This window comes from Bos grunniens, chromosome 8 (genome assembly GCF_055505025.1).
Source record: "Bos grunniens cultivar Pamir isolate PY7600 chromosome 8, Bosgru_T2T1.0, whole genome shotgun sequence".
NCBI lineage: Eukaryota > Metazoa > Chordata > Mammalia > Artiodactyla > Bovidae > Bos > Bos grunniens.
The window spans coordinates 41,310,649-41,599,006 of record NC_141172.1 but is presented as its reverse complement, the minus strand read 5'-3'; the positions used below and the strand labels follow the sequence as shown (position 1 = coordinate 41,599,006).

Genomic DNA, 288,358 nt, shown 5'->3' with positions numbered 1-288,358 from the left:
AAGTTTCTTGTAACATTTTAGACTCATTACACTCTCGTATTTAATTTCCATTGCTACCCAGTTTGAAACGTCTTCAAATCAGTTGTTTACGATAAGAAAGCAGTCCAACATGACCTCCAAAATCCTAGAGCAGCAGGGGAGCCAGGGAAGCATGACAAACTCTCCTGCCAAGAGCAAGGGATTTTCCCTTCATGCTTCTCTTTGCCTTCTTTGCCTTCAAGGAGGATTTCTGCTGTCTCTTGGCATTTTGGGTCACTGAGTTCTGCCTGCACTGGCTGGCTCAAACATCCTTGCCCTGATGCCAGAGAGCCCAGGCAGAGCACCAGAGTGTCTCTCTGTCCAGCAGGCTGCACAGCTGTATTTATCATGGTGAGAGTAATACCAGCACATGCAAAAAACAGCTGCTGCCTTCAGGTCTCCAGCACCCAAGAACAAAAATAAGTCCAACCAACCTAATATATTTTCCACTGTGTGTCCCACAAGTTTGAAAAGAGCTCCTTAAATTGCTTTTGTTTCCATTTTTATGGCCCCAGGGGGAAAATATCTATCAGATTTAGTATATGCATTTTACTTTGTGGCACTTTGAGATTCGACCATATCATCTGTAATGAAAACAGAGCAACCTTTAAAATAAAATAAAAAAAAAATTATTAAAAAAAAACACAACACTTTGCCAGAGACATGGCCTGAACCAGTGCCAAAGATTTCAAGCTGGTGAACCAGCAAAGGAGTCAGATAAATCAGAATGAGCGTAACAGATCTGATCTATTTCAGTTCAGATTAACCTCTTTACTATGTCTTCAATGGCCAAAAAACCCTGGGTTGCAGGAATAAAAATGTTTAACAGAGCAGAACCTCTGGGGAAAGAAAAAATAAAAAAAGAGAAATTGCATAAAGAAAAATGAGACGTGTGACCATAGCTATACATGACCTGACCATGGTGAGGATTGAGAGCAAGAGGGGAGGATTCTGTGCCAATCTGAGAACCAGATTTATTTCACTTGTATGTAACAATTTCAGGTCCCAGTGACAGTTTACATTAGTTGCCAACAGCTGCTTGTAGGTCAGGTAACAATCGCATTGAACAGCCTCATAATGAACAACTGCAAATTCCACATTGGTGTTAATTACATTTCATGCTCTTTGAAAGTCTCAGAAAGGCTGCGTGAAAAATATAGAACCAGGTTCTGCTTTTCTGATCCACACTCCCAATCAGGATAAAGCCCTTTCCGCACCTTCAGAAGTAAGACAGTGGGTGGTAAGATGGTCACGAATCATGGACCAAGTGGGTCTTCACCTGGGCCAAGATGTCTGGGTATTTTCTAAGAATGGAAGATACTCATTCAAGCCAAAGGATTTGTAAGAGATAGGGGAGTGCACTCCTGGGCTGACCAGGATGGAGTCAGATTTAGTACAGGATAAGCAAGGCAAATAACATACAGGGTCCCCTTCTCTGTGTCAGACAGCTTCCCTGATAGCTCATTTGGTAAAGAATGCAGGAGACCCTGGTTCAATTCCTGAGTCAGGAAGATCCACTGGAGAAGGGATAGGCTACCCACTCCAGTTTTCTTGGGCGTCCCTTGTGTCTCGGCTGGTAAAGAATCCACCTGCAATGTGGGAGACCTGGGTCCGATCCCTGGGTTGGGAAGATCCCCTGGAGAAGGGAAAGGCTACCCACTCCAGTATTCTGGCCTGGAGAATTCCATGGATTGTATAGTCCATGGAGTTGCAAAGAGTCAGACAGAACTGAGTGACTTTCACTTTCACAACTTAAGCATCACAGTAATCGAAACAGTCCAATCTGAATCTAGACCTGTAGGCTTTGGGTGAGTAAGTGTCCTTGGCTAGTGTTTCTCATACTCTCCCCGCCACCCCAAGTTTTATTGAGATATCACCGACTGTAACTTTGCATATGTTTAAGGGGTACAACATAATGATTATATATATATGTATATGATGATCACAATAAGTTTAGCTGACATCCCTCACCTCACATAGTTTATAGTCATTTCTTGTGATTAGAACTTTTAAGTTCTTATATGTTTGACATGCATATGAATTTATCTAGGATCTTGCCAGTTGCAGATGCTGACTTAGCAGGTCGAGCATGGGGCCTCAGATTCTGCATTTCTTATGAATACTCAGGTGATGCCAGATGTTATAGCTTTGCAGACCATACTCCCAGTGCTGAGTTTTACAACCTTGAATTCTGTTGAAATTTTGAACTCTCTGAGACAAGACATGAGTCATGCCGGGTGGCACCCGGTGATGCTGAATGCATCCTTGCAAAGGTAAGTTGGCCTAGATTCTGACACCTTTACTTTGTGACTCACTAGGGTTTCTCCAAAGAATTTATTGGGCTGCCTCCACAAGCGTTGTTTTCATTTCCACTGTAGACACTTTCTAATTTACTCATGGACACCCTGGAGAGAGCTGTGACAAAGCTTTGGATATGTGTGAAACTCTGTGACCCTTCTTCAGCTCTGATATTCATAAATATTACTTAGAGACAGGGAAATATAAGCTTCAAATATCCACACATTTTCCTGTTTGAAGACCCAATTATTATTTAAAATATACTGAGAAGGCAAAAATTGTATGGCACCAAGCAAGAACTTTTAATTTTTCATTGCAGTGTGAAATTTAGCACAGAATATTCACTTCGCCTTTACACAATTCCTCAAGTTTTGTGATAAGATCAAGAAGCTTTACATGAATTTCTGTAAATAAATATATAATATTAATTCCTGTATTTTATTACTATATCATATGAATTTTTACTATCAAAGATGTGTTTAGAAAATACTCCTACAACAAACTCTATGCTATTTTTCTTCAAACCATGCAAACTATGTTTCCTTAGAGGTGCCTCCATAGGGTATCAAATTGTCGCTCTCCATAAGGTCAATGAAAATTCATGACCTAGTAGGGAGGTTGGAGATCAATGCACCAACCTTTTGAGAAGTTTTCACGGATAGTGATAGTTGGAAACAATGAGACGGAAGAGATAATCTAGTGGGATCCTGAGATAATGTCTCATTCAGTCTCAAATCCCCAACCCAGCTGAGACATCCCATCCTTTATAAAGCTCCTACCCCTTGGCAGAACACTGAGCAAAACTGTTAATGTTGAAAGGGATATTAGAGTCAACTAATGTAAGTGTGGTGACCACATGGTTTATCTTTCAAACTGGGACACTTTTGAAAGTAAAATGAGGAACAACTAATAATTATGTAAGAACAACAGCTGCAAACTAGTACAATGTAGGAAAAAATGGAATGTGTGGACATCTTAAATATAACCCTGCCTTCTAATGAGGATGAAAATCCACCCAATTCCATCCCAAACAGTTGGCCATTTGACCTCTTTGTTGAGCACCTCTAAGAAAAGGTCCTCATTCCTACCTAGGATGCTTATTCCTCTATTAGGTTGGTTTAGTTATCAGAATGTTCTTTCTACCATTGGCATATTATTTGCATAACACTCCCTTTGCTTCATATGGCCTACTGGGGCCACCCAGAACAAATGGGCTTCCTCTCCTTGGTGTGACCGCTCAGAGGATTGAGTGGTTTCCCAGTTAGGCTAGTTCCCCAAAGTTGCTGTCACTTCTTTCCACCCATATTTCCCCAGTTCCTTCTAATGGAGTGAAGGACTCATGGTCCCTCTACCAACAATCTGGGTCTCAGGAGGTATGCTAGGTAGAAAGAGTATTGAAGGGTATTTAGTCCAACTTCTCACCCCATGTTCACGTCTCCTCTAAGACACCCTCCAGGCTGTTGTCTACTCTCTCTTTAAACATTTCCAATGAATGGGAACTTACATTTTCAGAGGTAGATTATTCCATCTTTTTCCAACTCACAACTGAATGAAGAATGTTCTGCCAGAGCTCTTAAAAGTCTGTTTCATTATACACTCCACAAAGAGTCTTATCAGAGGATAAAATTAATTCTAAGAATTTTAGAGTCAGTAAAAACACTGAGTAAATCCAATTGTTTCTGGGAAACATGTGACACTGATAATGGATCATCATTGCCTTTAATCATTCAATAAATACTTGTTGACCATACACTACTTTTTAGAGATTAATCATGGCACAGGGTCCCTAGGAACTTATTCTTCTTTGGGGGAGATAGAAGGTAAAATTGTATTATAGCACTTATTACATACTGTCTTATATTTTATTCATTTGTAAAAGTCATGTGGTGATAAAGAGAAGGGGAAACCAAGTTAGTGTTGGCATGACAGGGAAGACTTCAAAGGAGGTATCAAGTGAATAGGTGAACAGTGTTTCTCTAGACAAAGAAGATGGAGAAAGCTGTTAAGCAGAGTGTACAATGTATACAAAGAGAGGACTCAAACACTTTTCATTAGATGACTCAGAAGTTCTCAAAATTCATTCCACTTGATTCATGGATTAAGTGACTTGGCAATTTTTATATCTAAGAGTGAGTTTCCAAGATGACACATTTTATTAAGAATGGTTGAAGCTGACTTGGAAACTCTTTAATTCTTCAGTGAGAGGGTTATTTGAAATCTTGATTCTTGTGTTTACTGTATAAGAGACATAGATGATGTATGCGAGACAGCAAAAGAGACAGATATATAGAACAGTCTTTTGGACTCTGTGGGAGAGGGAGGGGGGATGATTTGGGAGAATGACATTGAAACATGTATAATATCATATAAGAAACGAATCGCCAGTCCAGGTTCGATGTAGGATACCGGAAGCTTGGGGCTGGTGCACTGGGATGACCCAGAGGGATGGTATGGGGAGGGAGGTGGGAGGGGGTTCAGGAGTGGGAACACGTGTACACCCGTGGCAGATTCAGGTTGCTGTATGGCAAAACCAATACAATATTGTAAAGTAAAGTAAAATAAATAAATAAATAAATTTTTTTTAAAAAAAGAGAGACATGGGTGATATCCAGGCTCTTCTTATCTCCAGAATTCTGTTAGTGTCATGGGTGCAGCAGTAAAGTGATTCCTGGAGTGAGAGCCTGGGACTGGTCCTGTGTCCAGGTCTCACTATTAAGTAGCCTTCATGATGAGGAAGGTCCTTCGTCTCCCTGAGGATTTCCTTCTTTGTAAAATTGGAGGGTGTTCTATATAAATCTTAAGGTTCTTTTTGTATCTAGCATTTAAAAAATTAACTTATTTTTTTGGCTCTACTGGCTCTTTCGTTGCTCTGCAAGGGCTTCCTCCAGTTGCGGTGAGTGAGGACTGCTCTTTGTGGCAGTGCGGGAGCTTCTCATTGCAGTGACTTCTCTTACTGTGGAGCATAGGCTCTAGGAGCCAGGGCTTCAGTAGGTGCAGCGTGTGGGCTCAGTAGTGCGACTCTTGGGCTCTAGGGTAGTTGTGGTGCATGGGCTTAGTTGCCCCGAAGCCTGGGGGATCTTCCTTGATCAGGGATTGAACCCATGTCTCTTGCATTGGCAAGTGGATTCTTAACTACTGGACCACAAGGGAAGTCCTGAATCTGGGGTTTTATAATAACATCTTCTTTCCTTGAATATTTTCTACACCCTTTGTGATGTTGTCCAGTAACCCTGTCTAGACTTGGGAACTGGCTTTGTCTGAGCTTGGGGATGACCAGTGGCCAGTTCCATTGACTGGAGAGAGCTGAGGATAAAGGAAAGCAGGTTGGAGCTGGGGAAGGTAGAGTCTGCTGTGTGTCAGTGCAACAAACCGAATGGGAAACAAAAACCACATCAGAGCTGTGTAGTGAAACAGCAGTTCTCCACGTGCTTAGTATCTTCAGCCCTGGAAGAATAATTCCCAGGTTCTTAGAATTAACTCATACCTTCCTTCATCCAGTTTGTCACAGGGCATCATAATTATTGTTTTTAATCATAAAATATTTACAAAATACTCAGAATTATAGAGAACAATGCTTACCTGGTGGCTCAGACAGTAAAGAATCTGCCTGCAATGCAGGAGACCTGGGTTTGATCTCTGGGTCAGGAAGATCCCCTGGAGAAGGGAATAGCAACAAACTCCAGTATTCTTGCCTGGAGAATTCCATGGACAAAGGAGCCTGGTGGGCTACAATCCATGGGGTTGCAGAGAGTCGGACATGGCTAAGCGACCAATACTTTAACAGAGAACAATATACAGACACCAGTGAACCTCTCACCCAAACTTTTTGAGTATCAACATATATCTGTATATTTGCTTCACATATTTTCTTAAGAAAAATAATATTACTAATATTATTATTACTAAAATATAACTAAAGCCTCGGTGCTCTCCCCACCTCATTCCCTCTCTCCGCAATGGCGAAACTATCTTGAAATTCACATATATCTTTACTGTATTTTTTTTCACTTCTGCAACACATGTATATATTCTTAATAATATATGCATGCTGTGTTATATTATGCACTTAAAAATGTTATATAACCAATGTCGTTCTCTATGATGTTGTGACTTACTTTTTTTTTTTAACCTGGTACTAATTTTTCTTATTTGTCCATGTCAATACTTATAAATCCAATTCTTTCAGCATCACTTCAGTATAACAGTCTACTGTATGAATAGGCTTCTTATTTATTTACTCCCCTCTTGGGGGTATTTTTATAAAAATATTCTGGGGAAGAGAATCCAGGGTGATTGAAGGTCCCTTTCTCTGGGCTTCTGTTGTACGCTAAGTAGGGTGCTTTCATGACCTTTATCATACTGCCTTTTCATCCTTGATTAGCTTTCTTCCTGAGAAACAGAGACAGTTTTAATTCACTCATGCGGTCGTTCATTCAGCAAGCAGTTAACATTAGCAATTATATTTCAAGGAGTCTGTGGAAATGGTTTTTGAAACGTGAAAACTGAATATTTCCAGGATAGATATAACCTGGAACAGAAATCATGAACCGTACTGGAGACACATGGTCTAAATTGAGCACAAGGAGGAGTCTTATTTTATTTATAAATTAATCTAACATTTGAAAAAATGAGAAACCACATATAAATCAAAGATTCTGGCTTCTCTTGAGAAACTGAAGAACTGACACAGCCCATATACTTGTTTGTTGAAAACTGACTAAAGCTGGGGGATGGCAGGGCCCTTTAGATATGGCATTCTGTCTCCACTTAGATTACTGCTCTCCTTTATGGTATATGCTTGGGTCTCGTGAATCTTCAAGTCAGTCATGCTTCACATAAAGGAATGGGGGAGCTCCCTGGGGGACGTTGGGCTGACACTCTGTCTACACATGCGCCAGGACAAGTATGTCTGATGCAAAGCCTGTCCTCGGGGGCAGGGCAGAAGGTGAGAAGATGCAGCAGCCTAGCCAGTAAGGCATGGCGCTTGGGAGATTAAACAGAGCATCACTTGCCTGTGTGGTAAAAGAGATGATCAGTACTCCTATTGTATAGCAGCATATTAAGGCATTACCAGTCTCCTTTAAAAACAAAGTTTGTTGTCATTTGACTCTGTTTAGTTGATTTTCCTGACTAGTCTAAAACCTGAATCTACAATTTCCCCATTTCTCCAGTCACCACAGACTTATAAACAGAAAAACCACTCAAAGGAGGGAAGGTTATATAGCATGGATGGTTCTTCCCTATGAGGTGCTTACTTGGGTACCTAATTTTTTGGTCTTTATTCCCCTTGCAGTTTCTAGTAGATCAAATAAGAATTCTTGGTTGGTGTGAGGTTCTGCTTAATGACTAATCTTAATGTTGTTACAAGAATTAATAATAGAAGGAGGAACCACCGAACAATGGCCAATGAAAAGGGTATGAGAAAATCATAGATAATAGTTTTAAGGTTTAGAGACACAGTGATTTCCAGATGTACTCAACTGTCCATTTTCAGAGATATGTTGACTGGGGTATTTCCTATTTGACAGCTTACATGAGACAGGATGAATGGTACCTGATGCCTTAGAGTATTAAAGACCAGGCTTTCAACTTTAATTTTGTCCTTTGCCAGCAATTCAGTTTTAAATGTATCACATTATGTATCAGAAGTCCTAATCCTTATATCTATAAACGGGGATGGTAATACCTCCTGCACAGAATTAAACGAGGTAGTAAATATAAACCACTAGAGCCATACCTGGTGTATGTTAAGTCTTGAATTTAAAATTATTACTTGTATGGCAATAACCATCACAATATTGTAAAGTAATTATCCTCCAATTTAAAAAAATATATTTTAAAAATATTACTTGGAGATTTTAGTATTTGCTACCTGACCTGAGAAATTCCCAAAGTTATCAAATTAACAGTTTCCAAATTTGTTCTAAATATTGCACTGTTGGTTAGAAAAATATCTGAATCCCAATTCACAGAGTAGGCATTGAGAAGGGAGAACACTGACAAAGTGATTTGTTTTTTATCATGTAAACCAAGATGTTGTCAGAGTTGCACACTCAGTCCTTCTCTAATTTGCTGACTCAGAAATTCTCAGCTCTGCTGCCTTACTTACCAGTATCTCTGTGATTTACAATGACCTCTTTTGCCATGGGTAGTTCATTCTTTTTTTTCTCTTTCTCTTCTAGTCAGAGACTCATGACTTGATAATGTTTCCTCTCCTTTACCTTAAGCTCTCCCTCACACTGACCCATGATTCATCTCTAATTTTTGCCTTTGCACTCATGGATCACCATTAATCAAGGTTTGCTCTGAGTTATGTAGCAATGCCCCTCTCTGTCATGTCTCATGGACGTGTATCCTAAGCTTTCTTATCCATTCTTCCTAGATACTTTTGCTCATTTTGGCTTCAGTGATCTAGAACTCCCAGTTTCATATCTGCAGCCAGGGTCTTGATCCTGTTCCAGTTGTTCATTTGACATCTTCACCTGTGAATCCTGCAGAAATTGCAGCCTTAGGATATCTCAAAGTATGTGTCTCTCCATCCCATCTATCTTCTACCTCTCATTCTAAGTTCCACGCAGGGACAGTAGTCAGAGCCCTAAAGATCATACTAGACTCCTTCTGCTTTCTCTCCAGGTTACAAAGTCCACTGAAGTCCAACTTGACCAAGTCCACCATGCTCTCTTTGCCCCCACTACTGCTGACTTTCTGCTGGCCCTTCCCATTTGTACCTGGATTAATGCCAGAGTCCCATGGCTTTCTATTATAGTTTACTCCCTTCTGGTATCTGTTTTCCTTTCTTCTCATGCTGAGAGAATGGTTGTTTAAAAATATAATGTAGACAGTGTTACTTCTCCCACCTTTCAAATTCTATAATGTCTTCTCATAACCTTTGGGGTAAATCTCTAAAACCTAACCATGCAAATAAAACCCTTTATCATCAGACTGGCTCCTTCTTCTCCTACCTCACTTTCTCATCACCCTTTCATGACTTCCTGGGGTTCCACTCATCCAAAATATATGCACTTCTCTGATGACTCCGTGCTTGTCTTTGTTACCTTACCCTTACACATGTCCTTCTCTGTGCCTGGAACACTCTCCCTTCTCCGTATCATCTGTAATTTCCTCTTTCTCTTTAAGACCAAACTCAATTGCCACCTCGTCCAAAAGACTTTCCATGAACTCTTATGTCCATTAATCATAAATTAGTTCTGACTAATAAATTATGGAAAAGGGGGCTTTGTTGCTTATGAGCCAAAACTATTGAAAGCAATGTGCTGCTTCCATCCCTTTGTTTTTCTGCCATAGAATATTGGAGGCCACACATTTAAAATGATTATAAGGTATATGCCCAATATATATGAACCTTCACAAGAGAAAAAAACAAGGTATTCTGTGTTGAACCTCTTAGGTTTCAGGTAGCAAACCTGAAATCTCAGGCTTGATTTGCTACCACAGCAAAGTCAAGCTATCTGATTAGGACCACCTTCCCTGAACTGAATGAAGGACACTTCCTTTTTGGCTCTTCAACATGTCTGCGCTGGAATTGTTGACTTCCCTTCTTTTCTAGTTTATGAGATCCTTAAGGAAAGAGATTCCTTTTTATCTCTGTGGCCTCCATCCACTCCAGCACAGTGCTAGCAAATAATAGGAACTCAAGAAACACTTGCTGAATTGAATTGCATCTTATCTGTCCTAAGCATTGGCAGATTAGCCACAATAATATCCACCTTGTGTAGGGATTTATGGTATAAGGTGATTCTGCCTAAAGTCACTCAATCCACTAAATGTCAAAGATGCTGAGTTGGTGAGACTATCCAAGATGAATCTTTTCAGTTTGTTAAAACTCTTCTTTTTCTCTCACCTTTATCAGTCAAAATCCCACAGTAAACAGATGTAATCTTTGTGCGGGAATTGAAAATATTTTTTAAATGAAAGAATGATTTACAGAGGTGTGGGAAGGATTAAGGGAATCAGCCATGGGTGCTGAAGTTCCTGGGCACTAGCATCAGGGTAAGGGTGGACACGGTGTTCCTAGAGCCGCACCGAAAGCTGCAACTGAGAACGAAGGTTCATAACAGGAGCTGTAGTCGTGGAAGGATGCGGTGATTAGCATAATTGCAACAGATCTGGAAGGAGTATGAGCTACAAATACCCCAATCTCTCTTTTCTCCTTCCGTGGGATCTTCTGCTAAGACTTCCGTGTCGACCAAACCCAACTGAAACGCAGGAGCAATGGAGCCCAAGTGATGCAGTCTCTGGGGTTAGACTCTCGGGGAAGATGGGGCAAATCATTTGAGGGGCAGAATGAAGAATAATCAGCAAGTATCTTCAAATCAGTATCTGACACTCAGCTGAGACTTGTTTTGCTTTCACTTGAGTGTCTAGTGAAGAGTAGGAGACAAGATAAATACTAGTTTATTCTGATACTAGCTTCTAAATCATCCACCGAAGCCCAGCTGATATATCCCTTAGGAAACCTTCCCTGAACCCTCAGGAGGGATAAATGCCCTTCTCCGATGCCACCTTTTTCACAGCAATTCCAAAATTAGGTTGAAATTGTACCTCTTTTTGTATCTGTCTCCCTCACCAGACTCTAAGCTCCTTGGGGTTAGGGACTGCATCTTATACATCTTTGAAACTTTAGCTTCTGGCAAGGATATGGCATCTAAGATTCCTCATTTTGACCCACAGATTTTTACACAAAAACATACTTTTTATACCAAGTTCTAAGTCCTCAGCTGCAAACCCTCTCTTGAGCGTGACATACAGAAAATTAAAAAACAGTGGTTCTTAAAACATAATATAAAGTTGACATTCTCTATGCAACTGACTTTCCAGTCCATTGAGAGGGAAAAGCAAAATTATCCAATTGCTTTATGTATTATATTAACAAGACATCTCAGCCTGAACATTGAAGAATGCAGTGAGGGGCAGGCATCATCTCTGTCATAGGGCCACTTACAGTCTATAACCATCCCCAATACACAGAGAAGCACTGAAGCCAAAGAGAGAACTGTGACATTTGCTTCCGGTTTGCTTGGTTACACAGCGTCTTTCTGTTTGAAAACAGAGTAGAAGAGTGCACAGCCCTGGATATTAGAACTAGACTATTTTGAGATTAAATCATATATTAATGCATATATGTGGAATTCTAGAAAAATGGTATGGATGAACCTATTTGCAAAGCAGAAATAGAGACAAAGGTGTAATAAACAAGCATATGGACCCCACAGGGGATGAATTGGGAGACAGAGACTGACATACATACACTGCTGCTAAGTCGCTTCAGTCGCGTCCGACTCTGTGCAACCCTAGAGACGGCAGCCCACCAGGCTCCCCCGTCCCTGGGACTCACCAGGCAAGAACACTGGAGTGGGTTGCCATTTCCTTCTCCAGTGCATGAAAGTGAAAAGTGAAAGTGAAGTCGCTCAGTCGTGTCTGATTCCTAGCGACCCCATGGACTGCAGCGCACCAGGCTCCTCCGTCCCTGGGATTTTCCAGGCAAGCGTTCCTGAGTGGGTGCCAGTGCCCTCTCTCATACACACACTACTACGTATGAAACAGGTAACAGTGAGAACCTGCTGTACAGCACAGGGAGCTCTACTTAACACTCCGTGGTGACCTAAATGGGAAGGAAATCCAAAAAAGAGGGCATGCGTGTATATGTATGACTGATCCACTTTGCTATACAGCAGAAACTATTGTAAAGCAACTATACTTCAATAAGAATTAAAGAAAAGAAAAGCTGACCCTGGCACCTGGAGCTAGAGAACAGATGATGCAGAGTCTGTACTGAAGCACAGAGAGGTTCTACATGAACCTCCACAAAGGATTGGTTTGCTGATCCATGTGTCCCTGGATATTTGTTGGTGATTGCAACATGCTGTCAACGTTACATACAAAGGTTCGTTCTTCAGCTCTAAACTCCAAACATCAATCATACACCAAAAAAACAACCTGCACTGTAGACAGTGCTGCTACCTGAGGGCGGCTCAGAGAGAAAAGATCCTTTACTCCTTAATCCATTCGTTCATTGTTTTCACTGAAAGCTCAGCAACATAAAAATCATACAGCACTACTTTATGACCTTGGAGTAGTTTCTCAACCTTTTTGAGCCTCAATCTCCTCATCTGTTATGCCTACATTGTGGGGTGGTGGTGAAGCTTAAAATGAGAAAGTGTTGTAAAGTGCAGATTCCGTGTAGGAATTCAGTTGTTATGAGCTCCTTCCTTTCCCTTTACATTACAATACCATGCTCAGAGACTGGAAATGAGAGACTGTACTCCATCCTACACACACTGTAGTAGACACATAGGAATGGAGTTGCCAGGGTAGGTGTATATGAATGGTACCAAAGGGGAAGGATAAAATCTTTTGGAAATGATTAATCCAAACAAATATATGAATTGCTTAAGCCACAATGACTGGATCAGATCTAAATCTCTTGTTTGTTGATGTTGATGTGTAAACACTAGGCTGAGTCTTTAAATCTGACATCATGGCAGGCAGGGTCACCTGTGTTCTCACCCAGACTTCCTTTAGTCTTTATTTCATCATAGTCCACCTTCTTGCTGCTGTCCAAAATGCATTTCCAGCTACTTCTCCCCTATTACAACCCAATACTCACCACAGCCACACAACACACAGTGAATAAGGTGGATTGGAGAAACAAAATCTTCCAAAGAAAATGAGGGATGTGAAGCAACTCTGTCTCCATTCTGTGCTGTCAATTCTTTCTGAGTGTCAGAACACAGTCGTAGAGTAGACGATGCCATCTTGTGGTTTTCGTGAAAATCATCCCTTGAAAAATTCAAAAAGGTCATTGTTTAAATCTCACCACTAGTGTGCCTTTCTATCGCATTTTTACAGATTAAGTCATCATCTACTGAGACTTCACCTAAAAAAAATGTGAGCCGGATTACTGATAAAGCAGCAGGTCAGTCTAATATGGGAAAATCCCGCTACTCTATCTTTACAGACTCTTAGTACAGTTAGTAAAATTATGCATTTGACCAAAAGTTAGATGCAGTCTGGCTCTGTGGTTTGCTTTCCTTGGGAAGCAGTCATACGTTACTTTTTAAAAATATCGTAGCCTGGAATACTGATTCCCATGCCACACTGTCATCCTGTGTCAGCACTCAGAGCAGTGAGTCCTGTGCAGAAAGCTCTCATCTACACTTGTCCAAAAACGTTTCCTCTAGGTTACAATCTGCACATAAAGGTTTCACCAACAGCAGCTGTTTGGGCCACTTTTTGGTGTTATGTGAATATTGTGGGTTTGGTTATATTTCCTTGGAACATAAAAATAGGAGGTTTTGGTTTGTTACCTTTGAAACTCAGGGAAATCAAAACCAGAACTCATTCTGGATGCCTAGGTGATTAATCTGTTGTGTTCTCTGAGTTGAAATAGTGACTTGGTGTCCTAGAATAGCTTCTGCAGCAATATTACATCTCTGGTCTATTCTATTCAAAAGTAACCAAAACAACATTAAGAAGAATCCCAGAATAGCACACAGAGTACTATTATATATAATAAGCATACTAATTAAGGTTTCTTTTATTGTTTATAACCCAATTTCAGTGGAGTCTACTAAAAGAAAACTTAAATTGAAAATGTGGTTTTAAATTATTAATATTTGAATTTTAATTTGCTGTATACTGGTATTAAAACACTTTGACAACATCTGCGGGAGTAAACTGACAGTGTTTTGGGAGGCAATTTAAATGACTCTCATAAAATTTATTCTTTCAGTCGACAGATACTTCTTGAGGGCCTACTAGGTCTCAGGCACTGTATGAGGGGTTAGTACCCAGAATGAAGTAATAAGATATGATTCCTGCACTCAAGGAGTTCACAGTGTAATGGGCAGAACAAATGAGCAAACTAGAAATTATAAATGCATGCGGTTAGTTCTATAATAGGAAAGTTAGGGGCGATGTGGGCCAACACGGAGCAATACAGAAATCCCATCTTAGAAGTCACAGGCTTTTAGATGAAAGTAACAACAGCTGAGTGAGAGTTGACGTGAAAAGAATGAGAAATAATATTTCATCCAGAGAGAAGAATATGTGCTTTCTTGGGACCTTTCACCAATGACAACACTTAGAGTGGCAATTTCACAGTGGTGTGATAACCTCAGTAGCGTTTCTACCGGTCTCTCTTTTAGCATCCCCACCTTCAAACCCATTCTAGACACGGACGCCCGTGACCCTGTAAAAAAATGTGAACTATAGAACAGCAGCTGAGAACACTGTGCCCGAAGATACACTCAGAAATACTATTAAAAAATTGTTTGAATTCTAAGAATTGTTCGAGTAACCCACAGAAAGGCAAGAAAATAGAAACACAGGAGTAAGAAACAAAGGTAACAAAGTTAAAAACGAATAAAATGGAAAACTCAGGCTCTAACATATGAACAATTACGTTAAATGTGAATGGTCTAAACACACTAAGTAGAAGTTAGAGATGGCCAAGTGGATAAATTCTTCTTAGCTTTAACCTAAAAAGCATGGTATATAAAGAGAAAAAGGTATAAATTTGAACTCATAGAATTAAAACCTTTGTTCTCCTAAAGATCTCCTTTGTAAAGAGGTAATAAGGTAAGGTACAGAATAAAAGAAAATATTGTACAAGCCACATATCTGACAAAGATTTTGCACTGGGATATATAAGGAATTCTTCAAAACTCAACAGTTTTAAAAGCCCCAAACAATACAATTGGAAAATGGGCAGAATACATAAGTAGATATTTCACCAAAGAGGATATATGGATGGCCAGTAAAGATAGGAAAACATGCTCTGTATCTGATTACTATCAATCATGAGCTATTATAGAAATTCAAAATAAGACAATGAGATAACATTATGACCTACAAAAATGACTAAAATTTTGAAAAAGCGCCAACACTAAATACTTACCAGGATTTGGAGAAACTGAATCACACATTCACAGCTGGTGGAAATGTAAAATGACACAGCTACTCTACTAAATGGTTTGTCTATTTCTTTTAAAAGTCTCCCTAATTACTATGTTACTCAGCAATTTTACTCTCAGGTATTTACCTCTGAGAAATGAAAACTTAGATTCATACAAACACCTGCCCTTGAATACTTACAGCTTTATTCATAATAGCCAAAGGCCAGAAATAACTTAGATGTCCTTCAATGTATAAACGGTTCAACAAATGGTGGTATATTCGTACTATATAATACTACTCAGCAATAAAAAATGAACTACTGATACACATAGCAACCTGGAAGAATCTCCAGAGGTATACGCTAAGTGTAACAAGCCAATCCTTGAAGATTCTGTACTCTGTAATTCTGTTTATAAGTCATTCTTTAAATCACAAAATTGTTGAAATAGAGAACAGATGGCCATGAGAGAGGAATGGGGATGGGAAGAGGTGCAGGGGTGGGGGTGTGATTGTAAAAGGGCAACCAGATACAGATGCACACCGCTATAGATAAAGTAGATGGACAGCAAAGACACAGGCAACTGTATTCATTATCTAGTATTGATAATAACCTATAACAGAAAAGAATCAGTAAAAGAATATCCATCTATCTGAATCACTTTATTGGTCACCTGAAGGTAGCACAACATTGGAAATCAACCCTACTTCAGTATGAAAAAGGGGCACCCTCAGGATCCCATAGTGATTGAGGTGTCCGGTTTCTTGAGTGTTGGTAGATACCTAAACCTACATACATGACAAAACTCCATAGAACTCAAGCCACAGACTAGGGGGACATGTTTGCAAAAGACACACTGATACAAAACTGTATCTAAAATGTACAAAGTCCAAAATGTACAAAGAATTGTTATAACTCAACAACTAGAAAATGAATAACCTGATTGAGAAAAATGCCCCCCAAGCCTATATCGATTAAAGAGATTGATTGAATCAGTAATCACCTACGACAAACAGAAAGCACTAGCCCCGGAGAGGATCACTGGTGAATTCTACCAAATATTTAAGGAAGGAATTTACCAGTTACACTCCTCTCTACATTCTCTTTCAGAGAATAGAAGCAGAAAGAATACATCCTAGGGTAGCATTACTCTAATACCAAAACCAGACAAAGATATTATAAGAGGGTATGTCCCTGATCATTCTTTTTAAAATGGCCTGCCCAGGAACTATCTTATTCCCTTTATTATCTTATTTATACTAACTGTAATTAGAAACTTTTAAACTCTATTTGCCCTTCCCCTCCCACCCTTGTACATGGCTACTCCTACAGAATGTGTTTTCCTGAGTGCAGAGATGTTTGTCTTTTCTGCTATGCTTCAGTGCCCAGCTTGGTACCTGATTCTTAGTAGGTGCTCAGTAAATATCTCCTAAATGAATGAATTTTTAATAAGAGCATTCATGTGCCCAAGAAGATCCCATTAAAATAAGGGGGAAACTAACAGAAGGAATGACTATAGAGCCTTCATAAGAAGCTGTTTAAATTGCCATTCCATGGAGAACAAATAGTTTTAAAGGAAGGAAACCATATTGCTTGGTGGGAACCAAAGTCAATTCCCCAGTTTTCCTGAACATATGTAGAAACGAGTTTGAAAAGTAATTAACTCCAGGCTCCTGACTCCCTGTGCTCTGAGTGTAAGAATGAGGTCATTGTACTACCAGGGCAAATGAGGCCTTGGGTTCTCCCAAGATGAAGATCCAAAGTCGAGAAGAATTGCAAAGCACTCATTTAGGGTACAGGGTGGTAGGATGTTTCATTTTAGTTTAGCCTGCTGTTAGGCTGATAGCTCCCTCTTTTCATCAGGTTTGGTGCCTGGTATCTATGAAAGCATGAAAGAAAAAGAAAATGCCCAACTTTTTAAACAAAATGTGTTTATTCTCCACAGCAGACTTTGGCCTGACTTCATCATGTAGGGACTGTTCAGAAGCAAAGCTCAGAGGGGCCAAGAAGACATTTTCCTCCCTCGCCTCCCGCACTACAGACTATTGCGAGGTGTGCCATTGCAGACAGCCCCTCGGCTGGTCTAGGGACGGACTTCCCACTCCCCGCTGTCTCAGTCAGTTTTGTTTGATACAGCAAGATACCACAGAATGGGTGGCTTGCACAACAGAAGTTGATTTCTCACAGTTGGGCAGGCTGGGAAGTCCAGGGATCAAAGAGCTGACTGATCTGGTTCCTGGGGAGAAAGCTTTTCTTAGTTATATCCTCATATGGTGGGGAGAGAGGCTGAAAGAAAGCTCTCTCTTGTCTCTTTGTAAAAAGGCACCAATCTCATTCGTGACAGCTCCACCCTCATGACCTAGTGACCTTTGGAAGGCCCATCTCCAGATACCGTCATGCTGCTGCTGCTGCTGCTAAGTCGCTTCAATCGTGTCCGACTCTTCATGACCCCATGAACTGCAGCCTACCAGGCTCTTCCGTCCATGGATTTTCCAGGCAAGAGTACTGGAGTGGGTTGCCATTGCCTTCTCTGAGATACTGTCATACTGGGGATTAATTTTGACACAAACATCGAGTCTGTAGAACCTGCTAACCTCGCCTCTCTCTTCTGACCCCAAAGTGTAATTCCTCAATTGCCTGCTCTTAGCTGGGTCCTGGGAATGTGAGAAATGGATGGTGACAGAATTTGTTATTTTAGTAAAATGGCCTCTTCAAGCCAGTGAGCCTAGAGTAGAGATCTGAAGAAGTGAGGGAATGGGGCTTTGAGTTCCCTGGGGGAAGCTTGGTCCATTTAGAAGGAAAGGCAGGTGTGGAGATCTGTGGCAGCGCATGCTTGGTGTGCATGAGGACAGCCTGAGACGAGGGCGGCTGGACCAGTCAGCAATGGGAGGGCAATAGGAGAGGAATCATGGGAGAAGGACCAGGGTCAGTTTGTGTGGGGCCTTGTGGCTGCAGTAGGGGCTTTGGTTTTTATTCATTATGTGGGAAGAAGTCACTCAAGGATTCTATGCTGTGATTTGATTTATATTTTGAAATGCTTTCTGTGCTCTGAGGAGACTGTAGAAGGTGAGGAGTAGAAAAAAAAGATAACAGGATGCTATTGGAGAAAGTTACAGAGGCAATGATGCAAGCTGTACAGGCGGTAAGAAATGGTGAGCTGACTGAGACAACATGCATGAAAAAGTTAAATAATTTGGACTAGGAATATAAGTTGAAGCTGAAACTGTGACGCAGTATATCAGCAGTAGGAACCTCTGATTCAAAAGGGATATATTTTTCACTTTGAGGTACAGTGGTCTGAGGAGAGCTTTCCTAGAGGTAAAGAAGATACTGGCCATACCCACTTATTCCTTGTGAGTAAGAAGATTGTGTGTGTGTGTGTTGTGTGTGTGTGTTAGTTGCTCAGTCATGTCCAGCTCTTTGCAACCCCATGGACTGTAACCCACCAGGCTCCTCTGTCCATGGTATTTCCCCGGCAAGAATACTGGAGGGGGTTGCCATTTCCTTCTCCAGAGGAAGAAGGACATGGATACTCAAACCGAAGTCACAAACTGTTTTGGGGTTGAAATAGATGGCCAAAGGTTGGATGTCAGTGACAAAAAGTGGATGTGTTCTGTCTCTTACTATTATGTCAACAGCTTATTTAACCCTGTGATGAAGCATTTTGTGGAAACAAGGTAATTGTACGTATGTATATAGACAGGTAAGATAGATCTTTGGTTCTCCTTTAGAGGAAAGCTACTTTATAAATAAAATAGTAGTTATTTTTTGAATTAATATAAGTTTTTCTCCACCCAGTAGAAGTCTTGGTCTTCCTTTGAAATGCGGTGATGTAACGGAGAAGGCAATGGCACCCCACTCCAGTACTCTTGCCTGGAAAATCCCATGGACGGAGGAGCCTGGTAGGCTGCAGTCCATGGGGTCGCTGAGGGTTGGACACGACTGAGAGACTTCACTTTCACATTTCACTTTCATGCATTGGAAAAGGAAATGGCAACCCACTCCAGTGTTCTTGCCTGGAAAATCCCAGGGACGGGGGAGCCTGGTGGGCTGCCGTCTATGGGGTTGCACAGCATCGGACACGACTGAAGTGACTTAGCAGTAGCAATGGTGGGACTTCAAACAAAACCCTCCATAGATCTCATTGTATTGCTCCATCTAACATCTGAAGTTATGTTCAAGAAGATAAAACAATTTTCTTCCAATAAGTTTGATGTTACAAAGCCTACTCACTCCTGGAGAAGGAGAAGTGCCAAGAAACATAGTATACCATTGAACTTGACAAGGCCTGACTTTAAAAACTGAGTTTCAGTGAACTCTGCTGCAGTAGAGACAGCAGCACAGAGAAAGGTCATCAGATTCCACCTTGTCATCTGTTTCCTGCGGTATTCTTTCTTTACTTTCAGAGTACAACTCACTCACCATCTCCTGTGAGTAATCTTCCCCCATAATTGCCTGCCCTCTTAGAAACAGCAGTTTTCTTGAGCCCTGGCAGTAAAGTGCAATAATACCACATTACCGGGTATGTAATCTTCAGTTTGTTAATGAAGTAGGGGGCTTGCCTGCGTTATCATCTCATCTTCCCATTTTGCAGTATCCTCTGAGGGAGGGCCCAAGTTAAAGTTTTAAAAATTACACATTTTTTATTTTATATTTTTATATATATAAAACATTTATCACTCTCTAGGACCTCATATATGATACAGTGTAGATGGGTATAGATGGAGTGATTGTCGTTGACTGTGGCTGCCCGTTAAGATCACCAGGGGAAACTTTTAGGAAATATCAGTGCCCAGACGGAGAAGGCAATGGCACCCCACTCCAGTGTTCTTGCCTAGAGAATCCCAGGGACGGGGGAGCCTGGTGGGCTGCCATATGTGGGGTTGCACAGAGTCGGACACGACTGAAGTGGCTTAGCAGCAGCAGCAGCAGGGCCCAGACCTCATCTTCAGTTATTGGGACTTCAGTGATTGAGGGTAGAGCTCTGGTTCAGTTCAGTTCAGTTCAGTTCAGTCACTCAGTTGTGTCCGACTCTTTGCAACCCCATGAATTGCAGCATGCCAGGCCTCCCTGTCCATCACCAACTCCCGGAGTTCACTCAAACTCACATCCATCGAGTCAGTGATGCCATCCAGTCAAAGACGGTATTATTTAAGGTCCCTAGGTGCTTTCTGTTTGCAGCAAGTGTTAAAAACTACTTGGTTTGGGCAGGTTCTGGAAGCACGTTATATCACCTTTACAAACTGTTTTCTCATCCTTTAAAAAACAGGACAGTGACTACTCCCCTGGATTGTTATTGCTTGAATTTCAAACCCTGTCACCCATTCGAATTCTGTCACCTTAGCTGCTTAATATCTCTAAGAATTAGATTTCTCTTTTGTAAAATGGGGGTTTTAATAAGTATCAACACATAGGTTTGTTGTGAGGATTAAATGAGAAAATGTGTGAGAAGTACTCAGTCTAGTGTTTGGAATATAAGAGTTCAGCAAGCTTTAGCCAGTGTATGTGCTGCCGAGCACAGTACGTGCCCCATGGTGGACCCTAAATCAATGTTAATCTCTTCTCTGATCCTTCCATCTGTAGTTTATCCTGATCTGTCTTTATAAGCTGAGACTTACATGTCTAATAACCATATCTCTCTGAAGCAGACTGTGATGTCTAAATCCAAATTTGAATTTTGTCCCTTATTTAATTATGGTGACTTCAAGAGAACATGGGGTATGTAGTTGTAAGACTAGGAATGTAATTATAGATATAATTAAGAAATTACTCTGCTTCTAACTTCTGAAGAAAACCTTAGGGGAACAATACCTGCAACTTTGGGATTGAAGCCTTGGGCGATGCCAGGAACCTCAGAGGAATTAAGAAAACTTGTACAGGACCTTGTTACTCTAAGCATGGTCCTGAGACCAACAGCATCAGTATCTCCTGGGAAAGTGAAAGTGAAAGTTGCTCAGTCATGTCCAACTCTTTGCAACCCCATGGACTATACAGTCCATGGAATTCTCCAGGCCAGAATACTGGAGTGGGTAGCCTTTCCCGTCTCCAGGGGATCTTCCCAACCCAGGGATCGAACTCAGGTCTCCCACATTGCAGGTGGATTCTTTACCAGATGAGCCACAAGGGAAGCCCAAGGGTCTCCTGGGAACTTGATGGAAAAGCATAATCCCAGGTGCCACCCCAGACCCAATCAGAATCTGCTTTTTAACAAGATGCTCAGGTGATTGACATGCACATTCAAGTGTAAGATGTACTCTTGTAAGATGATGACATGCTGGTTGACAACTGTAAGTACCCATTAAGCTAGAGTCAAGGGGTTACTTCATTACCATGCCTGCGGTCTTGGGCCCAGTTTGCCAAGTCAGTTGCTAGGACCACACTGTAGCATCGTCTGGTTCTGTATCTGAAGCAGCTCTAAATCCATCCTGTGCCCCCAACCCCATTACTGTGAATACTAAACCCTTGTTAGATTCATGAAGTGTGCCTTGAATTCATCACCCTTTGCCTGTCTCCAGATTTCCAGATCTGACCCTGACCTCCTTGCCTTCTGACTCATCACCTTACTCTATAAAGGAGCTCTGTAAGAATCCACACATGCGAGACTCCTTCCTTGTACTTCCTTCCAGGATCTGACAAATGGTGACGATCTTTTATTCCTGATCCTTGGCTTTTCCTCTTTGTCCCTTCTCATGTTTTCTTCATCTCTCTCTAGAAAACACCCTTACCTAGCTAGCCCAGCAGTCGAGAGCTTTGGAACTCTCCTGGCCACTCTGAAAGGAAACCTGACTAAGGAGACAGCTTCCAGTGAGTCTTTGAATGCAGTTTGGACCCTTCTGAGAGCCATCTGACCTTCGTTCGTGCTCTTCAGTGATGCATGGCCCTCTGTAGCAACTTTCTGTAGAGACGGTGTGAGGCAGGAGAAGGAGCCTGTGAGTTAGAGGCTACACCTGGCTTGGCAGGAGAACACTCCAGTGACTAACACCACTCTTCATCTTCTCTTTAGAAACTTCCATTTTGGAATGGCCTGCAAGTTCTGGCTTTTTTTCCCCCATCTCTATTTTCATCTCAACCAAGTTGGTTAACTGAAAGACACTCTCTGCTTTGCAAACCACAATTATGTTAGGAATGAAACTCAGTAGAAGCTGCATCTGGCATGTAAATCACAGATCATTCACTTAGCAATAGCCGAAGAGAACCCACCAAGCTGCCCTTGCTTGTTTTCCTGTAGATACGATATTTCAGTTTATTTTAGTGCATATTGTTTGGCATTTTAAATTATATATTTTTTATCCCAGTCATTTCACAAGCAAAACTGACTTCCCTGATAATTAAATTTCCCCCACAATAGGAATTTCACCACTTATTTTCATTTTACTACAAGATGCCTGTGGATTATTAAGCTGGTGTCAGCTTTCACCCACCCACATACCTTCAAAGCAGTCTGGAAAAGGTGTCAGCATTTCTAAGGTGTGCCTAGATGATGTGTAGTTCCCACAGTTTCACGTCTGGAGGCATGTGTCATGTAATTTATGCATGCAGGCTAGCTCAGTTCATGTTTGGGATTTGTTTTTGAGGTGACTAAATTTGGGAAGCTCTGAATGCAAAGATATAGCTTTCAATTGGTTCTATTAATATATGTTCTATTTAATTTTTATTAAATATACTTTAAATTTATTTAAATATACTCTTATTAATATTATTTTGGGTTTTGAATAAGATTTAGTATTCCACAAAGTCCATTTCAGAAGAAATTTGACTAGGACAAATAATAGTCTATGAGACTGATAAATTCAGGAAAAGATGGTTTGTGACCCGTGTACATTTAGAAATTTACCTGATATTTGGGGGTTAACTTGACCTATTCTGTTTGCTGAATTAACCACTTTTATCCTAATCATTCCCTCCCTCACTGCACTAATGCTCACACATTATCAGTTGGACAGATCCTTCTTCAGCCAACCCAAATACAGTATTTTTCAAACTGCCAGTTTCAATCCTTTAGAGAGACATGATAACACTTTAGTGAGTTTTATACAGCATTAAAAAAAAAATTGAATAGATCAGAGTGCCTCACAGGCAAAAAGGATAAGTATTGTTTTGTGAAATTTTTATTTCAGTGATATGTGTGTATATGTAATTACATGCTAATGTAGATTATGCTGCTTATTGTGAGTTGTAGTAAAAGAGTTTGAAATGCATAAATGGACCTAATATCCACTGCCTCTTGAAATGATTCATGATCTAGAGTTTGAGGATCTTCATTTTTTCAGAAGCAAGAGTCTTTTAAGTTGCTATTAAGCTAATGGTCATGGCCAGGACCAGGTATTAACTCTGGATCCCATCAGTTCAGTTCAGTTCATTTCAGTTGCTCAGTTGTGTCCGACTCTTTGTGACTCCATGAACTGCAGCATGCCAGGCCTCCCTGTCCATCACCAACTCCTGGAGTCCACCCAAACCCATGTCCATCGAGTTGATGATGCCATCCAACCATCTCATCCTCTGTCATCCCCTTCTCCTTCTGCCCTCAATCCCTCCCAGCATCAAGGGTTTTTCCAATGAGTCAGCTCTTCACATCAGGTGGCCAAAGTATTGGAGTTTCAGCTTCAGCATCACTCCTTCCAATGAACACCCAGGACTGATCTCCTTTAGGATGGACTGGTTGGATCTCCTTGCAGTCCAAGGGACTCTCAAAAGTCTTCTCCAATACCACAGTTCAAAAGCATCAATTATTCGGCACTCAGCTTTCTTTATAGTCCAACTCTCACATCCATACATGACTATGGAAAACCCATAGCGTTTAGATGGACCTTTGTTGGCAAAGTAATGCCTCTGCTTTTTAATATGCTGTCTCGGTCGATCATAACTTTCCTTCCAAGGAGTAAGCGTCTTTTAATTTCATGGCTGCAGTCACCATCTGCAGTGATTTTGGAGCCCAAAAAAATAAAGTCTGACACTGTTTCCCCATCTATTTCCCATCACCGGATGCCATGATCTTAGTTTTCTGATTGTTGAGCTTTAAGTCAACTTTTTCACTCTCCTCTTTCACTTTCATCAAGAGGCTCTTTAGTTCTTCTTCACTTTCTGCCATAAGGGTGGTGTCATCTGCATATCTGAGGTTATTGATATTTTTCCCAGCAATCTTGATTCCAACTTGTGCTTCTTCCAGCCCAGCGTTTCTCATGATGTATTCTGCATATAAGTTAAATAAGCAGGACGACAATATACAGCCTTGACATACTCCTTTTCCTATTTGGAACCAGTCTGTTGTTCCATGTCCAGTTCTAACTGCTGGATCCCATAGTTAACTAATAATACTGAGAATAACCTGGGACTTCCCATGTGGCTCAGTGGTAAAGAATTTGCCTGCTGAAGCAGGAAATTCTGCTCCCTGGGTCAGAAAGATCCCCTTGGAAAACATAAATGGCAACCCACTTCAATATTCTTACCTGGAAAATCCTATGGACAGAGGAAGCTGGTGGGTTATGGTCCATGGGGTTCCAAAGAGTCAGATGTGACTGAGTGACTGAGCATGAAAGCACACCCACTGATAATCTAATTATCGAAATCTGTAGTTCTCAAAGTATAGCTCCTGGACCAAAAGCATCAACATCATCTGTGAACGTATTAGAAATGCAACTTCTACATCTATTGAGATGATCATATGGTTTTTATTCTTCAGTTTGCTAATGTGCATCACATTGGTTGATTTGTAAATATTGATAAATCCTTACATCGCTGGTATAGATCCCACTTGATTATGGTAGATGATCCATTTAATGGATTGTTGGTTTGGGTTTGCTAGTATTTTTTTGAGGATTTTTGTGTCTGTGTTCACTACTGATCCTGTGCTGTGTTGTTCTTAGTCACTCAGTCGTGTCCGACTCTTTGCAACTCCATGGACTGTAGCCCACCAGGTTCCTCTGTCCATGGCATTCTCTAGGCCAGAATACTAGAGTGGGTTGCCATGCCCTCCTCCAGGGGATCTTCCCAATTCAGGGATAGAACCCAGGTCTCCTGCATTTCAGGGAATTCTTTACCATCTGAACCACCAGGGAAACCCAGAATACTAGCGTGTGGGTAGCCTATCCCTTCTCCAGGGTATCTTCACTGGATTGTTATTTTCTTTCTTGTGTTAGATTCATCTGGTTTTGGTGTCAGGGTTATGCTGGCCTCACAGAAGGAGTTCAGAAGTTTTTCCTCCTCTGCAAATTTTTAGAATAGTTTCAGAAAGATAGGTGTTATCTCTTCTCCAAATGTTTGGTTGAATTCACCTGTGAAGCCATCTGGTTCTGGACTTCTGTTTGTTTGGAGTTTTTAAATTACTGATTAAATTTATGTTACTATTAATTGGTTTATTTATATTTCTACTTCTTTCTGGTTCAGTATTGGGAGATTGTACTTTTCTAGACTGATGCTAAAGCTGAAGCTCCAATACTTTGGCCACCTCATGTGAAGAGTTGACTCATTGGAAAAGACTCTGATGTTGGGAGGGATTGGGGGCAGGAGGAGAAGGGGACGACAGAGGATGAGATGGCTGGATGGCACCACCGACTCAATGGACATGAGTCTGGGTGAACTCCGGGAGTTGGTGATGGACAGGGAGGCCTGGCATGCTGCAATTCATGGGGTCGCAAAGAGTCGGACATGACAGAGTGACTGAACTGAACTGAACTGAAGAATTTTTCTATTTCTTCTAGGTTGTCCATTTTATTGTCATATAGTTGTTCATAGTAGTCTCCTATGATCTTTCATATTTCTATTGAGTTAGTTGTAATTTCTCCTTTTCCATTTTTTATTCTATTGGTTTGAGCCCTCTCCCTTTTTTTCTTAATGAGTCTGGCTAAAGGTTTATCTTTTCAAAGAACCAGCTTTTGGTTTCATTGATCTTTTCTTTGTAGTTTAGTCTCTATTTCATTTATTTCTGCTCTGATCTTTATGACTTCTTTCCTCCTAGTAACTTTGGGTTTTCTTTGTTCTTCTTTCTAAGTTACTTTAGGTGTAAGGCTTAATTGTTTATTTGAAGTTTTCCTTGTTTCCTGAGTGAAAGTGAAAGTTGCTTAGTTGTGTCCGACTCTTTGCAACCCCATGGATTATATAGTCCATGGAATTCTCCAGGCCAGAATACTGGAGTGGGTAGCTTTTTCCTTATCCAACCCAGGGATTGAACCCAGGTCTCCCACATTGCAGGTGGATTCTTTACCAGCTGAGCCACAAGGGAAGCCCAAGAATACTGGAGTGGGTAGCCTATCCCTTCTCCAGCAGATCTTCCCAACCCAGGAATCGAACCAGGTGAATTCTTTACCAACTGAGCTATAACTGTTTTTACTGCATCCCATAGGTTTTGGATCTTTGTGTTTTTGTTTTCATTTGTCTCTAGGTAATTTCTGATTTCCTGTTTGATTCCTTCAGTGATCCATTGGTTGTTTAGTAGCATATTGTTTAGCCTCTACATGTTTGTGTTTTTGCAGTTTTTTTCAAAACTAGTAGATCAACTAGTAGTTGACTTTTAGTCTCATAGCTTGTGGTCAAGAAAGATGAATGTTGCCATTTGCCACAACATGGATATACTTGGAGTATATTATGATTCACTGTATTATACACCTGCAATTTATATAATATTGTACATCAGCTATACTTCAGTTTAAAAAAGAAATGCAACTTCTCAGGTCCTACCCCAAGCCTACTGGATTAAAATTCTTAGAGCGGGCCCAGCACTCTGTATTTTAACAACCCTCCAAGTGATTCTGATACATGCTACAGTTTGCATGTACTGGCCTATAATTATATGCGACTCAAGTTTTTGACGGAGAAGGCAATGGCACCCCACTCCAGTACTCTTGACTGGAAAATCCCATGCGTGGAGGAGCCTGGTGGGCTGCAGTCCATGGGGTCACAAAGAGTCGGACACGACTGAGCGACTTCACTTTCACTTTTCACTTTCATGCATTGGAGAAGGAAATGGCAACCCACTCCAGTGTTCTTGCCTGGAGAATCCCAGGGATGGGGGAGCCTGGTGGGCTGCCGTCTGTGGGGTCAAACAGTCAGACACGACTGAAGCAACTTAGCAGCAGCAGCAGCAGCAAGTTTTTGAGTCTGGACTTTGCCTCTGCTTGTTAATGCAGGACTTCTTTCATCTGAAAGCTCCACCCCAAGTATTTCTACAGATCATCAGGGAGTACCTCTTGAATGAGGATCAGTTCAGTTCAGTTCAGTCGCTCAGTCGTGTCTGACTCTTTGCGACCCCATGAATTGCAGCACGCCAGGCCTCCCTGTCCATCATCAACTCCCGGAGTTCACTCAGACTCACGTCCATCAAGTCGGTGATGCCATCCAGCCATCTCATCCTCTGTCGTCCCCTTCTCCTCCTGCTCCCAATCCCTCCCAGCATCAGAGTCTTTTCCAAAGAGTCAACTCTTTGCATGAGGTGGCCAAAGTACTGGAGTTTCAGCTTTAGCATCATTCCTTCCAAAGAAATCCCAGGGCTGATCTCCTTCAGAATGGACTGGTTGAATCTCCTTGCAGTCCAAGGGACTTTCAAGAGTCTTCTCCAGCACCACAGTTCAAAAGCATCAATAAATAAGCCCTATTGAGTTATTATGTGACATCCAACAATGTTTTTCCACTATTGTATGAACTTATAAAGCTTTTTGGGTTTTGTTTAGAAAACAAACAGGGTTCTGTTTAGAAACTGTTACTATTTATCAAATGGCTTTTAATATGAGTCTGTATACTGGTAATTCTTGGGTGATTTAAAGTCTATTTTTAATACACTTTTGAAAACCTAAGTAGAAATATCTTATTTAATATTTCAGTAAATCTTATATAAATTATGTGAGATAATTTACATAAAGTGATTTGTGTATGGTAAAAAGTAAAGTTTCTCTCTGGTCAGATGAAGACTCTTGGCTTTTAGATTAAGAAGACACAGAGTCCTCTGACATGAATGTTCCAGTTTATGCAAGATGAACCCTAATATTTGGGAAACTAAACGCGTAGTCTTACATGAGGTTTTTAGTCCGGAGGTTTTCAATCCCAGTGTTTAACTGACACATAGAGTTCCCTGAGGACCTAAAAAGAGAGCATTAGGTCTTTGGGCTGAGAATTCTATCATACCACATACACACACCCCCACACCACCACCACCACCGCCATAAACCACTCCGCATATACTCTTCCCTGAACCGCATCCCACACACATCTCCCCAGACTGTCTTACCACACCCACAGGCACCACACCACATACTACTCTCTCACTCTTCCTCTCTCTTTCACACACACACACACACACACACGTATGAATATTGTGCCTCCATGAATTGTCTTCCCTCTGCCTCTGAGCCTGCTTCTACTCTCCATCACTCAGAGGGTGAAGAAGCAGTGTTCTGCCATTGGTATAGGTGGGAAAATGTAAGGTGTGTTTAAAGAAAAAAAATCTGAAGAGACCAATTACCATGAAAAAAAAATAGTAAAACTTGTCAGAGAACGCCTCACAAAAGGCTTCAAGTCCAGGCAGAGGAGTTACAGTAGAGACTTTCAAGACTTCAAGGAGTAAAAATTTCTCTATATATAAATTATCCCAGAATACAGGGAAAGAGAAAACTTCCCAACTGACTTTACAATGTGAACAAACCCTAGAAACCAAAGCCAGACAAAGAAATGGCAACAACAACAGAAACATACCAATTGAACCTATGGTTATAGGTGTAAATCATAAAATCAATCTCCAATACTAAGTGTTAGCAAATATAATCTGTCAGTATAGTTAAAAGAATAAATACAAGACAGTGTGATACCTTAGCTGAAGAATATAAAGACAATTCAGCATAAAGAAATATAGCAATATAACCCATCACGATAGTAAGGTAGAAGAGAAAAATATATGATCATCTAGATTGATGTGATAAGTATTTTGATAAAAGTCAACATCCATCATCCCTTATTAATTACAAAACACTAAAAAAGACAACAGTGCTTCACAAAACTTCTATACTGTGTAAAGTTGAATAACGATAGAAAGCCCTAACAATAGACCCCAAGAAATCAGAAAAATAATAAGAGTATGGACCCTGGGGTAGGAAATGGCACCCCACTCCAGTGCTCTTGCCTGGAGAATTCCACAGACAGAGGAGCCTGGCTAGGCTACAATCCACGTGGCTGCAAAGAGTGGGACACAGTTGAGCAACCAAGCACAGAGCAATCTGTACAGTGATGAAGGGGGCTAAGGAAAATGATCCCCAAGGCCCTTTCTAGTCCTGACAGTGTGTTATTCTATATGTAAAAGTCTGGACTCCACTGAACAACATAGTCACTATTTAACGCTGAGTTGTCTTGCGGTGTCATATAATAGTTAAATGACTCAAAATTGCCACAGTCATACCCAAAGTGCAATCGATCAAAGAAGTCAGAGAAATAATAAGAATAGGTTCTATGATCACTAGTATTCGGCTTTGTACTTTGTATTTTTCTATATATGTACATCACTAAATAATGTATCACTCTATTTTCCTATCTCTTAACATTTTATAAATAGGATTATACTGTATGAATTCTTTGTGACTTGATTTTCTTACTTAATATTATACTGTTGAGATTCTTAGGTTGGTGAATAGATCTATATAATGCATTCATTTTGGCTTTTTAAGTATTCCATTGTATGAATATGCACTTAATTTTTATTTTTATGTAATAGGCATTTAGCTTGCTTTCATTTTTGCAAATATATATAATACTGCTGTGAATATTTATGCATATATCTCTTGGTTCACATATGCAAGCATTTTTCTAGGGTATATAAAAACATAGATTTCACTTTATAAAATAATGCTGTTATTTTCCAATATGCTTGCTTACAATTAACTTTTAATAATTATACTAAAGATTTAATGGAAATTCTGCTTCTCTAGTCTTCATCACATATATGCTTAAAATTAAAATACTAGCTAATCTAGTGAGTATGTGATGCTATTATATTATGGTTTTAATATGTGTTTTGTAATTAAAGATCTATTTGAGAATCTTTTCATATATCTTATTAACTGAAGTATTTTTTCATATGTCTTGCAAGTTTTCTGAAGGGTCAGTGGTTTCTTTTTTATTGTTTTGTAAAAATTCTTTACATATTTTGAGACAAATTCTTTGTGAGTTAATGTGTTGCAAATATCTACATCAGTGTGGGGCTTGGCTTTTCACTCTGATGGTAATTTTTGATATCTAATTACCTTCCTAAACTCTCTTATTAATTTTAATAATGCCTGTAGATACTTTTGTGTTTTTATCTATAAAATTTTATTTTCTTTGAATAATAAGAATTGTATCTATTTTCAATTTTTACAGCTTTTCTGTTCCTTTATCTGTCTAGAACTTTCAGTGTAATTTTGAATAGAAGTAGTGATGGTGAAAATCTCATCTTGTTCATGGTTTAAATATTTTAATTTTTTTCTCATTTCATTTCTCAATTGGGTATGGTATCTGCTTTAAATCTTTTAGGTAAATTCAGGTTTTATTAGGTTAGGAAAATTGTCCTCTTTTATTGATTGTGAAATTTTATAAATGCCCCTTCTACATCTTTTGAGATAATTATATAATTTTTTTTCCTTTAATCTGTTAAATTGGCAAATTTTGTTGATCTTTTTGAAGAAAAACTTTTGGTTTTGTTTATTTCACTTATTGTTTTTATACTCTGCATTTTGTTGATCTCTGCTCTGATATTTATTATTTCCTTCTTTCTGCTATTTTGGGTTTAGTTTGTTCTTCTTTTTCTGATTCCTTAAGGTATAAGATCAGGTTGTTGTTTTCAGATCTATTTTCTTTAATGTAAACATTTACAGTTATACATTTTCCTCTTGGCTTTCACTGCATTCTATAACTTTTAGAATGTTGAGTTTTTATTTAAATTTTTCTAAAGATATTTTCTGACTTCCCTGGTGACTTTTTTTTTTATTGTTTTATTCAGCCAGTCTTTGTTTAAATTCTCCCAAGTATTTACTGATTTCTTAACATTCTTTCTGCATTTCAGATCTTTCTTCTAGATTCATTTTCCTTTTTCTGAAGTTCATTCTTTAAAAATTCCTATAGTGAATTAGAGATCAAACCCTCTCTATCTTACGTGCTTTGAAAATATCTTCATTTCATCTCACTTTTTAAAAGATAGTTTCATCAGAAATAGAAGTTCAGATTTCAGTATTTTAATGATAGGTGCCATACCTTTCTCTTCCAATGTTGCTGTGGTTGATTCAATAGTGGTGCCCCAAATATGTCTACATTCTATTCCCAGGAACCTGTGAATATGTTACCTTACATGGTAAAGCATACTCTACAGATGTGATTTCATTAAAGATATTGAAATGGGGAAATTATCCTGCATCATTCACATGAGCCCATTGTAATTAAAAGGGTCCTTTGAGAGACAGGGAGGAAGGTCAAAGTCCACAGTAGGACTTCTGATAACAGGAGTCACATGATGGCAGCCTCTAGAAACTGAAATGGACAAGAAGCAGATTCTCCCCTAGTGTCTCCAGAGGTGACCAGCCTGGATGACATCTAATTTTTAGCTTCATGATGCTCATCTTGGGCTTCTGACCTCCAGAATTATAAAACAACAAATGTGTGATACATGTTTTGGGGTTTTTAGCCACTAAATCTGTGGTGATATGTTACAGCAGCAGTGGAAAACTAAAGTAGTTGCTTTTGAGAAATCCGCTGCCAGAATAATTATAGTCCTATAATTGATCGTTTGTTTTTTCTCTATAGCTGCTCAACTTTTTAAAATGTTCGACTTTCCTTTAGTATTCTGGACGTTTATCTTCATGTCCAGTTGTGGTTATCTTTGTATTTATCCTGCTTTAGTTTCCTAATTGGAATCTTTGATCACTGCTGGAAAAATCTCCTGTACTGCTTCTTCTGGTATTATCTTTGTTTTCTCCTCCTGAACTCCTTTAGTGTTTGTAAGTCTTTTCACTTTATTCTCGATGTCTCTTTCTCTCTCTTTATATTTTGTGTTTCTGTGTGCTGGATCCTCTGTAACCTCTCACACCTATTTTTCCATATTCCCTCTTCAGCTGTGTCTAGTCTTCTTATTCTACCCATTGACTTTTTATAAAATATTATTGGAAAATATTTGATGTCGATGTCAATATCATGTCAGTTTCAGGTGTACAGCAAAGTGGTTCAATTATATATAGACACATATTCATTCTTTTTTAGATTCTTTTCTAATATTGGTTGTCATAGGATGATTAGTAGAATCATCTAGGTGATATGAACTATGTGACATACAGAATCCCTGGTGCTATACAGTAGGTCTTTGCTGGTTATCTAGCTTATACTTAGTAGTGTGTGTGTTTTCATCATAAACTCCTGATTTATCCCTCCCCACCACATTTCCCCTTTGATAGACCCCAAGTTTGTTCTCAATATCTATAAGTCTGTTTCTGTTTTGTAAATAAGTTTATTTGTATTTTTTTTAAATTAGATTCCACATATGAGTGATACTGTGCTTGTCTTTATCTGTTTGACTTACTTCACTTAGTATCATAATCTTTTGTTTCATCTACCCATTGACTTTTCAATGAGAATTTATATATTTCACAGTTCTAAGAGTTCTAGTTGGTCCTTTTTCAACTATATACGGTCAGTTTTGATAGCCTTCTGTTCTTTTATTGTGCATTCAACAATCTCATTTATTTCAGTAAATATGTAAAACATGCTGATTTCACATTATGTTTGATCATTCCATTATCTGCAGTTTTTATAGCTCCAGTAGGGTACTTTGTTGTTTCTCCTGACTCTTGTTCATGGTTTTTTCCTTTCTTTGTGTGTCTAGTCTGTTTGTGAGCTGTTGTGTCTTGCAGCTTTTATCTGGGAGTATGTTTTTAGGCATTTGCACAGTGTAGTCCTTCAGACAAAAAATTTGCTTCTGCTAGGCAGCTTGGAGAATTATCAACCAGAAAATACTTTAAACTAAATTTAAAACTTAGGATTTTGTATGTCACATAGTTCCTATCAACTCAAGTTCCAAGCCTCTGTTTTATGGGTTTATAGTTTGGGATTTTAATGGGAGGCTTTTTTTTTTATACTCCTCTCTCTGCTTCTGTCCAGGGTCAAGCCAGAGATAGATCACCACTTCTCCTTCTGCACGATAGATCCTTTCTAGGTCACCTACTGAGCATGTCACATTTTTGGTGACATATGTGTGAGGGAATTCCAATCAGATCTCCCACACCGCTCAGGCCCAGGGCTTTGCTGCTGTCCTGTCAGTCCATTAAAACCCATGACCTCAGCCACCAGGGAATGGTGAATATCTTCAGGGCAAAGCAGACTCTAGTATTTGCTTATCAGTTACTGGGCTTGTCATTTCTAGCCTCTGAGATTCCTTTATTTTTCTGGCAGCTTAGGTATACATTATTAATATGTCATTAATATTTTATGCCACATCTTTAGGTGTGAGGTCTCTAAAAATCTAGTATGCCATATTTTTTTGTAAAGCTCTTGAATTAGTTAGCTACTTCCGTGTAACAAATTATCCCAATACTTAGTATGTTCAAGCAATAGGTTTTATCTCCTAGGTTCTGTGGGTCAGGAATCCATACGCAGTTTCTCTTTCACGAGGCTGCAGTCACGGTGTTGGCAGGCATGTCACTCATTTCAAGGCTCAATTTGGGGAGGATCTGATTCTAAGCTCACTTGTGTGGCCGTTGGCGAGACTTATACCCTTGCTGGCTGGTGGTTGGAGACACTAGTTACTTGTTAAGTGGTTCTTTCCACAGGAATACCTACAACATAGCCACTTGTTTCTTCCAGAGTGAGGGCTCTGAGAGAGGGAGAGAGAGAGAAAGTAGGAACACATGGATGTCATGGCCTCCTTGTAACTCAATCTCAGAAGAGACATTCCATGACCTTTGCTATCTTCTGTTCACTAGAAATGAGTCACTATTTTCAGCCCCTTCTCAAAAGAGGTGATGACAGAAGTGTAATCATTTGAAACCATTTTAAAGGCTGCCTACCTCACTTGTATAAATCTCTTTTTAAAAAGTAAACAACAAAGTAGAAAAAAATTAAAAAGTATAAATAGGCATTTTTTTCAAAGAAGAAATTTAAATATCTGATAAATATATAAAAATTGTCCAATATCTCTAGTAATTAAAGAAATGCTAATTAAAACAGCAGTTGGATAACAATCTTACCTATCAGACTGATTGACAAAGATTTTTTTAATATCGTGTAGAAAACAAAATATGGAAACTAGCAACTTTGTGCAATGCTAGTGGGAGTGTAAATTAGTATTTACTGTGATATAATTTGAGAGTGGGTCACTGTCCTTAAAAGTCTACATAGCCTGAAAAAATACATATATATGTTAAAATTTATTGTCTAACAATTTTACAATGAGAGACTTGCCCTAAGGAAAAATTATAAAAGCTTGAAAATAGTCATTGAACTATGTTCATCTTTTTGGTAAACTCTTTTAAAATAAATGTCTAAAAGGAGTCATTGGTAAATAAATTATCCCACATGCTCATAAGATAAAACTATGCCTCTGTTAAAAATAACAAGTCTGCATATGTTAACATGGCAAGATTTACCCAAACATATTGTTAGTAAGCAAAATAGTGTATATTGAATGATTTATTTTTATTACATATAATGTTAAACACGTGTATATACAGAGGAAATATTAGCAAGCTATGGAAATAGTATTATTACATCATCTCTGGGTGATGGAATTAAGTTGCTTTTTATTACATTTTTGCTTACTGTATTGTCTAAATTCTCCAGAAATAATATATTTATGTATCAATTATCATAATTTTAAACAAAAAAAAGTTTATCTAAGATGAAGAAAAGTATAACCAAGCAACCTCCTATAAGATATAACTTTCCAATTATTTAGTAATTTATTTCTGATACTCTTGTTAAAAGTTCAGAAGTATACATTTATCACTATATTGAAGATAAATACATAATGCAAATATTTATTTTGATCCAAGAATCCTGCCATTAAGAAATTCCCACCCTTGACCCACAGATACTAATAATTATACAATTAATCTAATTTTCACATTGGAGCACCATTACCAAACCAATAATGAGTCAAACTTCTTATAATATAGTGTACAATGTACAAAGCAATTTTTACATCACTAGTTAATTTTATCATCAAAATTTTCTGTGATATGTGGGTATCCTAATCATTACATTATAAATAAAACTGAGACTCAAAGAGACCAAATAGTTTGCTAAGGATGTGATTATTAGCAAATGGAAGAGTTGAATTAAAGAATTTTTCACTATTGACTGCAGGTCCCCGGAGGTCCTTTCAGTGTCCAGCATTTGTATGCACCTCTTCCAAGCTGTCTTACTCTGCTAAGTTCAGGGAGCAGAGAGATAAGCAGAATATCACTCTATCCTTGAGAAGTTAGTCTTAAGACCTCCAGGTACCTTTCTCTCCTAACAGATAGTTTTGTAAGTAGATTTCTGGCACAGAAGGTTTTTTGGTAACATACACACAGGGAGGCTTGTATTTTCCCCTCATTGATGAAGCCTGTGTGCCATTCACGCAGTGATTTCCATAGGTGCATATTATAACTTGCCAGAGTCTTGTGTGATTGGATTCTCTAATTTAAAGAACTTCTTTTAATTTTGAACACTGTGCAAAGTTCAAACATTTTCCTTTGCACCAAAAATGGAAAAGAGGACTCTATGGTGCCCAACAAGTTATTGTAGCTTCGTAGATGAAAATGCAAAGTAGTCCTCACGGGGAAATGTAAAATGTGCCCTCACAGTACTGTTCCTTGACTGCAATAAGGAGTCAGGAAATGGTAGTGGGAACCCTCTGCAGGGCTATCTTAGAAATTTGAATCAGAACCATTGAATTTAGTTATTGCTTTAATTTCCATTTGATATTTACTTTTAATATCTATGCCATTTTATGGGTGTTAGTATGAAGTTCTATTTTCTTAGTTGTGTTGTGAAACATTCCTAATCTACTTGTGTTTTTAAAATGCAGTTGGTCTGTTTATGAAAAGAAAGTGCTATGTGTCATTAAAAAGCAAACCTCTAAGAGAAAGAAAAACTCAGGCAGAATTGAAATCATGCAACCCACTTTTAGAGTTTGGTTTGAAATGTGATCATATTAACTTTCATTAATGCATTCAGTTAATATATGAATTATCCTTGGTAAACTCCTTTTATACATTGAACTTCCATTTTAACATTGTTATTCATATTATAAAATGTACTCATAAATCTGTGTTTATATAAATTGGCACCCGAAGAGACAAATCAATCAGTTGTTAAGGCAGTGGTGGCATGGCGATAAAGGAACAAAGTATGATTCAAGTGGGACTAACAAGGATTCTGTGCCCCAGCCTACTAACTGTCTGATTTTGGATAGGTCACTCAGCCCCTCTGAGCCTGTTTCTTACCTGGAAAATATGGATAATAATGGTTATAGAGTTGTTGTGGGATCAAACAGAAGCTCCCATAATGATAACAGCTCTTCAGATCAGTTCAGTTCTGTCATTCAGTCGTGTCTGACTCTTTGCAACCCCATGGACTGCAGCATGCCAGGCTTCCCTGTCCATCACTAACCCCTGGAGCTTGCTCAAACTCATGTCCATTGAGTTAGTGATGCAATCCAACCATCTTATCCTCTGTTGTCCCCTTCTCCTCATGCCCTTTCCCAGCATCAGGGTCTTTTCCAATGAGTCAGTTATTCACATCAGGTGGCCAAAGTATTGAAGTTTCAGCTTCAGTATCAGTCCTTCCAATGAATATTCAGGACTGATTTCCTTTAGGATGGACTGGTTTGATCTCCAGGCTGTCCAAGAGACTCTCAAGAGTCTTCTCCAACAGCATAGTTCAAAACCAGCTCTTATTTATTGAAAATTTACTAGGTCTGGTACTGCTCTAAGTTCTTTAGGTGGATTGTTTTATTTAATTTTGTCACAACACTGACTTTCCATGAGTACTATTATTATTATTGTTTATTATTATTATTACTATTATAATACTATTATTATTACTGTTTATTATTATTATTACTGTTATCCCCAACTTATAGATGAGCAAACCAAGGTGCAACGTGGATTGAATAACTTTCTCAGAGTTGCACAGTTAACAGCAGAGGCAAAATTCAACTTCAGACAGTTTGGTTCCAAGGCTCACAACCTTAGCCACTGGGCCACTGGAATATATTTCCTTTCAAGTAAAATCTCTGGTTGGGTTTTAGCTTTTAATGGTGCACAGTGGAAAAGGAGTTCTTATTGTAGCTAATTTCTGTAAAATAGGTAATTAAAAACCACCTTGCAGAGCTATGTAGTAAAGATAAATGAGACTTTTATATGAATTTGCTATACATATTATATATGTGCTTATCAATGTATGCACAGTATATTTTGAATTCAGTTCTTTGCAGTACAGAGTGAAAGAGGTGGCAAAATAAGTTGGGTGAAGAGAAAAAACAGAAGAGGTGGTGGTCGGAGGCATGGGGCCATTTGTGGGTTTCAGAGGAGGAGACATGAAGGCTTATTTGAAGGTCCCGGCTGCTCTATTCTGGGGCATTCACAACTGGAAGCCCAATGTCTAGCCATTCAGCAAAAATACCTTCTCTGACAGAAATTGCCATTGTAAACAAGACTATAGAAGAAAGCCTTGCACTAGCAGTGAAAGCAAAGGAAAATTCTTAGACACGTTTTGATGCTGAGCAAGAGCCCACAGAGGGAAGGTTATTGAACACACAAGAAGAAAAGCTTTGGTTCAAACAGGCTTGGATTCTTTCTGTAAGTCTGCCACTCACATCACATCTATACTCTAAGCTGTTATTTGTTTGTCTGTAAATGGGTATAATAGTTGCTTCTACCTCTTAGGAGGGCTTCCCAGTGGTTGTGGTGGTAAAGAACCCGCCTGTCAATACAGGTGGCATAAGGGATACAGGTTTGATCCCTGGGTCTGGAAAGACCCCCTAGAGAGGAAAATGACTACCCACTCCAGTACTCTTGCTCATGAAATCCCATGGACAGAAGAGCTTGGTGGTCTACAGTCCATGGGGTCACAAAGAGTAGGACATGACTGAGCGACTGTACCCACACACACATACACACACACCCCTCGTAGGACTGTTGTGAAGATTGAAGCATGCATACAAAGCACTTAGAACTGCAGCTGACTAAAAACTGAATAAATGTTAGCTTGTAATACGATTGTGATTATAGCTGATGGAATGAGGATTCTGTGTAATAAAAACAGCACTTTGTCTGCGTGCAATGGTACACAGCAGGTGCCCACCGCCCACTTGTTATTGTTAGTAACATCATTGTTTTTAGGGCTGCAGTTATCACTAATGAGTCATGATATTTTGATTCTATTCCCCATTCAATGCTGTGGCCATAGAAAAGTCATTTCTTTGAGCCTTGCTTTCTCCTTACGTGAGATGGAATAGTTGGACTAAATTAATGGTTCCCAAACACAGATAAATCTGCTCTAAGTCAGAACACAGCTTTATCTGTTCATGTTCAGGAATGATTAATGCAAAGAGTTGGACACAAATGAGCGACGGGGCACACAGAGCACACAAGTCAGAACGTAGTTTTCTCGGGGACACGTTGGAACTGGCTCCATAAAACTGCTAACTCTTCTCTGTTGCTGTTGTTGTTCAGTCACTAAGTTGTGTTCGATTCCGTGACCCCGTGCCTATCTCTCTGAGTTTGCTCAAACTCATGTCCATTGAGTCGGTGATGGTATCTAACCATCTCATCCTTTGCCACCCTCTTCTCCTTTTGCCTTCAATCTTTCCCAGCATCAAGGTCTTTTCCAATGAATTGGCTCTTCACATCAGGTGACCAAAGTATTCTTTACTCTGAGATAAAGTTCCTTTATACATGTAACTAATTTATTTCATGAACAGATAGTTCATGAAAGAGATGATGGGCTCTGTCAGGCCCATGGTAAGAGCCTCAGATGGAAACAAAAGTAGATAGTAAGTAGCCTTTTTAAAAATTAGTATTTGTCAAGGTACTGTGCTGGAGACCATATGAATATCTACTTCCTTTATTTAAAAAAAAAATGTATTTTAATTCTACTGTTGTTGTTCAGTCGCTAAGTCATGCCTGACTCTGTGACCCCATGGATTGCAGTATGCCTGGCTTCCCAGTCCTTCATTGTCTCTCGGAGTTTGCTTAAACTCATGTCCATTGAGTCGATGTTGCCATTCATCCTCTGTCATCCCCTTCTCCTCTTGCCCTCTATCTTTCCCACCATCAGGGTCTTTTCCAATGAGTCAGCTGTTTGCATCAGGTGGCCAAAATATTGGAGCTTCACCTTCAGCATTAGTCCTTCCAATGAATTCTACTACTCTTTGAAATAGAGAATTTGGGGAAGTATCCCTGCCATGATGATTGCTAAGGTACTTCCCAACACTATTAACTTAGAGCAGAGCTGGGAGAACCTTGCTGACAGTCAAGTTCAGAAAGAGATGATGGAGAAGAGATTCAGCCTGCTCTGTCAGGCCCATGGTGAGAGCCTCAGATGGAAACAAAAGAAGAATAAAGCTCTTAAAAGGTTACCGGAAGTACTTCTTTCTTTCAGTCAATGTTTATAGATCACTTACTATCGCCCAGGCACCATGCAAAGCCCTGGATATGAAATGGTCAGTGTAATAGGTTGAATCGTGGCCCTGAAGAATATGGCCATGCCTGGAACTGAGAAAGTTTGTACCAAAAGTCGGGAGGTGCTACAATAAATACCTAAAACGCAGAAGGTGCGTCGCATCTGGATACAGGACAGAGGCTGTAGAAAAAGCCTACAGTGCCATGAATGCATGGTTAGGGGTGATTCTCCTGAGACCTCAGAAGAGGAGAGCTATGGAGAAAGCCCCAGTCTTCATAGGGAATACCCATATACTACTGACAGAAAGCTGGTAAAAGTAGGAATGGTCAGGACATCCCAGTGATGTCTCAGATGGCAATGAGGAACATGATACTGGAAACCGAAGAAAAGCTAATCCTTCACATAAAGTGGCAGAGAGCTTGACTGGACTGTGTTCATGTTCCAGTGTTTTGTTGATGATTCTACTGTAAGTGGGTAAAATTGGCTATTTGGCTGAAGAAATTTCTAAGCAAAGTGGCTTTTCTTGAATCGTTAGATAAAAATGAAAGAAGAGAGAAATGATTTGAAAGTACAATTGTTCATCAAAAGGGAAACAGAAATGGAAAACTTGGAAAATTCTCAGCCTATCCATATTGAAAGAAATCATAAAATATGTTCAAGAGAGAACAAAGGTGTGACTAAATAGCATTTGACTGTATCTGCACACAGGCCGGGGCCCCAGCGGAGTGGCTGCAGCTGCTCAGTGCCACTTTACATAGCCGCTGGGCTCCTTCTTGCCTCCTAGTACCACAGTCCTTGGCCGGTGTGGGCCCTGTGCAGTGCTGCTGTGGTGGCCAGCCCTCCAAAGACAAAGACACTAAGCCCTGGAGGAATCCGTGTAGTGCCTTCCCTGCAGGCGAACAGGGTACAATAGCTGTGGAGCTGGGATGGCTGTAGAGAACCGTCTCTGTGAACAAGACCTAGCAGAGCTATGGAACAAGACTGTCCTCGTACCCCAACCCAGGAGATCCCGGATGGGCTGTGCCCGGCAGAGCCCTTGGACATGCCTCTCAAAGCCATGGAAGGCAGAACCTCTACCTCAGTGCACCTTAAGGTTCTAGGCTTAGTAGGGACCTGTTACCCCTTTCTTCATTCCCATCTCTCCCTTTTAACCTGGGCACATTTATGCTACGCCTGTCCTACCACTGGATTTTGGAAGTACATAGCCTGTTTGGTATCACAGGTTCACGGCTGGAGAGCAGTTTGCCTCTAAATGAATGAGTCTCATCCATGTCTGATGGAAGTGATACTTTACTTGAGACTTTGGATTTAGTTGGGTTGATGCTAGAATGAGTTCAGACTTTGGAGGCTGTTGGGAGGGAATGAATATGTCCTGCATGTGAAAAGGATATGAACATGGCGGGGGCCAAGGGTGAAATGCTAATGGTCTGAATGTCTGCCCTCAAATTCTTATGGCAGAATCCTAACCCCCTAAAGATGATATTAGGAAGTGGGGCTTTGAGAGATGCTTACATCATGAAGACGAAGCTCTCATGCATGGGATTATTATTTTCCTAAAAGACCCTACAGAGCTCCCTTGCTCCTTCTAACATGAGGACACAGCAAGAAGGTAAGAGTGATGAATCAGGAAGAGGCCTCGTCAAAAGGCAACCATGCTAGTGCCTTGATTTTGGACTTCCCAGCCTCTAGAACTGTGAAAGATGAATTTCTAAGGCTTATAAACTACCCAGTTTGTGGCATTCTGTTACAGTAACCCCAATGGACTAAGACATGGAGCCAGAAGCATTTGTTTATTCTTTCAACAAATATTTATGGATCACTTACTACAGGCCAGGTGCCATGCAAGGCCCTAGGTGTAAAAATGATCACTGTACTGAGGTGACATTCCCCCAAAAAATACATGTCTGTGTCTTAATTCCTGGAGCCTATGAACCTTATCTCATATGACAACAGACTAAATGAGTTAAAGAAAATGGTAATTTAAGTAATTAAGTTAAGGATGTCGAGATGAGACCATCCTGGATTATCCAGGTGGCGGGGACGGGGCAGTGGCTAAATCCAGGGACAAGCGTCTTCATGAGAGACAGAAGAGGAGACAGACTCATGAAGAGGAGAGGGCAGTGTGGCCCCGGAACTGGAGGTGAGAGTAACACAGCCACCTCTCAAGGAGCAACTGGAGCCAAAAGAAGCTAGAGTCAGCAAGGACCTGATTCTCCCCTCCTGGGACTTTTGGAGGGTGCCCAGCTCTGCCCACACCTTGATCTCCAATGTCTGGCCTCCGGAACTGTGGGAGAGTAAATTTCTGTTGTTTTAATCTCCCAGTTTGTGGCAATTGGCTATAGCAGCCACAGGAAATTTCACATAGTCAATAACATGGACATAGTATCTTGCCTTTATGGTACTTAGAGAGAGAAAGAGAATTAAAGAAGCATTACAATAAAGAGGGGCCACAGTGATGAGCCATAGAATACAAGAACATGGGTGCTCTGGGACTGCTGGTATACCAGGAACCAACAACTTGGATGAAGGATCTGGAAGCTTCTGCACTGCTGGCTGAGCAGCAGCAGAGAATAGTCCCTCTCTTGATGCCCCTGCTCTGGCCTCTCTGCAGTTAGAGCCCAGCAGGGACATGCTCTATATTCCTGAATCCCGGTTCTGGTGGGGCTGCCTGACCTCTCTGCATTCTGAATCTGCCAGTCAGGACTAATGAAGCAGACCCCTGCAAGATATACCAAACCCTGGACATGCTGCTGAACACTTGCGAGACGGTCCCCACAGGACTCAGCAGCTGTGACTGCCTCTCTGAGGGCGAGTATGCCTTCTGCCAGTTCTAGCACTGGCTGATTGTGTGGCACTCTGCTGATTAGGACATCCCCTGGCATTTAGGCGACTCTCATAGAAATCCATACACTTTAAGAGCTAGTCCCAGCTTAAATCTCATCAATTCAAACTCAGAAGAAGCCACTGGTAGAAAGATAAATTCAGTGAACTTTGGTGGGGATACCTATGTAAGGACGAAGCAGGGGCCTCTTTGTGCTGTTTTTACATTTTCCAGTGCTGCAGTTTTTCTCATTTTAAAGCATTCTTCTTATGGATGTACGCAAACATTGACAAAGTAGACAGGAAGCCTGGGGAATATGAATACGTGTAAATATCAAGTCAGACATTTTTTAAGGATGTCATTTATTCTAAAGCATGTTAGAATTACTTTAAAACCATTAGTGTCTGGATTCTCTAAATGTAGAGACACGTTTTAAAAACACACTTTTCCTATCAGAGTTTAATAATGGTAAAGGCAGATCCTTTTTTCAACAATAAAGAAGAAAAAATATTGTTTTTGACCTGACAAACCATAACATCTGCCTGTAAGCTTTTCATCAAGACCCCAAACACCACATTTTGAGGTGTTCAGCTGCAGAGTTACCCTGATTAAAAATTTCAGGGAAAAGCTTGTGATGTTGACTTGAGTGCTATAGGTTCTATATTTAGGGCTAAGTCAAACTTTGAACAGACTTTATTGTTCGACTTTAGATTATTGCAGATTTTGACATGTTTCTTTTAAGTTCCCTTTGCTATCCTTGGAATCAGAGGTGAAGAATGATCTTCTTTCTTACTTGCACCCATCCTTGAATTGTGTGTCAGGCATCTGGGTACTGCAGTGCATCCCATAAAGCACTGTGGAAGACATAAAACAAGGATAAAACATCAAGTGTCCAGGGTCAAAGCTCTTAAGCAAATCAGGAAAAGCTGCCAGCCTTCAAGAGCTAATGTCTCCTTACAAAAGAACAATTTAAAATAAGAAAGACAATCATGGTAACTCCATTTGCATTTTACTTCCATCAGTTTGCACAGAATCCCATCATCTCCAGCAGCTTCCCTTCCCACATGTGTCAGAGAAAGTCAGCAGCTGTCCTGGACCAATATCTTGCCCTGTGAAGAATTACTAGGAACTACTTTTACCAGCTTTAAAAGATTTGCTCTTTGCATGCTCTCAGAAATTACAGTCTGAAGGCAATTGATTCTAATTATGGATGGGAAAATGGATTTGGAGGGAAGAGAACTCTTGCTGGCCTGATATTTCTGCAGATTGTGGAAACTGGCTTTATTTGAAGTTTCAGACACTTTCCTGAAATGACGTAGCCTCTCATTTCTGCCCCGCTCTCTTTTCTTGTGAGAGGAATGTGAAGAAAAAAATTTCTCAGAAAACTCTCTGCCATCAATTGTAAGTTGAAATATAGGAAGGATTTTGATTCATGGTACCAAGAATGGGGAAAGGGGGAAAGCCATAGAGAGTGGACAGGAAATGAACAGAGAGAAAAGGAAAGAAAAACACTGCCCAGACACTGTGTATTCTCAGCCTCTGTCCCAAAGACATATTTGCTCATTCATTTGAACATGTACCTGGAATTAATGTTAGTTCCTGCAGAAAAAATGAAGGATCCCTGGATGGTTTCAGTCATTTATTTCACCCTCCCATAGTTTGACTTATAGGATAAATAGAAAATAACTTTCAGACCAAGCAACGTGTTAGAGGTGACAATTCTGTGATGTCTGTAAATCTAAGCTTTCTACTCACCACTCTGAGAAACACCACTCTTGTTAGCAAGGAACCTTGAGATGATAACTAAAGGGCACTTCTATTGATGTGTTAGTATGTTGAAGCATTTGAAAATATGTGACGTGCATTATGATCATGGGAATAAAGATAAATGATAACTAACTTAATACAAGTTTTATAGTCCCATATAAAAGAATACCTGAGGGTTAAGTGATTCACCCGTGGGAAACGCTTAGAACAGGCTCTGGTACCTATGAGTGTTCCATAATACTGGCTCTTTCTATGATTGCCTAGGCTATCTCTTTTGGTTAAAAATGCTCTTTTGCTTTAGAAAGTGAAAATGAAAGTCGCTCAGTCATGTCCATCTGTTTGTGACCCCATGGACTATACAGTTCATGGAATTCTCCAGGCCAGAATACTGGAGTGGGTAGCCTTTCTGTTCCCTAGGAGATCTTCCCAACCCAGGGATCGAACCCTCTGGCATTGCAGGCGGATTCTTTACTAGCTGAGCCACAAGGGAAGCCCTTGCTTTAGAAACTACATGTTTATAAGTACTAGAAGAAATTGGAAAATCAAATTGAACTTAAAAGGAATTTGAATGGTCAAATGGTTCTGGGAGACAAAAGCAAGTTTTGTCTTCCCCATACTAGAAATGAAAGCTTGCATGTGCTCTAATTTTATTTCTAATCCATATTCAGAAAAATGAATATTAATGTATAGGTATGATAAGAAAGATATAGGATTTGGTTTTGATTGAAATAGCTGTTCTGGGTATAATCCTCAGTAGCATCATCTCTGTAATGGGCATAAGTGTCCTTGTGGTTGGGGGCAAGATAGCCCCCAACCAAATGTGAAAACTTGATATGGTTTTATAAAGTATTCAGTTTTAATCTGTTATGATATAAGCATGTTGTCCTCTGAGGGATAAGAAAAAAACTTACTGAGTCATCTTGGAATGTAGCGAGTAAGACCTTGATGTAACATTCTGACTCTCTCTAGAATCCTTAATAAAAGTCTTTCATCCATTGGTTTACATTTCCCTGAGATAAGGGTCTTCCATTCATAGCTTCTCTCCTCTCTCTCTTCCTACACCAAAGACCCTGGGAATGTAAACCTACACGAGCAAGAACTCCTGCCCTGCTGGGTGCTAGAGAATCTGGTCCCATACTGAACATCCTGTTCTGGGAATGCGCAAAGAGACATTGGAGGACGAGGGAGGAAGTAACTGACACTGCCTGGAGCAGTCCAGGAAGGCACGGGGAGGAGGTTCCTCTGGAGCTGGACCACCAGGAATGAGGCAATTTCTTCCAGCTTTGAGGATGACTGAAGGGGAAGAACATTGCTGGCTAAAGGCATAATGAGCATCACATAAATTGGAGACCTACATGCACTTGTTTGCTAGCAATATTGTTAGACAAAAAAAGCTTTGTTTAGGTGAAGAGCCATGTGTCATAATTAACTAGAAACTTCTAATACTGATGATAACATGTATCACTTATTATATACCAGATTCTGTCCTGTTTAAACCTTCAGCAGTCTTGAGGATGCCACAATTTTTATACCCATTTGACAGATGAGAAAACTGAAGCCAAGAGATGTTAAGACACTCACCAAAGATTACACATTTAGTTAGGAGAAGATTGGGAGTTTGATCCAAGACAGTCTGGCTCTGGATTCTAGGCTGGTATCCACAGCACTCTTACTGCCTCTATAGCAACAATCTGGAAGTTGAAATATCAAGACGTTATTTCCGACTCTTTAAAACACTATTTACACTACAAACTAGTCGAGGTGATTTTCTAAAAACAGGCCTTCGCAGTTTTGCAGTCATTGCCAAAGCATGTAAAATGTGAGTTTGGGGGATTTACTAAGAATTCGAAAATTGCTTTTAGATCCTTTTGTAGAATTCCCTGGTAATGGGAGAGGTGACTCTGGTTCATTACTGTCAGTGTTTGACGTTGCACGTGCGTGCTCAGTCATGTCTCACTCTTTGTGACCCCGTGGACTGTAGCCCACTAGGTTCCTCTGTCCATGGAATTTTCCAGTCAAGAATACTGCAGTGGGTTGCCATTTCTTACTCCAGGGAACCTTCCTGACCCAGGAATTGAACCTGCAACTCCTGTGTCTTGCATTGGCAGGCAGATTTTTACAACTGAGTCATGTATCTATCTATCCATTATAGAGAATATACTGAACTAACTCCTTCCCCATGACCTCAGTGAAACATTTAATCAGTCAGTCAATGGTCCATGTCACAAAAGGCCAGAATGGTTGTTAAATTCATTAACATTAAATTGTTAATGTTAAAAATTCACGTTCATGAAATCAGAGGGAAGTTTATTTTGAAAATCAGAGGGTAATGTTTTCCTCCATTTCAAATGTCCCATCATTCTCTCCGGTGAGAGCTTTCTGGCTCTCTTCTCCACTGAGAGCTAAAGCTTCTGGTTTGGCTGGTGTGACATTCAAGTTGCCACGTTAAAAAAATTATAATTCAATGACTTCCTGGCTCTGGCCCTATGCTTGCTACAGCCCAGGGGGCGGCGCTCACTGCTCTGAGCAGTATTGGCCAGCTGCCGCCTTTCTGCAGGTGCCCAGGTCTGTGCCCTGAAATCGAAGCATCTGCACATTCTCTGGGGAGTCACTTCTCTGCCTTTCTATCTTATCCCCTCTCTTCCCTCTCGCACATCCCGCCTCACATGCTAAGCTCTGCCTTTGAACTGAAGAAAGGCCTTGATTACAAATACCTGCTCAGACAGGCCCAGCCTCCCCCAAAGAAAACCCACCACCATGCCTTGGCGACGTCTTACGTGGCACTCTGAGCTGTTTGTGGCGGGGACACTCAGAGTCTGCTGCAGCTCTTGTCTCTTGATTAGGCCCTGGAGCCAAGGCTTCCAGGAGGAGCCATGCTCGTCAGCTGTCAGTCAGGAGGCAGCCTGTCCCTCCCAGGCGCTGCCCCTGCCACAGGAGGGTGACCGGACTGTAAAAATGAAATAGACTTCAGTGGGATGCCAGAAATTCATTTTCTCCCTCAGATGCTTTCATCTCACTCATTTCGCTGTGTTTACAGGCCCACAGGTTTCCTGAGGGCAGCCATGATTTAGATTTACAGTTCCCCAGGCAGTCTGATTCTGAGGAAAAGTTATAACACCTGTAATGTATTACTGTCTCCTAGAGGAGCAAAGCATGTCAGGGGCTGTGGAGGTTGGCTACCCCAATAACTGCAGGCTCTCTCTGCACTGCAGCACCAACAAAGGCAGGCTGAGCTGCACGCCTCAGCCTCTCTCTTTATCTGTCTGCACATAGGCATGCAACACACTCGGGCTCTTAGAGACTGGGTGATGGCAATGCTGATGGGGAGGTGGGGTGGTGGTGACTTCAATGGTTCATTAAAAGAGGCTCTGCATGGCCACTCCCCAGACAGTCCACAGGACCAAGTTCCGATATTAGGCCCCCAAATGACTGGGTTTGCAGGGGAAGGAACCATAAGGCAGTCAGGCTGGGATGGGGGACGTGATTGCTGTTAGCAAAAGCAGAAGCTCCCTACAAAACCTTGTCTCTCTTGTTGATTCCTTTTGCTTAAAATCTGGTGCATCTTTGCTAAGGAAAGTAGAACTGGCATTAGGCTAGTCCTGAGGGGGGCTGTCAAATGGGGCACAGGACAGGTGAGCAGGGGTACTCCCTTGAGGATATGGATGTTGCCTCTCAGCTGGGGACCCACTTAGGGGGCAAAGCCATGAGGGAGTCACTTTTTGAAGTGGATGGCGGTGACGGGCATTGTTCAGCCTGCCTCTAGTACCAGCTCTCAGATGTGGAGATCCACAGGTTCATTGTCTTTCCCCACAAGCCCTGTCCTTCTTCTCAAGGATCCCTTATGAGTCCAGCTCACCATTTCTCATGTAACAGTGTCTGTCTGGCTTCCCTAAGGGTGGAAGATACATAGAGATGCTCATTCGCTTGTGTTCCTCAAGTGTGGGAGGGGCCTCTTCCTCTCAACAGTGAGAGCTGTTCTGGGCAGTGAGTATGAGGACTAGGTGGCTAACAGTGTGTTTGAATCACCATCCTTATGACTATAAAGTTAAATGTGGTTATTAATAATGAAAAATTACATACCATTAGGAGTACTCTTGCCTGGAAAATCCCATGGACAGAGGAGCCTGGTAGGCTGCAGTCCATGGGGTCGCTAAGAGTCGGAAATGACTGAGCGATTTCACTTTCATGCATTGAAGAAGGAAATGGCAACCCACTCCAGTGTTCTTGCCTGGAGAATCCCAGGGATGGGGGAGCCTGGTGGGCTGCCGTCTATGGGGTTGCACAGAGTGGGACACGACTGAAGCGACTTAGCAGCAGCAGGAGACTGTTACCCAGAACCCAAAGATCATCTAAAATCTTGAAAGAACACAATAGGCTCTATTATTAGTGTTCTTCTTGTATCTGCCAACAGGTTCTAATGTTTAGGGGGTAGCCACAGTTGTAAGTTTGGTACGTTATTTTTTAATTGTTACTAAGCCACTTGAAGACGGAAAAAGTTTGGTCATTTTGGGTCCTCGAATGCCTGAAGACTAGGACCTCCTTTCATTTTAACTCCACCCCCCCCCACCCCCCGTCCCACCCCTCTCCTCACCCCTGCTGATTTAACTTCACCATGTGAATAAGAAGTCAACTTACTGTTGTTATTTTGTTGTTACTGTTGTTTTGAGCACTGAGATTTCATTTCTGCACTTCTCTTTTTTTTTCTCCAACCCCTCTTCCACTGAAATCTTGATGGAGAGTCTGAAATCTTGTATCTGAGGGTTTCTACCAGCCTTCCTCTTAATAAAGCATATTTAGAAATATGCTTTGAGTGATTCTCAAAGCATAGTGCTAGACCAGCAGCATTGACATCACTTGGGGACTGGTTATGCAAATTCTCAGGTCCACCCCAGCCATGTTAAAGTGAATTCTAGAAGTGGGGCTCAACAAACTGTGTTAAAGAGCTCTCAGGTGATTCCCGTGCAGGCTCAAGCTTAAGAATCCCTGATAATGGTAAGGCCTTCTCCCAAATAAACAGGCAAAGTCCGGTTTAAAGTGGCCATGGGTAAATTCTGTGTGTGAAACACTCATTTATCCTTTTCTTTCAAATTCTGGGGCCTTTAGGCTGTTCCCAAGTAGATAGCCTGTTCCGCACACTCTCCTGGACTGGGTCTAAGCCATGCCAGATGAGGGACAGACGTTCTTGGAAAGTGGGGCCACTCTTCTCTTTCTGTTCATGGGCCTCTTGCCTGTCTTAAAAAATATTTGGCTTCCCTAGTGGCTCAGTTCGGAGAAGGCAATGGCACCCCACTCCAGTACTCTTGCCTGGAAAATCCCATGGATGGAGGAGCCTGGTAGGCTGTAGTCCATGGGGTCGCTAGGAGTCGGACACGACTGAGTGACCTCACTTTCACTTTTCACTTTCATGCATTGGAGAAGGAAATGGCAACCCACTCCAGTGTTCTTGCCTGGAGAATCCCAAGGACAGGGGAGCCTGGTGGGCTGCCGTCTTTGGGGTCACACAGAGTCGGACATGACTGAAGCGACTTAGCAGCAGTTTAGCAGCCAATTTATTGTTAGCCATGATCTAGCATACGGAAAGAAAAAAAGTCAAGCTTTCTTGAAGTTGTAACATTTCAGTCAGGGTTATTAGATGTATTTAAAATATGGAGCCATTGGGAAGGACTGACCAAAAGCTTGGGGATCTCAAAAGAAATTTTTCTATTTCTTTTTTTTTAATTAGAGGATAATTACTTTACAGTATTGTGATGGTGTTTTTGCCATACATCAACATGAATCAGCGTTAGGCATACCTATGTCCCCTCCCTTGTGAACCTCCCTCCACTTCCCTCGTCTCCCCACTCCTTTAGATTGTCACAGAGCACTGGCTTTGGGTTCCCTGTGTCATATATCAAACTCCCACTGGCTGTCTGTTTTACATATGATAATGTATATGTTTCAGTGCTATTCTTTCAATCCAAGGGAAATTTGATCTAAAGGATAGGCCAAAGATTCAATGTCTACGTGAGCAACAGAGAGGGTCTAGCACTCTAGTGGACTCAGCAAACTCCTTTGCCTTCTGGAAACATATTTCCCGGCTCCTCTTGCAGTTAAGTAGAGCCATGTGATTATCTTCTGGCCAAATGCCAGATCTGGTCCCATGTCCTGTGCATGCTGTCTTTCCCCTTCCACTGGATGGTGTGCAGGAGAAAGAGGGCCTAGAGCATGTGGATTCACAGGACGCAAGGAGCCTGGTTCCTGAATGATGGAACAGAGCAGAGACCTCACTGCATCCTTTTCCCCGTCTGGCCCCCAACACATACTTGTGTTCCATCCCATGCTGGACTCTGACATGGGTAAGAAAGAAAGTCTTATCATGTCAAATCACTGAGATTTTGGGGTTTATGTTTTATATGATGAAATCAGTGATTTTTCACATGGTTGAAAACAGTTTAGGAACTTCATTTCTTGATAAAAGTCAAATACTTACGCCTCCATCCCTTGTGGCTAATGAATTTTTTTCTTTCTCTATCACCAATACTCACCTTTATTGAGCAAGTTCACCTTGCCAAAGAAGACAGGTAAGATCATCAATTTGGATAAATACCCCCAGAAGGACATGCCAATTTACATAATAGTAATACAAAGAAAGTGTTCAAGAGAAGAAAGTAAGATTTTATTAGGCAAGCTTTTCTTCCATTCAGTGCAGTTTAGAACATTAATAATCTTAAGGAGAACATGTCTTCTTTTTTTATATACTAGAAAAAATTAATATAATTAAATGGCTTAAAAGATATTAGAGCATAATAATAATAGCTTACATTTGTAGTAGGCTTAATATGGGCTAGTCATTTTGCTAAGCACTTTACATGAATTATTTCCTTAAAAGATAAAGAAATTGAGTCCTGGGAAGTCAGGTAATTTGCTCAAGTTTACATAGCTAGGAAGCAGCAAATCCAGGAATCCAGTAACCCAAGACAGCCTGGCTCCAAAGTCCATGCTCTTAAATACCATACTCTCCATAATAAAAGATCAAGAAATGTCAAGTCATCTTTAAGATGAATGGTGCATTCTGATCATCTTTAATGAACAAACAGATCCATATTTCTAGACCAAAAAATCCACTTTAATTTTCTTTTTGTAACAAAGGCCTTTGAGATGGCAGGTGCATTATGGCCACTCTGATTGGGACTTCTGACTAATATGCTGTCTGATCTGTTCTGAGTCCTCACTGTTGATTCTCCTTCCCTGTGGACATGTTGCTTTGGATTTATGTGATTCTTCTGCACTTGGTTATAGTGCGGCCAGATCCACCTTACCTGACCCTGTTATCCAAGAGTACCCACACCTGCTTCCTGTGATGAGAGCAAACCAAAGGTGAAAAAGGCATCCGGAGAGTGAATCTGGCCAAGTTCCTTAAAGATTCAGCTTTGATTTTCATTCTTCTGCAAAACATTACTGCCATGATAGCACTCTAGCTTGGCTTGGGATAGCTACAGCAGAATTTCTTGCTGTTCCTATATTAAGAATGTGTTCTCAGAAACAGCTGGTGTGTTACAAATGCAACTGAGTGCCTTAGGAAGTGAAATGATTGGAATCCCACTCCTAAGCATGCAGGCTGTCGATATTTGAGGGTTGGTAAATGACATGGCAGGAAGGATGCCACAGGGACCAGAGACGTTAGAGCTTGAGAGAACCAAGCTCCATGTGTCTCATGGCTTTGTCAACATGACTTTTACCTAACCATGACCATGGAGTACTGTTGTAGGAAGTTTATATTTGTACATCAGTTCTCAAGTAAGATGTTGGCTGAGGACAGTGCTTCATGACAGTCTTCATGGACAAGCATGGGTGGCATATGGGTAGCTGTGAGCAGTTTTTCTTCATTTCTTTGGAGATAAAATGGCCAAATTAGAGGAGGAAGATTTTTTGTTTAATCAGATATTAGGAAAATGCCCCAATATTAAAGGATATATTAGCCGTAAAAGATTCACAGTCTCTTAAGAATAATCACAATGAACGTTAGTAGAATGATGTGTGGTTTGCAATTCAACTATACATGTATTGTCCCAGTTGGTCTTTCAGAAAAGATAAGTGGGAGGGACAAATGTCACTGTTTTCATCCCCATTTTAAAGATGGAGAAACTGAGATCAAAGAGGTTAAGTGACTTGCCCAGCCTATCTACCTAAGAAGTGATGCTGCATTCATTACCTTTCTGACCTCCTTCCTTGACTATCAACTTTTAGCTTACAGGACAGTGTATCCCACAATTTTAATTTACTATCTTGATCATTCTTTTTCAATTTTATTTCTTGAACTTTTTTCTGTCTTCCTTGAAGTACTGACATTCCAGATTTTCATTTACCTTTTCCTTTTTCTCCCTTTTTTGATAAACTCTCATTAGGAAAACTCATCCATCCCCATTGGAACGAAATCAGTGATGGATTTATTCAACATTCACTTCAACCTCCTAATATTTTATCTTCCTATACAGTAAAAGCGGGACAGTTAAAAAAAATGAATTATATTTCCCAGACTCCCTTGCAGCTAGATCTCAGGGTACAAAATAAGTTCTGCTGATTAGATAATATGTAAGATATTTTAACATCTTTAATGAGATATGATTCACATACCATACAATTCAGCCATTTAAAGTATATAATTTGATGACTTTTAATACATTCAAAGAGTAGTATAACCACCATGATAATCAAGAAAATATGTACTTTCAAAGGGCAAAAGTGAGACCAAAGCCATCTATTTGCTGCTTTTGATGATTATTGCTGGTGAGCACAATCATGGAGGCTTTGGGCTCTTCTGAAGCAGTTTTGTAGTATCCAGTCACTGACTTCCTATATGTCAAGAGGCACTTGCAGCAGTGGAGTAGTGGCTTCCTGATTGCTTGATTGAGCTACCTAATTATGATGGTGATTGTAGCTTTCCTCACACATTAATTCTGCAAACATCTTCTGGGCGTTATTCCTGAAAATCCAATTTCAAACCTGCTCCTCCAGCCTTTCCAACAATTTCATGAATGCTTAATTCCCTGTATTAATTCCTTGCTGAGAAAGTAGTGAGAGTAATTTGTCTCTTCCAAATAGACCACTTTGAGCTCAGTTTTTGTATTTTTAACTTTCAATTTCTCTACTTCGAGGGTACCTCCTAGTCAACCTTCCCCAAACTGAACTGATTATGCTCACTCACAAGTCTGAGCATCCTGAGTCTCTCACTTCATCGAACGTCTCTACCAACAGCTCAGTTAACAGGTCAGTAATCTTGGAGTCATCCTTAACCACCTTTCCTTCCAACTTCCCTCTTGACCCAAAAACCAAATCCTAAATCTGAAGGTTCGCTATCATCTCTGGTTAGACATTCTTTCTCTCTTGCTTGGGTTGTTACAAAGAGTAACAGCCCTTACTCCTAACTGGACCCCTTCATATTCTCAGATCAGCCTACATGTAGACCAGATGATTTACCGAAAGCACCATTCTCATCATTGTCATGCTCTTTCTTAAAACCCTTCAGTAACTCCTCTTGCCTAAAAGTAAAATGTAGGGTTGAAGTTCCTCACCACAGTGTTCAAAGCCCTTCATGATGGGTCTCTGTCTAGCATTCTAGACTCATTTTCTGCTTTTTCTTTTCTCACTTTTTATGCTTCAGTCATATTAGACTATACACTATGGCTTTTCACACTCTTATTTATTTTTGAGTAGGCAGTTTCTCAATTGTAATTTTACTGTTGATTTTTTAATTTAAATTTTCTTTTTGTCCTTCAAAAACCCTACTTAAGTGTCATCTCTTTGACTGTGAAGCCTTTATGGCCCAAGTTCCCTAAATGCCCTATACACACCTCAGTGTAATCAGCCACTGCCTTCTCTCATCCTCCCTTCTACTTGATGTATCCTATATGGCCTGTGTCTCACGTGTTGTGCTTATCCCCTAGTCTGGTACTGTGTCTCACTATCTCTGTGCACCTAGCACAGAGCCTGACACACAGCAGATACTCCGAATGATTTAAGAGCATAACTGAACTGCAACCCATTACCAAATCTAATCATCTTTCTACTAAAGGTTTAGAATAAAAGGTGGCTAAATCAAATATTAATATAAGTAGGGTTGAAGATACCATGGTATAATAAAGAAACCACTCTTCTCTATACAATCCCCTTTGTAGATAAATACCCAAAATATTGTAAGTGGTTATTTGAACAGATATTGTACACCAGTGTTCATAACAATACCATCCACAGTAGCCAAAATGTGGAAGCAACCCAAATGCCCATAGATGAACAGATAAACACAAATGCAGTATTTTCACATAAATGTAATATCATTCAGCCTTAAAAAGGAAGAAAATTCTGCTACATGCTACAACATAGATGAATCTTGAAGACAATTGCTAAATAAGCCAGATACAAACAGATATATATTGTATGATTTCACTTATATCAGATATCTCTACCTTATATAGCAGTCAAATTCATAGAGAAAGTAAACTTCTGATTTCCAGAGGCTAGAGGGATAGGGGAATGGGAAGTTATATTTTAACTTCAATTTGGGATGAAAAAAAATGCAGATGCGTGGTGATTGTTTCACTACAATGTAAATATACTTAATGCCACTGAACTGAGCACTTAATATGGGTAAAATGGTAAATCTTGTGTTATATATATTTTACCACAATAAAGAAAGCATTCTTCTGTTCAGGATACATGAATTCTATTCTCAGATCTTCCATCACACAGCAATGTAAAACTGAACGTGATACTCTACTCTCCTAGGGTTCAGTTTCCTTACCTATCTAAAGGGAATAAAGGCTTGACAGTCTCTTCCAGCTTTAAAATGATCTTGCTACCTATTAGAAGATCTAAGCCTATTAATACTTGGTGAAGGGTCCATGTCAGTGACCACACTGCAGGAGATTCACTACACCTCAACCTTGGAGAACTCCCACAGTTCTTCTCCTGGGGGCTCTTGGGGGACAGCTGAGCTTCCACAGGATGCTCCTAGTGATGACTGACTGCAATATGATACTTCCTCTGTGTCCACGACGTATCACCAAGGGAACAGAATGTCTCTTCAGGATTCAATTAACCGTTAATTCATTTAGCATTTATTATTTGCCATATATCAGAGTCTACTAAGTATCAGGACTACAGGTAATCTGTAAGACGTGTGGTTCTGAGTACTCAAAGTACTGTGGGAGACACCAACTTCTTAACAAATACTGAAAAGGATTTTGCATTTGAAAAATCAAAACATATATTTACAAAGAACTGTGGGATTCCTATGAGGAATAAAACATCACAGAGAAGGTTAATTCTGTACTAATCTTGAATGAGGAGTTCATGAAAAAGGAGCTGAGTGAAAGAACTCCTGATTCTCCTCTTGCATCACCCACTGTGTTCATGCTGCCCCAACATGGCAGCTGGGCTATGAGAACAACTCAGGAAAGGTGGCCATATGCATGGCAGGATGGCTTCTATAAATAGTATTTTTTCTTAAACCTGATATCTTCTGATATATTCTCATAGATACACCCTCTCTTAATAGCCTTTAAAGACTCCCTTAGGCAAAAATAAAATATTACTCACAATTGCTATTCTCTTAATAGCTTTACCAGTGTTTGCTGTTCCAGTGTCAACAGTCATTATATAGCTTGGCTTTCAATGTGGGATTAAACCTTCTTTTATTCTTGTAATCATCAGAAAAGCAATTGGGTAGTTAGTATGCTCTTTGGAATTCCATCGCAAAAGAATGAAGTTCTGCCAGATTCTGTCTTGGAAGAAGAAAACAGATGCAAAAGGTGAAAAGAAAGAAAAAAAAAAAAAGCTCCTGAAAGGGAGGTGCTGACAGGTTACACCAGTCACAGAACAGACAGGCAGCACCCAAGGGTCACCGACTTGGAAGACGTGCCAAAGTTAGCCAGCCGGTCCCAGCATGCAGAGGCTGGAAGGGAACTAATTAATTAAAGAATATCAAACATGTTGTCAGAATGCAGACAGCAGAAGATAAAATGGACTTCACATAGTTTAACCAATAGGAGAGGAGTAAGATCATACTAAACTCATAAAAAATTTCTTCAAAAAAAATAAGTTTAACACGTTTGATTCTATCATGATTAGAAGAAAAATTGCTCTTTCAAATTCTGACCAAAGAGAGGAACCAAAGTCTTCCTAAAAAAAAAAAAGAACTAAATATTAACATTTATTGAGCACCTACTATGTGCAAAACACCAAGAGAATCCTTCTGGGCAAATAAGTTAAAGCTTGCATTTACATTGTATTCTATGTAGAGTTTTGCAGTGTTTCAGCCTGGATGCCATTTTGTTTATGTTGCCTCATTTAATTCTTGTGACAGCAAGTGGAAGGAGATGTTATTTTCACAAATGAAGAAGCAGGTAACAGACCTAGGTCTTAACTCTGATTTCCCAGTGCACTGACTGTGTTATGTTTTTTTTTTTTTGTTTTAAATTAGAGTTGATTTACAGTGTAGTGTTACTTTCAGACATACAGCAAAGTGAATCTGTTATACATATACATATATCCACTTTTTTAAGATTATTTCCCATATAGACCATTACAGAGTATTGAGTAGAGTTACGTGTGCTCTCTAGGTCCTTAGTAGTAATCTATTTTTGAAAAAATTTGTTTTGGCTGAACTGGTCTTTGTTGCTGCGTGTGGGCTTTCTCTAGTTGCAACCAGCAGGGGCTATTGTCTAGTTGCGGTGCACGGGCTTCTCACTGCAGTGTCTTCTCTTGTTGCAGAGCATGGGCTCTAGGGTGTGCAGGTTAAGTAGTGGTGGTGCATGGGCTCAGTTGCATGTGGAATCTTCCTGGATCAGGGATCGAACTGGCATCCCCTGCATTGGCAGCAGATTCTTAACCAATGGACCACCAGGGAAGGCCTAGTTATCTATGTAGTGTAGCGTGTACCTGTGTTACCTTTGAAAGTTATACCTCACTGCACCTGAAGCCCCCTCTCTTCCCTCTATTCCACAGGGAAGCCAGGCAGTAGTCACTGCAATAAGAATGGCTTCAATGGGGGTGACTAAGGAAAGAGTCCATCTGCTTTGCTGGCCTAAGCAAAATGCTGACACGGACAGGGTTTGCCTCAACCATTTTTTCCTCTCTCTTAAAAAGTTTTTACTTCTCAAGGCATGAGACTTCAAATTCTCCTCTCCCTCCTTTCAAAAACCTGCTCTCGAGTCCTGCCTTCACATCAGGCTGTAAAATTCCCAGGAATCTTTTTTGGTGTCAACTCTTTCAAGAACATCTCTGTTTTAACAGGGAGCTAAGCATTGAACTAAGATTCCCTAAGCAGTCTTTGATCTGTCTGGAAACTTTAGAATCTTACCTGGGAGAGTTCTCCTGCCAGGCTGCTTTAAGGGCATGCTGTTAGCATGCGTCTCCATTTGTGGCTGGAGCTGGGATGCAGGCTCATAGATTCATGTCGTTGCTAGGGAAGAATGCTGTAATCCATTGCCACCATAGGCAGGTTTCTGCATCTGTCAGCAGATATTCCTCTTCTGAACTTTTACATTTTTATGCTGTCTTTGGGCCTAAACATAATGTTAAAAATTACTGCTCATGATGGAAAAAGATAACAAGAGAAAGACTGGTTGTTTCCATGCCCACTTAAATGGGACCACCCTGCCCATCCATCACGTGCCTTGTGACTATGGTTTGGAAGGAGAGAAACCTTTACTGCGTAGGGCCCCCCTCCTTTCCTAATCAGCTCACACTCGGTCCTTTCTTTATGTTCACGACCTGCTGCCAACAGATCTTAGAATTGCAGAAATATAAATAAATAAATAAAATGGTTGTCCCTTACAAGAATATCAGATACCTCTGCTTTTAGTAAAGAAAAGAAAATACAGCTTCAGGACATTGTTAAAGAGGGCAAAGGAGTTGGTAGCTCATGGTATCTACTTATGGCCTGAATTCACACTAACTAGCAGTCAACTACTCCCTTAACCTTGAGGCTGTTCTTGCTTAGATTCTCAATAATAATTTCTCCCTTAACCAGGGGGTACCATTGCCACTTACTTAAATTATCCTCACAGGGATGATAAATGCCTGCTCTGGGGTTCCTATTTGCTGTATTCTTCTTCAGAAACTTGGAAATAGAAGTTTTCATCTTGTTTCAGACCACTCTGTTGAAAGTTTTGAAAGAGCTGGAAAAAGAAAGGGACAGAAATAATATCCATGGAGTGTGTATTATATAGCTGGTCTTTCGTGTAAATGCCTTTACTAAGATCAGATCAGATCAGATCAGTTGCTCAGTCGTGTCCAACTCTTTGCGACCCCATGAATCGCAGCACGCCAGACCTCCCTGTACATCACCAACTCCAGGAGTTCATCCATCGAGTCAGTGATGCCATCCAGCTATCTCATACTCTGTCATCCCCTTCTCCTCTTGCCCCCAATCCCTCCCAGCATCAGAGTCTTTTCCAATGAGTCAACTCTTCGCATGAGGTAGCCAAAGTACTGGAGTTTCAGCTTTAGCATCATTCCTTCCAAAGAAATCCCAGGGCTGATCTCCTTCAAAATGGACTGGTTGGATCTCCTTGCAGTCCCAGGGACTCTCAAGAGTCTTCTCCAACACCACAGTTCAAAAGCATCAATTCTTCGGCGCTCAGCCTTCTTCACAGTCCAACTCTCACATCCATACATGACCACTGGAAAAACCATAGCCTTGACTAGACGAACCTTTGTTGGCAAAGTAATGTCTTTGCTTTTGAATATGCCATCTAGGTTGGTCAAAACTTTCCTTCCAAGGAGTAAGCATCTTTTAATTTCATGGCTGCAGTCACCATCTGTAGTGATTTTGGAGCCCCCCAAAATAAGGTCTGACACTGTTTCCACTGTTTCCCCATCTTTTTCCCATGAAGTGATGGGACTGGATGCCATGATCTTCGTTTTCTGAATGTTGAGCTTGAAGCCAACTTTTTCACTCTCCACTTTCACTTTCATCAAGAGGCTTTTGAGTTCCTCTTCACTTTCTGCCATAAGGGTGGTGTCATCTGCATATCTGAGGTTATTGATATTTCTCCTGGCAATCTTGATTCCAGCTGTGTTTCTTCCAGTCCAACGTTTCTCATGATGTACTCTGCATAGAAGTTAAATAAACAGGGTGACAATATACAGCCTTGACGAACTCCTTTTCCTATTTGGAACCAGTCTGTTGTTCCATGTCCAGTTCTAACTGTTGCTTCCTGACCTGCATTCAGATTTCTCAAGAGGCAGATCAGGTGGTCTGGTATGCCCATCTCTTTCAGAATTTTCCACAGTTTAATGTGATCCACACAGTCAAAGGCTTTGGCATAGTCAATAAAACAGAAATGGATGCTTTTCTGGAACTCTCTTGCTTTTTCCATGATCCAGCAGATGTTGGCAATTTGATCTCTGGTTCCTCTGCCTTTTCTAAAACCAGCTTGAACATCAGGAAGTTCACGGTTCACATATTGCTGAAGCCTGGCTTGGAGAATTTTGAGCATTACTTTACTAGCGTGTGAGATGAGTGCAATTGTGCGGTAGTTTGAGCGTTCTTTGGCATTGCCTTTCTTTGGAATTGGAATGAAAACTGACCTTTTCCAGTCCTGTGGCCACTGCTGAGTTTTCCAAATTTGCTGGCATATTGAGTGCAGCACTTTCACAGCATCATGTTTCAGGATTTGGAATAGCTCAACTGGAATTCCATCACCTCCACTAACTTTGTTCATAGCGATGCTTTCTAAGGCCCACTTGACTTCACATTCCAGGATATCTGGCTCTAGGTCAGTGATCACACCATCGTGATCATCTGGGTTGTGAAGATCTTTTTTGTACAGTTCTTCTGTGTATTCTTGCCATCTCTTCTTAATATCTTCTGCTTCTGTTAGGTCCATACCATTTCTGTCCTTTATCGAGCCCAGTCTTTTTGATTGCCATTATACAGTTGGGTATACCAGTCCCATACATTGTACTGAACTTGCCTAAGGTCAAGTTGGGCTTGCATGAATTTGCAAGCCCAGTGACATGAGCCACTCTACCATCCCACCTCCCTGAACCATTATCCCTGACAATCACAGTCCCAGTTCTAGACTCTCTTTGTTATCTCTATAACATGAAGAAAGTGGAAGGTTCTTAAGTTCTACCACAATCACTTTGGGTGGCAGATTTATTGCTCTAACTCTGGAAACAATTGCTGATTCTGTCCCCAAGCTACAGTGCAGCTGAGGCCAGAGGGAACACTGAAGAAGGTGTGGATAAGCAACACAGAGTCACAATACTGGATGGACTTGATGATCATCTTGGTCTCTTCTTTCATTGATATCAGGAGCCCTGAGCCCCATAAACAGACTTTGATGTGTATAAAGTCATACAAGGAATTAAGCTCAGTTTAGAATCCAAACCTCCCAAATCCAGTGCTTCAAATGCGTCCCTTTGATCACGCTGTGTTTCTTCACCCATACCACCTCTGAACCACAGGATGAGGGCTGGATGTTGCCTCTAGGGATTTGCTGAGAAAGAACCATTCCACACAGAGCACTGCTTCAAGATACCAAGCCATTCAGATAAAGACCCTAGATATTCACAAGCCATTCAACCCCCACGATAGGATATATCCTGTGCTGAGATCAGAGTTAGCAGTGCAGTTCCTAGCACATGACACCTTGCTTATTTTGATTTATCCGTTGTCTAAAAGATGATCCAGAAGTTGGGTGCTACTTCTAAATCACCAGGTTTTTCATTGTAAGTGACAACCTTTGCATTTTATTAGCATGGTCTACTTTTTAATAAGCCTTTACTGGCCCAATATATCATAACAACATCATTAAACCATTCCTCTCTACTGGTTATAAATTGCCTTGATGGTGTTGTAATGACGTTTCCCAGAGCACCTTTGACAGAATGAGTCTCAAGATCCAGGAATGTTATTGTCACAGCAGAATGACATCCCAGCCCAGCCTGGATCCCCTCCTCAAGGCAAAGGCTTGTGGTGCCTAGGAAAAGGAGAGAGGCGACTGTCCAGGGTGCCACAGATGTGTCTGTCATTGATAAGCTGTTACACTTTGGAAAAGCCGCTTAACCTCTTTGGGCCTCTTCTTTACCTGTAAAATAAAACCTTCCTTGTCTGTCTCATAGGGTTACTGTGAGGAACAAAGAAGATAATGTATATGAAAGCACTTTGAAGAACCAGTTGGATTGTCTAGAAACCCGACTCTGAGATAGATTTGAGCCTGCAGGGTATTTATCAGAGAGTGCCCTGAGATCATACCCCTGGAAGAGGGGAGGAGGAAGTAGTGTTGGACAGGGGAAGAAAACCAGTAGCTTATCAGGCCCTCTAACAGCCTCAGTCACACCCATGAAAAAACCTAGAGCTAATTTGGCCTTTCAGCAGGGTCTCATGTTGTCTGAAATAGCCAGGGTTTTTGTGTGTGTGTTCAGTCGTGTCTGACTTTGCTCCAGACTCCTCTGTCCATTGGATTTTCTAGGCAAGAATACTGGAGTAGGTTGCCATTTCCTTCTCCATGCTTTATGCTGCTGCTGCTAAGTTGCTTCAGTCGTGTCCGACTCCGTGCGACCCCATAGATGGCAGCCACCAGGCTCCTCCATCCCTGGGATTCCCCAGGCAAGAAGACTGGAGTGGGTTGCCATTTCCTTCTCCAATGCATGAAAGTGAAAATTGAAAGTGAAGTCGCTCAGTCGTGTGCAACTCTTAGCAACCCCATGGACTGCAGCCCACCAGGCTCCTCCATCCATGGGATTCTCCAGGCAAGAGTACTGGAGTGGGGTGCCATTGCCTTCTCTGTGCTTTATAGCCACCATCAGTTAGTCATTAAATGTCAATTGCCTCAAGAAGTAGTAAGACCCTGGGCTCGGTGACTCTCTGCAACTGAGATATGACAAGTGAAGGCTCTGCTGAGAGCATTCCTGGTAGCTAGGGTGAAAGTTCTTTCCTTTTTTTTTTTTTAGTATTCTTTTCCATGATGGTTTAATCATAGGATACTGAATACAATTCTCTCTGCTATACAGTAGGACCTTGTTGTTTATCTATTCTGTATGTAATAGCTTACATCTGCTAACCCCAGCCTCCCATTCCATCCCTCCCCCAGCCTTCTTCCCCTTGGCAAATACCAGTCTGTTCTATATGTTCATGATTCTGTTTCTGTTTCATAAGTAGGTTAATCCGTGTTGTAATTTAGATTCCACAGATAAGTGATACCATGTGGCATTTGTCTTTCTCTTTCTGACTTCACTCAGTATAAGAATTTCTAGTTGCATTTATGTTGCTGCAAATGATATTCTTTTTTATGGCTGATTAATATTCCATTATATATATGTACAGCAATCTTCTTTTTTTAAGTTTATTTATTTCTAATTGAAGGATAATTGCTTTACAATATTGTGTTGGTTTCTGCAATACATCAACATGAATCAACCATAGGTATATTTATGTTCTCTCTCTCTTGAACCTCCTACAACTATCTTCTTTATCCCTTCATCTGTCAATAGACATTTAGGTTGTTTCCATGTCTTGGCTATTGTGAATAATGCTGCTATAAACATGGGAGTGCTTGTATCCTTTCAAATTATAGTTTTGTCCAGAGTCCAAATGTATTCCCAGGAGTGGGGTTGCTGGATCGTCTTGTAGTCCTATTTTTAGTTTTCTGAGGAAACTTCATACTGTTTTCCACAGTGACTGCTCCAACTTATGTTTCCACCAACACTGTAGAGATTTTCTTTTTCTCCACATCCTCTCCATCATTTGTTATTTGTAGACTTTTTAATGATAGTCATTCTGGCTGGTATGAGGTGATACCTTGTTGTCGTTTCACTTTGCATTTCTCTAATCATTAGCGATGTTAAACATCTTTTCATGTGCCATCTGTGTCTCTTTTGGAGGGATGTCTGTTTCAGTCTTCTGTCTAATTTTTGACTGCGTTTGTTGCTGTTGTTGAGTTCTATGAGCTGTTTGTATATTTTGAAGATTAAGCCTTCATCTGTTGCATCATTTGCAAATATTTTCTCCCATTCTGTAGGTTGTCCTTTTGTTTTCTTTATGGTTTCCTTTGCTGTGCAAAAGCTTGTAAGTTTGCCTATGTCCCATTTGCTTATTTTTATTTCTGTTGCCTTGGGAGACTGACTTAATAAAGCATTGGTATGATTTATGTCAAATAATGTTTTGCCTATATGAAAATTCTTTCCTTAAAGACAGAATCTTGTTGGCACAACAGTTTCCACCCCAGATTCACTTCATATTCAGGAATTAAGATCTTCCAAGATTCCAGTGAGCATTTTTTTCCTGGGGAAAACTCAAATGGGGAATATAAATGGGATGAACTATAGTCCCTGCTGCTGCTGCTGGTCTCAGAACCATAACAGATATTTCCCCCCACCCTTCTCCTGTTATCCATCTGAGATTCCCCTCACCTCTGCAAGTACTTCTGCTTGTCTTGATTGCTGACCTGGTATGGTGATCCAGATGGGTTGAGCTTGATGGGTTTGGAAACCTGATCCTGGTACCCTTTTTAGGTCAGACTTGGTTTATTTGTCTTTTTACATTCATCATTAGGTAATGGCATTTCAAGAGACATTCAAATATGCACCTGGATGCCAAACATAGTCTTGCCTGCCTTCATTGTGCCAAAGTAGCTCTCTGATGAGGATCAGTTACCTCTGCAAAGATGGCATCTCTTCTTATCCACAGGTCTTTAGACGCAGGAATCTACAAAATAACAGATAAAGCTGTGTCTCTTGACTAAAAGGCTCCTTCTTGGGTGACCAGGACCACTAAACCCACAGAGATTAAAGTTGTGAGAATGGAAAGCATACATTTCCTAATTGGGCCACAGTGACTAGACCACTCCTGCTTCTGTACCTTGGTTCTCAGGTCCGCATGTTCTGATTATTGGAGACAGAGCCACTTAGGCAGATCTTTGGTTCAAGGTTTGTACTGTGCCCTAGAGGTTGGCACACCTTCCTTATAATATTGCTTCTGAGTTGGTAGTTTAGCCATGACTTCCACAAGCCATTCTAATACACTTTCTTGGCAGGTATGTCTGGATGGTCAGATATGTTCTATGACCAGTGGATCTCACAGACTATACTGTCTCAGTCTTTGCCTGATAGGGCCCCACAGTCTGATTCTAAGATAGAACTAGAATTCTATGGTGGTGAATCATACACTCTGTAAGCTCTTGAGAGTGCTTTTGCTGAATTTCCATGGGCAAGAAAGGCATACTCATACCTGAAAAATATTTCTATTTTTGTCAGAATGAATATGCCATTTCATTCAAATGAAATGCCGTTTTCTGGACTGAAAAGGTCTCATGCAGTCAACTTGCCAGCAAGTGGCCAATTGGTTTCCTGACTGAGTGATATCATATCAGGATCTCAGCACTGGTCTCCGTTTCTGATAGACTAGATATTTAGTGTCAACAGTTTCTAGGACACCGTTATTAAGTGGTAGTCTGTGCTTTTGGAACATGAGCAGTCTCTGTCCCTGTGATGGTGGCCATTGTTCAACTGCCCATCATGCTAAAACTAAAGTGGCCAGTAACAGAGCCTGACTGACATCAGCTGGCCAAGTCGTTTTGTCTAATCGGTGTTTACACTCTCTTTTGTCTCAGAAACTCTCTACGGGATACTAAGACTCTTCACAAAGAATCCCCTCCTGTGCACATGTGTATTCTACTGCCACCACTCCCTGCCCTGCGAATTACCTTGTTGGTCATCTTCTAATCTTTTTCTTCCAAGTCCATGACCAGCCACCCAAGTTGTTCACCAGTCTCTGTGAGTCTGTATATATTCAGATCTTAGGCCACTTATCTTTCCTCATTCTTCCTCTCCTTCTTTCACTATCCATTTCATGTTTTCCTCACCTCAGCCAGCTCCTCTGTTGATCCTCGTCACTTGCCTGGTTTGGTGACCCAGACACTTAAGCACAAAATGGTCTAAACACCTAGTCTTGGAGTTCTTCTCAGGTCAGAGAAGGGTAGATGATCAGGTTTATTTCCAAAAGCCCTTCTTGTTAGGAATACTTCCACACATAACTGTTTTTCAAGGCCAAACCAAGGTGAGGCTGTAGTGTATCTGTATATTTTCGATTTTGACACACAGGATGAGCCAGTTCATTTGTCTATGTGGCATAGGCTTTTTTCTTCTTGGTAGGGAAATCATAGGAACCTCTCTTCACTATCCCGTGCACCTGTGGGTGTGATCTGAGAGCGGACTGCTGGCACAACAGCAGGAGATGACATTAGAGTCTGGGTTCCGTGCCGCTGGCTTGATTTTCTTCTTTGGCCCTGCTTGTAACTTATTCTAGATGTACTTTTTCAGTCTTGTATTATATCGCTGCCGGGCTTGCTTGATATTATGACTTGGTGAATCAGACAGAACCCAGTTCATAATAGGTCATTCTGGATGCGTGGTCACTTGATGTCCCACAGGCAAATGCTCTGTATCTATAAGATACCAATAGCTATGTCAAATGTTGTTTTTCAAAAAGTATGTAATTCTTCGATGGGAGTGGCATAGCCTTGCTCCAGAAGCTCAGGCATCCATACTGTTATTCTTCTATTAGGGCTTACCATAAATTTCATATGATATTTTCCCTGTAAGTAATAACTCTAATATCATACCATTTTCAGTGTATTTACACTGTATCCTGAACCTGCCGTGCAAGTTCCTTTTCTACTCTGGTCTCTCTAAAAACTGACAGCCTTCTTGGCATGGGTGGAAGGAACATAGAGTATGCTGCCTTCAAGACACGAAGAGGCCTAATAGGCACTGTGCTTTAATTCTTCATGGTAGGAGAAATATGATGAAATAATTCGATATTTAACTTTGCATGGGGTGTCCCAGCATGCCTCTAAGCACTTGGACCTCTCAAAATTTTACTAATGCAGCAGCCTTCTTGATCTTTGTAAGAAGTGTCTAAATGCCAAAGCACATGCATCTTAGTGAGACCTCCACCGTGCTAGCAGCTTCTTGGTCATCTCGACCAATAAACATGATGCTATCGAAGTATGGATTAATGTGGTATTCTGTGGAATATCCAGATGGTTAAGATCTTTTCAAACTACATTATGTCAGAGGACAGGAAAAGTTAACACAGCCCTGAGGCAAAAGTATAAATGTATATTGATGTTCATTCCATGTGAATTCAAGCTGTCACTGCTTCCTTATTTAATAGGGAAAGAAAAGAATACACTTGTGAAATAAGTGGCTGTATGTCATGTACCTGGGGCCATATTAATCTGCCCTAGCCAGGACATCATATCTGGTCCAGCAGCTGCAATTGGAGATGATATTTAGTTGTGTTTGCAGAAGTTTTTTGCCTTTAGAAGATATCTTTTTTTTTTTTTTGCAGGGACAAGACTGGTAGATGAGGTTGTGATGGGTACTAACATTCCCACATCCTTTAGATCTCATGGGATGCTCTTATTTCTGGCACACCCTGAATATGCAGCCTCTAACATTTTATCTTTTCCAGGGGAGAGGAGAAAGGAGCTGCTTTAGCCTTTGCCCTAAAGTTGCCCTTTCCCCACAAGTCGAAAGACCCACTTGGGGAGTTATGTGGACCATAAGCTATATCCACCCTAAATGTATACTTGGAGAGTGGTAAAAAGACTGAATTGGTAGGTTTGGGAGCCTAATGGTCCCACTGTGAGCTGAACTTTGCCCAGGATTCAATTTACTAAGTGGCCCCTCTAACAAAGGGAAGACAAAGGGAACATGTTAGTACTTTACATCTCTTGGCACTCCAGCAGTTCTGAAAATGTTTGGATAAGAGACTCAGACGAAGATGGTGTAATAGAGGTTCCTGAATTTCCCTCCTCTGACAGGCATACCAAATGTACAGTTACATAGAGCACAACCCCTGAAAGAAATCCAGCAACTAGCTGAGTGACTCTTTTACATCAGGCTACTGAGAAAACACCCACATTGACATTGATAGGAAAGGCTGAGACACACTCTCAACTCCACTCCCTGACACAGCAACATAAAGTCAGGAGGGAACCCCAACTCCCAGCTTCTCCATGAGAGTGAAAGGTTTGAACTTAACATCTAGGGTCTGAAGTTTTAAGGTTTCCATCCAAAGAATGGGTGCCCCCAGACACCTACCTCTGAGAGCCAAAGAGGCTCACATTTCCAAGTCCCACTGACTTGGAAAAAGTCAAGAAGAAGAAGAAAACCAAGAAGATGCTATTAATGGTGTACAAATATTCACCATGGCTCCTTACTCAGAGCTTAGCTCAGAGGGAACAGGCAGAAACACCCATCTCCTCCTTGTCTTTCCTTGGAAGGCGTTTCTCTATGTACTTTACAGGCTGCTGCCTGGAGGTTCAGCTAATTAGCATACATCTAGGTGCTGACTGCAGTCCTCCTTGGAATCTAGAGGAGGAAGTGGTCACTTCTTCACCCTTTGGCTCGTTACAACAAGGCCAAGTTGCCAGTATATCCCAGGAAGGTGCTTTACCACACATCTAGCACCCTAACTTTGATGGCTTCCATCCAAGGAACAGGAAGCCAAATCACTTAGCACTGATAGCCAGCGGGGTATGAATGCATTAGTCCCACAGGACTATGGCAAACAAACGGGTCCAGGGGCACTCTATACCTATACAGCCAGACTCAAGTGCAAAGAGGAGTAGGCAAAAAATGCTCAGCTTTCAGTTTCTTCCTGGAATGGGAAGCTACTGCCTGAGGGTTTGCCTTCTAATCAGCCTGCATATAGGTGATGACTGAGGTCTCCTCTTTGGGACACTTTGGACATGGATCTTGGCACACTTTCAACTACCGGGAGCCATTAGAACAAAGATGGGAGCTTACACAATCACAAAAGTTTGAGAGGCAACCAGGAGCTTGGGCTATATTGATTGATGAGGTTCATCTCCTATGTGACACCAGTCCATCAAGATCAGAAGAGGTGGCTGTTTTACCTATCTGTGCAGAAACCAGCACACAGACGCTAGGGAAATAAAAAACCAAGGAGATATATTCCAAATGAAAGACTAAGATAAATCTCCAGAAACTGAACTTATTGATATGGAGATAAGTGGTTTACTTGCTAGGGAGTCCAAAATATCAGTCATAAAGAAGCTCCCTAAGGTCTGGAGGGTAATGCATGAGCAAAGTGAGAATTTCAGTAGAGATAGAAAATATGAAAAGAGTCAAACAGAAACCATAAAGCTGAAGAAAACATCAATTGAACTGAAAATTGCAGTAGAGGGGTGAATCAGGAGACTAGATCAGGTGGAACAAAGGCTCATGGAACTCGAAGACAGGGCACTGAAATTTATCCAGTCAGAAGAGCGCAAAGAAAAAAGAATGAAAACAAGTCAAGATAGCTTAAGGGACTTATGGGACACCATCATGAGGACCACTGTAAGCACTGTAGAGTGTCCAGAAGGAGAAGAGAGAGAGAAAGAGGCAGAAAGCTTAATTCAACAAAATAATGGCTGAAAACTTCTCTAACCTGGAATAGAAGCAGATGTCCAGATCCGGGAATCCCAGTACATTCCAAGTAAGATGATAAAGAGACCTACACCATGGTACATTGTAATTGAAGTTATATGTATAGCATAATTAGGTTAAAGATAAGTTAAAGATAAAGAGAAAAGTTTTAAAGCAACAAGAGAAAAGCAACTTGTTATATACAAGATAGCTTTCATAACATTATAAGATTTTTCTGCAGAAATCTCACAGGCCAGGAGGGAGTGGGAAGATATATTCTAAGTGCTGAAAGAAAAACACTTTATTTGGCAAAGTTGTCCTTCAGAAGTGAATAAGAGATAAAGACTTTTCCAAAATATATAAGGGACTCAAATTGGAAACAAACAAAATCACACACACACACACACACACACACAATTAAAAATGGGCAAGGGACCCGAATAGACATTTTCCAAAGAAGACATATAAATGGCCTAAAGGTACATGAAATGGTTCTTAGCCTCACTAATCATCAGGGAAATACAAATCAAAAACCACAATGAGATATTACCTCAAATCTGTTAGGATGTCTGTTACCAAAAGGAGAAGAGACAGCAAACGCTGGCAAGGATAGAGAGAAAAGATTAGCATCATGCCCTGTTGGTGGACATGTAAACTGGTGCAGCCATTATGGAAAACAGTATGAAGATTCCTCAAGAAATTTTTACAGAGAATTACCATATGAAACTGTGACACTGGAGAAGACTCTTGAGAGTCCCTTGGACAGAAAGGAAATCAAACCAGTCAATCCTAAAGGACATGCAACCCTGAATATTCATTGGAGAGACTGATGCTGAAGCTGAAACTCCAATACTTTGGCCACTTGATGTGAAGAGTCAACTCATTGGAAAAGACCCTGATGCCAGGATAGATTGAAGGCAGAAGGAGAAAGGGGCAACAGAGGATGAGACGGTTGGTTGGCATCAACTCAATGGACATGAGTTTGAGCAAACTCCAGGAGACAGAGAAGCCTGGCATGCTACAGTCCATGGGTTCACAAAGAGTTGGACATGACTGAGCGACTGAACAACAGCAACGACCATATGATCCAGAAATCCCACTATGCCTGTGTACTCATTTTGGATATTCGAAACCAATATCCAAAGGAAATGAAAGTAACCAAAGGAAATGAAAGGAGTACCCTGAAGAGATACCTGTATTCTCATATTCATTGTAACATTATTTACAATAGCCAAGGTATGGAAACAACCTAAGTGTCCGCTGACAGATGAATGGATAAAGAAATAAATGTGTATATGTTTGTGTGTCTCTGTGTGTGTATATGTTTACTCACCCTAAAAAAGAAGGAAACCTATCATTTGCAACAACATGCATGAAGCTGCAGAGCATTATGCTAAGTGAAATAAGCCAGGCAGAGAAAGACAAGTACTGGTTGGTATCACTTATATATAGAATCTAACACAAAACAAAGTTGAGTTCACACAAGCAGAGAATAGATTGATAGTTGCCTAGGACTGGGGAGGTGGGAGAAACAATAGGGAGAGGCTGCTAAAAAGGCACAAATTTTCAGTTACGAGATGAATAAGATCTGAGGATCTAATGAATAACACGGTGATTATAGCTGAAAAAAACTGTATCGTGTAATTGACTTTGCTAAGAGAGTAGAACTTAAGTGTTCTCACACACACACAAAGGTGTTTGTGTAGGATGATAGATGTGTTAATTAACTCAGTGGTGGAAATCCTTTCTCAATGTATAGCTGTAGTGTTAGCCACTCAGTCATGTCTGACTCTTTGCGACTCCAAGGACTGTAGCATGCCAGGCTCCTCTGTCCATGGAATTCTCCAGGCAAGAACACTGGAATGTCCCTTTTGCAGGAGATCCTCCTGACCCAGGGATCAAACCCGGGCCTCCCACATTGCAGGCAGATTCTTTACTGTCTGAGCCACCAGGGAAGCCCCTTCTCAATGTACACATTTATCAAATCACCACATACACTTTAAAAATATTACAATTTCATTTGTCATACCTCAACAAAGCTGAAAAAATTAATAAATGAAAATATATGGATATCTCCCTGCCTTCAGCGTTCGGTTTTCTGAGTAAATGAGGTTTCTTTTGGGAAAGACTGAAACTATTATTACTATGTATCTTTGTCATCATGTATTAATAGCAGGGTTCTTACTCTTGTGGATTTAGTTGTCTCCTCAGCCAGTGGATTCTAGATCCACAAACTGGATCGGGTCCAGAAACTGGGCAAGGAATTGTGGTATTCTACTGAGGCAACTGTATTCCGATATCTGATCATCCTTACTAATTTCCTCTGGTGGTACAGTCTGAACGGCGTCCCTATTGGTTGTCCAAACATTTCCCCCCGGGGAAGCTGGATTCATCAACCATAGCTCTGAAGGTCAGGCCCGCCTTGGTTGCCACTCTGACTTGCCACTGGTTAGAGTAATCCCATCTACTTGTCTTTCAACTGCTGGCAGTACTGCCTGGTTTCCATTGTTCTGGAGCCACCCCCGCTACTATCAGTGAACCCAGGTCTGTAATGACTACCTATAGACAGCTCTGATCTGTAGATAGAGCACCACTGGACATTTTCGTGGTGCTGTTGTCCTCTTACAAGACCATTCTTTATGGCCTTGATGATTGATGCAGCCTTCTGGCTTTCCTCTGGACCACGATTACTTGGGTTTTCTGGCCTTACATAGTATATCCACTTCAGCATGCCCACTTCTCTAATTCTTTTACTCCCTTCCTTTATCAACTATCATGAGGACTGTGATATTTGAACCTCACTGACTGTGGATAGTCACTTTTTCCAGGTTTCTAGGAGTCATCCTCAAAGGAAGTTTACATTATCTTCTGGGGTCTTTTGCCAGGGTATTAAATTCTATTTCTCAGGAAAGTACTCTCAAGTCATTAAACTCTTCTTTATCTCATTTGATGTTCTTGCCCTCTTGATGAAATATCTATTTTAACTCCCACCATACCTAGTGGTTGGGTTTTATGGCTCCTTTGGGATATAGTCCCTCTTATCCCTTATAAGGCCAAACACGTCAGCAGCTAGGTTATGCTGTGATTTAACTTCAGAGTCCAAAAGAGAAGGTGCAGGCAGGTCCTGGGAGGAGGACATGCCTTCTTGAGGAGGTCTCTTCATGGTCTTCAAGCAAGGAGGTGATGTTAAGTCTTCCTAGGGAGGGCTAGTCCACTTATTTAGACTCATGAAGTTCAGGAAAGCCTAAAGATTCCAAGTTTTGGGGATTCCAACCCAGATGTTTCCATCCTATATGCCAGGGTCCCATATTTTGCCAGAGGCCTGACCTTGAAATAGCAGAACTTCCTTGGCTCAGATTTCAACCTTCTTTGGAGAGTAGTGGTAGAGACAGAATGTTTGTGTCCCCTCAACATTCATATGTTGACACCTAATTTCCAATGGGATGGTATTTGGAGGTGAGGGCCTTGTAGGGAAGTTATTAGGTCATAAGGATGAAACCCTTATAAATGAGGTGAGTGCTCTTTGAAAAGAGGTCCCAGAGAGAGTTGCCTTGCCCATGCTGCCGTGTGGGGACACAGGGACAAGATGGCTGTCTATGAACCAGAAAGTGGGCCTCCCCAGACATAAGACATGCCTGTCCCTTGATCTTAGACTTCCGAGATTACAGACTATGAGAAATAAATGTTTGTTGTTTATAAACCATCCAGTCTGTGGTGTTTTGGTTGAAGCAGCCGAAACAGAATAAAGTAGTTTGGCTATTTTTATAGTGAAGCTCTGGCTCTGGTCCTCCCCCTCCCACTGCAGAAGATGAGATTGTTTTCCTATGCCACCAAGCGGCATTGTCTTATTTGGCTTTCAATTGCCTATTAATAGCTCTAAGCCTTCATTATCTTTTTCTAGAATGTCATTCAAGCTCAGCCACTGGAATCTACTGCAATTAGTTTTTTTCCCCACGTAGTTTTCAAAAATCTGATATAAAGACCATTACTGCATGCCTTTCTGCCCATACACCTTCCCAGTTCAGCTCCAAGTGTCCATTTAACAACTGGACAGTCACGTTGTGCCAAGGACTACATACTTTACTGACGAACAGCAATTGGATCTTCACTGACAACCAGGTGATGAGCGTGTGGTCCATCTCCAGAACCCCATCTTGCCATCTTCTTTCTTCAGTCGGTCCTGGAGCCAACAGACCCATGCTGGGTTCTCCAGGGAGCAGTTTTGAGTCAGAGTTTAATGTACAAGGTATTTATTAGGGGTGCCCTTAGACTCATAGCCCTGATAGAGAGGGGAAGAGCATATACTGAGGTAGAAAGACAAGTCAAGTTGTGATATCACCAAAACTGTAAGAAACTCTGGAGCTAAAATGACGTATTAGAGCCAAATAGAGTTTGACTGAAAGTCAGTTATTGGATGTGGGTTGCTGCCCTGGCAGGAAGGGACAGGATTTGGAATGAAAAGCTCTGCAGCTGAAGCAGTCTCTGAAGGGGCGGATGGCTGGAGGCTTTGTGTTGACACTACACTCCAAAACAAGGGCCACAAATCTTTTCATTTGTGGGGAGGGGCCTGGGGAACACAGCCCAGCGTCCATCACAGAAAACATTATGGCCCTTACTCCCCAACCCCAACACATTCCTTACATTACTTCCCAGGCTTGTTGCTAACTTGCTCTCTTTTGCCACATTGATGCTGTGCCATCTTAGTTTCTCACATACTAAATCCCTCCATTACCTATTTCCCACGAAGGTTAAAGGGGTCAAAAGGGACAATGGATATGAAAAGGCTTTGTAAAGTCTAATCCACTTTACGAATCCTAGCAAGTATTATAGGGGCTTCCCAGGTGGCTGGGTCGGAAAAGAATCTTCCTTAAGTGCAGGAAATGCAGGAGACGAGGGTTCGATTCCTGAGTCAGGAAGATTCCCTGGAGTAGGGCATGACAACCCACTGCAGTATTTGTGCCTGGAGATTCCCATGGAGCCTGGCAGGCTATAGTCTGTAGGGTCTCAAAGAGTCGGACATGACTGAAGCAACTTAACACGCACACATGGGAAAGTCATCATTGCTAACTTTCAAGGTTATTAAACATGAAGAAATATTTGGTAAAAAATAAATTTCACCTGATAAACCTCTGTTAACAAAACTGCCTAGTTTCTTAGCTTGACCCATGGAGACTCTGCTTTTCATAATAACACTGCTTAAGGATACCAGATCTTTTTAAAGCTGTTTTGAAGATCAAAAAACCATCTTTAGAGTTCATTACTATTAGCAAAACCTCAGTAACAAAAGTCTGATCTTTGGTGGTGGAGATGAGGGGGCAGATGTGGAGAGAGAGGGAAAGGACGGTTATTTACCGAGTTCTAATTGCCGAGCACTGTGTCAGGGCTTCACCTGTTGCTTTCCCCATCAACCACATATAGTTTAAAAGTGGGTCTTCAGAGCTCCAGGTCAAACAGCAGGCTCTTTATTTCCATTTCAGGAATCCCCGTTGCCTCCTTTAAGAGACAAGAAGACCCACAAATCCTGTCTCGCTGTTCCTAAGGTACAGAAACTGAAGTCATTTTTCTCTTCCTTTCTTGGAAAAATGCTGTTATGTCTGCAGAGCATAAGTCTGTAAAAACACAAAAATTAATATATCATATCCATCTTCAAAGTAGCCATATTTGGGAATAGGGAAACTACAGTGAGTATTTTTCCTGCAGCAAATCAGAGGCTAAGCCAGACGCCCAAGCCCCAGAATGCACCTGTGTTCGGCAGCTGTATCTGGGGAGTCACCCAGCATGATCTACTGTGCTGGCTCTTTCCAAGAGGAGCCTCAGAAGGAAGGAGAAAAATGTCTGAGGGCTCGTCTGGGGAGAAATAAAAGAAATAATTGTTCTAAAAAAAAGGAGAAATTGGTATTTCACCGGCAGCCTAAGATGCACAGAAGCACTTTAAACTCCTGTGGCTGGCATCCGTCATCTGAAAATCACCAACTTGTTTAAAAATCCCTCACCGGGGGATTGTGCTGCTGCTGCCAGGCAGCCTGAAACCGAGTGTGTCTAGATACTCATATGTCCTCGACGGGGGCCCTGGGGGACTCTGGTGTGCTGCGGCCTGAATGCCTCTTGCCAACATTCGTATGGGAACGGCAGAACAAGAAACTTGATTTCAGCACAAGTCAGCTGCTATGGAGAAGGAGCCACGTGAAAGTGAGGTTTCGCCATCAAGGTTTCAGTCAGCCCCAGGTGTACGGCAAAGGGGGAGGATTTTTGCCCCAGACAGGGTTCCCTATTGCAGTGCACACTGTTCCCGGTTCTGGCTTTCTTAACACAGAGACGAAATGATCCTGCCTGGAAACAACGCAAGTGTTGTGATACACAGAGCTGTGGGGTATGTGTGTGTCTGTGGGTAATGAGTCTAAAGCACCCGTTCCAAACTAGGTTTGGGTTCATGTTTTTCTGTCGGCATCTACTGTTATTTAATTTCCCTCTTCTCTTCACTGTGAAATTGTACTCTGGTAAAGTATTTTAACTTGGTTCAGAGATGAATGGCAATGGGGAAGGTAAACCTAAGTTACACCATAGCAACAGTATTAAAACAAGCCAGAGAAAGGCTTAACAACACTGGGCATGATAGGTGGTCAGGTTTATTGGAAGTCAGGATCTAACGGCTCCTCTTCATTCAAACACCACATCAATGTGTGATGTTAGCTGAGCCAAGGTGCCCCCACTTGGTTCCCCATTTCTTCATTGGCAGGATGGACAGAGTGTAGGCAGTCTGAAAGATTGCTTCCCGTCATAGCAGATTATGGTTGCCATCCTTTTGTAGCTATCGTCTATCCACCTGCAAACATTTGTCTCAACGATGATGATCTTTGCACTTTAGCCTGGTGACCAGGTGAGTGGTATAAAATTTTCAATTGCAGGTGATGGAAATCAAACTAACAGTGGTTTAAGCCTTGATGAAACTGAGCTATGATGAAACATGGCACGAGGTGGTTTGGGAAGGTAAGGTTTGTTTTTTGAATCAACTTTACCATTATGATTCAAAGCACTTTATTCATGTATGAAGCTATGTTTGTGGTGGTATCTACCAGTGGATTGACTCCTGTATTATTATGGAATCCCTGTCATATTTCTGCCTTATATGTGTATCTAGTTCTGTATCTCTCCTTGCCTTAGAGAATAATTGCTCTGATAGCAGTTACAGTGGATTTTTTTCTTTTGGTAGTTTGTATAGTATTTTTTTAAACTTTAAATCTTTTTGGGTATTTGTATTTCAGGCATATACATCTGTGTTTTGCAGCACATAACTGAGTTTTGATATTTTATCTGGCTGGTGTATTAATCTTTTCCGTGGAGTATTTAATTAATTTAAATGTAATATATTTACTGATATATTTAAAATTTATCTCTGTCTTACTATTATTTTCTCCTTTTGATCCATCTGTTTTATGTTCCTGTTCCTCTCTTTCCTTGGTTCTTTTATAGTAATCAAATGTTTTAGTATTCAAATTCCCTACTTCTAGCTGGTTGGTTATACATTCCTTTATAATTTTTTTAGTGGTGACACTAGAGATTTATCATCAATTAATCATAATTGAAGATTAGTGATTACCACTTCTGCCTTTTGGTATTTAAGATTTAGGATTTGCCCCTTCTGCCTTTTGTGTTATTATTGTCATATATTTTAATTCTACATATATTTCAAATCCTTTGAGAGATTACTCTCATTGTTACATACAATCAGTACTTATTTATATTTACCACATTGTACCTTTTCTGTTGTTCTTCATTCATTCCTACAATTCCCTTCTCAGATCATTTTCCTGGATCATTTTTCTTCTCTCTACAAAACTCATTTTACTGTTTCTTTTACTTTTACTATTTTTAGAGCAGGTTTGCTGGTGGTGTATTATCTTAGTTTATGTTTGTCTTAAACTGTATTTATTTCACTTTCAGTTTTGAAGGTAGAATTCTAGATTTTCAGTCTTGTCTTTCAGCATTTTAGAAATGTCACTGCCTTGTTTCCTGGCTTTCGTTGTTTCATTTGAGACCTAATATTTATCGCTGCTTTACTGAAGTTAGTGTATCTTGTTTCCTGACTGCTTTTATGATGTTTCTCTCTATTTCTTTCTATGATGCAGGCCTGGTTTAGATTTATACTTCTGTTGACCTTTCAGGTTACTTCTGGTTATGAGGACGTCTAGAAAAGTATCTTGCAAAAGGAAGTGAAATTCCTGCTATTGGTTTATGCTCATTAGGGTTTATTTTCTGGAATTGGGTAGTTTGCCACCCCCTTCCAAATCAGTGTTCTATTATCAGGATGTGAAATGGCCTTTAGATGAAAAATCACATCCTGTTTCAATGTGATACAAACAGAGGGGAATACAGAGAAAAGAATATAGTAGGTAGTCAATGCCCTGATTCTTGAATGAATAAGTAATGAATTAATGACAAAATAGTCACTTTGGATTGGTTGGGTGGAAAGTAAAAGGTAAGTTTATGAAATCGGTCCTTCCGTTTCCCTTCCTGAGCAACATGTCTACCTGTGTGCTCTATAAGGGTAGAGATTGTGTCCTGCCATCTTTGTAGTTAATATGTTGTTATACAGAATGCATTCAGCTGCCATTTGTTAATTTGAAGAGAACTTTGAAAGATTGAAGAGGATTTCGACAGTTTTAGAGAAGAGTGTAACTGCTGATATCATGGTGAGGAGTGTGTGTGTGTTGAAAGTGAGTCGCTCAGTCATGTCCGACTTTTTGCTATGCCATGGACTGTAGCCTGCCAGGCTCCTCTGTCCATGGAATTCTCCAGGCAAGAATACTGGAGTGGGTTGCCCTTACCTTCTCCAGGGGATCTTCCCAACCCAGGGGTTGAACCTGGGTCTCCTGGATTGCAGGCAGATTCTTTACTGTCTGAGCCACCAGGGTAAACAATTGTGAGTGTAGGGTGCGTAAGGGCTGGACAGTATGCAACAGTCTCACTATGATGGCAAGTCCATGTTAGCAATAAATGAAGAGCTACCTGCCAGGGCTGAGCATTTGAAAGTTTTTATATAAATGGGTATCGAATGATAGATATTTCACTTAACAGAAAATAAAAGAAATAAGAAAGGAACCAGCCCAAGGTCACAGTATCTAAGATAGAATCTACTAAGTAGTCCAGGTAGCAACACTAATGCTCTACTCTCCATTAAAATGAAATCGTTCCATTGAATTTTAGGGAGTTTTGAAAGACATTGTGTGACCTAGACACCAGATACGTTATACACAGCTGAGCTCCACTTAATTGCATAATGAATGAATCAACTACTTTAAATCACTTTACAAAATCCCATACACTATCACATTTCCTTCCTTGTTACCAATACCTGTTAAACGCAATCCTCATAGAGAAATAACTCACTTCATTGTATTAAAAATGCCCAATTGGAGTCCTTTAAATGTTGCAGTTCTCAATTATCTCACCCCAAATCCACTATGAAGTGATAATTAGGGGCTAAAAGCTAAACCGATTACTGCAGAATTTTCTCCTGACAGCCATTTAATAGCTAATCAGGTGTTAAATCCCCAAATTATGCATTTCTCAGCAGCACACAGATCACAATAAATTTTAAAAGTTTTAAGTTATCAACTTGTCTTTCATGACTTTGCCCCAACACTCCAAAAGTAAAGGAATTAAGAGTTTAGAGGATTAAAAATCCTTGACAGTTTATTCCATTTCTTTATGTGGAATGTTTGTTTTGATTAATGATGACTCAAATCCAGATTCTGACCATAGCACCATATTCTAAGACCTATCTTTGCCCATAGAAAGATTTTACATCTTATTAGTATCAACCGATTAGTGTTGCCTGATTTGTATATACAGGAAACCTACAACCAGAAGGGTGGAGGTCAAGAAGCAAGTATGTGTACGGTGAACACATAGGAACAACATATGTGGCTTTACTAGCTTTGAATGCCCTGAGTTTTCACGGGTATATGACGCATGCTAGGGCTTCCCAGGTGGTACAGTGGTGAAGAATCTGCCTGCCAATGTAGGAGACTCGCAAGAGACACAAGTTCAGTCCCTGAGTGGGAAAGATGGCCTGGAGAAGGAAATGGCAACCCACTGCCGTATTATTGCTTGGAAAATTCCATGGACAGAGGAGCCTTGAGGGCTCCATCCGTGGGGTTGCAAAGAGTGGAATGTGACTGAGCATGCATGCACACACAGGGGTACAGACTGTTCCACCGTTATTCTAATAACTACAATGTGAAGTCTGTGGTTAGATACACTGGACTTCACTCTGACAAAACTGCTTATACTACATCCAATGCACAGTGGTCACCTAAGCAGCAGAGAGTGAGGGGGAGAATACATATTTACATGGTGATTAATGGACCATCAGACACCCTTCTGGAGAAGGCAATGGCACCCCACTCCAGTACTCTTGCCTGGAAAATCCCATGGATGGAGGAGCCTGGTAGGCTACAGTCCATGGGGTCGCTAAGGGTTGGACACGACTGAGCAACTTCACTTTCACTTTTCACTTTCATGCATTGGAGAAGGCAATGGCAACCCACTCCAGTGTTCTTGCCTGGAGAATCCCAGGGACGGGGGAGCCTGGTGGGCTGCCATCTATGGGGTCTCACAGAGTTGGACACGACTGAAGCAACTTAGCAGCAGCACAGACACCCTTCTAGCTGCTAAGCTACTGTGGCCTTCTACCCCTACCTCAATGAAATGGAGGGGAGAGAAGCTAACAGGAAGATTAAAAAAAAAAAGTTTACATACAAGATAATTTTTCATCATGTTGAGCAATTACCTGTAATAGGTACCCTGATAGATAACATGGGCTTTCTTGGTGGCTCAGATGGTAAAGAATCTGCCTGAAATGCAGGAGACTGGGTTCAATCCCTGGGTCAGGAAATACCCTGGAGAAGTAAATGGCCACCCACTCCAGTATTTTTTACTATCCATGCTGTGAGTATGTTCCACATTATTACATATAAAGCCAGTGAATGAGTATAACACAGTTATTTAACTCTAGGTCTATGGTTTTCAACCAAGGGAGATTTTGCTCCCCAGAGGACATTTTCTCAATATCTGAATACTTTTTGGTTGTTGCAGTCAAAGGGCAACCTTTAAAGGAAGGATGTTCCTGGTATCTAGAGAGTAGAGGACAAGGATTCTGCTAAACATACTGCAGTGCACAGGACAGCTTCCTACCAACAAAGAAATATTTAGTGCCAGTAGTGCCAAAGTTGCAAAACACTCCTCTACTCTAGACCCCTGTAGCTTTGACCCTGTATCTTTTTGATCTGTATTCTCTAGGGCTGCACAGGGGAAGATGGAGCACAGCAACAGTGGGCTGTAGATCTTGTGAGTCTACATCCTGTTCCCCATCTTTTATAAGAATATGTAGTTCTGTCTAGCTCTGTCATCCTATTCTCCCATTTTTTTCTGGGCTTTATTAATTTTCTTCATTATTTACCAAAATGCCTCCTCACTGCTTAGGAGCATTGTCAGTTTGATTGCATAATTGCACCTTCATTTAACATAGACTTTTCAAGCATCTGTTGTGTGCTGTGTGTGGTCCTTGACTTCATGGATCTTAACTGGACAATATCAACAAAGATGTGCTAAAGATAAAAGTTAAGAAAACATATATATATATATATATATATGTGCACACACACACCATGCACATACATTTGAGAGTCTCATTAGAAATCATGTTGTTTGGACTGAGATTTTCTTGAAGGAATAAACAGGAAGAGAAGTACATTAAAGAATAAAACTGAACAATGACCCTATCTAAAAGGAATGGTTTTAGAACTGGGATGGTTCAACCTATAGAAGGCGAAGCCAAAATATAGTGTCATAAAGTTATAAAAGTCCCCCCAATTTTCTTCTTTTTAAAAAATTTTTAATGAAAACATTATATGCACTTAGCTTTGATGTGAAATAGTAATTACCAATAAATAGCAATCTCTGCCCATTCTCCTTGGTGCCTTGACATCTCTCCAAAGCATTGACTTTTACTTATGTTACCTGTTTCTTTTTTATATTTAGGGTGGTATTTTTAAATAAAACTTTTATGCCATTCCTTGTTTTTTCCTTTAAACCCTAACAGGAGGAGCCTCACACCACCGAAGGCCCCACATGTCACAGAGACACAAAAACCATCTATTATAAAATACCCAGACAGCTCTGTCACTCAGGATCTGTGGCTCAGGACTCACACAGCACACGCTACTGTCCCAAACGTTGGCACTTGTGACCCACACTTCTTTGTCCCTGGGGAAGTGCTTTTCTACATTTCTTTCCCTGCATCCCAAAATCAAAAAGACTGACATTTGGTGGGTTGTGATGCTGTGGCTACACAGAAATCACTTCAAAACATGGCAATGATATGAGTGGCAAAAGCTTTTAGGAAAGAGAGAGGACGAATTAATTAACTTGTCAAATCCTTCCTCTCAGATTCTTGAATAAAGAAGAGTCGTTTCCTAAGAATTCCTCATGTCCGTTTCCTAGTTTGCAGTGCATAGCTTCGTAAGTAATCACAAATTAGCACAATATTCACAATTGCACTTGGCAGCTGAGGAACATTTCACACCATTAAGTAATTTATGTTCCTCTTTATCAAATGTAAGAAGCTTTTTAAATGAGTAGACTTTATTTCTTAAGGCAGTTTTAGATTTACTAAATTATTAGATTTAGGGCAATTTATTTAGATTTAGAAAAATCGAGCAGATCACACAGAGAATTCCATATAAGCTTCTCTCCCTTACACAATTCCCCCTATTAGTAACATCTTGTCTTAATGTCTTAATGTGGTTTATTTGTTACAATTAACAAACCAGTGTTGATCTATTATTAGCTAGAGTCCATAATTTACAAACAATTTCACTTTGTGTGTTGTCTAGATCTATGAGTTTGAAAAATGCATAATGTCATGTATTCATCATTACAGTATCAGAATAGTCTCACTGTGCTAACAATCTTCGGCGCTTCACCTATTTATCCCTCCAGCTATCCTCAAAACTCAGGCAACCACTGATCTTTTTATTGTCTCCACAGTATTAATATTAAACCTTTTCCATAGTGTTATGTGGTTGGAATCACACAGTATGTAGCCTTTCTAGACTGAGTTCTTTTACTTAGCAATGTGCATTTAACTCTCCTTCATACCTTTTTTGGATTGATAGCTCATTTTAAAAATTGCTGAATAATACTCTGTTGTACAGATATTCTAGAATTTATCCATTTGCCTACTGAAGGTTATCTTGGTTCCTTCCAGTTTAGGGTACTTATGAATAAAACTGCTATAAACATTTATGTGTAGGTTTTGTATTTTCTGACATTATTTTAAAAAATATTTCCCTACCTTTTATTCCATTCTTCTCAATTTAGAATTCTAATTACAAGCATGCTAGATGGCTTTTTACTTCCCCACAGTGCTCTAAGGCCTTGTTTTTTTCTTCAATTGTTTTATCTTCTCTGTTCTTCAGATTGAATCATTTTATTGCCTTATCTTCAGAGTTCATTGATACTTTTTTTTTTTCATTGATACTTTTTAAAATCATAGTTCTGCTGCTGATAATGTTTCACTCACCATGCTGCTGCTGCTAAGTCGCTTTAGTCGTGTCCAACTCTGTGCAACCCTGTAGACGGCAGCCCACCAGGCTCCCCCGTCCTTGGGATTCTCCAGGCAAGAACGCTGGAGTGGGTTGCCATTTCCTTCTCCAATGCATGAAAGTGAAAAGTGAAAGTGAAGTCGCCATAGTGAACTTTTAATTTCTGTTGTATTTTTTGGCTTTAGAATTTCTACTTAGTTCTTTTATATAGTTTCCATTTCTCTCTTGCTATTTCCTCTCTTTGTATTCACTGTATTTTCTTTTAATCCTTATTTTCTTTACATAATTTGACATATTTATAATATTTACTCTAAGGAGTTTTCTGCTAAATACAATGCCCAGGTATACTTGGTTTCTATTTATTTTGATTATTCATTTTTCCCTGTGTGTATTACTCTTTCCTGTTTCTTTGCATTTCCAGGAATTTTTGGTTGAAAACTGTACGTTATGCTTTTGTTTATTGTTTGATTTTGAGTTTTCGGGGGGTTGTTTATTTGTTGTAACATATAATTACCTTGTCTGGACTAAAACCACAAAATCTGACTTCTCAGATTGTTCAACACCTAACTTTGTTCAGTTTCCAGCTGCTGCTTTATAAATATGGCTCTCTGGGTATCTCCCTTTTGCCTGTGTATTTTATTAATCAGTTGAGAATTTGAGCAAATTTATACTAAGATTTTGGGGTTCATCCTCTCTCTAATTCCTTTGCTATGTGATTCCAAATTTCCAGTTACTCCATCAGCTCCAAGTTCTTCCCTCTGACATCTGCAGTCAGGAAGTTTTCCACTTTTTGCCACTTGAAGTGCATGCGGTAGGTAGTGCACTCAGCCAAGGCACAAGACGTTCACAAACCTCATCAGGAGCCATGGAGTCTTCCAAGTGTAGACTGTCCTCTAGTTTTTGCCTGCCTTTTTGATGAGCTCCCTGGGGTCTCGCGTGTGCATGTGTAGTATAATAGCCAGAGGTTTGGGCAGAGCTTATGCTCAGATTTTAGATACAAGTCTTTCTGATCCTCTCTCACTTCCAAAAATCATTCCCTTAATTTCCCTGCTGCTCTGATAATCTGAACTCTGTTGTTTGCCACCTTGAGCTGACAAGGCTCTGATTTTCTGTCACCAGACCTGAGGTTGGAGTTTGGGATGCAGTTAGGTTAAAAAGCTATATTATCCCAGTTCTCATCCAAAGCACCAGCTATCTACTAATAGTATACTCCCTTCCAGTCTCTGCCTGTTACTGGTCATTTTCCAGTGACTCTAAGAGATAATTTTACTTATAATTTTATTCAGTTCAACAATAGTCTACTGGAGGTCAACCTGTCCATTCCAGCATCACTGTATATCCTGCCTATGTTACATTAAGTTTTAATCTTTCATAGAATTTAAAAGACAAAAGCATTAAAAAGGATAATATCTATTTAACAAACACATATTACATATAGACATATAGAGAGATGTAATTTGTGACATCAGTAACAAATGGCAAGAGAGTGGAGAAATAAAGGAGTAGAAGATTTTTGTGTGTGATTGAAATCAAGTTGTTAGCTTAAAATAGATTTTTATAACTTTAAGATGTTGTATGTATCAGTGATTCCCATGGTAACCACAAAGAAAACATCTACAGAAGATGCACAAAAGGAAATGAAAAAAGAATCAAAGGGTGTCACTATAAAAACCAACTAGATGCAAAAAAAAGGCAGGAAGACAGGAAATGAGATACCAAAAAAAGCTCTAAAACATTCTGAAAATAACAAAAAAATGGTAATATTAGGTTCTTCCCTATCAGTACTTACTTTAAATGGAAATAGATTTAACTCTCTAATTCAAAAGATACAGATGAGCTGAATGGATTAGAAAAACAGAATCTGTTACTTAAAAAACTAAAAATAGAACTGCCATGTGATTCTGCAATCCCACCCCTGGGCATGTATCTGGAGGACAGTATCCAAAAGGATAAATGCACCCCACTGTTCTTTGAAACACTGATTACAATAGTTGAGACACGGAAGGAACCTGAATGTTTACTGACATAGGAATGAATAAAGAAGATGTGGTACATATATCCAATGAAATATTAGTTGGCCATTAAAAAGAATAATGCCATTTGTGGCAATGTGGATGTACCTAGAGCTTGTCATTGTGAGTGAAGTAAGTCCAGAGAGAAATATTGTATGATATTGCTTATGGTACATATATGTGATAAAATATTACTCTGCCATTAAAGAGAGTGAAATAATGCCATTTGTGGCAACATGGATGGACCTAGAGATTGTCATACTGAGTGGAGTAAGTCAGAGAAAGAGAAATAGCGTATGATGTTGCCAATTCTAAAAATAAATTATACAAATGAACTTACTATGAAACAGACTCACAGAGAATGAGCCATTTACTATGGGGAAATGTTGGGGGAAGGGATAATCAAAGGAGTTTGGGATTGCCATGTACATACTGCTATATTTAAAACAGATAAGCAACAAGGATCTACTGTATGGCACAAGAAACTCTGCTCAATATTATTTAACAGCCTAAATGGGAAAAGAATTGGTAAATTCTTGGCAAGAGTATGTAAATTTTATGTTGTGTATATCTACCACAACTTAAAAACAAGATACATTTCCTTTTGACATATTCAAATATAACTCTTGTTTGTGAAATATTCCTTTGACATTCACAGATGTCAATGCCCCTTTTACCATTATTCTTAGGATTTAACTTCGGCCTTCTGTTGGATCCTCTGGTTTCTGGATCCTGTGGCTTTCTGTCTTTTAGGCCACTGCGCTATTTGATCCAACACCTTCTCCAGTAGTTCCTGAGAAGGGGTGCCTAAGACATAATGTTTTTGAGACCTAGCATATCTTAACATCTTTTGTCCATCCTCATACCTGATCTTGACCAGTCATCCATCTGATTATGAAAATCTTGGTTGAAAACTGCAATTTTGAAATGTTACTTTTTTCCTTTTCTTTAGTAAGGTGGTTGAAAAGTCCGCTGCCATTCTGATTGCTCATTTCTTCAGTGAGATTTAAGGGAGTTTTCTTTTGTTCTCAGTATGCTGGGCTCCTTATTGAAACTTTAGTTGTCTACGTTAGTATGTTGGTGTTGTGATGCTTACTCAGTGTGCCCTTTGATTCTACGTTCTCATGTTCTTCAATTCTAGAAAAAACCTGTTGTTTCTATAATTTACTTTCATTTCCTATATTTTCACTTTCAGAAAATTTTACCATTCACATATTATATGAATCCTCTTGTTTTCTAAAATTTTCACTCCCCTTCACCATCTTTTTGTCTTTTCCCCTCTGATTTCTGAGAGATTTCCTCAGGTTTATATTCTAAACATTATATTGGATTTTTTTTTTTCATTTCTGCTAGCACACTTTAATTCCAGCTTCTAAAATATATTTTTAAATTTTGTGTTGGTTTCTCTTTTTGTAACTTCTTGTTCTGTCTTCTTTCAACAATCAAAAAGTAGTAATTACAATTTCTGTATTTTTGTTTCTCTCATATTGTCTTTTTCTGATAATTTGTTTTGTCTTCCCTCTTTTATCTCAGATGCTTTCCTCAAATGACTAGTGGGAGGTTCAAGAGGAAGGGGATATACACTGCTATATTTAAAGCGGATAACCTACTGTATGGCACAGGAAACTCTGCTCAATATTTTGTAACAACCTAAATCGGAAAAGAATTGGTAAATTCTTGGCAAGAATATGGTAAATTTTATGTGGTGTGTACCTACCACAATTTAAAAATAAAATACATTTTCTTTTTTTTCTCCTTTTTTAACTTCTTACCTTACTCCTACATTTTGCTATGCCAGTCATTTACAAATTAAGAACCCCCTGGGTTCCAACCCATTCAGAGTCCTAACCTAGAGTCTTCTTCAAGGGTTGTAAGGGGTAATTTCTTAGTTTTGTTGGAGAGAGGATGTTGGGGTGGAACTGATTCCTATGTAGTTTTTAGATTAGTCTTCCTGTTTTCTAGCCCACTCACATTTCCACACCAGGGGAACATTTCATAGTCCCCTAGTAATTCCAGTTCTGGGTCTTTCCAGATTTTTTAGTTCAGTTGCTGTCTTCTGGGTCCTCATTACTACAGATGTAGTTTTCAGCTCTCTTTGGTTTTCTAATTCAGCTCTTCAGAACCTCTGCTTTTTATCGTCTGTCGGTTTTATGCTGATGTCTCTTAACCCATTTTCCTTGATTTTTTTAAAAATGTGATTTTACTATGATTTTGGTGCATTTCAAGAAATTGAAGTAAAAGCATATACTAATCTGTAATAATTTCAAGAATCTCATTCTTAAATCACTTTATCATGGCCCATCACGTATAGAATTGTCTATCCTGAAGAGCATTTGTTTTCTCTTTACTATTGTTCACTCATGTTTTCAGCATCTACTATATGTCAGACATTCTACTAGACTGAATGAGACATCAAGACATGGTAAGAAATGAGTTACTTTTGAGAAACCTACCACTTCCATTGCTGTAGGCAGGTTTTAAGGAAAATATTCACTACATAAGCCTCTGTATAAGTTATTTTGCCTTCAAATGCTGAGAAAATCTTTGTCTGTCTTAAAAAGCAGATACATTCCCCCCCACCACCACCACACCCACCCCACCTGTTAATATAAACCATGCAACTCACTGTGCGTCACTTTGCACCTAGGCTTCCAGGATGCTCACAATGGAATGTGAGCTTTTAACTCCATGTTTATAAATTATGGGTGTTTTCTTTCACCTCCTGCTTTCTATTTCTGATCTATATCCTTATTTATCTTGATTTTCAGTTAAAAAATATTGTTAAGTTTTGTTTAATTCATCTTTTATTCAATGAGATGGCATGGGTATTTCTATCTGCATACATTCTTTTTTATATTTTCCATTATGGTTTATCACTGGACATTGAAAATAGTTCCTTTGCTATACATTAGGACCTTGTTTATCCATTCTAAATGTAATAGTTTGCATCTATCAACCCCAATTCCCAGTCCATCCCTCTCCTTCCCCTCTCCCCTTTGGCAACCCCAAGTCTGGTGTCTCTGAGTCTATTTCTGTTTTGTAGATAGGTACATTTGTGCCATATTTTAGATCCCACATGTAAGCGATATCGTATGGCATTTGTCTTTATTTTTCTGACTTCATTTAGGATGATAATCTCTAGTTACATCCGTGTTGCTGCAAATGGCATTATTGCATTCTTTTTATGGCTGAGTAATGTTCCATTGTATACGTACCACATCTTCTTTTATCCATTCATCTGTTGATGGTCATTTACGTTGTTTCCATGTTTTGGCTCCTGTGAGTAGTGCTCCTATGAACAGAGGGATGCATTCATCTTTCTGAATTGTAGTTTTCTCTGGATATTTTCCCAGGAGTGGGATTGCTGGATCATATTGTAATTCTGGTCTTAGTTTTCTGGGGAATCTCCATACTGTTTTCCACAGTGGCTGTACCAACTTACATTCCCAGTAACAGTGTAGGAGGGTTTCCTTTGCTCTACACCCTCACCAGCATTTGTTACTTGTAGACTTTAATGATGGCTTTTCTGACTGGTGTGAATTGTAGTTTTGACTTGCAGTTCTCTAATAATTACTGACATTGAGCATCTTTTCATGTACCTAACTGGCCATATGTATGTTTTCTTTGGAGAAATGTCTATTAAAAACTTCTGCCCATTTTTTGATTGGGTTGTTTGCTTTTTTGTTGTTAAGTTGTATGAGTTGTTTGTATATTTTAGAGATAAAGCCCTTGTTCTGTCACATCATTTTAAAATATTTTTCTTTCATTTCATAGGTTGTCTTTTTGTTTTTTTTATGGCTTCTTTTGCTGTGCAAAAGTTTGTAACTTTGTAAATAGAGTAGACTTTAAGTGAGAAAGTCATTCAAAGAAAATGACAAGCTTTTTAAAATTTTGTACTGTGGGTAAAACAAAGGCCAAATAATAGTTCCTATAGCAAAGCTGGGCACATAGTAGGGCCTTAAAATTCTGAATGAATGAATGAATATAAGAATTTATTGGAAATCTGCTAATTACTGGAATGCTTTGTTACTGTAGAATTGAAGGATTCCTTTCACTGGCCTAAATCACAAACATTTATCAAGTGTTTTGTTTGCTTGTTTGTTTGTTTTTTAGTTCAATGTCATCTTAAATTAAAAAGATTCATTTTTTTTGTCCAAAAAGAGAATTAACCTGATGATCTCTCAGTGGTGCTGTCAACTGTAACATTTCATTATTTCTATGATTTTAGAACGCTACCAGTTGTTTGGTTTTATATTTTATAGCCAGTCCCAGAGCACCTAGCCTGGCAGTAGAGTAATTTAGACCTTAACCTACATCAATGCCATGAGCTTCTGCAGATTGGGGTTTTGTTGTTCTTCTATGTTTAGAATCATGTAAAACAAAACAAAATCATTCTTGATCGAGTGATTTTTTTTTTTTTTAAAGGGGCTGCCTGTGTTTCAGGTATTGGACTACATAGTCACTCTCTAAAAGTCATATCCATCAGCTCTCATCAAGTTCTCCAGTGCAAAAACCCTGTCCTCCCTAAAAATGGCAAAAATTTTTTTTTCTTGATGGGTGAAGTAGTATGAGATCAAGAAAGTTTTCACCCTTGGTAAAGCCTATAAAGTTTCAGTCTTGAAGAGTACTTTTAAACACGTTTCTGATGGATTCAGTTGTTTTGCTATTATTGTAAAATTTACTTGCTCCTCTGGTAGAACCAGTCAGTATTAGCTAGTTCATAACACCTTTGAAGTATTTATACAATACAGTGATTTATTATTGAGTTAGGTGACTTACTTTTCTCCATAAGGAAAAGATGGAAGAAACAAGATTGACCAAGTAAATGCTAATATTCAGAATGTGATTTAGAGTACAGGGCTCAGACTGGTTTTCCCATTACACTGAAGGATTACATAGATGTGTAGAAACACTGTTGGTTCATCATTACTAATACACACATGCCAGGACATATGGGCAGGTAGAAGGATTGAAAAGCAACTGCCTTAGCTGTAGATTCCAGGGAGTTTAGAGGCTTAAATCACAGAGGCTTGACATCAGGCAAATGGAGTTTCTGAGGCTGAACAGTAATTTGGAACCCAAGGCATTTGAGAATGCCAGTTATTAAGAAAAATTCTTTTCTTAAGTTTGTTATGGAAAAGCAACCTCTACAAATGCGGTTATCCTAGTACTAGTCTTCCACAGTTTGAGCTCTGTTCCTTTTTCATTTGAAATAAACATTGCGACCAGCATAGTTATACCTCTCACCCTACTTTGTGACAGGATGGGGAAAATTTATAATGGAGATTCTTGGAGAAAAGAATATCTCAAATCTGTTAAAAGACAGGTTGGATTCAGCTTTGAATCGGATGATATCATGTCTATTCAAGGACTGGGGCCACTTGTGCTTATTGTTTTAGTGGGGAAAGGTGACTTGACCCTAATTCAACTTTCTTTACTCTTAAGTGAAAAAATAGGAGATTTTGATTGATCATGTAGCAAACATTGAAATTTGAAGATGCAGTGAATGAAAGGAAGGCTTCCTCTTGATAGTGATGTGACAGGAGAATCACAACATTCATAAACACACAGACACAGCGTTTAGATCTTGTTGGTCAAGTACAAAGACTGTAAGACGGGAGAAGGCAACGGCTACATGGTTTATTTGGTGTCTCTAGTACTATTGTTTAGTGTTTTCATGTTCTATCGCTACAATTAGATTGCAAACCCCTTAAAATCAGGAACCAGATACTTGCTTTTGTTTCCCCCAATGAAAGTAACATAGTATCTTGCATTCTAATGTGAAATATCCTGATATAAGGAAGAAAATCTTTGACTTAAAGGAAAGGGCATCTGAGGCAAAGTACTTCAACATTTGTAAAATCAGAGGATTAGACTAAAGAAGTATAGGTGGGAGAAATAAGCATGTGATAGAGTGAAAAATCCACAGGTTCCTATTGTATCAAATTCAAGTTTGAATTAAAAATTGTTTTGGTCATCTATTTATTTTTAATTAAAGGACAATTTCTTTAGAGTAGTGTACTGCTGCTGCTGCTAAGTCACTTCAGTCGTGTCCGACTCTGTGTGACCCCATAGACGGCAGCCCACCAGGCCCCGCCATCCCTGGGATTCTCCAGGCAAGAACACTGGAGTGGGTTGCCATTGCCTTCTCCACCTCCGTCCACTAGTTTCTATCAAACATCAAAATGAGTCAGCCATAGGCTTACCCATGTCCCCTCGCATTTGAACATCCCTCCTGCCTCCCTCCCCATCCCACCCCTCTAGGTTATTACTGAGCCCTGATTTGAGTTCCTGCATCATACAGCAAATTCCCATTGGCTATCTGTTTTACATATGGAACTTTATGCTTCCATGCTACTCTCTCCATATCCCACCGTCTCCTTCCTCCCCGGCAGCCATGTGCATAAGTCTGTTCTCTATGTTTCTGTCTCCACTGCTTCTCTGTAAGTAGGTTCATCAGTACCATGTTTCTAGATTCCATATATATGCATCAGTATACAAGATTTATTTTTCTCTTTCTGACTTACTTCACTTTGTATAATGGGCTCTAGGTTCATCCACCTCCTCAGGACTGACTCAAATATGTTGCTTTTTATAGCTGAATAATATTCCATTGTATATATATGTACCACAGCTTCTTTATGCATTCGTCTATTGATGGACATCTAGGTGCTTCCATGTCCTAGCTATTGTAAACAGTGCTGCAATGCACATTGGGGTACATGTATCTTTTTCAGTTTTGGTTTCCTCTGGGTATATGCCTATGGGATTGCTGGGTCATATGGTGGTTTTGGACTTCCCTGGTGGCTCAGACGGTAAAGCATCTGTCTACAATGCGGGAGACCTGGGTTCCATCCCTGGGTCGGGAAGATCCGCTGGAGAAGGAAATGGCAATCCACTCCAGTAGTATTGCCTGGAAAATCCCATGGACAGAGGAGCCTGGTAGGCTACAGTCCATGGGATCACAAAGAGTTGGACATGACTGAGCGACTTCACTTTCCTTTCACTTTCCTTTCACTTTCCTATGGTGGTTTTATTCCTAGTTTTTTAACAAATCTCTGTACTGTTCTCCATAGTGGCTATGGCAATTTATCTTCCCACCAACAGTGCAAGAGGGTTCCTTTTTCTCTACACCCTCTCCAGCATTTACTGTTTGTAGGTTTTCTGATGATGGCCATTCTGACCAGTAAGAGGTGATATCACACTGTAGTTTTGATTTGCATTTCTCTAATAATGACATTGAGTATCTTTTCATGTGTTTGTTAGTTATCTGTATGTCTTCTGTGGAGAAATATCTGTTTAGCTCTTTTGCCCACTTTTTGATTGGGTTGTTTGTTTTTCTGGTATTGATTTGTATGAGCTATTTGTGTATTTTTGAAATTAATCCTTTGTTGTTTCATTTGTTATTATTTTCTCCCATTCTGAGGGTTGTCTTTTCACCTTATTCATAGATTCCTTTGCTGTGCAAAAGCTTGTACATTTAATTAGGTCCCACTTGTTAATTTTTGTTTTTATATCCATTACTCTAGGAGGTAGATCATAGAGGATCTTGCTGTGATTTATGTCATAGAGTGTTCTGCCTATGTTTTCCTCTATGAGTTTTACAGTTTCTGGTCTTACATTTAGGTCTTTAATTCATTGAGTTTATCTTTGTGTATGCTTTCTATTTTTTATTTATAAAACTTATTTTGTCAGTGAGATCACAAATTCTGCTATCTAGTTCTGTCAATCTTCTTCCTTACTTTTTTTCTAGGTTTCATTCATTTTCTTCATTATTCAAGATATTTCTTAATTGCCTAGGTACATTATTAGTGTTAGTACATATTTGCATATCTTTAGCAAATAATGTTTAAGTGCTCATTGTGTATTATGTATAGTCCCTGACTTTATGCATCTAAATTAGACATTAGTGGTACATGCCAAGAAGATGTTATAAAGATTAAAAAATTAAAACATACACATATCAGATTATATATATTTTCAGACATGGTGGGAAGTAATTTAGACTGAGGTTTTCTTAGGGAATTTACAAGGCAGAATCAATCACGTCGAAGAATAAAAATTGGAAAATGACTGATTCAAAAGGAATGGTATTAGAAATGTAATTATTTGATTTACGGAGGAGAAGACTAACACATAATTCATAAAAGTCCCGGTGATTTTTTTCTTTCACATCGTTTTCTCTTAAAGCAATATTTGTACCCAGCCTAAAAAGGCAAATAATAATTACTATAAAACAGCAGTTCCCTGCTTAACCTCCTGGTGTCTTGATATCTGATCAGCAAAGAATCCACTTTTGTTTATTTTCCCTGTTTCTTTTGATATTTAGTAGCATCTCACGTTCAAGTCTAGGTTAAAAACTATTTTTTTAATTCAGGAAACTTGTGTTTTCAACCATACTGCTAGCTCCTGGGGTACAAGGATCTTCTCTTTCATGGTGTTTATAGTACCATGCCAGGCACAAACAAAATAGCTATTGTTTGCTACTTGATCAAATTTGGCAACCTTTCCTGGTGTTTCTCAAAATTCATAAGTGTCAGTGAGCATCCATTGTCTCTGTAAACAGCTGAGGATATTTAGTTTCAGAAGGCATAATGATGGAGTGGAAAGATTTGGAACTGAACTTGAGAAGTTGTTTTTGCCACTCCGGGCTTTTAGTTCCCATCTGTAAAATAGGATTATCAGCTTCTGCTTTCTTTCAGATACAAAAGGGAATCAAAGGAGATTTACATATTCACCTATAAAATGCTCCATAAATTAAGCTGTCATTCTTATACTGTCTGATAGTGTATCCTGTGATGATGGAAATGTATATCTGTGTCATCCAATATGGCAGCCACAAACCACTAGCCACATCTGGTTATTTGGCACTTGAAATGCAACTTGTGTGGCTGAAACTGAATTTTAATTGTGTGTACCTTTAATTAATTTCAGTTTCCATAACTGTTTTGAACAGTGCGTGTCTAGTCTGCTGCTGCTGCTGCTAAGTCGCTTCAGTCGTGTCCGACTCTGTGCGACCTCATAGACAGCAGCCCATTAGGCTCCTCTGTCCCTGGGATTCTCCAGGAAAGAATACTGGAGTGGGTTGCCATTTCCTTCTCCAATGCATGAAAGTAAAAAGTGAAAGTGAAGTCGCTCAGTCCTGTCCAACTCTTAGCGACCACATGGACTGCAGCCTACCAGGCTCCTCCATCCATGGATTTTCCAGGCAAGAGTACTGGAGTGGGGTGCCATTGCCTTCTCCGCATGTCTAGTCTACCTTTCTGATTTTACCAATTAGGTAATGAAGCTCAAAGAGATTATATTGCTATGTGAAGGTCACATGACTGGTATCTGGAAGAGATAAAAACAGAGCTCATAAGTGATTTTTTTTTAGTGTAGTAAGTTTATAATTATTGTTGAATGATCAGCATAACCTTTCCATTTACATTATTGTATTTCTGAATAATCAAAGGAGAGTCATTTGTAAAAATTAGGGTAGGAAAATCAAGCTGAGAGCAAGTTCCTTTGTACCAAGATCAAATGTTTCCACTTAGATTGAATGGGGCTTAGTGACTGGATATAGTCTAAGTGTGAAGCAGATAACGTTTTAGGGACACATGGATTGACTTATAATTTAGGTGAGAACTTATTTGTATTTTATTTTTGATGCTAAGTGAAAGATAAAAGGACTCTTAGACTTCATTAAATTTATCTAATTGTACATGAGGGCATCTTGACCCCAAGAAGAATTAAGACAAGTTAACATCTATATTCCTGCTATTGAATGCCTAGTTCAATGTCACTTTCACAGATCTAATATCTGGGTTGTTTTTTTGTTTTTTGTTTTTGGATAACATTTGCTGTGCCATTTCATTATAAAAGCAAGTGTTTCATTGTAGAAAATGTATAAAAACATTTTTACAAAAGAGGAAGATAAGAATCACTTCTATTTCTTTTACCTCCAGATACACACTTGGTAGATTTTTTTTCCCCTGATTCTTTTATATATAAGATAGTTTTTGAAGTAAAGTTGAGATTATTGCTTGGTAATCTGATTTTTTTTTTCACTTACCAAGAACATTTTCTCAGGGACAGATTTAGTTTTAAATTCTAGAACTAGTTTACTGAGCCAGAGGACATTGAACAGGTCCCTTGACTTTTATATGCCTAGTGCTCACAGCTTCCTATTAGTAACACTAACACCTACTTCCCTGGGTTTTGTAAGGATTAAATGAAATTGTGTAAGTTGAGTTTCTGGCACTATTTTCTCTTTTTAATCTAATGTTTATATTTTAGCTAAAGTGACTTGACTGATCCAAGCAGGATTTCTCAGTCAGAAAAGTATATGAGGATCACCTCAACTAGACAGCTGCACATGGATCGAAGCCAAAATGAGAGCCCGGATGGGGGTCTCCACGTGAGATACAGATGAAAGAGGAGAGAGTTGAGAAAAACAAAACAAGCAGACCAGCACTGAGAATAGGAAAAAGGTCAGCTTCTAATCCTTTTCGCTAGTCCCGTGTCTCTACCACATCATTGCACAACTCTGAACCTTCAGTTTGTGAAATGAACTAGGAGTCCTGTCTCTGCCATCATTGTCTGGGTAACCATGTGTAAGTCTCGTTCTCTCCAGTAATGTTTCATCATCTGAAGAAAGAGGGGTTTATGCTAGAGGGTCTCATAGTGTATTTTTACATATTCAAATACCTTGTGTCCTATGATTCCAGCTGGCTTGCTAATTCCCTCCTAGGACTTCTTGCAACTACCCTGGGTCACCTCTTTTCACCTCCAGTCCAAGGTTCTCCCTAGAATCTGCCTGTGTGCATGTGGTTAGTCACCAGTCAAGTCCACCTCTTTGTGACCCCATGGGCCTTAGCCTGCCAGGCTCCTCTGCCCTTGGAATTCTCCAGATGAGAATACTGGAGTAGATAGCCATTTTCCAACCCAGGAATCGAACCCAGGTCTCCCGCACTGCAGGCAGAGTTTTACCATCTGAGCCACTAAGGAGAACTAGAGGCACTCAAAGTGAGGTGCAGGTTGACAAGTACAGTGGATTAACTGTATTGTTCTGATCATCTCCAAGGAATACACAAAATATGACAAATACACTTTACAGAAAGTATGTCGTTTCTGCAAGAAAAAAGTAAAAGCCAACTCATGTTTCTTCATTGTTCGCTATCTGCCAGGCATGCTCTTCTTAAAAATCCTTTCAGATCATTATTATTGTCCCCATTTTATAGGTAAGAAAACTTAACCACTTTACCAAGGTGGCACAAGTATTGATTTACATTATTCCACTTTGATTTAAACAGTCTACTCCAGTGCTCTCAATAATGAGAATACAACAGCTTCTCTATAATTGATCAATACAAGAGAAATCATTTGGAAAAACATAGCTGGAATCCTGCATGAACACAATGGTTGGTAGTTTTGGAAGAAGTAAAGACTAACTAGCATGTGCTTTTGCCCCCTTAATGATTAGTTACATTATGTAACCAGTGACTACCCACAGGGCATGGGACAATGCAAGTATCCAGTATAGGATGGATGGATGAATAATTAACTGAATGAATAAATAAAAAAGATACAACTTGCCTTTCCTACCTCAATCAGAAGCAGAGAATTTGAGATATTATTCTGCATGTTCAGCATGAGAATAAAGCTTCCTTTCTATTGAGTCTGTATGGAAATGCAAACAGGTGTTAGAAAGCTAATGTTACATTTCCACAAAATCCATTTAAATAAACATGTCTCAGCTTGCCGTAGTTCTTTGAACCCGGAATGTAACATGACAACAGTCAAAAAGCATAGAGGGAATTTTACTGGGAGCTCAATGAAAAGCAATTTGCATGGGGATCTACATATCAGCAAATTTTCTTGCAGAGGGGATGATTTGGTGACCATAAGCCAAATTTTAAACCAGATACAAACCAAGGAATCATAGAGATTAGAGTCCCTCAACTGTCCAGAAGTCTATTAAATGGTCACATTCATTTACCAAAAGAACCTCTAGTAAAACCCTGCTTTATTCAAATTGTCATCTCTAAGAAAGTAGCCTTTTAGTAAAGAAGGGTACAATTCTTCCATTTGAACAGTATATTGGTGATGCAGAAGAGTCAGTTTAAGAATTTTCCCTCTTCAAAGTTTGATTGTAAAAATGCAATTCTAAGTCTTAGAATCCCCTGCTTTTCAGAAAACAAATATGAAAAAATAAAAAGATAGGCTTGAATCCGTGAGGGAGAATTCTTTCTCTGATACAGCACTTCTTATCTCCCTTTGTCAGCTGCGTTTGTACCGGCCTCCCTAGTGAGATGCTGTGAGCTCCTGGACAGTAAACATCTCATCTATCCCATCTTCCCTCAGTACCTTACACACAGCTTTTCATACAGCAAGAGCTTTTCATACAGCAGGAGCTCAAAAAAAAAAAAAAAAAAAAAAGGTTGGATTAATTTGAATCAGTTCCAGAAGTCTTTACATGTAAAAGCTATTTATGAATGTTCCTTATGACTTGAAAATGGAGAGGCTATAACTTAAACCCATGTGCCATTAGAGAGTGAACCCCCTAATTAGCTCAAAAAAGTGGACACCAAATATGGACAAAGAGGCAGAGAAAGAAAGACTAATAAAATACTGAATAGGACTGTCCTAACTGCAACAACATTACTTTGCCAACAAAGGTTCGTCTAGTCAAGGCTATGGTTTTTCCAGTGGTCGTGTATGGATGTGAGAGTTGGACTGTAAAGAAAGCTGAGCACCAAAGAATTGATGCTTTTGAACTGTGGTGTTGGAGAAGACTCTTGAGAGTCCCTTGGACTGCAAGGAGTTCCAACCAGTCTATCCTAAAGGAGATCAGTCCTAGGTGTTCATTCGAAGGACTGATGCTAAAGCTGAAACTCCAATACTTTGGCCACCTGATGTGAAGAGTTGACTCATTGGAAAAGACCCTGATGCTGGGAGGGATTGGGGGCAGGAGGAGAAGGGGACGACAGAGGATGAGATGGCTGGATGGCATCACCGACTCGATGGACATGAGTTTGGGTAGACTCCAGGAGTTGGTGATGGACAGGGAGGCCTGACGTGCTGTGATTCATGGGGTCACAAAGAGTCAGACATGACTGAGCAACTGAACTGAACTGAACTGAATTGCAACAACACAACATTGTTCCTGTGGAGGCTGCCAACTATGACTGCATTTGGTGAGAGAGGAACAGGTTGAAGTACATATATTAGTTGGTATTGGGGAGCCATGTTGTTTGATGAGAACGATTAACCTAGCATCCATGACTATAGGTATATGGAAAAATAAGTAGTTGATTTGCTGAAGTCAGTCAAACAACAGGCCCCCCGTTCCTGCCAGTATCTGTAGGTGGCCTCTTAAAAACCTGGAGTGGCATAGATGAGGCAAAGATTAGTCTGTCTCAGACTGGGCAGTTTCTCAGCCTTAGTGTATTCTTGGCCACTCTTTCTATGTTGGTGACCTCGGCTGCACTCCACAGCACCTGTTAAACAAGATGGACCTGAACCTTCTTAGCACATGAGCATGATACCACAGAACTCAGTTCTTGCTCTTGTGATTCTCTGGGCACTTTCCACCTAGTATTTTTTCTTGAATCCCCCATGCATTTTGTCTCATAACAGTGATGAAAAAGAGTAGAGAAAGATGCCACCAGGGGACTTGGTACTTGTGAGATAGGAAAGATGAGTCAGAAGTGCTAAAAAAGATGTCTCCATGAACTGTCCTGATCCTTTTCTCAGATACCACAGTTCTGACCCATTCCCTAATGACTGATACTGAGAATTCTCCAGTAAAAACTAGCTGAGAATGCTGTCTTTATGTATAACTCCTTCAACATTTACAATCAAATTATATCCTTAGCTGTTTGTCTCATTTCAGAGGACAATGTCTTTCCTCATTCCCAAAACTAACATCTTCACCTAAAGATCTCCTCTGTTCCAGTCTCTTTAAGAACTTGAATCATCAGTCATTTCCACTCTTGTCTGAGATGTCTCCCTCTCTATTGATTTTTTTTCCTTTTATTAAGTGAACTGCTTAAGTCTTTCACATTTTTAGAAACAAACCAATCAGCTTCCACTAACCTGTAGACCTCTTTATAACTACAACTATAAACTTTTATTTATATAGATACAATGGTCTGAATTCACTGACTCCATTTTGGACTTGCTAGTCTTTCCTCAATCTGTGATACTATGATGTTTAGGATTAAGTTTAGGGAGGTGTCCAATTCCAAATATTAATTAAGACATTAAATTTCACTCAAATAGCAGTTATTTCCTCTTCCCAAGCTAGGGGTTTTGGCAAGCCACAAGACAGAAAAAAGGGGGCTTGGTCCTTCTTTTTTTTACTCTATGACTCCCCTTCTTCTCCTTCATCTAGTATCATCATTCTAGTACCAGCAGAGCTAGAACAAGAGAAGGAAGATAATGAAGGCAGAATATTTTTGCTTGGTGGTGGGCCAGCCAAGAGAGCTTTACATTCACTGTCCTGACAAATGTTTAAAATTCTGACCTCTCCAAACTCACCTTTCACATGTATCCTATGCTCCAATCATCTCTTCTGTATATTTTTGATTCTTCACAGGTCTTACTGGAAATGTCAATTGCAATTTCTAGGTGATAGATCTTCCTTTTATCCTCCTTCATCCCCTTGTATTTTTCTCTCTTTTAAAATTGGAATTTAGTTGCTTTACAGTGTTGTGTTAGCTTCTGCTGTATAGGAATCATCCACACACATACATTCATCCGCTCTTTGTCACCACAGAACATTGAGGGGAGTTCCCTGTGCTATGTAGTGGGTTCTCATTAGTGATGTTCCATTGTATGTATGTACCACATCTTCTTTATCTATTCCTCTGCTGATGGACATTTAGGCTGCTTCCATATCCTGGCTATTGTGAATAGCGCTCCTGTGAACATTGGGGTGCATGTGTCTTTTGTATTAATAATCATAGTTTTCTCCAGGTCCCTTGAATTTTTAGAGAACTATTCCACACACAGATGTTCTCTTTTGAAGGTTCAGTTGTCTCTTCAATTGACCCCCTTGGGCAGGATTTCAGCAGGATAGTTTTATTTCTTCCACAGGACCCCATGTGCTCCAAGGAGAATCCTTATGCTTTCTATACCTAAAATCTCTGGATCATGGGCCAAGCCCTATGCAACAGCCTGGGGGATGTTGTGGTAAAAGGTATTGCTTTCAATAAACCTCCTATTTTTTGAATATATTTTTCATCATTTAGCCTGGGAATAACAGACTGGGAGCACATAAAGAATATGGCTTTGAAAAAGGCCTTCACAACAAGGCATTGCCTTCTGACCTTTCTAAACTCACCTTGCACATATATCCTACGCTCCAATAGGTACTTCCCAAATTACAGAATAGTCAGACCTCGTGTCTTTGTTTATGTGTGCTTCCTGCCCTGACATCCTGTCTTCATTTGGTTCATGCCTACACATACCTTCAAACTCGTCTCCCCTAGTATCCTTAGCCTGACCACTCCCACCCCGCTCTATACCCCAGCATGCCCAGCTTTAACTCTTCAGTACTGTTTGATAGGCTATGGCATTTGCTGTGCTGTAGAGTTTAGTGGTTACCGTGGAATCAAACCTGTGCTTACTCTGACTCTGCCACCTGCTACTGTGTGACCCTGAGCTATTTGCAGAACCTCCTGAAACTTCATTTCCTGGAAGAAATGAGTGATAATGCATACATATCTCATCAGGTCATTAGGAGGGTTAAATAAAATAATGCATGTAAAGCATTTAAAGCAGTGCTTAGGATATTTAAGCTTTCATTAAATGTTCCTTGATATTAATCATAGCATGTATGGGGCTTTTCACAGTACCAAACTCAATAAAGAAGCAAAGAGGTATACTTTTTCCCCTCGAATTCTCAAAGCATTCACAGCCCTGGATTTTATTCCATTAAAGAATTAAATTTTTGTGAGGAGGGCTTGGAAGCTGTCCTAAACCAAAGTACAACGGGACACAGTCATTCTGCAGAGCCAAGGAACTGCTTCCTGGCTGGGGTCCACGCCCTCCTTACTCCACCAGGCCTCTCAGCCACAAGCACATGAAGGGCAACTGTGACTCCGGCAAGAGGCAACCCCCTTCCAGGCCTAGAACTTTCTCCCCTTAGAGGAGAAAATGGCAAATAAATAAATAAAATCTGTATAAATTTAAATAATTGGAAGGCAGCTTGACTGAAAAAGACACTTTTCTTTTTCACCACAAATGTCACCATCTGGACTTTTCCTTTTTTAATTTCTTTGGGACCTGACAAGTCACTGGGCTGATATAATCACACCCAGTCAAAAATGACAGACACATCTCTGCGAGTTAGGGTGGGCAGAGTTCCAGGGTGGCCAGGGAGGACCCAGAAACCAGTGGGAGAGTGGCTTCAACAGCCCTCTGACTGGCTCGCCTTCCCCCATAACACAAGAGCTTCTGAGGTGTGATCAGCTTAAAATACACACCATGCTCATATACACACACGTGTGCGCACACACACACATGCATTCGTGGATGTGTGCATGCTTACAAGATGGCATTCAATTAACCTGCTAGTTAACTCATTTTTCATTTTTTCAGTCAAAAAATATAAATAAATAAAACTAAAGGGCAAGAAAGGCCAGTCAGCAGACTGTGCTGCTATTAATAAACTACATGTGGCCACCCTGTTTCTGTGCTTGCCTTCTTTTCTCCCCAACGGTCCTTTATCCAGCAAAGCAGGAATATTCTAAGGGAACCAGCAAAGTAATCCAGGTTTCTTTATTGGTCAATTCGGCACCTTCACGTGGCCATAAGTCCACAGATGGACTCACAGCTGTCATGTGCAAATACTCCCATTCACAAAACCAGCTTATTTAATATTTTATTTTTGTAATTTCTATGTCATTCTGGTTATGATTGTCTGAAAAAACAACACCTTCCCTGTAGATCTTCTGGATAGTATTTTTTCAAAACAAGGGAAAATACCATTTTGCAAATTTTATTGTATGGCAATTTACAGTATTTCTGTCTATATTTGCCTATTGCTTATTTTATTTGGATAGGACTTTGTGTGTATACACACATATATACATTCACATATATGTAAACACACATATTCATTTGCCAGATTTTTGCCATGTTCTATGTACATACAGTGAGCTGATGTTAGTAGGGCAAGGTCTACTAACAGTGCTTTTCTACAATGAATGTGGCTGTGAATCACCTTATGAGATTGTCTAAATACAGATTCTCATTCAGTAATCTGCATTTCCATATTGCCAGTCCAGGGGCCACACTTCAAGTAGCAAAGAGTCAGGGACATTAGACATAGTTTTATATGAGAAATTTGTGAGTCCCTCTCAGCAATTCCCTCAGCTTCACACCCCACATCCAGTAATTAATCAGAATAATCACTTCTTAGATACCTCCAAAGTTCACCTTTCATTTCCATCCTCACTGCCACTAGCCTGGTCCATCTGCATCACAAACTCTTGTCCACCAGATACAGTAATCACCTCCTTGTGGCCTTCTCATCCCCTCTCGTCTCTCTAGCTGTATTTAACACTTACACCAGAGAGATATATTTAACATGTACCTCAGATCTTGGATGGCTCTGACTTACAACTCTTAGATGGCCTCCTGTTGTTCTTAGGATAACAGCCAGAATTCTCAATATGTCCTGTAAAGCCCATGGTGGTCCAGTTGACTTCTGCCTCCATCAGTTCAGTTCAGTTGCTCAGTCATGTCCGACTCTGTGACCCTATGGACTGCAGCACGCCAGGCTTCCTTCTCCATCACCAACTCCTAGAGCTTGCTCAAACTCATGCCCATCGAGTCAGTGATGCCATCCAGCCATCTCATCCTCTATCATCCCCTACCCCCCTTGCCTTCAATCTTTCCCAGCATCTAGATGTTTTCCAATGAGTCAGTTCTTCGCATCATGTGGCCAGATATTGGAGCCTCAACATCAGTCTTTCCAATGAATATTCAGGGCTGATTTCCTTTAGGATGGACTGGTTTGATCTCCTTGCAGCCAAGGGACTCTCAAGAGTCTTCTCCAGCACCACAGTTCAAAAGCATCAATTCTTTGGCACTCAGCTTTCTTTATGGTCCAACTCTCACATCCATACATGACTACTGGAAAAGCCATAGCTTTGACTAGATGGACTTTTGTCAGTAAAGTAATGTCTCTGGTTTTTAATATGCTGTCTACATTTGTCATAGCTTTTCTTCCAAGAAGCAATTGTCTTTTAATCTTATGGCTGTGGTCACTATCTGCAGAGATTTTGGAGCCCAAGAAAATAAAGTCTCTCACTGTTTCCATTGTTTACCCATCTATTTGCCATGAAGTGATGGGACCGGATGCCATGATCCTAGACTTTTGAACGTTGAGTTTTAAGCCAGCTTTTCCACTTTCCTCTTTCACTTTCATCAAGAAGCTCTTTAGTTCCTCTTCACTTTCTGTCGTAAGGGTGGTGGTGTCATCTGCATGTCTGAGGTTATTGATATTTTTCCTGGCAATTGTGATTCCAGATTGTGCTTCATCTAACCCGGGATTTTGCATGGTGTACTCTGCAGAGAAGTTAAATAAGCAGGGTGACAATATACACCCTCTGTCTCCACAGCATCATTGTCTACCAGGCTCCCCCTCCATCACCATACTTCATCCACTCTGTCTTTCTCTTGGCTTCCAATATGTAAGACATCTTCCTCATGCAGGGACTTCAGACTTGACTTTTATAGCAGCTGCCTGAAACTTTTTCTTCTTCTTTTCTTTGCTGCTCACCCACTCCGTTCCTGTCAGCTACTCCCAGATCTCTATGTCAATTCACCCTTTGGTTCTCAGCTCAGATTTAGGCTATCCACCTAGGTTTCCATTCCTGGACAGATGCTATCAAAGCATTCTGTACTTTGTTCTCAGGGCACTTTTTAATGAATCATTTACATAGTTATTTGCTTAGTGTAAGCTCTGTTACACTATTAGGGGCTTTCCTGATAGCTCAGTTGGTAAAGAATCTGCCTGCAATGCAGGAGACCCCGGGTTGATTCCTGGGTCAGGAAGATCTGCTGGAGAAGGGATAGACTACCCACTCCAGTATTCTTGGGCTTCCCTTGTGGCTCAGCTGGTAAAGAGTCCACTTGCAATGTGGGAGACCTGGGTTTGATCCCTGGGTTGGGAAGATTCCCTGGAGAAGGGAAAGGCTACCCACTCCAGTATTCTGGCCTGGAGAATTCCATGGATTATATAGTCCATGGGGTCACAAAGAGTTGGACACAACTGAGTGACTTTCACTCACTTTCAAGCTCCTTTAGGGAAGAGGCCAGGTCTGCCTCATCCATCGTTGAACCACTAGCACATACAGAATCTTGGTAAATATTGCCAGTAATGAAGGAAAACAGAAACGAGCTGGTGATGAGGACTATTCCACAGCTACAGTGAGAGCAAATAATCAGGGTTTCCTGGGGCTGAGGACAGGTGGAATAGGGAAATGGGGGTCAGATGTTGTAGGTCACAGTGGACCATGTCTGGGTAGGATACTGGGGAGAGAGCAGGTCCTTACCAGGCAGATGTGAAAGGGCACATTCCAGACAACAGGGGAGAGGTAGGCAGCAATCTAATGTCAAGGGCCTTTTATGCCATGGGAAATACTTTGATATTAGGCCTATAGGTGAGGAGGGGATAGGGGACCGAATGGTTTTAAATCTTGAGAAGATATAATTAATTTTGTCATAATTAAAGCTGGGCTGCAGAGACACCTTTGTGAAAGCTTCACAAAAGATAGGGTAAAGAACTGAGATCAATAGGATGGGTAAGAAATTCTGATATCAATCTATGTAAGAAATAAAGTAAGAATAAATGTCATTATAGAAAATAGTGTTTTCCCCAGCCTTTTTTGTAATTGGGACCTAAGCATGTTACCTGGACTCAATCAATCTACTATCTGCCCCTCCCCAGACTTTGGATTGAGAACTAATGACCCATGGGAGCAGGAGCAGTTGAGAATCAGTTTATTCTGTCATTCATTCAAAAAACATATTTGAACATTTACTCTATGACAGGCACTTTTCAAGGTACTAGACATATAGCAGAGAACAAGGCAGACAAAAATCCATGCCCCCATAGAGCCCACGTTCTATAGGAGGAAAAATAAGCAAGTAATTGAGTGGACTGTATAGTTTGTCAGATGCTATTAACTGATATTAAAAAAAAAAAAAAGAAAGCAAATATCATGGAATAGGACGTGGTGAAAGAGCGAAAGATATGGAAGGCATATTTTGTTAAATTAAATCTATTTATTTTTAAATGAAATAAAGATGAGTATTTTTATGGTAAAAGTTCACAAAGAAGATAGACATCATAAACCATTAAAAACAAACAAAGATACAGAAAGCAAAAACCAGAAGAAATAGAAGGGGAAAGAAAAACGTATATAATCGTGGTGAGACATATTAACCTTTCTCTGAGAATATTTTATCAAGTACAGAAAAATAAGAATAGGATGTCATTAATAATTTAATAATTAAATATAATAGATTTCTATTTCCATTAATCTGAAAGGCATAATTTTTAAAGAGTAGTACTGTTGAAGACCTCTCTGAAAGGGTGACATTTGAGCAAAGACATAAAGCATCTACGAAACCAGCCAGGTGGATATCAGGAGGAAGAATGTTCCAAGCAGAGAAGACGTTAGGTGGAGATTATAGCAGCGGCATCTTGGGGCCCCCGCAGCTTTGGTGCCAGTAGCCCTCTCCTGCCCGTGGCGGCAAGCCACAGCGGAGGCACAGGCTATTAGCAGCTGCCTCACCAGCGGTGTGCTCACCAGATGGTTCTGCGATGGGATATGGGCTCTGATTCCAGCGTACTGCCTCATCTCCCTTTTTTCTGCCTGTTTTCTGAACTTGGTTCTCCAGCCTTCCTAGTGACTCTCTGCATGCTCTGAAATCCTTTCAACAAATTCCTATTCTTTTGTTAGTCCACGAGTGGATAACTAAGAGCTCTAACCATTATAAACAGTGAGTTCCTGGTCCACAGGGAACTTCTGTCTCTGAAGTTAAGAAGTGAAGAATGTCTCTGTCCATTCTCTTAACCCACAGCTCTTGTTCAAGGTGGCATATGAGATTTTTAACTTCTATGATGTGCTACCAGTTGCCTTGCCCAGAAGAAGCAGCATTGCATGTACCTTTCGAAGAACAAGTGGATAGAATCACAGACTTGAGATAAAAATGAGAGTACAAAAGGCTTCCTTTGGAAAGGATCCTTTTGTGTTAGAAAAAGGAAGGACAAAAGGGACCCAGTGAAGACACCTGGGTAAAATGTCATAGCTCCTGAGTTGAGATAACGGAACAAAAATCAAACCACCATGACGATGAGACAAAAAAGGGGACTGTCAGGGATGAGGTATCTGTATCCTTTAAGGAATGTATATTTTCTCAGTTCTGCATTGCATTATTTTTTCACATTTCAATTGCAGTGAAACTGGTACACTTTCTTAACAACAGTCATATTCTGAACTTCCAGGAACTATGAACAAAACTACAAACCCAGCATCTGGGTGTGCTTGGACCAGCCATGTCACTTTAGACTTCTCATATGCCAGACTGTAATCATTGCTAGCTGTTCTTCCAGATGTCCAGTGCTATGATTTTTTATTATAGTTATTGATGGGCTCTGTCTGACCAGGAAGGAACTAAGAGGCTTCTTCCTGAGGTTGAAGTGTGCTGGTTCCATCTCTGTTCCCTGGCTATTGTCAGCTTTCTCCATCTCAGTCGCCAGTAGGAGAGAATGCAATTAATGACATCTGTTTACTGTCTGTATTTGTTTTCTGCATAACAGACAGCTACAAGGCTTGAGAGAACACAGTATCCAGCATTTATGTCGCTTACATCTAAGGTTGGCGTGTGTTGGCTAATAGTGCCTGGGCCTGGCTGGGGTGGCCCCACTGAGATGACCCTGACCCATATGCCTCTCAGCCTCCTCCTGGGCCCCAGAGGGCTCACCTGGGCATGTTGTTCTTCCAGAACTTGGAGAGTAAGCCACACTGTGCAAGTGCTTGTCACGCCTTAGATTACGTCCCACCCTCTAACATTCAGTTGGAAAAACAGCCGTATGGGCTCCTCAACATCAAAGTGCAGAGAAGCATCCTCGGCCCGTGGAGTTGGGGAGTGAAGGAAGGTAACCTCCACCTTCTCCCCAAGCATCATCTGATCACCAGGGAATTGCCAGGTTCTGGTTTCACCTAGTTCCAACCTACTGATCTGCCCCAACCCTGGCTTCTGGTTTCAATTCCAGTAGCTAAAACAGATATTTATTTAATATCCCTGAGGGACAGAGAGCCTGGCTCACATTTTCTGAGTTCTTAATGTGTGTCAGTTATTTCTGTCCCTGGAGAAGGAAATGGTGACCCACTCCAGTATTCTTGCCTGGAGAATCCCTTGGACAGAGGAGCCTGGCAGGCTACCGTCCACGGGGTCGCAAGAGTCAGACATGACTTAGAGACTAAACCACCATCTCTGCCCAGGTGAGTTAAGTAGTTATCCTCAGTTTTAGTAAAGAAACTGTTACTCAGTGGGTCTGTGTCAGGGACTGTCATAATGACTTAATTACTGTGTGTGTGTGTTTGGGCTTGCACCCAGTCGCTCAGTTGCCTCCAACTCTTTGTGACCCCATGAACTGTAGCTTGCCAGGCTCCTCTGTTCATGGAATTTTCCAGTCAAGAATACTGGAATGGGTTGCCATTTCCTCCTCCAGGGGATCTTCCCAACTCAGGAATTGAACATGCATCTCCTGCAGTGGCAGACGGATTCTTTACCCTGAGCCACCTGGGAAGCCCCTTAATTACCATATTTATCCCTGGAAGAAACTGAGAGACTTAGGACAAAGGATAAAGTGTGCTCATACTTTCTGTTTCCTGGCTATCATCATTCTCCATCTAGGAAGCCAATATGAGAGAGTAGAATTGATGGCATCTATCTACTGCTGATATTAGGTTCAGTTCAGTTTAGTTGCTTAGTCATGTCCAACTCTTTGCAACCCCGTGAATTGCAGCACGCCAGGCCTCCCTGTCCATCACCAACTCCCAGAGTTCACTCAAACTCAATGTCCGTCAAGTCGGTGATGCCATCCAGCCATCTCATCCTCTGTCGTCCCCTTCTCCTCCTGCCCCCAATCCCTCCCAGCATCAGAGTCTTTTCCGATGAGTCAACTCCTCGCATGAGGTGGCCAAAGTACTGGAGTTTCAGCTTCAGCATCAGTCCTTCCAAAGAACACCCAGGACTGATCTCTTTTAGGATGGACTGGTTGGATCTCCTTGCAGTCCAAGGGACTTGCAAGAGTCTTCTCCAGCACCACAGTTCAAAAGCATTAACTCTTCAGTGCTCAGCTTTCTTCACAGTACAACTCTCACATCTGTACATGACCACTGGAAAAACCATAGCCTTGACTAGACGGACTTTTGTTGGCAAAGTAATGTCTCTGTTTTTGAAGGAGTAAGCGTCTTTTAATTTCATGACTGCAATCACCATCTTCAGTGATTTTGGAGCCCCAAAAAATAAAGTCTGACACTGTTTCCACTGTTTCCCCATCTATTTCCCATGAAGTGATTGGACCAGACGCCATGATCTTCGTTTTCTGAATGTTGAGCTTCAAGCCAACATTTTCACTCTCCTCTTTCACCTTCATCAGGAGGCTTTTGAGTTCCTCTTCACTTTCTGCCATAAGGGTGGTGTCATCTACATATCTGAAGTTATTGATATTTCTCTTGGCAATCTTGATTCCAGCTTGTGCTTCTTCCAGTCCAGCGTTTCTCATGATGTACTCTGCATATAAGTTAAATAAGCAGGGTGACAATATATAGCCTTGACGTACTCCTTTTCCTTTTTGGAACCAGTCTGTTGTTCCAAGTCCAGTTCTAACTGTTGCTTCCTGACCTGCATACAGATTTCTCAAGAGGCAGGTCAGGTGGTCTGGTATTCCCACCTCTTTCAGAATTTTCCACAGTTTATTGTGATCCACACAATCAATAAAGTAGAAATAATAGTCAATAAAGCAGAAATAGATGTTTTTCTGGAACTCTTCCTTTTTTCATGATCCATCTGATGTTGGCAGTTTGATCTCTGGTTCCTCTGCCTTTTCTAAAACCAGCTTGAACATCAGGAATTTCACGGTTCACATATTGCTGAAGCCTGGCTTGGATAATTTTGAGCATTACTTTACTAGTGTGTGAGATGAATGCAATTGTGTGGAGTTTGAGCATTCTTTGGCATTGCCTTTCTTTGGAATTGAAATGAAAACTGACCTTTTCCAGTCCTGTGGCCACTGCTGAGTTTTCCAAATTTGCTGGCATATTGAGTGCAGCACTTTCACAGCATCGTCTTTCAGGATTTGAAATAGCTCAACTGGAATTCCATCACCTCCACTAGCTTTGTTCATAGTGATGCTTTCTAAGGCCCCCTTGACTTCACATTCCAGGATGTCTGGCTCTAGATCAGTGATCACACCATCGTGATTATCTTGGTGGTGAAGATCTTTTTGTACAGTTCTTCTGTGTATTCTTGCCACCTCTTATTAATCTCTTCTGCTTCAATGGTATGTTAGGTCCATACCATTTCTGTCCTTTATTGAGCCTATCTTTGCATGAAATGTTCCCTTTGTATCTCTGATTTTCTTGAAGAGATCTCTAGTCTTTCGCTTTCTGCTGTTTTCCTCTATTTCTTTGCATTGATCCTTGAGGAAGGCTTTCTTATCTCTCCTTGCTATTCTCTGGAACTCTGCATTCAGATGCTTATATCTTTCCTTTTCACTTCTCTTCTTTTCACAGCTATTTGTAAAGCCTCCCCAGACAGCCATTTTGCTTTTTTACATTTCTTTTCCATGGGGATGGTCTTGATCCCTGTCTCCTGTACAATGTCATTAGTTTGTTACATATCAAATAACCACAATGTCTCAGAAGCTCAGAACAATCAGCATTTATGCTTATGTGTTGAGGTTAGACATTGAATCCAGACCAACATAACTGTGAATGTTGGTTGGCCTCAATTTTCTCATCAGAGAAAAAAAGACAGTAGCACCTGTCGTGCGGTGTTTGTGTGATTAGCTGGTATACACTCAGAGAAAGTGTTAGTCGCTCAGTATACAACTCTGTGCGACCCCATGGACTGTAGCTCGCCAGGCTCCTCTTCATGGAATTCTCCAGGTAAGAATACTGGAGTGGGTTGCCATTTCTTTCTCCGGGATCTTTCCGACCCAAGCATCACCTCTGGGTCTCCTGCACTGCAGGAAGATTCTTTACCGTCTGAGCCACCAGGGAAGCCTAATACAGAGTCTAGCACACCTGGTAAATAAGTCTCCCTCTTTGTTTTTACTCAAGGAGATTTGACCATCAGCAGCTACATCTGATACCTTCAAGCACCAGATTTTAGAGCCACCCTGTGTCAGACTTTTTGGGACAAAAGAAATAATGCAACAGTTTGACTCATGATACTTTGTGGAACCTTCATTTGAGTGAAAAAAACTTATATATGTGACAGCCGTACAGTGAAGGCTTGATTTGTGTGCATGGGTTAGAAAAGAGGGTGTGCACTGGAGGAAACGGAACAGAGCTAATATGTTACCGTCTGTGATTTGACCTGCTCTCTGCCTGACTAGCTGCATATTCATGTCAATTTCCTCCCGGTTACCTAGGACAAGAAATGAAGAGGAAAGATCTTTAATCATTTTTTTAATTCTAATTGAAACATTTTCCTTGCAAGTGAAGAGAGAACAGGTGCCTAACGAGCCCACATGATGATTCACAAGGTAGTAGATATCGCCACAGATACAATTAAACTGAAAGATCAATGAAAATTTCCTTTTTGGACTCAAGCCAGGTCTACGCAGACTGGGATCCAGCTAGCTGTATTTATGCACAGTGATATTCAGAAGTGTGTACTCATGCAGGTGTGCCCCGTAGTATCATATCATGATAAATTAAACAGCCACAGACTCACACATTGAGGATAACTTATTTAAGAAAACACAGCTATTTCTGTGTACAGTTAATGATCCTGGACTACAAGCATCATCTGTCAGGAAGGCAGACAATTGCTGCATCTTATCAGGTCTCACTTTCCCTTTTCCTTTATTATGCTTTTCATTTTTGGTCTAAAAAATACAACCACATAAGTAAGCACTGGCCCAGAGGCTCAAGATCTGAAAGAAAGGGAGGAAGCAGAAAGAAATGGAGGGAAGGAAGGAGGCAGGAAGGGAATCATCAAGGGAAAGAAACATTGCCGATGTGTAACCTTTCCTTCAGAGTTCCAGGAAATTGGATTGCATTTGTACCAAGATGTGTAGCCTGTCTGGCTCTTTAGGACCCTTAGACTCAGTGGGCCTGTAAATAAGCCCTTACACATCTTGTGAGTCCAGGGTTCTTCTGATAAAAGGAACAAGGGAAGAATTTAGGGGAGTGGGTTGATCTTTGAGATCTGCACTGATGCAAATTTTGCAGACCCGATAGGTTTTTCACAGCCTTCTATTTTTTTTTATTTTTTTGAAATTTCCTTGCAGAAATGAAAAAACAACCTGAGAGTTCTATTCAGTTGTTTTGTAGCAGCATTGTAATTGGAAAAAAAAAAATCACTCCTGGAGTTAGATACTCTTTTCGTTAGCTCAGGCTGCTATAACAATATGTCATAGATGGGCAGCTTAAATAACAGACTTTTATTTCTCACAATCTGGAAGCTAGCAAGTCTGAGATCACAGTCCTAGCAGTTTTGATGTCCCATTAGAAGTATCTTCTGGCTTGCAGATGGCCATCTTCTTGTGATATCCTCACATGACAGGAAGAGGCAGATCTAATGTCTCTTTCTCTTCTTAAAAGGGCACTAACCCCATCATGATGAGCTCCACCCTCAAGACCCATGAACTCATCCAAACCTTATTACCTCCCAAAGGCCCTGCCTCCAGATACTATCACATTTGAGATTAGGACTTCAACATGTAAATTTTGAGGGGATACAGTCCATAACAGATACCAAACCAAACACCTCTGTGGTCTGGTCCTTTCTACACAATAGAGGTGAATCTGACCCCTAAAGCTTACGGGAAGATTGATGTCTTACATGTACTTATTTCATTTAAAAGGAGACAATGGAAAATCTAGTGCCAATATTGTCCACTCGTATTTTACAAAAGAAAAGAATGTAGGAAAGTTACTATAAATTCTAGTGTTGGAAAGATCCTTAGAGATAAGTCTAGACCAACATATCGTCTAGACCAACATATCTGTTCTCATTAGGATAGATTAACTGCACTAACAAATTTAAAATTTCAGTGGCTTAACAGAATGAGGATTGTTCTCATCCAGGAAAAGTCTGATCCAGATGTGCCCAGTTGGCAAATCTCCTAAAGGGTGAACTTAAGGATTCAGGCTGTTTCCAGTGGGAGCCTTCGCCATCTCAGAGCCTTTAGAATCCTTTGTAGAAGGTGGGAGATCACACATGGGGCATTTGATGCACGTGGCTAAAAGTGGTGCACGTTCCATTGACCAGAACTCAGTCACATGGTATTATCTAGATGCAAGGGGTGGCTGTGGGGGCTGGTGCTGTAATCTTCCTGTGAAAGCGCACCACCCAGCGCCTTATTTCTGCCATACTCACTGTTTTCCAGATGAAGAAAGTAGGCTTAGTGTTTGATGTGTTTAGAATGAATCAGTGGCAGAGGTGGGATTAGAACTCCTATCTCCTCACTCCATCTTCTTTCCTTTATTTCTCATCACCTCTTAGCTCTTTGAAGAAGTACAGCAGGACTTAGGGTTTCTGAAGGATAATCCCTAGCCACAAAGAAGCCCCTTCTCCTTAGAATCCAAATCAATACCTTTTGTATACTTAACAGAGAATACACATAGAATTTAAAATTAATTGACTTAATTTGGTTTTATTTTTCAGATTATTTCTTAAATGGCTTTTTGACTTCTGAAAAAGACCACACTCACCAAAAATGAGAGCAGTATGATACTGTCTTTGATTTTGTATAACAGCTAATAGTGTAGGGCATGTGATCATGGCTAAATAAATATTTGTTTATTGTGGTCGTTGTTGTTCAGTTGCTGTTGTGTTCGACTCTTTGCAACCCCATGAACTACAGCATGCCAGGCTTCCCTGCCATTCACTATCTCCCAGAGTTTGCTCAAACACATGTCCATTGAGTCAGTGATGCTGTACAACCACCTCATTTATGTCACCCCTTCTTTTATTGCCATCAGTCTTTCCAAGAATCAGGGTTTTTTCCAATGAGTTGGTTGTTTGCAACAGGTGGCCAAAGTACTGGGGCTTCAGCATCTGGCTTTCCAATGAATATGCAGGACTGATATCCTTTAGGATTAACTGGTTTGATCTCCTTGCAGTCCAAGGGACTCTCAAGAGTCTTCTCCAACACCACAGTTCAAAAACATCAATTCTTTGGTGTTCAACCTTCTTTATCATACACCTCTCACATCCATGCTTGACAATTGGAAGAACCATAGCTTTGACTGTACAAACCTTTGTCAGCAAAGTGGTGTCTCTGCTTTTAAATGTGCTGTCTAGGTTTGTCATAGCTTTTCTCCAAAGGAGCAAGTGTCTTTTAATTTTGTGGCTGTAGTCACCATCCTCAATGATTTTGGAACCCAAGAACATAAAATCTATCCATATTTCCACTTTTTCCCCATCTATTTGCCATGAAGCGATGAGACCAGATGATCTGGTTTTGTGAATGTTGAGTTGTAAGCCAGCTTATTCACTCTTTTTTCTCACCTTCATCAGGAGGCTCTTTAATTCCTCTTCACTTTTTGCCACTAGGGTGGTATCAGCTGCATATCTGAGGCTGTTGATATCTCTCCTGACAGTTTTGATTCCAGCTTGTGATTTGTCAAGACCCGCGTTTCTCCTGATGTGCTCTGTATATAAGTTAAATAAGCAGGATGGCAATATACAGCCTTGATGTACTTCTTTCCCAATTTGGAACCAGTCTGTTGTTCCATGTCCAGTTCTAACTGTTGTTTCTTGACCTGCATACAGGTTTCTCAGGAGGCAGGTAAGTTGGTCTGGTAATCCCATCTCCTTAAGAATTTTCCACAGTTTGTTATGATCCACACAGTCACAGGCTTTAGCGTAGTCAATGAAGCAGTTCAGTTCAGTTCAGTCACTCAGTCGTGTCCGACTCTTTGCGACCCCATGAATTGCACCACGCCAGGCCTCCCTGTCCATCACCAACTTCCAGAGTTCACTAAAACTCATGTCCATCGAGTCAGTGATGCCATCCAGAGAGAGTCAGCCATCTCATCCTCTGTCATCCCCTTCTCCTCCTGCCCCCAATCCCTCCCAGCATCAGAGTCTTTTCCAATGAGTCAACTCTTCACAATGAAGCAGAAGTAGATGTTTTTCTGGAATTCTGCTTTTTGTATGATACAACAAATGTTGGCAATTTTATCTCTGGTTCCTCTGCCTTTTTCTAAATCCACATTGTACATCTGGAAATTCTCAGTTCATGTACTGCTGAAGCCTAATTTGAAAGATTTTGAACATTACCTTACTAGCATGTCAATAGGTAATCTGAACAGTCTTTGGCATTGTCTTCCTTTGGAATTGGAATAAAACCGGACCTTTTCCAGTCCTGTGGTCACTGCTGAGTTTTACCAATTTGCTGGCATATTGAGTACAACACTTTCACAGCATCATCTTTTAGAATTTGAAATAGCTCAGCTGGAATTCAGTCACCTCCACTAGCTTTGTTTGTAGTAATGCTTCCTAAGGCCCACTTGACTTCACACTACAGGATATCTAGCTCTAGGTGAGTGACCACACCATTGTTAATGAGATCATGAAGAGCTTTTTTGTATATTTCTATGTGTTCTTGCCTCTGCTTCTTAATATCTTCTACTTCTGTTAGGTCCTTGTCATTTCTAACCTTTATTATGCCCATCTTTGCATGAAATGTTCCCTTGGTATCTCTAATTTTCTTGAAGAGATCTCTAGTCTTTCCCATTCTATTGTTTTCCTCTATTTCTTTGCGTTGTTCACTTAAAAGGGCTTTCTTATTTTTCTTTGCTATTCTCTGGAACTCTGCATTCAGTTGGATGTATCTTTCCCTTTCTCCTTTGCCTTTCACTTCTCTTCTTTTTTCAGCTATTTGTAAGGCCACCTCACACAACCATTTGCCTTCTTGCATTTCTTTTTCTTGGGGATGGTTTTGATCACCACCTCCTGTACAGTGTTACAAACCTCCATCCATAGTTCTTCAGGCGCTCTGTCTACCAGACCTAAAACCGTGAATTTATTCAGCACTTCCACTGTATAATCGTAAGTGATTTTATTTAGGTCGTACCTGAATGGCCTAGTGGTTTTCCCTACTTTCTTCAATTTAAGTCTGAATATTGCAATAAGGAGCTCATGATCTGAGCCACAGTCAGGTCCAGGTCTTGTTTTTGCTGACTATGTGGAGCTTCTTCATCTTTGGCTGCAAAGAATATAATCAATCTGATTTCAATATTGACCATTTGGTGATACCCATGTGTAGAATTCTATCTTGTGTTGTTGGAAGACAGTGTTTGCTATGACCAGTGTGTTCTCTTGACAAAACTCTGTTAGCCTTTGCCCTGCTTCATTTTGTACTCCAAGGTGAAACTTGCGTGTTACTCCAGGTATCTCTTGACTTCCTACTTTTGCATTCCAATCCCCTATGATGAAAAGGACATCTTTTTTGGGTGGGGGGCAAGGTTAGTTCTAAAAGATCTTGTAAGTCTTCACAGAACCATTCAACCTCAGCTTCTTTGGCATTCCTGGTTCTGGCATAGACTTGGATTACTGTGATGTTGAATGGTTTGCCTTGGAAACAAACCAAGATCATTCTGTTGTTTTTGAGATTGCATCCAAGCACAGCATTTCCGACTCTTTTGTTGACTATGAGGGCTACTCCATTTCTTCTAAGGGATTCTTGCCCACAGCAGTAGATATAATGGTCACCTGAATTATATTCACCCCTGACTGCCCATTTTAGTTCACTGATTCCTAAAATGTTAATGATCACTCTTGCTATTTCTTGCTTGACCACATCCAGTTTATCTTGATTCACGGACTTATCATTCCAGGTACCTATGCAATATTGTTCTTTACAGCTTCAGACTTTACTTTCACCACCAGACACACCCACAACTGAGCGATGCTGCTGCGTTAGCCCAGGCTCTTCATTCTTTCGGATCTGTTTCTGTTCTTCCCCAGTAGCATGTTGGACAACTACTAACCTGGGTGGCTCATCTTCCAGTATCGTATCTTTTTGCCTTTTCATTTTATTCATGGGGTTCTCAAGGCAAAAATACTGAAGTGGTTTGCCATTCCCTTCTTCAGTGGACTACATTTTGTCAGGCCCTGACTAGTAGGGTCATGCCCTTCAGCTGCACTACGTAACCAGATGATTTGCTGGGTGCTCTGGTTATCCCACTGCTGGTCCTTGTTGAATGTGTCATACAGAGTCTTAAAAAGGCATCTATGGAGAAAACAGTAAGGGAAAGACCAATAACTTTCTGATAAATGGGTAGGGAATTATTACATGAAATCATCAAATACTTAAGAGGACCTAACACATATCAAGCATAGTTCTGAGAGCTCAGAATATGGCAGAGAAAGAAACAGTTTTTTGCACAAAATCTTACAGTTCAAACTGTAAGTTTTGTGAATTCAAAACTTAGAGCTTGAACTCATTTCTCTAATGGCTGACTGTGTAATACAGGGCACGTTTACTGCTCCTAGCTTACCTTCTTTTGTTACCTGTGAAAGAGGGATAGCAGCTGTTATCCAATACCTCTCTGGGCTATTAGCAAATAGTAATAGAGCAAGTGGAGATCTAAAATGATCGAAAATAAAAGACCGAGTGATACATTTTTAAGGGAGGCAGGTTAATGAGCCATGGATGTGGAGAGCAGCTCAATTGGTTCCAGTAGGTCATTATTAGTCCTTTCTTCAGAAGGGCTCGTCTTCAGATTGCTACTTTCTGGAAATGATATGGCAATGATGGAAAATGCAGAGCAGCACCAAAGAAAGGGTTTAAGACAGCCCTATACATATGAAATGAGTTCATCAAGATTTATGTCATTACAATAAACCACTAACAGAATTTATGATGATGAGATCATTATGAAGGACTCCAAAAAATGCAGTTAACTGGCCACTATGACCTCAACTCTCACAGTCCCCTCAACTCTCAACAAATGTCTCCACCTTTAGAAATGACTTTTTTTCCCCCTTTGTAAAGAAATCTATTAATTTATTTGTGTGTAGGAAGTCTCAAGATTCTCCAACTTTTTCATTCAAGGAATGAAGAACACTCAACTGCCTACTTCCTCAATAAAGGAAGTCCCAAGCTACACAAAAGTGATCATTAACTTGACTCCTTTTATTCCTTTTAAGAATTATCATGTCAAAGACTTTCTCACTGAAACTTTTTTTTTTATAATTTTATTTTATTTTTAAACTTTACAATATTATATTAGTTTTGCCAAATATCGAAATGAATCCGCCATAGGTATACATGTGTTCCCCATCCTGAACTTTTAACCCAGGCTCCTTATAAGCACCAGGATGCCCTGATGAATCTCTTGTCTTGACTTAAGGCTTTGTGTTTTCAGTGTATGTTTTATCCAGTTCTAGACAAGCCAGCTCCTTAAGAGCAGCAACTGTGTCTTACTGAGCTCTGCATCTCACATACCTTCCCCAGAGACCACCTCATGGTACACGCTCAGTAAATGTTTTGGAAAGAGTGATTGCAGTTTTCCAGGTTGAGGATGAGACAGTGTCCTGGCCTATGTACTTCTTTGTGTCCAGAACCACTTTGAAGAAGTGAAGGTCATTCTCCTGATAGGACTCAGGACACTTTTTCTCTACAGGGCCAAGTAGTGACTATTTTAGGTTTGTAGGCCATCCAGTCTTTGAGGAAACTGGTGTAGTAGCACAAAAGCAGGCTCAGACAATACATTAAAAAATAAGTGTAACTGTATTCCTCCCTCCAAAAAAATCTTTCTTTATAGATATTGAAGTTTGAATTTCAAGTTGAAATTGATACTGAAGTTGTAATTTTCATATTTTAAACAACGTTGCTCTTCTTTTGACTTTTTTTTTTTTTTGATCATTTAAAAATTTACTATCGTTGGCTCATAGGACATACAAAATCAGGTGGTGGGTCGTGTGATCTGGGGTCACAGTTGGTGGACTGCCACACTAGATTGTGGGGTTGCTGGTGCTGGTTTTGGTGGTGGGACTTACTAACGAGATGAGGTTTTTGGAAACTGCAACTTCGTTTCCTTAACCAATTCACTAGCGTGCTTTAGTTGGTCCAGTTCCTGAGAGGGGAATTACTGTCTTATCTGCTGCTGTCTTCAAGGACACTTTAATGAATTAAGGTCATAGAATTCTTGGGCAAGATAACACCTCCTTAGGACTGGAGAGTTATGATGAAAATATTAAAATGGGAGACTAAAATATAATTCATGATTTATGGTGAATCATCTTAGATACTTCTAAGAATCAATAACCCATATCATCATTCTCATTTATCCTGTGACATCCATTCATTTCACAAAGCAAGAATTACTGATAATATGAAATATATGCCAGACCATATGCATGGGTCAAGCGGGATATGCATCCAGAATTCTGGTACTACTGTGAGACATGCACAGGAAACAAATACATCTGTTTTTATACTTTAAAAATTCATATTTTTAATATATTGCTGGTGTTTACTATAAAAGAAATCACTTTGATAATTTTGCTGCACAAAAATATACACAGCAAAATACAGTCAGTAGTTTCATGTAAGCAAATATAAATAACAATAATATTTTAAAAATCAATTAGAACCCAGCAATTTAAGGAATTTGACCCCTAGGTTTCCACATACCTGTTGGTTGACTATCAGAGAGAACCAGACTCTGTCATGTAGCTGCTACCATTTCAGAGAGAATGAATGCAAGAAGGTTGATTTAACAAGTAAATTGCATATACTAGTTTTTATGTAAACTTACTTCTGTTTAATAATTTTACTGTCTAAAAGCATAGATATTGGAGTCAGTTCTGGGTTCAGATCCTTGGCTTATTATCACCGATTAACTATGTGAACTCAAGCTAGTTACTTAACCTCTCTGAGCTTCCGTTTCTTCACCAAAAAAATGGAAACATTAATGATTGTGCATTCAAGAACAAACTGCAGTTCTTATACATTGATAGCAAGGATTCACTACATAGGTATTCTTACTAATACATTTGTCATTAGAAAAAGAATAGAGTTTTTTGTTTAGCGAATTAGCAAACTTTATAGAGGTGTAATGTAATTTCAAATATAAGGCAGTGTTGAGACTCTAAGAGACACTTTCGCTTGCCTAGGCTTGGAAGGTAGTAGCAATGTGCATGTCTCTGTTTTGCTTAAACACCAAAACATCTGAGTTTGGTTTTCTTCTTGGCTGTTTTCTTGATGCACTGTGGGCAGTGGGGATGTTCCCTGAAATTTCCACTGTATTTGTGCAACTTCCCTTTACCTAATGTTTTGGAATCCCATCTTAATTGTGTTTTTCTTTTTTTTGTTGTTATCATCTGATTTCCTTTCTGCTTAGTTTTTGGGTTCACTATAGTTTATCAGAATCTTACTTATCCAAAGCCTCTGATTTCAAATTATTTTTCATCATGATGTTGTTGATCTACTTAAATAAACCAATGGATGGACAGTTTCAAACCCTTGTCCCATAGACAGCATCAAGATACACAAAACTTAGGATATTTAAAGGCTGTATAAGAGAGATGGGAAGACTTGTTCATAGCGTGGTATGATCTCTAGGCTGCAGAGTGTGACAGAAGGAGTGTAGATTAGAAACCAGAGTGCTTGGCTTCATTGTCCTCTCAGCCATCCCAGACCATGGGCATCCTCAGCTCTCTCTCAATTCAGTAGTACTGGTCAATAAAACAGGAATGACTAGGATACTTATATCACGTAGTTTAGTGTAAATAATGTAAATGATACAGTAATTATTTAATAAAATCACCATGCATACTGCTACAGGGTTATTATAATTATTATTCACCCCATGTGTGTATGTGTCACAAGGATTCCATTTAGGGAACAAGTAATTTGCAGTAGTAAGAGTCAAGTCCCACTTCTGACACTAACCAGGTGTGTAACTGAGGACAAATTATTCATTTATTTAAGTGCTAATTTCTATATCTGCAAAATAAGTTAGGTACTTATCAATGCCCCTTTCTGACATAAAAGTCTGGGGGTTCATGAGGACCAGGATGCAGGTATAGACAGGCAGAACAGCCAGTCTTACAGAGAAGTACTAACTGATGCTTTAGTCAGTGGGCCCAGCAAGAGAGTGGGAGCCTACAGGTGGCTTTGGGAAGGGGATCCCCAGAGAGCTCACCGGGTAACAGAGCACACCTGGGACTCAGAGGCTTACTTCACAGAGGCCCCCATGTGGTTCCAAACTGACAAGACTGAGCTAAACCCAGAGCAACCAGAGTCAGCACTGTTGACCATTGCCTTGTCTGAAGTGATAAGGACTGACCCAGGTATCCTCCACATAAGTAAGGAGGAAGAGAAGCAGAGAAGGTCCAGAAATTACAGCCTCTGAATGGGCTTCATGGCTCCTGTCTCCTTCTCTAATCCATCCCCCATATTGCCACCAGAGGGACCCTAAACTCATATATGGTCTTCCCCCTGTCCAGATTAAAAGTCTCTGATTTCTTTCAAGAAAAGCTGCTCAGTGTTACTGATCATCAGGAAATGCAAACCAAAAGTACAATGAGATATTACCTCACATCTGTCAGGATGGCCGTTATCAAAGAGCAAAAGACTACAAGTATTGGCAAGGATGCGGAGAAATTAGAGTCCTTGTACCTTATTGGTGGGAATGGAAAAATGGTACCGCCACTATGGAAAACAGTATGGAGTGTCCCATCTTCCACAAGGTGAAATCTAAGCTCCCTTGCTTATAGGGCCCTGTATTGTAAGTAGAGTCTACTGAACTCCTCAGTTTCGTTTTCCCAAGAGCAAGCCCCTCTGAACTTACCATCTTTTCTTCATAACTCACTGCCTTCACACATGCTGTTCCTCTGCCAGGAACATCCTCTCTGCTTGGAGAATTCTTCCTTTTCCTTTTTTGTCCTGGTTCAGATATTACTTTCATTGTACATATTATGGCAACTACCATAAAGTTATTTTTTAAGAAGGTGTCTACTTGTCTGCTTTTCTACTGGCATATGAACTTGTAGCGATGGACCTATGTTTTATTGTGCTAACAAGTGCTTAATTAATTTTCTCCAGAGCTTACTAATGGTTAACTGAAATGACCTAAGGGATGGAGGCATCTGGAGAAAACAGATAGAAGAACAGAGCCCTTGAGAACATAAACAGACAAAAACCTACCAAGGGACAAATTTAGATTCAATGAAATCATAAGCAAGGTACACTTTTCCCAATGAAATGATTTATTCAATAATTATTTGGTCAATTTCTCTTATGCACCAGGTAGCAAGGATACCTGGTATCCTGATAATCTCCTGGTATACTGGGTAGCAAGCGAGGCTGGCTTAGCACATCCCATCAACTGGGATGCCAGTATTCCTGGCATGTGGCTGATAAGGGGGAAGTGGCACAGTAAGAAGGAGAATAGCAAACAGGGGACAGAGGACCCAAGGCTTTGCAGGTTAGGGTGAAAACTTCACTTTTAGTATAAATGCAATGCTTTCTTACAAGTGATTTGCTGTAAAAGTTTTTAATCAGGGTAATTAACCATCTGACTGACATTTGGGGGAATTCACACTGGCTCTTCTGCAGAGAATAGGGAGTATATATAACTGGGGATACAGTTAGGAGGCTGTGCACGAGACCAGGTGAGAAATGACACTGGCCTAGCAGCCAGAATCATCCTCAGGACGGTCAAACACAGATTTCTGAGCTGCACCCCTGGAATTTCTGACTCTCTAGTTCTGGTGGTGATGGACATGGGGGCAGGGTGGAGGATTTGCCTTTCTAACAAATTTCCAGTGATGCTGATTCTGCTGTATGGAGACCCCTTCTATGAAATAGAGGTGGTCATTAAGTTGGACCAAAGTGTACTGGTTTGGAATATAATCTAGAGATAAGATTAGGAAGAATGCTCTTGTATCAATACTAGAAAATACTCGGACAAGGAACATTCCTATGAAACTTGAATGAGATAAATACCAGAAAATACTAGGAAAAGGAATATTGATCATATGAAACTTAACTGAGGTTTAAAACAAAAAAGCAAACAAAAGTAATCCCCTTCACACAATACGCGATGGATGTATGGACATCATTTATGCCTCCTTCCCCTGCCACACACGTGAACACACATAGACACAGATTCACAGACACGCACACACATAGACAAGTAAAAGTAAATGGTTTCCCAAAGTGTTTGAAGAAACTGTGTGTTATAGGATCAAAGAACTCCTAAAAGTTTAGGGTCTATGAGTCGTTAAGATTGAGCAAGGGCAAGTAACTGTGTTTTATCATTGTTAGGCTCTGGAGTTATCAGATGAAAAGGAGAACAGGGTATATAGTCCTGGGGTGTGACCTAGTGTAATTCCTTCCAGAATTTGAAAATAATGAGGTCACTGCAGATGCAATCTGTTAAATTAAGATGAGGTCATTAGGATGGGTTCTAATCTAATATGACGGGTATCCTTATGAAAAGGGTGAAAAGGCAAAAGATAGGAAGCAAACCACCAGGAGCTAGGGGAGAGGCACGAAGCACATTATTCCTCACAGCTCCTAGAAGGAACCAACCCTGCCAACACCTTGATTTTATTTATTTTTATTATTTTGGCTGAGCTTGGTCTTCTTTGGGCTTCCCCAGTGGCTCAGCGGTAAAAGACTTTGCCTGCAATGCAGAAAACACAGGAGAGGTGGGTTCGATCCCTAGGTTGGCAGTATCCCCTGGAGGAAGGAATGGCAACATACTCCAGTATTCTTACCTGGAAAATCCCATGGACAGAGGAGCCTGGAGGGCTGCAGTCAGTAAGGTCGCAAAGAGTCGGACACGGCTGAAGCACTGAGCACACACGTGTGCACACACACACGGGTCTTCATGGCGGTGCGTGTGCTCTTCTGTAGTTGTGGAGCATGGGCCCTAAATCAGATGAGTTCAGTAGTTGTGGCATGCGGGCTCTCTAATTGTGGCATGTGGGCTTAGTGGCCCCAGGGCAGGTGGGGTCTAGTTCCCTGACTAGGGATCAACTCTGCAGCCCCTGTATTGAAAGGCAGGTCCTTAACCACGGAATCACCAGGGAAGTCACCAGCACCTTGATTTCAGACTTCTAGACTCCAGAGCTGCTTTTAAGACTCTCACTTTGTGGTACTTAGTTATAGCAGTCCTAGCAAGCCAATACAAGCCCCTTATGGTTATAGCTTCATTGCACTGTACACATAGCTCTTAACCCTGCCTTCTTTGTCTCTCATATCTGCTTCTCTCTTGTACTCTGTAACCAGTAGGCCAACACCGACCCTTCCATAGTATAAACCAAGTCTCCTAGGACTCTAATCAGGGTACAGTATCCTAAAGATCCCACCTAACCTTTCCAGATATGAGATTCTGACATACTTCCCCACTGGACCTCTGCCTCTTTAAGAATCTGTTCCATGTTTTATTATTCATCTTTGTTTCCTCCCAATGACCAGAGTTCCTAAAACATAGCCTGTGTGTTTGTTGAATGAATAACACAATTAATGAGCTAGTCACTCTTTATCTCCGTCTTCCTTTGGCAAATGGGAAAACTCAAGAGCTTTTGACCTTCATGCTGCTGTCTTTTCGTCAATACAACGAGTTGTTTATTTGGGGAGCATCTGTTTTCAGATCACATTACTCAGTAAATGTGTGTTCTTAATGAAGGTGATCAGTGCAGATCAAGCTGACATCAACACTAAAGATATGGAGGATTGCTTTGGTGTGCAAATGGAAATGGTTTGGTGCCGGGAGATAATGAATACACAAGAATTAGGACTGCGTTATTAAACGGAGGGGATGAAGCTTGTCATTAGTTCCCACTGCTTCTTGGAGTTATTGGTAGTAGCTATTTGAGTGAGGAGACAGGAGCATGTGGAGAAGAGGAAGTGAAGAAATGAATGTGTAGATAACGTCTGCTCACTGAGACAGTGTGGTGTTTGGAATCGATCATCCTGCAGCTTTTGCTGAGAGGCTAGTGATATTGAACTGATCTGTTTTCCCAAACTCCTCAGAGGTGCAAGCAGCTGACAACTCCACAGATTCCTCCTCGTGTCTGCCCCAGACTTTGATCTCCAATAAAACGTGAAGTTCATGTGCCACATTTGGGTGCCAGATTCCAGAGAAAGATCTTTGTGTATCCAGGGAGAGTTGTTCTTGGAAAAGACGGTGGAAAAATTATTACTGAAATGAAATGTTTTTGAGAGAGAGAGAGAGAGGCATTGTTAATATTTAAGCCGGGACAATAGGCATACTTTGGGTTAATTCTGGGCAAAGGAGAGATCACTACTTCCCTACTGATGGGCCACCCAAAGCCCTCTGAAAATACAACCAAACTCTACCAGAGTTGATTCATTTAGCATTAAGTAAATGCCCATAATCATTAGCCATTTACTCTGCCAGGGGACTGCTGTCATCTTTTCAGAACTTCCTGTACAGCAAGAAAATTTCTTAGTGAAAATCCAATGTAGTAATTTAGTCTATGTTGTTTTTAGGAAATGCTCCAAATTTTCAAAATTAGTTTTTTTTTCAACTTTGGTAATATGCATTTATTTATTTTTTAATTGAAGTATAGCTGATTTACAACATTATAGTTTCCAGTGTACAACAAAGTGATTCAGTGTTTTCACAGATTATATGCCATTTAAAGTTATTACAAAATGCTGGCTATTTTTTGGTGTTGTACAATATATCCTTGTTGCTTATTTTATTTTAAAAATTTTATTAAAAGTTTTATCTGCACTGGGTCTTTGTTGCTACACAGACTTTTCTCTAGTTGCTGCAAGTGGGAGCTACTCTTTAGTCGCAGTGCATGGGCTTCTCGCTGTGGTGACTTGTCTTGTTGCAGAGCATGGACTCTAGGTCTTCAGTAGTTGCAGCTCACAGCCTCTAGAGCTTGGGCTCAGTGGTTGTGGTGCTCAGGATTAGTTGTCCTACAGCATGTGGGATCTTCCTAGACCAGGGATCAAACCCGTGTCTCTTGCATCGGCAGGTGGATTCTTAACCACTGAACTACCAGGGAAGTCGTGTTTATTTATTTTATACACAGTATTTAACATCTCTTAATCCCATCTGAGAAACTAACTAGTTTGTTCTGTCTGTGAACTATTTCTGCTCTGTAATGTACATTTGCTTGTTTTGAGATTCCAATATAAGTGATAATATAAAGTATTTGTCTTTCTGCTTTCTTTTGTTGTAGATGAATTGACCTTAAGTGTATGAGTTTATTTCTGAGCTCTCTATCCTGTTCCATTGATCTATATGTCTGTTCTTGAGCAAGTACCATATTGTTTTGATGACTGTAGCTTCATAGTGTAGTCTGAAGTCAGGGAGTATGGTTCCTCTAGCTCTGTTCTTCTTTCTCTAGATTGTTTTGGCTATTTGGTATCTTTTGCATTTCCATACAAATTTTAAGATTTTTTGCTCAGATACCACTTCACCACTTTGGGTCTAAGCTGCATCTGCCTTACAGACAAGCTCCCAAGTGGAGCTGGAGCATTCCCTTGACTCAGGTTAGGGTGCACACAGTGGTGGTGGTTGCAGAAAACTGACCAGCCACTTGTGTGGTTTTCATTTCGCCCTCTCCACTTGGCTTCAGGAGCAAGGTAGTGTGCACATGTTCCTCACAAGTGGACAACAGGTTTCCCACAGGCCTCCTATTAGCCTCACCAGCCCTCCCACCAGCCAAGAGGGCTCATCTTCCCTATTTTGGACCACAGACCTGGAACACCCATAGGTGGCTCGAACCATGCACTCCTTAGGAGGATCTCCACCTGTGTAATCTCCCTTTTCCTGAGTCCCCTCCCAGGGGCACAGTCTGACTTGATTGCTTCTCTACCCTTTCTACCTGATTCTTCATGGATCTTTCTTTCAGCCTTGTTTGTACAGGGTCTCATTACCAGTTTCTTTAGTTTTCGATGTGAATTGTTCCACAAGTAGATATATTCGTGATATGTTCATGGGGGGAAGTGAGTTACATGTCCTTCTCCTCTGCCATCTTGATAAACACCCCCTCAAAATAACTTTTAATTTCTTAAACTTTGAAATTTGTTTTTTAATTTAACGTACCCTTCCCCAATCACTACGAATAATTAGAAAAGATAGTACAGAGAAAGAAGACAATAGGCCAGAAGTTAAAAGCAATAGACTAGACTACTGGTTAATGGATATCCAACATGCAATTCCAAAGGAGTAGACTATCATAGTAGTCACATGAAGTTCATGGTGAAATGGTGAAGTGATGGAAAATTAGTATTTGGAATAAAACACCTTGAGTTAAACCCCAGTTTGGCCTTCCCTAGATGTGTGAATGGCACCCCACTCCAGTACTCTTGCTTGGAAAATCCCATGGACAGAGGAGCCCGTTAGGCTGCAATCCATGGGGTCACTAAGAGTTGGACATGACTGAGCAACTTCACTTTCACTTTTCACTTTCATGCATTGGAGAAGGAAATGGCAACCCACTCCAATGTTCTTGCCTGGAGAATCCCAGGGACAGGGGAGCCTGGTGGGCTGCTGTCTATGGGGTTGCACAGAGTCGGACACGACTGAAGTGACTTAGCATAGCATAGATGTGTGATAGGGGAAAGTCATTTCACATCAGTGAACCACAATTTTTGTGATTCTGGTTCTGTGGTTTCTGTGGACTGGGGTTAAAATATAGAGTTTTTATAAGGATTTAATAAAACAATGCATATAAGGTATAGAATACATGTCTTGATACATACATGCTCAGTTAAGAGTAACTGCTGTTATTAAATCATGCATACTGTGTCTATACTAGCAACCATTTATATCAGCTCTGATAATTTTAAACTAGTATTCTTATAGAATTGTTCTGGTAATTTTATCAACATTTATTACAGCCCCCTGCCCAGTGTTGGAGTTTGTTCCTTTGTTTGTGAGACACTAAATGACTATAACTGAAAGATCAGGAATTCTTATAAAGTTCAGAAATAAATCAAAAATACTTATCATGAAACGTGCCCTGTTGACTGTGATATCTTTTGGCTAGAACATAACAAAACTCCATGTAACTAGAACAAGTCAGAGATCCTTAGTCACATGGCAGCTGTTCCTTGTGCTCCTTATTCAGACTTGGGTGCTCCTTTAGTGGGTGGTAATTCTGCATCTCCTTCAGGACCAGGTGGAACAACCATGGGACAAATACTGCCAACAGCTAGGCATACCTGCTTTGGACATTTAGGTTAGAAGAAATAGATTTTCATTGTACTTGAGCCATCACAGTCTTAAATTTCTCTTGTTGTCCCTGTTAAAACAGTTTAGTTTAACCTAACTAATACAAACTTTCTTAACACTACTCTGGGGTTCAAGTTCTTTTTTTTAATTTTATTTTAATTGGAGGCTAATTACTTTACAATACTGTAGTGGTTTTTGCCATACATTGACATGAATCCACCACAGGTATACATGTGTTCCCCATCCTGAACCCCACTCCCACATCCCTCCCCGTCCCATCCCTCAGGGTCATTCCAGGGCACCAGCCCCAAGCACCCTGTCTCATGCATCAAACCTGGACTGATGGTCTGTTTCACATATGATAATATACATGTTTCAATGCTATTCTCTCAAATCATCCCACCCTCGTCTTCTCCCACAGAGTCCAAAAGACTGTTCTAGACATCTGTGTCTCTTTTGCTGTCTTGCATATAGGATCATTGTTACCATCTTTCAAGTTCTGTCCTATGTGATATTTCCAGGAGAAAAAGTGGGGGTGATTCATCTATATTTCATAAAGGTAATAACTAGGAAAAGATTGTAAAAAATAATTCCAACTGTACTCTGAGACATAAAACATAGATGGTGGTTATAATAAAGAATATAGATTTAGGATCAAGTATTCTGAGGCCAGCAGATCCACAGAACTCTTTCCAAGACTAACAAGTGGGGGGAGGGTGCAGCTAGCCCTTTCCAGTTCTCTTTAGAAAGCCATGAACAAAGATAGGATATTTACAGTGAATTTTGAACATTTGAAGAAGTGAAGGCTGAGATTTTTCTGCAAATACAAATACATGAGGGCTAAGATAGAAAGGTGCTTCCCTGGTGGCTCAGCAGTAAAGAATCTACCTGCCAATGAAGGAGACATGAGTTCAATCCCTGGGTCAGGAAGATCTCCTGGAGAAGGATATGGGAACCCATTCAGTATTCTTGCCTGGGAATCCCATGGACAGATGAACCTGGTGGGCTACAATCCATGAGGTCGCAAAAGAGTCGGACAAGACTTGAGTGACCAAGCAACAGAAACCGATAAAAAGAGGTGACCCATACCAGTAGAGATGTGATAAAATATGAGCTATGTTTCATCAACAAAAATGAAACAAGAATCCAAATGGAACTAGAACAGAGATTATTGCATAGAATACATCAGCAAAAATGTTTTTGTTGATTTCTTAATAAAAATAACTTGGATTAGAATCCCACTGTCTATTTAGGGGGTTTTATATAGATTTTTACCTAAATGAATTATAATAAATAGTATTTTGTCCTCATTGCATAGTTTGGCACCAATAAGTTATAATCAATACTTTGCTCATTCCCATAAAGTTCCAAATTCACTAACTTGCCTAGATATTGTTGCATGTGGATTTCAAACTGACAGTATGCTACCTAGCATTTTAATGTAGGCCCTAGTGTCCCGAGAGGGCAAAACTAAGCATATTCTCCTGATAAAATGTTATATTAACTGAATATTTTTCTTTCTGGGCATCCTAAACTTTACAGTGCTATTTAACTAACAGTGCTATTAATTCAGATGTGAAATTCTAATATTTCAGTATTTAGACAAATAAGATTTAGAAAATAATAGACTTTTAAGAATTTGGCCCCCAGTATCCATTATTATTGGTATTCAAGGTACACTTGAAATTCATAATCATTTCCCTGTAGCAGCAATCAAGTTATTTTGTTTGAAAAGCACCATGAATGATACAACTGGGTAGAAGAAGGAAATACTTTCGTTTCCATCATTATATTATTCACCACTGAATCACAGGGGCCTAATTTGTGGGAAGGCACATTGTAGAAACACAGTAATTATTTGTTGAATAAGTGATAGAAAGAAAGAATGAATGGGGTAGGAAGAAAGATTCAGACTTACAGGAGTGTGGGTCTTAATTGTAGCAATCATAGTGAATCTGTCACACAAACAGCTGGATAAGGGAAAGTCAAATGTCTCCAGGGGCTAAATTCTGGGACATAAGAACATATCATTATAGAGACCTCATATAACCTCTGTCCAGCCTGAGGCTGCCCTGGTTGGCTGGAGCCCTCACTGCATTTTTTTCTATTGTTTTTTAATTAAGCAGCTAGGTTCCTGGGTTAATAATATTAATGACATTCTGAGTTTTGATTTTTTCTCAATTTTTAATCAGAAATGGAGACATGTCTTTTTAATAGTTTTAATGATTTCTAATTTTAGCAATGTTCATGAAATCAAACAGTCTGAATTTTAAGTGGAGCTGCAGATATCAAAATTGGGTATTTAAAAAAAAAAATTAAGACACTAGTTTCCAAAATGCCAAATGTGTATAAGATTTGCCTACCTTTGTACAATTTCCATTCATTTACCCTCACAAAAATGAGATAAATTGAATGTCTTATTCTATTAACCTTTTATAAGGGGATTCTGCTTCTTAGCTCTCAGTGAAATTTAAAGTATTGTTAACTCACAAATCAACAGTATGATTATAAAGCTTCTTGAAGGCAATCACTGGAATGCATTAAGTAACTAGCAAGATTACATGGTGTTTCTAGCCTAATGTGGCACAATTCAGATTGCAGTAATTGGTGCCCAGTGAAGAAAAGTATCAGTCAAATCAATAAACTTAGACTCTTGTACATTGATAACTGAGCCTGGCTGTTAAAAGTCATTGATTACCAAGAGAACGGCTATTAAAAGAAAGAGGCCAAGAAGCTGACTGGGATGTTTTACTCTAATAAAAAAGTAGCTCTGCTGAAGTAAATAGTTGTTGTTTCTCAGCAATAAGTCGATTTCTGCAAGAGCACATCAGTCATTTGCCAAATCAGACCCCCTCGGCCATGCCGACCTGCTCAGCCCACGTATGTTTCTCCCAATTCCGTTTCACTGGGTTTGGTGGCAAATGACAGAATGGAGGGAATATTTTGACATCTTACTGTAGTATTGTTCCAGATTTGGGGTACTGGTGCTCTTGGCATCAATTTCTAACATGTTCTGTGTTGCCTGCGGTTTTACAGGCTTCCACATCACCTTCCTCCTCTGACCACTCTTCCTCTGCAGCCCAAGGACTGAACGAGAAGGTTGTACCAACTATCACTTCTGGGTATTTTGGTTGTACATGCACAGATCAAAGAGATGACTACTGGGTGGTCTTAGTGGACCAACTGTGATGTGAAGCTCCACCAAGACTGCATACATAATGCGGCCTCTGTATGCATCCATGTAATAAGGATGTCAGCATGATGCTGTGAATTTCTGGGTATCACTGTCAACCTGGATTCTGCATCCTGCAGTCCTCTGGATGTTGATACACTCCCTTCTCCCTGGTTCAGAGTTATCCCAAGTAAATGGCCATCGGTTCCTTTGGAGCTGAACTGGAATACTGCTGCCTTTCATGCTTGCCAATTATTTCAGTGCCTTCTTCCGGGGTGGGACGGGGGCAGAGGGGTGGGGCAGTCTCTTCTTCAGCTGGGGGTTTCCTAGTGAGAAAGGATACTCAGGTTTTTAGACCAGACAGTGGATCATGGCTCTTCATTGGAGTGATTCTCATCAACTTCTTTTTTTAAAAAGTTTTAAAAAAAAATTCTTTTTGGTTGTGCTGATTTCTGTTGCTATGCGGGCTTTCCCTCATTTGTGACAAGCAGGGGGCTACTCTCTTGCTGTGGAGCATGGGCTCTAGGGCGTGCAGGTTTCAGCAGTTGTGCCTGCTGGGCTCTAGAGTGTGGGTTCAGTAGTTGTGGTGCCCAGGCACAGTTCCTCCATGGCATGTGGAGTCTTCCCAGACTGGGATCAAGCCTGTGTCTCCTGCATTGGCAGGTGGATTCTTTACCACTGAGCCACCGTGGAAGCCCCCACTTCAACTCCTTGATCATCCAACCTTCATTTCTTTTGCTGCTATACATTGGCCCAGCTCCCAAAGCCCCTGTCTTGCACCAGTTGTTGTAGGTTGGGGTCCCTGTTTGGATGTTTACCTGGGAAAGCACTGGGTATCAGTAGCTGAGAAAGGGAATGAGAGGATCAGGAGCTGGATGAGGGAGAGAGTGAAGGGGCAATAGAGGTTCTCAGAGGACCCCACAGAATCTCACAGGGAACTCTAAGGCCAGAACTCTTGTCCTTCAGATGGGCTAAGACAGCTAGGCCGTTATGATTTCTGAAAGTCATTGGATGTGAGCTACTCCCGGAAAGGAGTGTGACTTTTGAGTGTGGTAGGTCTCAGTAGCTGAAGCATGCCCTGAAGGGGCAGAAAGCTGAAGGTCATGTGCACACAACAAGCAGTAGCGAGGCTTTCATGAGAGGGGTCTGAGCAGCATGCCCCATGTCCACCACAGTAACTGTTATCACCTGAATCAGGACTGTTTTTGTGACCCAATGGGAGCACTACTAGTAAAGGTATGATAAAAACAGGTGTGAACACGCACTGTCTCAGGCAGACAGAGTCACTCTGGCTATCATAAGGTCTGCTGACACCCCAAGCAGATACTTGACTAATTATGGCAGCACCTTGAGTTTTGCTGATGTGGAAAAGTGTTCATTCTTCTATTGCTCTTCGAACATGTACCTATCAACTATTGAGAGGGATCAGGTATTTGCAGGATGTTAACAGGAATACAGCATGAAGCCTCTTCTCCATGAGTTTGCTGATTGTAAGAAACACTATAAAAAGATTTTCTCATGACAAAACTGTGTTTTAATGTAAAGTCCTTAAAGATACATCAGTGCCATTAAATCAAACACTCCCTGGCTTATTTCTTTAAATCCTGAGCTGACAATGTAGAATTATTTTGTATTAAAAAAAAGGTTTTACCTTGTTCTTGTTCAGTTGCTAAAGCATGTCTGACTTTTTGTGACCCCCATGGACTACAGCATGCCAGGCTTCCCTGTTCTTCTCTATCTCCCAGAACTTGCTCAAACTCATGTCCATTGAGTTGGTGATGCCATCCAACCAACTCATCCTCTGTTGTTCCCTTCTCCTCCTGCCCTCAGCCTTTCCCAGCACTGGGGTCTTTTCCAGTGAGTTGGCTCTTCACATCAGGTGGCCAAAGTATTGGAACTTCAGCTTCAGAATTAGTTCTTCCAGTGAATATTCAGGGTTGACTTCCTTTAGGATTAAGTGGTTGGATATCCATGCTGTCCAAGAGACTCTAGAGTCTTCTCCAACACCACAGTCTGAAAGCATCAACTTTTTGGTGCTCAACCTTCTTTATAGTACACTTCTCACACATCTGTATCTGACTACGGGAAAAGCCATATCTTTGACTAGACAGACCTTTTCCGGCAAAGTGATGTCTCTGCTTTTTAATACACTATCTAGGTTTGTCATAGCTTTCCTTCCAAGGAGCGAGTATCTTTTAAATTCATAGCTGCTGTCACCATCCGCAGTGATTTTGGAGCCCAAGAAAATAAAGTATGCCACTGTTTCCACTTTTCCCCCATCTATTTGCCATGAAGTTATGGGACTGGATGCCATGATTTTAGATTTTTTTTAATGTTGAATTTTAAGCAAGCCTTTTCACTCTCTTCTTTTGCACTCATCAAGAGGCTCCTTAGTTCCTCTTCACTTTCTGCCCTTAGAGTGGTATCATCTGCATATCTAAGGTTGTTGATATTTCCCCTGGCAATCTTGATTCCAGCCTGTGATTCATCCAGCCCAGCACTTCAAATGATGTACTCTGCATGTAAGTTAGATAAGCAAGGTAACCATATATAACATTGATGTACTCTTTCCCTAGTTTGAACTAGTCTGTTGCTTCACATCCAGTTCTGTTTCTTCCTGACCTGCATACAGGTTTCTCAAGAGGCAGGTAAAGGGGTCTGCTATTCCCATCTCTTTAGGAATTTTCCACAGTTTGTTGTGATCCATAGAGTCAAAGGTTTTAGCTTTTGGTAGTCAGTGAAGCAGAAGTAGATTTTTCCCCCCTGAAATTCCCTTGCTTTCTGTATGATCCCATGGATGTTGATAGTTTGATCTCTGATTCCTCTGCCTTTTCTAAACCAAGCATGTACATCTGGAAGGTCTTGGTTCACATATTGATAAAGCTTAGCTTGAAGGATTTTGAGCATTACCTTACTAGCATGTGAAATAAACACAATTCTGTGCTAGGATGAACATTCTGTGGCATTGTCATTCTTTGGGATTGGAATGAAAACTGACATTTTTCAGTCCTGTGGCCACTGCTGCGTTTTCCAAATTTGCTGGCATATTGAGTGCAGCACTTTCACAGCATCATCTTTTAGGATTTTAAATAACTCAACTGGAATTATATCACCTTAACTAGTTTTGTTTGTAGTAATGCTTCCTAAGGCCCATTTGACTTCACATTCCAGGATGTCTGGCTCTAGGTGGATGACCACACCATCATGGTTATCTGGGTCAATACAACTTTGTTTATACAGTACTTCTGTGTATTCTTGCCACCTCTTCTTAATCTCTTCTGCTTCTGTTAGGTCCTTATGGTTTCTGTCTTTTATTGTGCCCATCTTTGCATGAAGTGTTCTCTTGATATGTTCAAATTTCTTGAAGAGACTTCTAGTCTTTCCCATTCTATTGCCCAAACATGTGGTGCTAATCCACAAAAACAAGCCCTCCTTCCCAGAACCATCCCTAATCAGCTACTCAAAAGACTAGCTGAACTTTGGTAGGTCTCTCCTGCTAAAGTCTTACAAAGGTTTCCACCTTCTTCCTTAGATTAAAAGGCCCTTCCACAACCTTTTCTGACCAACATTTAAGACTAAAGGCTTATGCTAATGGTTCTCTGGTTGGCATTCTTCTAATAAAAGGGAGATGTTAATGAGAATTAAGGAAAAGTTTAGTACCAGGAGAAAGTTATTGCTTCTGTGACTGTCAAGATGTATAGATGTGCTGGACTAAAAGGGCACCTATAAATCTTCATGAATAGTATGAAAAGGCAAAAAGATAGGACACTGAAAGATGGTCTCCCCAGGTCAGTAGGTGCCCAATATGCTACTGGAGATCAGTGGGGAAATAACTCCAGAAGAATGAAGAGACGGAGCCAAAGTAAAAACAACACCCAGCTGTGGATGTGACTGGTGATGGAAGTAAATTCCAATACTTTAAAGAGCAATATTGCATAGGAACCAGGAATGTTAGGTCCATGAATCAAGGCAAATTAGAAGTGGTCAAAAAGGAGATGGCAAGAGTGAACGTTGACATTCTAGGAATCAGTGAACTAAAATAGACTGGGTGGGTGAATTTAACTCAGATGGCCTTTATATCTACTACTGTAGGCAAGAATCCCTTAGAAGAAATCGAGTAGCCATCATAGTCAACAAAAGAGTCCTAAATGCAGTATTTGGATGCAATCTCAAAATGATAGAATGATCTCTGTTTGCTTCCAAGGCAAACCATTCAATATCACGGTAAGCCAAGTCTATTCCCCAACCTGTAATGCTAAAGAAGCTGAGGTTGAACGGCTCTATGAAGAACTACAAGACCTTCTAGAACTAGCACCCAAAAAAATGTCCTTTTCATTATAGGGGACTGGAGTGCAAAAGTAGGAAGTCAAAAAATACCTGGAGTAACAGGCAAATTTGGCCTTGGAGTACAGAATGAAGCAGGGCAAAGGCTAATAGAGTTCTGCCAAGAGAAAGCACTGGTCATAGCAAATACCCTCTTCCAAAAACATAAGAGAAGACTCTACACATGGACATCACCAGATGGACAACACTAAAATCAGATTGATTATAGTCTTTGCAGCCAAAGATGGAGAAGCTCTATACAGTCAGCAGAAACAAGACTGGGAGCTGACTGTGGCTCAGATCATGAACTCCTTATTGCCAAATTCAGACTTAAATTGAAGAAAGTAGGGAAACCACTAGACCATTCAGGAATAACCTAAATCAAATCCCTTTCGATTATACAGTGGAAGTGACAAACAGATTCAAGGGAGTAGATCTGATAGACAGAGTGCCTGAAGACCTATGGACGGAGGTTCATGACATTGTACAGGAGGCAGTGCTCAAGACCATCCCCAAGAAAAAGAAATGCAAAAAGGCAAAATGGCTGTCTGAGGAGGCCTTACAAATAGCTGTGAAAAGAAGAGAAGCGAAAGGCAAAGGAGAAATAGAAAGATATACCCATTTGAATGCAGAGTTCAAAAGAATAGCAAGGAGAGATAAGAAAGCCTTCCTCAGTGATCAATGCAAAGAAATAGAGGAAAACAATAGAATGGGAAAGACTTGAGATCTCTTCAAGAAAATTAGAGATACTAAGGGAACATTTCATGCAAGATGGACTCAATAAAGGACAGAAATGGTATGAACCTAACAGAAGCAAAAGATATTAAGAAGAGGTGGCAAGAATACACAGAAGAACTATACAAAATAGATCTTCATGATCCAAATAACCATGATGTTGTAATCACTCACCTAGAGCCAGACATCCTGGAATGTGAAGTCAAGTGGGCCTTAGGAAGCATCACAATCAACAAAACTAGTGGAGGTGATGGAATTCCAGTTGAGCTATTACAAATCCTAAAAGATGATGCTGTGTAAGTGCTGCACTCAGTGTGCCAGCAAATTTGGAAAACTCAGCAGTGACCACAGGACTGGAAAAGGTTGGTTTTCATTCCAATCCCAAAGAAAGGCAATGGCAAAGTTGTTCAAACTACTGCACAATTGCACTCATCTCACACACTAGCAAAGGCAAAGTAATGCTCAAAAGTCTCCAAGCCAGGCTTCAACAGTACATGAACCATGAACTTCCAGATGTTCAAGCTGGATTTAGAAAAGGCAGAGGAACCAGAGATCAAATAGCCAACATCCATTGGATCATCGAAAAAGAGAGCTCCAGAAAAACATCTACTTCTGCTTTATTGACTATGCCAAAAGCTGTGACTGTGTGAATCACAACAAACTGTGTAAAATTCTTCAAGAGATGGGAATACCAGACCACCTTACCTGCCTCCTGACAAATCTCTATGCAGGTCAAGAAGCAAGTTAGAACTGGACATGGAACAATAGACTGGTTCCAAATCCGGAAAAGAGTATGTCAAGGCTATATATTGTCACTCTGCTTATTTAACTTATATGCAGAGTACATCATGCAAAATGCTGAGCTGGAAGAAGCACAAGTTGGAATCAAGATTGCCGGGAGAAATATCAATAACCTCAGATATGCACATGACACCACCCTTATGGCAGAAAGTGAAGAAGAATTAAAGAGCCTCTTGATGAAAGTGAAAGAGGAGAGTGAAAAAGTTGGCTTAAAACAAAACATTCAGAAAACTAAGATCATGGCATCCAGTTTCGTCACTTCATGGCAAATAGATTCTGAAACAGTGAGAGACTATCTTTTGGGGCTCCAAAATCACTGCAGATGGTGACTGCAGCCATGGAGTTAAAAGATCCTTGTTCCTTGGAAGAAAAGTTATGATCAACCTAGACAGCATATTAAAAAGCAGAGACATTAGTTTGCCAACAAAGGTCCATCTAGTCAAAGCTTTGGTTTTTCCTGTATTCATGTATGGATGTGAGATTTGAACCGTAAAGAAGGCTGAGTGCCGAAGAATTGATGCTTTTGAACTGTGGTGTTGGAGAAGACTCTTGAGAGTCCCTTGGACTGCAAGGAGATCCAACGTGTCCATCCTAAAGTAAATCAGTCCTGAATGTTCATTGGAAGGACTGATGCTGAAGCTGGAGCTCCAATATTTTTGCCACCTAATGTGAAGAACTGACTCATTTGAAAAGACCGTGATTCTGGAATTGAGAAGGCGGGAGGAAAGGGGATTACAGAGGATGAGATGGTTGGATGGCATCACTGACTTAATGGACATGAGTGTGAATAAGCCCTGGAAGTTGTTGATGGACAGGGAAGCCTGGCGTACTGCAGTCCATGGGGTCACAAAGAGTTGGACACGACTGAGTGACCGAACTGGACTAAAAGGGAAAATTGAAGGCTTAGAGCTACAAATATAGTAGTCTGGATTTTGAATATTCTTTATTTCTTTGAAAAGAACCAAAGAAATAATCTCTAAATCATAAGGAATGCAGTCCTTGTGGAATAGGAGTATAGTGGTCACATTTCTGTACATTTTGACATTCACAAATGAGAGTTCATTTGAAAGTTACAGCAAAATCTTGAAATAGATGAGAATAGATATTGCTAATATCAACATTTGATAAATAAAGAAACTGAGGCTTAGATATATTATATGAATTGCCAATAGTTTGTGAAATATTAGAACAAACATTTTCTATCATGATTTCTGGATATTGATCTTGACCTGAAATCAGAATCATAGTGGGAAAACAGTAAAGCCATCTTGTGTCTGGGAAGGGAGCTTTTTTGTCATTGCTTTATCTTAGCACTAGCAGAGATTCTGGCATTTAATAAATATTAATTGCTTGATAAATATTTACTGGATGGAAAAATTAAAGAACTGAGAGTTCTAATGAGATCTATTACATGAGCCCCTATATATGGTTGTGGTGGTGAAAGAAATACAGTAGTGTTGAACAAGAGAGAGTAAACAGACTCTGTAAGTGGAGAGGTGAGAGGTAGAGTGGAGAAGTATCTGTGCCAGCAAGGGCCTGGAACTGAGTGGCAGGATACACCCATGCAGAGCCAAGGAATTTCTAAATAAGGTTAATTTACAAATAAGGTTAATTTGCACAGCTGACCTGTTTGCATTTATTCTATGACTTTTAATAATCCAGGTTTTGTTGGATTTAGGATAGTTAGCTGTAATTTTAGGCAGACACAGATAAGAATAAAGACAGTTTCTCAGAGAGCAGCCCCAAGTCTTTGTCTTCTCCATTCATCTTAAAGGCCCAGTTGAACTTTGCACCAAGTGACAAAGCTATTGTTAATACCTAGGGTCAATGAGAATTTATGAAAGTGGAGAGGATGATAAATTATAACTAAGGTGAATGTTCCAGATGTTTTAAACTACTGCTTTTAATACTCAGGACTTTAATTGGCTGGTATTTATTTTTGTAAGGTGTGAGAGAGGCATATAATTTTTTCATATGGATAGCTATTATTGAATATGTAGCTGTCGGTGACTAGAGAGGCTTTCTTCATTGATCTCAATTACCCATTGGTCTCAATTGCCACTAATGTCATTGATTAAGAGTTCGTATGTTAGAAGATCTGTTTGTATTCTCTCTATTCTAACTTCTTCTATGAAATATATTACAAAATTCAAATTCTGCAAAAGAATGTACATATATATATTATAAGGAACAATATAGCAGATATTGTACTACTTTATTGCTATAACTGTGTATCACTCTCTGATTCTAATTGACTCTTCACAAAATGTTTTACCTCTTCACATTTATTTGAATCATAGTCTAGTAAGACTGAAAGATCTTTTAGCCCAACTCATTACTTCATCCGTAAGGGAATGGAAATATACTGCTGTTAAAATGAATGACTTCCAGCTATATCAATATGGATATTTATAAAAATATAGTGTGGAAAAGGTGAGGGGCAAAGGATATGTAAGGTATGATATGTTTTACATTTCCTTTAAATAAGACTTCATACAGAATTTTATGAATTACATTTAATATTAATTTTCTATACATACATAAATTATAGGAGTATACTTATATGTATTGAAAGGATATGCCCAATTTCAGAATATTGGCAGAATATTGGAAACTTCTAGAGAGGGAAGTAGGTAGAGAGAGAGTAAGATTTGAGGAGAATGTAGCTTTAACCATTGTATCAGTTATCTAGTGCTGTGTAACAAACCACCTCAAAACGTAGTGGCTGGAAAACAGCAAATTATTGCTTATGATTATGTGGATTAACAATGGCAGCTGGAACAGACTAGGCACTTCTTCTGGCCTTAGCTGGGCTCCCTCATACATTTGCAGTCAACTAGCATATCACCTGGGGGCTGGTTGGCACCGGGGAGAGGGGAGTGACTGGGACTCATGCCTCTCATCACCCAGCCCGAGTCCTAATCATGTAACTGGCAGGGTTTCTTGTAAGTTCAGGCTCAGAACTAGTACACACTGACCAAAGCAAGTCATAAAGTTTCATTCTGTTGGTTAAATCAAACCGTAAGTCCAGCCCACTTTTAAGAAATACAGAAAAAGACTTCACCCTTCATGGGAGGAAGTGCAAGGTGACATTGGCAGGATGTGCCTACAGGAAAATTGGATCCTCATGTATTTTCATAATTGACCACTGCCACATCTATAGCCTTATTTTTAATTAGAAAAAATGTCAAAATACTAAAATTCTGAGAGGTAGATAAATGGACACCTGTTGTTTCTGTACCTTTCTGCATGTGTGAAATTGTTTGTAATTGATCATTTTAATAACATTGAAAATATGACTACACAGTCATCTTTTGACACCAGAACTATTTCCTGGAGTCCCATCAAATCAATGCCAATGACCCATAGTTACACACCTAAGATTCTTATCATCTGGAACTTTTAATATCGCATAGATAAAACTTGCAGCATTTGGGAGCCTAGCTCAATTTCCACTTAAACAGCAACATTCAGTCTTCTGATTTGCTCCTATTGCTCTAATTATTGAATACTTACCTGAAGAAATTATTTCCTCATTTCCTAACCCATCCTGCCACAGGCCTCTTCTGTGCTGGGTTAAACCCTAGCTAAGGAAAACACCTGTGGACTGCAGGATAATGAGAGAAGAAAGGATTGCCTGGCTCTCTGTGAAGCTTTGCACATTTGTCCACTGATGTGCCTATGGTACAAATGGAATGAAACAAAATCTGTAATAGATATGAAAGAGATATTTCTGTCACTGCTACATTATCTACGGAAAGGTTTATCCACGACCGAAACTTTGTCAGTGTAGAATCCTCCAATGTATTTTTCAGCTTTCTTTTTCCTGCTATTAAGTTGTGTGTAAGGAAACCATAGGCTGATTCTAGTAGCAGCCTGATGAAAGCATAGTTAAAGATGCAAACGTGGTGTGGGTCAGACATCCCAAGTGCCAACACGTATTATGTTGGGTAATCTGCTATTTTGGATTATCCCTTTGTTTCTCTGGGTAATTGAGAGTTTTCTATATCCACAATTAACTCCCACATCTATATATAACTAAGCCCTTTTAATTTTGTATCCAACCTACAATGGGACCTGCTCTACCCAAGAATTAAGCTTTTTCCCAGCCACCTTTTCAGACCTCTGGGTCTCCCCATTCAGCCACTTGTGACAATCTGTCCCAGAAAATTGGAAAACCGTTCAGTTTAATTGGTTCTAAAATGGAGGATTCAGTGCCTGTGCTGAGTTTGAGGATGAAACTAACATTTTACAAAGCCCAGCCCAGCAGCAGCTGCCCTCTGGGATTTGGGAGGTAGAGCGGCAAGTCACTCTGGAATTTAGAGCTTTATTACAAAGAAGTGCTAACTCTTCTGGTTCTGCTTATAAATGGAATAAAGGGAGAATCTGGCTCACCCATGAGTGCTTTAACCTTGTACATGCTCAATATCCTTATGAAATGCAATATCTTATGATCCTTTAAATAACAAATGACCTTATTCCCTTTTATAGGGTCATTAAGGCCTCTAACGGTCAAGGTATAAATCCCAGCCACTACTGCACATCTTAATTTACTATTCATATGTAAAGCTCTCTTTGGTTCTCAATTACTATACAACAGCAACCGGCTCATCAAATTATCCCCATCGGAATGTGTCTGTTAAAGACATTGCAGTTTACATCTGAGGGCCCTAATTAAAGTCACAATACTTGATAAACCTTGAACAACTAGTAATTGGAAACTAACAATTAGTACCATCCACCTCAGTTGAGATCAGCTCTACTGCTGGCAACATGACTAAGCAAAAGGAAATTAGCACACCAGAGATGGCCCGCATGCCAAATATGTGTTAATGTCCACTCCTGGGTTTCAGCCAGTATAGTTAAAAGAAGTTGGCATTAAAATATTATTAGCTAAAAGTCTTTATATAGATACCTGCGCCATGGAACAGATCAGTCTGATATCCCTGTGGCTTTTCAGGCTTTATCATGCTCATTACTGTTTTCATCATCCTGTCTGTGGGTATCTGTGGAGATGGTGCTGTAAGACCATCTCTTTGAGCTTCTTTTCCTCTCAAAAGCCTGTGGCTTGCTTTCTTTTGTAACAAAGCATAGGTCACATTGGCCTACTGTATTCTGCATATACTCCCCCTGCTTTGTGCCCCTTATTGTCTACATCTTCAGAATATCTGAGGCTCAAGGCATTGCAGGAAGCTCGTGGATTGATTTGGTGAGTCTAAGAGGAGCTTGAAGGACTGCAGGCACTGTGCCATGTCTCCCAATTAGCCGCCATACTATTCTGAGACCACCCATTTTGGAGGGCAACTGGGAAGAGCATATTCTAGTTCCCTGCCCTAGAGACTTGCTGATGGGACTTTTCTAACTGGTAGTGTGTTCACTGTGGTCCTTTGCAATGGACAACAAGAGTAAAAAATCTTACAATGACCTTCTGTTTTGTTGGTCAGCATTGTGCCCCCACTCTCTTATTCTCATTTCATTGAATAGCTAATGAAATGGGATATTACTTGAAGGAGCTTCAGCAGACTTGATGAAGCATCCCAAATGCTTCCTCTCCAATCTGCTTACCTCGTGTTTTTCCAGGAGTTCTTGGCAATGGGAGAAGTGTGATGCTTCAGTAGTCTTCCCTGAAAACATTGCTTCACTTACCATGGCAGATATGGTTTAAGATGATTTTGTAATCTTTATCATCCTCTTTTTCACCCTTTGTCAGAGAATCAGCTTGGCCGTTCCAAAGTCTTCCCAGGAACTGATCACACAAGTGAACGATAGGTAGTGGTACTTTGTGTTCTTTTATACAATGAGCAAGTGTGGCTTAGGAAGATTTGTAGTTTTATTTCAGAATAAGCACTGGTTCTCAACCTGTTCACTGCTCTGAAACTTGACCAAATAAGTTTTCACAAGAGCAAGTGGATTCAAATTCATTCCATGGCAGGCTCTGTGATCTGCTTCAAGCTAGTCCTTGTGTAGCATTTAGATACGCACCGACTATGCCCTCCACTCTTTCTCTTACCATGGTGGACCAAACCCAGAAGAAAGCTGAGTCAAATATTATCCAATATCAAGTTACTGCAAACCAAATACAAGATATTCTCTTTGTATGGGATAGATCCTTACTCCCTGGGCTATCCACAAGATTGAATAACTTCAAAAGGCATGGTCAGTGTACACTAACTAGAATACTGCTTAAGTGGTTTTGTGAATAGTTTGTCCATCTGGTGAATGTAATAAATGCTACTTTAAAGTACTTAAAATTAGCTCTAAACTTGAAAACAAAATTATTCTGTAATTTCCTGTCAAACAGGAATTTAATACTATAAATAGATATTGGCCAATGTTCAAGGTAGCCATTGGCTTTCCTATAGGCACTTTAATTGGTTGGGAACAACCCTAATGAAAACCATCAAATAGGGATATAGAATCCTCTATTATTTCTCAGCTTTTTGGCTAAAATCAAGTGTAGAATCCACTACTCCACAGCTTTTTTGTCATCCTACTAGCTGCTCTCTTTTCTAGAACCCACCTAATGACATTAACAAAGGGAATGCTCTCAGCTGATTGAAACCCAATTTAAGAAAATCCGTGATAACAGTAAATGTTATCTGGAATTCTACAGAGTTTTCTGAGAGTCATTAAGAGCAAAAAGAATGAAATTCTGATCATGCAGACAGTATGACAAGAAAAGGGGACAGCTTACTGAGACCTTGCTCACAAAAGAAGAATCAAGAAGGAGAAGACACCATAGAAAACAGAGAGATATATAGTAACCTATCCTTTGTCCATAGAGAAAGAATTCTGTATCATATCAAGTGGGGCTTATAGAAGGCTGTCTGCCACTCAGCTCATGGAATCTTTGAGACTCTGGTTTATAGAGCTTAGAGTTAATTTAGTCTAAGATTTTTTCTAACATGTTGACCCTTCTTGGATGGTCATTTGACCTCTGTTTGCACATCCATAGGGACAAGGGATTCACTCCTAGTTGTGGCGTGTCCTATTCTTGAACAGCTCTGCTTACTGATGTTAAATTCAAGTTTGCTCCTCATCACCTTTCCCCCATTGGTCTTAGTCTTCTCTCCATAGACAGAAAAAGTTTATTTCTTCTTACTCAGAAGCAGTTTGCTCATCATTTCAGCACAATTTCCAACCTTATATTATTCTTATTATAGTTTTAATTCTTATTTTAGTAAATAATGAGAAAAATATAATCAGTAAACTACATCCAGATGTAACCAGTATGTTAATATTTTAGTACATATCTTCTAGTTTTTGTATCATTTTGTATGCATATATTCTTTATAGAGAAATTAAGTTTATAGTGTGTATTTTGTTTAAAAGTGGCAATTTTCAGATAATAAGTTATCAAAGGCATGTTTTTGTATGTTTTCTTCTACAGTATTATTTTTAATGGTTGAATCATATTTTTTATTTTATCAGACCATATTTTATTTGCTGCTTTCCTTTTTTACTCCATTAAATGGTAAGCATTAAACGTCTCCTGATATAAGAATACTTCAATTAATATTTATCGATATATGTATGCTTATTTGCTGCTCATTCTGTACTAGCAGCTGTACTAGGTGCTGGGTAACAGAAGATAAAACAATTTCAAAATGATCCCTGCTCTCAAGAAGCTTAGAGTCCTGTAGCTTAATTTATAGTCATCTTATTGCCTTAGGTAATAGGTAATCTTAATTGCCTAGAAGTAGCTGAACCAGGATAAATGCATATTATGCACTGGATTATCCTTTGGTTCTATTCAGGAGTGTGCTCTCCATTTTTGAGCCTTACGAGCACTGAATTTTTATCATTTTGTTAAGCCTTCCAAATTTGTTAGGTTAGCTATTAAATCATCGATGTTTTAACTGGATTTAAATATAATTTAAAATTTAAATTTCTTTTATTTCTGCTGATTTGCTGCTAAAACAGGCCATGTTCAGCAGACTGGAGTATTCTTCATAAAATACTTTTACTAGGATAAACGAAAAAATAAAGTGTCCTTTTATAAGCTAACAAGTTAAATCAAAGGTAGAAAATACCTATGACCTGATTTCATCATTTCCTTGAACTTCAGTCAGATTGCTTGCTTGTTTCTTCAAGTGACTGGTTTATGTTTCAGCAAGTGTTGCAGGGTGCTCAAAACTGAGTGCTTTCTTTTACAGCTGATTTCTTCCACTGAAAAGCCTTTGACCCCCCATGAAACCAGGTTTTAATAGGATTAATTTAGTTTTCAACATGTCACAGTGACTTAACTCCCAATTATCTTGTGGTAGTATGTGTTTGTCTCAACCTACACATTATTTTAATGTAGCTGTGTTCAATTGCATCTGAGTAACTGTGTGTGGCTTTGTTTAACGAAGTATCACCTGATCTGTTCCACAGCCGCCATCATGAAACAGAGAGTTGTGGGTCGGACTCAGAGCATGAGAACAAAGTCTGAAACGGGAGTCCGAGCCTCAGTTACCTTGGGAGGTTCCTTATGGGGGTCTTGCTGTGGCTTTTCCCGGGTGTGCTGCTCTTGGTGAGATGAAATCACACAGAAGTAACTGCTTCATCCCACTGCTCTGTGGGTGTGTGACCTGACAAAGAATCAGCCCATATTACCTGCTGGCCTTCAGACATTGTGTGTGTGTGTGTGTGTGTGTGAGAGAGAGAGAGAGAGAGAAAGAGAGAGAGAGAGAGAGAGAGAGATAGTCACTCAGTTATGTCTGACTCTTTGTGACCCCATGCACTGTAGCCAACCAGGCTCCTCTGTCCACGGAATTCTCCAGGCAAGAATACTGGAGTGGGTTGCTATGCCCGTCTGTAGGGGATCTTCCCAACCCAGGGATCAAACCTGAGTCTCCTGCATTGCAGACAGATTCTTTACTGTCTGAGCCACCAGGGAAGCCCTAGTAGATGCCCCAACTGTGGGCAGGAATTAGAGCAAAGAAGACTCAGCCACCTAGTGTAGTGGTGGTTTCTGCTCGGTCTCGAAGGAATTAGAGACATGTTTGGTCCATCTTAGATGCCACTTTTCCATGAAGCTTCTTCTGGTCTTTTCTAATGAGTATAAATGACAACCCCACCCCACCCCCGCTCCTCTGAAGCTGCCAGGTAATAATAGCAAACACATCTATAATGTTTATTATGCTAGGCACTCTACCTCTAACTCATTTAAACCTCACAGCAACTCAGTGGGAACAGTATTATCTCCGTTTTTGTGAATGAAGAACAAAGAACTTAAGTAACTTGTCCAAAGTCACACAGGTTTCCTGATAAGTAGGAAAGCATAATTCCAACCCAGCCAATCAAGCTCTAGACTTCACTGTGCTCTAGTTTTAACCTCTCCTTTTGAGGATATACTCAGCACCAGCTATTTGCCCTAGAATGGACAGTTTAAGTTCCCTTTCATAATAAGGGAACCATGCCTAGAGTGATTTACCCAAAGTAACACTATCAGTGAGAGATAAAAATGAAATTAAACCCAAATGTCCTGGTTCCTTCATTACGTTGCTCTGAGAGTGCATCCCACATCATAGTTAGGATATCTTATTAGCTGGCATCTAGTGTCATAGGTGTTATACTCATCCTAAGCACTTTATTGTGAACAGGTGGTACTAGTGGTAAAGAACCTACCTGCCAATGCAGGAGACAAGAGACACAGGCTCAGTCCCTGGGCCAGGAAGATCCCCTGGAGGAGGAAATGGCAACCCACCCACTGCAGTATTCTTGCTTGGAGAGTCCCATGGCAGAGAAGCCTGGTGGGCTACAGTCCATGGGGTCGCAAAGAGGTGGACATGACTGAAGTGACTTAGCTTGCTAGCTTACATCATGACATAATGCATTGTTCATAAATGTTCATCTTTTATATTTTAGTGTCTCTATTTGTACTATTGTTATAATAGTTTAATTTTTGCCTGTTATTTTTTTTATATTTGCTTGTATGCTTACTAAAATAGGGCACACACCACGAAAAGAAATAGCACCACAATCAGAAAATACGAGATTAGTGATAAAAAACAAAAAACACTGACTTGAAGATGGGGTCACATGGTAGCTTTGTCACTCACCACCTTTTGGGGTAATCACCAGAGCTCTGTTTGCTCTTTTGTAAAATGGGTCAAAAATATCCTTGTCTTTTTTATCTTTCTGGATGGATGGGATGATCATATGAGGAAAGAACTGGTTCTTTATGTACTCTGGAACACAATCATCATCGCCACCATTATTACATGCACCTTCTTACTCCCTGTAACACCCGTCTGAGCATATGTGGGTAATAAATACTCAAGAAATGCTTATTGAATGAACGGAGATGTTTTCTAATTCTGTGTAACTCTCAACATCTCCTGGAAATTCAGACAGATAAAAAGAGGGTTGAATTGCACTTGCTGTCTTGCACCTGCCCCTTAGAAGGTGTTTCCTGGTGCCTTGCATCACAACTTGATTCTGACTCTTCAAAGCTCTTATACCCTCACTGTTTCCCATAAGAAATCCAGTCACTCTCAGCATTTCTGAGTTGGTAACTTTTCTGAAGAATTGAGAGATGTATGGAATGGTATCAAATCCCAATCCACATAGCTTCTGTCAACTCCCTAGTTTTCATTTTCATTCATATTCATATCTTCTCTCTTATACACACAGTTTTTCATTCTCTCATTTATATTCATTCTCATATATATGTGTGTATTTCTCTTTTTCTCTCTCCATTCCTCTTTCTAGTGCAGATCTTTTCATCCACTCTTACCCTTAGAAAACCTAAACAGTTCTTATTTCAATCTGACTATAAGTATAGCAATAAAAATAATAATAGCAGCAGCCTCCTCCTGCCACATACATTCATCCTTTGTTCCTATGGCAATCCTATAAGATAGACAAGGCAAGTACAAGGCAAGTCTCTGTGTTATAGGTGGGAAAACAGAAGCCATAAAACATCCCAGTTTGGTTATGATATTCTTATAGAAAGTCAACATTTGAAACTTGGTCTCCTTATTCAGAGTCCAGTATTCTTTCTACTTCAACAGGAAGTTCTCGAGGCATCTCCTCTATGAAACTAGGGTATTTAGAGTAATTGGATCAAATGAGATCACTTAAGGAAAGAGTTTAGGTGGGTAAGTAAAAGAAGGGATCCAAAAATGGAACCCTGAGAAATTCTGGCGTTTAGAAGAGAATCCTGCAATGAAAGCTGAAGTAAAGTGGCCTGAAAAGTAAGAAAAAAACCCTAGAACCATGCAAAACTCAGTATGGTGAAGGAACTAGGAGAAACGTTTAAGGCTGAGAGTAAAACAGCTGATCTGTTGCTGCTAAATGGAATGAGAATCAGACAGTCCTTGCTGCAGCCATACATAACCCGGACAGGAGGCAGGTCCCTAAGAAGGTGCAGAGGCTGGGAGCTGGAGTTTAGGGGTTGTGAAGCAATCCCAGGGTGATGGCTGCTGTTGACCGTAGATTGAGGGATGTGAGGGAGGAGATTCTGGTGGGAAATGCCTGTGAAGGAAAGTAGGGCAGCCATGGAAGCAAGTGATACTGCTGAGTCACACGTAGCGGGTGTAGCCATCACCATAGCCTCTATCCCCCAACATGCCCACATTGGCAGTTATACAATAGAGAGGCTGGCCCATCAAATGCCTGATGACTGAACTACAGAATAGGACCCCACCCAGGGTGTCCCTTTAAGTGCCCGATGCAAGGATCTACAGAGTAGGACCACAGCAAGGGGGGCCCTTCTATGTTCCTGAATGGGTGGAGCTATGGGGAAAGAGTAGCCAAAGAGGCCTTCTGATCATCAGCTACAAGAGGCTGGAAAAAAGACTCTGATAGAGCCATAACTCCTGCAACAGAGGCAGTCTGTGTCCCTGCACACTTGTCACCACCAGGGTCCCCACAAGCCAAGCAGCTGTGACATCTTCACACTCAACCCTCACTGGGGCAGAGCTGCCACAGGCAAAAAAAATCTTGCATCTATGCACAAAAATCACTTGCATTTCTATATACTAACAATGAAAAATCAGAGAAATTAAGGAATCAATCCCGTTCTCCATTGCAACAAAAAATTAAATATCTAGGAATAAATTTACCTAAGGAGACAAAAGAACTGCATACAGAAAATTACAAGACACTGATGAAAGAAATCAAAGATGACATAAACAGACAGAGAGATATTCCATGTTCCTGGGTAGGAAGAATCGATATTGTGAAAATGACTATATTACCAAATGCAATCTACAGACTCAGTGTGATCCCTATCAAATTACCAATGGCATTTTTCACAAAACTAGACAAAAAATTTCATAATTATATGAAAACACAAAAGACCCTGAATAGCCTAAGCAGTCTTGAGAAAGAAGAATGCAGCTGAAGGAATCAACTTTCCTACTTCAGATTATACTACAAAGCTACAGTCATCATGACAGTATGGTATTGGCACAAAAACAGAAATAGAGACAAGTGGAAAAAGATAGAAAGCCCAGAAATAAACCCATGCACCTATGGATATCTTATTTTTGACAAAGAAGGTAAGACTATACAATGGGGCAAAGACAGCCTCTTCAGTATATGGTGCTGGGAAAACTGGACAGCTACATGTGAAAGAATGAAATTAGAACACTTCCTAACACCGTACACAAAGAAAAACTCAAAGTGGATTAAAGACCTAAATGTAAGACCAGAAAATATAAAACTCTTAGAGGAAAACATAGGCAGAACACTCAACGACATAAAGCAAGATCCTCTATGACCTGCCTCCTAGAGTAATGGAAATAAAACAAAAGTAAACAAGTGGGACCTGATTAAACTTAAAAGCTTTTGCACAGCAAAGGAAACTATAAACAGGGTGAAAAGACAACCCTCAGGATGGGAGAAAATAATAGAAAATGAAACAACTGGCAAAGGATTAATTTCCAAAATATACAAGCACTCATACAACTCAACACCAGAAAAGCAAACAACCCAATCAAAAAGTGGGGAAAAGACCTAAATAGACATTTCTCCAAAGAAGACATACAGATGGCTAACAAACACATGAAAAGATGCTCAACATTGCTCATTATTAGAGAAATGTAAATCAAAACCACAATGAGATATCACTTCACACAGGTCAGAGTGTCCACCATCAAAATGTCTACAAACAATAAATGCTGGACAGAGTGTGGAGAAAAGGGAATGCTTTTGTACTGTTGTTGGCAATGTAAATTGATATAGGCACTATGGAAGACAGTATGGAGATTCCTTAAAAAACTAGAAATAAAACCACCATATGACCCAGCAATCCCACTCCTAGGCATATACCCTGAGGAAACCAAAATTGAAAAAGACACATGTATCCCATTGTTCATTGTAGTGCTATTTACAAGAGCTAGAACATGGAAGCAACCTAGATGTCCATCGACAGATGAATGGATAAAGAAGTTGTGGTACATATACACAATGGAATATTACTCAGCCAAAAAAAGCAACACATCTGAGTCAGTTCTAATGAGGTGGATGAACCTAGAGCCTATTATACAGAATGAAGTAAGTCAGAAAGAGAAAGACAAATATCGTATTCTAACTCATATATGCGGAATCTAGAAAAATGGTACTGAAGAATTTATTTACAGGGTGGCAGTGGAGAAACAGACATAGAGAATAGACTTATGAACATGGGGAGAGGGGAGGAGAGGGTGAGATGTATGGAAATTATAACACAGAATCTTACATTACCATATGTAAAATAGATAGCAAATGGGAATTTGCTGTATGGCTCAGGAAACTCAATCAGGTGCTCTATATCAACCTAGAGGGGTGGGATGGGCAGGGAGATGGGAGGCAGGTTCAAAAGGGAGGGGATATATGTATCCTTATGGCTGATTCATGTTGAGGTTTGATAGAAAGCAACAAAATTCTGTAAAACAATTATCCTTCAATTAAAAAATAAATAAAAATTTTAAACAATAAGAGAAAACCCAGAGGAGGGTATTGTTCTAGGAACTAAAAGAAGACAATGTTCCAAAATAAGTGTGGTCAAGTGGGTTTAATCATTATGAAGGATTCACTTGGAAGATAGAGTCCACAGGACGTAGCAAAATGCAGAGCATTGATGATCTGGAAAAGAATAGTTTCACTGGAGTGATTGAGCAGGAAGTCAGCTTGAGATGGGTTGAAGTATGAATAGAAAATGAAGACTTGAGAATACTATGTGTAGACAACTTGGGGATAAGAAAAGCAAAAGCAAGGTGGTAACTAGAGGGATATTGACAGTTCAGGAGAAGGAATTTTCTTTGCATTCTGGTTTGCTAGAACAAGTTTGAGTGCTGATGGTATTCATGTAATTGAGAAGATAGAATATGTAAACAGGTTAATTGAAGGCTTTTTGGTTTTCTTTCAGTAGCTTTAACTAATCCCTTCCCACTCTTTTTCTCTCCCTTTTCTTTCCTTTCCTTCCTTTCTCTTTCCTTCCCTCTTTCTTCATTCTTTTTCTTCTTTCCTGCCTTCCCTTCCTCCCACCTCCCTCCTTCATTCGTTCCTTCCTCCTCTCTCTCTCTCTACACACACACACACACACACACACACACACACAAAATGGGTTCCCAAGGACTTACTACTTATAGACTATCAGCTTGAAGACCTAGCATGCAAGATTGCAATCCAAAAAAATCCAGCTCCATTCAAAACTTGACCTATCTTTCTCTCACAGCTTGCCCTTGTCAAATTGTTTCTTTATCCTCAGAACATTTTTGCTCCCTCAGATCATGAAGTCTTTTAGGCCACAAATTTAGAACAAAGCAAGAGTGATAATTCCATTAATGCCACTTCTCAAAAGGTATTCACATTTTTAAAGCTATACAATGGACATGGTAATCACCACATGTGTTAGTTTTCTATTCTTCACAAATTAACACAAATTTAGCAGCTTAAAGCAACACCCATTTATTCTCTCACAGTATCTGTACGTTGGTAGTCCAGCATGGTTCAGAGAGGTTCTCTACCCAGAGTGTCATAAGACCAAAATCAAGGTGGTGGCCAGCTGGCCTCTCATCTGGAGTCTCTGGGAAGGAATACACTGCAAACTCATTCAGGATCCTGATTCAGTTCTTGCAATTATAGAACTGAGGTCTCTATCCCTTGCTTCCTGTTACCTAGGGTCTTCTCTCAGCTTCTAGAGGCCAGGAGTGCTCCTTGGCACATGGCCCTCTCCATCTTCAAAGACAGGGAGAGCATGTTGAAACTCCTCATGCTTTGAATCTCTCCATTCCTTTTCTGCTACAAGCCTACCAGTCAGAGAAGTCACCACTCAGGCCAGGCCCACCTACATAATCTCCATATCTTAAGGTTAGCTGATTTACGATTTTACTTCAATCTCCAAAAGTCCTTCATAGCAGTATCTAAACTAGTGTTCAGTTGACAAGGAGACAGAACTCTTGCTTTAGCTTATTGGAATTAGGATAGCCTCTCACCCATGGATAAGACTCAACCCCTTATAAATTACAGTTGCCAGTCTTGGTCTCTCAAAAAAAAAAAATCATTTGTATTTCCTTCCCTTGAATTCAGTAAAATATGTTAGTTTCTTCTGTTGATGAGGATGAGATGGCACTTTGAGAAGCTGCTCATTACTTACAACCGAAAGAGATGTGGTTAAGAGACTGGGTACTCGTCAATGACACCCTTACTTCCAGTCGTCCATGTCAAGGACACTTAGCACCTTCTGTGTTTAAAACACCATCCTAAGCCAGCCCTAGGGTGGAAGAAGAGAATACAGTATCTCCACTTCTTGGGGAAAGCTACCACCCTTAAGATGCAGGGAGCCATCATTGTGTTCTTCCGAGAATGGAAGATTAATTCAGATGATAGGCACCTTCCCCTGCCCACCCTCTGCCCCTGGTCATAGTGCCCTTTCTGCATCTATGTTCTTAGGCTCTATTATTTCTGTGGACTCAGAGTCCACATTTGGCTGACATTTGATTCAACCATGTGACTTGCATTGGCCAATAGGATGACAGCAGACTTGACATAAGCAGAGGCTTGAAAGAGTAGGAGTACATTTTGCTTCCTCTCTTGAAACCCTTCATGCACGATGAGTATAATCCCAGGCACCCAGGAGAATGAGAGACCATGTGGGGCAGAGCACAGCCCGTATAGCCCTGCCCATCCTTAACCTCCCAAATCCTTGGCGACCCAACAAGTCAACCCAACAAGATGCAGGAACAAGCCCCGCCCAGATCCACAGATTCACCCAATTATTTGGAGAGAGAGGAAGACAAGTTTCCTAAAATTTATGGCCTTATTCATTTGAGAGACATCAACTGCTTCGAATACAGCCCAGCTCTCCCTCTCTTCAGATTTTAACAAATCTGCCAGATTTTTCTGGCATCAGCATCAGGCCTTTTAATTAAGTAAAAGAAAGGGAATTAAGACAGAAGCATGATTATGTGAGTTATTCTTATGCACCCATAGAGAAAGAAAAGCAGAGACTGCCAGCTGCAAACATCTGCAATAAAACAAGTGTTGGGACAAAAGCAACTTCTGCCGCCTCCTTCCCCTCTTTCAAAAAAATACCAGTCTTATAAAGGGCAGTAAATCAGTGATAAGTTACTAGCTGTATAATATGTGCCTGTCCATCTCTTGAGATATTAAACCAAGGTCCCTTTTGGCTCACGTTCTGTTCCTGGCATGAAGTGTCCAATAAAAATCCTGTTCTCTGAGGGCATGTCAGGAAAAAGCAGGGCACAGACTTGCCGAGCCCTCCCTCACTGGTCCAGGAGAGCCCTGGGCAAGCGTGTCCCTGTGGCCTGCACCCAAGACTGAGCCACCAGAGTTCCTCTCTGATCTGTAGCCCCTGGCAATCACCCAGAGCTCAGACAAACCAGTGTAAAAGTGAGGGAGTGTCTGTAACACACTCAAGTCCCTCCATGTCCAAGGTGGTCTAGGAAATTTCTGGGATAGACCTACCTGGGTAGTAAGGGAGATTGGACATGGGACCAGAAGTCAGGAAACCTGGAATCAAGTCCTTTTATCATTTAATTGTGTATCCTTGAACAAGATTCCTAAGTTCCTGGACAGATACTCTGCATTATCTCCCATAAAATAAGGATAATGATGGCTGTTGGCTAACCCCATAATTGAGTTTTTAACATTGGATAATGTATGGGAAAAGGGGCTTGAAATGGTAAACACTGCAGCTAGACACTCATTCTTTTTTGTTATTCTAGTTTTTTTGAGATATGACACACAGCACCGTGTAAGGTATATAGCACAATGATTTTACATATATGCATCATGATATCACAATAAATTTAGTGAACATCTATCACCTCATATAGATATAAGGTTAAATAGAAAAAAGTGCTCTTACAATTAAAATTCCTAAGATTTACTTTAAACAACTTTCAGGTATAACATACAGGTATGTTAATCATGTTTAAAGTGTACATTGCATTCCTAGTACTTATTTATCTTATACCTGGAAGTTTGTACCATTTAACTGCCTCCATCCACTTCCCTCTGCAGCAACGCACCCTGCCCTGGTAACCACAAATCTGACCTTTTTTCTTAGTTTTTGTTTGTTTGTTTGTTTGTGCTTTTTGAAGTATAATTGATCTTCAACACTATGTTAGTTCCTGTTATACAACATACTGATTTGGTATTTCTATACATTTAAAAATGATCACCCAATCGGTCTAGCCACAACATGGCACCGTACAAAGATATTATATAGGTATTAAATGTATGGGCTTCCCTAGTGGCTCAGATGGTAAAGAATCTGCCTATAATGCAGGAGACCTGAATTTGAGCCCTCTTTGGGGAAGATCCCCTGTAGTAGGGATTGACTGTATTCCCCACACTGTACATTTCATACCTGTGACTCAGTTTTTAGCACTGAAGTGTTATACCTCATAATCTTTCTCATCTATTTCTCTCCTCCCTCTATCCACCTATACTCTGGCAACCGCATGTTTGTTCTCTGTATCTATAACTCTGCTACCGTTTTCTTATGTTTATTCATTTGTTTTGATTTTTCAGTTACCCATATAAATGAAATCATACAATATTTGTCTTTCTCTGCTGACTTATTTCACTTAGCATGATACTCTCTAGATCCATCCAAATAGTCATAAGTGGCAAGATTTCATTCTTTTTATGACTGAGTAGTATTCCATTGTGTGTGTGTGTGTGTGTACCACAGGTTCTTATCCATGCATCTGTTTAATAGATACTTAGATTGCATCCTTATCTTGGCTATTGTAAACAATGTTGCAATGAGCATAGTGTGCATACGTCTTTTCAAACTAGTGTTTTTCTTTTATTCAGTTAAACACCAAGGAGTAAAATTTATGGATTATATTTCAGTTCTGTTTTTAAGTTTTCAAGAATATTAACACTGTTCTCCACTGTGGTTGCACCCATTTAAATTCCCATCAGTAGTGGACATGGGTTCCCTTTCTTTCACATTCTTGCTAACACTTGTTATTTGTTGTCATTTTGATAATAGCCATTCTGACAAGTGTAGGTAATAATTCACTGAGGTTTTGAATTGTATTTACCTGATTATTAGTGATGTTGAGCATCTTTTTATGTGCCTGTTGGCCATTTGTATGTCTTCTTCAAGAAATGTCATTCAGATAGTATGCCTATATATAATTGGGTTATTTGATTTTTTTGATGTTGAGTTATATGAATTCTTTGTATATTTTAGATATTAACCACTTGTCAGTTCAGTTCAGTAGTGTCCAACTCTTTTCAACCCTACGGTCTGCAGCACATGTGGCTTCCCTATCCATCACCAACTCCTGGAGCTTACTCAAACTCACGTCCATTGAGTCAATGATGCCATCCAACCATCTCATCCTCTGCTGTCCCCTTCTCCTCCCACCTTCAATCTTTCCCAGCATCAGGGTCTTTTCCAATGAGTCAGTTCTTCACATCAGGTGGCCAAAATATTGGAGCTTCAGCTTCAGCATCAGTCCTTCCAATGAATATTCAGGAGTGATTTCCTCTATGATTGACTGGTTGGATCTCCTTACAGTCTAAGGGACTCTCAAGAGTCTTCTCCAACACCACAGTTCAAAAGCATCAGTTCTTCGGCACTCAGCTTTCTTCATAGTCCAACTCTCACATCCATACATGACCACTGGAAGAACCATAGCCTTGACTAGACGGATCTTTGCTGGCAAAGTATTGTCTCTACTTTTTAAATGCTGTCTAGGTTGTTCATTCCTTTACTTCCAAGGAGCAAGCATCTTTTAATTTCATGGTTGTGGTCACCATCTGCAGTGATTTTGGAACCCCCAAAAATAAAGTCTGCAACTGTTTTCATTGTTTCCCCAACTATTTGCCATTAGATGGGAAAACAGTGGAACCAGTGGCTGACTTTATTTTTCTAGGTTCTAAAATCACTGTGGATGGTGATTGCAGCCATGAAATTAAAAGACACTTACTCCTTGGAGGGAAGTTATGACCAACCTAGATAGCATATTTGAAGAAGACAATGGCACCCCACTCCACTACTCTTGCCTGGAAAATCCCATGGACAGAGGAGCCTGGAAGGCTGTAGTCCATGGGGTCACTAAGAGTCAGACACCACTGAGCGACTTCACTTTCATTTTGCACTTTCATGCATTGGAGAAGGAAATGGCAACCCACTCCAGTGTTCTTGCCTGGAGAATCCCAGGAACAGGGAGCCTGGTGGGCTGCCGTCTCTGGGGTCACACAGAGTTGGACATGACTGAAGCGACTTAGCAGCAGCAGCAGCAACAGACAGCATATTAAAAAGCAGAGACATTACTTTGTCAACAAAGGTCCATCTAGTCAAGGCTATGGTTTTTCCAGTGGTCATATGTGGATGTGAGAGTTGGACTGTGAAGAAAGCTGAGCGCTGAAGAATTGATGCTTTTGAACTGTGGTGTTGGAGAAGACTCTTGAGAGTCCCTTGGACTGCAAGGAGATCCAACCAGTCCATCTTAAAGGAGATCAGTCCTGGGTATTCATTGGTAGGACTGATTTTGAAGCTGAAACTCTAATACTTTGGCCACCTGATGTGAAGAGCTGACTCATTTGAAAAGACCTTGATGCTGGGAAAGATTGAGGGCAGGACGAGAAGGGGACAACAGAGGATAGGATGGTTGGATGGCATCACCGACTCGATGGACATGAGTTTATGTGGATTCCAGAAGTTGGTGATGGACAGGGAGGCCTGGCGTGCTGCGGTTCACGGAGTCATAAACAGTCGGACATGACTGAGCAACTGAACTGAACTGAATTGATGGGACCAGATGCCATCATCTTAGTTTTCTAACTGTTGAGTTTTACACCAACTTTTTCACTCTCCTCTTTTACTTTCATCAAGAGCCTCTTTAGTTCCTCTTCACTTTCTGCCATAAGGGTGGTGTCATCTGCATATCTGAGGTTATTGATATTTCTCCTAGAAATATTGATTCCAGTTTGTGCTTCTTCCAGCCCAGCATTTCACATGATGTACTCTGCATGTAAATTAAATAAGCAGGGTGACAATATACAGACTTGACCTTCTCCTTTCCCAATTTGGAACCAGTCTGTTGTTCCATGTCCTGTTTTAGCTGTTGCTTCTTGACCTGCATACAGACTTCTCAGGAGGCAGGTAAAGTGGTCTGATATTCCTTCTCTTTAAGAATTTTCCACAGTTTGTTGTGATCCACACAGTCAAAGGCTTTGGCATAGTCAATAAAGCAGAAGTAGATGTTTTCTGGAATTCTCTTGTTTTTTCTATGATCCAACAGATGTTAGAAATTTGATCTCTTGTTCCTCTGCCTTTTCTAAATCCAGCTTGAACATCTGAAAGTTCATGGTTCATGTACTGTTGAAGCCTGGCTTGGAGAATTTTGAACATTACTTTGCTAGCATGTGAGATGAGTGCAATTGTGTGGTACTTTGAACATTCTTTGCCATTGCCTATCTTTGGGATTGGAATGAAAACCAACCTTTTCCAGTCCTGTGGTCACTGCTGAGTTTTCCAAATTTGCTGGCATACTGAGTGCAGCACTTACACAGCATCATCTTTTAGGATTTGTAATAGCTCAACTGGAATTCCATCACCTCCACTAGTTTTGTTGATTGTGATGCTTCCTAAGGCCCACTTGACTTCACATTACAGGATGTCTGGCTCTAGGTCAGTGATCACACCATCATGGTTATCTGGATCATGAAGATCTTTTTCGTATAGTTCTTCTGAGTATTCTTGCCACCTCTACATAATATCTTTTGCTTCTGTTAAGTCCATACTATTTCTGTCTTTTATTGTGCCCATCTTTACATGAAATGTTCCCTTGGTATCTCTAATTTTCTGAGGACATCTCTAGTCTTTCCCATTCTATTGTTTTCCTCTATTTCTTTGCATTGATCACTGAGGAAGGCTTTCTTATCTCTTCTTGCTATTCTTTTGAACTCTGCATTCAAATGGGTATATCTTTCTGTTTCTCCTTTGCCTTTCGCTTCTCTTCTTTTCACAGCTATTTGTAAGGCCTCCTCAGACAGCCATTTTGCCTTTTTGCATTTCTTTTTCTTGGAGATGGTCTTGAGCACTGCCTCCTGTACAATGTCATGAACCTCCGTCCGTAGTTCTTCAGGCACTCTGTCTATCAGATCTACTCCCTTGAATCTGTTTGTCACTTCCACTGTATAATCTAAAGGAATTTGATTTAGGTCGTTCCTGAATGGTCTAGTGGTTTCCCTACTTTCTCCAATTTAAGTCTGAATTTGGCAATAAGGAGTTCATGATCGGAGCCACAGTCAGCTCCTAGTCTTGTTTTTGCTGACTATATAGAGCTTCTCCATCTTTGGCTGGGAAGAATATATTCAATCTGATTTTAGTGTTGTCCATCTGGTGATGTCCATGTGTAGAGTCTTCTCTTGTGTTTTTGGAAGAGGGTATTTGCTATGACCAGTGCTTTCTCTTGGCAGAACTCTATTAGCCTTTGCCCTGCTTCATTCTGTACTCCAACGCCAAATTTGCCTGTTACTCCAGGTATTTCTTGACTTCCTACTTTTGCACTCCAGTCCCATATAATGAAAAGGACATCTTTTTTGGGTGTTAGTTCTAGAAGGTCTTGTAGGTCTTCATAGACCTCTTCAATCTCAGCTTCTTCAGCATTTCTGGTTGGGGCATAGACTTGGATTACTGTGATATTGAATGGTTTGCCTTGGAAACGAACAGAGATCATTCTGTCGTTTTTGAGATTGCATCCAAATACTGCATTTAGGACTCTTTTATTGACCATGATGGCTACTCGATTTCTTCTAAGGGCTTCTTGCCCACAATAGTAGATATAATGGCCATCTGAGTTAAATTCACCCACCCAGTCCATTTTAGTTCACTGATTCCTGAAATGTCAACGTTCACTCTTGCCATCTCCTGTTTGACCACTTCCAATTTGCCTTGATTCATGGACCTAACATTCCAGGTTCCTATGCAATATTGCTCTTTAAAGCATCAGACTTTACTTCCATCACCAGTCACATCCACAGCTGGGTGTTCTTTTTGCTTTGGCTCTCTCTCTTCATTCTTTCTTGACTTATTTCTCCACTGATCTCCAGTAGCATATGGGCACCTACCAACCTGAGGAGACCATCTTTCTGTGTCCTATCTTTTTGCCTTTTCATATTGTTCATGGGGTTCTCAAGGCAAGAACACTGAAGTGGTTTGCCATTCCCTTCTCCAGTTAACCACGTTCTGTCAGAACTCTCCACCATGACCCCATGACATATTTAATTGGGTTATTTGATTTCTTTTTTTTTTGATGTCGAGTTATATGAGTTCTTTGTATATTTTGGATATAACCACTTATCAGCTATATCATTTACAAATATCATCTCCCATTCAGTAGATGGCCTTGAGTTTTGTTGATAGTCCTTTGTTGTGCAAAAGCTTTTTTACTTTGCTGTAGTCCCATTTAGTTTGGTTTTTGTTTTGGGTTTTTTTGTTTTTGTTTTTGTTTTCCTTGCCTGAGGAGATAGATCCAAAATTATATCACTAAGACCAGAGTGAAAGATCTTACTGTGTATGTTTTATCCTAGAGGTTTTATGGTTTCAGGTCTTACATTTAGGTCTTTAACATAGTTTGAATTTATTTTTATGCACGCTGTTAGAAAGTAGTCCAGTGTGATTCTTTTGCATGTAGCTGTCCAGTCTTCCAGTAGCATTTATTGAAGAGACTGTCTTTTTCTCCATTGTATATTCTTTCCTTTTGCCATAGATTAATTGGTTATAGAGCATGTGATCATTTCTGGGCTCTCTATTTGGTTCCATTGCTTAATGTGAGTTTTTGTGGTAGTGCCATACTATTTTGATGACTGTAGCTTTGTAATATAGCTTGAAATCAGAAAGCATGATACCTCCAGCTTTGTTCTTTCTTAAGGTTACACTGACTCTATGGGATGTTTTCTTTTTCCATACAAATCTTGGAGTTATTTGTTCTTATTATGAAAAAAAAATCATTGGTATTTTGATAGGGACTGAATTATATCTTCTATATTGGATAGTATGGTCATTTAAAAAAATGTTATTCTAGTTCATGAACATGGTATAACTTTCCATCTGTGTTATCTTCAATTTTTCATAAGTGTGGTTTATTTTCCATATACAAGTCTTTTACCTCCTTAATTATTCCTGGGTATTTTATTCTTTTTGAGGCAATTGTAAATGGGATGTTTTTTATTGCTTTATCTGACAATTCAGTGCTAATGTATAGAAGTGCAATGGATTTCTGTATATTAATATTGTATCTTACAAATTTACCAAATTCTTTGATAAGCTGTAGTAGTTTCTTGGTAGTATGTTTAGGATTTTCTTTATAGCATCATGTCGTCTGCAAACTTCCAATTTGGATTTCTTTATTTCTCTTTCTTGTTTGATTGCTGTGACGAGGACTTACAGTACTATGTTGAATAAAAATTGTGAGAGTCATCTCTGTCTTATTCCTGATGTTAGAGGAAATGCTTTCAGCTTTTCACTGTTGAATATGATGTTATCTGTGTGCTTATCATATGTGGGCTTTATCATGTTGAGGTATGTTCCTTCTGTAATCACTTTCTAGATAGATTTTATCATATATGAATGTTGCTGACCTCTTAAGTTCAAAAACATTTTTAACAACCCTGCATTTTTACTACCTTCCCATGTTTACTATTATTGACATATTTTATACCTTTTTGTTTTCTGTATCTCTTAACTATTTAATGCAGATATGGATAATTTTACTATTTGTCTTTTACTCTTCCTATTAACTATATGTGGTTAATTTGATACCTTTATGTATATATTCCTTTATCAATGAGCTTTTTGCTTTCATAATTTTCATGTTTCTAGTGTGTCCCTCCAGAGAAGGCAATGGCACCCCACTCCAGTACTCTTGCCTGGAAAATCCTATGGACGGAAGAGCCAGGTGGGCTGCAGGCCATGGGGTCACTACTTGTCGGACATGACTGGCGACTTCACTTTCACTTTTCACTTTCATGGATTGGAGAGGGAAATGGCAGCCTACTCCAGTATTCTTGCCAAGAGAATCCCAGGGATGGGGGAGCCTGGTGGGAAGCTGTCTATGTGGTCGCACAGAGTTGGACACAACTGAAGCGACTTAGCAGCAGCAGCGTGTCCCTCTTTTTTGCTTAGAAAAGGTCCTTTGGTGTTTCTTGTAAAGAAAGGCTAAAGTTTTTGTGGTGCTGAACTCTTAGCTTTTGTTAGTCTGTAACACTTTTGATCTATCAAATCTGAATTAAGGCTTTGCCAGGTAGAGTGTTCTTGGGTGTAGGTTTTCCCCTTTTATTACTTTAAATATGTACCACCGTCTCTGGTCTGCAGGGATTATGTTGAAAAGTGAGCTGATAGCCTATGGGAATTCATTTGTATGCAACTTGTTGCTTTTCCCTTGCTACTTTTAATATTTTCTCTTTATCTTTAATTTTTGTTAATTTAATTATGTGTCCTCGTATGGTTCTCTTTGTGTTGTTCCTGTTTGGGACTCTGTGATTTCTGGACCTAGATGTCTGTTTCCTTTCCCAGGTTAGGGAAGCTCTAACTGGAGTTGGATTCAAGAATGGCTGACTGAGGGATCCAAAGTATCTTGGAGCTGATGTCACTGTGCTGTTGGGGTCTCAGGGCTATGGCTGGCTTACTGGTGGGCAAAGCCAGGACCACAGGGGCCCTGATGTCAGCCCAGTGGTAAGCAGGGACAGTCTTTGACACTCTGACTATAGAATCTGGGGTATCTCAAAGCTAGTGTTGGCCCACTAGTGGGTGGAGCCAGATCCTGGGTGACTGGCTGAGGGGCCATGGTGTTTCTTCCCTGCTGTTGGCTTACTGGTGGGCAAGGCTAAAGCCCAGGGATCTCAGCTAGTGCTGGCCTGCTGGTGGGCAAGGTGAGTCCTGACATGGCAGACTGCAGGTCTGTAGTGGTCTTGGGGCTGGCATCTTTCCTATGGTGGGCAGGGCCAGGAAATCAAAGGATCCTAGGGCTGGTGCCCACCCACTGGTGGGTGATGCTGGGTCCTGGGTTAGTGCTTACTTACTAGTGGGTAGAGCCAGGTCTTGGGATCTCTCATGCAGGGCCTTAGGGATCCCTAGTGCCAACACACTGGTGTTCAGGGACAGATCTTGGACCCTCTGATAGACACAGCTGGGTCCCAAGTTGTCTTATGGGTTCTTAGGGTAGCTAACCTACTGGTGATGGGGCTGTGTCTCTGCCCGTCTAGTTGCTTGACCTAAGGCATCACTGTACTGGTGTAGTGAGGCTGGTGATGGTGCTAGGTCCCAAGGATAATAAGCTAGAGGGAGGATTCCAAGTTGATGTTTGCCAATACCAATGTCCTCATAGTAGACCAAGCTCCCCAAAATGACTACTGCCAGCATCTGTGTCCCCAGGGTAAGCTCTAGTTGCCTCCTGCCTCTCTGAGATGCTCTCCAAGATCAGCAGGCAGGTCTCACCCAGGTTCCTTCCAAATTGTGGCTTCTCAGGACAAGTGAGAGTTGTCTCTTCAGCCCTCTGGCTTTCTCACAAGTAAGCCCCACTGGCTTTCAAAGCTAAATGTGCTGGGGTTTTATCTTTCTAGTGCAGGACCCCTGGGCTAGGGAGTGCACTGTAGGGCTCTGACTCCTCCACGAGGAGAACGTCTGTGATTGCAGTTATCATCCCATTTGAGTGTCACCCACCTGGAGTATGGGTCCTGACTGTACATCTCCACCCCTCCTGGCCATCTTGTTGCAGTTACTTCTTGATAGCTTTTGATGTAGAAGGCCTTTTCCCCTAGTCTTCTGGCTTTTCTCATCAACAGTTGCTCTGTAAATAGTTGTAATTTTGGTGTATCTATGGGAAGAGGTAAGCTCTGGGTCTTAACCAACTTAGCCATGCCCTTCGACACTCATTCTTGTCAAGTAATGTGAGACCGTGGGTGCTAAGATCAGACTAGCTGGATTCAAGCTCCTGCCTCTTAGTGACTGCTTGATTTTGAGCCATTTATTTAACTCAACTTTGCTCATCTGTAAAATGGGCTTAATAAAAATTCTTGTAAGTTTTGAGGATTAAAGACACTATCAGAAAAAGTCCATGGAATATAGTAGCACAAAATGAATATTATTGCATTATTTTTATTGTTGTTATTTTAAGTATTATTAATCTCTATTTGGTATCTTTAGCATTTCTATCTATGCTTTATTTAAAAAAAAAGCATGAAACTAAAATAGACAAACATTTGAACTCATATTTCTGGTTCTCAGCTTCTGAATCCTACAGCCTAGAAAACTAATTAACTTACCTGCTCAGTGATGGTGCAAACAAGATTAAGTGACATAATCTAGGTAAAGTGTCTGGAAGACAACACTTATTCAGTTTTAGTTATCTTCCCCACCCAACCCCCTTTTTCTTTATTGTGGTAAAAAATACATGACACAGAATTTACTATCTTAACTATTTCATGTGTACAGTTGAGTAGTATTAAGTGTATCCTCACTGTTTTGAAACAGATTTACAGAATTTTTTCATTTGACATATTTGAAGCTCTATACTCACTAAATAATTTCTCTTTCTGCCATTCTCCCAACCCCTGGCAACCACCATTCTCCTTTCTACCCCTCAATTTTCTGCTATAGATACCACCACATATAAATAGAATCACACAGTATTTGTCCTTTTGTGACTGGCTTACTTCACATAATACAATGTCCTCAAGGGCTATCCATAGCATAGCATGTGATAGGATTCCCTTCCTTTTTAAAGGCTAAATAATATTCCATCGTGTGTATATATACCACATTTTGTTTATCCATTCATCCTCATTTAGGCTGCTTTTACCTCTTGGCTATTGTGAGTTGTGCTGTTATAAATGTGGGTGTGAAGTCCCTTTTATCTCCTGTACTGATGCAAGTAATCAAATCACAGGCATGTATACTGTTTTCATTTTTGCCTTTTCCTAGTTCAGGCAAATTATATTTGAATAACAATAGTCCTACAAGTGTTATCTTTTTTTAAGTTAATAACTTAATATAGACTTCAAAATTAACAAAATCAAAGGTAGAAAAAGAGAAAGAAAAATACTCATTCTGCATTTACCTGTTAACTTGGAGTCATATTTAGCTCTTGCTATGTGCCTGCCTGGAGAACCCTCCTGTACAGAGGAGCCTGGTGGGCTAGAGTCCATGGGGTTGCAAAGAGTCAGACAGGACTGAGTGCCTAAGCACATGTGCTTGTTATTGAGGAAAGAGTATAAACAGATTTTCTGTAATTGAGATATACTCCAGTTTGCATTATTACTAGAGATGTATAACTGTCAACAACCATCCTATCAGAAGTACAGTCCAATTCTGACTACTTGTTTAGTATTTGTTTTTACTCTCCCTTAAAACAGTATCTAGCACAGAGCAGGCACTTATCAAATACTCTTAACAAACCTTGAGTGAATAAAGTTTTCATAAGGAAGCAAATCACTTGAAGAGGAAACTATTAAATCTCAGGGTGGCAAAGAGAAATGTTTTATATTGGAAAATTAGAAAGGGGAAAGCATTACTTTCTCAAGGAAAAAGAGCAGAGTCCTGGAGGACTAGATCAGCAGTGCCTTCCTCTATCAAAGATGATAAGATAATTTTTTAAAATGTTTCTTGAGTTAAGCACTTTTTCATTGAAGAGCTAAATGTGCATGAGGGATATTTTTTAAATTCCTGTGACTTACACAATCAGTACATATTCTATAAGCTATTGTTGTTGTTTAGTTGCTAGGTCATGTATGATTCTTAACAACCCTGTGGACTGTATCCTGCCAGCCTCTTCTGTCCATGGGATTTCCCATGCAAGAATACTAGACTGGATTCCTATTTCCTTCTCCAGGGGATCTTCCTGAGCCAGGGTTTGAACCCACGTCTCCTGCATTGGCAGGTGGGTTCTTTAACCACTGAGCCACCAGGGAAGCTATTCTATAAGTCATTCTACCAACCTTTAATATTTAAAAGTATAAGATTCTTTATTTTCTACCACGGCTTCTTGTCTGAAGGACTCCACACCAATAATCAGTTTATCTCCACATTAACGAATACCTCTACCTGATTGAGATCATAGACTAGAAACACAAACTCCTTCAGAAAATTCAATTCTACAAATAGTAGCAGCTAGATCAGTTGAACATGCATTCTGAGGCATATTATCTTACTAATGTACCTTGGGCATGTCAAGGGTAAAAGGTAGAAGAGAACAGCAAAATCAGATTGCAGAAGAGAATCTGTATCATTGTTTGCCCTGCCCTGTCTGTTCTCTGGTTCTTAAATTCAAAGGTTGGGGCTTTAGAAACTGGGCAGAGGGTGGAGGAAGCCTTCTCTGGATGTTGATCTGAAAATAGCATAATTGTAATTATAGTACATTGCCACAGAGTAAATACAGACACAGTCCAGATCTGTTTCTCATCATGGATCTCGTCATTGTGTTGAGTAAATTGCTAGATTACCTCTAAAGCCTTTCACCTCACTGTAATGTAAATCTACAATTAAGGAATTTGTCCAAGATGACCATAGCTGATAAGTGACATCATTCAAGTTCATGTTACTGCCAAGTCTTTTCAGTCGTGTCCGACTGTGCGACCCCATAGACGGCAGCCCACCAGGCTCCCCCGTCCCTGGGATTCTCCAGGCAAGAACACTGGAGTGGGTTGCCATTTCCTTCTCCAATGCATGAAAGTGAGAAGTGAAAGGGAAGTCGCTCAGTCGTGTCCGACTCTTTAGCGACCCCATGGACTGCAGCCTTCCAGGCTCCTCTGTCCATGGGATTTTCCAGGCAAGAGTACTGGAGTGGGGTGCCATTGCCTTCTCGGCAAGTTCATGTTGCCTGATCCCAAATGCAGGAAATTTAGATTTAAAAGATAGATGGTTGAATGGATGAAAGGATACATACATGCATATACTACTGAGACTTTGTTTTAAAAAGGGGGAAGGGCAAATTCCTGATGACAGTTTAGCAAATATACTATCCTACTTTTTCAGAAATCTGACTCCTCTTCCCCAGTTATTTTTCTTTTTAAAAATGAGTGCCAGATTGACTGTCCAGTTGCCAATGTGACAAACTTAAACATTCCATGCTCTTTCATTAGCCAGCCACAGGTTGCCTGTCCTGTGACTGGGCCATCACACACTCTTGCCCTCTTTGTGCCAAGGCCATCAACATGGTATGCAACAAGGCATCCAGTACCCAGCCTGACAACATCATCTGGTGCCTCTGGGGAGGGGAAAAAAAGAAGCCAACCAACCACCAACCCTCTAGAAAGGCATTTGCTAACTGCCCACTAGCAATTGTTGAGTGATAACACATGCAGTTCTCCACATGTTTATGCAGAGTCTCAGATTTATCTGACAGTTTTACACCCTCAGGCATGATACACAGTAATTAAAATTAAAAATGTTTTGACAGCCTAAACAAATGGCTATATAAATTAGAAAGCTGTAAAAAGTCATGGTAGCCAAAAATAAAGACATATAGATAAATCATAAAATTATAAACAAGGAGAATGTTTTAATACAGGCATGTTTATTCCAAGACACTTAAAAATACAGGCTAACTTTTGCCTGAAGGAAGATGGTGGTGAAAAGGAATCATGGAGACTAGCAAAACCATTCTTTCCTTATTAGCAAATCTTTTTTCTACCATTCTCTGGTAACTAAAGAAAGGAAGAAATTTGTTGAGGCTTTCCAGCTTCCTCTAAATCTACAATCAGCTGTAGAATCTCCAAATTTTAAAAGCACCTAAATCAGTTGCCTAGAATCTTTACTATTAACCTTCCCAAATGTGTAAAATGATGTGGGCTATATAAAACCTGGCTTGGTTTCACATTTCTCAAATGCATGGCATAAAACGTGTGTTTATGAAATGAGCCAAATATATGATCTGCATGTGAATATAATTCCTTTCAACTAGATGTGCATGAATGTTAAAGTGTCGTCTTTCACTTAAATCTATCAGGTTGATGTCAGAAGAAATCATCATATCATCTGGCCTCAGTATTTTTCCATTTCTCCCAACTAAGCCTGCTCACCACTTCCCTAATACATTTGAGTACTAGACAGTTTCAAAAGAGGGAACAAAAAAATAATTGGAAGTAATCAATGGGATTTTCTGCACCTAGAAGGGCTAGATTGCCTGAAACCAACCATATCATGTGGATAGTCTTTGTGATACATTTTCAAAGCAGTCCTTTATTAGGCAGAGTTCCTGAAGATTTATTGCCACTTCATTACTATGTCTCGTGTATCCATGTATTAGAAATGAGAACTGAGGAAACACCAAAAGTCTTTGTGGCAGTCACTCCAGACCTTCTCGCTTTGTCCTGCACTCTTCCTGTCAGTCCTTCGCCCTCTTAGCTCTATTTCTTATTCTTCATCCCACCACTACCTCTCTTGGCTTGCTATTGCTGTTTGGTCTCCCCAGTTTAATGCTCTTTACTCACTACCCAAAAACAAAGGACTTGGTTCAGATCTGCTTTGCTAGATCAGCCCACTGAGAATCCCCTCAGAGACATACAATCTGATTTCCTTGGTCTAAGCCCCCGTTCCACACTGATCCCTGCGTAGTCATACCCCATCTCCAGATGGGGCAAATAGAATTTTACCCTGATTTTGAAATATAAATGCATGATCTTAAAATAACCATGTTTATAATAATCCATGATTGAGAATCTTTACATTTTAGGGTTTCTCAGATGTTTCTGATAAATGAATTTGGGAATTGTGGCCATTTGTTTTGTTTTAGCTGTTTCATCCAGTGAACTCTTTAAAAATGACAATAATTACAACCATAGAAAACACCTAATATATAAAAAGATGATTCCTGCTAAAACAAGAACAATATAAGATGAACCATTTGCTGTTAGAGCAAAGCCTGAGCCAAGGGCAGCAAAATTAGGCTCCTGAAGTGAAGTCGCTCAGTCGTGTCCGACTCTTTGAGAGCGCATAGGCTATACAGTCCGTGGAATTCTCCAGGCCAGAATACTGGAGTGGGTAGCTGTTCCCCCCTCCAAGGAATATTCCCAAGCCAGGGTTCGAGCCCAGGTCTCCCTCCCTGCAGGCTGATTCTTTACTGTCTGAGCCACCAGGGAAGCCCTTACTTAAGTGAATGGAACAGAGTCTAAGGCAACAGTTGTAAGGACAGGGCTGTGTTACAACATCTTTTTGTTTTTAAGGACAGTAACAAACTGAAACATTAAAAAAAAAAAAAAAAAAACTCCCAAATGTAAATGTTAACAATTGAATTTCAAAAACCACTGTCTATCCTTCCTTCACAAAAGAAAACCATCTTAGTAGGCCAGAAATGACCCCACAGTCCTCAGTTTGCAACCTGTAATTTAAGCTTTTGTATTAGTTAGCTATTGCTATGAGACGAATTGCCCAAGAATTTAGCAGCTTAAAACAGCAAACATTGATCTCACACAGTTTCTAAAAGTCACAAATCCAAAGCTGGCTTACTTTGATGGTTCTAGCTCAAGGTCTTTCACAGGTTAAAGTCAAGCTATCATTTGGAACTAGTCACCTCAGGGCTCAACTAGGGTTTACCCACTCACGGGACTGTGGTCTGGAGGCTTCCATTATTCTGCATATGAGCCTCTCCATTGGCCTCCTGAGCATCCTCATAACATGATCACTGGTTTCCCCTAGAGAGAGTAAGCTAAGACAGAAAGCAAGATAGAAGCCATAATGCCCTTCATGACCTAGTGTCAGGTTATCTGTCAACAACTCTGCCTAATTCTCTTGGTCACACAGACCAGCCCTGGGATGTTGTGAAATTGGATTTCTCAGAGGTGTAGTAGCATGAATTGGGAGTCACTGGGAGCCATATTGCAGATTGACTACTATAGCTTTAGAAACATCAAAATCGGTCAAATAAAGGCTGCTCAAATTTTTATTAAGATTTATACCATAAATCTGGCCCCCTTTTTTCTAGCTCCTTATCTTCATCATTTATTCCTCTTTTCCATCCTCTCTTATCACTAACTTGACTCAGGAAAACCCTGCTTTTCTGTTCAATATTCTTTTCAGGCTAAGATTTTTCAGCTAGTTCCTGCACTTCTTTTCATCTAGTCTTGATGAAGTGAACTTCCTTTGTATTTAACTATTGGCTCCAACTGGCAATTTGTAGTACCATATGCCAGGGGTCTGTGAGGCAGAGAGTAGAAATTAGAATTAGGAGTTTGCAGGTACTGTGACTCAGACTCCAACACAGTGTTCAGAAAACATTTGTAGAGAATAGAGTGTGTGCCAGAGTCTGTGCTGCTACTGGGGGATTTATAGATAATCCTGATATATCATAGAAATTATGAATCAGAGGTCTAGGTGGTTAAACAGAGAGTTGGAGAACCAGCCAGGAAGTATAGTAATGGATAGGAAATCATCAAAAGGGTTTTGGAGATGCCTGGCAGTCTGTGTACAGAGTAGCAGAGAAACAGGAATGCAAACATTGGAAAGAGTTGAGACATAGCACAATTACTAAAGCATATGTCCCAATTGCTCAACATTTGCCTTATCCAGGAGTTGATGTGAAGATGTAAGAGTCCCTGGATCCAAGTGTGAAGAGGGGTAAGGTAGCAGCTGTCTGATAGAAAGACCGCTGTGACTAGAGTTGAGTTTAGTTGATGGTGGACAATTGGCAGTGATTTTGTTTTGGCCCCCTCATCTGTAAAATAGAAATAATAGTAATGTAAAATATTACTCTCTAAAATCAAATAAATGCAAGTATATAAGTGAATGAATATATAGAGAGAATTATAAAGTGTCATAGGTTTGTTTTGAAAATTAGTTTAATTCATTTCGTATATGCGAGGCACTTAGAGCAATCCCTGGTACACAGTAAGCACTGTATAAATTAGAGTTACCATCATTCGCTAATCAGAGCCTCATTTCCCAAATCCAGGGGGAGAATATTTACAAACCTACGTAGCTTAGATCAAGTGTCTACTGAAGATAATTGAATAGAAAACAATGGGACAGTGTACTGAGAGGAAAGAAAGATGAAATCAGGCAGAATACTGGATAATACCAGCAACTAGGAGCCAGAATAAGAAAAATGTATATTTATTTAATTTTAATTGGGAAAAGAAACCCTCTTAAATGCATTAGACATCTCTTTAGTGTCTTAAAGTGTTCTCAATATGGCATATTTTTTTCTTGATTTTACAGGTTATCATGTTTACTGTTTTTTTATGCTAGAATATGATATCACAATACCTTTTGGAGTTTTTATTATATGAAGTGTTGTATCCTGTACTAAATGATCTCAGACTTCTAAATTTTTAAGGTTCTTATGTTTACTATTATGTCGAAGAATCAGTAAGACTATACTGCTAATGGCTTTTACCTGTTAGTGCTATCAGAATCCCAAATTCAGGTAGACTCTCCCTTTTTTCCAATTTGCAGCTTCTCCTTGTTCCCCAGTAATCAATGACTGAGACTATTAGGATTATCTGGAAAATATAAGACAGATTCTAACTAAGAACCTGAGAAGTCTTCCTATGGATAAAATATATCTGCTCTTTATTGTATCTATTTAGATTAGAAATCTTTCTTGCCTCTAGATGACTATAACACTCTGAGAATTTCAAACTGAAAGAGAGGCTTACAAAAAAACAGAAATTGTGGTAGGAATTACTGGGGGAGTACAAATCAAAAATATTTCTTTGGAGAAATTCTAGAAGCGTAAGGATCACAGGGAAGCTGCCAACAGTGATTCCCAGCTGCTTGCAACACTGACCTGTAATTCTTATGACTCAGGAAGCCTACAGAAGCCAATTCTAGTGAGTTTAGCTGTCTACAGCACTTCAAGAGTGATTCTCAGAAGACTCGTTGGAATTCATGAGAAGCCCCACAAATTCTTGATTTCTAGAGATTCCCTAGAAGACAAAGCAAGGCACTGCAGATCATCTCAACTATTTACCTATAGCTGCTGCCACAGTAATGATTTCTTCTCCCCTATTTTCAAGTCTTCTAAGATAGTATCCTAAAACCATGCACTGAATGGGATTCTATAAAATGCAGATCCAGACTTCTTCCCTGCAAATGTAGAAAGAATGAGGTGTAATGCCTAGTTTAACAACAGAGAGTTTGACACTGTCCACCCCTTTATCAGCTTAGCAGTATCATGCTTATGGCTAACATATATTAATATAACTATACCTTTAAATACCAAAGATATACTCACTTTATCCCCCCAAATGGAAAACAGAAATTTTATAAGTTTATAAATTTTATACTACTTTTGAGTAATTTCCATTCTTTTTTCAGTGAGTCCTCTTGATATTCTGTAACTTAAAAAGAAGACATTATTAATTAATATATAAAATATATATATAAGAAAGCTAAGAACAAACTATGTCTACTACAGTCTTCGTTTCTGAAACTGGTCAGGAGACTATGCTGGTTATTTGTTTCTTCCATGGCTTAGTCTGTATTCTCTTTATTTTAGCTAAAATCACAGCTGTTCTGCCCCATACCTTCATTTCTAGGGCCATTATTGGTCTCCCAGTATTGCGTTGTCATAGTCTCCCAGTAACTTTTACTCTATACATGTAAATTCCAAGAGTTTCACAAAAGAATATCCTACTTATGGACGTAATCCTTCATGTCCCACCATGTAACATTATGAAACCACCCTCATTTCTCTAGCAAAATTGAGCACCATAATGTGTCTTTGCCTGAAGCGTTAGGCATTATGACATTATAGCTAGCGGCAAAAGAAACTCCAGAGTGCCATCTAATAACCTCAACTTCCAGTTAACTGCATTCACTACTGTGTTCCCAGTGGAAATACTCCTCTCTTGAGAATTAGTATCTTTAAAGACTCCAAAGTCACAAAAGCAAGAAGCAAAAAATTTGGAATAGACTATTAAGGGATAATAGAGAAAGAAGTCCATTTTACCCCTTCCTTCCCCGAATTGTATGTTCCAGCTATAGGGAAAAATAGCCCCCAAAATATACGGCACCATGTTGGTTTTTTCCAGATCTATAGTTGCTAGCACGGTAACTGGGTCTTGAGTAGGCTGTTCCACTATTCTATCAGGGAAGTCTCTTTGGGGTTATAAGAGAGATAAAATCAATGAATATTGTGGTTGTGCATCTATTCTTTTGTTGTAAAATGAGTTTCTTCGTTAGAAGCAATGTTGAGTATGATGCCTTGAAGGTGAAGAAGATACTCAGTGTATCCACAAAAGATATTGTGGGTAGAATCACTGCAGATTACAGGGAGGATGAGCAAATGGAATTGAGTATCAATTCCAGTGAGTAAAAATTTCATACTTCATGATGGAATGTCCCAATGTGATTACTTGCCACCAAAGGGTTGGACAGTGTTCCCGGGAAATGATGCCATTTTCAGCATTCAGTATTGTCTCTAGTCTCGGTGTGTTGGGCACTCAACAGTGATTGTTATCTGTATTGTTAAATCCATATATACTTTTAACATACCCTTCCTGCAAAGTCTGCTTTGTTCATAAACCCATGACTAGAGAAAGAGGCTGACAGATATCTATCCCACAGATCTTCTTGTCCACTTGATTAATAAGAAACTCCTTTTCAGGGAAACCTTTGTGTGAAATTCACCTGGATAAAAATATTCTCATACCTAACACCCATTCTCAGATTGTTGCTGTTGTTATTCAGGCACTCAGTAATGTCCAACTCTTTGCGACTCAGTGGACTGCAGCATGCCAGGCTTTCCTGTCCTTCACTATTTCCCGGAGTTTGCCCAAACTCATGTCCATTGAGTCGATGATGCCATCCAACTATCTCACCCTCTGTTGCCCTTTTGTCCTGCTTTCAATCTTCCCCAGCATCAGAGTCTTTTCCAATGAGTTTGTTCCTTACATCAGGTGGCCACACTATTGGAGCTTCAACATCAGTTGTTCCAATGAATATTCAGGGTTGATTTCCTTTAGGATTGACTGGTTTGATCTCCTTGCTGTCCGACAGACTCTCCAGAGTCTTCTCCAACACCACAATTCATAAGCCTGAATTCGTCAGCACTCAGCCTTCTTTATGGTCCAGTTCTCATATCCATATAGGACTATTAGAAAACCATCAGTTCAGTTCAGTTGCTCAGCTATATCAGACTCTGTGACCCCATGGAGTGGAGCACACCAGGCTTTCATGTCCATCACCAACTCCCAGAGCTTGCTCAAACTCATGTCCATCAGATAGTTGGTGATGCGATCCAACCACCTCATCCTCTGTCATCCCCTTCTCCTGCCTTCAATCTTTCCCAGCATTAGGATATTTTCCAGTGAGTCAGTTCTTCTCATCAGGTGACCGAAGTATTAAAGCTTCAGCTTCAGCATCAGTCCTTCCAATGAATATTCAGGACTGATTTCTTTAGGATGGACAGATTTGATCTCCTTCCAGTCCAAGGGGCTCTCAAGAGTCTTCTCCAACACCACAGTTCAAAAGCATCAGTTCTTCGGCACTCAGCTTTCTTTGTGGTCCAACTGGAAAAATCATAGCTATGACTAGATGGATGTTTGTCAGCAAAGAAATATCGGTGGTTTTTAATATGCTGCCTAGGTTTGTCATTACTTTTCTTCCAAGGAGTAAGCGTCTTTTACTTCCATGGCTACAGTCACTATCCACAGTGATTTTGGAGCCCAAGAAAATAAAGTCTGTCACTGTTTCCATTTTTTCCCCTATCTATTTGCCATGAAGTGATGGGACCAGATGCGATGATCTTTGTTTTTTGAATTTTGAGTTTTAAGCCAACTTTTTCACTCTCCTCTTTTACCTTTGTCAGGTTCTCTTCACTTTTAGCCCTTAGGATGGTGTCATCTGCATATCTGAGGTTATTGATATTTCTCCCAGCAATCTTGATTCCACCTTGTGATTCATCCAGTCTGGGTTTCGTATGATGTACTCTGTATATAAGTTAAATAAGCAGGGTGACAATATACAGCCTTGATGTACTCCTTTTCCTATTTGGAACCAGTCCATTGTTCCATGTCCAGTTCTAACTGTTGCTTCTTGGCCTGCATATAGGTTTCTCAGAAGACAGGTATGGTGGTCTGATGTTCCCATCTCTTGAAGAATTTTTCATAGTTTGTTGTGATCCACACAGTCAAAAGCTTTGGCATAGTCAATAAAACAGAAGTAGATGTTTTTCTGTAATTCCCTTGAGTTTTCTGTGATCCAGCATATATTGGCAATTTGATCATTGGTTCCTTTGCCTTTTCTAAATCCAGCTTAAACATCTGGAATTTCATGTACTTTTGAATCCTAGCTTGAAGGATTTTGTGCATTACCTTGCTAACATTGTGTGGTCATTTAAACATTCTTTGGCATTGCCTTTCTTTGGGATTGGAATGAAAACTGACCTTTTCCAGTTCTGTGACCACTGCTGAGTTTTCCGAATTTGCTGTCATATTAAGTGCAGCACTTTCACAGCATCATCTTTTAGGATTTGAAATAGCTCAACTGGAATTCCATCACCTCCACTAGCTTTGTTCACAGTGATGCTTCCTAAGACCCACTTGACTTCACATTCGAGGATGTCTGGTTCTAGTTGAGTGATCACACCATTGTGGTTATCTGGACATTTAGAGCTTTTTTTTGTTTGTTTTTTTCAGTTCTGTGTATTCTTGTCACCTCTTCTTAGTATCTTCTGCTTCTGTTAAGTCCATACCGTTTCTGTTCTTTGTTGTGTCCTTCGTTGTGAAATGTTTCCTTGGGATCTCTAATTTTCTTGATGAGATCTCTAGTCTATCTTATTCTATTGTCTCCCTCTGTTTCTTTGCATCATTCATTTAAGGAGAGTGTTGTTGTTGTTGTTTTGTCTCTCCTTGCCATTCTTTGTAACTCTGCATTCAAATGGGTATATCTTTCCTTTTCTCCTTGGCCTTCTGCTTCTCTTCTTTTCTTAGCTATTTGTAAGGCCTCCTCAGACAACCATTTTGCCTTGTTGCACTTCCTTTTCTTGGAGATGGTTTTGATCATTGCCTCCTGTACAATGTCATGAGCCTCTGTCCGTAGTTCTTCAGGCGCTCTGTCTATCAGATCTAATCCCTTGAATCTATTTGTCACTTCCACTATATATTCGTAAGGGATTTGATTTAGATCATACCTGAATGGCCTAATGGTTTTCCCTACTTGAGAAAGTTCCAGCCATGGACGTTTTCCTCTGTCTTCCTTATGAGTCGCTCCTCAAACTTACATCCTTTCACCATCTGGCTGAACCACTGACTGTTGCCCACAGATTGACATAAACCTTATCTCTGCCTATGTATCTTTTCAGGTAAAGGTAACAACTGGATGTGTCACTGAAAGTTCTGCTGGGAGTATTCCCTTCCCAAATGTCTTTCAGAATCATTTCAGAGCATCCTTATAAAGCTGCAGCTGTCCAATTTGGAGTTGTGATAGCATTCCTTTTGGAATTTTTAGGCCTTTACAGTAGTTCTGAATTCACTTCTTCTTATAATTAGTGGCATGAACTTTCCACGGGTTTGAGGGAGAAGTGGCTGTTTCAATCGTAGTTACCATAACAGTCAGCTGCACACGAATTTACTCAGTCCTCGATGACCCACCTGAGTCTAGTCTCGTATATCGCCCTTCTATTTGGTGATGAAGTGCTGTCATGCATGACTGAATTTTATATATCTTGATGGCACACACAACACCTTATTCATGAGCCATAACTCAAGTAGTATGGTCAGTTGGTCTTCTGTGGTCAGTTGTTTAGTTTCCAGTATGGCCCAGTAACAAATAGGCACTGTGTTTTCAAGATGAGAATTTTTTGTTGCAAAACAGGGCATGTCTTTCTATCCAAATTTTAGAGTTATATATGCTCTGTGATTCTCTGAGTGGGTTTGCCAGAAGTATCATATCAAAGCCATATAAATTACAGATAATTAGGTTACAGTTTTATCTAGTGAGTCATATGGTTGAAATGGAAAATCAGCTTGCACTGCATCCTGGACCTGCTGCAAAATCTCTTCTTGCTTTGGGCTCCCATCACAACTGGTACCACTGGTAAACTAGATAAATATTCAATAAGTGGGTACAATAACACATTCCTATACTGTCTATCTACCTTCCAAAATGCAACCATCTTCACCAGACATTGTGACTCTATATTAATAATAGGAGATACAAGATACATCAACTTGTCTTTCTCTTTAAATAGAATGTCTCATTATTTCCTAGATCACTGGACTCCTAAACATCGCACTGGGGTAGCAGGCCCCCGACTTTCCCTCAGGTTTATTCTTACCTTCTAACGTGCATATATTTCATAAATTCACCTTGAGTACTCTACTTCCATGTCCACTCAGCACTGTCATCAACCTAGTGGACCGCACGATACCCTGTGAGGTAGTGGTGTGATCAAGTTCATTTTAGACAGCATGAGTTCTTTTCAAACTCTTGTTGTGCTCCAGATCATCTGGAGATCATGTTAAAATTTTGATTAAAATCTTGTTAAAATTTTGATTCAGTAGATTTGGAGTGGGACCTGCATTCCTAACAATCTTCCAGGTGATGGTAATGACACTTTGAATAAAAAGAGACCAACTTCAACAAGAGAATCCGAAAGTTGACATGTTGTTGAGTCGCTAAGTCATGTCCAGCTCTTTGCAACCCCATGAGCTGCAGCACACCAGGCTTCCCTGTCCTTCACTATCTCCCTGAGTTTGCTCGAACTCATGTCCATTGAGTCAGTGATGCCATCCAACCATCTCATCCTCTGTTGTCCACTTCTCTTCTTGCCCTCAATCTTTCCCAGCATCAGGGTCTTTTCCAATGAGTTGGGTCTTTGCATTAGGTGGCCAAAGTGTCAGAGCTTCAGCGCCTAGGATTGCCTGGTTTGGTCTTTTTGCTTGTCCAAAGGACTCTCAAGAGTCTTCTCCAGCCCCACAGTTTGAAAGCATCAGTTCTTTGGACCTCAACCTTCTTTAATCAAAAACTTGACATACCCCTGAAGAAAGTCACTGATGGTATAATACTCTCCTTTCCAAGTGAAAGCAAACTGTTTTTGGTGATCTTGTTGATTGCAGAAAAAAGATGCCAAGTCAGTATCTGTATAGCAGTTTGCCAAGTTTGTGTTGGACATGCCCTGATAAAGAGACCATAGTTGGAACAATTAATGCATATGGAATGACCTCCTGATTAAGTCTGTGAAAATACACTTTCATTCTCCAAGAGCAGTCTATCTCCTGCACAAGTTAAATTAGGAGATAAAAGAGAATTAATAGAAATCAGCACATTTCATCCTTCAAATCTCTAATGGTGAAACAATTCTCTGCATTTTCCCTAGGAAAGTAGTAGTATTTATGATTTACCATCTTGACAGACAATGTATTCCAGGTGGTTTCACTTGGCCCTTTCCACCATAATAGCCCCCATTTCATAGATGGAGTAACTAGAGTATCAGATGTATGTATTGGGCCAGTTGCCAAGTAAATCTGCCCCTTACTTGCATCTAAAGTGAAAGTGGAGTTGCTCAGTCATGCTCAACTCTTTGTGACCCCATGGACTGTAGCCTACCAGGCTCCTCTGTCCATGGGATTTTCCAGGCAAGAATACTGGAGTGAGTTTCTATTTCCTTCTCCAGGGGATCTTTCCAACCCAGGGATTGAACCTGGGTCTTCTGCATTGCAGGCAGACACTTTACCATCTGAGCTACCAGGGAAGCCCCCTTGCATCTAAAAATTGGAGAAACAACTACAGAGAGGAACTGTAAACCCATTGGTCTTACTATAAATGGACTTAAATTTCATTTATCAACTGAACTTCCTACTCTAAGTGATATATCAGGTCTACAAAGATTAGTGTTTGCATTCATTTTTAGGAGGTGTACTGTAATCTCTGAGAAGTCTAGGTGGTTGTTTTCCCAATACACAGTCACTCTGATAAATAGCCACTTTGAGGAAATGCTGAGAGGAAGAACTGTAGATCATACTTGGGACAGTCTTGCAGGGCCCTTCTTCAAGGAGCCTCTGCTTAGCCTTCATTCAGGAAACTGAATGTTGAACTGGCTTGGGAATTGAATGAAGAATTATGCTTTTCTCCCTCTGATGTCTTAAGTTGGATCTCCATGCACCAGAACTCAAGGATGTTTTATTTTTTCCCCTACTTCTATGTATTAAGTGCATCTCAATAAGCCTGTTCACCAGCTTTAGTCACAGGGATATCCTAACCACTCCCAAAGATTTCTACCAGCTAAATCAAACCATCCTGAATGGGGTTATAGACCCAACACCTATTCCGATAATAGCATCGATCTTATGATAGGCACTTAAGCCTTGCCACTTAATCATCTCCCATTTCTGGACACCATCATCCACTAATGAAATTAAGGAACCTTTTTCAGTGGCTGTATCTTTTGCCATCATTCCCAGATTACAGAGAAAAGCCACACAAATTCTTTTAGGGATGCTGGTGCCACCCTTATTTAAGTCATTTCTTGATACCTTAGATAGAAGTGTGCCCTCTTAGTCCTACTAGGAGCCTAGTGGGCTGTATGCAAAAATTTACATGATAAATCAAATTTATCATTCTAACCGTCTTAAGTTTTTGAATTCTTTCATCTGCATCCTGCCAAGAAAGTTCTAACAATTCTGACATCCCAGAAAGTGTTGAGTCTTGTCTTTCAGATAACCAAGTAAATTTTTAAATACTATCTTATTGAGATAACACACTGAATGCAAAATTCTATGCTAAGTGCACCCATCTTGATAAATTTTGCATTTCTTTTCCCTTGTCTTAAAATTCATTTCCCTACATGTTCTCCAGGTTCTGATGATATCAATAGGCAAAACCTTTCAGTGGAAATGCTCCCTCTTCTAGAGTCAGGCATTGCAACTTCTGAAATCTATAGAGATTTGTCTCAGATTATGAATGTGGAAGCAGAAAAGCTGGTAGAGGTGAGTTTTAAGAAGAACTGATATCTTCTTGCAAGGCAGTTGTTTCAGATGAGGTCCTTCAAAGGGCTTTAGGCAAAGGAAGGCTAGCATTCCTCCTGGGGATCTATTAATGAGATCAGCAATCACAAACACATCCAGGGAAAGAGAAGTCCATTCAGTCAGCACAGATCCTGTACCCTCAGGCAGACATGCCTTAGTTTTCTACAGAACTGATATTAAAAGTTTATCTGTACTGTGACTAAAATTTATGAACTTTGAAAAGAGAGTTAAGCATTTAAATGCTACACTTCCATTTAGTACTAGGTGTCCTAACTTTTGCCATTATGCATTTATTAACATGTTAATTATCTAATAATCATATAACCTAAAGCAAGGAGAAAACAGTACTAATTGTCTAGATAGATTTATTTGACTAATTGCTTTATTTTGTTTGTAGCTTCCTTCTATTATTTCTGCAATTTGTATTTAAATGTTATATATTATACTTTCTGAGAAGTAGCTCTAAAAATTGTATCTTCTTTCCTACTTCCCTCAGTCAATATCTTGATTCAATGGCCTTCAACTGAGAGCTAGTGAGAAACCTGGTCTCCTAGTAGATTTCTGTAGAAGAGCTCAAATTCAATATGCTTTGATGATTAGCGAAGAATGCTCTATTTTATTTTGTACTATTCCAATAATGCATTTTAACTATTATGTTAAATAATAAACCGTATAATAATATTTGAATCTATATGGATGCATGTAGCCATACTATGGATAGAGTTCTCTCTGGAGAGGTACAAAGAATTATCATTGAAACTATCATTTAAATTATTTTAAGATTAACTTCCAAACAGAATAACATTAAAATGCATAATTCTTACCTGCATAATGTTGCTCTGGAAATCACTGTCTCCGTTTAAGAACTGCTGCTATTTAGCAAAGATAAAAAATGTGCCTGTGTTTAATTCTTTAGACAGGCCCCACTGAATGTATATGCATGTGCCAAATAAAGAGGCAGCTTCACCAAAGCCAGTTTTTAAGCTTCTATAAAGTTTATTATGCAATGCTAATTCTCTTGACATTAATGCATGTTTATTTATAAGCAACGAAAAATGATTGAAAATAAAAAATGTCAAGTAATGAATTATGTGAAATAGACATATTGAAAACGTGAAATGATATAAAACCACATACAAAAAATAATCACAGCTTTTTTTTTTTTAAATAGATGCCTGATTGCTTTTACATTCCCCCTGAAGGTTTTCCTTCAGCCTCGAAGGATAAATTACACAAAAGGGACAAGTTTTCATGAATCTGTAGGCTGACACTTTTATAATAAAAAGTGAGAAATGTTTAAATAATACTAAGGATTGATCAGAGTGACAGAAAACCAGGAGACTAGACAGGGAAGGTTGGTGTGCCATCCTTAATTTGTGTATGCAGAGATCAGGAAATTTAAAACTAAAAACTACATTTTGCTGATGGAAGTTGCTTGTAAAGAGTAGCCCTTCTGGATAAGAGTGCTGCTGCTGCTGCTGCTAAGTCGCTTCAGTTGTGCCCGACTCTGTGCCACCCCATAGACGGCAGCCCACCAGGCTCCCCCATCCCTGGGATTCTCCAGGCAAGAACACTGGAGTGGGTTGCCATTTAGGCTTTCTTAAGATCTTATCTACTGAGTTGATTAATTGACTGCTTGGTATATCAGTCAGATCAGATCAGATCAGTCGCTCAGTCGTGTCCGACTTTTTGTGACCCCGTGAATCGCAGCACGCCAGGCCACCCTGTCCATCACCAACTCCCGGAGTTCACCCAGACTCACGTCCATCGAGTCAGTGATGCCATCCAGCCATCTCATCCTCTGTCGTCCCCTTCTCCTCCTGCCCCCAATCCCTCCCAGCATCAGAGTCTTTTCCAATGAGTCAGCTTTTCACATGAGGTGGCCAAAGTACTGGAGTTTCAGCTTTAGCATCATTCCTTCCAAAGAAATCCCAGGGCTGATCTTCAGAATGGACTGGTTGGATCTCCTTGCAGTCCAAGGAACTCTCAAGAGTCTTCTCCAACACCACAGTTCAAAAGCATCAATTCTTCGGTGCTCAGCCTTCTTCACAGTCCAACTCTCACATCCATACATGACCACAGGAAAAACCATAGCCTTGACTAGACTAGAACCTTTGTTGGCAAAGTAACGTCTCTGCTTTTGAATATGCTATCTAGGTTGGTCATAACTTTCCTTCCAAGGAGTAAGCGTCTTTTAATTTCATGGCTGCAGTCACCATCTTCAGTGATTTTGGAGCCCCCCAAAATAAAGTCTGACACTGTTTCCACTGTTTCCCCATCTATTTCCCATGAAGTGATGGGACCAAATGCCATGATCTTCGTTTTCTGAATGTTGAGCTTTAAGCCAACTTTTTCACTCTCCTCTTTCACCTTCATCAAGAGACTTTTTAGTTCCTCTTCACTTTCTGCCATAAGGGTGGTGTCATCTGCATATCTGAGGTTATTGATATTTCTCCCGGCAATCTTGATTCCAGCTTGTGTTTCTTCCAGTCCAGTGTTTCTCATGATGTACTCTGCATATAAATTAAATAAACAGGGTGACAATATACAGCCTTGACGAACTCCTTTTCCTATTTGGAACCAGTCTATTGTTCCATGTCCAGTTCTAACTGTTGCTTCCTGACCTGCATACAGATTTCTCAAGAGGCAGGTCAGGTGGTCTGGTATTCCCATTCAGTAACCGTATGCATATACTTCAACCTGGGAGTTAGAGATTTGGGGAAGGGCATTAGCCTGCATGTAGATTTAGCTCCTTATAGACATCAATTTTGTCATCTTTTTAAAATACTTATCTATCTGTTTGGTTGCACCTGGTCTTAGTTGCAGCATGTGAGATCTTTTAGTTGTGGCATGTGAACTCATAGTTGGTGACATGTGGATCTAGTTCCCTAGATCAAACCTGGGATCAAACCTGGGCCCCTTGCCTTGGGAGTGTGGAGTCTTAGCTACTGGACAACCAGGGAAGTCCCAACATCCATTATGTGTTAATGGCTAGAGAAATCAATGCCTAAATCATAAAGAGTGTGAAAAAGCCTGTGTGATAGTTGACCAAATATCTGGAACATAGCTTATAAGCAGGAGTCCTAGTTATCCAGGAAAGTGCTGCTGCTGCTGCTGCTAAGTCGCTTCGGTTGTGTCCGACTCTGCAACCCCATAGACAGCAGCCCACCAGGCTTCACCATCCCTAGGATTCTCCAGGCAAGAACACTGGAGTGGGTTGCCATTTCCTTCTCTGATGCGTGAAAGTAAAATCGCTCAGTCGTGTCAGACTCTTCGCAACCCCATGGACCACAGCCTACCAGGCTCCTCCATCCATGGGATTCTCCAGGCAAGAGCACTGCAGTGGGTTGCCATTGCTTTCTCCCAGAAAAGTGCTAACAGTCATAAAACACAGGTCACCTCTTTAAATACCTCACCTCCACCTGCTTGTGTCTGTGTCTATATCACCTGCCTCCTATAAGGATGAGCCATGTACTTACTTACTGAGACCAGCCCCACCATTGTGCACAGTCCCACCAAATATACTCTCCAGAACTGCCCCCCTCTCCCCTGTATCTTTATTTCACCCTCTCTGTGAGATCATTGGCTTGACTATAAAACCTCCAAGAATTGCATCCTTCTGAAACTCTCCCTTGACTCCACGTTCCCCTCCAAGCTTCTGCCCATCTCTCTGCTCCCCTTTATAACAAAACTTCTCAGAGAGTTGCCTCTATCCAGTGTCTTTACTTCTTCATCTCCCATTTTCCCTTGGGCCCCCTCCCATCAAGTCTTGGTCTTCATCACTTTCAGACAGACAACTGTTGTCAAGACAAGCCCAGGCGTCTTTGCTGCCAAACCCAGCGGGATGTTCCTGAGTCTCCTGGCACTGCAGTTCCTCAGAACCACACACCTGGCCATGCCCTTCCACACGATGTCCTTTCTGTGGCTGAGTCATGGCATCGTTCTTTCTGGGTCCTCTCTTGTCTGATAAGCCTCTTCTCCTCATCTCCCCAACCTCCAACTTTGGAATACCCTGAAGATTACACCTGAGGCTTCTTCTGTATTTAGACTCACTCTTCTGTTGATTTAATTACATTGTCATGACTGCCAAATACTCCCAGATTAAACACTCTATCCCAGGGCCCTTCTCTGCCTCCTTAACATCTCCACTTAGATATCCACTTGTCATCTCAAACTCAACATGTCCAAAGCTAAACTCCTGACTTCTCTACTGAAAGCCTTCTTCTGCCTTCCCCATTTTAGGGAGCTCAACTCTGTCCTTCCAGTATCTTAGACCAAAAGTTTTGGAATCATCCTTGACTTCTTTCTTTCTCTCACACCCTCATCTCCATACCATCAAGTTCTGTCAACTCTACCTTCAAAATATGTCAGACACCAATCACTTCTCACCTGCTCACCACTGCTGTCCTGGTCCAGGTCTCCATCATTTCCTGGGCTTTTGCAGAAGCCTCTTAATGAGCCTCCCTGCTCCCCTGACCCCCGTTATTTCCTCTCCTCAGTTCTCCGCTTCGTAGCCAGCGTGATCCCTACAAGCAGTTTGTCAGTGAGTCAGGTTATGTGGTTCATCTGCATGGAACTCTTCAATGTCTACCACCTTAGAAGCAGACTTTAGAGGGAGGATTCTTGATCAAATGATCTATCAAAGAAGTGCTGTGAGAAAAGAAGGTCAGGGGAGAAGGGAAAACAAGACATGGAAGTGGAGGAGGATATGAGAGAGTGTGGATTCAGGCAGTGGCCCACCCTCAGCCTGACCTGACGAGGGAGAGCTCGAGTATACCCCTCATCTGAAAGTTATCTCTACAGTGCAGGGAAGCTGGACTTTCATACTCCTCTGTCACTCATTTATCTGCTTTAGGCCACTCTTCCTGTGGCTCCTCCAGCAATCCAAGCTCCTTCCCTGTCCATTTCCCTCTGGTCAGATGTTTGTACCCAGGTATCAGCACTCTGCTCCCTCATGGCACACTAGTCTGTGTTCTGATGAACCTTCTCACTGAGGCTTCCCCTGGCCGTGTGACTAAAAGAACAACTCCTTCCCCCTTTAACTTATTTTATCTTTTCCTTAGCACTTAGTATATCTTGATATAAAAATAGATCACGTTGGCCTCCCCAGCTGCAGTCAGGGGCTCTGTTTTATTCACTGTAAAGCTTCTGAGTCTAGCATAGTGCCTGGCATAAAGCTTTATTCACTGTAAAGCTTCTGAGCCTAGCATAGTGCCTGGCGTAAAGCAAACCCTCAGTGCGTAACAAGTGAGGAATAATGACGACATCACAGAACATCCTAGGGAAGATTAATCTCTGGGACACCGTGGGCCCTCTCTTTGGATAGGAAGGCAGATTTAGCTACTCTGCTTATATCAAATCCTCTACCTAAAATATTAGGAAACAGCTTCTTTCAGTTTAGTTCAGTTCAGTCGCTCAGTCATGTCCAACTCCTTGTGACCCCATGAATTGCAGCACACCAGGCCTCCCTGTCCATCACCAACTCCCGGAGTTCACTCAAACTCATGTCCATTGAGTCGGTGATGCCATCCAGCCATCTCATCCTCTGTCGTCCCCTTCTCCTCCTGCTCCCAATCCCTCCCAGCATCAGAGTCTTTTCCAATGAGTCAACTCTTCACATGAGGTGGCCAAAGTACTAGAGTTTCAGCTTTAGCATCATTCCTTCCAAAGAACACCCAAGGCTGATCTCCTTTAGAATGGACTGGTTGGATCTCCTTGCAGTCCAAGGGACTCTCAAGAGTCTTCTCCAACACTGCAATTCAAAAGCATTAATTCTTCAGCGCTCAGCTTTATTCACAGTCCAACTTTTTCATCCATACATGACCACTGGAAAAACCATAGCCTTGACTAGACAGACCTTTGTTGGCAAAGTAATGTCTCTGCTTTTGAATATGCTAGGTTGGTCATAACTTTTCTTCCAAGGAGTAAGCGTCTTTTAATTTCATGGCTGCAGTCACCATCTGCAGTGATTTTGGAGCCCAAAAAATTAAAGTCTGACACTGTTTCCACTGTTTCCCCATCTATTTCCCATGAAGTAATGGGACCAGATGCCATGATCTTCGTTTTCTGAATGTTGAGCTTTAAGCCAACTTTTTCACTCTCCTCTTTCACCTTCATCAAGAGGCTTTTGAGTTCCTCTTCACTTTCTACCATAAGAATGATGTCATCTGCACATCTGAGGTTATTGATATTTCTCCCGGCAATCTTGATTCCAGCTTGTGCTTCTTCCGGTCCAGCGTTTCTCATGATGCACTCTGCATAGAAGTGAAATACGCAGGGTGACAATATACAGCCTTGACGAACTCCTTTTCCTATTTGGAACCAGTCTGTTGTTCCATGTCCAGTTCTAACTGTTGCTTCCTCACCTGCATATAGGTTTCTCAAGAGACAGGTCAGGTGGTCTGGTATTCCCATCTCTTTCAGAATTTTCCACAGTTTATTGTGATCCACACAGTCTAAGGCTTTGGCATAGTCAATAAAGCAGAAATAGATGTTTTTCTGGAACTCTTTTGCTTTTTCGATGATCCAACAGATGTTGGCAATTTGATCTCTGGTTCCTCTGCCTTCTCTAAAGCCAGCTGGAACATCTGGAACTTCATGGCTCACGTATTGCTGAAGCCTGGCCTGGAGAATTTTGAGCATTACTTTACTAGCATGTGAGATGAGTGCAATTGTGTAGTAGTTTGAGCATTCTTTGGCATTGCCTTTCTTTGGAATTGGAATGAGAACTGACCTTTTCCAGTCCTGTGGCCACTGCTCTTTACACCTAAGTTATTAAAAAGACACACACAGTGCCTGTAGCACTATTAATTTCTAGCTTACACTGCAGGTTGGTGAATTGTCCCCCTTGACACTTTGCAGTTTGGACAGGAACTTCTTTCACATACACACAGTTCTTCTGGTGCCAAGAGGTCCTGCCACTGTATGAAACAAAGAAAGGACAAATGGACAAGGTTCCTGGACACCAGGAATGAACTGCTTCCAGTTTTGACATCTGTCCCACTCTCTTTCTTGAAACCTCCAAGATTCAGAAATCAATTATTAGGGACTGGGATGCGAAAACAGAGTGAGGCTTTTTCTCTGTAAACTGAAGAGTCCCCACCCCGACTATCCATGACTCTTCCCAGAATCTTTTCATGTAGACATGACCAAATGTTAAAGAAAAGCTAACAAGAGGGAGCAGAATTTTAGTTATCATCATTTATAGATAAGGAAAAAATTCAAAGCTTGAGGAATGCTAAAATAAACTGTAACAAAGCTTTCTTTCTGGATAACTAACATTAATAAGTTACCTTTGAAAGTCAAAAGGAGGACAAAGGGAGCACAGGCTACAAAGCAAGGATCACTCACTCAAAGGGATTCTGAGAGCTCCAGCTAGAAGCTCAGCCATGCACTCACATCCAGATAGATGTAGGAAGAAGCACATTCACACAGCCTTTGGGGGGATCTTCATCATGCTTTCATATTTTCCTGTTTTAAATATTGAATGAGTATTCCCACATACAGTGTTCCCTGTAAATTGGCTCCTCTCTTCCTAGAAGTATTCAATTCCCTAAAATGGCATGCTTAAATAAAAGAAGAAATGGCATGATGGAGAAAATTGGGACTATTGATGGCAATACCAGAGTAAAAGCATGACATTGCCTTTCTTCTGATATTTGGTTTATAGAACCTAAATACTTGTGTCTCATTAAAAGGGTGAGATGATGCTATCTTCTGTGCTCTCTGCGTGTGTTGTCCTTCCAGACAGAGGCCTTGGTACGTGTTCGGCCTTGAGTCTGTCCAGGCAGGATGACTGTGGCAAAACGTCTTGGTTAAAATAAACTAGAGGAGGCACTAAGAAAATTGATCTGTCTGTCTTTTGAGTAATAAAGGAACAAAGTACATGTTAGTTTGGGACAAAGTACCTGTTAGTTTGCTGGGGCTGCCATAATGAAGGACCACAGATGGTTTAAACCACAGAAATTTGTCATCTCACAGTTATGGAAGCTAGACAGTCAAAACTGAGGTGTAAGCAGGGTTGATGGCTCCTGAGGATGTGAGGGAAAATTGTTTCATGCTTCTCTCCTCACTTTTGGTGTTTTGCTGGAGTCTTTGCCATTCATTAGCTCGTGACAGCTTAACTCCAGTCTTCACTTGGTGCTCCCTCTGTGTCTTTGTCCCTGTGTTCATATTTCCCCTTTTAATAAGAAACCCATCATATTGATCTATGACCCAACCTTGAAACGTCATCGTACTTGACCATCTTAGAAGTAAGATCACATTCACAGATGCTGGCTAACTCCCACATGTTCTGGAGGGTCCTGATTCAAGCCCCCACAAAGGAGAGCAGCAGACTCTGGGAGAGAACTGGGATTGAACCTGAGAGACGTATTAATTCTGTTCCCCTCATCCTTAAATCTCTTTAGGACATCCTCGTCCATGCATCTATAAGACTATGGGAAGGAGTGGGGCCCACACCCAAAGCAAAAACTCCTTCAAACTCTGCATTCAAGCGCAAGTCCTAACTGGCTCTGAAAGCAATGTAAATGACTAAAAAATATCATGTTCTCAACCTCACAGACATCTAGGAAACGGAAGTGGAAGCAGTAAGATACACTGAAGGGAATATAAACAGGGGAATGATGTGGCCTGATTGCTTTCTTTTTTCCTTGGCTTTTATTTTTTTAATTGAAGTATAGTGTAAGTGCAATGTTATACTAGTTACAAGTGTGCACTATAGTGACTCATAATTCTTAAAGGTTGTACTCCATTGTAATTGGGCTTCCCTCATGGCTCAGTTGGTAAAGAATCCACCTGCAATTCAGGAGATATGGGTTCAATCCCTGGGTTGGAAAGATACCCTGGGGAAGGAAATGGCAACCCACTCCAGTATTCTTACCTTGGAAATCCCAAGGACAGAGAAACATGGGGTCACAAGAGTCGGACATGACTTAGTGACTAAACCACCACCACTGCCACTCCATTATAGTTATTATGAAATACTGGCTATATTCCCCGTGTGGTACAATATACCCTTGTAGCTTATTTTATACTTATTAGTTGTACCTCTTAATCCCCTATCACTCCCCCGGCTTCCCTCTCACCACTGGTAACTACTAGTTCGTTCTATCTGTAAGTCTGCTTCTTTTTTGTTGTATTTACTAGTTTGTGGTGTTTTTTTTTTTTTTTTTTTTGATTCAACATATAAGTGATATTATAAAGTATTATATCTTTCTCTATAATAGAGGACAGAGAATTAACTGACTTATTTCACTTAGCATAATACCCTCCAAGCCCATCCATGTTGTTGCAAATGGCAGAATTTCATTTTTTTAAATGACTGGGTAGTCTTCCATTGTATATATGTTCAGGTGGATCCATGATAAAGAATCTGCCTACCAGTGCAGGAGACACAGGAGACGTGTGTTCAAGCCCTGGGTTGGGAAGATCCCCTGAAGAAAGAACTGACAACCCACCCCAATATCCTTTCCCGGGAAATCACATGTACAGAAGAGCCTGGTAGGCTATAGGCCATAGGGTTGCAAAGAATCAGACACATCTGAGTGACTAAGCACGCGCGCACGCACACACACACACACACACGCACACACACACACACACATGCACACACACCCCACATCTTTTTTATCCATTTATCTAGCTGACGGATGCTGAGGTTGCTTCCATACCTTAAGAGTTATAAATAATGCTACTGTGAATACTGGACTGCATGTATCTTTTGAATTCATGTTTTTTTGTCAGATATATTCTCAGGAGTAGAATTTAATATATTTTGCTATGGACAGATACCAAAACTTAAATAGGTTAGATTTAAGATTTTTATAATACAAAAGAAGTAACCTACAGAATATCAATATGTAAAAATAATTTGGAATCCTATGAAAACTGAGTCTCTAGCAATCCTAATTGAGATTATCTGCCTAAGCTGGGAAGCCAAACAAAAACCCATCCCAGTGATTTCCAGGGTTACCTTAAATGGACTCAGGATAAGTGAATTTTTAGAATTAAGCCCTTTGAAAAGAGCTTAAGTTTAAAAGTTAAGACAGTTTAAATAATTTCTTCTGAAACTAATGATCCGACTCAGGAGTTTCTCTTACACCAACAAGAAGTACCCAGCCGGCGACCCACCCAAGTCTGGCCAGCAAAGGTGCTGTGCAGGCTCCTGGTTTCATACCTGGCCTTTGGGGATAAGCAAATCTCAGCCCCTGTTCCAGCCTCTACCAGCTCTGAGCCTTGGCCAGGTTGCCTCACCTCTCCAAGCCTCAGTTAGCTCATCTCTCAAACAGACTGGTGGGTGCACAGCTCCTAGCATCCTGGTGGGATGAAACTAGATGATGACTGCATCATCATAAAGTGCTAGGACCTTGCCCAGGGGATTGTGAGAGCTCAATAAACAGTGAGTATCAGTTTTAAAAAGCCTAAGAGTGTGGTTCTTCAGTTTCTTCAACTCCAACAGAGAAAAACTGTGTGATGTATTAACTTCTAAATCGGCACATGCTCGAACACTGCCTTTTGTGCCACTAATGAAAGGATGTGCCTTTTTCAAATGCCAAAAGTCCCACAAAGGAAATAACTGGAAATTATAGACATCTCCTCAGCGCCCCTCCCTTGCAAAAGGAGAACAGCTTTTCATTTATAACCACTGGACATCTTAATCCAAGAAGAATCCTCATCATATTATAGACTGATGTCATGGGAACAAAGCCTATTACGAATCGGTACCACAGTGCATCTTTCCTAGCTGTCCCAAATTTCAAAGGGCTAGATTACCCTGCTGTGTATTTCTTTTTCCAGTTCAAAGCTTGAGAGAAGCTCACAAGAGAAACTGGCCCATATAGTTCAACTAACTTTAGTGAGAGACAGCGTGTCCACTGGGTAAATACAAAAATGAGACCCAGACTTCCTAAGGCTCAGGATTTCCATGCTAATTGAACTGTCATAAAATATATACCAAAATAAAGAATGTTTTTATGTGTCATTCTTCATAACACCCATAGGGATGGATATTATCCAAAATTCAAGTGGTACAAGGACATTTTTTAAATAAACGGGATGAATTAGACATCAGTATTTCCTGTTATAAACATTTAAAGACAGTGCGCTGTCTCCTTTTTCTGTCTTACATCTCCTCTTATTCTTCAGTTTGGTTTCAAATATATAACTGCTTCCTGACTCCTACCAGTTCATTAATTATTAACAGAAGGCTATCAAGAACTCAAACCTCTGTATTAAGACAATATAGTTTACATTGGAATGCAAATACATTTCTTCACCTCAAAGAGGGCTTGTTTTATTGTCTCAGAATAAAAAGAATATGCTTTTTGTTTTTAGTTTTTAAATTTATTTTATTAAAGAACATTGTTTATAATTATTTCTGCTATATAGCAGTGATTCAATTATATATATATATATGTATATAATAATCATTTTCATGGTCTTTCCCACTATGCTTTATTGCAGAATATCGAATATAGTCCTCTGAGCTATATAGTAGGACCTTGTTGTTTATCCATTCTATATATAGTACTTTGCATCTGCTAATTCCAAATTCCCAATCCATCCTACCGCATCCCTCCCCCTTAGCAACTGCAAGTCTGTTCTCTATGTCTGTGAGTCTGTTTCCATTTCATAGGTAAGTTTGTGTCATATTTTAGGTTCCACATATAAGTGATATCACATGATATTTATCTTTCTCTGACTTACTTCACTTAGTATGATAATCTTTAGGTCCATCCATATTGTTGTAAATAACGTTATTTCATTCTTTTTTATGGCCGAATAGTATTCCATTGTGTGTGTGTGTGTGTGTGTGTGTGTGTACAATGTGTCGATGGATACTTAGGTTATTTCCATGTTTCCATGTCTTGACTATTGCAAATAGTGCTGCTGTGAACATAAAGATTTTTGTTTCTTTTTGTATTGTACTTTGATCTCGATATATGCTCAGGAATAGGATTGCTAAATCACATGGAAGCTCTGTTTTTAGCTTTTTGAGGAACCTCCATACCATTTTTCGTAATGACTGCACCAATCTACAAAGAATATACTTTTTTGAGGTAGCATTGAGTTGGTTGAATTACTAGAAGGGCTTGGTTTCCAAAAGGCTTACAGAACAGTTTCCTTTGCCTGAACAACAATTGGTATTACTGTTTTCTGGTCACCTTGGGTAATGCAAAGACATTAAGACACAATGCTTGCTTTAGGAACCAATAAGTAATATGGAGTGTTTAGAGACCACAAAGACAACAGGTAGTGTATGGCAAAGATTATTCCTATGCTGTAGTGGACAGTGGGTAGTATTCTGAGCCATGATGAAGCTTCAGACTTGGGAGTGGAAAGGGTTAAACATTTAGGTTTGCAGAAGAGTGAATGCCCGAGCCATGCTGTGGATATGGATATGACCTAGATACAGATGGAAGGAGGTGACAAGTAGCCTGCCGTGGAGTGTTTGGCGGACGCCATTGATGTTCTGCCTTGTATGCTCTTGACCTTCCTGAGTTCACCCACACCTGTGGGAGACAACTCCTTACACCCCAACCCCCACTTCAGCTTCTTGTTCTCTCTGCTTCTCTGCCTAAGAGGAGAGTTGGCAAGCAGGCAGCAGGTTCAACCTAAAAATGTAAACGTGTGTGTGTTGAGGAGGGTGGGTCTTAACGCCCTCAGAGTAAACCTCAACCCAGGGAAGATGGAGCCCATGAGTAAATGTCCTCTGATGTGGTGGTTCTAAAGTATGTTCCTCTTCACTTTCTCAGGAGATTTCAGTGGGATTGAGCCCCAGGTGCCCACAACCATAAGCCCATTGGTAACTCAGTGTTGACCTTCCTCCCTTCTTTCTTTGTGCTTCATAAACTAGATTCTCCCAAGTCTTTGTCTCAGCGTCTGTTTGGGGGGATATTGAGAAAGAATCCGATGGGATGAAGGATGATGTTCCATGATGTGGTCCCTGCAAAGGAATGGGAAACTTTCCCTACCGGGAAAGTTTCTGCTGCCTCTCAGTATCATCAGCGCTTCAGCCATGAACCACCGGCTTGCAGTTCCCCAAATGAGCACACTTGCTCACACCATAGGTCCTTCGCTGGTACTCTGCCCATCAGGAGAAATAGTACCCATGCCTGTCCACCTCCAGTTGGCCTATGCAAGTTGCTGTTTCTCTCTCCAGATTTAGACCATACATGGACTTTTCTGTGCAAACTCTCCTCTACTCCACTTTGCCAGTCTCTTACAGAACTGGGCATACCTTTCTCTTCATACCCATGATCTGTCACAGCATTTACTACATGATTTGTAGACAGCTGGTCTACCTAGCTGTCTGTGACTTAACTGAGAACTCCTTAAGGGCAGGTTGGGATTTCTTCCTTGTTTTCTCCGGATTCTTAGAACCTAACCTATCCAATACCATACCATGGGTATGGTAAATAAACAAATGCTCAATACATTTTTTTTTTTTAAATAACAGTGTCCTAGATGACATGCAGTGACTCCTGGCTTTTTTATTTCCTAGTGAGAATTTCTGTAACTGGATTTTATTTTCAGAGAGCTTTGCCCTTATTCTCAGCCTAAACTTCTCAGGCCTGGGAACAGAATTTGGTTAACCTCCTAAACATGAGAGAAATGTATTAATCTGCTAAGGCCAGATTAATACTTCTACCCTCACTCCATTCTGGCAGAAATACAGAAAAAGCCTACTTGTGTATCTTCACTCTCACTGTGATAGTAGATCTTTTGGAAAGCTACATTTTCCCTTTTACAACATATTTTTCCATGAAAACCTCTTTTTCAAATTTTCCAGCTGCTTTTGTTCACATTTTAATGCCATTCACTTCTTTTTTCTCATCTCATCAATTTGATTCTTATAGATTTTTCCTCATCTTGCCTCTCTCCAGAGTCAGAGCTTTTTTTTATTCAAGTCCCTGAATTCATTTCTTATTTGGTGCCTAAGTAGACTAAAAGCTCCAGCAAAGGCGAGGCCTCAAATGTTCAATTCCAAAATCCATCCACCAGTCTTTGGCTGGCCTATGTTGGACCCACTCTCCTGTTTTGGCCTACCTGTCCTGGGTCCCACCTTTGTTTTGGAATCTTTCTTTTGCTTTGTTCCCCCTTTCCTTTTCTCTCTGCCCTTACATGTAGGATCCCCAGTGTCACTTTCTCAGTCTCTGCTTCTCACTCTCCAACAGCTCCTGCACGCTTTCAGTGCTTTCACTGCCCCTGCCACCAGTCAGCTCCCTTTATTGTCTCTAGCTCTAAGCTTTTCAACAAAATCCAAGTTCTGCCACCCACTTTGCTCTTGAGTGTCTGCGCTCTGTTCTGTGAGTGACTCCAACTCATATTAAGAATGAAATCCATCTTCCTTCTTTTCTAGCTTCTACTTTCTTGATCACAACCATTGTAGTCACTGCTGATTCTTTCCCTCTGTTTCCACTCAGAGTCAATCAGATACAAAGTCATAAAGAACTTACCTCCAAAAGATCTACTACATTCAGATAAACTGCTCCGTTCTTACCACTGCTGCCATCTTTACAGGCTTCCCTGAACCTGGTTTGGAATCACTGCAGTAGCTTCATAATTCATCTTTCCACTTGAATCTCTCCTTCATCAGTCTCCTCACTGTTTGCCACTAGGTGAATTTGTTACTGTCGTCATTCACAATTACATGGCAGTGAGAGCCCTTGAGTGGAAGTCTAGAAACCTCAACACTGAACAACTAACTAATATCTTTACCCTCCAGAACTTCACTGCACCATATTTAAGATGTGAAAAATGGGCTGAATGATTTCTACATCTCTGTCTTGCTCTACAATTTTTTTCAGTGCATTTATTAGGATATAATTTACATACTTCATAAAGTTTACTGCTTAAAGTATATAATATTTCTGAACATATTCACAAGTTCTATCATCTAATTTTAGAATATCTTTATCAACCTTAAAGCAAACCATTAACAGTCACTCCTCATTTCCCCAGCCCCAGCCTCCAGCATGAGGCAACTGCTAATATATTTTGTCTCTATAGTTTTGGCTGCTGTGTGCATTTTATACAAACATGATCAAACCACATGTAGCCTTTTGTGTCAGGCTCCTTTCACTTAATGTTTGCAAGGTTTATCCCTGCTGTAGCAGGCATCAGTTCAGTTCGGGCACTCAGTTGTGTCTCTTTGCGACCCCAAGGACTGCAGCACACCAGGCTTCCCTGTCCATCACCAACTCCTGGAGCTTACTCACACTCATGTCCATAGAGTTGGTGATGCCATTCAACCATCTCATCCTCTGCCATCTCCTTCTCCTCCTGCCTTCAGACTTTCCCAGCATCAGGGTCTTTTCCAATGAGTCATTTCTTCGCATCAGGTGGCCAAAGTATTGGAGTTTCAGCTTCAGCATCAGTCCTTCCAATGAATATTCAGAAGTGATTTCCTTTAGGATGGACTTGTTGGATCTCCTTGCTGCCCAAGGGACTTGCAAGAGTCTTCTCCAACACCACAATTCAAAAGCATCATTTCTTCAGTGCACAGCTTTCTTTATACCCCAACTCTCACATCCATACATGACTACTGGAAAAACCATAGCTTTGACTAGACAGACCTTTGTTGGCAAAGTAATGTCTCTGCTTTTCAATATGCTATCTAGGTTGGTCATAGCTTTTCTTCCAAAGAACAAGTGTCTTTTTATTTCATGGCTGCAGTCACCATCTGCATTGATTTTGGAGCTTCTAAAAATAAAGTCTATTACTGTTTCCATTGTTTCCCCATCTATTTGCTATAAAGTGATGGGACCAGATGCCATGATCTTAGTTTTCTGAATGTTGAGCTTTAAGCCAACTTTTTCACTCTCCTCTTTCACTTTCACCAAGAGGCTCTTTAGTTCTTCACTTTCTGCCATAAGGGTGGTGTCATCTGTATATCTGAGGTTGTTGATATTTCTCCCGGCAATCTTGATTCCAGCTTGTGCTTCTTCCAGCCCAGCGTTTCTCATGATGTACTCTGCACATAAGTTAAATAAGCAGGGTGATAATATACAGCCTTGACATACTGCTTTTCCTATTTGGAACCAGTCTGTTGTTCCATGTCCAATTCTAACTGTTGCTTCTTGACCTGCATAGAGATTTCTCAGGAGGCAGGTCAGGTGGTCTGGTATTCCCATCTCTTTCAGAATTTTCCACAATTTGTAGTGATCCACACAGTCAAAGGCTTTGGCATAGTCAATAAAACATAAGTAGATGTTTTTCTGGAATTCTCTTGCTTTTTCAATGATCCGTCGGATGTTGGCAATTTGATCTCAGGTTCCTCTGGCTTTTCTAAATCCATCTTGAACATCTGGAAGTCCATGGTTCACATAGTGTTGAAGCCTGGCTTGGAGAATTTTGAGCATTATTTTGCTAGCGTGTGAGATGAGTGCAATTGTGTGGTCATTTAAACATTCTTTGGCATTGCCTTTCTTTGGGATTGGAATGAAAATGGACCTTTTCCAGTCCTGTGGCCACTGCTGAGTTTTCCAAATTTGCTAGCATATTGAGTGCAGCACTTTCACAGCATCATCTTTTAGGATCACATTTTTATGGCTGAATAATATTAAATTTATAGATATCCACACTTTATTTATCCATTAATCAGCTGATGGACATTTTTATTTTTGCTTTTTGGCAATTAAGAATAATATTGCTGTGACAGCTGTAAAATTTTAGACATTATTCTTATCATAGCAAGAGAGAAACGGAGTAATATTCCATTTTTCATTATTCTCTACACATAAGCTGTAAAATACTATTTTCACACTGGGATGGGGAACTCACAAAGGAAAAATCTACTGACAAAAGTCTGAGAAGGTGTCTCACCCCCCACACATGAAAAAAAACACTTGAAGAAGTTTGTTACTGCTTTCAACTGTGTAGCCATGTCTATTAAAAGCCACTTGTAAATAGCTAACTTCAGCTCTGGCATGCCATAGATTAGCCATATTTGTTTTCCAGGGAAGATTATAAATAGAGGGGGAAGGGGGGAGTGAAACAGAATGTATTTTGCAAATGAGCCCAGATGGAAAACTAACAGATGGCCATGCACTGTATTTTGTGTGTTCAGACCTACATTTAAATTAAAAATTTTCATAATTATGATTAACGTCTGTAGCAACACTAGTTTTCCTGTGGTGGCATCATGTATCATGTATTGGAGGTATTGAATAGAACATTTGCATGAAAAGGTTGCAGACTTTATACAAATTTTGGTACTTGCCTGCCCTACACTTAAGAAGGAAACAAAACAAAACCTCACTCAGCAACGACAGAAAGTGCTGAGAAAACTTCAGTGCAAGTGGACTTTCTATAATAAGCCCGTCTGCCGCCATCTGGCTTTTCCTCCCATGTTAAAACTCAAAGCCAGTCATTCTGTGCAGAGGGGAAAATAATGGGCCCTTATTTGCATGGCTATATTTTTTTTTAGATTCTGATGTGAAGATTTTTCTTCGGGATCACATGCAGTTTTTGATTTTCATCAACATAAGCATTATTTATTTTCTAATGGTATCTCTCTCATCTTATATGTTACGCAGCTTCATTTCATTTGCTTCTATCCTTTTCCCCTTGCCCTTGGTGACTCCGTGTCTTCTTACTTTTCCAGTCTTCTTAGAAGTGGGCAGTGTTGAGGAAGGTCTATGAAATTTCGGTCCTCACAGAATCAGGACTCGGGAGTCTGCACAGTAAAGCCTGACTCACTCTTTCTAGAGCTTTTGGTCAACTGGGTGGACATTGTGCAGACTCAGATTCTAGATGTATAAAATGGGGGACTCTCACTTCTCTTCATGAAGTGTCTAATCTACTCTCTGTTTTTGGTCTGCCATGGTGCTCTGCTCTGGGATGTATCCAGGCTGCCTCCCATTTGGGTGGTTCCTTATTCTTGCCTTCTGCTCCTCTGACATACTTTTCACCTCATGTTGGATTTTTACCTCTATCACAATGTCACAACTTGGCCCATTTTTGACTTACAACTCTGTCTGAATGTTGACATTTTGCCTTGAGCCAATTATTCCTCCCCCGGCATAATATTTGTTTCCGTGTATGAGAAATATCATACCTGTTGTGCTTGTTACTTGACTCCAACACAACACAGTCCTCAAGGTGACTCCTCCTAGGTCCTCTAACGGCCAGGCTCCCCTCTAGTGGAGCTCCAGCTGGACAGACCAATTGATGTATTTCTCTAGGATGCCACTGACAACAGCAAGTCTACACATAGGAGGGTATTTTTCTTTACTGATTCCCTACAGCTGCTTCATTTTGACCAAAACAGCAAATAATATTGACAAACATTCTGAATTCTTGTGGTGGTAAGACCCAAGGTTTACATTTGGGACACTAGTTCATTTATATTAACAACATCCACGGAGTCTGAAAAGTGGAGTTGAAGAAACTTATTTTAGATAATTTTCAGCTTTTCAAGAAGTCATGTGAAAGGGTGGAGGTAGTGATGGGGAATAAAACCATGTAGTGGTGGTCCAGCCCTTTGATTTATGCTTTCTGATTTTGCATTAGAAATTTTATTCTCTAAACACACTAGTGAGAAGAGAGTGTAGGTAGAGATGGGCGTGTGGACAGCAAGACTGCTTTAGGATATTTAACATGCGATTTGGAAAAGTTAAGCCAAAGTTTTGAAAACAACATCATCTTCTCCCTTTTCCAGATTCTCAGGACAAGTCTGAGGACCTGAAAAGTATAAATGAGAGGGCCTCAACAGCAGCTGCCCATTTATAAGTCAAATCAGCACCTTTGTTCTATGAATATTTTAAAATATCATATGTGCCTATACATTGGAGAAGGAGCATATTATTATGCCAAAAAAAAAAAAAAAAGAAGTCTCAAAAGAGCTGCTGAGCACTTAACAACATCACTAATTACTTGTATAATGTTTGGCAAACAGTCAAAACCAGAATTTTTTTCTAGTAAACATATTTTTACACATTTGTCCTCCCTACAAAAATGACCAGTTGAGATGCATATATTTTCACTTGCACATGTTTGCATTGCTGAGGCGTAAACCAATCCTCCCTTAAAAGGTTCATTTCAAAGTTATTAGCTAATTCATAAGCCCAGCAAACCTGGGGGCCTGTGAGCATATGCTTTGCATTGAAACACCAACTTGATAATCAAACAAGGAGCAATCTAATATGAGCTTTCAAGGCAGGTGAATTTGACTGTAAATCATGGTCCTGCACATAGGCTTGTATTTTCTATTCTTAATTACATCTGTGCAGATCTCCATTTGTTTATGGTTGCCTAATACATCGAGTGGGCTATTTGCATTCCCAGAGGCACGTTACCGTGGTGTGCACTTCTCTGAAAGAAAAAAAAAAAATTTGCTCAACCATTAATTCTAATATTAAGTACAAAAAAAGATATAGAAGTAAATGCTCTTTAATTCAGCAAATGCTTGTGGAACACCTATGCACAGAGCTGATAGGAAACCATAGGAAATCCATTTCACCTAAACTCATTGAAGCTCAATCTCCTCATCTATAAAATGGGAGTAATAGCAGGGAAAAAAAGAAGTATTCATTTAAGTGCTATATGAATATGAGTAAGAGGTAGTAAATTGCAATCCATTACTTTATCAGCATCACTTAATTGCAGGTATTTTTCTGTGAAAGACTTTGTGAATGTGATGGGAGCAAACACAGAAGGCAGTTGCTTTTACATTCAAATTACCTACTTTGTTTTACTTTTATCCATCTTATATTATCTGAGAAAGGATTTATGGTGACCAGTACCAGTTGGTCGTGTGTGTGCGGTATCAGCAATACGACTTGGGAACATGTCTTTATCTGGGAGATGCTATCAGTTTGTGAAAACAGAAGGAAAGCCGGGGGCTGACTAGCTCTACATAAGCTTGTTGTTAGTTTTGTCTAGTCACTAAGTCATATATGACTCTTTGTGACTCCACAAACTGTAGCCCACCAGGCTCCTCTGTCCATGGGGTTTCCCAGGCAAGAATATTGAAGTGGGTTGCCATTTCCTTCTCCAGGGGATCTTCCCAACCCAGGGACCAAACTCATGTCTCTTGTTGGCAGGCGGATTCTTTACCACTGAGCCACCTGGGAAGCCCATGTAAGTTTAAGGAAAGGTTTATAAAAAGAAAAGACAGCTTTCATGTTGCTTCTAGGTGACTCTATGGGTTTCCTCAGATAAGAAAGCAAAGAACACCAACAGATGACTCCCACGGGATTGAAAATGGCATGTCTAAATGTAGCCTCTCTCGGATTGTATCTGCCTGAAAAATGGAAATCTACATGTCCTACCTACCACACAGCATCCTTGTGAAGATCCAAAACCCATACCATTTGTCAAAGCTCTTCATAAATACCGACCAACCAGGTCTTTGTTATCTTTCTGTAAATCTGAGTTTAGGAGATGAGAAACCGCGTATTAAGGAGCATCAGTAAATATCCTTCCTCAGAGGAATGGGAATGAATGAATAACCCGAGAGACATCTTAAGCTCCACCTAACTTTGACATTTACATCCTAATTATTGTCGATGTTGTCTCCTCATGGCCATCTGAGTAGTGAGGGTGATGTAAAATGGCAAGATTGAAGCCGGATCATGCCTGTCAGAAACAGAACAAGAAAGGAAAAGGAAGTTGTCTGAGTCAGTTCAGACCTCCAGCCCTTCCTCTGTAATATGATGCTGAGTGGGATGTTCTCTGAGCACTCTTCTGACTCCAGTAGTCCCTAAATCAGAGAATAAGTGAGTGATGGTTTAAGTGTGTGGAGATGAGTGATGGCATACTAACATCACGGGGACCGTCTCTTCATTATCATGAGGGGTGAGCATTAGAAGATTCTCTAACACAAGGCAGTTGGAAGCTGTGCTCTATGGCCTGAGGGTCACCTTCTCAGATGGCCACTGAGGGTCAGAGAAGCTTGTTCTGAAAAGCCAGGTCTTCTGTAGCCCCTGCTCATAGGCTCAGAACCCGCCGTTCATTAGTCCTTTATCAGTGTCTCTGGTTTCCTTCATATGCACTGCAAAAGTGTGATTTCCCCAGGTAACCCCAGTCACTGCAGTGACAGAGAATCATATTTGCAATAGCCTTTTAAGAGTGTTTCAGATTAGAAGTGACCACAATTTATGGTCTCAGAAGCCACAGGCAGTTGACTGTCTCTTATTAAGAATCTCGCTTGAGAAAAGCCAGTAAATACTTCCATATCCTTTTTCTTTTTCCTGTGTTTCTCTCATCTGTCCATATTCTTTCCTTTATTCACTCACTCATTAACTTATTAAATAATTCCTTTATTAATTTTCTTTCTAAAGACCCATTTGCTGTTGAAACCTCAGTCAGGTTAGTAATTGCTGATGGACTGGAGCCCTGGGCCATTTTAGGAAAATGGTCCCCAAAGTGGCTTGCTCTTGCCAGAATGTAAAGTCCTAATTAGAAGTGTAATTCTGAATTGAGCTGAAGACAAAGATGTGGGTAAGAACACTATTCCTTTTGAGAACCAAGAGGTTAAATAACTTGCCCAGAGTCCCTGTAAGTGGCTGGGTTGGAATTCAAACCCCAGCCTTCCTGACACCAGATCCCATATTTTTCCAGGAACCCTCACCATCAACAGGGATGGAAATTGTTCAGAAAAGCAGCCACTCACTCAGCGTTTCCCTCCTGCCTGAAGAGTTTCCAAAAGGCTCTGCATCCTTGTGCTTTTTAATCCTGGGGATACTCTTCATGACTGAATCAATGCAGCAGGAACTGAATCTTAGGTCCCAACCTGCTGGCCTCAGCATCTTTATAAGCACCCCCATTCTATAGTCATTCCATTACATGGTCAAGATTGAACATTTCTCTACCTTTTATATTCAGGATAAGTTGATTTCCTGGGAGATCATGATAAAGAGGTGTCATACAATATAACGAGTTTGATGCACTTAGTACTTGGAGGGTTTGTAGAGCTGGATATGCATGTCCCTAGAGTTTCCCTCTCTGAAGGCCTCATTTCTTGGGTGATCTTGGCAGTGGCAGCAGAAACCCTCACAGCAAAACGCAGGAAATCCTTCCATTAATATCAAGTAGCAGAACCAAAGATGCTTGCTAGTAGCCCTGTGTGTTGGAGAAGGCAATGGCACCCCACTCCAGTACTCTTGCCTGGAAAATCCCATGGACGGAGGAGCCTGGTAGGCTGCAGTCCATGGGGTCACTAAGAGTCGGATATAACTGAGCGACTTCACTTTGACTTTTCACTTTCATGCATTGGAGAAGGAAATGGCAACCCACTCCAGTGTTCTTGCCTGGAGAATCCCAGGGACGGGGGAGCCTGGTGGGCTGCCGTCTATGGGGTCACACAGAGTCGGACACGACTGAAGCGACTTAGCAGCAGCAGCAGCAGCAGTAGCCCTGTGTGCAATCAGGGCTGTGGGTTGTACAGAGAAACTTCTATTTCTTGAGAATTAAATGGCCAGGTATCCAGTTGTAGTCTGACATTCACTAAAATAGGTTCTGTGTGACAGGGCTTTTTAAATGCTCTTGGGTGTTTTTTTGGGTTGCCCTTTCCCATTTTATTTTGCCAGAGATTGCTTTATAGAGAGAGTATAAATCTCAGATAACTGACACATGTGTCTGAGAATTCTCTCATCTCTTTCTATTCTAGAAACTAACAGAAAAGTTTCAGCTCTCATATGCTGAGCTTGTGAGAAATAACTTCAGTTAGCATCATGTCAGGTTTTGGAAGCTCATGTGTTGCCAAAGCTTTGCAGAAAAGAAGTAGGATGGCATTATGTCTTGGTTGGCCCTGGTTATGGTTGAAACATTCAAGCCAGGTCCATGTGGCCCATTCAGGATGACAGCTCTCTATAGCTTCCTGTTCATATCTAAGTATCTTGGGTAAATATCTCCTCCATTTCATTCACCTCTGAACTTTGCTTACCAGAGACTTGCTGTCTGCATTCTACTGCTGCCAGGAAGCAGGACTGTGATGGTTACTTTTATGTGTCAATTTCACTGGAATAGGGGCTCCCCAGACATCTGATCAAACATTTTTCTGGGTATGCAAGTGAGAGTGTTTTTGGATGAGATTAACATTTGAATCAGTAGGCCAAGTAAAGCAGATTCTCCTTCCTCATTTGGATGGGCCTCATCCAGTCAGTTGAAGGCCTGAATAAAACAAAAAGGCTAACTCTCCTGGAAGTAAGGGGAACTCCTCCTGCCTGACTGCCTTTCAAGTTAGGAAACAGCATTTGATTTTATTTGATTTTAATTTTCTTTTAAAAAAATTGAATTATAGTTGACTTATAATATTATGTTAGTTTCAGGTGTATGACATAATTCAATACTTTTAGTTAACTTTACAAAGTTATTATAAAAATATTGACTATATTCCCCATGCTGTACATTACATCCTTGTAACTTATTTCTTTTAGACGTAGGAGTTGTGCCCCTCCCCACCTCATTTCTCCTCTGGTAACCACTAGTTTTTCCTCTATGTCTGTGAATCTCTCTCTCTCTCTGTTTTAATTGTTCATTTGTTTTATTTTTCAGATTCCACATATAAGTGAAAGATTATAGTATTTGTCTTTCTTTCTGGCTTTCCACTAAGTATAATACCCTCTGGGTTCATCCATATTGTCACAAATGGTAAAAATTTTATCCTTTTTTTATGGCTGAAAAATATTCCATTGTCTGTATACATCACATCCTCTTTATTCATTCATCTGTTGAGGGACACTTAGGTTGCCTACATATCTTGGCTAATGTAAATAATTCTGCAGTGAACATTGGGGTGCATTCTTTTTCAACTCGTGTTTTTCTCTTCTTCAGATGTATACCCAGGAGTGGGATTGCTGGATCATGTGACAGTTCTATTTTTAATTTTTTGAGGATCCTCCATATTGCTTTCCACAGTGGCTATACCAATTTACATCCCCACTAACAGCACATGAGGATTGCCCCCCATTTTCTCCACAACCTTGTCATATAATACATGGGGACTTAGATTTTTATTTTAATGCTATTAGACTCAAACTGAAACATCAGCTCTTCTGGGTCTTCAGCTTACAGATCTCGAGACTTGTAAGCTTCCATAACTGTATAAGCCAAATCCCTTATAATAAATCAGTATCTCTCCATCTTTCCTATTGGTTCTCTCTGAAAATCCTGTCTGAAAGACATACCTCTTCTCAGCTATTCTCCTCTTAGAGAATAACAGTCACAGATCTCCCTCCTCACTCCCCTCTTCTCTAGTGTCCTAGGGCTACGGTAACAAAGTAACAAACTGAGTGTGGTAGAACAACAGAAATTTACTTCCTCACAGTTATAGAAGCTAGGGGTCTGAAATCAGATGTCACCAGGGCCAGGTTCTCCCTGAAGGATCTAAGGAAGGGTGCTTTATTGACTCTTGCAGATTCTGATAGAAGCTGGCAACGCTTGGTGTTCCTTGGCTTGCAGTTGCATTAGGAATTTCTGCCTTTGTCTTTGCATAACTGTCTTCCCCCTCTGTGTGTCTAATTTCTCTTTTTTAAGGATATCAGTTTTTGGATTAGGAACTTGAATTCAATATGACCTCATCTTAACTAAATACAACTGCAAAGAATCTTGTAGACTATTTCTATTCCCTATGAGAATTCTCTCTTATACAAGTATGCACAACACGCACCCCACCCTTGAGATAATATTCACAGAACCAGCTGTGATACATGCTTGTACATATAATAGGAAGAATATAAAACAAAGAGAAATGATAGATGATAATTTCTCAAGATATTTTACTGATTCAGTGGTAAGTGTCTACTATTAGAAAACATTGTACAGTATAACACTTATTTGGACATACTCAGAAATGACTCCTGCCACAAAAGAGGCAGGATGCAAAGGAGTCATATGATAACGTCCTTCAGTGCTGGGAACATAAATCAAGGTTCCGAGGCAATGAGAGAGTAGCATGGAAAGCTGCCACATCCACTGCATGGTCTGCCTTCCTGTCACCGTATCTGATTGCTTTCAGTGGCTCCTGCGGTTGCCTCTTCAGTCTGTGGCCATTGTAGCAGAGATGGTTTAACTAACCAGGAATACTCATTGAAAAGATCAACATTCCTCAAGAGATGCCAAATCAGTTCAGTTCAGTCGCTCAGTCATGTTCGACTTTTTGCGACCCCATGAATCACAGCACGCCAGGCCTCCCTGTCCATCACCAACTCCCGGAGTTCACTCAGACTCACGTCCATCGAGTCAGTGATGCCATCCAGCCATCTCATCCTCTGTCATCCCCTTCTCCTCCTGCACCCAATCCCTCCCAGCATCAGAGTCTTCCAATGAGTCAACTCTTCGCATGAGGTGGCCAAAGTACTGGAGTTTCAGCTTTAGCATCAGTCCTTCCAAAGAGATGCCAAATACTCTCTGCAAATTTATGCTTTTGGAGAGACTCTGCTCAGACTGTCCAGTTCTCTTCTGTTTTCTATTCACAACTCGCGGTTTGTGTTCTCCTGTCAAAACTAAAGTTCAGTATGATTTTTGGAGTTATCTGGATGTTTTACAGGGGTTGAGGGTCGTACTCTCAAGATACACTCACCTCTGGGAGTTCCCCAGTGGTCTAGTGGTTAGGACTCGGCACTTTCACTCCTGTGGCCCAGGTTCAATCCCTGGTTGGGGAACTAAAATCCCATAAGCCACACCACTGGGTCCCGCCAAAAAAAATTCATGAAAGATACACTCACCTCTCTGGTGCAGGTCCATCACTGAAGATGACTGAGAACCACTTCCATCTCCAAACTTGCCTTTTCCCAGCATCCTATTGGGGTTGAGCCCTTACAAAAGGCAAATATAGATGTTAGTCCCAAATTCCTTAGATATCCCTCCCACTACTGCTATATTTAAAAGATATAACCAAACAGGACCTACTCTATAGCACAGGGAACTCTACTTAATATTATATAACCAAATGGGAAAAAAAGAGTTTGAAAAAGAATAGATATGTGTACATGTATAACTGAATCACTTTGCTGTACACCTGAAGCTAACCTAACATTGCTAATCACCTGTACTTCAATATAAAATAAAAAGTTGCAAAAAGACAAATAGAAGTATAAATAGAATAATTTAGTCCTCTAAAGCCAGAAAACAAATAATGTCACACTGATGGTTACACTTCAAGTTCTAATGTTATTCTTATCCACTTGCTCATATCGGATCACTCTTCAAAGCCACCCTGTCCCTCAGGTGTTTCTGGGAATCCACAAAACAGAGTATCAGACACTGCAGCAAGCACTTCTTCTACCCACCTCATATCCTCTGGACATTTCACTCCAGTTGTTAATGTAAGAACCACCTTTACAAGTAAGACCTGAGAGCATGTAGCCTCAGCTACACTAGAAATCTCATTTTCTGTCAGGGGCTTCTCTGATTCTAAGTATTTCTTTTATTATTATTATTTTAATTTATTTAGGGAAACATACTCCCAGGTGTAAAACCTGGGCTAGTGGAGAATGAGTGTCATGCATAAACACTTCCATCTTCTATGATCCCTCAAATGCCTAATTATAAGGAGAATTCTACATGGCGTTTCAGAATTCCAGTAAGATGGAACTTCAGCTACCCAGTTGGTGATCAGTTCAATAACATATCTTTGTACCAATGTTTCCACCCTCCCTATTCAATTTTTCCAGTCCCCAACCCCTGTTCCCTCAGATTGCTGTACACAAGCCTTTGACTCAAGCTCTGCTTTCTGGGGCAAACACACTTAGGCTAAACACCTTGCTTCTTTGCTACAAATACAGAGTCACACCTACCATACTGCTTATCCTTACCTTAACTTCAGCTAGTCAAAATATACATGCTACACCAGAGCCTTCCTGAAGGAATCTCATTGTTGCCCCTGCTAATGGCATCCCACATAATGCTAATGCATCAGGGGTCTGACTCTTTGTGACCACATGGACTGTATCCTGCAAGGCTTCTCTGTCCATGGGATTCTCCCGACAAGAATACTGGAGTGGTTTGCAATTTCCTTCTCCAGGGGTTCTTGCTCACCTAGGGACTGAACCCACATCTCTTGCAACTCCTGTGTTGGTAGGTGAATTCTTTACCATTAGGCCACATGGGAAGCCCATACAGATAAAGGCTACTTGTCGAATGTTTTCTCTCATCTCTCTATCATCTGCCCTCGTACCAGCCACCTCTTACAAAAGTAAACATACCAAATTCTTCACTTCTCTTTTAGTCAAAGCAAAAATTTGCATTCTACCAGTACACACAAATAATTATGCTGGACTAAGGGAACATTTCATGCACAGATGGGCTCAATAAAGGACAGAAATGGTATGGACCTAACAGAAGCAGAAGATATTAAGAAGAGGTGGCAAGAATACACAGAAGAACTGTACAAAAAATATCTTCATGACTCAGATAATCACGATGGTGTGATCACCGACCTAGAGCCAGACATCCTGGAATGTGAAGTCAAGTGGGCCTTAGAAAGCATCACTACGAACAAATCTAGTGGAGGTGACGGAATTCCAGTTGAGCTATTTCAAATCCTAAAAGATGATGCTATGAAAGTGCTGCACTCAATATGCCAGCAAATTTGGAAAACTCAGCAGTGGCCACAGGACTGGAAAAGGTCAGTTTTCATTGCAATCCGAAAGAAAGGCAATGCCAAAGAATGCTCAAACTACCGCACAATTGTGCTCATCTCACACACTAGTAAAATAATGCTCAAAATTCTCCAAGCCAGGCTTCAACAATACGTGAACCATGAACTTCCTGATATTCAAGCTGATTTTAGAAAAGGCAGAGGAACCAGAGATCAAATTGCCAACATTGGTTGGATCATCAAAAAAGCAATAGAAAAACATCTATTTCTGCTTTATTGACTATGTCAAAGCCTTTGACTGTGTGGATCACAAACCGTGGAAAATTCTTCAAGAGATGGGAATACCAGACCACCTGACCTGCCTCTTGAGAAACCTATATGCAGGTCAAGAAGCAACAGTTAGAACTGGACATGGAACAACAGACTGGTTCCAAATAGGAAAAGGAGTACGTCAAGGCTGTATATTGTCACCCTGCTTATTTCACTTCTATGCAGAGTACATCATGAGAAATGCTAGGCTGGAAGAAGCACAAGCTGGAATCAAGATTGCCAGGAGAAATATCAATAACCTCAGATATGTAGATGACACCACCCTTATGGCAGAAAGTGAAGAAGAACTAAAAAGCCTCTTGGTGAAAGTGAAAGACGAGAGTGAAAAAGTTGGCTTAAAGCTCAACATTCAGAAAACAAAGATCATGGCATCTGGTCCCATCACTTCATGGGAAATAGACGGGGAAACAGTGGAAACAGTGTCAGACTTTGTTTTTTGGGGCTCCAAAGTCACTGCAGATGGTGACTGTAGCCATGAAATAAAAAGATGCTTGATCCCTGGAAGAAAAGTTATGACCAACCTGCTCCTGCTGCTAAGTCGCTTCAGTCGTGTTCAACTCTGTGCAACCCCGTAGATGGCAGCCCACCAGGCTCCCCCGTCCCTGGGATTGTCCAGGCAAGAACACTGGAGTGGGTTGCCATTTCCTTCTCCAATGACCAACCTAGACAGCATATTAAAAAGCAGAGACATACTTTGCCAACAAGGGTCCATCTAGTCAAAGCTTTGGTTCTTCCAGTAGTCATGTATGGATGTGAGAGTCGGACTGTAAAGAAAGCTGAGCTCTGAAGAGTTGATGCTTTTAAACTGTGGTGTTGGAGAAGACTCTTGAGAGTCCCTTGGACAGCAAGGAGATCCAACAAGTCCATCCTAAAGGTAATCAGTCCTGAATATTCATTGCAAGGACTCATGCTGAAGCTGAAACTCCAATACATTGGCCACCTGATGTGAAGAACTGACTCTTTTGAAAAGACTCTGATGCTGGGAAAGATTGAAGGCGGGCGAAGAGGGGATGACAGAAGATGAGATGGTTGGATGGCATCACTAACTCAGTGGACATGAGTTTGAGTAAGCTTCAGGAGTTGGTGATGGACATAGGGTTACAAAGAATTGGTCACGACTGAGCGACTGAACTGAACTATGCATATAGGGCTTCCTAGGGGGTGCTAGTGTTAAAGAACCCACCTGCCAATGCAGGGGACATAAGAGACTCAGGTTCAATCCCTGGGTGGGGAAGATCCTCTGGAGGAGGGCCTGGCAACCCACTCTAGTATTCTGACCTGGAGAACTCCATGAACAGAGAAGCTTGGTTGGCCACAGTCCATAGGGTTGCAGAGTCAGACACACACACGCACATACTCTGCATATAAATTAAATAGGCAGGGTGACAATATACAGGCTTGCTGTACTCCTTTCTCAATTTTGAACCAGTCTGTTGTTCCACATCCAGTTCTAACTGTTGTTTCTTGACCTGCATACAGGTTTTTCAGGAGGCAGATAAGGTGGTCTGGTATTCTCATCTCTCTGCATGCTCACTAACATTTGTTATTTCTGTGTGGTGTTTTTTTTTTTTTTCCTTGATGATAGCTATTCTGAGGCAAGTAAGGAGATACCTCTCTGTGATTTTGATTTGCATTTACCTGATGATTAGCAATGCTGAGCATCTTTTCATGTGCCTATTGACCATCTACATTTCTTCTTTGGAAAAACATCTATCCAATTTCTCTACCCACTTTTTTTTCCTTTTAAATTTTTATTTTTTTGAATTTTTCACCAGAAACATTTTGTACTGGGGTATAGCTGATTAACAATGTCGTGGTAATTTCACGTGAATAGCAGAGGGACTGTACCCATATTTCAGTTGAGTTGTTTGTTTTTCTGATGGTGAGTTGTTTGTTTTTCTGATGGTGAGTTGTATGAGCTATTTATATATGATGAATTTTAATCCTTTATTAATCATGACATTTGCAAATATTTTCTCCTATTCACTAGGTTGTCTTTTTGTTTTATCAGTGGTTTCCTTTGCTGTAAAAGTGCCTTTAACTAGGTCCTTTTTGTTTATTTTTGCTTTTTTCCCTTTATTTTAAGAGGTGGACCCAAAAATACTGCTGCAATTTATGTCCAGGAGTGTTCTGCCTGTTTTCCTCAAGGAAGTTTACCATGTCCAGCCTTATGTTTAGGTCTTTAATCCATTTTAAGTTTATTTTTGTTTCTATTTTTGCTTTGCAAGTAAATTAATCTGCATCATTTTTCTAGATTCCTATATAAGCGACATTACATGAAATTTGTTTTTTTCTTTCTGACTTCCCTGTGTCTGACAGTCTCTAGGTCCATCCTTGTCTGCAAATGCCACAATGTTATATATGGTATTACAGAATGTTCTAATTTCATTCTTTTACATGTAGCTTTCCAGTTTTTCCAGGGCCACTTATTGAAGAGACTGTTTTTTGTTTTTTTTCCCCCATCATATATTCTTGTCTCCTTTGTCCAGGGGATTGCAAAGAGTTGGACGTGACTCCGTGGGCATGCATGCGTGAGTTAATTCCTGGGCTTTCTATTTTGTTCCACTGATTTATGTGTCTGTTTTGTGTATGAATTTTTCCTTTCCATGTTTATCAAAATTTTACTTGTATATATCTAAAAGTCTAGTTCTTCAAGTTGGTTACCAAAAGTAGCAGTTTCTTCCTTCCCCTACAGTTTGCCTATTTTAAAGGTCATCTTTAAAATTTCTACTCATTTAACCCTTTCGCAGCTTACCTCCATATGTCTTAAAAATATATCAATAGTTGTTCATTTTCAACAGATATTATTATTTCTCCCTTTGTGAAATAGCATGAAGAGTTAGTTTTCACTTTAGCTCTAGAACTATCACCCTTACACATTTTTCCTTCCCCTCTCTTCTCCATAGATTATGTCACTATTTGTATCAATACTCTGTTTACTATGTGCAAATTTTATTCACAGCTAAGAAACTATGACAGGGTTGTTTTGCTCTGCACTACTTTTTCCTTTGCCTGGAATTAATGATTTTTTTTTTTTTTTTTGCTTTTTAATTTATCACTATTTCAACCTCAAACTTTCTGTCAGCTATTTAAATATACTATCAATCAATATGCACATGAGGCATTCTGTAAGTTTTGTCATCTTGGAGAATTCTCTCCTGGAGCCTAGTTGCCAATCAACTATTTGATAGCCATTCTATTTGAAATCTCCTTTCACCATCATCAGACTACTTTACCTTTGTCTTGTGTCACGTCTTCTGTTTCCTGTACTCCATGGTTTTCACTACTTTATTTACTCTTGTATTGGTGGAGGTCACTTCTAAGAGCTTCTGGAAAAGTCATTCATGGGAGATAAATTATTTAAGACTGTGTATGTCTGAAAAGAGTTTTCTTCTATCCCAATACCTGAGTAATATTTAGCTGGGTATAGAAATCCAGGATGAAGTCATTTTTTTTAGAATTTTGAAGGAATTTCTCATTTTATTCTATTTTCCTATACTTTTCTTAAGAAACGTAAAGCCGTATTGATTGCTCATCTTTTATATGAGCCCTAATTTGTTTTCTTACCTGGAAGATTTTAGTACACGTTCTTTGTCTCCAGTGTTTTTAAGTTTCACTATTACTTTGCTGTGAGTCTGTTTTTATTCTAGATTCTCAGTGAGCCCCTTTAACCTGGAAGTCAGGTTCTAATTCTGAAAATTTTGCTCTAATAGTATCACCAGTGATCCTCTTTCTTCGGTATTTTTTGTTCTCTCTTTTGGAGCTGTAACTTATTAAACCTCCTGTTCTGTCACCTATTTTTTTTTCTTTATCTACTATGTTTTTTTCTATCTTATTATCTTTTCAGGCTTTCAATTGAGTTTTTCATTCTGCTATAATTTTGTATTGCTTGCCAAAAACCAGTGGTGTTCTCTGAATATTTATTTTTTTTTAATGAAGCATTCTATTCTCTCTTTGTGGTTACATTATTTTCTATCTCTGAGCTTACTAAGGAAAATAATATTTAAATTTCTTTCTCATTTCAGTATTTGTTTATTCCAAATTGCCTTTTTATATTTGTTTCATTGGTGTTGCCCTTTCTTGTTAGAAGCTTTTCTCTGAATTTTTGTAATTCTTTAATTATCTCCTTACATGAGAGTGAGAGACTGCAAACTCAATAGATTTAGAGTAACTCAGGTAGGGTTTGTGAACTGCAATGAGCTTGAGTCACAGTTGAGACTGTTGAGAGAAAACACTTTGCATATCCTGCCTTAGGGACAAAAAGCCTCATGCAAGAATTCTGGAACCCTGGTAGAGAAGATAGCTGGAAATCTCAGCATTCTGTAAGTATTTGTTCACTTAATTTCCTACTTTTATCATGAAACAACTGTTGATAATGTGGAGAAGGAAGCCTTCATACGTTTTTATGGGATGTAATTGCCAAAACTTGTAATCACCTAAGATATCCTTCAATAGGTAAATTGATAAACAAATTGTGGTACATCTATTCAATGGAATATTACTTAGCAATAAAAGCAAGTGAGCTATCAAACCATGAAGAAAAAAAATAATGAACCTAAAATACAGACTAATTGGAAGGAGCTAGTCTGAGACCTCTATATATTATATTTTATAATTCCAATCACATGGAATTATGGAAATGGACAGCAAAAAGATCAGTGGTTGTCAGGGGTTTAGGGAAAAAAAGGAAGGGATGTGTGAGTGAAGCACAGGGGATTTTTAGGTGGTGAACCTATTCTGTATGCTACTGTAATTCTAGATACCTGACATTATACATTTGTTAAAACCTATGGAACTTTGTGGCAAAAGTAAGCTTTAATCTGTGAACCTTAAAAAAAATCATTTAAAAGAGCAGAGATCTCATGAAGGAAAGCAGACTGTGACAAGGAAATATAACTGTATTACAGCTGTAGGAAACAGCCTCACTGAAGGGAATGGGGGGATGTTGCTGGCCTAAGTTGGGAATGAATAGAGTTTGTTGGACTAAAGACAAAAAGAAACATGTAAAATATCATGTATGAAACAAGATGCCAGTCCAGGTTCAATGCACGATACTGGATGCTTGGGGCTGGTGCACTGGGACGACCTGGAGGGATGGTATGGGGAGGGAGGAGGGAGGAGGGTTCAGGAGGGGGAGCACATGTATACCTGTGATGGATTCATTTTGATGTTTGGCAAAACTAATACAATTACGTAAAGTTTAAAAATAAAATAAAATTAAAAAAAAATAAATAAAGCTCAACATTCAGAAAATGAAAAAAAAAAAAAAGAAAGTACACTCTAATTAATAAAGTTGGTTTCCATGAGGATAGGGCTTAACAAATATGATATATAGGTATATATACTAAATGTGTCTACTGGAATTGAAAAATTAAGAATTGTATGGCAGACAGTGTGAGCCAGGTTTTTTTCTGTTAAAATAGGAATCTACAATTAAGCAAGGGAAGGAGGCCAAAATTATCCATGTGGAAATGAATTAGAGTTTGAGACATTGTTATGTATATATATCCAGATTACATATGAAAGTATAGATAGAAGTTAATTATATTAGTTAGTATACATACGTATAGTCCTTGCTCTGTCAGTTGCAGAGGAGCTATAAGCAACAGTGCCCAGTAGAAACAAGTAAACCTAACACCTGTATCTTGGTTTCTAATATCATTGTTCAATAAACTGGATATTTTGGATCTAGGAAAATACACAAAATAAGCCCGGAACATATTATGGTAACAGATAAAAGCTGGAACAATTTGAGCCACAAAATAAATAAACTAGCATTGTACCATGTCCCAAAGTATTAAATAAATATCTCTTAGTTCATACCAGGTATAAATAATTGATAAAATAAATGAGGATGAAGAGACAAATCTCCCATGCAGAAGAATTTCAAAATAATTTATGTAGGTATTCCAACCTCAAAAAGGAAGACCATCACTACACTCCTTAAATGTGGCCTGCCCATGGTGATTTTCTTCCAAGGAGCAGAGTATAGAAAAGAGGAAAAGAGTACTTTACAGAAGAGAAATTTGTTGTACAGTCACCCTCAACCAGGTGATCAGGGTCAATATCTAGAGTGATAAGTCACATTGAAAGCACATATCTCTGTTATGATGTGATGAAATGTCGCTATACCTCTGTTATCATCTCCCTCTAAACCTATTATTCCAGTCTAGTCATGAGACAAACATTAAGAAAATTCCATTCAAGGGATATCCTACAAAACACTTGACCAGCACAGCTCAAAACAGTCAAGTTCATCAAAAATAAAGGAAGTCTGAGAAACTGTCTCAGCCAAAAGGAGCCTGACAAGTAAATGTGATGTGGTCGTCAGGAAGAAATCCTGGAATAGAAAAAGACATTATTAGGTGGAAAGTAAGAACATCTGATTAAACTGTAGACTTTCATTAACAGTAATGTTTCAGTTTTGGTTCAATGACTGTAGCATATATACCACACTAAGATGGTAATAACACAGGAAACTACATGAAGAAATATTAATATATAGGGATTCTCTGTATTCAAACATTATGCACATCTATAGAAATTCTAAAACATAGTGTATATTAATAAAATTTAAACATAGAAAAAACTACCTAGTCTCAATCATTCTCCCTCAGATATTTCATATAGTAGTTTGTTTTTTATGTCTATAGACTAATTTGTTCATGCGCCTTAATTTTCAAATACTTGACATTACAGTTATTTGCTTCCTTATTTATTTAATCCTTTATAATGATAGATTATATTGCAATTATTTTACTTTATACACGCTCAAAGTCAACTGCAAAAATCTTTAAAAAGTTATCTCAATAAGCCAACCCCAAGGCCATCCATCCTTCTTCCTATTAAAAATGAAATACTATATATACTGTATATAATAGTGAAGGGAGAAGCTAAATATTTGATGTAAATATCAGCTCCACATTATAGCATTATAAATCCCTAGGTTTTTTAATTTCTTAAGAATTATACAAAAATAATTTAAAAGTTATTAGAATCTTAAGATTCATTTTTTTTTCTTTAATGGATCTTTTCCAAATGAGAAGATGAAATAGAAAAACAAGATTAGGTTGTATCTTGGTGGGAGCAAGTAATCATAAGTAATCCTCTCCCAATTAAAATTATATCAATAATAGTTTTATTAACTTCAAAAATATTTACTGAGAACAAATTATGTATAAAATTGTGTAAATATCTGCTGCTACTGCTGCTAAGTCGTTTCAGTCGTGTCCGACTCTGTGCGACGCCATGGACTGCAGCCTACCAGGCTTCTCCGTCCATGGGATTCTCCAGGCAAGAACACTGGAGTGGGTTGCCATTTCCTTCTCCAATGCATGAAAGTGGAAAGTGAAAGTGAAGTCACTCAGTCGTGTCTGACTCTTAGCGACCCCATGGACTGCAGCCTACCAGGCTCCTCCATCCATGGGATTTTCTGGGAAACAGTACTGGAGTGGGGTGCCATTGCCTTCTCCCGTGTAAATATCTACTAGGCAACTAATTGATGTGTTTCACTTTTTTCCTTCCTTCATGTATCAAGTGGGTACTTATTGTTAAACTGTCATGTGAAAGCCTGGAGCTCAGAAGAAAGGCCAGGCTAGAGGGGATTTAGTGGTTTTCTCCCTATTAGTGATGTTTATAGTAGTGGAAGTAGATAATCTCTTCCACTAAATGCCCCTAGAAGAGAGAAGGGAAAGAATGATAAAGAACAGGAAGGTGCCAACAGTAATGTTTCATAACAAATCATCTCCAAGCTCAATGGCATAGAGTATTTCTTCTCATGCTTATGAGTCTCCAGTCTGACTGAAGGTTGACACATGTAAGTTTTGTTCTGAGACTCAGGCTGAAGCGACAGAAGCATCTTTTCAAGGCGATTACAAACGTACAGGCATTTGTTGTTCAGCTGCTCAGTAATGTCGGACTCTTTGCAACACCATGCACTGTAGCACACCAAGCTTCCCTGTCCTTCAGTATCTCCTGGAGTTTGCTTAGACTCATGTCCATTGAGTCAGTGATGCCCCTTCTCCTCTTGCCCTCAATCTTTGCCAGCATCAGAGCCTTTTTCCAGTGAGTCAGCTCTTCACATCAGATGGGCAAAGTATTGGAGATTTCAGATTCAGCCTTTTGCAAATGCTTCATTTTTTACGAATTGAAATTTTGTGCCAATCCAATGTTGAACAAGTCTACCACTGCCATTTCTTCAACAGCATTTGCTCACTTTGTGTCTCTTTGTCACATTTTTATAATTATTTCAACATTTACAATTTTTTCATTGTTTTTAATATTATTTTATTGTTTTTAATGTTATCATGTTCTGTGATCAATGATCTTTAATATTATGATTGCAAAAAGATTGATGCACTAAAAACCTCAGATGGTGGTTAGCATTTTAAAATTAAGGTGCCACATTGGTTTTTCAGACATAATGCTATTGCACATTTAATAGACTATAGTATAGTGTTATCCTAATTTTATATGCATTGGGAAACCAAAAGGATTTGTGTGATCTGCTTTATTGAGATACCCTCTTTATTGTGGTCATCTGGAACTGAAAACTTAAGTGTCTCCAAAGTCTGCCTATGTTAGAAGGCAAGCTAACTCTGCAAACACATTTCAGCTACTCTTTGGGTCAGGTCCACTAAACATCGATTCAGTTCAGTTCATTTCAGTTCAATCGCTCAGTCGTGTCTGACTCTTTGCAACCCCATGAATCGCAGCACACCAGGCCTCCCTGTCCATCACCAACTCCCGGAGTTCACCCAGATTCATGTCCATCGAGTCAGGGATGCCATCCAGCCATCTCATCCTCTGTTGTCCCCTTCTCCTCCTGCCCCCAATCCGTCCCAGCATCAGAGTCTTTTCCAATGAGTCAACTCTTCACATGAGGTGGCCAAAGTACTGGAGTTTCAGCTTTAGCATCAGTCCTTCCAAAGAACACCCAGGGCTGATCTCCTTTAGAATGCACTGGTTGGATCTCCTTGCAGTCCAAGGGACTCTCAAGAGTCTTCTCCAACACCACAGTTCAAAAGCATCAACTCTTTGGCACTCAGCTTTCTTCACAGTCCAACTCTCACACCCATACATGACTACTGGAAAAACCATAGTCTTGACTAGACAGACCTTTGTTGGCAAAGTAATGTCTCAGCTTTTCAATATGCTATCTAGGTTGGTCATAACTTTTCTTCCAAGGAGTAAGCATCTTTTAATTTCATGGCTGCAGTCACCATCTGCAGTGATTTTGGAGCCCCCCAAAATAAAGTCTGACACTGTTTCCACTCTTTCCCCATCCATTTCCCATAAAGCGATGGGACCAGATGCCATGATCTTCATTTTCTGAATGTTGAGCTTTAAGGCAACTTTTTCACTCTCCTCTTTCACTTTCATCAAGAGGCTTTTTAGTTTCTCTTCACTTTCTGCCATAAGGGTGGTGCCATCTGCATATCTGAGGTTATTGATATTTCTCCTGGCAATCTTGATTCCAGCTTGTGTTTCTTCCAGCCCAGCATTTCTCATGATGTACTCTGCGGAGAAGGCAATGGCACCCCACTCCAGTACTCTTGCCTGGAAAATCCCATAGACGGAGGAGCTTGGCGGGCTACAGTCCATGGGGTCGCTAAGAGTCAGACATGACTGACGCGACTTAGCAGCAGCAGCAACTCTGCATATAAGTTAAATAAGCAGGGTGACAGTATACAGCCTTGACGTACTCCTTTTCCTATTTGGAACCAGTCTGTTGTTCCACTAAACATAATACTGACCAAAGCATTGCTCATCTCAAAGTCCAGGTGTATAGAAGTATACTCCACCTCTAGTGAGAGTTGGCTACATCACAGTGTACTGACATGGTTATGGGAAAAGCTGAAGAGCTGGGAAAAAGAAAAGGGAAATGAAGCACCAAAACAGAATATCGAGAAATGTCTACATTTAGGGATCAGTAGACTAAAATATTATTTAGTAGACTAAAGTATTCTTGAGGCTTCCCTGGTGGCTCAGCCAGTAAACAATCTGCTGCAGTGTGGGAGACTTGGGTTTGATCCCTGGGTCGGGAAGATCACCTGGAGAAGGAAATAGCTACCCACTCCATTATTCTTACCTGGAGAATTCCATGGACAGAGAAGCCTGTTGGACTACAGTCCATGGAGTCACAAAGAGTCATATACGACTGAGGGACTAGGGCTTTCCTGATGGCTCTGCAAATAAGGAATGCGCCTGCAGTGTAGGAAACCTGGGTTTGATTCCTGGGTCAGGAAGGTCCTCTGGAGAAGAGAATGTCAACCCACTCCAGTATTTTTGCCTGGAGAATTCCATGGACAGAGGAGCCTGGTGGGCTGCAATCCATGTGGTCACAAAGAGTTGGACATGACTGAGTCCAACTTTCACTTCACTTTCACTTTTTCAGACTAAAATAATTCACTGAAGAAAATTAAAAGGTTACTAGTGTAAGTTTGGAGAAGGCAATGGCACCCCACTCCAGTACTCTTGCCTGGAAAATCCCAGGGACGGGGGAGCCTGGTGGGCTGCCATCTATGGGGTCGCACAAAGTCGGACACGACTAAAGTGACTTAGCAGCAGCAGCAGCAGTGTAAGTTAGGGCCAATTCATACCAAGAGCTTTGTTCTAGATTATTGTGTCACAAAGTTTGGCCATCTATCAGGTGATCTGCAAGTAGTATGTTCTTTTCAAAGTGAAAAAAATAAGAATAATTTTATTCAGATTCTTTTACAAATTTGAAACATAAAGTAAATTATAATTTTCCATAAAATCCTATTGTGCTTTTAAATATCATTATTTTCTTAACAGGTGGCATTTATCTTGGCTAGAGTAAATTCTTCCTGTCAATTTTCTTTCTTTTTTTAATAAGCTTTACTAAAAGTAATTTACATAAACAAAATTCACTACTTTTAAATGTGAAGTTTAAGCAGTTTTGACATGTATAGTTATGTAGCATTGTCATTGCCATGAGCATTATCTAGATATTGAACTTTTGCATCAACCCAAATAGTTCCCTTGTACTCCTTTGCAGTACAAGGGAACTACTCTACTCTCCCCAGGATCTGACAATTACTAGACTGACTCTCTGTCACTATGGCTTTACAATTTTTAGAAGTTTATGTAAATGGAGTCACATAGTTTTTTGGGCCTCAGTTAATTAATAGCATGATTATTTTGTGATTCATCCATAAGAAAATACATCAGTAGTTTGTTCCTTTTCATTGCTGAGTAGTATTCCATGATATGGATTATACCATAATATGTTTAATCATTTGCCAGTTTTTGGTCATTAGGATTGTTTTCATTTCAAGGTTATTATTAATACAGCTTCTCTGTGACCTGGCTCTGAAGGCCATGCTGTTAATCTTTATGGTTTTGTCTGTTCAATGAAGTTCCTGTGAATATTCATGTGCACATCTTTGTGTGGACAGATATTTTTATTTCTCTTTGGTAAATATTTGAGAATGCTATTGCTGGGCTATATGGGTGTATCCTTTGTAAGAAAATCCCACTGTTTTCCACATCTGCTGTATTCCCATCAGCCATGAGCGTCCCGATAGTTCCATACACTTACACTTACATGGCACTAAGCCATGGCACTTAAATTTTAGCTGCAATATCAGGTATGTAGAACTATCTCATAATTGTTTTTATTTGCTTTTTCCCTAATAATTAATGAAGTTCAACAACATTTTATGTCTTTATTTACCATTTGAAATATCTTCTTCCATGAAGTTTCTCTTCAGATACATTGCCCATTTTTTAATTGTTTTTTTCTCGTCTTTCTATTTAGGAATAAGTGTTCTTTATAGAATTTTAATACAAGTCTTATCAGATAGATGTTTTGTATATATTTCACCCAGTCTGTGACTTGCCTTTTAATTTTTTTAACAGTATCTCTCAAATAATAAAATGTTTTCATTTTTATAAAATCTAATATACCAAATTTTTATTTTTTGTAAACTTTATTTTGTAAAATTTTAAAAATTCTTTAATTAAAGGTCACAAAGATTTTCTTATATATTTTATTTATAAATTTTGTAATTTTCTCTAACATATAGATCTATTATCTTTTTCAATTTAATGTTTGTATGACTCATGAGGTAATGTTTGAAATTTATTTTTTTCTTAAATGTGGACTTCCTATTTCAGTGCCATTGTTGAAAATACCATCCTTCTTCCTTGGTATCTTTATCAAGAAAATTGACCTTGTATTGGTGAGTATATTTCTGGACTCTCTTCTGTTACAGTGTTCTATATGTCTATCCTTATGCCAATACTATGCTTCTTGATTACTGGAGCTTTATGATAAGTCTTGGAATCGGGTACTTCAAGTCTTCCAACTTGGTTCTTTGCTTAATTTGTTGTTTTTTAACTCCAGATCCTTTGAATTTATATAAATTTTAGGATCAGCTTTTTAATTATTGCAAAAAAAATCCTACTGAGAATTTGATTGGAATTTTGTTGAATGGATAGATCATCTTAGAATTAAAATGGTAACATGGCTCCCCATTGATAAATGTCCATTTATTTAGGTCTGTCTTAAATTCTATAATCATTGCTTTGTCATTTTCAGTGTGCAAGTTTTACATGTATTTTGTTATAGTGATTCCTATTTTATTTTAAAATATTATAAACATTTTATCAGTTTTCATTTCTAAATGTTCATATTTAATGTATATAAATACAATTGAATTTTCTATATTGACCTTATATTCTCTGTAAAATTTATCTGTTGGTTATCTAGTAGCTTATTATAAAATCCTTAGAGTTTTCTAGTCAAACATTCATGCTGTTTTTTCGTTAACATTTTTACTTCTTCTTTCCCAACTTTGTGTCTTTTTTTCCCTTTCCTTGCCTTATTGAACTAGCTGAAACCTCTATCCTACTGAAAAGAAGTGATGAGAGCAGATAGCCTTGTGTTGTTTCTGTGCTTGGGAATGGCATTTTAGTCCTTTCCCACTAAGTAAAATTTTAGCTTATAAGTTTTTGTAGCTTCCTTTTATCAGTTGATATAATTGCCTTGCATTCCCTGTTTTTATCACACTTGAAATTGAATTTTGGTAAGTGCATTTCCTGGATTTGTTAAGACGATCATATATTTCTTCTGTTTTACCTTAATGATATGATGATTACATTGATTATCTTTTAACTATTATTTGAGAATTGCATTTCTGAGATAAAGTCTACCTGCTTATGATGTATCATCCTGTTTATATGTTGCTCACTTTGATTTGCTAAAATTTTATTAAGGATTTGTTTAAAATTTTGTTCAGGATTTTATATCTGTGCTCATGAGGGATATTGGTGTTTAGTTTTATTTTCTTGGAATGTCTTTGTCTAATATTCATACCAGAGTAATAATGGCATCACAAAATGTTAGGAAGTTTTTGTTCCTTGCCTATGACTTGGGAATTTTTGAGCAGAGCTGATATTGCTTTATGAAACATTTTATATAATTCATCACTGAAAGCATCTGCACCCTAGAGTTTTTGTGGGATAATTTTTACCTACAAATTCAGTTTCTTTACTAGATAAGGGGCTGATTGGGTTCTTATGTCTTCTCAAGTGTTCTGTGGTAGTTTTGGTCTTTTGAAGAGCACTCCACCTATATTATTGAACACATTGCCTAGAATTGTCCATAATTTTCTCTTATCTTTTTTAAATATCAGTTCTTTGGTAGTAATGTCTCCTCTTCTGCTCATGATGTGGACTATTTTTATCTTTTCATATCAACCCAATTACATGTTTTTATTTTATTAATATTTTCAATAGCTGTTGGTAGGCAGATACATATTATTTGGTTTTTTGTTCATATATATAAAACTGCAAATGTGTTATTATTACATCTTTTTTCACAAAATGGCAAAATAGCTTTAAAATAGTTCAGATAGTCTTAAAAATGTTGCTGGAAATTTCAATGCAAATATTACTATTGAGGAAAAAAGTATAAAATTAAGTAGTTAAAACAGTGTCTGTGCAAATATGGAGGATGAATTTGAATGCTAAAGTGAATCAGTAAGTATCATGATTTTGTAAAGATAGTTAAAATGTATTGCAACTTGTAAATATAATGACTTTTAGTTGAAAAAAATTTCATATTCTTTAATTCATTGATACAATGTTTTTCAATAGTGGCTTAAAATCATCAGAATTTCAGCAGAGTATAAAGATCATAAAATAATTGATTTTTTCTAGTACAAATTTATACCTTTCCAGTTAGAACTGATGAATTTTGCTACTAAAGAGAGGTGAAATAAAACATATTCTAAATTTCACCAAGTTAAAGATAGCTATAATTCAAGTTATTGCATACAGAATATAAAACAAGTTGTAAAGTTAATGATAGTATGTACAGAAGGAAAGAAAAGTATACTACTACTAAGTCACTTCAGTCGTGTCCGACTCTGTGCGACCCCGTAGACAGCAGCCCACCAGGCTCCCCCATCCCTGGGATTCTCCAGGCAAGAATACTGGAGTGGGTTGCCATTTCCTTCTCCAATGCATGAAAGTGAAAAGTGAAAGGAAGTCGCTCAGTCGTGTCCGACTCTTAGCGACCCCATGGACTGCAGCCCACCAGGCTCCTGCGTCCATGGGATTTTCCAGGCAAGAAAAGTATATTAATTATCTATTGCTATGTCATAAAATAACCCCAAACCCAGAAACTTAAACCAACTTATATTTATTATCTCATGATTCCTATAGATCAGAAATTTAGGTGTTACTTACCTGGGTGGTTTTAGGCCAGGGTCTCTAAAGAAGTTGTAGTCAAGATGTCAACCAGGACTGTCTTCATCAGAAAGCTTGACTAGGGACTGGGGAATCTGCTTCCAAAACAGCTTACTTTGTCAGGAAGCCTCACTTCTTTTATGATTGTTGGATGAACTCAGGTCCTTGACATGTGGCCTCTCTATGTGGCCATTTGAGTGTTTTCACAAAACGACAGCTAGATTCCCCTGGAGCATGTGATATGAGAGAGAGAGCAAGGAAGAAGCCTTATTGCTCTCTAAGACCTAGTCTCAGAAGCCCTAACATATTCTATTTATTAGATTTGAGCTACTAAGGCCAGTTCACACCAAGGGGAAGGGAATTAGCGTTGATCTCTGGAGGAATGTAAAAAAACTGATGGGCATATTTTAAAATCATAATACAAAAGCTATGGTAAAATTCATCTATAATCTAACACTTTGGGATTTCAGTATCATACTGTATGAAAAGTAATTAGTATCATGTATGCTGTTAGCTGACATTTTGCTTTAAAGCTTGACCAAACCACATTTGGTATACAGATAATAATATGTAAAAAAAAAATATATATATGTATATATTTGTAAAATATATATACAAATATATATATATATTTACAATATATGTATTGTAAAATATATATACAATATATATATATTTACACATATATATATGTAAAAAAAAAATATATATATATATAAGTGCTGGGATGACTTGTTCATTCATCGGTGAAAAGTCATGTCATAGAAGAGTTTTGTTTGTGTAGTGGATGATCACTTTATGCACTGTGGTATAGATTGTCTAAGAGTAAGTACTGCACATTACACCAGTTATATGTATAAAAAGAAGGGTGTTCACTACACAAAGAAAAACGGTGCTCTTATTTGCAAACTGCTTCATTCACAGAATACAGGTGATGGTCAACTACATTATTTGTAACATTCCTTCAATTTTGAGAGAAATAGTGACATTTTAAATACAAACAAATTGCAGCTATTGACTGTAGGTCTTTTCAGCTTTTATGGCAAAGAAAACAGCAGCCATGTAAAATGTTGCTTTTCTAATACATGACAACACTTGTTGTTGAGGTGTTGAGGAAGTGATGGTTGCATAAATTTTTATTAAATGATGAATGAGATGAAAACATGTAATGAAGTTGCTATTTCTGTCCATAGTTGTTTCTATAAGTGACTTTCTTAAATAGTACAATCCAGAATGAAAGCTTAGTAGTTAAGACTTAGGATTCTGGAGTCAGATTTCCAGGATTCAAAACCTAGCTGGACCACTCACAAGCTATGTGATTTTAGACAAGGCATTCAATCTCTCTATAACATAATGTAATTACCAGTAAATAAAGTTTGTGAAAGTACCTATCTGAAATAATTATCCTAGGGTTTACATAGGATAATCCATATAAAATATTTATGCTGCCTGGCATATAGTTACCAGGTGATAAATATTAGATGTTTTAATAATTGCTATTATATCTTGATGGAGAAGGCAATGGCAACCCACTCCAGTACTCTTGCCTGGCAAATCCCATGGACAGAGGAGCCTGGTAGGCTGCAGTCCATGGGGTTGCTAGGAGTTGGACATGACTGAAGCGACTTAGCAGCAGCATTATATCTTGAATATATTTCTTCAGGAATGAAATATCACAAGTTTCAATCTACATATAAAATTTCTGAGGAAGCCATAACTGTGGTGAAAACAGCTCAGTCACCAAGATGTTGACTCTTTACCAACACTTAATGATTTCCTTTACTCATCTATAAAATAGTCTATAACCTATTATTGAATGTATTTTAAACTCATGTATAAACTTCCATGGAATATGAAGAATTGCTTAGCTGAGCAAAATGCAACCATACGGTGGATTAGGAATACTTCATTGCTGTCTCCCAAGATAAATCACTCAGCTTTCCAGTTTTGCAGTAGGGTGTGCTCATTAACTTAAAGCAGAAAGCAGTGCTGTAATTAGTCTTTAGTATGGAATCTATGCCTAAATTCTGATCTGTTCAAGTCTGAGGCTCATAACTCTGTGTGAAAACCATAAACTATGAACTGGAGTTTTCAAGTTTAGCAATAATAGAGAATAAAATAAGATGGCTGGATAAGGAAATTAACCTATAAATGTAGCTGTTTTATCATTTAGCTGACTGTAAATGTTTTGATGAAATATTTCAACAGTATTTTCCCTCTCTCAAGTATGAAATAACTATTTTTAATATGAAAAATATTAGGCTTTTAAATAGTGAGAAATCTATTTTTTAAATGCTAAAATCGGTGCTTGCTTTGTTCCATGAACCACCCTAATGGGCATTGGTCACAAAACTAAGATCGTGAGTAGTCTTGCTTTAGTCAGAGCCATACAAGAGCCATAAAGCAAAAAAGACAATACGAGTGATAGAAATTTGGAGGAAGGAGAGAACACTTCAAGGAGAGGAAGTTAGTCACCAAGATTTACGGAGGGAGTAGGATCTGGATGGCATGTTAAAAGAGAGGTGGAACTTCAGATATATATGTGAAGATATGTAAGTGGGGGGTAATTTTCATTAAAAAAAATGTAAATGGTAGCATGACAGTAGGAAGCCTTTGGGCATGTTAAAAAGATAGTCACTAGAACAGTCTAACTAAAACAAAGGAGTAAGGGATAAAAGAGATCTTAATTGGACCCACACTAACAACAAATGAGGTCCATCAAATGCTTGGCACCAACTCAGTCTAACTCACATGTTAAGGCACCCACTTATAAACTATATTTAGAGAGGATATAAGAAGAAAGTGGGAGAGAGAAAGTAGTCATAAAAGGCATTAAGAGGGAGCAGCCTCATTTCTTCGCCTTCTTTCACCAAGACACACATTTCTGCCCCTCTGAAAAAGAAACCACGCAGGGTGTCGTTCTCTGTCAAAAAGAGAAACCTTTCTTTGTATAATAAAAGTGGTGTGAGAGAATCGTTAGTTAAATTGTCATGGTGTTGTTTTTCGCTATGAAATGGCAGATTTAGCAGCCTTCGCTCTCTGTATTTATGACTGAGATGGGGGAGACAACTGAAGTAAACATATATCTCCGTGACTTTGAGTAGAATTCAAAAGTCATTTCAGCAGTTTGAGTTAACAAAATGCAATGCTATTCAAGAAATTAAGCAAGGGCTTTATTCAGTTAACTTCTCTATTAGAAGTTTTATCTGTTACTTAAATTTGTAGACATAGAGAATATCTGTTCCAGCAGCTGCTGTCTTCTTCCTTTGTCTTTCATTGCCCGACTACCTGACTTTATTTCTCTGTAGAGAAAAAGATGTGACCTTACTGTTTTACTGCTCCAGGGAAATTCATTCTTTCATTTTTGATGGGTTAACAACCATTAAAAAGCAGTGATTAACAGCCTTCCTCACTCCCCATCCCCCAGAACATGGAATTTGGGTGAGGCTGTAAATACTTATATACTTGGCCTCCTTTCCCTGTTTTTAGGGGGAAAAAAACATTCTTGAGAAAAATGTAGACTCAGAGAATCACTGTTCTCCAAATGACATGCCATTTTGGGTAGAGGGAAGTGACATGTCACAGGACACACGTGGCACATGTATGTAATCGTGTGGGAGAAAGAGGAGCTGGATGGTTGAGATGTGGATCCCAGGGCAGCGTGGGTGAGAGAGTGAGTTCTTTACGGCTAGTTGCTTAAAGATACCTTAAAAATATCAGCGTTGTTGGACAATAGGAGACAGCAGGGATCTTAATGAGTTTCTGTGACTTCCGTATCATGATGGCTTCTCTGCTGACCTCCCCTCTCTCCTGGCAGTCCACCTAAAGTAAAATGCTGGCTTTCCTTTACAGACAAACCAATAGAGTAGAATGAAAAAGAGACCACTATCAGACAACATATGTTAACAAATTTCTCAAGTCAGAAAGCAAATGGAAAAATGGCTATAGCTGAAAGAAGTAGAGAAAATTCCACCTAAGCATCTTGCCTAGGGTTTCAACATAGGAGGAAATTTTTCTTCTCCAAAGAACTTCCATGAAACTGCAGATCTGGCAGTAGCAGATATGGCAAACCAGTAGGATTTAAGTGGGACTGAAAGCAATGTGCTTATGTAAGAATATGAATTTTAAAAATGCCCTCCCCCTCCCCATAGGCAGAGCCAGCAGCCAAATAAGTCTTTGGCCCTAAACAAAAAATCAACAAACCCTAGAAGTCTTCCTTCTGAAAACATGGAACAGACTGTAAAGCATCTCATGAAGAATTAGGAAAGGTAGTGTAGATGCTGGAATTCCAAATGAGGACTCGTTTAGGCTTCTGGGGGATGCTCTTTCACCCCCTCCTCAGGATAATGCCTGGCTCCCTCCTCTTCACACCCTAGCAGTGTCAGGCCACAAGCCTCAGGCATACATCCAAATAACTTGCTGGGAGCATTCTTTCATTCGTAATACAAACTGACAACCAAGAACTCCATTTCCCTGAATTTTATCATGAATGAAAAGACCAAATTAATAAAAATAAAAATTGACTGAGAGGAAACAGAGACACTTTAGGAAAGAGCAGGAGGCTATGGAAATAAAGGAAACAACCAGAAAATAAGAAATAACTCTCAAAAATTAAAAATATATAATGAGCAATTTCACTCCTGGGAATTTATCCAAAAAACTCAAACAATAATTCAAAAAGATACATGCACTCCAATGTTCAAGCAGCATTATTTACAATTGTCAAGAGATGGGAGCAACTTAAGTGTCTATCAACAGATGAATAGATAAAGAAGATGTGGTACATATATACATAATGGAATACTGTTCAGCCATAAAAAATAATGAAATTTTGCCATTTGCAGCAAATGGATGGACTTGGAGGGTATCATGCTAAATGAAATAAGTCATATGCATACCTATGGCTGATTCATGTTGATATTTGGCAGACAACAACACAGTTCTGTAAAGCAATTCTCCTTTAATTAAAAAATAAATTAAAAAAGCAAACTAACAAATATAGGCAAAAAGAAGCAGACACACAGATATAGGGTACAAACTAGTGGTTGCCAGTGGAGAGAAGGTGGGTGGAGGGGCCATATAGAGGTAAGGGACTGAGGGATGCAAGTGCTATGTATAAAATAAATAAGCTACAAGAATATACTGAACAGCACAGAGAATATAGTCACTATTTTATACTAACTACAAATGGAGTATAACCTTTAAAAATTGTAAATAACTACATTGTACACCTGCATATAATATTTTACATGAACTATATTTCAATATATGTAGTTATATATATAATTATCAAAAAGTTGATTCAAAGGAGAAAGTAGAAAATAAAGGGAAGATAATCTCCCAGAACATATTGTAAACAGAGAAAGAGAAGAATTAATGAAGAGATGCAAAATCTGATTAAAAGAATTTCCAGAAAGAAAAAGAAGGGAAGAAAATGAAAGGAAGTACATTTACATAGAATTAGTAAGATAAGAATTTTCAGACCTAAAGAGAGACACATGACTCTTTCAATTGAAATACCTACCTTACATTGATATTTCCTCTCCTCTTTCTCCCTGTCCCTCCTAATCTCTGTCTCTCTCTCGCCCCACTAAATAGGTTATATAAGTTAAATCCTCAGTTATCATAAGAGGAAGTTCATAAAATATATAAAGTGGGAAAATAGTAGAATCAAAGCTAGTGAGTTTTTTTCTTGAGAAAAATTTTGATTGGGCAGAAGTTGGATGGTAGACAAGCATTTTAGGTTTTGTTTTTCTGTGATGATCTATCAACTTTATTTCATTTTTTAAAAATCAAGCTTTACTTTCTTTGATTTTTAAAGATGTAACAAATATTAAATAAAAACTAGACTATACACCTGTTAAGACAAATAGTCAATTAAAATTATAACATGATAAAAGAAAAACTCAGAAACTCCCAACCCCTTTTTCTCTAACCTTTTCCCCAAACTTTTGCTGGCCACTTATTTTCATTTCCTTCATTTTAATTCTTCCTTATTTTCATTCTTCTTTATTCAGTTCCCCAGGGTCTCCCTATCTGCAATCTGACAAGGTTCAGAGTTTGCACAGTGATCTAAGCCTTAAACTCAAGTTCTTAGGTGTGGAAAGAGCAAGCTGTGTTTGCTGGAGTCTTTAACATCATCTGACTCCTATATGTTATAAGTCAGCACTATATGACTATATGCTATAAGTCAGCACTGATGACATATTTAGTTCAGAACAGAAAAATAAGTCAGGGATGGCAATTCACATTATTGAATCACTCGTTTGGTGACAAGAGGTTCTTGTTCTGCTGATCTGTTGTGCTCAGGAGGGCTGTGAATTTCCTCAAATTGAACCTAATTAATTCCTTTTTTTTTTTTTTTTTTGGTCTATGTGGGAGATAGAGGAGGTCAGAAAGGTGACCTTCCCCAGGAAAAAGACCACAGATTTTTAAAAAAAATCTTAAAGGATTCCTTGACCAGAAAATGTACAAGCACTATTGACAGGCATGCGCTCACTTAATCCTCTCTACAGCCTTCAAGGTAATGGAAGAAGACAAATAACATTTATCAAGCATGTATCGTGTTTATATATTTATCATCATTTCTCCAGTACACCCATGATGAGTTCAGTGTTATTATCCCAATTTTAACAAGGTCAAAAATATGGGATCATATTAGTATTTAAACTTATGTCTATTTGGGAGACCCATGCTTTTTGTAGTATGTGCCTCTTTGACTGTTTGTTTAGTTATTAGATAATAATTTTTTTTCCACTGGAGGAGAAAAGGGAATAAATTTAAGGGGAGGGGGAGTATAATGTTTTGCCATAACGATTTGCATAACAAGAAAGGTGACCTTCATTCTATTCTCAGTGCTCCATGGGTTTGAAGTACTCTGACATGAGTGCTCAGGAATCTCCAGCACATCAGTTTATACCCACTACTATAAAATAGGTAGCTAATAAGAACCTGCTGTATAGCATGGGGAACTCTAGTTTAGTAAATACTCTGTAATGGCTTATATGGAGAAGAATCTTTTAAAAAATAGTAGATATATGTGTAATTGGAGAAGGCAATGGCACCCCACTCCAGTACTCTTGCCTGGAAAATCCCATGGACGGAGGAGCCTGGTAGGCTGCAGTCCATGGGGTTGCGAAGAGTTGGACACGACTGAGCGACTTCACTTTCACTTTTTACTTTCATGCATTGGAGAAGGAAATGGCAACCCACTCCAGTGTTCTTGCCTGGAGAATCCCAGGGACGGGGGAGCCTGGTGGGCTGCCATCTATGGGGTCGCACAGAGTCGGACACGACTGAAGCGACTTAGCAGCAGCAGCATATGTGTAATTGACTCACTTTGCTGTACACCTGAAACTAACACAACATTGTAAATCAACTATACTCCAGCAAAAATTAAAAAAAAAAAAACCACCTGCATAAGTAAGCAGCTGGGAGATGGACAGACCAATGGTTTGCGAGCTACTGAAACTGCTTGCTTTCTGTGTATAATAACTTAAGTGTTCACACTCTGTAAAACTAAAGAAAGACACAAGGGAAAAAAGCTGTGACACACTGAAGACACATTTCATTTTAAAAAATTCAAAATTAAAACTCAAGACTTCCATCTTCATCTTTGAACACAATTAAAATGGAGTTGCCAAAAACAGAAATGAAGTTGCCAAATGGGCCTGAAATCTCAATGGTGCCCTTTTAGCAAACACAGCAGCAACTGCCCCAAATACATTGCTGGGCACCTGTTTTGTATTCAAGATAGATAGTCCCTCAACTGCACTATCTTAGCTAGTTTTTCTTAAGCACTCTTGATCTTTAAGAAATATTGAAAGTAGGAGAATCGCTCTTAAAATCCCTGTAACATTTGGCTAAACACACACACAGGAAAAACCTTTTCAATTGATTAAATTCCTAATTTACAACTATTAACCCCAGGGGTTCTTCCTTCTCTTGACAAATTAAATGAATTTGGAGTCATGGAAGGAATATTTTAAAAATATATGTGTGTGTGTGTGTGTGTATATATATATATATATATATATATATATATATATATTTATGTCTCAGATTCTCAGATTAGGTTTATTTCATAGGCACACAAGCTTTTTGTCACTTTGGATGAGAGTATGGAAATTAAACTGTCAGTTTGCTTGTATATCAACCTCACAGTACCTGTAAACTTAAGTTACTGATGAGTTTAAAAATGATCTTGTCTAGCTTGTCATGCCAAGGATGCATCTTTTCTACAGTTTCTTAGAGATGATTCCTCTTGCTTTTTTTAACTGGAATGTATTAAACATATAACATTTAAATTTAAGGTGTACAACTTGTTGATTTGATGTTTATATATTATGACTGCCATTGTAGCAATAATTAGCACTGCTATCATGTCACATAATTATCATTTCATTTTAGTGGTTGAAATAATTAAGAACTAGTCTTTTGGAAAGTTTAATGATTATAAGACAACATTATTGTCTATATCCGCTATACTGTACATTAGATCTCTAGGACTTATATATTATTCATTGCAAGTCTGTGTTCTTCAACAACATCTGTCTTTCCTCACCTCCCCTCACTGCCCCAGTTTCCTAGTAATCCCATTTACTTTCTATTTTTATGAGTTTGGTCTTTTTACATCCACATATAAGTAATATCACAGTCTGTCTCTCTGTGTCTGGCTTATTTCACTTAGCATACTACCCTCAAGGTGTAACCATGTTGTTGCAAATGGCAGGACGTCCTTTTTTATTCTAGCCAAATAGTGTTCCATTGTGTGTGTGTATCTCACATCTTCTTCATCCATTCATCCATTGATAGGCACTTAGTTGTTTCCATATCTTGGCTATTGTGAGTAAAGCAGCAATAAACATATTTGTAGATACATCTCTTCAAAATCCTGTTTTCATTTCATTTGAGGATATGCCTAGGAGTGGAACTGTTGGATCATACGGTAGTTTTATTTTTAATATTTTTAAGGAAAGTCCATATTGTTTTCCCTAGTGACTGAACTAGTTTACATTCCCAACAATAGTGTACAAAGACCAATAATCCATATCCTTGCTAACAGTTATCTTTTCGATGATAGCTATTCTAACAACTGTGAGGTTATATCTCATTCTCATTTTGATTTCCCTGATAATTAAGGATATTAAACATTTGCTCATGTACCTGTTGGCCACGTACCTGTTGGATGTCTTCTTTGGAAAAATGTCTATTTAGTACCTCTGCCCTTATTTTAATCAATTGTCTTTTTATTATGAATCGTATGAGTTCTTTATATATTTTGGATATTAACCCTTAATCAATATAGGGATTTCAAAAATTTTCTTCCATAGGTTGCCTTTTCATTTCGTTGACTGCTGTTTTGCTGTGCATTGAAAGTTAGATTTAATCCTATGCATTGATTTTTGCTTTTGTTTTTTGGCTTTTGATGTCACATACAAAAAAAATTGTCAAGGCCAATGTCAAGGAGCTTCTTGCCCATGTTTTCTTCCAGAAATTTTATAATATCAGGTCTTATGTTTAAGTATTTGATCGATGTTAAGTTAACTTTTGTGAGTGGTGTAAGATAGGAGTTCAGTTTTGTTGTTCAGTATATGTTTATCTTGTGTTCCCAGCATGATTTGTTGAAGTAACTGGAGAAGGGATAGGCTACCCACTCCAATATTCTTGGGCTTCCCTTGTGGGTCGGCTGGTAAAGAACCCACCTGCAATGCGGGAGACCTGGTTTCAATCCCTAGATTGGGATCATCCCCTGGAGAAGGGAAATGCTACCACTCCAGTATTCTGGCCTGGAGAATTCCATGGACTGTATAGTTTATGATGTCACAAAGAGTCTGACACGACTGAGCGACTTTGACTTTCACATCCTTTTCCCATTGGGTGTTTTTGGCTTTCTTATCAACTCTTAGCTGACAGTACCTATAGGGTTTTTATCTGGGCTCTCCATTCTATTCCATTAATACATGTATCTATTTTTATGCAAGTACCAAACTGTTTTGATTATTATAGCTTCATAGTACAGCTTTAAATCAGTAAGTGTGATGTGTAGCTTTGTTCTTTCTCAGGATTGCTTTGGTATTCAGTGTCTTTTGTGATTCCATACACATTTTAGGATTGTTTTTCCTTTTCCTGTAAAGAATGCCACTGGAATTTAGATAGGGATTGTGTTGAATCTGTAGATGGCTTTGGATAGAATGGGCAGTTTAACAATATTAATTCTTCTGATTCATGAACATGTGATGTCTTTCCATTTGTTTGTGTCTTCTTCAGTTTCAACAACGTGTTATGGTTTTTGTGGTATAGGTCTTTCACTTCCTTTATTAAATTTATTCCTAGGTATTTTATTGTTTTTGATTCTCTTGTGAATGAGATAGTATTCTTTGTTTTTCAGATGTTTTATATTATTAGTATATAGAAATGGAACTGATTTCTATATATTGATTTTATATCCTTCATCTTTACTGAATTCATTGACTATTTCCAACTAATTAATTCCAACTAATTAATTTTTCGTTGAGTCTTTGGAATTTTCTATACACAAAATCATGTCATTTGCAAATAACAACAGCTTTACTTCTGACATTCTGATTTAGATATATGTTATTTCTTTGTCTTGTTTAATTTCTTTCACTAGGACTTTTGACAGTATAATGGTAAGGGTGGTAAGATTAGACATGCTTGTCTTATTTCTGATCTTATAGGGAAAGCTTTCGATTTTTCTCCTTTGAGTATAATGGTAACTATGGGTTTGTCGTATATAGCTTTCCTTATACTGACATATATTCCTTCTATACCCAATCTGATGAGTCACTTCATAGTGGGTTGTGCTTTGGTCGACTAAGGTACAGTGATACCTTTGGTGATTATAAGCAGTAATCAGCAGAGAAAGGAAATGACATATGTATTATGGAAGCCTAAAGAACTAAAGCTAGTTCTCAAAGACACATGTAATACCCACCTTCCCCACTCGCCTGAGACTCCTTTAAAACATTTCAGTAAGGGAGACTTAGAGTCCTGACACATCCGTTTCAGGTGTATCCATAGAAATACTATTTCGTTACAACTCTTTGGATCTATTTTTACCCCTCATCTGGGGTAACTTGGGGTATATATACATAGACTCAATTACTAAGTACCTGTTGGCCTCCAACTTACACTATTACACTATTTTCATTCTGTATAATTCCATAGGGCAGTCATCTGAAAGCTCTTCAAATGTTTGAAGACAATTAGGAGGCCTTTCCTAAAACTTGGAGCAGGAAATGGCGACCCACTCCAGTATTCTTGCCTGGAAAATCCCATGGATAGAAGAGCCTGGTAGGCTACAGTCCATGGGGTCGCAAAGAGTCAGACATGACTGAGTGACTTCACTTTACTAAATCTGAGATTCCATAATCTGTACCTACCTTTCATCTCAGTAACTTCATCATTTTCTTGTTTGACGTGGGTACATACATTAAACATGTCCTATGCATCAGAATCACCTGAGATACTTGTTAGAGACACAAAACACATATTCTGGGTCCCTTTCTCTAGAAGATTCTGATTTAGTAGGTCTAGAATGGGAGCCATAACTCTCTATTTTTAAACAGATGACTCCTATGTCAGTGAACAAGTCCTAGCATTGTTATTGACAATTTTACCTTATTGGCCTCTCTACTTTGAAAATATGTGATTAGTGAATTATGTGATATTCAACAAAGTTAACAGTATTCCATACATGGACCCACTTGTTAGAGTCCAACACAACTATTTATCCTTTCTTTACCCAAAGTCTGTCAGTTCAGGTTTGAATGGTATTAGCTTTTCATCAGTCTCTGATGATTCATTATGACCTTGTAATCATCATTACTAGGTAATAAATTAAAATTCATATTTTTTTGCACAAACAACTTTTGGTTTATTCATTCTGTACTGTAAAGTTCACATTTTAAACCTAAAAGGAAAAGTTTCTATTTCTGTTTGGAACTTTATCTTGATCTGATTCACAAAGGTCTTTTAGAATATTAGAAGTTTAAGTAATATACATGCTCTCCTTCCCAGTTTTATATTACATGCAAACTATAGAAGCGTGCTTTCTATAACTTCATACAAATTAATTAATAGGGCTTTTGGATAGGTTATAACCAAGAGCACAAAACTGGTTAGAGAAAGACTTGCATGAAGGCACTGTATGCATCTCCTATTGCTGCTATAACAAATTATCACAAACTTAGTGGCTTTATACAAAACAAATTTATTAACTTACAATCATCTAAAGTCTAAAACAGGTCTCCCTGAGGCTAAAATCAAGGTATTGGCAGAGCCAAATTCTTTCTGGAGGTTCTGAGAGAATCAGTTTTCTTGCCTTTCCAGCTTCTAGAGGCTGCTGCAGTCCTTGGTTTCTAGCCCCTGCATTCCTTGGCCTTTTGCTTGAAAGCCAAGAATAATGGTCATCATCACTCTGGTTCTGACTCTTCTGTTCCCATCTTCGCCACGTAAAGAACCTTGTGATTGTGTCTAGTCTTGGATAATCCTACATAATCCTTGAAGTGAGCTGATTAGCAGCCTTAATTCTCCCTTGCTATGTAACATAACATATCCACAGGTTCTAGGGGGTTGAGGACATCTTTGGTACTGTGCCCACCACAGGCATCAATAGTAAGAATTCCCTGAAGGTATTACATTTTTCAGATCACAAAGCCTATTTCCACATACTATTCTTATTTCATGCTCACTCATTCCTGTGTGCTGTAATAGGCAGCTGTTATTAGACCCATTTTTAAGATGAATTCAAAGCTCTAAGATTATGAAAGCTCCCTTAGGGTAAAAGTAACTAAGGGGTAGGGTTGGTACCAGAGCCCAGGTGTTTTATTCCTAGCCCAGTGATCTTTATAATCGTTTAACCAGCTATGAATCCACCTAATGTCTTATCATCTAACCTTTCCCCAAATTTGTCACAAGAACATCATGAAAGCTGTTGTCAGATATACATTTCTATATGCCACTGCTCTAACCAACAGGCCAAAAAACTTATCAAAAAGGAAATAAATTTTAATTTTTCAACATAGAGATCTCATGGTACCCCCTAAGGTACTAAGGTACTAAGAAAAGGTAGTAAGAAAAGTAGCAAGGTACTAAAGTACTAAAGTAGAAAAGCTATTTTTCTTTATTGATTTTTTGGAGGACTATGAAAACAACTAAAAGTCCAGTCTTAGGTAGTATTACAGGTTGATTATTTTTACTGGCCTGGTGTTGGAGAAGACTCTTGAGAGTCCCTTGGACTGCAAGGAGATCCAACCAGTCCATCCTAAAGGAGATCAGTCCTGGGTGTTCGTTGGAAGGAATGATGCTGAGGCTGAAACTCCAATACTTTGGCCACCTCATGCAAAGAGTTGACTCATTGGAAAAGACCCTGATGCTGGGAGGGATTGGGGTCAGGAGGAGAAGGGGACGACAGAGGATGAGATGGCTGGATGGCATCACCAACTTGATGCACATGAGTTTGGGTGGACTCCGGGAGTTGGTGATGGGAGGCCTGGCGTGCTGTGATTCATGGGGTCGCAGAGAGTCAGACATGACTGAGCGACTGAACTGAACTGAACTGAAGACTCCCTAATACACTGTTTATGCATTTGGGTATTCTCTTCAGAATTTCTCAAACCTGCTGAAAATTAAAGCTTCCTCCCTTTGTTTGAAGGAGCAGAGACTGCAACAGTAACCATTTCGGGAGGCTGAAAATCATCAAGGTTCTAATCTATTGTCTATCTCTGGAGAGGCTGTCTGTCCCCCCTTCTGTTTCTTCTATGTCACTGTTTTTCGCTTGCCAAACTGTTGATACCAATTTTAATTCTCTTCTGCCTCTTAAAAAATGTCCCTTTCTTGGCTTCCTTCCTATATTATTTCTTCCAACCTATCCCAGAAACCTTCAGCCTGTTTAATGAGCTCCTCCATGGAGACACATACTTAAAGCACATTTCTTTTCTCATCAAGCAAAGAAACCAGATTGCATTCACAGCGAGCAAAACTGTGTGCTCAAGAGCCCCAGATAGGAAGATACAAACAGCTGCAGCAGTCGCAGCGTTATTGTTCTTGCGCTTAAGGACACAGGGCAAGGTAGTTGTATTGTCCTCCTTTGGTTTTCCTCCGTGGCCACTCCTTTCAGATTCCTTCATTTCCGTCACAAATCTGGTTGAGAGTCTCCCTCTGGGAATCTGCATTTTGTTTCTTTTTAATGTTTTCTTCTTCACCCTGCTGCCCATCTCCGTGAGCATCTCCCAAGGTCCTGCCCACTTTTTTTTTTTAAATCCTGGTTCTAAACATCTGACTCCCCAAAACTTTGCAGATATTGACTGAATCTTAGCATACCTAAGATGGATTCCTTCACCAGCCCTAAATGGTTTGTTCTCATGAATTCAGCCTCTTAGAATTTTGTCACAGCTACCCATGTGACATCTTTGTTTCCCCGTCTATCCTCTGTACCTATAGTAATTTCTCCCCAAATACTATAGCTATCACTTTATCCCATACCTTCCTAGTGTCTGCTGCATTTGATCATTTCCCCTGCTATCATCCTAGCTCAAAAACTTATTATATGCTGCATGATTGCAATAATCTAACTCAGTGATTCTCAACCCTGGTTGCACATTAGAATCACCTAGGGGAGCTTTTAAAAAAATTCCTCAGTCTGGTTCCAACCTCAAAGATTTTGATTAAATTGAGCTGGCCTGGGGCCCCTACATGGTCTGTTTTTTCTAAACTCCCAAGGCAATTCTAATATGCAGCAAGGATTCAGAACCATCAGCTAACCTTCAATTCTTCCCATATTTAATCCATTTTGCATACTAGATTATGATTCTAAAGGGTTCTTTCTTCATATATACCCAATACTTGAAATACAGTAACACTTTTGTGATAATTTTTGAGCTGTTTTTTTTTTACCTCTGCTGCCATGTAATTTGACCCCAATCCACCTGATGAGCATGAATCCATGATCAATTAGTACTTTATCTCCTGATGCTGCCTTGTAATTTCCTGCCTTCATACATTGTCAATACTCTTTCCATGTATTCATTTCTGCCTACTGAGACTATATCCAATATTTCTGTACTTCCATCCCAAAGTCTTTATTTTGCCACCTGAACACATTTCCTCCTAAAATCCAAATCACTTCTGATTTATGCCAGCCTTTCACTATAGCCTGGGGCTTCCCTAGTGGCTCAGATGGTAAAGAATCCACCTGCAATGCAGGAGACCTAGGTTCAATTCTGGAGTTGGGAAGAAACTCTGGAGAAGGGAATGGCTACCCATTCCAGTATTCTTACCTGGAGAATTCCATGGACAGAGGAGCCTGGCAGTCTAAAGTCCATGGGGTCGCAAATAGTTGAACACGACTGAGCGACTTCACTTTACTATAGCCTAGTGGTTGAAACATCAGTTTTTTGCTAGTGTATAGAACAGCTTCAAATCCTAGCTTGTCTGATTCCTGCAATGTGTGACTTTGGGGTGTTGTGGAATCTCCATGAGTTTTGTTTCTACATCTGTTAAATGAGATAACCCTCCTGTTAGAGTTGTATGAGGATTCAGTTCAGTTCAGTTCAGTCGCTCAGTCGTGTCCGACTCTTTGTGACCCCATGAATCACAGCACACCAGGCCTCCCTGTCCATCACCAACTCCCGGAGTTCACGAAGACTCACGTCCATCGAGTCAGTGATGCCATCCATCCATCTCATCCTCTATTGTCCCCTTCTCCTCTTGCCCCCAGTCCCTCCCAGCATCAGAGTCTTTTCCAATGAGTCAACTCTTTGCATGAGGTGGCCAAAGTACTGGAGTTTCAGCTTCAGCATCATTCCTTCCAAAGAACACCCAGGGCTGATCTCCTTTAGAATGGACTGGTTGGATTTCCTTGCAGTCCAAGGGACTCTCAAGAGTCTTCCCCAACACCACAGTTCAAAAGCATCAATTCTTCAGCACTCAGCTTTCTTCACAGTCCAACTCTCACATCCATACATGACCACTGGAAAAACCATAGCCTTGACTAGACGGACCTTTGTTGGCAAAGTAATGTCTCTGCTTTTGAATATGCTATCTAGGTTGGTCATAACTTTCCTTCCAAGGAGTAAACGTCTTTTAATTTCATGGCTGCAGTCACCATCTGCAGTGATTTTGGAGCCCCAATAAATAAAGTCTGCCACTGTTTCCACTGTTTCCCCATCTATTTCCCATGAAGTGATGGGACCAGATGCCATGATCTTCATTTTCTGAATGTTGAGCTTTAAGCCAACTTTTTCACTCTCGTCTTTCACTTTCATCAAGAGGCTTTTTAGTTCCTCTTCACTTTCTGCCATAAGGGTGGTGCCATCTGCATATCTGAGGTTATTGATATTTCTCCCGGCAATCTTGATTCCAGCTTGTGCTTCTTCCAGCCCAGCGTTTCTCATGATGTACTCTGTATAGAAGTTAAATAAACAGGGTGACAAATATACAGCCTTGACGTACTCCTTTTCCTATTTGGAACCAGTCTGTTGTTCCATGTTCAGTTCTAACTGTTGCTTCCTGACCTGCATATAGGTTTCCCAAAGAAAGGCAATGCCAAAGAATGCTCAAACTACCTCACAATTGCACGCATCTCACATGCTAGTAAAGTAATGCTCAAAATTCTCCAAGCCAGGCTTCAACAATACATGAACCGTGAAATTCCAGATGTTCAAGCTGGTTTTAGAAAAGGAAGAGGAACCAGAGATCAAATTGCCAACATCCGCTGGATCATGGAAAAAGCAAGAGAGTTCCAAAAAAAACATCTCTTTCTGCTTTATTGACTATGCCACAGCCTTTGACTGTGTGGATCACAATAAACTGTGGAAAGTTCTGAAAGACATGGGAATACCAGACCACCTGACCTGTCTGAGAATTAGGTTAAGTGAAACAATGTATAGGAAATATCTTGCACATAGATATGCCAGATAAATGTTACCTGTTTATTATTTTTGTTATTATCTTTGTGTACATGTACCATGACCCCAAATAGATTATAATACACTGAACTAAAGACGGTCTTAAAAAACCTCATATGCTCACAGTGTCTAATGTTGCTCTTTGAATATAGCAAGTAATCAACATGCTTTTTTACTAAGAATTTATAAATAATTCTAAATATATCAAATGCAATTTAAGTAACCATGACCTGTAGCCTGGCTGTAGTGCCCTTTGGTGGCAGATAGACCATATATAAAATTCTGATTTTTAGCTGATCTTTTATAGCACAGCTTTATAAAGTGATACAAAACCACCTTGAAGCATTTTAAAAGGTTTACAACTCCCTGGGTATAGTTCTAATATCACTCTTTCCAGGTCCCTAAGTACCCTGAGATTCTGCCAGATATATGTAGTCCATCTTCGCAAAAATGAATGTGCACCTAATCCTATCAAAAATGGGCCAGTGACATGAAGTGGAATTAATTCTTTTGAGGCCAATTTCCTGATGTGTATTTATTCCTTGTTCAGGAAAGCATTGGCAAGTGAGGCATTTTCTTATTTGAATACATCTGTGATTAAACTCTGTGCAAACATATTTCCAATGGGATTCCATAAAGAATACTCAGGGTTGGCTTTGGTCACTCTAGAGAGCAGCATACTAGCTACTTACTTTACAGACTTTAAGTCATACAGAGTCTAGTTTAAGATATTTCTCTCTTCCAGCTTATTCTTTCAGGATTCTCTCTCCTTTCCTTATGCTGTTTTCTCCTAATCCGTATCAGAAGAGCCAGTTCTGAAAGGCTCATCCAGAATTAATTTGCCTTTTAACAAAATGAACATTATATCAACTGACAGGGAAATTATGTCAAATGCAAAGAGCAATCAAACCTAAAACCATACACACAAACACATACACACACACACCCTGTTATGAACTGAATTGTGTACCCACTAAATTCATATGTTAAAGGATAACCCATAGGTAACTGTGTTTGGAAATAGGATCTTTAAGGAGGTGACTAAGGTTAAATAAAGGTGGAGCCCTAATTCAATAGGACTGGTGTGCCTATAAGACAAAGATGAGACCCCAGCGATCTCTCTCACACAGAGAGAAAAGGCATGTGAGAACACAGCAAGGAAGTGGCTGTCCAGAGACCAGGAAGACAGAACTCAACAGAAACCAGCCCTGACAGCACTTTGATCTTGAACTTCTAGCCTCTAGAACTGTGAGAAAGTTAATTTCTCACCGTTTTAAAAATTACCCAGTCTGTGGAGTTATGGCATGGCATCCCTAACAAACTAGCATATATACTCACACTCACATTGATACAAACAAATAACAAAAGCAAAATTTTTGAAACTTTATTTTCTGAAAGGAAGATGCTGGTTTTCATCGCCCCCACCCCCAGTCAACCACTACTGTTGGCCTGTCCCAGCCTCCTTGACTCTCTGCCTGTGACCGTAACACTTTGCCATCAGCTACAGTAAACTTTAACAATCCTATATGTAAGTTGTTCCTATTAAACCAGGAGTACACTAAAGATACGGCCATCCATAACCCTGGGGAAAGCTCTTCTGAATTGCTGTATTTTTCCAGACAGCTCATTGTTAACCATGTAAGCACGGGCTCCGTATCATCCTTTGAGGAATTTTTAAATTTCAAAACCTTTCTAAATATGTTGTGTGCTTCCATGCTATCTTGAACATTGGGCGGAACGTGTTTCCATTTCCCGTTTACTCAGGGTCATTTCTGCGAAATGCTGCTAATGAAACTTTAGATACATACAGACGTGGATATTGAGGTTTTTTAATCAATCAGTTGATTTATTGGCTGTGCTGGGTCTCCATTGCTGTGTGGGCTTTTTTCTCTAGTTGCGGTGAGCGGGGGCTGCTCCCTAGTTGAGGCACACAGGCCTCTCGTAGCGGTGGCTTCTCCTGTTGCAGAACAGGCTCTAGGGTGCGCAGGCTCAGTAGTTGTGACACATGGGCTCAGCAACTGCAGCTTATAGGCTGCAGAGTGTGGACTTCAGTAGTTGCGGCTTGCAGGCCCTAGGACATAGGCTCAAGAGTGGTGGTGCATGGACTTAGTTGCTCTTTGACATGTGGGATTTTCCCAGATCAAGGATTGAACTCATGTCTCCTGCATTGGCAAGTGGATTCTTTACCACTGAGCCACTGGGGAAGCCTGATGTTGAGGTTTTAATAACAAACACTGATATGTCAATGACTGCGTTAGTCCATTTACATGTATCACATATATACCCATTTAATCCTCAAAACCACAGGTCTAAAGTAGGTATTACTATGGTCCTCATTGTACAGATGAGGAGACAAAAATCCCAGAAAGATCCTAAGGGGAATTAAGGGGGAAAACTGGGCTTTGAAATGAGGCTGAGCTGGCTCCAAAGCCCATGCACTCAGCCATGATTACTCTTTCTGCCTCTGCAGAAGATTGAGATGTGAAACCCAGTATGGGGCAAACACCAGCCATAACCCTAGCATCTACTCTCTTGACAAATTATTTGATGTCCGTTAATAGGAAATGGCAACCGACTCCAGTAATCTTGCCTGGAAAATCACATGGACAGAGGAGCCTGGTGGGCTACAGTCCCTGGGATTTCAAAGAATCAGACACAACTGAGCAAGTAAACAAAACAGCAGTGTTTAGATACCTGGCTCCTTTTCATAAGCATCACACAAGCTTATGAAGGTGCAGCAGCTTCTGGGCGGTGTAGTGGAGCTGGGTTCTGCATAAGACAAGTGACTCAAAAGCTGGAGCTCCCATGTCCCCACTGGAGATTGTGGTACCAGGACTGACATCGTCCTTGGTTTTTATTGGATCCTTTGCCCTGTCAGGGCAGGGCAGTTCAGATCATTAGCTGTCATTGCAGTGTCCCTAATAGGCCAGGTCACTTTTGTAGGTGTGCTGCAGAGCGGACAGCTCAGAACTTGGAGGGGGGTGGTTGGAAAGTCCTACTCCCTAGCACTCAGATCTTGGTTTCTAATATCTGTCTTTCATTTTTAAGACTGGGAAAGTAAATACACAGCATCAGCCTGAAGCGTCTTGTAGAGATAGAAAGTAAGGAAGCATTGAAAACAAATAACAAAATGATGGAAGGATGTCAGAGAGACACAAGTAAAAGAGCTCCTAATGGCTAAAGCTGGAATCATCTGAATGACAAAATAAATAAAGTAGTATTAGATTATAACCCAAAGTATAAATAAGTATCATGTAAACACCATGTAAATAAATGATTGAGTAATTAGTGAGGGAGAAGATACAAATTTGCTGTGGAGAAGAATTCTAAATAAATTATGCAGCTAGTTCATCCTAAAGGAGATGGGGTGTAACTCCCCACTCTGTAAATGTGGGTTGTGCTTAGCGACTTCCTTCTCAAGAATACAGTGCTGAAAAAATGACTTCACAATGGAGAAACAAGACAAACAGGACCTCTGTCGGATGATCAAGGCCAACATCAATGGCGATACATCATATTGATAGAATGTACCATGGACATGATGTGATGAAACTGGCCTCTGGTGGTCTTCCGGCCAAAAACACATTACCTCATTACCCCATTCTCATCAGGAGGAAAGCATGAGACACATCCCAATTACGGGACATTCTGCAAAAGTGCCTAACCAGTATGCCTCAAGACTATTAGTCATCCACAAAAAGTCTGAGAAACTAAGGAGACATGAAGCATGAAGATTAAGTGTAATGTGGTCTCAGGGATGGGATTCTAAAGAAGAAAATGGCTATTATATAAAAACTGAGGAAATCTGAATCAAGTATGGACTTTGTGTAGTAATAATGTGTTCATTGGTTCAATGACTAAGGTACTTCCTAATATAGGATGTTAAGTAATAGAGAAGACTAAATGTAAGGTACGTGGGAATTCTTTTACTATCTTCATAATAGTCACATATCACCCATGCTCCAGCCAGCAGCTCCTTGGGTTCAGATGTAACCAACCTCTTACCCTCCTCTCCTTTGCCCTGCCCACCGTTTGCCTGGGGTATCTGCATGTAACCCGCCTCAAAGTTCCTTGAACACTTGGCTCATCCTCTGTGTTTTTCTGGTTATAGTGTCTTCAGTTTGGATGACGTGATTAGATACTTAGGTAAAAGTAGTATTATATAAGTCATAGTTCCCGTGAATATCTCCCCACATGTTGTTTACATGTGGCTCTGAAATTGCTACACCGTCACTTCCACTCAAACAGATTCAGATCAAACTATTTGCTAGAATTCTATCTAGCTGTCTACTGTGCTGATTCAGTTTGAAATGCCAGGACCAACCTTTTTTCAAAAATCAGATCAGAGTACAAAGCCATTTTTAAAGGCCTTGGGTCCTGGAAATGAGTATCCATGCAACTTTTCTTCTCTCTGAGAACCACAAGTGTAACGGACCAAGTTCTAATTAACCATTAAGAGGCACTGGCCCTCAGCTTCCCATGACGCAGAATCCACACACACACACAAAACTGGCACAGCTTCCAATTTTTGTCTTTTCTCAATGTTAATGCCACTCTGGGAAAATTGATGTATCTTTGATCCCGTCCAACTCAGTGGCATGACATACAGAAGGGTCCTCACAAGTTGTGAGCTGGATCACAGATAACATAATTACCAAAAGACAACAGCTTGTCATCTTATGATTTATTTATCAAAGAGAAAAGTAGTGTAGATTCAGGTTCATCCTAATATCATCTAGTACTATACCCATGATAGTGGAGGGGAGGCAGACTATGTTAGCAAGTGGCTTTACTATTAGTAAGTTAAGACAAAGGAATTTTATATAAATTCTCGCCTTCAACTTTGAGCCATATCTTCTGATTTATGAAAAGTCTGTAATGCCATGGGGTTTGTCCTCACCTACTCCTTAGGCAGAGATGCTGTACTCTGGGCATTTGGGGCTTCTCCACACGGCTGCCCCTCTCACCAACACAGTAGAAAAAACCCTCACCTTTGGTATCTCTCTTTCCTCTGTTGCTCAGATAGCCATGAGGCAGTCAGACTTGTGTATTCCTCCTCTATCCTCTTCAGTCATCGTGGATCATCAGTTGTGTCCTTGTACACATTTACATTTGTACATTCAAGAGTTGTGTGTGTGAGCAAGGAGAAGGGACTGAGAGATGGAGTCTGGGTCTGTGGCACTCTGGCTCCTTGTGTAGAGTAGATATTTTCTATGCCCAAGATGGACATTGTGTTAGGCTTAGAGAATCTCTGAGACCTCCTAGCCTAAAGCTGCCTTTCCAAGTGCTGCCTTATGTTGCTCCTAGCTGTGCTAACTGCTGCCCTCCAGGAGGTGGGGAACCTTCCTGCCACATGGAGATGAGTACTCCTCTTCCCCACATTCTACCATGCTTTTTGAGAAGGTGAGAGGGAAAGGGCAGGACCTCCTGCAATCTTGCTTCACGCCTGGCACACCCATCAGAGTAGGGCTTGCCTGGAAACATTGCTGTGTGTATCCCACAGAGAAAAGTTGAGGAGTCCATGTTCTGGGTCCTCAAACTGAGATGCAAATGTTCTTTCTTCCACACCTAGCGGATCTGACCTGTGCACTGAAAGGCTCCCATATGGTGATGGAGATCCCTCTCTCTTCCTTCTGCACCATACAAACTCCCATCTTCTCCACATCACTGGCTCTTTTCTTCTCTACCTACAGAGAACCCCGGAGAAGGCAATGGCACCCCACTCCAGTACTCTTGCCTGGAAAATCCCATTGATGGAGGAGCCTGGTAGGCTGCAGTCCATGGGGTTGCTAGGAGTCGGACCCGACTGAGCAACTTCACTTTCCCTTTTCACTTTCATGCATTGGAGAAGGAAATGGCAACCCACTCCAGTGTTTGTGCCTGGAGAATCCCAGGGACAGGGGAGCCTGTTGGGCTGCTGTCTGTGGGGTCACACAGAGTCGGACATGACTGAAGCGACTTAGCCGCCTCAGCAGCAGCACAGAGGACCCATGCTGTCTGCACTGTCCTGTCATCAAATAGGATTTCTGTGATGCACCTACCTGGACTGCAGCCGTTCCCTGTCAGGGTTCCCCTGTCTCATCCCATTTTCTGTGTTTCCTGGACTTCGCAGACACCACCCTCTGTTCAGGGCTGCTCACTCCTGCATAGTTAACTGACCCAATGCAGCACAGTTGGGTCTCTGTCTCTTCTGGCTTTGTTTGTTTTCTGCTGGCTGTTGAAATGTTGATTTTCATCCAAAACATTTCCCTTCCAGCTGCTTCTATGGCTAAAGCAATTCCAAAAGCTTTAGGGTTACATGATTGCCTTCCTTTCCAGATCTGCATGCCTATCTGAAAATTTCAAACAGACTAACATTTTAGTTCAAGTAATGAAGTTTGGTTTTATAGTGCTGCTTGAGATGGGAACCTCTAAGTTTTTGTTGGCCACTGACATTATATCCTAGATGAGCATATCATACCAGCCTTGACAAAGAACAGAGCACAAAGGAAATAAGATAAAAGGCAAGATTTCTAGGGGAAAAGGGAGAGTTGTCAGCACTTAAAAATATTAAAATATATTTTAAAATATTATTAGTTAAATGAACAAATTGGTGTGCAGGAAGTGCTTTACAGGTCACCTGAAATGAACCAAAGCTTCTTTGCTTTATAATGACTGCAAAACCAACTCCCAGGTGGCTCAGTGGTAAAGAATCCACCTTCTAAGCAGGAGCTGCAGGTTTGATCCCTGTGTCGGTAAGGTCCTCTGGAAGAGGAAACAGCAACCCACTCCAGTATTCTTGCATGGGAAATCCCATTAACAGAGGAGCCTGGCTGGCTGCAGTCCGTGTGGTCACAAAGGGTCAGACACGACTGAGCACACGTGCACGCATGCAAAACCACCACCAGAGAAGCACAACTGTAAGTGCCCTTGGTCTAAGAACAAATCACGACACACCTTTATGGCTAACAAAATAGTAACGATGGGCAAAGATGAGACTTTTGATTGATCAATTAATCGTCTATTTATTTAGCTGTCTGTCTTTGCATCTACCAGCTTTCATTTTTCTTACTATCATGGACTTGAGAGATGACCCCCAAGTTCCATTCAGAAACATTTTATCAAGGCTGCTAAGAAGTTGCAAAGATAACTTTTCACTCACCAACCAGAAGAATGATTTGATCTGCGTCTGAGCTCTACTGTCTGCCAAGATTAGCCCTCAGTAGACTTGCTGGAGAGTCATGAATAGACAAAAGGAAGCCATCAGGAGGGCGAGAAAAGGAACTCACAGACATCCATCAAGGGAGGAATGAGCTCCAGTGAAACATTTGCAGGGCCTGGGGAAAGTGTGGGATAAAACCCCAAAGTGCAACCCCACTTTTCTTCTTGCTGCTCCCCCTTTTGTGTGTGTGTGTGGATAGTGCTCTCCCAAGCTCTATCATCATTCCACCACTGTCCCTCTTTTGGGTTACCACTCATGCCTAGGTCTGTGTATGCTGAAAGCATTGTCTACCCTAAGGAAGGGGGTACCTGGTGGAGAAATCTTGCAGAAGACTTCAAGTACTAGAATCATCTAGAGAATTAACTGCAAAATCCTAGGTGTCACGAGTTGGGTCTGAAAGGGGAGGCTAGAGAGAAGGATTTCCTTTTTGTCCCTGACCTCCTTGCCCAAATGTGAGCAGAGCTGCCAGTGGAGGGCTGGAGAAGAGACCCCCAGAACAAGGCAGCCAATGTTCTTGCCCAAGATTTAGACTGAGTCATCTATACTCCCACTTGTAATGAGAGAACAGAAATATAGCTATTCAGATATTATCCTTACTATGTCATGTATGAAGAAATAAGACAAAACCTAAAACACCCTAATGGCAGATAATCTAGAATTCTTTACCCCAAAGCTAAAGAATGGTGAGCTTCATTAGCCAGAGTAAATAATTATCATCAAACCATTGTAGGTTGGTTTGGGGGATAGGTATAGATGACTATACGATGTTACATTTGACTCTAGCTCTGAGTGTAGAATCACCTTATTTGAAGTTAAATTGTGCTGCAAAACAATAAAAATCTCATATTGAAGCAACAGGGCAGCAGGCCAAGCCCCCATATTGTGCCCCTCAGCTTACATGTCTTGTGGCTTCCAGCTCTATTTCTGAGAAAGAACAGGCTAGATTATCTCTAAATTCCTTTCTAATGTTATGATCCTCAGACTCAAATTCAAGGAACATTTATGTAGTAGTTGCTATTTGTGCCATGCCAGGTCATTTCACATACCCTCTGTCAGTTTCGCCTCTTCTGGGAAATATCAATAGTCCTGCTTGAAGGTGAAACAGTGAAGGCTCCAAGAAGTGGAGGACTTGATGCGGAGCTCAGGGTTGTATATACATGGAGGCGATTCTTAAACACAGACCCTTTACCTCCACTTCGGGAGGTACAGCTACAGCAGGGGGTCACCCCAAGTCCCCTTTGATGTCACAGCCTAGGGCCAAGTAAGCCCTTGGAGAATAAGGACTTAGCTCATGAATGTGTCACCACTTTCTAAAACAGGACCTGAAACGTTCTCAGCTCTCAAAGCACATGACTACTTGGAGAAACCAACAACTGTAGAGCTGCTGGTACACACCCACCTACTAAATTAACGGAATATTTTGATGTAAACACTTTCTTTCTAATAAATGTACCCTTATTTTATGTAACAGTTTGGGCAACAGTCAACACAAATCCTGGCTTCGTTGGATGAGTTTGTCTCCTGCTTTGGGGAATCTATCTTTTCAGTTAATATTTTTTAAAAGACATTTTCTCTCAACATCCTTGCATCAGTATCCATCTGAAGCTGTTTTTGCCAATCTTTTTTCTGACAACAATATCAGGTGTTAACATGTCTATCTGGTAGAGGAAACACTGTTAATCTAAAAAATTTATAGCTTCTCTGCTGTGCCATAGATCCAAATTTTATAAAAACCATCAACTACTCTTCTGTTTGTTTTATACTTAAACTTCTTTCATAGGTTCATAACTTTAGAAGAATCCTTAAACATAATCTAGGCCAGTTGTTTTTTTTTTTTCCCCAAACTGGTACATATGCTGATATGTTAGACTTAGGTGGTATATAAGTCAAAAGTATTTTTCTAAATAATTATATTTTCTAATATTTTAATATTTGTTTTAATGTATTTTCTGATAATGTTTCTTTTTCTAATAACTTATTTTCCTTTAATGAATGAACAAAAAAATATACACACATGGATAGGTAGGTAGGTTTAGTCACTTAAGTTGTGTCCAACTCTTGCTACCCCATGGACTGTAGCCTGACAGGTTCTTCCATCCATGGGATTTCCCAGGCAAGAATACTGGAGTGGATTGCTATTTCCTTCTCCAGGGGATCTTCCTAACCCAGGGATCAAATCCAGGTGTCCTGCATTGCAGGCAGACTCTTTACCAACTGAGCCACCAGGGAAGCCCCACACACGTGGATAGATATCTATATATCTAGCACACCAATCCTGAAATTTTGTGAGTATTATTGTTTAGGGCAAGGCAAGACTCTGAACTATTGTTTAGTTCAGAGCAAGACTACTGACAAGTTTAAAACATGAATGGATTTAAAGAAATAATGAAAATAGTAATGATAAGTTAATAATAACACAGATGTTTCTTAGATATGGCTAAAAGCATGAAGAGAATGACTGAAATTTGGAAAGCACCTTGTAAATCCAATTGCTGCATCATTTTATGGCCAAGATGCAAGGAGGTAAAATGACTTGTCCAAGGCCCCAGGGTTAATTAGTGAAAACATGAGGACCAGACCCTAAGCCTCCAGGTTCCAGGTAATTTGTTCACGTCAATAACGCCCCACTTTTAGATTCTGAGCATCATTAACCTGCTCTTATGTGATTCATATTATGAATAAATTTTTATCCACCACTGACATATGCATAAGATTCTAACTTTCATAATTGAAGTTTCAAAGACAGAAAAGCCCTCTGGTTCCCTCAGAGGAAAAAGCACTCTCAGGTATAATTACAATTTGTGTTTATAATGTGCCTTTCATTAGGGGACCTGAATGAACTCTAGAAAATTGATCTGATGACTGGTATTATCCTCATTTTATACATTGAGAAACAATGACCCAGACAGGTTAAGTGAATTGTCTAGGGTCAGCTGGAATGTCAATCACCGAGAGAGAGACAGAATTAAATCTCCAGTCCCCACCTCACCTCTGCAGCCTTGGCTTTCCTGTTGAGCCACCAGTCAGATTCTGAATTACAGGGGTTGCCATTAAGTGGGATTCTAGCCTAAGACTCTACTTGGAACCTTTTCAAAGGGTATGTGGTAGATATCCAGGCTTGGAGCTTCCTATTTTAATACATGGTTTTTATTACTTGAGTGTATAACTGGACTTAAATCTGTCCCTTTTGTTCCCTTTGGTTGTTTTAAATTTACTTTCACACACCTAAAATTCTCTGTCCTGCCTGTTTCTACACAGATAGGGAAATAGCTAACACTATGAAGTCAGACGGGACACATGCTGAGATGTTCCCAGTCTTACCTGCTCCGAATTCCTAACTCAACCACTTGACTAGCTATTGGCCAAAAGAAACCATCAAATAACTTCATTGTTGATTCATGTATTTCCTACTCCCACACAGTGGGTCATACAGAATGTTTGGCCTTTGCTTGACCATAGGAGGGCCGCTCATATTGGTCTGAAGTTCTGCAAATGCCCTCTAGTGGTTGAAGGCCCAGAGGGGCTCCACTCTCCCTCCTGTGAAACACCAACGGCTCTGAATACATAGAAGACTTACCCTTTGAAAGCTTGCCTCTGAAGGACCCTAGGTGCATACTAAAGAACTTAACCATCCCTTCCATTCCTGTGGGCAATTAAACTATCTTCTTGATAGCAAATACAGAGTATGAACTCACTGCTCTATGGCCTACAGGAGAACTACATCTGAGCAAACACACCATGCCTCATGCCGTTAAGAGTCCACTGTGTATATAATCTCTGAATTCATTTTGTAGGGTTGCTTAACAAAGTACCACAAACTCAGTAGGTTAAGAGCAGCAAAAATTTATTCTCCATCGGTTCTGGAGGCTAGAAGTCCATGATCAATGTGTTGGCAGGGCCATGCTCTCTCAGGAAGCTCCAGGAATAACCCTCCCTTGACTCTTCCAGCTTCTGGTAGCAGCATGCCAGTTTCTGCCCCCATCTTCCCATCGCTGTCCTCTTGCTGTGTCTTCACATGCTCTTCTCCTCTGTGTGTGTCTGTGTCCAGATGTCCTTCTCCTACAAAAACAGCAGCCACAGTGGATGAAGGCCCACCCTAATGACCTCATCTTAACTTGATTCCACCTACACAGACCTTGTTTGATACTCATGGGTACTGGTGATTGGGACTTCACCACATCGTGGGGGAAACAATCCAAGTCATAGTAGTTGTTGAGGTTGTTGTTGTTCAGCTGCTCAGTTGTGTCCAACTCTTTGCGACCTTGTGGACTGCAGCATGCCGGGCGTCCTTGTCCTTCATTATCTCCCCAGCTTTGCTCAAACTCACGTCCATCGAGTTGATGATGCCATCCAACCATCTCATCCTCTGTTGTCCCCTTCTCCTCCTGCCTTCAACCTTTCCTAGCATCAGGGTCTTTTCCAGTGAGTCGACTTTTTGCATCAGATGGCCAAAGAATTGGAGCTTCAGCTTCGGCATCAGTCCTTCCCATGAATATTCAGGATTGATTTCATTTAGAATTGACTGGTATGATCTCCTTGCAGATCAAGGGACTCTCAAGAGTCTTCTCCAACACCACAGTTTGAAGGCATCAATTCTTTGGCCCTCAGCCTTTTTTATTCTCCAGCTCTCACATCCATTCATGACTACTAGGAAAACCATAGTTTGACTATACAAACCTTTGTAGGCAAAGTAGTATCTCTGCTTTTTAATACGCTGTCTAGGTTTGTCATAGATTTTCTTCCAAAGAGCATATGTCTTCTAATTTCATGGCTGCATTCACTGTCCACAGTTATTTTGGAGCCCAAGAAAATAAAGTCTGTCACTGTTTCCACTGCTTTCCCATTTGCCATGAAGTGATGGGACCAGATGCCATGATCTTCGTTTTTTTAATGTTGAGTTTTAAGCCAGCTTTTTCACTCTCCTCTTTCACCTTCATTAATAGGCTTTTTAACTCCTCTTCACTTTCTGCCATAAGGGTGGTATCATCTGCCTATCTGAGGTTATTGATATTTCTGTCTGCAATCTTGATTCCAGCTTGTGACTCATCCAGCTCGGCATTTTGCATGATGTACTCTACATATATATAAGTTAAATAAGCAGGATGACAATATACAGCCTCAACTACTCCTTTCCCACTGAAGCAGTCTGGACTACTTGAAGCAGTCCGTTGTTATGTGTCCCTTGATCTGCAAGGAGATCAACATGTCTAACTATTGCTTCTTGACCTGCATACAGATTTCTCAGGAGGCAAGAAAGGTGATCTGGTATTTCCATCTCTTTAAAAATTTTCCACAGTTTGCTGTGATCCACACAGTCAAAGGCTTTGGCATAGTCAATGAAGCATAAGTAAATATTTTTCTGGAATGCTCTTGCTTTTTCAATGATCCAACAGATGTTGGCAATTTGATCTCTGGTTCCTCTGCCTTTTCTAAATCCAACTTGTACATCTGGAAGTTCTCAGTTCATGTACTGCTGAAGCCTGGCCCAGAGGATTTTGAGCATCACTTTGCTAGCATGTGAAGTGAGTGCAATTGTACAGTCATTTGAACATTCTTTGGCATGCCCTTCTTTGGAATTAAAACTGACATTTTTGATTCCTGTGGCCGCTGCTAAGTTTTCCAAATTTACTGGGATATTGAGTGGAACACTTCAACAGCATCATCTTTTAGGATATGAAATAACTCAGCTGGAATTCCATTACCTCCACTACCTTTGTTTGTAGTGATGCTTCCTAAGGCCCACTTGACTTCACACCCCAGGATATCTGGCTCTAGGTGAGTGATCATACCATCATGGTTATCTGGGTATTAAGATCTTTTTTGTATATTTCTTCTGTGTATTCTTGCCACCTCTTCTTAATATCTTCTGCTTCTGTTAGGTCCATACCATTTCTGCCCTTTATTGTACCTATCTTTGCATGAAATGTTCCCTTAGTATCTCTAATTTTCTTGAAAAGATCTCAAGTGTTTCCCATTCTATTGTTTTCCTCTATTTTTGTGCATTGTTCACTTAAAAAAGGTTTGCTTATCTCTCCATGTTCTTCTCTGGAACTCTGCATTCAGATGGGTATATCTTTCCTTTTTTGAGGTAGGGACTGTTATTCCCATTTCAGGTAGAGAAATCAGCATTTGGAAGGGTTAACCCTGTTACAAATGGTCAAACATCGAACAAAGGGTGGTGCAGCTCTGTTGAATCTAAAGACCAGCTCTGTTCCCTTGCCTTTTCCAGCTAAGGACACTTAACAGTGCTCAAGGGCCTGGTCTGCTAGGGGTGCTGTTTTGACACTTAGTGAGGAACCAGTAAAGGAAATCACAAGGGCTGTAAAAATCATCTACATGATGCAGAGTTACCAGTGAAATGCTAGGTGTCTGCATTCCTTGAGTTCCTACCAGGGGCCAGGCACCACTGTCAGCACTTTTTACGTACTAGGTCCTTCAGCTTCCAAGGTGAAGCTTGTACCCATTTTATGAATGAGGAAACTGAAGCAGAGTGGTTATATAAATGACCCCAGGTCACATCTTTGAGCTGCAGAGTCAGGATTTCAACACAGAAGTCTGATAGCAGGGTCTGCTTGGATTGGAGTTCCCCAGCATTCTTTTTTTCTAGTCCTCCAAAATCATTGCTCCCTATTATTCATTTTGTGTCCTGTTTTAAAAGACAAGCTTAAAATATCACCTAGTGAAGAGCAGATATCTTATACTGCTATGTACCTTCATAACTTCGGATATATTGCTGGTCACATCTGTATCTTCTCACAGACCCTGAGCTCTGGGATACAGCCTGGGGCCATCTCAGCCGTGCTGTTAAAATGAATGAAGCTGAATCCTGGGACCTCTGCTGAGTGCCCTTCCCACCTTGCTGTCCATCAGTGAAACTTTCTACAGACCTTAGAAATGCATGTAAACCTAGGAGTGGGACAAAGTCCAAGAGCAAGGCCGCTTTATGATCTGGTCAGATGACATTCTGAACCCGTCTGCCACCAGGAAGTACTTTCTCCTCCGGAAACCCTTGAGCGAGGTCTAGCAGCCCTGCTCCAAGGGGTGTGTCTGGAGGGCAGGGCCAGCCCTTATTGAATACCTCGGCTTGTGCATAGCGGGAAAGCCTACACCTCTCACTACAACTAACTCTCACCAGGGGCCTGAAACTCATTTGAAAAGAATGCCGAAAGAGGTGAGGTGCTGCAGATTTATCCCTTGCATCCTTCCTATGAAAATTCTAAATAATCTAATAAGCAATTCTGCCAGTTCCATTTTGGAGGTCTTAGAAACCATGCTGTTTGAGTCTTCCACTGGGCCGCCTCGGGCCTTGGAAAATAGCCAGCTTCTCTCTAGGCTAGAGCATGTACGCAACTTCAACCCTGGGTGCCCGCAGAAGAAGAGAATGCCCTGCTCAGTGCTATATGTGGATGTGTAAATTACAGCAGATGATGCACTTAGCAATTATGTTCCTTGCATACATAAGCAGGAACAACAGCTCCCAAACTGCCAATATCCTTCTCAATTCTCACAGAATGACTATGTGTCACACGGTCACACAGCAGGGGGTCTGGAAATGAGATGAAGGAACGGCACAGTATGAAGTTTCAATTTTGGAGAAGCACCCCTCCTGCGGCAGAGAACAAGCAAACAAGGAAAGTCCCAGAAGGCCCCGCCCCTCCTGAGTGTGGAGATGGTGCACGGAGGAGACTGGAGGAACAGAGAAGAGGGCCAGCAGTTCTGGAGCTCCAGCGCCTGGTGCAGCTGCGTGAGTATCTGGAAGAGTCGGGGAATGTTGCTAACTACTTGGGAACTGAATGGGAAGCTTTAATGAAACAGCCAAAGCTATACTGCACATTTCATATGCCTGGATGGGACAGGGAGGTAGCATAAAGGAGGAGAGTAGGTTTGATGGGGACTCCAAGGGAACTCTACAGAACATGTGTGCCCCATCTAAAGGGTAGCTCTACTCAGTCTCAAGCAATTGTTTCTAAGCGGGAAGAACTGACTCTTCTAATCCTTCAGGAAAAGCTGAAAATCTTTGAGTGGGGAGAGGTGGGTGTGTGTGTAAGAGATCCATCTCAGTTTGTTACTTGGCAATCAACTTAAATTATTGAAAACATTGTCTAGATTTGTGTCAGTTATTTATGCTGAGTAACAACCCCCAAATCAGTTCTTTACAACAACCGTCTTATTCTGCTCATGACTTGTGGTTCAAGAATTTAAGAAGAACTCCAATGAGTGATTCACTTCTGACCCAGGTAGTGTCAGCTAAGGCATCTGGATCTATGGGTCCATGATCCAAATAATGGATTCTTATCCCCATATCTAGCACCTCTCTATCTGTACTCCTTGGTTTTCTCTGTCTCTCTCTCTTTCTCTGAGTAGTGTCTCACCCTTCAGGGCCTCTCCATGTGCTTGGTCTTCTCATAGCATGGCGGTCTCAAGAAGTTATACATTGCCATGGCAACCAGCTTCCAAGAGGCAGAAAACAGAAACTTTCAGGCCAGTTAAGAATCATGCTTGGACCTTCCACAGCATCACTATCATCCTTTGCTGTTTGTCAAAGCAGTCACAGTACCTGCTTAGTCTCATGAAATCAGAGGCAGAGAAATGGACTCTCTTGGAGGGAGGTGGCAAACTCATACCACACAAGAGCACTGGGATGAGAGGTGTGGTTTTGTGCATCTTTGGAGAACACATTTTGCCTCAGTATCAAAAAAACACTTGTTCAGTGAGTGTGGCCTGAAGCCCAACAGTCTGTAGTCTTTCAGATAAAGGTTACTTACTGGTGCAGTCAGCGATCATGACTTACAGTGAGTATTCTGCAGGTGGACCGCCTGGGTTCAAATCCTATCCCTGTCCCTTACTATCCTTGGCATCTTGGGAAGTTCACTTAACTTCTCTGGATCTTAGTTTCTTGGTCTCTGGCAACAATAGTACTCTACCTATTTCAGGAATATTTTATTAGACTAAAGGAGTTAATACTTGTAAACTGATTAGAGAAGAACCTCATGCAGAATAAGAATTCTGTAAGTAGTAGACAGTGCATTTGTTTGCTTGGGCTGCCATGGTGAAGTACTACAAAAAAGGTGCTCAAACTGGAGACGTGTATTGTCTCCCAGTTCTGGAGGGGAGAAGTCCAAGATCAAGGTGTCAGCAGGGCTGGTTTCTTCTGCGGGCTGTGAGGGAAGGCTCTGCTACAATCCTGTCCCTTTGGCTTGTAGATGCCCATTTCCTCCCTTTGTTTCTTCACACACGCTCCCCTTTATATGCATCAGTCCCTGTGACCAAATTTCCCATTTTTATTAGGACATCAGTCCTATTTGATGAGGGCCCACTCTAATGACTTCATCTGAACTTGATTCCCTCTGTAAAGATCCTATCTCCACACGTGGATATGGCAGGGTTAGGGACAAGGGGAGGGAAATGAATTGGAAGGTTGGGACTGACATATATACACTAATGTGTAAAACATATAGCTGGTGGGAACCTGCTGTATAGCATAGGGAGCTCAGCTTGGTGTTCTGTGATGGAACATTCTTGGGTGGAATGGTGGGTGAGGTGTGGGAGGGAGGTTCAATAGGGAGGGGATATATGATTGCTGACTCATTTCACTGTACAGCAGAAACTAACACAGCGTTGTAAAGCAGCCATGTACACGTGTGCTCAGTCATGTCTGACTCTTTGTGACCCTGTGGACTATAGCCCATCAGGCTCCTCTGTCCATAGGGTTCTCCAGGAAGGAATACTGGACTGAGTTGCCATGCCCTCCTCCAGGGGATCTTCCTGACCCAGGGATTGAGCCCTTGTCTCATGCATCTCCTAGATCGCAAGCAAATTCTTTACCCACTGAACCACCTAACTATACCCCAATAAAATAAAAGACCCTCTCTCCAAGTAAGGTCACATTCTGAGGTACTGGGAATTAGGACTCCAGTCTATCTTTTATTGAAGGACACAGTTCAACCCATAGCAGACACAGTTGCTGTAGTTCATTCACACAGTTGGTATGTTTAGTGTGACTATCAGACATACACAGCACGATCCTAATGCAACTAAAGAGATGCGATAATGTGTGTGTGTGTGTGTGTGTGTGTGTGTGTGTGTAGAGAGAGAGAGAGACAGAAAGAGAGATGCAATTATATATATATGTGTGTGTGTGTGTGTGTGTGTGTGTGTGTGTGTGTGTATATATATAAAACAAAAGATGATATTTTGTCCTCTCAGAGTTTGGAGAGACAGCCCATAGAAGACATTTACTATTAATAGGGCTTCCCTGGTGGCTCAGGGAGTAAGAATCTGCCTGCACTGCTGGAGACCAGGGTTTGATCCCTGGGTCAGGAAGAGCCCCTGGAGAGGGGAATGGCAACCCATTCTTACTATTATTAGGAAGGTGTAGATAGTTCAGTCACTCAGTCATGTCTGACTCTTTGAGACCCCATGGACCGCAGCATGTCAGGCTTCCTTGTCCATCACCAACTCCCAGAGCTTATTCAAACTCATGTCCATCGAGTCAGTGATCCCATCCAACCATCTCATCCTCTGTCATCCCCTTCTCCTCCTGCCTTCAATCTTTCCAAGCATCAGGGCCTTTCCAGTGAGTCAGTTCTTCACATCAGGTGGCCAAAGTATTGGAGTTTCAACTTCAGCATCAGTCCTTCCAATGAATATTCAGAACTGATTTTATTTAGGATATACTGGTTGGATCTCCTTGCAGTCCAAGGGACTCTCAAAAGTCTTCTCCAACACCACAGTTCAAAAGCATCAATTCTTCAGTGCTCATCTTTATTTGTAGTCCAACTCTCACATCCATACATGACTACTGGAAAAGCTATAGCTTTGACTAGATGGACCTTTGTTGGCAAAGTTATGTCTCTGCTTTTTAATATGCTGTCTAGGTTGGTCATAGCTTTTCTTCCAAGGACCAAGCATCTGTTAATTTCATGGCTGCAGTCACCATCCGCAGTGATTTTGGAGCCCCCCAAAATAAAGTCTGTCACTGTTTCCATTGTTTCCCCATCTCTTTGCCATGAAGTGATGGGTCCAGATGCCATGATCTTAGTTTTCTGAATGTTGAGTTGAAGCCAACTTTTTCATTCTCCTCTTTCATGGTCATCAAGAGGCTCTTTACTTCTTCTTCACTTTCTGCCATAAGGGTGTTTTCATCTGCATATCTGAGGTTATTGATATTTCTCCCAGCAATCTTGATTCCAGCTTGTGCTTCACCCAGCCCAGCATTTCACATGATGTACTCTGCATATAAGTTAAACAAGTGTGGTGACAATACGCAGCCTTGACATTCTCCTTTCCCAATTTGGAACCAGTCTGTTGTTCCATGTCTAGTTCTAACCATTGCTTCTTGCCTTGCACACAGAAATGCAAAAAGGCAAAATGGTTATCTGAGAAGGCCTTACAAATAGCTGAGAAAAGAAGAGAAGCTATTATACAGAGTGAAGTAAGCCAGAAGGAAAAACATAAATACAGTATACTAACGCATATATATGGAATTTAGAAAGATGGTAACAATAACTCTGTATACGAGACAGCAAAAGAGACACTGATGTATAGAACAGTCTTATGGACTCTGTGGGAGAGGGAGAGGGTGGGAAGATTTGGGAGAATGGCATTGAAACGTGTAAAATATCATGTAGGAAACGAGTTGCCAGTCCAGGTTCGATGCACGATGCTGGATGCTTGGGGCTGGTGCACTGGACGGCCCAGAGGGATGGTATGGGGAGGGAGGAGGGAGGAGGGTTCGGGATGGGGAACACATGTATACCTGTGGCGGATTCATTATGATATTTGGCAAAACTAATACAATTATGTAAAGTTTAAAAAAAAAAAAAAGAGTCACTTCACCAGGGTTGTAAAAAAAAAAAAAAAAAAAGAAGAGAAGCTAAAGGCAAAGGAGAAAAGGAAAGATATACCCATTTGAATGCAGTTCCAAAGAATAGCAAGAAGAGAAAGAAAGCCTTCCTCAGTGATCAATGCAAAGAAATAGAGGAAAACATAGAATGGGAAAGACTAGCGATCTCTTCAAGAAAACTAGAGATACCAAGGAAATATTTCATGCAAAGATGAGCACAATAAAGGAGAGAAATGCTATGGACCTAACAGAAGCAGAAGATATTAAGAAGAGGTGGCAAGAATACACAGTAGAACTATACAAAAAAGATCTTCATGACCCAGATAACCCTGGTGGTGTGAATACTCACCTAGGGCCATACATCCTGGAATGCAAAATCAAGTGGACTTTAGGAAACATCACTACAAACAAAGCTAGTGGAGGTGATGGAATTCCAGTTGAGCTATTTCAAATCCTAAAAGCGGATGCTGTGAAAGTGCTGCACTCAATATGCCAGCAAATTTGGAAAATTCAGCAGTGACCACAGGAATGGAAAAGGTCAGTTTTCATTCCAATCCCAAAGAAAGGCAATGCCAAAGAATCTTCAAACTACCGCACAACTGCACTCATCTCACACGCTAGCAAAGTAACGCTCAGAATTAGAAGGGTGTGGATGATCAAATTCCACATGAATGTTACAGTAAGAGTGCAAGGGTGAAATTCGGAGGAGAGAGCGAGCCTGTAACTGATGCCCCCACTGAGATCTATCACATAGCTACAATTAGCCTCAAGCAGAATGCTCTGCTGCCTGTGCATGTCCACGTGTGGCTGCTTGACCCTTGGGCTCTACTGTGGACCTTGCTCGAGTCACTGAACTCAAACTCAGCCCTAGGACAACTTGCAGAGCCTTCGCAGAAACTGCAGTGACTTGGTCCTCAGTCTGACCTACACACTGCTTTCTGCACCATAGGTAAGTCTCTACACCTAACCACACAACCCCAGATGTAGTCCGTGACCCTATTCCCAGCAATTCATGAAGTCTTAGAAATGGGAGTGCTCAGGCAAGACTATGCAGATGAGATGGAGTTCTAAGTGTGTCCTAAAGATTGTAGAAGATCCCTTAAGAAACAGAGGATGGGAAAGAGGGCACCCGTCGGAGAGGGCAGTAAGCGAGCACTCAGAAGCAGGACTGTCCATATGCAGGAGGCATGGGAAAGTGTGTTTAGCTGACTGATAGGAAGGCTTTGTTTGGGGTCAGAGTGAGGGGTAAGTTTAGAAGGACCCACCCGACTCCTGGAGGGTGAAATCTGATCTTACCTTCCTTTGACTCTCTGCCTCAGTGTTCTCCCTCCTCTCCATGCTCCCCATATACACCCCACAATAGAAACTAGAGGCAACTCTGTGTATGATCAGTCTTAGTAACAAGAGCCATCACTGACGCTCCAGCCAAATGAGGATGCCATTTGACAGTAACCACTCTGTGCCCCACTCACCACATCCCTCTGGGTGACTGGGGAGGGGCTTCCAGAAACCTGGAAAAGCATCTCCTGCTCTTCTGTTAGATATTGTGATGCCTGTGTGGCAGAATGCCAAAATGAGACTCCCCCCTCGTTTGTGCCTGACATACCTAGCTGCTATAGAACAGAATGAAAGGAGCTGGACCTCCAGATGCTGCTTTATCTCCAGTGCCATGACTTGTCATCCACGTAAGCATCAACTGTCAGTCTCTAGGGGACACCTTGCCCCTTACTGCCTCTGAACACAAAACAAAAAGGGCATAGCAGCGTGGTTATGAGCTCAGACCCCACACCAGGTGGCCTAATCCCAGTCCCACTTCTATGCCTTTGTTTCTGCATCTGTAAAATGGAGACAGTGATTATATATACCTGGTGAATTAGCAGATGGAAATGTCTAACAGTGTGGAAGCACATAAGAAGCACTATTAGCTCTCATTAATATCAGTTGCAGGAGTGTGCAAACTACATACAACTTAGTCCAGGTCTGAAAATTCCTGTTCTCTGTAAGAGAAGAGAATCTAGGATTTGTCATGGGGACAGCCAAGATAAGGACCTCAACATTCAGAACTTTCAGATTCCAGGGGTAAATCAGTGAGCAGTCAACTTCTCCAGTCATCAAATCTCCTTTTCTTCTTTCGGCCTCTGAGCTCACTCAAATCTCTTCTTAAAAAAAATTTAAACTCATCAGGTTGCATAGCAGATAAGAAGGTAGCTATTTCACTTTCAAAACCTGAGCATCACCTTCATCCTTAGATATGTGTGTGTGCTTAGTTGCTTAGTCATGTCCAACTCTTTGTGACCCCACAGACTGTAGCCCACCATGGGGATTCTCCAGGCAAGAATACTGGAATGGATTGCCATGCTGTCCTCCAGGGGATCTTCCCAACCCAGGGATCGAACCCAGGTCTCCCACATTTCAGGCAGATTCTCTACCATCTGAGCCACCAGGGAAACCCCATCCTTAGATATCGCACACATCTATTGATAGAAAATATTTGCATACCTGTGCATGTATTCTGTTTATTATACAAACAGAAGTATACAACTGCACATGTGCACACTATGTTGGGTGTGTTCCTTAATACCTCTGTCATTTGTCCAGACTGTGTCTCTTGCCCTCCTAAATGATGCTTTAAAAAAGGAACAACAAACTGTAATTAATTCTGTAGTGAGCTTAACATAGTCTAGAATTACTGATCACCTAGATCTTAAATCAAGCTCTAGAAAAAAAGATGTTGAGATAATGTATGCCATATTCAAAACATGTAAATAGAAGCTCACCAATAAAACTTTGTTTTAAAAATCCAGAAGATGGAATGGGGGTACTTTAGGAACTGTTTTCTTAGAAGCAAAGAAAGTCAGAGTCTGACATGGCAGCACAGTAGGCTGAGTTTGAGGGAAAGGGCATAGCTTTAACCTCCTCTCTGATGTGTTTGGCCCTTGGCATCCCATTTCTTTTCAACACCACTGCCGACCTGAGAAAAAGATCTTGGCTTAAGTTGCATGTGAAAATGAATTTGTAGGTCTCAACCCGACTCTTGTGACTGAGTGTAGCACTGCATAATTTGACAGGATTGGGCCTGATTGACAGTGAGAAGCAGCATGCAGGATCTCACAGGTCAGGAGAGAAAAGGGGCTGGCCTAAGGGCCCCAGAGCATGCTGGATAGCAGCCTGCACTTGACCGAGTTCTTCCTACAGATGAAACAACATAAGTCCAATAAGCTTGTCTGAGAGGCTGTGGGTCATCCATAGAAATGAAGGAGAGAGAACACGCCAGCAGGTCAAAGTGAAATCTTTCAACCTGAGCAAACTCAAGCAGAGGAGGGATCCCCCAGGGAGGAAAAGCCCATGGAAAGGTGGACCTTTACCTGCTGCCTGTTCACAGGCAGGAACCCGTGAGTTTCTGACACCCCAAAGATTCTTTCAGCACCAGCCCATCTTAATTCTAATTTGAGGTACCTGTGCACCCCATCCATACTTTTCCTAGTCCTGCCATTCACCTCCAAAAGCCTAGTGATTTTTAGGGTAGATGGAATTTTGGGGCAGGCGTCCTAGACTCTGAGGTTTCCAAAGTCATTATCATTTGACAGATACCACATGCCCAAATTGGCAGATGCCACTGGGTACCTGTCCCCTCAATGTGGTCATCCATCATCACCTCCACCATGACTGTGTGCTCTGAGAGATAAGCATACCCCTAGCTCAAGAGTAAACTTTGACCACTCTGAACCACCAGAATGTTATTACCATTCTCCTGGCCAGCTGTTTGTCTGGGGGGAGGATGTGGCACCCAGTCCTGAGCAGTGGGACATGAGAGGCAGTCTTCTGGGAATAACTGACTAGAAAGGAGTTCCCAGACAGACACACAGGAGGAGAGTCTCTCAGCATTCTGTTGGATGTTGTCATGTCTGTGTAACATGGATGTTAAGATGACCCCTGCCTCATCTGTACCTGAGACAGCAGTAGGATAAAGACCACATATACGTTAAAGGTGATCTGAAGACCCGTCATGCGGCACTTCCAAAGGACCTTATAAAAACCATGGCTATTGGGGTGAGAGTATGAAGGAAAAGGAGTGTTGTGGAGACAATATTTATCTAGAGAGAATTGTTTCCATAATGCATTCCCCCGCCCTCCAGAGGAAACAGGGAGAGGTTCAACTGCTTCACTTGTGCGGGAGTGGCTGAGCTTCCCCCACCACCCCTGCGTTTGGGAGAACTCATGGAGTCAGCTTTGCCTCTTGCCTTTAGAGGGCATGAGAAGGACTGGCTTGCACTCGAAGAGTTTGTCAGGGTGAAAGATGGACTAGCCATGGGTCATGCAGAAGAGAGGCAACACTGCATGATCACAGGGCCACACAGAGGGGCAGAGGGGCCAGAGGTGAGCCTTAGTCCACTGGAGCTGAGGAGGGGTTCATGACCGACCATCCATAAGAGAGATGCAGTCACCAAAGAAAATGATATAAGAATGGCCCCATTGATGGGAATGTCCTGTGAGCCCACAAAAGTGTCACAGGCAAGTGAGATTTAAATAGCCCTAAGAAATAAATACAAGTAATAGATAGATAAGTAGATCTGATATCCTTCCTGAGCCTCTACTACTCCCTTGGAGCCTATTCTCCTGGTTAGCAAGTAGGGAAGGAGGTAAACACACCTCTTTCCCAATAGTGAACCAAGAGGGCGTGTAGGAGCAGCCTGCAGGAACAGGCAATTAAGGGGAACATTGTCTTTGAAGAATTTTAGAGCAATAACAGTGACTTATCACAAAGCATCAGCAACTCTCACCAGTGCTATGGGGCAGACCATGGCCACCACATTGCCCTCCTTGCTACCCCACCTTCCTTACTCACAAGACTCCTGTTATGTGAGACAATAGTTTCCCTCATCATATAAGCCATTTGCTGTGTTTTTCCTGTTATTTAAAGGAAAAGACACTGAGCTAAACATGGAACAAAGTAAGGTAGCCATCAAGGAGTTCAGAATTTGATTAAGTGAGGTATGGGGTGGACAGAAATGTTTTCTGGGATGAATGTCACACTTAAGTCAAGCACTGATACCAGCCAGTTGTATGGACAGGAAACACATTTGGAACTGTTAATCCTACAAAGCAGAGAGTTGTTGGAGGACAAGAAAAGTCTTTTCCCATATATATGCACATTGTAGTTATTTTACCTGAATGTCTCAGTGTAGAAAATAAAACACAATTTCTGAACTCAGAATGGACTTGAGGCCACATTAAATAATTCAGCAAACAAGACAAATGGGTGGCACATCTTTGTCTCTGCTGCACACACTGCTTTTACTCCTTCTCCTTGTCTCTCTCCCAACATCTCACCAATTCTGTTCACTGTCAAGTAAGTTGATGACCATTCAACAAACCCCTGTGGAGAATCTAGTGGACTCCTGGCACTGCACTAAACACTGGGTCAGATATCTAGATAAAGCAGTCTTCCAGAAGCTCCTGCAGAGGAGGAAATGGAGCTTCAAAATTGCTAAGTGGGACTCAGAGCAAGTTTGGTCCAACTTGAACATTCACGATCTTTCCACTTGGCTACTCAGCTTCTAAGAAGCACAGAAATATCTGACTTTGTCCCTCCTTCTATGAGCTCATAGCCAAAAATCTATGCAATCTGGGAAAAAGTGGAAAAGAAGAAAGACAAATATACAAGTGATAGGTATTACTTAGTCCTGCTAGAAGTTAAAGAAACTAGATACTGCAAGAGAAGATAAGCATAGTTGATAACAGAAACACTTATATTTTGTCCCTGGGCAAACACTTCTGGAGGCGTTTTCCTCTTAAGGCCTACTTTCTTATTAAAGCTTAATTTTAGTAAGTCATATCAATATATAAATGCCATTGATTCTCTCATGGGTCCCATAAACTCTGAAAACAGACATCTCCTTTAGGTTCTAATGTTTTTTTCTTCCAATGTTGTTTTTAGTTTGATAGGAACAAATTCTTACAAAAAAATTTGTAAACAGTAGAGAAGATGAGCTTCTTTCAGGCAGGTATCTCTCCTGGTGTCTCCCAGTTTATTCCTAAGTGTACCCCATGTATTCCTTATCATAGGACAGCAAATGCTTAAATAATTAAGTAAACCATTTTGTGTTTCTCTGGAGAGGGTAGTTGATTGAATTGGGAGTGATATAACTGTTTATATTTATTTTATACCTAATTTTAGGCTGATTTCAGAATGTAAATCATCCAGGATTTTTAGCTGTCCTCCTTTCCTTGACTTAGAGCATTTGTATTAAGAGAAAAACATGGTTGGGTTTGAAATGATCATTTCATTGACTAGTATAAGTTTAGAAATAAAGATTTGGTAAGAAGCTAGAAGCAGCCATTTTCTATTATCTAAGCTATTTTTATTTTTCTGTTTCCATCATATATATATATATATGTTCAAGAGTCGTCTGTACTTAAAACAATCTTTACCCATTCTACTTAAAAGACAGATCTGTGTTGACCTGCACTACCCTACACAGAGGCAATGGCACCCCACTCCAGTACTCTTGCCTGGGAAATCCCATGGACGGAGGGGCCTGGTGGGCTGCAGACCATGGGGTCACAAACAGTCGGAAATGACTGAGCGACTTCACTTTCACTTTTCACTTTCATGCATTGGAGAAGGCAATGGCAACCCACTCCAGTGTTCTTGCCAGGAGAATCCCAGGGATGGGGGAGCCTGGTGGGCTGCCGTGTATGGGGTCACAGAGTCAGACCCTACACAGAATCAAAAAATCTCAGAATTTAGAAGGATCATAAGATTTCCCAGATTCTAAATAAATGCCTAGGTATCTTTTCCAAATACCTCCAATCTTTGCTTCAAAACTTTCAATAAATAAGATAGCCTTATGGAGTTAAGAACAAAATTGCCTTAATAATGAGAACTAACAAAGTTTGGGGTGTTGTTTGCTTTTGTACTCTAATTGGACCCGCTCTGCCCACTTTGTCTAAAAGTAATGGACTCTTAGATAGGTCTTCTTATAAGTCTTCTTTTTCCCAGATAAACATGTTCATTTCCCCCTCTGCCATGATTCTGTCCTCGCCCACAAAATGGGAATTTTTGCTCTTCTAGACGTATTAAGAATTGTTTTGCTTGTTCCCTGTGCCCTCTATCTTCTTCCCAAAGAGCTGATTAGAGCCTTATCTAATATGGGAGATTGATTCAAGTCCTGAACTTCAGAGGCTGAGCCCCTGGTTGACTACCTTTTCTGCAAACATGCTAGACAGATGGTATTCACCCCTGTTCCTCCTTCCATGCAATAAGACCTGAATCAGAGCCCATGATGCGTTACAGAGGCAAGGCTGAAGGACCTTCTCCATTCTTGCTCTCTGTCAAGTAAGATATGATATCTGTATAAAGTACAGGCACAGGAAGGTCCACAGATGCTCCTTGATGGGAGCTAGTTCAGCGTTTGCTACATCAGTTCAGTCCTTGCAAGCAGAGCTCTCAAAATCCAATGCTGCAGTTCCAACCTATCTCCATGAAGACAGTTTTGCCAGCAATAACAATGATAGTTCAAGCTCCTCTGTTTGTATTTTTCAACTGCTTCCAAATTAGAAAGGAGAGGGGATGCAATTCACTTACAGAAGGAAAAAATCCAGCATGTTACTTTATACTGCATCAATCATGGTTTTTAGTCTTTTGAACATTCTCCAGTTTGTCAGTCTTATCAGTCCTGAATATTCATTGGAAGGACTGATGTTGAAGCTGAAACTCCAATACTTTGGCCATCTGATGCAAAGAGCTGACTCATTTGAAAAGACCCTGATGCTAGGAAAGATTGAAGGCAGGAGGAGAAGGGGATGACAGAGAATGAGATGGTTGGATGGCATCACTGACTCAATGGGCATGAGTTTGAGTAAACTCCTGGAGTTGGTGATGGACAGGGAGGCCTGGCCTGCTGTAGTCCATGGGGTTGCAAAGAGTCGGACACGAATGAGTGACTGAACTGAACTGAACTATCAAAATAAGATTCCCAGAACTGAACAGAATATAATCAAGTGTGGATCCCCAGCATAGAAAGTTCCTTGTGTCCTAGATACTAAAGCTTGCTGAATACTTGGGCCATAGACACCTTAACTACACAGAGCCTGAGTACTTTATACAGACATCATATTTTACCTGATCAGAGTTAGAAAACTGAGAAAATTGCCCCTCCAGAAACCCAAGGAGTTACCCCCAACTTCCCCTCTACCCCATATGGCACTTTCAAATAGGCCCCTTTTTAATCACGAAAGCCAGGCATCAGCAGGGACTTCGATTCCGCACTATAGAGACCTCCAGACAGGAAGGCTGTGAATAAAATCATCTGTTACTGAAAACTACACAAGGGAAGGAGCAGACCCTGACATTGTCTCACCTCCGTTCTTTCCAGTTCCAGATGATTGGAGGAAGGAGTTTCATTTAGTTTTCAAACTGCAGGGAACTGGCACTTTGGGGATATTTTCTGGGCTCACTGTACCCAGGGCAGTCATCTGTATCCAAGAAGCTGATCTTTTCAGTTACTCACTTGATGAAAACGTATTTTGTGGAATACCTCCTCCACCAAGTAGATCCCTTTAATGAAACAAACAAACAAACAAAAATGTATATGAGGTCAAAGGGAAGGAATGGCTCCCTGTGATCAAGGAAAACTCCCAAGCTGTAGCTGGAGCACCCTCACAGGCGGGGTGTGGGGGGCAGTGGGGGGAGTCTCTCACCTGACTTAGAGATTCCTGCCTCCATCGTCTCTACCCCTGGAAAGTTGTTCATATCGGGCCTCCCTGCTGCTGCCACAATAAGCTCCAGAGAAGGGCCCCTTTACATAGTTGATTCCCCATAAAGCATTGAAAAAGCAAGAGAATTCCAGAAAAACATCTATTTCTGCTTTATTGACTATGCCAAAGCCTTTGACTATGTGGATCGCAATAAACTGTGGAAAATTCTTCAAGAGATGGGAATACCAGACCACCACCTGACCTGCCTCTTGAGAATCCTATATGCAGGTCAGGAAGCAACAGTTAGAACTCGACATGGAACAACAGACTGTTTCCAAATAGGAAAAGGAGTACGTCAAGGCTGTATATTGTCACCCTGCTTATTTAACTTATATGCAAAGTACATCATGAGAAACATTGGGTTGGAAGAAGCACAAGCTGGAATCAAGATTGCTGGGAGAAATATCAATGACCTCAGATATGCAGATGACACCACCCTTATGACAGAAAGTGAAGAGGAACTAAAAAGCCTCTTGATGAAAGTGAAAGAGGAGAGTGAAAAAGTTGGCTTCAACTCAACATTCATAAAACTAAGATCATGGCATCTGGTCCCATCACTTCATGGGAAATAGATGGGGAAACAGTGGAAACAGTGTCAGACTTTATTTTGGGGGGCTCCAAAATCACTGCGGATGGTGACTGCAGCCATGAAATTAAAAGACGCTTACTCCTTGAAAGGAAAGTTATGACCAACCTAGATAGCATATTCAAAAGCAGAGACATTACTTTGCCAACAAAGGTCCGTCTAGTCAAGGCTATGGTTTTTCCAGTGGTCATGTATGGATGTGAGAGTTGGACTGTGAAGAAGGCTGAATGCCGAAGAATTGATGCTTTTGAACTGTGGTGTTGGAGAAGACTCTTGAGAGTCCCTTGGACTGCAAGGAGATCCAACCAGTCCATTCTGAAGGAGATCAGCCCTGGGTGTTCTTTGGAAGGAATGATGCTACAGCTGAAACTCCAGTACTTTGGCCACCTCATGTGAAGAGTTGACTCATTGGAAAAGACTCTGATGCTGGGAGGGATTAGGGGCAGGAGGAGAAGGGGATGACAGAGGATGAGATGGCTGGATGGCATCACCAACTCGATGGACATGAGTCTGAGTGAACTCTAGGAGTTGGTGATGGACAGGGAGGCCTGGTGTGCTACGATTCATGGGGTCGCAAAGAGTCGGACATGACTGAGTGACTGAACTGAACTGAAAGTAGAGCTGGGACCAAAGACTTGGGTGCAGTTCATTCACTTGGGAGGTGATCCCAGGGAGAGTATATGAGGGCTGGGGGAGATGAGAAGAGCCATTAAAGAGAGTGTTAATGCGTGAGTTGCTTTTGAGGACACCTTGGACTTAAGCCTAGAGAATGCCCTCTAGAGAGTCAGGAAACACACCTCTGATTTCACCCACCAGTCTGAAGAGCCTGGGGCATTTCTCCACTGTTTCCTCTCCTCCATGGATATCGGGCTACCCTTCAAGGAGGTACGTCCACTGGCCATCCAGGTTGTACCTAGTTGAATGGAGCAAGCTCTCTTAACTTAGAGAAAGGCCTCAGCAGCAAGGAAGGATGACACAGGAGGCTGTCAGCATTCTAGACACTGTCTGCTCCAGGATCTGGTCTAGCAGATACAGGTGGAGCATCCAAGCCATCTGCTCTAACACCTCAACAGCCCAAGTGTAGGGGGAACAACCCTTTTTAGCATTTCATTAGCCCAGATGAAAAGGACTACTATTTAAAAACCTAACCCTCCCAAATGTTCTGTGCTTTGTGCTTAGTCGCTCAGTCGTGTCCAATTCTTTGCAACTGTAGTCCACCAGCCTCCTCTGTCCATGAGTATTCTCCAGGAAAGAATACTGAAGTGGATTGTCATGCCCTCCTCTAAGGGATTTTCCCAACCCAGGGATCGAACCCAGGTCTCCTGCATTGCAGGCAGATTCTTTACCATCTGAGCCCCCAGGAAAGCCCAAGAATACTGGAGTGGGTAGCCTATCCCCTCTCCAGGGGATCGTCCCGACCCAGGGATTGAATCAGGGTCTCCTGCAATGCAGGAGGATCTTTACCAGTTGAGCTGGTAAAGAAGATTTAAAACCAGGGAAGATTTAATAAGAAAGAAAGGAAAGAAAAGCAGATAATATAAGGAAACACACCAGACGAGGTCTTGAAATACTTTTGCTGATCCCCAGCAACTGCACACTGTGTCCGTGGATGGCACATTTGTACAGAGCCTTGCCAAACTGCCTACTGCCCTCTAAGCACCAGAGTCTGTCCCCTACTGTGGATGCACCTTCCTCCTGCCACCTGGGAATGTTCTATCAGGTTCTTGGCAGCTTTATTTTCAAGGTCAAAGGACCATAGCAGCCTTCTTCCTTCTGTGGTTTTCTAGTCAGAGAATAAGTTGTGCATAGTTTTCCCTGCAACAGTTTATAAAAGTGTAAGTCATTAACATCATGATCTCCAGTGCTCACCCCCCTGAGCTTGAATCCTGGCTCTTGACCTGTTGTGTGACCTTGGGTGAGTTTGCTTAATTGCAAACCTCAGTTTCTTCATCTATAAAGCAGAGATAATGAGAGTCCAGTCCATAGGCTTGTGAGGATTTAATGACTTAATATAGAGACAATGACTAGCACATAAAAGCACCGTATAAATGTTGGTTATTATTGTTATTATTATTAGACTAGAGTTTACATACAGGGAATTATCATAATAAAGTGACCTTCCACAACAGAGCCACTCTGTGAAGCTACAACTATTCAGTAGCCACATCTGCAACAAAAATCAGTACACTGTGTACATAGTAATAAGATCTTTCTAAGGGCAAGGGCATTACCTAGGCTGGAGTGAGTTGCTAGGGTTCCCTCTTCCTTCTTTAACATGTATGAATTTGGCCAAGTCTAGCAGAGTCTTTTTTTTTTAACTTTTTCTTTTGTATCAGGGTATAACCAATTAACAAACAATGTTGTGATGGTGTCAGGTGAATAGCAAAGGGCCTCAGCCATCCATATACATGGATCCACTCTTCCCCAATAGCAGAATCTTTTCTGACCTTTTCTAACCTTAAGTTGGAAAGTAGATGCTTGCCAGGTACAGGACTATACTTGCCATAGACAGAAATACCTGTCTTTGAACATAGCTGTCTCCTCTGTGGCTTCAGGTAGCCCCAACTAGAACCTTTCTTTGAAGCTTCTCAAGGAGAGTGCTGTGAGGTCATTATTAAACACTTTCCTAGTTAAACCACGTCTTTTCCCATTCTGTCCATTTTATAGAAGTTTGTGAGCGTCTACCTTAGAAAAAAAGATAAATGCACTCAACTTCAATGTTTTGGCTACTTGCTATAGCATGTCTGAATGAAATGGTTTTTGGATGGTATAAGAGTTTCATCTTTTTCTGTGTCCCTTACATAGATAACTGAATAGTTGATTTATACTCGGCTAAGAATCCCTCCCTTTTCTTCTTTTCTCTCTGGACTTTTGTTTCTGGGAAATTACCATAAAGGCCTAAGGAGTTGCTTCAAGTCGACAGTGAGGTCCCAAACCTTGGGTCATTCTGTGTAGATGCCACCAAAGGGAGCCAACTGTGAGAACAGGACACCTCAAATTTGCATCAACCTAAGTCCATCCTTCTCTGTCCTGCCTCCTTTTCATTACAAAACACAAATCACGCCACCTCCTCTGGTACAGAACAAATTGACCTCTACCACCCCCTGGTGGATCATCAGAGTATGCTAGGTGAGTCCCTCCCTTTTGAAATCGCCACATGGGCCCCAAAGACTTACAGAACAAAGACTGCCTCTCACAAGCCTTCCACACTCTCATTCAGTGTACTGATTATTTAGAGCTGAAACATAATTTGCCCCCAAATGGTGCTAGCACTTTTTGCCTTTGTATTCCAACTTATTCTATTATTCAGACGTGGCATTCTCTATTGTAATTGCCTGGTTACTTGTCTGTTTCCCCAAATAGACTGTAAACAGTAGAAACCCGATAGCGCTGAGTGGTTTTCTTGAGGTCACGTACTCAGAAGAGAATCCCAGTATTAAGATCAGGTTTCTCTATGCATGGTCCGCTGTGCTGTTCATTTGCAGCTCTGTTTTGTGTTCTGAAATAGTTCTTTCTCAGAAGGAGCATTGAGAGAGTGGTGTACCAGGGCTCTGAAGACAGAAATTCTGCTCAGGTGAGCTCAGTCGCTCACCTAGCCAAGGTTCCTGAACAAGAATGGTGGTGTCTTCAGATGATGGCTGAGGTCGCTGTCCAAATCTAAATGTCCTACTTGAAAGGACTCTCATGAATTAACAGTTCAGAGAGAGAGAGAGAGATTTATCCATTCATCCCGCAAATATACATTTGTTTAACAAATATTTAATTCAGCATCTACTGCATGCCTGACTGGATGCCAGGTATGCAGGTAAACAAAAAATGCAGCTCCCTTGCCCACTGATAATTTATGTCTTGATTGTAGTGGGTTCACTGGCCAACATTTCTTACTAACGATCATGGATAAACAGAGTGATGGATCTGTCATCAGCATACTATCCTTTGAAGATTCCCTCATGTGTGGGTCTGTGTGTGTTGGGGTAGGTGGGAGAGGGAATGCTGGTGAAAACTGCCACATTCAAAATCACTGTCTGAAATTCCTAAAACCAACAAACCCAAATCAACAACAACAAGACAGGTTGGGTTCATCCAACACAGGTGTCCCCTCCCTGACAATGTGCTGTTTCCAAAATCAAGCCAGTTGTTGCTTGCTCCTGCCTAGATGCCAATAAGAGTGCCCCATTAGTGCCAATTTGTTTTTTGTAACACAGACACCTGTCACCAAAGAGCTTGACAAAAAATAACCAACTTAGTCACTGTGGATGTAAACTGGGCTTAAGCTAATCACCTCGAGGTAAACAGGAAGCCTTCAAATCCCACTGCAAACCCTCCCAGGGACCCAGCCCCTCTGCCCGTGGACAAACCTATGGTGCATTTCTGACTGATGGCAAGGCACCAACTGGCAATTGATTTTTTTTTCTCTAAATGCAAGTTATCAGCCTTTCCTTCCAGTCAGCTGCAGGCTCCCCCCTGGCAGTTCAAGACTCATAGGGATAATGGATTATCTTTTCTTTTAATAGCAAACCACCTTCCACTGAGATGGAATGAAAGTTGCTGGAGAATGAGAACAGATTTCTCCAAGAAGTCCTTTAACACTCTTTAGGAAACACCTCTAGTTCAAGTATTTATAAAAAAAAAAAAGAAAAGAAAAAGCCCTCAAAAACTCACCAGGTTTCTGCTGTGTGACTAAACCAGCCACCAGGGTTGTGCTGGTTACATCTGAATTAGCCCTGCGTGACAATCACTTTCAAACTCTTTTCCACCTCATGCCAGTGGATCTGTTCCCTGGGTGTGCAATTGCATGGGGCAGATGCCTTCCAAGGAGTTCTCAGACCCAGATTAAGAATGTGTAATGCATGGACAGAGGAGCTTGGCGGGCTACTCTGTAGGGTGGCAAAGAATTGGACACGAATGAGCACGCACACACCACACCAACAGGCAGGAGACTCAGTATGTCCTGTCCTTTGATAGAGGACCCATCTAGCCCACTGCACTATGAGGAGCAAAAAAGTCTGGAATCTGAACCTGCCACAGAAGGGGTTTCTTTTCTCCTCACAATGCTGTGCACTGAATGGCAGATTTCGTAACCTTCATTGTAAGGCGCCTCTCATTATGAGAAACCAAGCACAGAGCCTGGCTTCTAACTGGAGTATTTATAATGAAAATGGATTATATGCATCCTGTTTGCTAAGCAATTATCCCAAGGCAGGGATTGAGTCCAGATTTTTTGCCTCGCTGCCTGAGTGGCAGGCCATGAATAGACAGACAGGTATTTGCATGCAGGGTCTCTGACCTGGAGAAAATGTCAGAAGATTGAGAGCCTACAGAGAGAGCTGTAGGTGCATATTCTTTTGAAACGTGGCTGGGTTTTGCAGTCTATTCTTGGAAAAGGCAAAGAAAGGGGGAAAGAGTTTGAATTTGCTGTCTCTGTTTAAAGCTATCCTCCTGAGTCAAAGTGAGACCGTTTTGCTTTGCTCACCTTAAGTTTTTCATTAACTGGGAGTGACTCTGGCTCTTACCTTCTCAAGGAGATGAAATGAGCTTTATAGAGTCGATGGCAAGTGGTGCCTTCCCTGGATGTTTTACAAAACCCAGATCTGATCCTCTTAAGATAGGCCCTTTTTTATGAGAGAAGGCATTTCTCAGATGGTCTGGATCTAAATTTCCTCTCCTCCTCTTTGACTTGCTCAGCTCCTGCCAGGTGCCAACCAACGTCCTCTTTCTGATGCTGGTGTGCTGTTTCAGGGCTGTGCTTCCAGGCTGAAAGGAACCCTGCACTAGTGCACGCAGTACTTTGGGATCCTTCTGAGCAAGGATCTGCCAACATCTGTCATCTCCAGTCTCCCTTCACCCACCCTCTTCCTCCTTTATGATGAACTTGCATGCTGAGATGCATGTTGAGAGATGGCAGTAAAAAAAAAAATATGGACAAGGACCAGAGGGTGAAGTCTTAGAAGATAGAGGAGACTGACGGAGGCATTGCATCCCTACAGTGGGGGAGGGCTGCTCAGCTCCTAACACCTGTTTCACGAGAAATTATTTGCCTGGGGAATGTGTGCACGTCTTTGGTGTATCAATACAGTGGAACACTACTCAGTGATATAAAGGACTAAACCACTGATAGACACAGTAACATTAAAGAATCAAATTCATTATTCTAAGCCAAGGAATTTAGATGCAAAAAGCTCATACCAGAAAACTCTAGGGACCAAAATCTGGTCGAGTTTCCAGAACTAGGAATAGAGGGAGATGCTGACCTAATGGGTTGACTCGCCTTCCCAGTTTGCTTGGGACTGTCCTACTTATAGCCCAGAAAGCCTTCATCCCTGGTAACCACTCAGTCCCAGGCAAATCAGAACAGTTGGTCACCCTGGATCTTGACAAAGAGATAAAAGGGAAATTGCAGGGCGGTGTTGGGGCAGCGGGGAAGTTGGGAGGAGGAACTGCAGTTTTTAAAACTCCCACAACTATGCACTTACTGGTAAGTTTTACTCTGTGTAAATTATACCTTAATAAAAGGCTAGAAAAAAGTCTCCTACTCTTCCCCTGTCCATTCTTTAGAGAGTGAGCTCTCTACATGCAAGGGTTTTGTATCTCCCATGCTGTTTTCTGTCTCCCAGCATCTAGCGTTGCCTCTGCTGTGGTGTAATTTGCTCAAAGATTGTGTCCTGCTGTTTCTTCTCAGATGCTACCTGTCGTATTACCACCGATAGATTCCTTAAACAATCCGGAGTCTCTAAACATGGCATTTTCTCCATAGAAATACATAGAATTAAAGTTTTCTCTATTTCCTTTGGGTTGTGATTTGATAGCCAGGCTCTTAATATGAGACAGACCTATTAAGCAGTGCTTTCTAAATACAATAAGCATAGCAAATTCCTGGAGCGCTTGTTAAAAATACATATATAAGTTCCTGGAACTATATCTAGACCCACCAAATCTGAAGTTCCAGAAAAACAACCTAGAAATCTGTCTAGTTCACAAGTACTTATGATCAAGCATGGAAAGCCTAAAGACAGAAAACCTGGTGTTGGGAAGCCTCAGTACCAGGCTTCAAGTCTGGTCACATCCTCTTCCCTGGATCCCATGTCTTCCGCCTGCCAGAGTCTGTTGATGAATCACCCCCTCATTAATTCCATTTCACAAATATTTATTGAGCACCTACTCTGTGCTAGCGCTGTAGTGGTAAAAAATAAAGCAAACAAGTAAACACAGTACATTCAACCACTGATGGATGATGTGAAGGAAACACCACAGGGTGACATGACAGTGCCTGGACCACGTACTTCTTACACAGAACAGTCGGGAAGGGCGTGGTCTTCACTGATGCTGGCTCTGCCCTCAGGCAGATTCCTTGTGGGGAGCATAGTTAGAAAGCCACTGACCTATGTTCCAGTCCCAGTCTTGCCATAAGCAGCTGCCATGGACCAGCCTCAGTATCCTCATCTGTAAAACGAGGGGTAGATCTAGATGTTGAACTCTAAAGAGGCTTCTCAGCCTGACAGTCTATGTTTCTGCAGTTTATTGTTGTAATCAAATAAGGCGAATCTGATACATATTTAATGATATACATAATTGTTATTGTGCTGCATGATAATTAGCTATCAATGGTAAGCAGTTCACAAAAATGACTGCAATTAGCATTTTCTTATACACAAGCCAACCCAAGTTTTTGGTGTTTCTCACTTCTTGCTTTGCTATTCTGTAATTAGCATCAGGGTCCTCTATTCTTCTACACTATGTGTCATTCAACGAGAACCCATGTCCTTTTCTCTCACACACCCATACGGTGATATTGACACTTTAAACTATCAGGGTGGTTTATTATGTCTGGAGTTGTTGTTGTTCAGTCACTCAGTCAATGTTCAACTCTTTGCGACCCCATGGACTGCAGCACACCAGGCTTCCCTGTCCTTCACTATCTCCCAGAGTTTGTTCAAACTCATGTCCATTAGGTTGGTGATGCCATCCAACCATCTCATCCTCTGTCACCCTCTTCTCCTCCTGCCCTCAACCTTTCCTAGCATCAGAATCTTTTCCAATGAATTGGCTCTTTGCATCAGGTGGCCAAAGGATTGTAGCTTCAGCTTCAGCATCCGTCCTTCCAGTGAATATTCAGGGTTGATTTCCTATAGGATTGATGGGTTTGATTTCCTTGCAGATCAAGGGACTCTCAAGAGTCTTCTTCAGCACCACAGTTAGAAAGTATCAATTCTTTGGTATTCAACCTTCTTTAGGGTCCAACTCTCACATCCATACATGACTACTGGAAAAGCCATAACTTTGACTAGATAGATCTTTGTCAACAAAATGATGTCTCTTCTTTTTAATATGCTTTCTAAGTTCATCATAGCTTTTCTTCCAAGGAGCAAGTGTCTCTTAATTTCATGGCTGCAGTCACCATCCACAGTGATTTCGGAGTCAAGAAATAAAGTCTGTCACTGTTTCCATTTTTTTCCCCATCTTTTTGCCATAAAGTGATGGGACTGGATGCCATGATCTTAGTTTTTTGAATGTTGAGTTTTAAGCCAGCTTTTTCACTCTCTTTCACATTCATCAAGAAGCTCTTTAGTTTCTCTTCGCTTTCTGCCATTAGGGTGATATCATCTGCATATCCAGAGAAGGCAATGGCAACCCACTCCGGTACTCTTGCCTGGAAAATCCCATGGACGGAGAAGCCTGGTAGGCTGCAGTCCATGGCGTCTCAAAGAGTCGGACATGACTGAGCAACTTCACTTTCACTTTCATGCATTGGAGCAGGAAATGGCAACCCACTCCAGTATTCTTGCCTGGAGAATCCCAGGGATGGTGGAGCCTGGTGGGCTGCCGTCTATGGGGTAGCACAGAGTCAGACACAACTGAAGTGACTTAGCAGCAGCAGCATCTGCATATCTGAGATTGTTGATATTTCTCCCTGCAATCTTGATTCCAGCTTGTGCTTCATCCAGCCTGGCATTTTGCATGATGCACTCTGTGTACTCTGCATATAAGTTCGTCAGTCCTGAGACTGCTGTATTACTGCTTTCCTTTCCATCATCAAGGAGCTATTCATATAACAGCTGCTCTTGGCTCCTTCATCTGCTGTGTTGGGTGGTAGAAGGCCTAAGGACCAGAAGAAACCACAAAAGTTTAGACCATCGGAATTTTTTGAAAAGGATAGAAAAGCCAGCAGGGAAGACACTACATGACAATGAACCCAGATCCTCTGAGATTCTGGGAGTATCAGGGCAAGTGTGAGTTTGCTTGGGCTGCCAAAACAAAATATCACAGACTAGCTGGTTTAAACAACAGAAATGTATTTTCTCACGGTGCTGGAGGCTGGAAGTCAAAGGTCAAGGTGTCGGCAGGTCTGGTTCCTTCTGAGGCCCCTCTTAGCTTGCACATGGCACCCCCTTCTCTTTGTGGAAATTCCTTGTCTTGTAAGGACATCAGTCAGATTGATTGAGGGCCTATTCTAGAGACCTCATTTTAACTTAATGTTTTATTGATAAATACCTTCCCTCCCCCCCGCCCAAACACTGGTACATTCTGAGGTACCTGGGATTAGGACATCAGTATACAAATTGGGAATTAGAGGTGGGAACACAGTTCAGCAATAACTGAAGGGGAATTGTGAGGGAAAAATAACTTTCCAGATAACAAGAGTTAAAAAATGACAAGAACCAGGAATTCAGTCTTTCCTTCAGGTCTGGCAATTCCCAGAGCTTCTTTTGTAAGACTCCTGTACCACAAAAGCCATGCCCCCAGTTGGTGACTAGAGCCTAATTCACCTCTCAGAAAATCTCCCTTTCCACAAGCAAGAATGAAAGTCTTAAATGACCTCAAAAATAATACAAGTGAGTCTATATAGAAAACAAACAGACTCACAGACACAGAAAACAAATTTATAGTCACCAAAGGGGAAAGGTTAGGAGGGAGGGATAAATTAGGAGTATAGGGTTCAGTTCAGTTCAGTCACTCAGTCATATCCGACTCTTTGTGACCCCATGAATTGCAGCACGCCAGGCCTCCCTGTCCATCACCAATTCCCGGAGTTCACTCAGACGCATGTCCATCGAGTCACTGATGCCATCCAGCCATCTCATCCTCTGTCATCCCCTTCTCCTCCTGCCCCCAATCCCTCCCAGCATCAGAGTCTTTTCCAATGAGTCAACTCTTTGCATGAGCTGGCCAAAGTACTGGAGTTTCAGCTTTAGCATCATTCCTTCCAAAGAACACCCAGGGCTCATCTCCTTTAGAATGGACTAGTTGGATCTCCTTGCAGTCCAAAGGACTCTCAAGAGTCTTCTCCAACACCACAGTTCAAAAGCATCAATTCTTCGGTGCTCAGCCTTCTTCACAGTCCAACTCTCACATTCATACATGACCACTGGAAAAACCATTGCCTTGACTAGATGGACCTTTGTTGGCAAAGTAATGTCTTTGCTTTTGAATATGCTATCTAGGTTGGTCATAACTTTCCTTCCAAGGAGTAAGTGTCTTTTAATTTCATGGCTGCAGTCACCATCTGCAGTGATTTTGGAGCCCAAAAAAATAAAGTCTGACACTGTTTCCACTGTTTCCCCATCTATTTCCCATGAAGTGATGGGACCAGATGCCATGATCTTCGTTTTCTGAATGTTGAGCTTTAAGCCAACTTTTTCACTCTCCTCTTTCACTTTCATCAAGAGGCTCTTTAGTTCCTCTTCACTTTCTGTCATAAGAGTGGTGTCATCTGCGTATCTGAGGTTATTGATATTTCTCCCAGCAATCTTGATTCCAGCTTGTGTTTCTTCCAGTCCAGTGTTTCTCATGATGTACTCTGCATATAAGTTAAATAAGCAGGGTGACAATATACAGCCTTGACATACTCCTTTTCCTATTTGGAACCAGTCTGTTGTTCCATGTCCAGTTCTAACTGTTGCTTCCTGACCTGCATACAGATTTCTCAAGAGGCAGGTCAGGTGGTCTGGTATTCCCATCTCTTTCAGAATTTCCCACAGTTTATTGTGATCCACACAGTCAATGGTTTTAGCATAGTCAATAAAGCAGAAATAGATGTTTTTCTGGAATTCTCTTGCTTTTTCCATGATCCAGCGAATGTTGGCAATTTGATAGATACAAACTGCTATACATAAAATAGATAATTAGCATGGCTTTACTGTACAGCACTGGGAATATATTCAATATCTTATAATAATCTATAATAGAAAGTAATCTTAAAACATACACATGTATGTATGTGTGTGTGTTAGTCACTCCGTTGTGTCTGAGTCTTTGCAACCCCATGGACTGCAGCCCACCAGGCTCCTCTGTCCATGGAATTCTCCAGGCAAGAATACTTTAGTGGGTTGCCATGATCTTCTCCAACACATATATGTGTGTGTACACACACACACACACACACACACGTATATATAACCGAATCATGTTGCTGTACACTTGAAACTAACACAATATTATGAATCTTTTTAAAATACTTCAATTTTTTTAATGTTTTTTAAAAATCAAAATTTAAAAATTGGGAAAGTGAGCCCTCGGGGTGAGCAGGAATCCCTGGCAGCATGTGAATGTCCTTCCCTGTTTTCATAAAGAGAAGGCAGAAAGCTAAAGGTGAACATGGATGACTCTGCCATTGGTTGCACCGCCCATCAATCTTTGGTGCCAGCCAGCTCATGGCTAGATAGACAGGATGGAAAGCAGTGGCCCCGGGAGGTCAAGGATCTCATGTTCCTCCTATACTCTCTACATTTGCATCTGGGCCCCTGCCACCTTGAGGGCAACCTATGATGCTGAGTGTGAGATCTGAAAACAGAAACTCTAGAATGAGAGCTTCTAGCAAAGCCGTTAAAACCAGGCAGCAATGGAGGAAAGCCCCAGATCTCCCAAGACATTTTTCAAAGGGTCATGAGCATCAGCCTACACCCTTTACAGGTTGCATGAATCTGCTTCGCTCTCCCTGACCCTTCGCACAACCCGATAGACACGAGAGCACTTTGTCATGAACAGAAGCAGAAATATAAGCAAAGCAGTTTCAGAAACAGAATTGGGAAAGTATGAATATGTACTGCTAGGAAAGGGTTTTACTTTAATTTGGTGTCTTAATATTATAAGCTTTTTTCTCTTCTTTTCTTTAAATCCTGGCTCAAAAAAACAGGAGACCTGGGTTTCAATTTTCCTGCTCTATTGCCATGTCAATGAACAGGTCATGTACCCTCTGTGAGCGTGGTTTCTGATCCTTAGCTTAAAGGAACTGGAAAGCTTGTGCTCTGAGATCTCACTAGGATATTTTCTTCTGCAAATATATGTTGACAAAACAGGAACTGATCCAAATAATTAACAGAGATAAGCTTAATTACTGTTGTACATTTTTGGTCAGATATCTCAGTTAACTTATATGTACTGAAGTCTCATGTTCTGAGGAAACTCGTGATTACTCATCTATGAAATGGGGATGTATTTGTCTCACTAGGTTTTCCACTGATGAAATTAAATAAAGGCTGTAAATGAGACGATGGCTGATGCACAGCAGAGGCTGAGTAAGTGTTAGTTCTTTTCTTGTTAACCCTGGTAATCCCCTTGGTGCCTCGTTTGGTTGATGTGCAGTTAACAATTTACAGCTTGTGAAACCAGCCTGGAGATACCACTCTGGTAAGAACCTAATGCAAATACAGACCAAAGGGACTAAGATGTGCCAATAAGGTAGTGATGAATTTGTCTACACTTTCTGACATGACACAAGATATAGCTATGCTTAAGCACATTTACTCAGGATTTCCATAAACTCAAACTCCACCTATCATTTAAAAAATATTTTTGGCAGGACCTCGTGAGCTACAGTGATGATGCAGATGGCCTGGCAAGGGTCAAGCCCTGGAAAAAAAAAAAGTCCAGGTGTTTATCAGTAATATTTGAAGTCCACCTGTGTTCAAAGGGACAGATGCGAGGGTATGATCAGCAGCAGCATAATCATTGAGTCCTTGAGAACTTTATTAGTTATTCATTTTATCATCACAACTCTTCCAAGTGGTATTGATATTCCCACTTTTTCTAATAAAGGACTTATTGCTATAAGAGTTTAAGTATCTTATTCAAGGTCATAGAGTTAGTGAACAAACAGTAATTCCTGAATTTGAACATTCAACTCCTTTTCTCCAAAGTCCTTGTATGCTCTACTTCAGTGTTGAGCAGTCCAGGAGCAGGGAGCCTTTTAGAAACAGACACTGGCATTTGGGATATTGGTCAGTTGGTACTGTGCGATCAAGGCACTAATCTTGGGTCAAGACCAGACTCCAGAGTTGGATAAGGATCAGGTAAAAAACAAGTGTGTCCCTGGACAGATTACTAAGGCAGGATCTCAGACACACATCCCCTGGCAAAGGCAAGGTAGAGTTCCCCTCCACAACAGGGCATAGAAAGAATCTAGGGACAAGAAAGAACTTTATGGTGAGAGTTAAGATAAAAAAAATCTGAAGCAAATAAGTGGCCTGAATGAGTCAATGCTCCAACATTTGGGGCAGAATCTCCTCACACACTGACAGCAATATCTCCTAGAACCTCCATGGACCTGAATTTACCAAAGGATGAGAAAAGTAGACAGAGGTGAAAGGTTCCTTTCTAGGAAGAGAGAAACGTTCCAAAAGAATACAATTCTGGTTCGCTGGAAGTTTGGGTGATCAGACCTGGTGTGTCTTCAAAGGATTTGAGAGATGAGCTTTGATGCCATCTGTTGTACCTTAATAATCCCAAGAAATAAGATCTGTGTTCCCTTCTTTGCATTAAAGAGGGCTTTCCTAAGAGCTTCAGAGAATCCTCTGTTTCTTGGCATAACACATAACTTAAACTGAACCTTCTTAATGCCCATCTCAACATAGTATCCTACAAAAACTGGCATTCAAATAAGTATTGAAGAGTAATTTAAATATTTGCTGAAATCCATCAAAAGCACCAAAGAAGTATATGAAATCTTATGGCATGAAAAGATCCTAAAGATCTTCACCTGTCTTTCTCCTCAAAGTCCTACTTTTTGCTGTTGCAGCTTACCTCCTTCCAAATATTTTTTCTCCCCTCCTCCCAAAAAAATCCCCACCCATGGTGGATGGCAGAAAGGAGAAAGCTGTAAATAATATGCAGCATTTAATATTTTGTTCTCATCACAGAAGTTCCAGGTGAATTGTGAACAGAAAGCCAACCAGTGCTGGGAGACCCGCTAGCTATTGTTTAATCACCTGGGTTTACTCTGTTCCATTTTGCCTTCAAAGTATCTCCCTCGATTTCCACCAAATAAATATACTCATTCATTTGATCAACTGAACATCTAGTAAAGTCTTGATTTTGCACAGTGCACAGTGAGGTGAGAGATATATGACAGAAGTCCTGCTCTCAAAGAACCTAGAATTAAACAGGAATGACAGAACATACCCCAAATCACTACAGTAAATTATATTAAGTGACTGGCCCATAAAATGTGGATTAAGATTCAGGATCTTCTGGAGGATTAACTAAAACCAATCACACAGTATACTTACTGCCTACTCCTACTTCTGTTCTTAAGATATACATGGAGTCTTCTTGTTCTTTTTCTTTTTGTATTTTCTAAACATATTTCTCCAGTGATATCATCTTAAAGGAAAATGAAATTAGATCAAAATGGACTTAAGTCCAGACCTGAGGAAAAAAATGCACTAAAAGAGAAGACTAAGAACTATGTTTGTGAAAGAATGAACCATCTGACTGATAGCCTGGGGAAGATATCTAAGAACCCTTAAGAATTTTATATTATCAGTTGATCTCTCTGATCTTGTCTCCACAATGACTAGCACCAAGATAATTTCTAGAAAATAATATGATCATATCTCATTTAAAATGTCTTAACTGCTTTTGAGATTTCCCCTTGTCCTCTGGTTATGTCCAGATGCCTTAACATGACTCAGAAGTTCATTTTTTAGTAGAAAAATGAACCCTCTACCTCTCTAGCCACATATTGTGTCACTCATCATTCCCAGCATCTTCTCTGCTTCAGTGCTTCTTAATCATTTGTAGAAGTGGGTAACTTCTATATCCTGAGCTCACCCCGTTCGTGTCTTTATTACCTTGGACTCTAATTGCCTTTTCCCAAGTTATTCGCCTCCCAGACAATAAGCACCATGCAAAAGTGAACTAGTTCTACCATATTCATCACTGATCCCTCAGAGCCTATCTCTGTGTCAGAAAGTAGTAAATATTTCATGAATATTGCTTGAGTGTGTAACTTAAAAACATAAGGGAATCATGACTTGTCTTGAGTTGGGTTCCTTGGAAACATATTCTGAGGCAAAGATTTTCAAGCAGAAGGTTTATTGGTAGTAGCTGTAGTAGGGCTTTCCAGTGGGAGACATCAAAATGTAATGTAATATGGATCCCATAAGAAGTTCTTAAGCTGAAACAATCCTTCAGCATTTTCCCTACTAAAAGCAGAAGGACCAAATCTTTGTACCTAATTATCAAAAGCCAGCTGCCTCCAAGGAAGAAGTGTCACCTTGGGTGATTCACCCCTTTGGATAAGGGCAATTCCTACAAAAGAATTAAGTTGTGAGTCCTCAGCATCTAGCTCTCCAAGCAGCTGGTCTTGGATAGGAATTTAAACCATGGTCTGCAGTGTCTGCTGCATTTCCCTTTCACCTGCAGCACAAGGCATGGATGCTTCAACTCCCTAAACTCTGAAAGTGTCCCTCTGCCCTGAAACCCATCTAATTACAACCTCCACTGCTCAACTGCTGGTGGAGTGAGCACCAGTACCACTACCAATCACATTCATTTATCCATTCAATGAGTGTTTGTAGAGTGTCTACTACATGCCAGGGGTTATTCAAAGTATAGAGCATTCATCAGAACATAAAACAGACAAAAAGACCCTGTTTTCTTTGAGCTTTCATTCTAGAGAGAGACAATTAGAAAAGTAAAAAGTGGAGCAGAGTGTCATAAATACTATGGAAAAAGTAAAGCAGAAATAGAAAATAGGGAGTGCCAAGATTTGGGGGAGGATGAGTATTTTAATAGTAAATAGAGTAGTCAGGTAAGGTCTCACTAAGAAGGTGATGAGTGAGTGAAGTCATTTAGATATTGGAGTGAAGTCATTTAGATATTGGAGGAAAAGCTATGCAGGTAGAGAGGGTAACAAGCACAAAGGCCCTGGAGTAAGAGCAAGCCTGAATGTGAGAAAATAACCAGAAAGCTAATGTTCCTGGGAAAGCGTAGAGTTAGATCCCAGTGGGAAGTGAGGTCAGAGAGAAATGAGGGGAGGGGCAGGTCATAGGTCATTGTAATGACTTTGTCCTATACTGTCCATGAGTTGTGAGGCCATGAAAATTTTGAGTATAAGGCTAAGAAGATATGACATATTTTAAAGGATCACTGTGATTCTTGTTGGAAATAAGTATTAATATATGGGGAAAGAGAAGGTGCGGGAAGCCAGTTAAGAAGCTATTAACATGTTCCAAATGCCAAAGAGCGGGGACTTGGGCCAAGGCAATAACAATAGAGATGTTGAGAAGTGGTTAGATTCTGGAAATACATTGAAGGGAGAGCTGGATGGGACACAGGTTATGAGAGGAATCAAGGATTTGAGTCTTAACAACTAAAAGAATAGGGTCTCTATTTACTGAGATGAGCAAAAGAATCTCAGTGAGGGCAACAACTTTGGGGGAAGATGGTTAGTTCAGTGTTGGCCATTTTAAGTTTAGAGATGCCTGTTGGACATCCAAATGGAGATGTTGAATATATATGATATGCTCGGGAAAAGTCCCAGACTAGAAATAAGAATGATGAGAGCCATCAGCACACAGATGATCTTTAAAACCATGGGACTAGATGCTATCAGAAAAAAAATGAGTGTAGAGAGGAGAGAAGAGGATGATTTTAAAGACGGGGCCCTGGGGCATCACACAAATGGCATTATGATGCATAGCTTCCTGCCTCATTCTCACTGTGTACCATGAGAACCTGCATTTGGATGGAAATGCATCTTCCACCATATCCAGCATGGCTATAAGAACTTGGGCTTGAGAATGGGATATACCGATGGTGGAATACAGTCTCTGACATTCACTATGGTTATTAAGTTATTGGTTCTAATTCTTCACTTGCCTGTATTAGTATTATATATCCACCCCTTTACCATGGCCCTACGGTGTGATATATGTCCTCTACTCTCTTGGGCTTGGCCTTGTGCCCTGCTTTTTCCAGTGAGTTTTAGTGGTTGTGATATATGCAGAGGCTTGTATTGTGCTTGTGTGGTTGGAATTGCTCTGCCATTGGCATGAGAAGAAATACTTTGGGTACCATGAACCTGCTGGAGAAGGGCATGGCAACCCACTCCGTATTCTTGCTTGGAGAATCCCATGGACAGAGGAGCCTGGTGAGTTACAGTCCATGGGCTGCACAATCTGAAACGACTAAAGCAACTTAGCATGCACGCACCATGACCCCAAGCCTGGGAGTCAGAATAAGATACATGTGGCAAAGCCACCCTAGCCTCCTCATAGGCAAGTAAGAGATATGCTTATTGTTGTAAGCCAGTGTGATTTTATACTTGCTTGTTATGCAGAAATAACTGACTGATACAATCCTGACCTGTTAGTTGTGTGGTTTTGTAGCCATGTTTTCTTTGCCCATAGAGGATTGAATATGTCCCCTCTTACTGAGTTGTACTGAAATTGAAGTGAAATAATGTACAGTCCTGACACAGGCCCCAAGGATATTGATTAACTTATCCTTGGCCCCCTCCAGAGTTGATGGTCAACTTTTCCTTGCTAGCATCAGTTCTAAGACTAGTAAGATTTTTGTCAAAAAAGTCACCCCTGCCAAATGAAAGGGGTGGGTATCCAAGGTGATTTGTCAGTTGCTTTCATCATTTAGAATTGTAACACAAGCCACAGCAATATAATTTCTTAGGTTCCCTGATAAACAACTAGAACCATAAACACCAGCAAATCTAGTTCCATTGTTTCTTCATGGGACCTCCTATCTTTAGAAATACCAATATAAGCCTGTTTCAGCAGTGCACTTAGCATACCCCGTGTCCCTTGAGAAATAACTGGCTTTTGTTTTTGATGAGCCAGAATGCATGCACACGTGCATACTATGCAGTACACACTGCCCTTCATCAGCTCAGGCTTTTGTTCATCAAAATAATAGAAAGTAGTGGCATAAAGCCATTCTCTGAGAAATAATTCATTACAAACAAAATCATCCAAATGCCAGTTCTTCTGCCCTCAATGACCTTCAACAAGTGAGCCCCCAAAGACTCACCTGCAGCATTCAGGGAGGCAGTAACACAACATCAACTCCAACAATGCTTATTGCCTCTCTGGCTGTCACTCGCCTTGGCTAATCCTTTTTACGCCTTTATTTTCTGAGGCTGACCTTTAATACTTGTAATCAAAATGTAAACAGTTCAACAGTTCAAGTAGCTTTCTTTGAGGCTGTGGTGATAAGCTGGGTAATACTTCACCAAACACCCTCACCTTTTCAGGTAAAGCTCGAAGAGAAAGTTGGACCAAGGCCTTTGTATATATCTGGACATCTAGTCTATGGAAAAATTAATCAACTATAGGGGAGAAAAGAGCTTCTTGCAGGTATGATTTCCAGTTTGCAGAAATAGGACATATGATGAATATCCATTTCTTTATTTTCTTAAACCCACATAGCACGGCAAGAAATTGAGTCCAGTCATTAATGGAATTCATCTCAGGATTAGGCTGAGGTCTTAAGGACTCACAAAAGGCCAAGATATCAGAATCGGTCCATGCTGGGTACCACCTGAATGCCTCCTTTCCCAGCCTACATCCTGATGAAACTCTTGATCTCAGCTGCCTCACATATGTGATGCCTTAGAGTCTTTGCCAAGGGCTGGAACCCCAGTGCCTGGGTTCTAGCCTTTCATGGTACATGTGGCTGCCTCCTCAGAGGCCTTGTAGCTTGCTCTGGGATTGGCCACAAAGAGGACACGAGTCCTGGATTCCTCCCATGTAACTCTTACTGCTCCTTCTGACTCAGTCTGACCTCTGACCTCAGCAAAGTTTGACCTTTCTCCTTCCAATTATCCTCAAAGACTGCCTCTCTCCTCTAGCTTCTCTAAGAGTATTTAGTATCTCCCCAACACGTTTTACTTAAATAAATAAATAAATGACAGAAAAGGACAAAGTCCTGCCAGAGTCCTTTACTCAGTAGAAGATTCCATATGCAGGTTGGGTTGAGAATAGGGGAAGAAGAATAGAAATCAACATCTCAGAATATCACCCTGCCCAGGTCGATTGTTTTATTTTATCTAGAACATTTGATTCCTTCAAGGAAAAACTAGAGTGGGTGGCTGAGCTGTGGACATATGGAAGTGGAGAAGAAAAACTGGATATAGAACCTGCCTCCTAAATGTAATGTTAGAAATTGTCTTAGCCTGGGTTTTCCAGAAAGCAGAGCCCAAGCAAAGGCTTGTGCAGATGACCACTAAGAAGGGCACTCCAGGGAAGCTTGAGTGAGGGGCAAGGAGAGGGCGTAGGGCAGCAGGAGGGCCCGTAGGAGCCACTGTTGAGCTGCCCACCTGAGTGGACTCGGTCTCACCAGGTCATCCCTGAAGAGGCTAGATGAACTCCGTCTCAGCATCTTCCATCTTGGAGGGGAGAGAAGAGGAAAAGCACTCACCACTTCCCATTGACCAAAACTCACCCCATGGGGTGTAAGTCCTCCACAGTTCCAGCTGTGCACACATGGAGCCAAGCACCAGGGTCCACATCTGGACTTTTGTGGAAAAACCCTGGTGCTGGAGCCAAGAGGCTCTCAGGTGACCCCTTTGTGGAGTTAGTTGGAACCCACGGAGCTGGTCACCTCAGAGATATCTGGAACCTGAAACAGATGAGGCCAAGACCACCTGAGGGGTTGCTGAAGATGCCCAGCATAGTAATGCATGAGGGTATGCTAAAAGGAACCGAGTTTTAACATATGAAGATGGTTTTATATGTATTTTTATATATTATAAGCACATACAATATATAATATTCATAAATGATATGTAAATAATATGACTATATAAAATGACGTATTTAGAATGAACCCCAAAATATAAATGTAGTACATAATGGGCTTCCCAGTCAGCTCAATGGTAAAGAATCCACCTGCAAAGGAGAAGCAGGTTCAATTCTTGGGTTGGGAAGATCCCCTGGAAAAGGAAATGGCAACCCACTCCAGTATTCTTGCCTGGAAAATACCATGGACAGAGGAGCCATATACTACTTTCTAAATCTAAACTAACATTGTCTTTGTCAAAGTTGCTGTTTATTTATTCATTCACTTGGGTTTTTTTTTAAATTTTTATTAGAGTATAGTTGATATATAATGTGTTAGTTTCAGGTTTACAAAAAAGTGATTCAGTCACATATGTATGTGTGCAACATATATATTTTCTTTTTCAAATTATTTTCCATGATAGGTTATTACAAGATATTGACAACAGGTCCATGTGCTATACAGTAGGACTTTGTTGTTTACTTTATGTTTCGTAGTTTGTATCTGCTAATCCCAAACCCCTAATTAATCCCCCCTCTTTCCCCTTCGGTAACCATAAATTTATTTTCTATGTCTGTTAGTCTGTTTCTGTTTTGTAAATAAGTTCATTTGTATCATCTTTTTAGATAAGACATATAAGTGATATTGCATGATATTTGTCTTTCTGTAACTGAATGACTTCATTTTAGTATGATAATCTCTAGGTTCATCATTCATTCATTTGTATTTGTTGAAAGTCCTTGTTCAAGGATGATGCCATCAGAAAAAATATTTGTGAAACTTCCAAAATTACCTTAAAGTTCAGCATTGAATTCTTTTAGTATTTTTAACCATTTAAACTCTTTCTTTTTGTAGTTCCATTTGACTTCTTGTGAATTGTCAGGAGCAAAAATATTCAGATCAAGAAATGGTGGGATATCCTTCTCCTTGAAAAAGAAGCCGTAACTCCAGTTTTAGCAGTAATGTCAGGCCGCGGAAAGCAGGGAGGCAAAGCTCGGGCCAAGGCCAAGTCGCGCTCATCCCGCGCTGGCCTTCAGTTCCCCGTAGGGCGAGTGCACCGCCTGCTGCGCAAAGTAAATTTAAAAAAAAAAAAAAAGAAAAGAAATGGTGGAAAGTCAACAGGAATTGTAAGGTATTAGTCAAAACAGAGATGCCAATACAAAAAAAAAAAAGAAAGAAAGAAAAAGATGGGTTCCTTGTAGGATTTGGAAATAAGACTCGTATAGAAAATGTAAAAATTATTAAAGGAGTATGTGCATTTTCTCTATTTTATTTTGGGTTGTACTGGGTGTTCGTTGCTTTGCATGGGTTTCCTCCAGTTGCCATGACCAGGCTCTACTCTCTAATGCAGTGTGGGCTTCTCACTGTGGACACGTCCCTGGTTGCAGAGTGTGGGCTCCAGGCACGAGGGCTTCAGCAGTTGCAGCACATAGGCTCAGCTGTTGCAGTGTGTGGGCTTAATTGCTCCTCAGCATGTGGGATCCTCCCAGACCAGGACCCAACCCATGTCCTCTGCATTGGCAGGTGGACTCTTAACCACTGAACCACCAGAGAAATCTCTCTTTTTGTGCATTTTAGAAAGTAGCATTTACTTATATTTTCTAAGACTCACCTCTTCTTAATGTGAGAAGCACTACTTCGGAGGAGAGAGCAAGATAAGTGCTAAGTTTCTTTCTTTGTTATCTTCCCTCTTATTCTAGGACATATCAGGAAGCTATGACAATCCTAAAAATGCTGACATTTTTCTCACTTAAGAATGATGATAGAAATAAAAGAAACTTCTTCTTTCTCAAAAAGTATACAAGCAACTTTATAGTCTCCTTCTAAAATGGAAAATAGCTTGAATTGGAGACTCCAGATGACAGTTTATTATCTTTGCCAAAAAAATTTTTTACAGAGATAATTCACCAAAAACCCCCAAAATGTTCTAAAATTTGAAGTGAAGTATAATAACAACTTTAAAAATTATATCCAGTATATTTTATGCTAACCAGTCATTCTGTTGGTCTTTTCCACAATATCAATATGCACTTTGAACAGTGTATTTGAGAATCTTGAAAATTATGTGCTCTTATTCTGCAAAAGAGGAAATGAGGGCCCAGCAAGAAGATAAATCTTAGCTAAAGTC

General features: G+C 40.4%; 3 long non-coding RNA genes and 1 other non-coding gene across 10 annotated transcripts; 3 read left to right on the top strand and 1 right to left on the bottom strand.

The window, feature by feature from the left end:
• Positions 1-43,100: 43,100 nt before the first annotated feature.
• LOC147366970 (uncharacterized) lies at positions 43,101-46,118 on the bottom strand. Its single transcript, XR_015169151.1, has 2 exons — positions 46,005-46,118; positions 43,101-43,510 (listed from the first exon to the last, which is right to left on the bottom strand). It is a non-coding gene; the product is annotated as an uncharacterized LOC147366970 (long non-coding RNA).
• Positions 46,119-71,384: 25,266 nt separating this feature from the next.
• LOC147366967 (uncharacterized) lies at positions 71,385-287,493 on the top strand. Of its 7 annotated transcripts, XR_015169649.1 has the most exons (9): positions 71,399-74,389; positions 75,755-75,836; positions 208,669-208,710; positions 210,434-210,501; positions 218,321-218,385; positions 227,283-227,420; positions 278,666-278,732; positions 284,705-284,807; positions 287,086-287,493. It is a non-coding gene; the product is annotated as an uncharacterized LOC147366967 (long non-coding RNA). The 7 variants fall into 7 exon arrangements; XR_015169653.1 differs by lacking the exon at positions 284,705-284,807 and having other exon boundaries at positions 71,385-74,389; XR_015169647.1 differs by lacking the exon at positions 227,283-227,420 and having other exon boundaries at positions 71,559-74,389.
• LOC147366969 (uncharacterized) lies at positions 127,296-130,310 on the top strand. Its single transcript, XR_015169654.1, has 2 exons — positions 127,296-127,461; positions 129,939-130,310. It is a non-coding gene; the product is annotated as an uncharacterized LOC147366969 (long non-coding RNA).
• On the top strand, positions 203,841-203,912 carry TRNAE-UUC (transfer RNA glutamic acid (anticodon UUC)). Its single transcript has one exon. It is a non-coding gene; the product is annotated as a tRNA-Glu (tRNA).
• Positions 287,494-288,358: the final 865 nt, after the last annotated feature.